A 280,502-nucleotide genomic window follows, 5' to 3' on the forward strand; every position below is an offset into this window, starting at 1 on the left:
GGAATTTGCCATTTTTGTTAATGTTACATCCAAATGACACCTGTATCTTTTGGGATCCTTACCAATAGTTACAACAAAGCATCAACGTTCGATCACTGCGTGAAATAGGATGTTGAATGAAGTTTTCAACGCACCACGGGCTTTACTTGAAAGGACCCTCTATCACTAGCACTTTGCATAATATATCTAGGCATTTTTATATTACTTTCTTTATTATAAAACCAAGATTATTCTTCTTTTTATTTAGGTGTAGGCGATTGACACGTGTTCGACTAATAAATAATATTTTTTCACTCTGGCATTATTAATCGATAAAGCGGGATCCAAAAACGTGTCTGAATGACGATGCAAATATGATACACGTTTCAACAAATATCCTTCAGTAAGCTTGCGATCGTGTAATTACGCCCACCTGTTATAAGCAACTAAGAAGCTCGTTTATAATGAGGTTTTTAGAAATACTATGGGTCTTTTTATCTTTTCAGTTTATTATTCATAAATGGAAACGTAAGGCAATATGTGAGTTGATCTGTAACATTCATTCATTCATTCATTCATTCATTCATTCATTCATTCTTTCATTCATTCATTCATTCATTCATTCATTCATTCATTCATTCATTCATGCATTCATTCACTCATTCATTCATTCATTCATTCATTCATTCATTCATTCATTCATTCATTCATTCATTCATTCATTCATAAAGGTTTATTACAAATTGCCATAGCAGTATAAAGAAGACTGAAATTTAAAAAAAATTACATTAATATTTAAGATTAAATGCATTTAAGTACATCAAAAGCATTTTGCTAAAGAACATCAATTTACATAGTTAAAATGACATACACACACTCATTTGCAACCATTCACACACACGCGTGCACCCACCCCCACCCCCACACACCCCACACCCTCGCATACATTATCACTCTCACGATCTCACCTACCGACCTTACACGCACCATTAATATTAACCACTTACTCAATTTTCCTCCCGACACACACACCCCACACTCCACACCCACACACCCCTCCACACCCACACCCCCACCCACCCCACACACCCCACCCCACTTTGATAAATAAATTAGATTAAGATCATATTTTTAAATATGATCTGAAAAGTAGATAAACCAAAAATATAATTATGTAAAAGAAAGGACAAATTAAGAACAAGAAAGAAGCGTTGAACAATGGTTATATAAAGTAAACAAATCATGAAATAGCAGCATAAGACAGCTATCCGATAAAAGCCAAAGCCTTTATGCGTTACGAAATTAAGACGCAAAGGGCAGGTATGGTCAAATTGGACGTTGATTGTAAAAGTATTATGTCAGCGCTCAAACTGGACACAAAAGATGAATAGGAGCTCAAGTCCGTTGGTGTCACCTATTGTCACCTATTGAGAGTGTAGGCGATGGACGCCCTTTCGATTAATAAAAATAATATTTTTTCACTCTTGGGATAATTAACAAAACGTGATCAAAATGTGTGTGAATTAATGGCGATGAAAATATGATACACGTTTTAATTACGAGCGTTCAATAAAAACCACACCTACTGAGCTACTATAATGATGTTTTAAGAAACGTCTTATGATTTCAACAGAGGCTAATATAAAAACAACAGCCAAAACAGTTGAAAACAAAATACAATATTAAACAATAAAAAAGTGAAAACACTAAATATATATGGCACCCAATCCTCTTATAACAATATGATATGATTTATTGTCGTTTAAAATAATCAAACATCATTTGACAACAAGACAATCAAATAACACAGAATCCTTTAGAGGGTTACATGCTATTAATGTATTTTATTAGTTAAAGATGGATGACCTAATCGACAGCCTCATCCCCCACTTTTTCCTATCCAAATGAAGATTATGATATCAGAAGAAAGCTCACATTTTACTCATAAATACAAGTGAAAATTTAGACCTCAAATATATTCCATTAATATATGTTATGAACGAAAACGGGATAGCCTTATCCCCAATTGTGGCATACCACACATACCGTGCTATGGGGTGTTGTGAAACACGTTTTTATTTGACTACCTAATTTGAACATGAAGATTTGTTTAATGCCGATACAGGGTTAGTGCTGCTCTTCGTAAGATTTTAATTGATTTTAACTAATGATGCACTAAAAAAACAAAAAAACAAAGCAACAACAAAAACAGCCAACTCGTGAATGGACAACTTCACTTTGGTCAAGTAAAACATTTTTGACAAGTTGATAAAAAACAACAGCAATAAGGCCGGGTCTCACTTCATTAAAGTACAACTGGGAAGACCAATGCTTTCATAACACGAATCTTAGTTGTTCTGGTGGAGCCTCCATAATTCCAGATACGTCACAATATTGTGGCTTATGGTTGTGCCATTAATAATCTCCTTTTGATTTCCTCAGATTTTTTTCTAATGTTTTAAAGTATTAAATGTTTACCGAGCTAGGCAACATTAAACACATCACCTTTGGCTCAACACTTAAAGTGTTGTTTGAAAATGACAAAAAACAACAACATAATAATGTAAATAAAATCTCAAGACGAACAATGTTTATTTCGCCTATCTAATCTTAAAATCACGAAATTATTTATTAATTTTTATTTTTTATTTATGTGAATATTTTGTTTCATTTTGATATCTTAATATAGTTTAAACAAATAAACAGGGTTTTATCACTCCTACATATTGTTCATGGTGATAGCGTTTATGTCATGCTCTGGACGCCGCCTGTTCCTAGAAAAACACTTTTTGAAAGTCAATTTGAACGCTTGTCTGTATCGTTTGTTGATGGCTAGATATAATATCGGATTGACTGATGCATTTAGAGCGAAAAACACGTACCCAATCGTCCACCAAATATTAACTTTCGTCGATTGTAAATATTTAGACGTGAATTGCTTAAATAGCAAATTTATGAGAATAAGTGCCACCTGCACAGAACAGCATGCAAAGAACACCACTCCGTTAGCGATTAGCATCACTACCACTTGACGCAATTGGGTTTCCGTATCTACCGTCGAGTTTAAATTTTGAGTAACTCGTTTATGCATAACGAGATATATTCGCATGTAGATGTAAAAGTTAAATATCACCAAGGAAAAGAAAAAGATGATGTAAACGGCAGTGAAAATGTTGTCGTAAACCCAAGTGGTTATAGTTACGTGATAATATTTCGGATAACCGGAGTAAATACCATTGGATGGCCAAATAATGCAGTATGATACCAGTTCCATCATCGGTGTTACGGATATTGTAACGCATAAGGCAAAAATCCAAGTGAAAGAGATCAGCGCATTTGTTCGTTTTCTCCCTTTTAGCAAACGATGTTTAATTGGATGGCATATCGATAAGAAACGTTCTAAAGACACAATAGTTATGGTTCCAAGCGAACAAAAGAAAAAGAACATTACAGGTAATTGCATAATTATTGGCTGACTCTCTTTCAATTTACTAATGGTGTAATATACAATTTTCGGAATGCCAATAGAGAGGAGAGTTAACAGATCCGAGACGGCTAAATTCACCAAGTATTTGTAGGTTGCTGTATGAAGAGTTGAAGTTTGAATAACAGTCAAAATGAACGTCGTGTTACTTAACAATCCAAAGAGAAGGATGCATGGCCAAATGATGTAATAAATAACCCATTCCATCGGAATGTATACCATATGTACCGGAATAGATGTGAAATTAGATAGATCAATACTCAGAAAATGATCACAAGAATTTGCCATCGTTTATTAAATATCTAAGTTGCCGCTGAACGAATGACGTAGAAAAACATAGATCGCTGAGCTCGAGCTGGTACGTTGCCGTTTCATTGACAATCACACACTGAATAAGCCATTTTGAAATGAAAGGACCCAACAAAATCAGCATCAAATACAACTAAAATGGGAACTGAATTTACTCTAGCATGTATGGATTAATGAAATTAAATAAATTACTTGTTTTAGCATATTCAACTTTACTGTGTACCATTTTTTATCAAAATATTGCTGAATAATAAAGGCAAGCACGCTCCTAAATCTTGTTCATTCGCCCGTTGCCATGCGGGCGCTACAGGAACGGCGACTGAAGGCGAAAATCAAATATTATGTACGGTACTAAATTTAGATCAGTCACACTTGTTGTTCATACATGTATTCGCGAAAGCACTACAGCTCATTTAGTCATGTCTTGCGATATCGTTCCACATAACTATTACGTATATATAAGCCACAACACTTCCTACGCACTTGGACCTGACTCTGCTTTCATATTCAATGTGTCTTGTTAAAACAAAACAAGCTGGCGATCGAGCCTTTTCAACCGGTTGCTATCAGTGTAGCGTCATGTCGTTTGGAGAAAATTAATCCCATTACCTAATGGGACGCGAACCATGGACTTTCTTTCAATATCAACAATAAAACGTCATCTTTTGTGACTAAATTTCTTAAGACCCGCATCTTTCCCACTGTGTGGCTCTTTTCCTTTTCTTGTCTTTCAGCGCGCCACTATGTCTACTCTGTAAAAGACGCTTGATAAGATTTATTGTGGGGCAAACTAGTTGGATATCCATATTTCGCGGTTTGTGGTTCCTTTAAGCCCTGCGGGGCAAACTAGTTCGATATCCTCATTTCGCGGTTAGTTGTTTTAACGATCCGTAACCACCCCAATCAGCTGCATGGGTGACATTAAATTTGCAGTTGATCTAATAAGCACGCAATCCGAATGCCAAATCCCGCTGGTGTGATAGCTAGAAAATGAGGCTAGTTATCGACCGTTATGAATAATTCATATTCGACTCCTTGATCATGTTAATTAGGGTTGACAAATAAAGCCGCCGTTTAGTATTGCGAATTTTGTCTGCTCGTGCGATTGACAGGCTTGAAAGCGCATCCGCTATAAGACCAGAGAGCAAACCGGAAATGGCGGACTAGTATTTCCCATCAAGCACCATCAGTGCTTTGTTTATTTCAAGAAAATTTTGAGAAGGGACTGACCTTTTAAAATAGTAAATAGGACTTGCTTTCAACAATACAAAGGTAAGGTATGAAATACAAGTAGTATTTGAAGGCAAGAAAACCTTGTAACACCTCCTTCCATCATGATGTTGAATTCGTCTGTGGGTTCGTATTCATGTCCACTTGAAGCCTTAATGTTTAATTCGATTTCCATCAAATTTTAATTTTGTTATTCTGTACCCAAATGCAGCAATAAGAGCAGATAAGAACTGTAATCAAATTTAATTATTTTCTTAAAGGGAGTCTCCGGCAATATGCCTTATATGTTTAAAAAATAATTGTCAAGCACGAATCACATGGTTTTATTTAAAACAAACTCATATTGACCATAAAAACGAATAAAACAGTCGTCTCAGAACACGCGATATTCAAAATTCCCGCGCCGAAATTGTCTAAGTGCAATGACGTAATGGTTATTTGTGCTCAATTGTTGTCAACCTTCATTGTATTACTGGGACGTCATTGCACTCGACAATTTTGGCGCCCGGGAATTTTGAAAATCGCGAGTTTTTCGTTTTTCTGGTCACTATGAGTTTGTTTTAAATAAAACCACGCGATTCGTGCTTGCCTTGTATAACAATAGCCAGCGGGTGACTATCGTTCTGAGTGTTTGACGACGGGAAAATATTTATCGACGGAAACGCATACTGCAGTTACTGTCCGTTTTCCTATACACAATACACAGTGCTCTTTCCCATTGACGCGTGACCTTTACAAATAGCCCTACGTTAAAAGTATGGGGATATGACTAGTTAACGTCGCTGTGTGAAAAATAACCGGCCAATATTAAAAGTACTCTTCTAAAGTTCTAGAAAATATAGTTTTTAACATGTCCTAAATTTTAGCTAATTTAGGTGTTTGGAGAGGGTCGTACTTTTGTGTTTTAGGAAGGACATGTAAACGACAGATAACACCAAAAATATGAAGAAATTATTTCCAAACCGTGTTAAGTCAACAATCATTATGTTGCTCATTTTCAAGAATGCTGGTTTACAAAAAGCACGCCATTGTCTGATTTCGTGAACAAAGCCACACATACCATTGTTTCCTTTCGTTTCCTTTATAATCGGTTACCCAACTGAAGCTATGAATACCAGCTTTATTGCGATATCGCACATGAAAACAGTCACTTGTGCACAACCAGAGAAGATCCGATTTAATCAGTTGAGCTGTTTCAATGAGTGTTATCTTGGTTTAATAGCTTTTAATGGGGTTAAGTCCTGCAAAGGTCGAGATGAATTCTACTGTAGACATGACTGCATCATGGTTTGCAATAATATCATAATGTAAAGGTAACAAGTTATCATGGCGGGTAAGTTTTGTGCTATTCACAAAGGTTACAGTCAACTTCTGGGTAATGCATTAGAGTCACGCGGTATTTTATTAAACAATAATTTTATTGTCATTAATCAAGGATAACACAATTCGGTTGATTCACAATGCGATGCGCTACCAGCGTTTGCTGGGGAGAGGTCAAAACACGCAGTGCATAATGGGAAAACGTCGACATCCAAAGCCCGCGTAATACGAATACAACACAGGATCACAATGTCATTGTGTGTTTAAATGTTTAAATAATGATTTTACACGCGAATGTGCAGTGAAAGTATAATTTACAATTACAGTAGATCCAGTTTCTTTTATTGATTACACGGAATCTTTCGTGGAGTTGTTTTCAACATTATTGTTATCACAATCGCGTGAAAATCCAATGGTGATTAGAACAGCGATGTAGACCCCGAAGGTCAAAAATTGCACTAGAAAGAGTAACCGCTGGCGGCGCACCGTATTGTCAATCGCCAGAATTTTAATCACCCAGTGCTATTTTTTATCAAAGCAAGATGTCTGATTCCCAGGTTTATTATTTATTATATTAAGGGCCTATTAAAAAAAAACCTATGTATAGTGCAGCCTCTAGCAATAATAAAAGAAATCTCTTTATTACTTTCTTTATTTATTTAAATCTGAACAACACAACAATCTGAATAACACAAGAAACTAGATCAGGTTACCAATATTTTCTCACTTAAATAAAGTTCTGTCCTACCACGGGGAATTCGCATGATAATAGGACAATAAACATATAATATGTATGAATGGTTGTTGAATCGATCTAGAGACCTGTCCCTCTGTCATCTTCAGCTATCGTAAAACTGTATTCCAACATGACTGTCATTTCAATTGTTATACCGTTCCGGTTGGTTTATTGCATACACTCTATAGGTGTGAAAAATTGTTCCACTAATATGGAAGGCCAGCAGGGACAAAAACGTATCCAAAAAGAGACAACCAAATATGGAAGGCCATTAAAGTCATACGTAAAGACAATTTAGCAAAGCGGCTTAAATACCCAAAGGCCTATGGAAAGGAGGGACTGTCCCCACCACAGACACACGGAACAACTTGGCACAGCCTTCATGATAGGAATGTTTAACAAGATTTTCCACAGGGCTGCAAAGAACCACAAGCCGCGAAATTTGGATAGCCAACAAGCTTAAGCTATTTAATTAACCCTCGATAGAGAGCAGGGCTTGAAGAATGAGGGAAATTAAAGCCACAACCCGTGAAAGACCGCCAACAACCGCCGCTCAATAGGAATGTCAAACTAGATTGCCCCACATGGTTAAAAAGAACCACAAACCGCGAATTTTGGATATTCACCTAAATTGCCCCGCGGGGACAAAGAAGTATGGTTATCCAACAAGATTAAGCTATAAATTACCCCCCCCCCCTCTCCTAAAGATCAGGGCTTGAAGAATGCGGGAAATTAAAACCACAAATCGCGAAAGACCGCCAACAACCGCCGCTCAATAGGGATGCCAAACTACATTGCCCCGCAGGGCCCGGTGTGCCCATGCCTGGATCCGCGCCTGCATGAGGCGGATCCAGGATTTTTGAAAAGGGTGGGCACAAACTTAGAATCATCGGCGCGGCAGCGGCGTACGTCGTGCTTGCGCGACGCAGGGGGTGTCTGAGGGGGGATGTGCTCCCAGAAGTGAGAAACTTTTGCAAAATGAAGCCATTTGGTGGACCATTTTGGCATTATTATAGTGTACAATTTTAATTTGAAAAAGCCGAACATTTGCGAAATGTCGGCCCAATTGAAGCCATTTTGTCGACAAGCTTTCACTATTATTGTGTAAATTATTGCTTAAAACATGAAGGGTCGGGTGTCCAAAACAGAAGCGAAAAGATGAACTTCTTTATGCATACGCAGGGGGTGTCTGAGGGGGATGTGCCCCCCTCAGAAGTAAGGAACCTTTGCAAAATGAAGACCTAATTGAAGCCATTTGGTGGACCATTTTGGCACTATTATTGTGTAAAGTTTTAATTTGAAAAAGGCGAAAATTTGTGAAATGATGGCCCAGTTGAAGTCATTCGTCGACAATTTTTCACCATGAATGTTTGCTTTAAACATAAACATGATAAAGGGTCTGGTGTCCAAAGCAGAAGTGAAACTGGCAACTTCTTTATGCATACGCAGAGGGGGATGTTCACTCCTCCTGAGAAGTTGGAAACTTGTGCAAAATGAAGGCCCAATTGAAACCATTTGGTTGAATATTTTAACACTGTTATTTGAAGTCATTCGTCGACAAATTGTCACTATTGTGTCAATTATTACTTTAAACATAAATGGCCTGGTGTCCAAAGCAGAAGTGAAAATGGCAACTTCTTTATGCACACGCACAGGGGGTGTCTGAGAAGGGATATCCCCCCCCCCGAGAAGTTAGAAAATGTGTGAAAATGAAGGCACAATTGAAGCCACTCGTAGACCATTATTCACTATTAGTGTAGGCCTAATTATATTGCTTAAACATGTTAAAACATACGGATGTCCAAAACAGAAGTGAAAACGGTCACCTGTTTATCTCCCCTCAGAAGTTGGAACATTTTGCAAAATGAAGGACCCATTTAAGTCATTTGGTGCATCATTTTTACACTTTTTTTACACTCAATTTGCAAAATTTTCGGGAAATTTTTAAGTAGTACACTTGTCCCGCGATTAGTCCCGATCGACTGACACTTTCATGCACGGATTGATGTTGAAGTACAGCATTGAGTCAGTCGTAATACTGATGTTGGTGATAAAATATGACGGGCCCTGCGTATCGGCTGGCCCGCAGTAATTTCACAGGCTTTTGGGCAGAGGGCCTTCAAGCAATGCCTATCACAGACAAGTATAGGCTTGGGCCCACTCAATCACGTGCAAATATGTTTCCCTTCTTCTCACCAGGTCTTCTCCATTTTCTCTTCTTTTCTTTCTCTCATTTTCGCCCTTTCCTCATGTTTTTAGCCGTGAAGGGGCGGGGCACGGCCAGTGTGCCCTTCTATCAGCGCCTGCATGGTCCAAAAAAGACGCCTATTGACTTCTTTATTCATACGCGGAGTCGCGGAGGGAGGGTGTCTGAGGAAGGATGCGCCCCCTCAGTATTTGAAAAAAAAATAAAAATAAAGGCCCAATTGAAGCCAATTCATGGACCATGAAAGGGGGCACGGTCCGGGTGTGCCCCTGCATGGATCCACCACTGGCATGGGAGGCCGTTGATGTAAAAATGAAAAGCAAAACAAAGGGGTTTCATTTATTTTTTTCCAACAAAATAAAAATAATAGGAATCTCGAAAAGGGGGGGCACGGGCCCGGTGTGCCCATGCCTGGATCCGCGCCTGGGATTTCCATCTGTAATCTCTCTCATAAAGTAAATTGTAAACAATGTTAAATGATCGAATTCGATTACTCAGGGCACATTACATACTCAATATTGTCTATAAATTCAGTGAGACCCAGACAGGTTGGGGTCAAAAACAGTGTTAAAATATATTTGGCGGCTAAAGCTTGCCTAAAATCAGTGCAATAATATTTTTAAAAGGGATTAATTGGGTAACATCCAAACAAACCCACCATTGGGGGAGAGGCACCCCAGTCTATACAAAACGGACTGCAAGCTACATACATATCTTCTGATTCTGTACACGTACACAGGGAGGGTGGCTTATAAAATTGCAATGAAACCGTTTTTAGGGTTTGTAACCCCTAAAATTATGAGAAAAAATGTAAGCTTTCCACTGGTACATTTAGGCGTGTTCCTTTTGGCAGTGTACTTCGGTTATATTTATAAATGCGCTTTCATAAATACGCACGTGACCACCTCCGCGCTGCCATAACAGCTTGTAGATAGTAAGTCTCGAAGTGACCTTCTACATAGAGGTGTTCTTCCTATACACTTGAATGCAAATGCGGAACAACACGAGACTTGTGCAGCAAAATTGTCTATTTTGTTCAACTTTGTGTTTATAATTTATTGACAACGTTTCCGTCGTTGAATTTTTTTTCCGTCGTCAAATACTTTCAAAATGTTGTCTTTGATAACATAAAATTATTACATATTCGGAATTGCAAAATGTGTAATAATTTAGCAATTCAATTAATAAATACATTTGATGATATTTATCTACAGAGTTGCTATGCTTTCTTGTAAAGTTATTAATGCATGAGGATTTGGTCACGCTTGCTGGTCTTGGTATCGTACCCATGATCGAGTCACGTGTGTATTTATAAAAGCGCATAACCGAAGTACACTGTTTGGTGGAGGAAAGTGGGTATGGTGTTGTAATTGGACCAAGCCGAATACGCAGGGTGTAAGATGTATTGGCAAATATTAAAAACGTCCATGAATATGACGAAGCAGTCTTAGATCATTAATATCCATGATTGATAAGGTATCAACGTAAATAGAACTTATGCAAATGTTGAATAGATACGGTATCCAAGTAACTAAGTAATTGTACATGTATATAACATATGCTTACTTTTCCAATTAGTTCACAACTAGTTTCATCAAGATGGCAGTCGTGATAGCTCTGAAAATTTTACTCATGGTGATGATAGCCGCAGTTGGCGCTGAAAACCAAAATAATGGCCATGAAGTAGAAATACCCCGACAGCGTATGCCAGGCTTTGCGATTGGGCAATATGGTAACCAAGCTGATATTTTGACCAGTTTTGATTATGATAAAATTGATATAAGCAAATTGCTCGAAGATCCAACAAATCTTGGAGGTATTCAAGCAGAAATAGACGGGAAACGGCAAAATGATATCCGCGATTGGTTGATCGTCAAATCCAGGGAATACAAAGAAGGCAAAGTCGTAAATGGACGGATAGATGGAATGGCCGAAACACCTTTGGGGAATATTTTACTGCAATGTTATAATGACGTCGCGAGATTTTTTGCTGATTTTGAAGCGGCTCAAGTGTACGCTCTGAAAAGTAAGTATTATTTTGTGAAAAATATTTTTGTATCAAAATTAATGAATTGGGTATACAAAAGCATTTGACTTTGGTGCATGAGGTCCCGGGTTCGATTCTGGATGGAGGTAAGAATCGGCTAGCATTTATCCGCTCTCTAAATTATGCTGCGGATGCATTCAGTGGATAACAAATATCTGACTAATCTTACACCAGGCGCGTAGCCAGCCCATCCTTCTTGGTCGGGAGGGTGGCAAAATAAAAATTTCGGGGCAAAGAGGAAAAAATTCCAAGTTCCAAATACATTTTGACTCGGTATATTGTCGGTGAAATATATCCATACGAGTATACGGATTTGTTTTGTTGTTGTTGTTGTTGTTGTTTTAGAGAGAGAGGGTCTTCCAGCTTCGTAATTTCACAGGCTTTTGGGCAGAGGGCCTTCAAGCAATGCCTATCACAGACAAGTATATAGGCTTGGGCCCACTCAATCACGTGCAAACATGTTTCCCTTCTTCTCACCAGGTCTTCTCCATTTTCTCTTCTTTTCTTTCTCTCATTTTCGCCCTTTCCTCATGTTTTTAGCCGTGAAGGGGCGGGGCACGGCCAGTGTGCCCTTCTATCCGCGCCTGCATGGTCCAAAAAAGACGCCTATTGACTTCTTTATTCATACGCGGAGTCGCGGAGGGAGGGTGTCTGAGGAAGGATGCGCCCCCTCAGTATTTGGAAAAAAATAAAAATAAAGGCCGAATTGAAGCCAATTCATGGACCATGAAAGGGGGCACGGTCCGGGTGTGCCCCTGCATGGATCCGCCACTGGCATGGGAGGCCGTTGATGTAAAAATGAAAAGCAAAACAAAGGGGTTTCATTTATTTTTTTTCCAACAAAATTGTAAAAAAAAATAAAACAATTAGGACCCTCGAAAGGGGGGGCACGGGCCCGGTGTGCCCATGCCTGGATCCGCGCCTGGGATTTCCATCTGTAATCTCTCTCATAAAGTAAATTGTAAGCAATGTTAAATGATCGAATTCGATTACTCAGGGCACATTACATACTCAATATTGTCTATAAATTCAGTGAGACCCAGACAGGTTGGGGTCAAAAACAGTGTTAAAATATATTTGGCGGCTAAAGCTTGCCTAAAATCAGTGCAATAATATTTTTAAAAGGGATTAATTGGGTAACATCCAAACAAACCCACCATTGGGGAGAGGCACCCCAGTCTATACAAAACGGACTGCAAGCTACATACATATCTTCTGATTCTGTACACGTACACAGGGAGGGTGGCTTATAAAATTGCAATGAAACCGTTTTTAGGGTTTGTAACCCCTAAAATTATGAGAAAAATGTAAGCTTTCCACTGGTACATTTAGGCGTGTTCCTTTTGGCAGTGTACTTCGGTTATATTTATAAATGCGCTTTCATAAATACGCACGTGACCACCTCCGCGCTGCCATAACAGCTTGTAGATAGTAAGTCTCGAAGTGACCTTCTACATAGAGGGTGTTCTTCCTATACACTTGAATGCAAATGCGGAACAACACGAGACTTGTGCAGCAAAATTGTCTATTTTGTTCAACTTTGTGTTTATAATTTATTGTCAACGTTTCCGTCGTTGAATTTTTTTTCCGTCGTCAAATACTTTCAAAATGTTGTTTTTGATAACATAAAATTATTACATATTCGGAATTGCAAAATGTGTAATAATTTAGCAGTTCAATTAATAAATACATTTGATGATATTTATCTACAGAGTTGCTATGCTTTCTTGTAAAGTTATTAATGCATGAGGATTTGGTCACGCTTGCTGGTCTTGGTATCGTACCCATGATCGAGTCACGTGTGTATTTATAAAAGCGCATAACCGAAGTACACTGTTTGGTGGAGGAAAGTGGGTATGGTGTTGTAATTGGACCAAGCCGAATACGCAGGGTGTAAGATGTATTGGCAAATATTAAAAACGTCCATGAATATGACGAAGCAGTCTTAGATCATTAATATCCATGATTGATAAGGTATCAACGTAAATAGAACTTACGCAAATGTTGAATAGATACGGTATCCAAGTAACTAAGTAATTGTACATGTATATAACATATGCTTACTTTTCCAATTAGTTCACAACTAGTTTCATCAAGAAGGCAGTCGTGATGGCACTGAAAATTTTACTCATGGTGATGATAGCCGCAGTTGGCGCTGAAAACCAAAATAATGGCCATGAAGTAGAAATACCCCGACAGCGTATGCCAGGCTTTGCGATTGGGCAATATGGTAACCAAGCTGATATTTTGACCAGTTTTGATTATGATAAAATTGATATAAGCAAATTGCTCGAAGATCCAACAAATCTTGGAGGTATTCAAGCAGAAATAGACGGGAAACGGCAAAATGATATCCGCGATTGGTTGATCGTCAAATCCAGGGAATACAAAGAAGGCAAAGTCGTAAATGGACGGATAGATGGAATGGCCGAAACACCTTTGGGGAATATTTCACTGCAATGTTATAATGACGTCGCGAGATTTTTTGCTGATTTTGAAGCGGCTCAAGTGTACGCTCTGAAAAGTAAGTATTATTCTGTGAAAAATATTTTTGTATCAAAATTAATTAATTGGGTATTCAAAAGCATTTGACTTTGGTGCATGAGGTCCCGGGTTCGATTCTGGATGGAGGCAAGAATCGGCTAGCATTTATCCGCTCTCTAAATTATGCTGCGGATGCATTCAGTGGATAACAAATATCTGACTAATCTTACACCAGGCGCGTAGCCAGCCCATCCTTCTTGGTCGGGAGGGGTGGCAAAATAAAAAATTCGGGAGCAAAGAGGAAAAAAATTCCAAGTTCCAAATACATTTTGACTCGGTATTGTCGGTGAAATATATCCATACGAGTATACGGATTTGTTTTGCTGTTGTTGTTGTTGTTTTAGAGAGAGAGGGTCTTCCAGCTTCGTAAACAGGGGTTGTTGCAACCCCCTCATTTTTGGGGGCGCTCGCCTTAAGCGGGCGCGCCTATATAGGCATGACTTTGTGAAAAGCTTCTAATTTCACTCTTGCTAGATTTACTTCGCAATTGTTTTGCTAAAATTATGCCCATATGCCCAACTCAGAAATAAAACCACAATTTGTTTGTATTTTATTTTATTATTGTTCTCTGATATGCACGGGATAAAATATTGAGCGTATATTCTTTGTTTAAAATACAAAATTAATGAACTTATAAAAACACCTAATAAATCCAGACCTTTGACCTTTGTATGCCTTCAACCAGTTTACCGTGTGTCTTAGAACCCGATAGAAGGTGACATTTGACCATACACTAGGATCCACAACATGCTCATATATCATGTAAACAGTTCTTAAACCCTTATACATTTATAAGGTAAAGTTAAATCGAATTCTGGAAATAAAATTTGCAACTTACATGCGACAGTTGCGTCCGGTAACTCCGAACTTCATCAGGCATCTGATTGGTCACGTGACAAACGACGGGGAAGATCCTGCAAAGCCTGGTCCCACGCGTGCGGCAGTTGAAAGCGGAGTCCCCCTTTTTTGTTGATGGCTGGCTGTTCCACTCTCTCCCAAATGGCTTCCCTGACACCCTTATACATTTGTACATTCATCCTTATACATTTGTACATTCATCCTTTGAAGATTTGGGTATACAAACTCTACTCTGTAGCTTGAGGTCAAATTTTGCACTATGATTATGTAATTGAGGTTACTGGACTATGCCATTGGGATGAGACTCTTGTGGTCCATAGTACCCAGTAATGTTTGCTTAATTAGATGTTATCTTAATTAGAGCTCTAGTAGGCCTAAGGTTATTATTTGCATGGTATAATTGACTTGGAACGTTTGTTTGCTGGGGAGATGTCAGATTGTCAGGATGTAGGTATCATTATGCCTCAAATCACGAATTATTGTAAGATTTATATAGTGCAGAGTAGGTTAGATATGAAAATGGAAAGTTACAACAAATGACTATACACCTGATTCGTGAACTGTGTCTTTTTGAAAGACTCTTCCTGTTTATCCTTCATCTCTATTTGATTTTCAGTGTATTAGCAAGTAGATGATGCATATGTATCACAGACGTTATACATTTATAAAAACTTCACGTTTTCTATTGGTCAACATAGGCGTAGATCCCGGGTGGGGGATAACCCCCCCCCCCCCATATTTTGCCAGGGGAGCTTACTTATTTGTGTCTTCTATACTATTCATCATATACCCCTGCATAACGAAATTCAACAATATTCAATATCCCAAGCAATATCCTCACTATAATAGGTCCCAAAAACAGAATTTACCCCACATAATCGCAAATTGACACGAAAGAGCTTCATTCCCATTTATTCCATCCAAAACGGTCCTGTCATACACCTTCCCCAATCAAACACATTTCTCTTGCATTTGATCATCTTCTACTCTTCCCTAGAAAAATCATTATAATACCAAATCTACACACCATGGAATTCACCATATCACGTCCAAGCACTATTCATCATATACCCCTGCATAACGAAATTCAACAATATTCAATATCCAAAGCAGTATCCTCACTACAATAGGTCCCAAAAACAGAAATCCCCCACCCCACATAATCGCAAATTGACACGAAAGAGCTTCATTCCCATTTATTCCATCCAAAACGGTCCTGTCATACACCTTCCCCAATCAAACACATTTCTCTTGCATTTGATCATCTTCTACTCTTCCCTAGAAAAATCATTATAATACCAAATCTACACACCATGGAATTCACCATCACGTCCAAGCTCACATTGGGCGCCCCATTCCTTTTTTAAAGGAATTTTTATTAAAACTTCATAATACCATTATATTTGGTACCAATGTATAGCTATGGGTCTTCTCTATCCAGTGATACCAAAATAAGTACAAACATGGCCCACATAATGTCGCTATGACGTCATAATACAAATTTGGGCTTTGTACAAAAATTTTCGGCTTAAAATTCTACGAACATGGGATTTTCGCCGAATTTTCTCCCAGGGATTTTCTAATAAGGAAATGAATATTTCAACCTATAACTAACTCTCTTACGAGAGCGAAATAAAAATCATGGATTTTACTGCAGAAACCAATGGTGGGCCTCAACACCCCCCCCACCCCACCCCACCCCATCTATGATTATCTTTGATAGCCAGTCCTGGCCCCGGGTAAGGAGCTGGGGTAAAAATTTTATCACTAAAATGAGCGCAAAGGATGGACATGGATCTACGATTAGCTTAGATCATTTGGGCGTCTTATATCATCGCTATCTTTCGAACTTTAATAAAATCGTTGTTTGAACACATGAGAGGATTACCAATAAAAGCATATGAGTGTTTCAGATTTATTGAAATTAAACAAATACTAGCCTTAGATAACGGCTACTTCGTAATAATGTTTAGCACATGACTATGACGATGACCAGATAAAATAGTAATAGGCCTACATAAAATCGGTGTAGTAAAATCGTGTACATAACAAGGATAAACAAAAACCCGTGTGAAGACAAAAACGACAAGTTTTGAGTTTTTAGGCTCCTTTGGAATGAGACCGGGAGTCGCCACTTTCATTTGTTTGGCATATCTTCTTTCAAATATAAATAAAGTAATTCCTTTAAAAAAGACCCCAATGGCAATTTGCATGTGACATGCTGAAAAAGCTGCCTTTTGTATGTAATTTCAATCTTTGAAAGAATTGTAAACAGTTGTAAACAATGTTGTAAACAATCTATTACATTATGAAAAAGCTGTAAAATGCTTTTATATGGAATGTAAAATGATACTTTGTAACTTTTCCTCCTCAAAATGTGTTTTAACCTAGGTCTAACCATTTTCGAAAATATCCCCTTACATACCGTAGAATCAACATGTTCCCATTTATACACTGTAAAACTGGTGTTTTGGCAGCATTGTGCAAAACGTGTCTTGGCAATGGACTCGTCTTTAACAATATAGACATCAAAGAAAATAGAAACAATGCAAATACAGTTTATGTCGTATTGAAGATGCACATCTTTTCCCAAAAACAAATTTTGGTCTTTTTGGAGAAGAAAATGTATCTTCAATACGAAAGGGCAGAATTTTCAAATGATGGTCGGCTTTTCCTCCCAGCTACATACACCTTAAGTACATATTATTAGATTTATAAAGTTTACTTTGAGGACTGTTAAATATAAATTTTTAAAAATTTGTCATAAACTTTGTATTATATCGCGAATTTCAAAAAATCTAAATAATTTGATATCAAAAGGACATACCTCGCATTCAAAATACAATCCGATATGTCTGATGTGTTCACATATCCCACAAAAAACGTTGGTATCCGCTCGCCCATTTTAAATGTATGAAGACAATAAAGCTTCATTTTGTGTTCTTGCTTTTACTGTTTTGTTTCATTCTGTTTTTCGCACGATAGTGTGGGCTTCATGGGGTGACGTAACAGCTTGGTTTAAGGCGGTGTTCACCGGGAATGCCAAGTCTCTAGGAGCCTACGAACTTTGTACTGGACTTACCAAAGAAGAGGATGCACTCCCATTTCATGTCCAATACTGTACGATGCTGGCACCTGCAGTCAGTTTTGTATGTATCATTAGGACTATTTTTAATGATGATAATGAGTATGATGATGATGACGATGATTATGATGATGATGATGATGATGATGATGATGATGATGATGATGATGATGATGATATGATGATGATGATGACGATGATGATGATGATGATAATGATGATGATGATGATGATGATGATGATGATGATGATGATGATGATGATGATGATGATGATGATGATGATGATGATGATGATGAAGAAGAAGATGATTTGTGAGTACTGGTACAATTAATACGGAGCATATCATTAAAGACATTATGTTATTGTGTATGGTTCATATGCATCTATACATATTTTTTCATCCTTTATAGCTTCCCTTGTACTCAGTTGTTGGTAGCTGTTGGCCGGCAAGTTGTTCAGCCGAAGATTTAACAACGGCTCACAAAACTTGTAAGTTAAAATGTCGAATTCACATTAGCAGTGTTCTTTGCACGAAATAATTAAGATTAGGTTAATCAATAGCATGAAATGTGTCCACTGTGGTGACATCATATGCGTATTCCAGTGATTGAAAATCCGTTTACATTATGCAGTTATCTCTACAGTAGAATTCACCACGACCTTTGCAGGACTTAAACCCCATTAAAAGCTATTAAACCAAGATAACACTCATTGAAAACAGCTCAACTATGTTAAATCAGATCTTCTCTGGTTAAATCCACACTACACATGTTTCTGTTTTATCTGTGCGATATTGCAATGAGCTTGTATTATAGTTTCAGTTGGGTGAACGATTATAAAGATAACGATTATAGCGATATTGCAATGAGCTGGTATTACAGTTTCAGTTGGGTGAACGATTATAAAGCAAACGCAAGGTAACAATGCTGGGTGGGCCTTTGTTTACCAAATGAGACAATAGTCTGCATATTGTTAACCAGCATTCTTGAAAATGAGAAACATAATGTTTGTAGACTTTGGAAATAATTTCTTAATTGTCATTCACATATCAGGGAGGTACGACCACATCAAAGTTTTAACAAGAAGAGTCCTTAAAAAGGACAACGTTCCGCTATGGCATACTGGTATTGAAAATAAATCAAAATCTACTCTTTCTTGACTCATGGAAACGATTAACATTGATATAATTTAGCTGAACTACTTGCATGGGGTGTAGAAACACACAATAAAGCAGTTGTTAAATGCCATGTTGTGGGACCGGTGCACTGGCGTAACAAACAAGTGGTAGAATCCATTAGTTGCTGTGACAACGTACCTAGCCCAGTTAGGACAACGACCTTATGAACTTGAGGAGGTCTTTTTAGCTGAATGCATATCCAGTAGAGATAACCAGAGAGAGAACTGTCTATGCTGAATGCTGGCTTAGAATTAGTAGAATTAAATTTGATATATTCTGTGGAAGACTTGAAATCAGTATAACTTATAGTGAACGGTGTTAATGAAACACTTTTTATATAATGGTTTAAATGATTTACAAACTAAGTTATTAGAATATTTACTTCAATCTTCATTCACAAAAAATACTGTAGTGCATGTATGCAGTTTACTAGTAGTATGCCTAGATGCTTGTGGACTCAATTTCCTTGGTGAGCTCCCACCAAAGGGCAGTGCACTCACTGTTCATTTTTAATAGGGCAAGTTCGTGAAAGTAAATACACATAAATCATTACCAGTTTATAAATTTAGCCGAATCTCTGCAAGGTGAAGTTACAAAATTTAAATGGTAAAAAATATTAGTTGGCTTTGGGTATGAGAGTATTTGTATTTCTGTCATTACTTTGCTGTCACATCCCAAGATCCAATAACGTTAATACAGATTAAAAGTCAATGAACTGAGAACTCGGCCATTGTGATGTAAAACAGCAGGACCAATGAGATGCCTTGTTACATACTAAACGGAGGTGATTGTCTCTGCTACATCTCCTGGCCTCCATGCACTTTCATGACTATTAAACCAAGCAACTATTTGACAACCTAGTGTACGAGAGGCAGCATTTTACCTCTTTACAGTCTCTTTCTCATACATATAATTCACGCTCCAAGCAAGTTTTACAAACAGGATATGATGAGAACTGGTACTGGGTGTTTTGATCAATCTGAGCATATCGTTCCTACGGAACAAAAATAGCCGTCAAGTGGTTTAGTTTTAATCCCTTTTGCAAGAGAGCGGTACACAAATGAGTGATAGTCAGTAAAAGATGCATTCGATTCACACAGAAAACTTTGCAGGCCGTGCCGTGCCCCTCCTTCCTAAAACATCAAAGTGCGAATATTTCCAAACCCCTATATTAGCTAAAAATTTAGGACATATTACAAAACTATATTTTCTAGAATTTCAGAGAGTACTTTAAATATTAGCCGGTTATTTTTCACACAGTGACGTTAACTAGGCAATGCCCTATACCTATGACATACACTATTTGTAGAGGTCAAGCGTCAATGGTGAGAGTACTGTGTATTGTGTATAGGAAACGCAGAGAGGTGCCTTATAATGGTCGCAAAATGGTTCAATTGGTTAACGTATCAGGGAATTGGTGGTGGGAGAATGATTCAGGGATGTGCCGGGTGGAAGAAATCACACGGCTCCTTCCTCCATAAGGCGCCAGATGACTTTGAATCACACCAAAACATTATTTACCCCCCGACAAAAAACATGATGTTGTTTTTCTTCATGAAGCCTATTCTTATAGCCATGGGCCTCTACAATAAATCTTGATCATGTTGATAAGCCTATGCGTGATAGCTCAATTGGTAAGAGCGCTATTATAATAAGGTCTGCAAAAAAAGTAACGCAGCTGTTATAAATACGCCTATAGCTTAAGAACTAATAATTGTTTTCACAATATTTCAACATAGAAAGAAGGATGATTTATTTACGCGCATTTTGATACCCCATTTGTCAAATGGCGTTCAATGTTAACAACACAGTAGAGCTTTTAAAGTAAAACACCCGAATTTAAAAGTTGCAGTTTACAGCGATCAATGGTTATTACACAAGCATTGTGGCACGTATAACCCTCCATTATCTTCGCGCTGACTTCAAATCAATACAAATAGCTGCAACTTTTAAATTCGGGTATTTTTCTTTCAAAACACTGCTGTGTTGTTAATATTGAACAAAATTGGACATATCAAAATGCGCGTAAGTAAATCATCCTTCTTTTATGTTGAAATATTGTGAAAGCAATTAATAGATCTGAAGCTATAGGCGTATTTATAACAGCTGCGTTACTTTTTGTGCAGACTTTAGTTCTATACCATTAATTCTCTATAACACAGTTTTGAATGGTGAAATAGGTAATTTCAAGCACGATTTTCTCATATTACGTGAATCTGTGTGAAAAGACATTATTATCAATTTAATAATTGAAGCCTGAGTTCCCAAATGACCAAAATTTCAACAAATGATGATCTGTTTTTGTTTTAAACCAATGAAGTGTAAATAACACAATTTTACACTGCGGCCAGGACCGTACGCCGGGGGGTGCGGTGTTTGACGCACCCCCCCCCCCCAAATTTGGGAAAGTATACAAAAAGTCCCAAAATTGCATAATTTGCGAGCATAGCGAGCAAAAAAATCAGTTTTTTACGCTTTTTTGGACAAAAATGGTCCAAATTTGGTCCACTTTTCACGATATTTCCCCCCCCCCCTTGGAAAAAAGTCCACTTTTTCAAAATCAGCACCCCAAATGAAATCCTGCGTACGGGCCTGACTGCGCCCTACTTTATTGGGACCAGATATGCCCACACCAGCTGGGAAAATCGATGTGCAGCGGATGATACTCATCAAAACTGTAAAATAATAGTAGAAACATGTCATTCCTGCACGTTATTCGGAAATCAGCCCACTTTTGACCATACAGCTTGGTATTTTTTCAGTGATTTTTAAGCACCTTTTTCACCCGGGGGGGTTCTTCCTGGTTGAAGGTATACGGGGATGTGCCACGGTTTTGGGGTACTTTTCAGCGATTTTGGTATATTGATGGGTGGGTTGTTAGTGGAGACCAATGCGCCCAATTGGGCGCATTTTGGCAAAAGTGCCCTTAAAGCGCCCAATTATGGCAAATTTGGGTGCTTTTTGGGTGCTTTTTCTTGAAAATTGGTATACTGATGGGTAGCAAAAACAGCAAAAAGTAGGTATAGAGAAAGTCAGCATCCGAAAGTCTGCGGGGCACACCCCCGTACTAAAATTTTCGAAGACCCCCCCCCCCCCCGGGCTTTTTCAGATATCATGCAAGAAAATGATCATGAGTCCTGGGATCAAATCCTGGTGGGATGGTGTCTAATTGCAATAACTTACGATATGTTCATCATGTATATTTATACAGACCTTGGACCAATAAGAGGCGCCGACAATATTTCCTACGACTGTTTCGAGGACATTCCATGGAGTGGCGGTGCCATTGCAACTTTGTAAGTCAATGTGATTTCATGTTTCGTATGTCGGCTATACATGATTATTGTTTTCGCATACCCGTTTGAGCTATTTTTATGTCCATATGCAAAACTTGCACGCATCTGCTCGACAAAGGCTTTTTGTTTGTTTTTGTTTGTTTTATTTCTTCTTTAACCTGGGACACTCAATCAGTTGAAAACACAATTAATCATCTGTTCTTCCTTGAGGCCTAATTGGTTCATTAAGCACGGGATTCCGTCGGCGTATTTTTCGTTTTTGACAAAACTTTTGCTGTTGGTGGCTTTTAAAATAAACTTTCTTTTAATCGTCGGACGGTTTCATAAAATATAACAAGTACTTCCACTTTCAAATAAGCCTAAATAAGCCTACGACTGTTTTGAGGACATTCCATGGAGTGCCGGTGCCATTGCAACATTGTAAGTCAATGTGATACCATGTTTCGTATGTCGGCTTATAATAATTTTTTGCTTAACTGTTACTAGAAAACTATTTTTATATGTCATGATTGATTATTTGTATTGCCTTACAGATCTATCTTGTCCTTCTTTGCACTCATTGTTCTAACCGGAACTGTCTACCACCTGACCTCTCATGACTACGTGACTTCCGTTTTAGAAGAACTTAAACATGGAAAGTCAAACCCTAAAACCCAAGAAAATGTTTATGAACAAATTGTGCACGATGAGAACCGCAAAGGTGAGAAAGGAGAATACGAGAGCTCATTTTCTACAGGTGCAACGTCTGAGAAATGCGTTGGAGCCGGGGAAAGTGATATTCGCAATCCGACTGATGACCAGCCCCCTGAGTATGACGATGAGAAGAAGAAGGCGATATCTACGGTGGATTCTAAGACTTATGGGACTACCCAAGTGGTGATTGAAGAAGAAAACTGCGCAAGTAGGAATGTAGATAGTCATAAACTAGGTGAGCCTCTTTCATATACATACGCACAAAAGTAATATCTCAAAGACACTAAACCTAAAACAAACATAAAGACGTGATCAATAGATGGAAAATTTCGGTCTGATTATTTTTATACCTAAGCTTATTCGGCACGATGCGACTTAAAGAGGAAGCCCTGCCAGAGCAGTTCTTCTGGGGTGAACCAAACCTGCCTGATTATCAAATTAATAGTGACAAGGTTAACTCTGAATTTGACAGATGCTAATTGATGCAATAACATTAAAACACCAACTAGCAACTGTCCAATGCATCGATAATATTATCACTGATTAATTTGATAACAAGACAGGTTTGGTTCACCCCAGAAGAACTGCTTTGGCGGAGCTTCCTCTTTAAATTTCCACAACTTATATCAACTTGAATGAAAAAAGATCATTTCAAAAGTGACTAAATTTACATTAGATTATTTCTCAAAGCACACCAATTATAAGCATAGCGAGTGCGTGTAATCTGTCACGCTGTAATGAGCCTGTTACAAAAGGCAGCACAAATCGCCCTGAATGAGGAAATGCCCAAATTTGTCACATTTGAAATGCTCTTTTTGTGCGCAGTATAATTTCGATTTGTATAGCGCAAATATCAAAAAATCACCAGGGCGGATGGGGTCAGTCAGGATTGACGCAGTCAGTCAAAACTGACTGCGATATGAGTTCATTTCACTAATTCTTGAACCCATCATTATTGACTGCGATATACATTTATGGTTTCGTTTCACTAAACTTTGAACCCTTCGTAACTTAAGTACCCGTTCGTAAAGTTACGAATACCCAATACTACGTAATTTAACGAAGGGTAGTAAATCCCTATTACTTACGAAGGCAGCGGCGGCGCTACAGGGGGGGGGGGCGGCCGCCCCTATTATTTGCAAAAAAGAGGTAAAAGGGAGGAAAAGAGAAGAGGAGGAGAGAGAAAAGGGAAGGGGAGAGAAAGAGGAGGGAAAAGAAGAAGAAAAGGAGCCATGCCATGGTTAGGCGAAGGGGGAAGCCCCACCCCTTCGGACATCTTGCCCCCTGTGGAATGCTGACCGACTCGGTTTTAAAGTTGTTGGTTTTTGTATTTTGGGCCGATTTTCCGCACATTTTCCCCCATGAAAGTCACCTGGCCTCTCCTGCCTTTTCTCCCAACTTCTTTGGAAAAATCCTGGCTACGTCACTGTCCTGGCGCGGCAACATAGGCAAGTCTGTGTCATGCCAGCAATTTAATCATTATAAAGTTTACTTTCAGTCTGATATCTGTAACACACAATTTTTACTTTTATCACATTGTTTGTATATATATGCTACCTCTCTCAGAAATAGTATCAAAATTATTTAGCAATAATAAGCAATATTGGCTTTATTTAATACGGTTAGGGGCATAGTCAAGATTTATGGGGGCTGATTTTGAAAAAGTGGACATGTTTTGGACCTTTTCCTAAAATTGTGGACTCTTTTGACCAAGAAAGCATAAAGAACCTAATTTTTTCGCTCCCTAATGGGCAAAATTTTTGACTTTTTTGACCGAAAAAGCATAAAAAACTGTTTTTTTTCCCGCTCGCCACGCTCGCAAATTGAACCGTTTTGGCTTTCGATGATTGGGGAGCGACCACCCCGCCTACGCCCCTGATAACGGCTTTCATTTAAAAATATTTTCCGACTTCCAAACACCCCTATTCATATCATTTTTATCGTGCCTAGGCCTAGCGCCTATTCATTGCGTAATTAATATAAGGCATCTCATATAGGCAACTTTAAAACATACACCGCGTTGCGACTTAAACTTTGCATATTAATTAACCGGGACTTTGCAAACAGGCTCAAAGAATTGTACTTAATGCCCGATCATTTGTATACCCAGCAAACACAAAACGTTTTCGCCATCATTCGCAAAAGGTTATAAAAGGTTATCAGAAAACGTTTAAATGTCGGGTTATATAAAGGGTATATTACGGGTATAAAACGTTTTCATAACATTAAAAATAATTTTTTGATAATCTACTGCTCAGCAAACAAAAATGTTTTACAGAAAACGTCTGAATGTCGGGTTATATAAAGGGTATAGAAACGTTTTAATAACATTCCAAAAACATTTTTGAAAACTTGATACAAAACATTCTAAACAGAATGTTATTTTGGGGTTGAAAAAATATTTTGCGAAAAATGTTTGCCGAAAATATTTTCAATAACGTTTTAAAAACGTTATCATCACCTTTATATAACCCGACATTTAAATGTTATTAAAAGGTTTTGAAAACAACATTTTAAGAACATTTCTGTGTTTGCTGGGTTCAAATATTTCAACATAATGTTATTTAAGTGCTGACAAAATATTTGGCAAAAATGTTTTACAATAACATTTTTGAAAACATTTTAAAAATATTGTTGTAGTGTGTTTTCATACAAAACGTTTTAAAACGTTTTCATGACCTTTATATAACCCGACATTTAAATGTTATTAACACGTTTTGAAAAACACATTTTAAGAACATTTCTGTGTTTGCTGCGTGCAAATATTTCAACATAATGTTATTTAAGTGCTGACAAAATATTTGGCAAAAAATATTTTACAATAACATTTTTGAAAACATTTTAGAAATATTGTTGTAGTGTGTTTTCATACAAAACGTTTTAAAACGTTTTCATGACCTTTATATAACCCGACATTTTAATGTTATTAAAACGTTTTTATATAAACCAAAAGCCAAAATATGAAAATATGTGCGTTTGAGCGCCCTCGGCGAATTAGCATATATTTATTTTCTTCACGTTACGTCATAATGAATGACTTGGGTGTGCGCCGGGGCGTGTTAGTGTTTGGTAGTCACTTCAGGTTGGTAGCACCACGCAGCACACACGCTTTTTCAATATCCCGGTTCCGTCTCAACTTCAGTGACGTGGCATTGGTGTTAGGCCTATATGAATATGACGGCCGCAACGAAAGAAGACATTCAAGAGTTACTGAATCAGTTCAAAAGTAGCCAAGCAGAGCTAAAAAGTTCGTTTACAGAGTCACTACAGTCAGCAAAGGAGGAATTTTGGCAAGAAAATAAGAAAACAGCGGAGTGTTTTGAAAAGAAGTTGGCGACGACGGCCTCTGAGACAAAGTGGAAAAGAGAAGGAAATAAACGGCAGTACGAGTTTAACCAGTTAAGTTTTCGTTCCGTTTCTGTAGTACTTAAAATGATTAAATTTATTAGAGGATAATTCAGTTACTATTATGTTTAATAATAAATGCTTGGCAGCAGCTTTTCTGGTCAGTTGTAATGGGTCCAATGGACCGTGTCACAGTGGACCGTGTAATATCAATAGGTCTGTTCTGTGTGCAAGGTTAACAATAGCAAAAGGGCAGTGATACGCGTGGCTCACCTTTTATAGAAATTTGTTCAATTGGTATGAGCAAATGTGTCTGAGTAAAAAGAAAATCATCCAGCGTGGAAATGTATTGAATTATCTCAATTGGTTGATTGGCGCGAAATGTGCGATTTGGCGCGTATATGATCTGATATGAATTGTCTCTAATAAGTGTTACGTGTTATTTACTTGTAACATAGATCTGTTGACGACCTAATAACCAAGGCCATTGATGACCCAGTTGATGGTAAGGTGCACCTACTTAAAGCGAGAGATACCATCGGTACAAGACAGAAGTTTATAAGACTGGCTGACATCAGCGAGCATGGGTGGGCGACCGTGTCAGAGTATGAAACCAATGAGTTGGCAGCTGATGAGGATGATCACAAAAGAATTCAACGGGCCGAATATCGAGCAGGAAAAAAGATCAAGCAGAAGCAAGCTAGCAAGCAAGCGGCAAAAAAGTTCAAAAAAGATGGCGGCGCTTCCGTGGGTGGTGGTTTTGGTATGCCTGGTTCTTCTAGTCAGCTTTTTCGTGCAGGAGGGTCCTTCACTGGGCCCATCAGCAGGCAAGGCAAAGGCAGTTGCTACTTCTGTGGGAAGTTCGGCCACTGGAGAGAAAGTTGTCCAGCCAGACGGCAGCAGTTTAGTACAAACCAGCCGCAAAATGCAGGAGGCATCTAAAGTAAATAGAGCTAAAGTTAAGTATGATAATTCATGTAGTGTAGATGAATGTGTCTGTATTTCAGATGATATAGTATTTGATTATGCAGATTATGAGAGAAGCGAAGGTAATATTGCGATCAAGGTTTCAGGTAGGCTAAAAAGCCACGCCCAGTTTTGGCGGGAAATAGGGGCACCACAGTTTATAATGGAAACTATTGAAAACGGATACGTAATTCCTTTTTATGACGAGCCTCCGATGCAATCATCCAAGAATAACAGGTCTGCGTATAATAATCACGAATTTGTGTCTGAGGCCATATCTGAGCTGGTAAAATTGGGGTCTGTAGAAATTTGTCATTCTCCCCACACGTTATTAACCCACTCACTGTTTCTATTCAGCCAAACGGAAAAAAGAGGCTAATTCTTGACCTGAGGATGGTAAACAAGTTCATTCGCAAGCAATCTGTTAAGTTTGAGGATATGAGAACAGCACTGCTGTTTCTTAGGAAAGGTGGTTCCATGTTCAAATTTGACTTAAAGTCCGGGTATCATCATATAGAGATTCACCCTATGCATAGAAAATTCTTGGGATTCTCATGGAATCTCAATGGTAAAGTGCGTTATTTTAGATTTTCTTGCCTGGCATTTGGTTTGAGTTCGGCTCCATTTATTTTTACTAAAATAGTTCGACCGTTGGTAAAGAAGTGGAGAAGCGAAGGCAAGGCAATTGTAGTATTTCTAGATGATGGTCTAGGTTTTGGTGGGTCTGTAGATAAAGCAAAAGAGGCTAGTGATAGTATTAAAGCCGATCTGATTAAATCTGGATTTGTGCCGAATATCCAGAAGTCGATTTGGAGCCCAACAATAACATTAGAGTGGTTGGGATATGATATTGATCTAGAATCGGTGCATTTGGGGTCACCGGAAGAAGAGTTCAAGACATCCATCAAAGTACTACCACTATTCTTAACTACAAAGACAATAGTGGGAATTTAAATGTGAAGGCTAGACTTCTGGCCAGTGTGGCGGGAAAATTGTTTCCACTAGCCTGGCAGTTGGAAATATAGCAAGATTAATGACGAAATCTTTACATGTCTGTGTAGAAGGTAAAGAAAACTGGGAATCCTTTGTTTGTGTGTCGGAAGAAGCCATTAGTGAATTAGAGTTTTGGCGGGAAAATATTCGTACTCTCAATTGTGCAAAAGTAGAACCGAAAACAGCAGCATCTAAAATAGTATATTCAGATGCAAGTAGCACTGGCTACGGTGGGTATGTAGTAGATATGTCAGATGATATTGCTCATGGGCAATGGAATCAAGTTGATGCAAGACGAAGCTCGGCATGGAGAGAGCTTAAGGCCGTAGAAATGGTCATGGCTTCATTTGTCAAGAAGCTTGGGAATCATGTTGTGAAATGGTTTACGGATAACCAAAGTGTTGCAGCGATAGCAACAAAAGGCAGTATGAAAACTGAATTACAAGAAATTGCTTTGAACATTTTCAGAATTTGTGTCCAAGATAATATATCTTTAGAAGTGGAATGGGTCCCTAGATCAGACAATGAAAGAGCTGATTATATCAGTCGCATTATTGATGCTGATGATTGGGCTATCTCAGATTATATATTTGAGAAATTGGACAAAAGATGGGGTCCTCATACAATAGATAGATTTGCCAGTTTTACAATGCAAAGTTGCCAAGATTCGATTCGAGGTTTTGGAACCCAGGTTGTGAGAATATAGACGCATTTACTGTGGATTGGTCTAATGAAAATAACTGGTTAGTGCCACCTATCCACCTCATTCCGAGAGTCCGATTTCACATGATGCGCTCGGGGGCAGCAGGAACTCTTATTTGCCCTCAGTGGTATTCGGCCCCTTTTTGGCCGATATTGTTCCCAGATGGACAGACTCCTATAGTTGGAGTGGTGGATATACAGGAATTGCAGTATTTTCCTGGTATGTTTGTAAATGGCAGATACAATAACGAGCAGTTCGTTAAACAAATAGCCAGAAGTGCTATTCTGGCGGTAAGAGTCCAGTTTTAATCGAATGCGTTGAGCAAAATCGGTTGGATTTGAAATCCTAATAATTTTGATATTTTAAGAGAAACATATTCTGTAAATTGAGTATGCCATGATATTGGTAATGAATTTTCGAGGAAATACAAAGAACTTTATATAAATGAAATGCAACAAATATCAAAGCTTGCAACGAAGATAGTTACATGCTAATATAGCAGGAATTTATGAAGATTGATTTGGTACTCGATGCGTGAAGGACAGCATTGACAAGAAGTGAAAATTAGTAAGTAGGTAGAGTAATCAGACAATGTTATAAATATTAGTAGGCCTAAATGCATTTGACTGCGGAATTCTTAAAAATTGTTTTCATTTCATTTGCAGGTAATCTTCCAGAGTGGTATATGGTCAGATGCGGGATACGAAGAGCATGATGAACTGAACAAATTAGCATCAGAATTGCCTGGTGTGACATTAAACTCTAGAGCCGATTCAACTATAAAACAATATGGGGGAGCATTTTGCAGTTGGTGCACATGGGCTGACAGATTTGGAAAGTCAAAAATTCCAGCGGATCCCTATTATGTTTCATTATATCTCATTCATGTCAGTCATTCAGCCAACACACCAGCACCTATTTTGAAAGCCACTGCTGCTATTTCATGGGCTCATAAATTGGCAGGGAGTTCAGATCCTTGTCTTTCTCCAATTGTTACGAATGCTGCTGAGGGTTTGAAGCGTAAATTAGCATCTCCTACCGTTAAAAAGGAGCCTATAACAGCAGAAATTCTGGTTAAAGTATATGATCACTATTGTGCAGATTTGTCCATCAAGAATTTGCTTACTATTAGAACTGTAACAATGTGCTTGATAGCTTATGCAGGGTTTCTCCGTTTTGATGAACTTTCTGAGATAAAAAGAGAGCATGTAACATTTGAGTTATCACATATGTCAATTCTGATTCCTTCTAGCAAGACGGACATTTATAGGCAAGGTAAATCAGTTATTATAGCACGTCTGACATCAAGAGTTTGTCCTGTTCGTATGTTACAGAAGTATTTAGAGTTAGCTCAGGTCCAAGATTCATGTTCATTCATTTTCAGGAGTTTGTCTGCCACAAAAATGGGTTACAAATTGCGCAAGGATAACCGACCAATGTCATATACTAGAGTTCGCGAAGTCATTTTGGATGCGCTCAAGCCAATAGTTGGCGACACATCAAAATTTGGTGTTCATAGCCTGCGTTCAGGGGGTGCCACAGAGGCAGCTAATGCGGGGGTGCCTGAAAGATTATTTAAGAGGCACGGCAGATGGAGGTCTGATTCAGCCAAAGATGGCTATGTCAAGGAAAGTTTACCAAAATTGCTTTCAGTTTCCCAATCGTTGGGATTGTAAATTTCCCTGACTTTTACTTCATTGAGCTCACGATTCGCTGTGGCCGGTGCAAATAAATACCAACACAACGCAAGCTTATGTATTAAAAAGTGTTTTATTGGCGGGCATTGGTGTCGTTCTTTGGGAGTATAGTGGAGAAATGAAAATATGTGCGTTTGAGCGCCCTCGGCGAATTAGCATATATTTATTTTCTTCACGTTACGTCATAATGAATGACTTGGGTGTGCGCCGGGGCGTGTTAGTGTTTGGTAGTCACTTCAGGTTGGTAGCACCACGCAGCACACACGCTTTTTCAAAAATTTTGTTAAATCCAAAAAAAAAAAAAAAAAAAAAAAAAAAAAAATTTAATGTGTATTTTCAAAAGGTTTTGCCTCTGTCGGTTATCCAGGGTGGGTATTTGACTGATTGTTCGGGGAGGAAAGAATTCAATCACCAGGTTGACATGAGGTAGAAAGCCAGGGGTCATCGTACGTTCTCAATTTTTCTCCAAAAATAGTAATCAGGAGTTTTTCAAGAGTTTTCGTAGCCCGCTCCTACCGCGATTGTTTTCTTTTAGGCTTTAGGCTTCCCCATTGTATTAGTCTAGGATCCCACTGCATTGTTTGTACAAGTAGAGTAAGAAAAAAGATTCACAATTATTATAATAATTGTGCCTGCTCTCATTGAGCTCACGATTCGCTGTGGCCGGTGCAAATAAATACCAACACAACGCAAGCTTATGTATTAAAAAGTGTTTTATTGGCGGGCATTGGTGTCGTTCTTTGGGAGTATAGTGGAGAATAGTATTAATATTAAACTATAATCTAGTCAACTGGACTTACTATTTTTTGAGTGAGAAATTTTCACGTCCAATCCTGAAATAGCAAGTCCAGTTGACTAGATTATAGTTTAATATTAATACTGTTTACTACCTGGATGAATGATAATCTTCACAAACGCAAAAGCCAAAATATAACTTATTAAACCCGTTTTAAAAACATTTTTGTGTTTGCTGGGTATATAGGCCTAAGGATGACATGAGAGAAGAAAAATTTGAAAGGAATGGGGGTAAACATGGTCAAAAGAAAGACATTTTATTTCAACAAAGGTGAAATTGGACTGGGAAAGCATGGGAAAAAAGTAAGACTCCAAAATTGAACGTATAGGCCTAATTGAGTAGGTCCATGCCTAAAACATGCGGTCCGCAAGTCGGGCCCGTTAATGAAACCCATAAAAATATGCGGTTGGAAAATAAATAAATAACCAATTAAATTAATAATAAATTAACCAACCAAAGGGTGAAAATGGTGCATCAAATGGCTTCATTTGTACTTCCATTTTGAAATTTTTCCAAATTATGAGGGGGGCACATCCCCCCTCAGACACCCCCCTGCTCGCGCAAGCGCGAGGGGCCGCGCTATCGCGCCGCATGAATATTCTTCAACATTTTGATATTGCATCGCCCCCCCCCCCCTATCAAAATACCCTGGCGTCGCCCCTGTACGAAGGGTACCGTTCCTAAGTAAGTTTAGTAAAATGGAACTTACTACTCGTCGTAAGTTACGAACGATTTCGAGACTTACGAAGCTTCGTAAAGTTGAGTGAAATGGACCCCATGTATGGCGCTCCGTAAAAGAAACTTATGACTTTACGTCCGTTCTAAAGGACGGCGTACTTTCATTTTTCATTTACCCCCGGGCGCGGCATTTACCATGTTTACCCAATTCCAAATGCACCATTGGGAGAGCGGAAGTTCGATTTTTAATCTAAAGATGTTGTCAATTAAACCTCTTGTTTAATGACCGTTACTTTTGTCTGTCGCAGCGGCTAACATTTTAGCATTTTCCGCTGAAGAAAGCCCTGAACACTGAACCATAACTTTAGCGGAAAATTAAGGCCGATAATTGAAAATCGCTGTTGAGAACTGAAAATGGCAACGGAAAATCACCTGCAATGACGTCAGAATATATCCCTGTCTTCAACTTTCGATAAAATGCGCTTTGAGTGAATTTTGTAAACCACATCGTTTTCGAGTTTTCTAAAAATTTCTTTTATCTGTGATGCTGCTCATGGTTGTAAGGATATAATTATAGTTGAAATAGATGCACCGTTTCTTTTCTTCAGTTCACCATGAATCTGTGATTGATTAAATGCCATGGGTTTTAAAGACAAAGTCATTGAATATCGACAATGACAAGGACAATAAGAAAATTATTAAGACAATAAGACAATAAGAAAAATAGTTTACGTTACGGCTCCACGTGATTACCAACAACCATAAATAAGCCAATTTGACCATACTATAGCTCATGTTTATCATCATGATCATAAAACATTTAAGAAACTCGTCGTTTTGTAACTGCTTATGTCTGTCCCGTCCTCGTGATTCTACAGCCTCCCTTGCGCAAAAATATAACCGCAATTCCCGCAAGTGAGTAATAGAATAAAATAAATGGAACTTTCATCAAACTGAAATACTTTTTCTTTTTTTTAAATCTTTTGTCGTCCTTGATTGTATCCACATTCATAATACATTTCACGTTTGCACTGCGTGGCCTGTTGTGAACACATTACTAATTCCAAAATATATGGAAATGATATTATAAACAGACCAGTTGATACAAGTAGTCCTACTAAATGCATGGCATATATTGGATGGCCTAAGACATGTAAGAGAAATAAGTACATATTTACAAGACTATTCATGCCTTAAACAGAAACAGGAAGCCCCGCTTGCCCAGTTCTCCGCAGAAGAACTGACAATACACCTGTTACTTTGATGACAGACAGAACAGATTTTTACATGGATAAATCTTAACTTGAACCAAAAGTGGGGCTTTCACTTTAAAGGTGAAATAACACTACTCATCAGTGAGGCAATATTTTTTTCAAAAACTCCCTAGCCCCCCATAATATCTAATGGTGCGTCCCTTAGTAACTAAGCAAAGCATGGCTTTAATTTTATGAGAATGGTCTCATACACAACAATCTTTACTATTTGATGCTTCTTTCTTTGTGACAGCTATCACGGACCGACTTTTAATGTCATTCTCCATCTTTCACAACACTGAAAAGATATTCTCCACAGGATCGTCATCTTCGACGTTAGGTTCTCTAAATGGTATCAGAGTGCTTAGTATGTGGTGGGTGATACTGGGCCATTCCATGGAATTCCCGTTTGGATATCGTTATGGTAAGGAATTCATTGCAATTCCAGGCAAAAACCACATGTGCCTGCTCACGGTCAAAAAAATTTTATTGCATGAGGCAAAAGGGCTTTCTTAGTAGGTTACAAAAAGTCACATCAAAAATTCTTCATGAGCTTATTGCCATAGCAACGGCAGATTTTATGATGGAGCATTTTTTGCTTATTTTGGGGTGAAAATAAGGGAAAATATACACTTTTCTGAATTGCTCTTGACTTAAAATTTGAGGTCACATTAAAAAAGCAACCTTACCACGATAAAGTACCATCCTTGCACTTTTCCCAGATGTAAAAAATAGTTCAATAATATTTCTCCATGTGCAATTTTAAGGATGGGCAACATTGACAATTTAGCACTTTTGAAAAAATGACATTTTTACTCTATCTTTGAAGTCAAAAAGCTAATTTTGCTTGAGCATCCAGAATTATTTTCTCTTTGGTGGTACTTGAGCAGACATTGCCCCTTCCAAATCTGGTTTTAAAAAAACTCTGGGGCTATTTGTCCTGTAAAGCCAGTGTTGCCAGGACGTTTGCCGGGTTTTTTTTAATGCATTTTTCGAAATAAAGCATTTTCTACATATTTACTCAAATAACTTTTTATACAATGAACTTAATTGAAATACTTACTCTTTGCGTACAAAATTTGACACACAACTGCATCCGAAAGCAACACTTGAAGGCTGCAGAGTCATGTTCTGCAAAAACCGGTATTGCCAGAAAATCTGACTTTTTCAATCTATTTTCAATTAGCGCATTTACTACAGGCTCTAGGGAGGAGGAGTTCGTGTACATGACTCTTTTAGAAATTTACATTGCCTTTTCATGTTATATATGCCAAAAAAAGTTTGGGTAAGAAAATCGGATCAATTGCAATTAAGATGGTGTCCAAAATGGCCGCCAAAAAGGGGTTTATAGCAACATACAAATGATCTAATGATGAAAAAATATCGATGCAATTGATGTTTCTAATCAACGGAAATAAATATGTGCCCATTTTGTTTCATTCAGATCTTTTGAATTCAAAATGGTGTCCAAAATGGCCGCCTGTTTCCATTGAAATACACTAGAGCAACATGAAGTTGATATAATGATAAAGTATTTTCAATGGAATTAATTTTTATAACCAAAAGAAATAAATATGCACACATTTGTTTCATTGGTATCTCTCCAATTCCAGTGTTGCCAGAAAGTTTGCTATATTTTTTAAAAATTGCATTTTTCGAAATAATGCATTTTCTACATATTTAGTCATAACTTTTTAATCGACCAACTTAATTGAAATATTTACCCTTTGCATACAAGATTTGACGCACAACTGCATCAGGAAGCAACACTTGAAGGCTGCAGAAGAGTTTATTCTGCAAAACCGATATTGCCAGAAAATCTGACTTTTTAAATCTATATTTCCAATAAGCGCATTTTACATAATTAAATATATTTAGGTTTTTTTTAACTGTTAATCTTATTTTATCTAGCTTTATCTGTACATTTGCTAGCACGATCTCATACAGGTTTTGAAACTTGGGCTTGGTGTTGCCAGATAGTATTAAATTTTTTTACCCATAACCGTAATTTTTAGGGCGTCAAAACATGCACGCATTTGTTTAAAAAATGTAGCCTGGTAAAACGAATTGAGAAAATATACACACAGTATAAACTGCCATGGGCCACTAATATTGAGGTTTGCATTATTTGCCTGCCACACTTGTTCCCGGAAGACACACAGAAAAGTTCATGGGTCAAGTAATGCCCTACTAATGCCCTTTGATAGGCCTGATCTTTTACATTTGCCCTGAAACCCCGATGCCACTCCCACTTTGGAGGTGACGTGTATGTAGGGCCATTAAGATCCCCCTTTTCAGCACTGCTGTCACCCAAAGACCCCATATTTGTTATGATCACATGCTCTGTTACCCAAAGACCTTATTTTTCCTTTCAATCTGTCACCCAGATACCCTTATAAACGGTTCCAAAAAAATAAGTCCCCCCCTAAGAATTTTGGGTATAATCCAAAAACGGCTTGATCAATTCTCTTGTTTTAAAGTTTGGAACATAGGCTGATTAGTTATGCATCAAGTGAACGGTGTTTTCTTGTAATCTGTTATCATCTTCACTGAGAAATACAGCCATTTATAAAATTTTCGGCCAAAAAAAAGCTGCACTTTTCTACATAGGCTTTTTATGCATGACTTTTGGTTTCAGACCTCTTTCACTTGAACAAAATTAATCAAAAAGGAATGTTTCAATATTTTTTTGGTTTTTATTAAAATAACTTTAAGTTAAGATGTTCATGAATTGATTTTTACACTTTTCAAACATGTTTTATGGTTCAGTGAGTAATCATATAGCCATTTATGACATTTTATTCATCAACAAAAGTTGCACTTTTCTAAATTGGCTTTTTGTATGCATTAAAATGCGTAAATTTAACAAGTTTTTCATTCTAATTTAATTTATTGGGAAAGAACAACTGTAACTTCAATGATAAATCTTGTGTTCATTGATTGATTTAACCAATGGACCAACAGATTCCTGGTTAGATCTTTTATGCTGGCCCTATACACTTGTTTCATTGGTCATTCCTTGAATGGTTCAAAAAACATTTATATGGGTGGCCTTTATTAAGACTCAACTTGTTACAAGCGGACATGTGAGGGACCACATCACCTTAAAGGACTTTGCAGCAAATCCTGCAGCATGCGGGGAACCAGCTTGACCAACAGCAGAGAAGAACGATGCTTGGAAGCCATCTCACATAAAGGAAGGCCTATTCATTATTGAAAGACATAAATATGCTGCAGCATTCAATTTAATTTATTCACTGAACCATAAAAACTGTTATTTTTGAATGTGTGATACCTAAATCAGGAAAGGCTTAAACTTAATTAAATTCAATTACGCTTCTTTTTGATTAATTTACTCACTTAAAGGGAAAAATTGTCAAACACAAATTCAAGCATAAAAAGCCTTTTTTGGCCGAAAATATCGTAAATGACTGCATTTGGCAATGAAGATGATGAAAAAGTAGCAACAAAAACCCGCTCATTTGATGCATAACTAATCAGCCTATGTTCCAAACTTTAAAACAAGAGAATTGATCAAGCCGTTTTTGGATTACTAAAATGTCTTAGGGGGGACATACTTTTTTGGAACCGTTTATATCCATGACCCCATATTTTGTACATTGAGCTCTTGCCGAATGCCAAAAATTATGCATTTTCATGTTATATATGCCAAGACCTTCAAAAACAGTTTGTGTAAGAAATTCAAATCAAGTGCAATTAAATATGGTGTCCAAAATGGCCGTCAAATAGGAGTTTTCAAATACAACACACTATAGCAACATACAAATGATCTTAATGATGAAAAACTATCAACGCGATTAATGTTTCTAATCAACAGATATAAATATATACCCATTTTGTTCAAGATTCAAGATGGCGTCCAAAATGGCCGCCAGAATAGCCAGAATTTCTATTGAAATACACTAGAGCAACATAAAAATGATATAATAATAGTATTATCAATGGAACAATGGAATGAATGGTTCTAAGCAAAAGAAACATATTTGCACAAAATTTGTTTCATTTGTATCTTTCCAATTCAAGATGGAATCCAAAATGGCCACCAAAATAGGCTAATTCCAGTTTACTATCTAATAAGCAAATACAATATTTCCGACCAGTGAGCCAAATGAAATAAGCAGTGTGATACCATGATTACATTTCGACTTTTTTTTGTCTTTTCGGGTCGGTGAAAAGTATGGAGAGTACATAGGTGTAGCCTAGTCAGCTTCCTTATAATAGCATAGCTGTAGTCTAGTCAAAGTTCCTATAATAACTTTTTCCTAGTTAACTTTCCTAATAATATAGCTAAAGCCTAGTTAACTTTCTCAACATTGCTGAAGCCTATTAAACTTTCGTAACGTAACTGTAGCTGAGCTGAGTCCATTTTCCTAACATCTTAGTACTAGTACTTACGATCGTTTTGCAAGGATGGATTCTGTGTTACTAATAAAGCCATCCCAAGACGTTTTGTTTGGTGATAATGGCCATGCATGTTCCCAAAAAGCTGGTTGATGGAGACACATTTATCATGTGACTAATTAATGTCATAAGTATACCATGAAATCCATTCTAAAAACAATATCAAAACGGAATCATAAGACTCAAGAAGACCAAAAAGCATCTCAGTAGAACAACATAGGTGTTACAAAACCCAGTTAACCAACATCCGCCTAGTACAGTTTAATTGTTTCTAGACATTGCTAGAACGGATTTTATGCTATTATTTCTGATAACATTGATTAGTCACTAGATAAAATAAATGTAACTCAATCAACTAGCCTTGGCCTCTTGGCAACATGGTCATATGTATTTCACCGACTCGCGCATTCTTTTATCATTGCTGGTGCTTGTACCATTGCTGGTGCTTGTAGTGTTATCATCAGTTACCCGAAAAGACGCATGTGTTTGGAGATAGACCCTATAAATTCCTTTCTAGGGTCTATGGTTTGGACCTTGCAGCTCTGAAAAACACATGCATTTTACAATAGTATAGCGCCGAAATTGGTCATTCCTTACATTTTCCCGGTTATTCCAGACGATTTTCAACCAGAAAGTTAAGAAAGACCCTTGATTCTAACCGTTTGCAGCTCCGAAAGACCCCCTTTTACCGGTACGCCTTCAGCTCTCAAAGACCAACCAGCCATCCTTGCAAACAAATTTTAGGTACTAGCACTCAGAAGTTAGGAAAATTGACTCTGCTACAGTTACGTTACGAAAGTTGAATAGGCTACAGCTATGTTGAGAAAGTTAACTGGGCTATAGCTACATTAGGATAGTTAACTAGGCAACAGCTATAATAGGAAAGTTGACTAGACAACAACTACTAAACTACTAAAGTTGACTAGGCTACAGCTTTGTACTCTCCAGATAAGTAACCATGGCATCACACTGCTTATTCCATTTGGCTCACGGGTCGGAAATATGAATTCTATTGCTATATTTGTATTTAATTATTACTAGGACAGTTAACTGGAAATATCCTAATTTGGATTCCATCTTGAATTGGAGAGATATCAATGAAACAAATTGTGTGTATATTTATTTCTTTTGGTTAAAGAAATTAATTCCATTGAAAATAATTTATTATTATATCAATTTCATGTTGCTCTACTGTATTTCAATGGAATTATTATTCTGGCTGCCATTTTGGACACCATTTTGAATTTTAAAAATCCAAATGAAACAAAATGGGCACAAATTTATTTCCGTCGATTAGAAACATCAATTGCATGGATATTTTTTCATCATTAGATCATTTGTATGTTGCTATAGTGTGTTTTAATGGAAAACCCCTTTTTGGCGGCCATTTTGGACGCCATCTTTAATTGCACTTGATCTGATTTTCTTACTCAAACTTTTTTTGAAGGTCTTTGTATATATAACATGAAAATGCAAGGTAAATTTTTAAAAGAGTCGTGTACACGAACTCCCTCTTAGAGCCTGTAGTAAATGCGCTTATTGGAAATATAGATTTAAAAAGTCAGATTTTCTGGCAATACCGGTTTTTGCAGAACACGACTCTTCTGCAGCCTTCAAGTGTTGCTTCCAGATGCAGTTGTGCGTCAAATCTTGAACGCAAAGGGGAAATATTTCAATTAAGTTGGTCATATAAAAAGATATATAAGTAAATATGTAGAAAATGCATTATTTCGAAAAATGCCTTTTTTTAATTGGCCACATTTTTGGCAACACTGTCTTTACGGGACAAATAGCCCTAGAGTTTTTTTACCATTTTTGGAAGGGTCAATGTCTGCTTAAGTACCACCAAAGAGAAAATAATTCTGGGTGCTCAAGCAAAATTAGTTTTTTGACTTAATGTTAATTACTATTGTGTGTGTGTGTGTGCAATTTGTTTTTTACAAAATATATTCAGATAACCCGGCATATATTTTGACACTGAACGATAAGACGGCATTTTTTGCGGTACTTAATGGCAATTTCTCTGTGGATACTTTCTTTATATTGAGGTACGTACATGACGTATGCGAATTTTTGCATAGGCTATCGCTTGCTCAATTCTTTCTCGCTCCCCCCCTCTCCCTCTGCTTCTCTCTCCAATGAGCATTATGGTGAGATGTGGGTGGGATGGAACCAACATGGCCAAGATTACAATATCGTTATATCAGATACGTCGTGCATCACTTGCAAATCAAACAACAAAACAAAAAGAAACACTGGAAAAAAGTATGTTTAACATGTTTTTATGATGTTACCCAGTGGTATTATATCTTGGAATTTTGTCGGTGGGTGAATCCATGTTGAGAATCGGTGCCAAAAACTAATAATTCTGCTTTAAATCAGTTACAACTACATGACATACTGCAGTTACAGTCCATTTTCCTATACACAATACACAGTGCTCTCACCATTGACGTGTGACCTCTACAAACAGTGTATGTTAGAGGTATGGGGCATTGCCTAGTTAACGTGACTGTGTGAAAACTAACCGGCCAATATTTTTTGTAATTCTAGAAAATATAGTTTTGTAAGTTTTGTCGGGAGTTTTGTCCTACATTTTTAGCTAATTTAGATGTTTGGAAATATTCGTACCATACTGCAGTTACTGTCCGTTTTCCTATACACAATACACAGTGCTCTTTCCCATTGACGAGTGACCTCTACAAATAGCCCTACGTTAAAAGTATGGGGATATGACTAGTTAACGTCGCTGTGTGAAAAATAACCGACCAATATTAAAATACTCTTCTAAAGTTCTAGAAAATATAGTTTTTAACATGTCCTAAATTTTTAGCTAATTTAGATGTTTGGAAATATTCGTACTTTGGTGTTTTAGTTAATGTTATAGGTAATAGTACATTGCCTAGTTAACGTCGCTGTGTGAAAAATAACCGGCCAATATTAAAAGTACTCTTCTAAAATTCTAGACAATATAGTTTTGTAACATGTCCTAAATTTTTAGCTAATTTAGGTGTTTGGAGAGGGTCGTACTTTTGTGTTTTAGGAAGGATATGTAAACGACAGATAACACCAAAAATATGAAGAAATTATTTCCAAACCGTGTTAAGTCAACAATCATTATGTTGCTCATTTTCAAGAATGCTGGTTTACAAAAAGCACGCCATTGTCTCATTTCGTGAACAATGGTACACATACCATTGTTTCCTTTCGTTTCCTTTATAATCGGTTACCCAACTGAAGCTATAATACAAACTTTATTGCGTTATCGCACATGAAAACAGTCACATGTGCACAGCCAGAGAAGATCCGATTTAATCAGTTGAGCTGTTTCAATGAGTGTTATCTTGGTTTAATAGCTTTTAATGGGGTTAAGTCCTGCAAAGGTCGAGATGAATTCTACTGTAGACATGACTGCATCATGCTTTTGTGTTTTAGTAAGGAAGGGCACGGCATGGCCTTCAAAATTCCCTGTGTAAATCGAATGCAACTTTTAGTGAAGAATATCACTCATTTTGTGAACCGCTCTCTTCAAAAGGGCATTAAAACTAAACCACCGACGAATATTTTTTGTACTTGCTGTCAATCAAGAATAATGTATACATTATATGTAGGCTAAAAACAGAGTAGGTGGGGCATCTGCAAATGGTCGTACCTTCCTGATATGTAAATGACAGATAACAGCAAAAACAACTCCCAAATCTGTCTATAACTTTGGTCAGTGGAGAGAGTCAGGGGATTTCAAGTGGGTGATTATTGATTGGCAATTGCCATATTTGGGCATAAGTACAGCCCACCATTCAATGTGGAGGATGGACTAGACTTTATCGATTGATTTGCTGGAGTAATTTCTTGTTAACCAGGTTTAAGTACTGCAAAGGTCGAATCATGTTTGCTGTGCAGCATAATTGCACTATGAAAGTGAAACGACCAAATTTCGTGGGGTAGCTACGCCGCCGCACAGTGTCGACGTCCTATACGATAAATATAAATTTAATACTCCGTTGGTGAGCGACGGGCGAGTGGTATTTCACCGAACGCAATAAAAGGAATTCTATCTGATTGGCTAGCAATCGATCGCTTAGGTCGCTTAGTAGTCAACTACAAACTCAGAACTGAGCAACGTATTCAATTCGATTGAAATCGATATTCTATTATTGCCGTAGATAAAGAGAGTGATAGTGTGTCAATAATGTACATTGTATTGCAGCTGGATTTTACATGCATTCCTTTATATTATTATTTTCTCAAAGAGTTGAATATGATCACAGTTTTTACCCAGGATTTCAAATTTTTTACCCGCAAATTGCAGTTAAACATAACCACAGCAAAATACCGGTCCTCACTAATTAGTGTATTTAATTTCCAGTTAGTGTATTTAAGATAAAACCAACAAATATAACAAGAAATAGAATTTTCTTGCAATATAAATATCATATGGGATACTAATATGGTAGGCCGCAACAGCCACAACGTGGAGCTGCTACGCGTAGCTGACTTTTTGCTCCGTGGAGCCAAATTGACCAATCATGATCATGTTAGAGTTTTTCATTACTCGGAGGTAAAACTGACCAATTAAGTACGACTTACTCATTACGTGAAGCGAATTTATTCATTAAGAATTTGCCAGACGAGCGTCACGTAGTTGCAAGATATCCTCGGTCACGAAAGTTATGACTCAAAAAGTAGTTTATGAAAAGTACGAACTGACTTATTATTAAGATGGACATGCACTCATAAGAAACTCATACAGTATTGTACATAACTATATAGCTAGGCAGAGTGGTGGTAAACTATGCACACAGTTCTGCGATCTGCAGTGTATCGCCGGGAGCTAATTTGTATAACTTGCGCGGTGTCCCTGCGGAATTCGACCTTCAGCAAACTGCAAACCAGTTCGGATTTACTTTATATACTAGTAGTAGGCCATACAAACTGTAGTTACTGTCCGTTTTCCTATACACAATACTCAGTGCGCTCACCATTGACGCGTGACCTCAACAAATAGTGTATGTTAGAAGTATAGGCCATTGCCTAGTTGACGTCACTGTGTAAAAAATAACCGGCCAATATTTAAAGTATTCTCTGAAATTCTAGAAAATATAGTTTTGTAACATGTCCTAAATTTTTAGCTAATTTAGGTGTTTGGAAATATTGGTACTTTAGTGTTTTAGGAAGGATATGTAAACGACAGATAACACCAAAAAATATGAAGAAATTATTTCTAAACCGTGTTAAGTCATTAAGCTTCTTTTTTCAAGAACGCTGGTTAACAATAAGCAGACTATTGTCTCATTTCGTAAACAAAAGCCCACAGTATTGTTACCTTGCGTTCGCTTTATAATCGTTCACCCCACTGAAACTATAATCCCAGCTCATTGCTCATTGCACAGGTAAAACAGACACAAGTGCAGTGTGTATTTAACCAGAGAAGATCTGATGTAACATAGTTGAGCTGTTTTCATTGAGTGTTATCTTGGTTTAATAGCTTTTAATAGGGTTTAAGTCCTTCAAAGGTCGTGGTGAGTTCTACTGTAGACATGACTGCATCATGATTATTTTAAAGTCAACAACATTCAACAATATGATCACCGTGATAGTATGAGAGTATCAGTACCGTGGGTGTCAGTGATCCTGGCCTGACACAGTAGACAAACAAACAAACAAACAAACACGCCACACACATGACACATGCATGCAAGGTAACATTGACTATACACTAAATCAAACAATGGTATTGATCCTGTACAACTGGTCGTGGTTTATTTACAATCGATTCATTTAAAATCCCCACAGTAAACATTAATTTTGGCAAGAGTTTTCTCTCTCTGGAACGAGGATGCATCCACTGGCTCCGCGTAATGAAAAGATCTAACATGATTGGTCAATTTAGCTCCGCGAAGCGAAAAGTAAGCTACGCGTAGCAGCTCCACGTTGTGGCGGTTACGGCCAGCCATATATTGATCATGCGAAAATCGTAAAACATAGAATAGAAACAGTGTGGCAGGCTCTCAAAATCTCAAATTGTATGCTTAGCCTGAGTCGCACGGCCTATCTCGAACAAAATCACCATGCGTAGTTGTTGAAAAATATAGGATATTGAAGATATAGGGACGATGACGGTGTGCGCCGGTGCTACCAATACATGAAGCAGTTGGGTGTATTAAATAAAATATTGACTGATTCAGTGTTATGTAATTTCAGTGGTTTTCTGGTGACATATCTGACACTTAAAGAGCTAAGGAAGACGTCTGGCCGTATCAACTGGTTTATGTTCTATTTCCATCGTTTCTGGCGCATAACGCCCTTGTATATGGTAACACTGGCAATATTGGCTACGTTGACACCGTATCTTGGTAAAGGAGGAGGAAAAGACGACACTTTTAAAGCAGCAAGTGAGGCATGTCAGAAATACTGGTGGACGAATCTTCTATATATCAGCAATCTCTATCCATTCCCAGGAAATCTGGGTGATCAGGTAAGTCTCATATAACAGGTCTAGGCTAGGTTGACAGAGTTAAATTATGAGAGGACAATGTAAAAGTTTGACCTTTATGTAAGAGCTGGACAGTGTAAGAGCTTGACCTTATCGTAATGTGTAACTACGTATCTCTTTCATAAAGACTGCACAAAAAGTAACGCAGCTGTTATAAATACGCCTATAGTATTAGAACTAATAATTGTGTTCACAATCATGACAATATTTCAACATTGAAAGAAGGATGATTTATTTACGCGCATTTTGATACCCCATTCGTTCAATATTAACAACACAGCAGTGTTTTTAAAGAAAAAGTGCCCGAATTTAAACGTTGCAGCTATTTGTATTGATTTGAAGTCAGCGCGAAGTGTTTTACGTGCCACAATGCTTGCGTAATAACCATTGATCGCTGTAAACTGCAACTTTTAAATTCGGATATTTTTCTTTAAAAGCACTACTGTGTTGTTAATATTGAACGACATTTGACAAATGGGGTATCAAAATGCGCGTACATAAATCATACTTCTTTCTATGTAAAAATATTGTGGAAACAATTATTAGTTCTGAAGCAATAGGGGTATTTATAACAGCTGCGTTACTTATTGTGCAGACGTTTTGTGACCCAAGAAGAGATCGCCCCACTAACTAAAGGCCCATTAAGGTGGTACTACACCCCTTGATAAATTTGTGACTATTTTTGCATTTTCTCAAAAAATAATATAAACACATTGGTAACAAAAGTTATGTATAATTATTATAGGGGCAAGGAATCCAGTTACTACACTGGAATTTCAGGGACTCAAGACAAGCGGTACGATATTTATTATAAGAAAAGAGGTACCGCTGGAATGTACAGACTTGACATTTAATAAGGAATATTTTTTGGCAAAATTCCAGGACTGGTCTGGACGGAGTCCGCATAAATCGCACGGGCTAAATATTAATTGGGGTGTGTCGGGAGATGGTGTAAAATAATTGTTTGATAGAAAATGTGCATTCCATAAGTTTAAATTATGGTGCTCATAATGTAGCGAATTTGCCTAAAATGGCCGATTTAGGGAAGCTGAATTTGCGCCTTGTGTGGGACACAATTTCGGACTTGAGGTCATATTTCTTAAACTTCGTCAGCAATTGGCATTCATCACAGTTGAAATAAACTTGCAATGTACCAATTTGTTGAATATGGGAGGAGCTTAAAATAGGGCTTTAAAAGTGGTACGTACTCAGAAAGTTTGAATGGCCCCTGGGGTTAAATGTTATAAACTTACCGTTCCTGCTTGTCCAATGAACTCACGCTGTTTCTTTGTGTACAGTACGTTTATAACATTTGGCCCCAGGGCACTATTCAAACTTTCTGAGTGCGTACCACTTTTAAGAGATATATTTTTAAAGCTCCTCCCCTTTCAAACTAGTACATTACAAGTGCATTAGTAGTTCCGACAAACACTTATTGGAATTTAGGTTCAGTAAGTATTGCCTCAAACCTCAATAAATTTGATAATATCATAATGTTGCTCAAATTAAGAAATTTTACCCCCACAATCATCAAATTCAGTATCCTTAAATCCACAATTTTAAGGTAATTCACTACATTATGAGCGCCAAAATGTAAACTAATGGAAGACACATTTTCTGTCAAACAATTATTTTACACCATCTCCCGACACACCCCAATTATTATTTAGCCCGTGCGGTTTATGCAGACCCCTACTAGACCAGTCTTGGAATTTTGCGAAAAAATATTCCATAATAAATGTCAAGTCTGTACCTCATTTCTTAATATATATAATGAACCACTTATCTTGAATCACTGATATTTCAGTGACATAATTAGATTCCTTGCCCCTATAATATACATAACTTTTGTTACCAGTGTGTATTTATTTTTTGAGGAAAATGCAAAATTAATATACATAACTTTTGTTACCAGTGTGTATTTATTTTTTGAGAAAAAATGCAAAATTAGTCACAAAAATTGTCAGGGGTGTTGTACCACCTTAAACTCCCGGATTAAACTAAAATCTGCACAAAAAGTAACGCAGCTGTTATAAATACGCCTATAGCTTCAGAACTAATAGTTGTTTCCACAATATTTCGACATAGAAAGAAGGATGATTTATTTACGCGCATTTTGATACCCCATTTGTCAAATGTCGTTCAATATTAACAACACAGTAGTGCTTTTAACGAAAAATATACGAATTTAAAAGTTACAGCGATCAATGGTTATTACGCAAACATTGTGGCACGTAAACCCTCAGTTTATCTTCGTGCTGACTTCAAGTCAATACAAATAGCTGCAACTTTTAAATTCAGGTTATGTTCTTTAAAAACACTGCGGTATTGTTAATATTCATTGACGAAATTGGACAAATGGGGTATCAAAATGCGCGTAAAGAAATCATCCTTCTTTCTATGTTGAAATATTGTAAACACAATATTAGTTTTGACACTATGGGCGTATTTATAACAACTGCGTTACTTATTGTACCAGACATAAGTATCACACAAGAAATGCCGACGACTACAATATATGTCATACAAAATACAGAATTTGCTCACAAAACAATAAGAGCCGCCGGTATAGGAAATGGAATATTACTGATAAATATATAAAGATGGCAAAATCAGTAAACCAGTTTAAGTTACAAATAAAGAAAAGTCTAATAAAAATTACATCATATATTTAGGCTTCATTTAATGACCTCACCAATCCCCACCCATCTCCACCGCAACTATCAATTTCTTGTGTGAACTGTGGAGTGTCTATTTATTGAAATGTTATATATCGTCGGTCGCAACACGTAGTGGCGTAGAGTGATTTTCAAAATTTTCCGTTTCACATAGTGGCGTATAGGTTAAGAGCTAGCTATTATCCTTTAATAGTTATTCCTTTTTAACTATTAAAGATACAGTTTAATAGTTTGAACCTTAAACTTCAATTTCAAATGCCACTGAGAGATAACAATGGAGAAGTATCGACACCGTTACTAGTAGCATATCCTTCAAAAATGTTTTACTCGGAGACGTATTTTGTCCTTCACGTACGCCACTATGTGTTGCGACCGACGATATATTTGGTCAATTCCAGCCAAATCGGGCCAAAATTCTCTCTGGGGGCCATTTTGAAAATGTTTTCCTTTTCAATTCTAGACTTATCAAATGAGACGATCATGTCTAGTGAATCATCAGGTGGAAGTGCCATCGGATTGAAAAATAACTTTTCTTGCTAGACCAAATAAAGTGTTAAATGCGCATATGCATGTTACCCACGAATTCAAGCATTTTTCACCTGTTGTACGCCATAAAATTTTACTTTCTTTAATATTTTTCAATATTTTATGTGTGACTCATATACACTAGAAATCGGTGAAGACTTTGAACGTAAAATAGAATTTTATTACATATATCTACAAAGAAATATTTTGGTTATTACAAATTTTAAGAAAGAACCAGGTGTACAGTTAAGATTGTGTCAATTCTTCGAACTCTTTCCAAAGTGGCTGTCATTTAACATTACTGTATTATTTCGAAAGATTAGAATAAATGCTTCATATAAATATAAAGTTAGATTTTGTATCTCGTCGCAGGATGAGGATCTCGAATGGATTCGTGGGTAACAGCGTCTGGAAAATAGCAATTCCTATTAATTTTTTAAAATAAAAATAAAACATACTTTTCCGTATGTCAATAATTCAGGCTGCAATGGCACTAAAATGAATTTTAATCAAAATACAGACAACATGGAATGTTTAGAATGGATCATTATGGCATTTTGGGTATACAAATTTTGAGAATAATGAAGCTGCCAAATTCAAATAGACAGAGCAAACAGTTTTATATTATTATTTTAGTAAAATCGTTCCATATTTTCATGCAGCAATATTCTATTAACTCGTGTTTGACAGTTCCTATGAACTAAAACACTATCAATACATTGTTAACTATAATTTAAGTAGGGATTCGTGGGTAACCAAAATGTTCGTGGGTAACACATATTTGAAGGTATGTATTGGAAAGCGGCAAAATAGAAAATATTACAGAAGGTTGGACACCACCATGTGGTTATTCCTCCATTGTGTTTCAATGATTCCCGTTTCTCTAACCAATTGCATTTACCCAAAAATGGTAATTTAGGATAATCAATCAAAACTTCATGTTGCAGCTTCAGTATACCTTCAAGAGGACGCTATTAAACAGGACTGTTTTGGAACCTATTTCGCATGTTTTCAAAATGTTAAGATGCATAAGAAATATATAATTTACGAGTAAATCCTTGGATTCGTGGGTAACGCCGAATTCGTGGGTAAAGCTATAAGTACTATAGTACCGTTTGGGGTTTGCGTTTCTTAGGTGTATAAACTGTAAGTACTGTCAAAATTATAGCATACCCATGGCTTGAATATGTGCTGATTTAAACTTAAAATAAACAATCTCCTTATTTTTCAAGGTTAGCATCTATTCGGGATTCGTGGGTAACAAAAGTTTAAACCGTCGTAGATTCTTTTTTAAAGCGGTGAACGTATTTTTACGATTTACAATTTTAAGCGCTTGTCAAACTAAATTCAGTGTCCAAAGTCATTAAATGTTAATTTAAGTTATGGCAATTATATTTGCTGGACTCGTGGGTAACAGTTGATACGTGGGTAACGTCAAATTTGATTTTATGGAATTTTATGGGTAAAACGTATTTGCATAAAATAATCACTTGGACCTCAGAATTATAGAACGAAACTTCGTTTCATGATATAGTCATTTATGGCATATTCACTTTACATTTTTCAGAACGATCATTTAATTTTTGATACGCGGGTAACAAAATTATTAGCCAAATTGACTTAATGGCCTCAAGAGTCCACAAACTTTGGTGGAATTCAATCGTTTTACATATGATGAGAGATCATGCAAACGTCTTTCTAACGGTAATAATTTCATTTTGATTGAAGGACATTCAATGACATATATGGTGCTTTATCTTTGAATTCGTGGGTAACGCCAATTCATTTAAGCTATCATAACTTGTCCCCTGGTATGACTTGCTAGTAAAGGCCTATATGCACAAAGAGAGCACATTGGACGTGACATGATATGCTCCATCAATAACGTGATTTCCTTTATTAATGACATTTTAAAGTGGAAAGTTAACATAGAGAGAATTTTGTCCCGCTTTCGCTGGAATTGACCATTTACATTGGTTCTTTCTTTGCATGTTCTTCTCCTCTTTCTTTTATCTTTTTTGTTAAGTTTGTGTAAGTATGTTGTAACTTACGGCAGTGTAAGGGGGTGATCGCTTCAGGCCTTTGTATGATGTATGTAATCACCACAAGCCAATCGGACTCATTACTCTGCACTGCATGTACCCTGATTTTTGGCACAGTGCCAGCACTTTACTACTGCGGTAATCAAGTAATCATGATTACTAGATATGAATTTCTTGATCACTTTAATAATTAGCCTTCTAGAATATTCCATGTACAAACAAATGGAGATAAATCTCAAAACAAGTGAAAATTAATGTTTGATGACAAAATACATGATTTTTAATGAATATTATGGAATATTTTGGGGCACATAACACATTAAAGCTGATCATATGTAGAACGTGTATACTTTTATCTGTATGCCATGCTTTTTTGCTAATTTGCCGCGAAGAAAAACGCGCCAAAATTTCATCTTTGAAAAAACAAATGGGGAAGTTTTCTCAGGTTACCTCTTGTAGACACTTGTCGGAAGCCATAACAATTTCTGAGCACTCTCTAAGCAAAGATATTATTTTTGAGAAAATGCAAAATTAGTCACAAAATTCATTGACTCTACAACCGTATGACAAAACAGGCGAAAATAGTAACTTTTTGCACAAGATTTGCAATTTAAAGAGAATTGGCCATTGCTCATTGCCATGAATCTAGTATATCGAGAATATCAGTGGGCTGTTTCATTTAATGACAATAAAATTTGCAAAATATTGTAAGAATCAACGGATGTTTTGACTTTTAAAACCAACATAGTGGTCAAAAATTGTGCGTGAATAGGCCTTCTTCAACAGATTTACCACATTCGCCTTGCTATAAACATTGAATTGCGTCATCTGTTGACGTAATGTAGAAGCGTGTTTTTAGCGTGAAGTGTTAGCTTTCGTTCGATATAAAAACTTTTCTGTTGGATGAAGGAAACATTCAGGGTTTTGACAAAAATCTATCACAGATGCCGTATTTTCCATTAGTCACCAGCTAGAAGCTCACACAGCTCTTATGATGCTATGCACTCAATCTTGTAGTACAGGCACAGACTGTGTAGAGACAAGGCATTGCTAAGCTAACTTTGCTTGGACAAATCTGTGTACTCGAATTGGTGTATCGAGGTGGAAACTCTGCATAAATGAGTTGATAAGAGAATCGTTTTGTAGCTAAACCTTTTGATATGAAATGAGATAAAAATGTATGAATTTTGAATACACGTTTAGAAAATAACGCCGTAACATGTTCAAATAAGCGGCGGATTATTTTAACCGCATTGTGCATAAAACGTGGAATGGTTCACAATTCGGTACATGTACATTTAACAATGTAAACATAGCAATGGGTTTACACTATTTTTGAATGTATTGCCCTGCTCTATAAGCAGGATGCACTAATCACCTGTGTATGTGTACAATGATAGATTGACTACTATACCGCTCTTTTCAAAGACACTAATGTTACAGGTGTAGGTGATCAGCATGATGTGAAATTTCTATAGAATTACGATCCAGGATTTTATCCCTGTTCTTGATAATATATGTGCAATGTAGAGGAACGGCATAACGTCTAGTGCAGGGCAATGCATTCAAAAATAGTGTAAACCCATTGTTATGGTAATTGATCCTGTTACGTCACTACTTCTACAGGGGAATAGTCAGTTCTGTTCTAGTCACGTAAATTTAATCCATTTCTTTTCTTTTCGTTTTTGCAGTGCATGGGATGGAGTTGGTACCTTTCAAACGACATGCAGTTTTTTATCATTAGTCCATTTATTGTTTATTGCTTGTACAAGTAAGTAGAAGCTCTACTCTATGAAATATATTTACAAACAGCCATTAATATGCCAATACAATAGACATGATAGATTGGGCTTAATAATAAAGCGACTTATATCAGGCCGGAATTCGCGAAGCGGAAAACTAGAAGCGAGGACGAATGTGTAGCCAGCCTACACAATCGTTCTTGCTTTCAGTTTTCCGCTTCGCGAATTCCAGCTGGATTGGAGTTAGCCGAGCCAAAACGCTATCAACGGCTGGAAGGCGCCAATTATAAGAAAACTCTACAGCGCGTCATCTGTTTGTAATTTTTAAAATATTTGCACGTTTAGCAAATAAAAGAGCTTTTGTGAAGGTATATCATTATAACGGTTTGCCCTGGTGATAAAGTTGGATGGAAGTGGACATTATGGTTTTGTTATGAATTTAGGAAATTACAATTTTGCCTCGTATAACAGAATTTCATATCTGCATCTTGTTTTTTGACTACCCCTACTGCATACATCGGCCTCCATTAAGAGCAATTGCAAAGTTGTGTACTATTATCATTTGAACGAGCCATGTGCCAAATACATAATGGCAACTGGTGAAAGTGGATTATTAAGTAAAATAGAAGAATCCAAGAGCTCCAAGCTGGATAGTGTGCATTTTGAAAATTAAATGACATCGTGAGGAGCAAGATGCCGACATGCCTGAAGCGTAGAGTGTTTGTCAAAATTGCGATGATCAATAACATATTCAACCAATTATCGAAGAATAATTTTGCACCGATAAAGAATATTGCGCTTGTAAAAGAAAATTTTGAGAAAAGGCATTTGAATTTTGCATTTCCGCGGGTTTTGAGGAATTTTCATAATTAAAAAAAAAGGATATTGAGTAATCCGGAATAAAACGTGAAAATAACACCAGACGTACGTTATACGTCATGTCGTATAGAGTATAATGTACACGGAAATCGCATTCAAAAATTCAAGTCAAGTGGTACGTACGCATTTTGATGTACGTTTTTGACCTACCTCTGGCCCTGGTTTGGGGACTCGTCTATAAGCAGGGTTGCATTTAGATGACGTTTTACAATAGTTTATTTGGCCGTTGCTCATAATATGCAACTTTGAAACCCAAACCCAAAGTTTGAAGGCATTAAGTCCCGCCTGTCGGAGTTTCCAACTTGGATATTTTCTTATAAGCATATGTTGGTTGTTTTGTTTTCACATTTAGATCCAGCAAATTGGGAGTTAGTTTACTTGGCTTGCTGTGTGGTGTATCATTTGGTTCTACGGCTTACGTATGCTGGTATTGGGGACTTCCAGCATTTGGATCCACCACCCGTGAGTGGTTAATAGAGGTTTTGAACCACATTTCGGAATTGTTTCTATTAAATCAAATCGTATTTTTAACTCATTATAAAATGTACCTTTTACCATGTTTACGATTTTTTAGAAGTTTATAATTTGTAATAATATTTAAGTTTGGCTTCCTATCCTTCTTAACTTCATTCTCCCTCACTCACTCACTTACTCACTCACTCACTCGACACTCACCCCTTACTCACTCTCATTCGCGTAATTTGCTTACCTGCTTGCTTGCTTACTTACTTACTTTACTTACTTACTTACTTACTTACTTACTTACTTACTTACTTACTTACTTACTTACTTACTTACTTACTTACTTACTTACTTACTTACTTACTTACTTACTTACTTACTTACTTACTTACTTACTTACTTACTTACTTACTTACTTACTTACTTACTTACTAATTTACAAGGTATTACAACAATCGTACAACTACAACTCCCGGAATTGAGGAATCCGATGACTTCATTTACGGCAAACCGTATGTCCGTATTCAGACGTATCTTGTTGGTATGATGCTGGGATATATTATATACAAGATGAATGGCAAACCGTATAAACTGAACATGGTAAATGATTAGATTAGGTTTTGAAATGGCAATCTAAAAGTTCCGTCTAGTACCTAAATAAGTTTTGATGCAATGATTTTATGGAAAGTGCGATAGCTTATATGATAAAATCCGCTTTCCAAGTCCGGGGCACCTTTGTTTCCAATGGACATTTTATAGTGAAATGTCATTGTACAAGGAATACATAAAAAAAAATTCCACATAGCCCCCGAATGAAAAGTATTTAATTATCTTTGTAATCACTCAAAAAGCATTTGGTGTGAATTTTACATCTGGACTAGAGGCTATTAAATTTTTATGTGCCTTTTTATTTTACATGTAAAGCCTATGGGGGTGACGATTAGAAATGGACGGCAATATTGAAAAACCTCATTTTGGGCCATTTTAGACACTAAAATGCCCATAAAAAAGAATAGCCTCTAGTTCGGATGTAAAATTCACACACAATGCTACCTGAGTGAGTACAAACATAATTAAATACATTTCATTCGGGGGCTATATCAAAAAAAAAAAATGTCCTATACCCTAATGGTTATGGAACAAAGGTGGGGGTCGGGTCATATTGCTCCTGTCTTTAAGTACAAATCTCATTACAACTGATTTGCTGTAAGCTTCTGGAGAAGGTTATTCATAGTCAAGTTCTTCAGCACCTCCTTAGCAATAACATCCTCACCAAGTTTTCTACCACAGATGTAATCGCACAGTGGCTCAGTGGTTACGGCCTTCGACTCATAATCTGAGAGCTTACTCGATGTGCGTGGGTTCGATTCCCCGTCCCACCACCGTGTTGCGCCCTTCGGTAAGGCACTTTGCCTCGCGTGCCTCACCCCACCCAGGTGCAATGGGAAGCTGTTAGGGGGGTAGTCGTTGTACTGATGAACCCTGTGCCACTTGTAGGCTGCTAACGTGGTTCCGACGTATTCTAATGACGGCGGAATAATTGTAAAGCGCTTTGAGGCTCTTTACGGCATAAAGTGCTATATGTAATGTACATTAATTTTATTTTTATTTTATTTTATGTACTTAAAACTACTCTATATTATCGCACAATCACACTTAAGGATAGTAAAAAGCATCGTATTTTATTGCGAATCACTGCGCCTTCAATTTATTTTTTGCTGAATGTAACTTGTCTTTTCCCAGTTTGTTAACATCTTGGGCTGGACTGTATCAGCAGCTTTAGCATGTAGCGCAATCTATGGACTTAAAGCTACCGGACCAGATACGGAGCAGTGGCTTTCCATCGCTTACAACTGTCTAAGTAGATTTACTTATGCTGTTGCCGTATCATGGGTTATGTTTGCATGCATAACAGGCAATGGTGGTATGTTGATAATAAAATTTATAATGTTATAATATACGGTATAGCAGGATCAAATAAACCTTATTTAAGAACATGGTTTTTTGCTGAAGGTGTATATTCAAAAAATTTTGTACTCTTTCAATTGTGATAATTTCCTCTAAAGGGGTATAATGCATTCTTTAGGGGATACTTTTGGAAGACCTATTTAACAATGCGTGTCTAAATTTTGGCGTTACCTTCTATGTAAGCAATTTCCCTAAACAAGGCAAATGATATTATTATCATAGTCTAGTAAAGTGTTTTTTTCTTCAAATTTTGGTTTAAATTACGGGTAAGTTTCATAGGCGTAATCCCCCCTCAATATTTTGATAGCAATTATGTCACACTTTTTTTGGGGCGGCTTTTAAATTAAATGCTCTAAACAGGCTTAGGAAAACAGTACAGAAGCGCTTAAGTATGCATATTTTCCTTCTCGATACGCTCGCAACATGTATCAAGACCATTGAGGTTTGCAAATTTGGAGCAAAGATTTTTGGCAGGCCGAGAAGAGGGCAAGTGGTTTTTGGTGGGCCGAGAGGGCAAGCGATTTTTTGGCGAGCCGTTTGGAATTTTACCCCTGGGTGGGCTCATAATTATTGCACAGCCCCTTATGGTCGGTCGGCCACTAAACCAGGATTTCTTTTTCTTTTTTGTCGCCAACAGAATAATATTTTATTTATCCAATTACATTATGTAATTTAATTGCTTTTCAGGTTATATCAACAGTTTCTTATCGTGGACTTTCTGGACTCCTTTAGCCAGACTGAATTTTGCTGCGTACTTGGTGCATCCAATAATCATCTTCGAGGTTATCTTGACCAAGAAAGCCCTATTGCATTTCACTTACGTGGAAATGGTCAGTATTGTTTCAAAGAGTAAACTATGTAAACCAACTTTTTCGTTATGAACGATTCCAACTAAAAACGAAGGTGATTTACTCACGTTTTAGTGACGTTTCACCACTACACTATAGTTTCATCAGACTGGCAATTTATCACATCAGACTGTTACCTTTTATGGACATCAGGAAACACCGTGGAGGGCGTGATGAGCCTATGTTTAGAGTGCCATGTCCTTTTCTGTGAATCCAAATGGCTTCTTTCAGCTACCTGGTAGTCTTCAGCATCACGATCAATTTAGAGTCCTCCCAAGTCCAATTGATTTGTAGAAGCCACGTGATCAGTGATGGCAGATTTGTGAATGTCTGTGATACAAGATTTGCGATTTGCACGTGTACATGGTCTGTATCCAAATTTCTCCACCTCTTTTTGGTGCTCTTTGAGTCGGATACCAAAGGGAAGGCTAGTTTCACAAATGTAGGAACTGAGGCAGTCACCGCAGCGGATCTCGTAAATAGCTTCCGATTTTGGTTGAGGGGGAAGTTTATCCTTTGGGTGAACAAGCATACTGCGGATGGTACGCTGCGGCTTCATCGCAGTAGAACACCCCTGTTTTTAAACACACGGGAGACTCGCTCAGAAACACGCTCTATATAGGGGACCACAACCATGCCTTTGGTTCTCACTGTCATCTTTTCGCTGCGAGATAAGTTTTGTCTTAGGAGTGGATCTATCTTCTTTGACTCTCTTAATTGACCAATCTGGGTCAAGTGGTCAACGTTCCGCGGATATTATTCTGTAATTCTCCTCTTTTTGTCTGTCCGCTTCCTCGGTTACTAACGCGTCTAAAGTAATTGATTGTGAAGCTGGTAAGACTACCAGGTGACTGAAAGATCCCAAGACTAGGACACGACACTCTAAACAAGGACGAAGGGACCTACGCACTCAATAACATCTTTGACCAACTCATCACGCCCTCTACGGTGCTTTCTGTTGTCCATAAAAGGAAAAAGTCTGATGAGATGAGTTTTTTTAATTTTTTTTTTTTTGACGAGTTGTCAGGCATAAGCCTTTATTATACATATTACGAAAACCACATATTATACATATTTAAATCATTAAATCACACATTTTCAGAACACACAGATTATTGCATTACACAATATAAAATATACAAGTATAAGAAATTAAGTTGAACAATTAGATATATTGCGAATTTTGATGAGATGAGTTGCCAGTCTGATGAAACCACTAGTGTAGTAGTAAAACGTCACTAAAACGAGAGTAAATCACCTTCGTTTTTAGTTGCAATTGATCATAACGAATAAAACGAACAGTATGTAAAGCACCCGATATAGCCAAAGATTCTACGTCAATAAACCTAATGATGTTGGTTATTCTGTCCGATGTAATAAAACATCCCAACCAATTATTGAAACTGTAGAGAATGGGGAAACTTACCTGTTTCAAATTACAATGGAATGTTTTTACATGATAATTCCTGATAAAATTTTGCCTTCTGAAGAAAGACAGGATTGTTTCTACCATATTGAAAAGTTATGCTTATGTATACATCGCATGGCAATTCTCGTAAAATGTTTCAAATGTGAACCAACATCGACTAAAATATATAAAATAAAAGATAATAATGTATGTTTTGCCTTATTTGTGAAATATCGGGCGAATATAGCTATTTACATGACCCGACGTGAATTTTGTGAGCATTTCGATGTAAAGGTACATTAGTTATTTCAATTTATCGCATTAATTCTGCAAAATTACCTTTCTTTTTCCAAACAAACTAACGGTGACTTTTATTTTATTTTACCACAGAGCTACTGGTTTATCGCAAATATGGTTGCATCCTACGCATGCGCATATGTTTTATCACTATTGGTAGAATCACCTACAGTTGGTATAGAGAAGGCTTTTCTTGGTAGACCGTCACGTGACGCACCTGATAAGAAAGAAAGAGATGTTAGTGCAAAAGACTAAAACTCTACAAAATTGAATGTGGAAGAGAAGGATATATAACAGAAACTAAACAATATAGATTTTGTCGTCATAACACTAATTATAACAATAATAATAATAATAATAATAATAATAATAATAATAATAATAATAATAATAATAATAATAATAATAATTACAAGAACAACAACAACAACAACAACAACAACAACAATGATGATGATGATTATAATAATAAAGCAAGACAATGAAGGAAACAGAAATGAACCATGTTATGGTTCCGTTTCGCAAAATACAAAAGTGCAAAGCTGAGAAATGATGACAATGCTTCAATGTGTGCATTATTTCACTTTTAGTAAGCATAGCACATGTCGCTGTGTTGTGATATTTGAATTAGCATTTTGTCTTGCTATATTAGGGTAACCAATTTTGTGGGTTGCACCTCAAATGATAAGACTAAAATTAGTTCCATATGCTTCCTGCGAGGGATCACAGGTCATAATGGGGACCAAATTAACATTTGCTGTATCATGTGGTATTATACAGTCTTCGAAAAAATCGGTGCACTTTTTTTGTCTCGTCAGCACCCTAAACGATGCTTACGTTCTAAACTACGCAAAAAAGTTTCTTTATGGTTAGGAAATTTACCCACTATTAACATCTAGCGACCAATTGTGTACGTTTGCTAAATAATTGCATGCGAGAGATTGTCCTGCGCATTTTGACACCTCAATCACTACCCTACGACACTCCTGAGAAAAGATATAAATGTTTAAGTAACACGAGGTCGAAAAATGAAAATTGAAAATAAGTCTATTCAATGGTTTTAGAGCTGATTCACTGATCCGAGACAGTTTCATTATTCCCGCCTTTTCAATTTTAATTTAAAACATTTTAATTGATGCTTATTGTGCAGATGAATGATCAAAGACAAAGGTGAGTGGGTACTAAGACATTTACTTTTTGGGGCGCCCGCTACGGCGGCGGCCCATTATTTGGCTTGACTTTGCAAAAAGCTTCTAATTTCGGTCTTGCTAATTTACTTCATAACTGTTTTGCTTAAAAGTATGCCCAGCTTAGAAATAAAACCACAATATGCTTGGATTTTATTTTATTATTGTTTTCTGATATGCACGGGATAAAATGTTGTGCGTATATTCTTTGTTTAAAATACAAAATTAATGGACTTATAAAAACACCAAATAAACCGTGACCTTAGTATGGTCAGGTATGGTTTAAACCAGTTTACCGCCTATAGAACCCGATAGACGATAGACGGTGACATTTGACCATTCTAATTATGTATGTTTTGAACATGTTTGCACATGAACTAGTTGTTTAAAGTGTGAAGAATCTACAACATGCTCATCTATCAGGGCACAGTTCTTTAACTCCAATACATTTGTGCATTCATTGAATGACCTTTGAAAATGTGAATACAAAAACTCATACTCTGCAACTTAAGGTCAAATTTTGCACTATGATTGTTTAATTGAGGTTATTGATAATATGCCACTGGAATGAGGCCATTGTGGTCCATAGTGATTGCAGTAGCAACAGGGCCGTGACCTTTGCACACCTAATCCTTAAACCAAACAAAACAACCACTGACCAATCATGAAATCACTAATAGAGGTTATCCACTTAACTCATGTGTGACTTCTAATAAAAGGCACTGGTTCCCGTAGTATTCGTCATTCAAACTAATTCAATGCACGACCTCGGAGTTACCTGCATGACTTTGGCGGGCTATTTTGAAACAGTCATGGTTGCACATGCAGGTACTTCTTTAGAATGTCCTAAACAAGGTATAGCAGTCGTTGATAGGACATGCAGCTTATAGAACATGGATAACCTCTATTGGTTTATGTGCTTGACCGGCTAACTGATTGTGACCAAAGATATTAGAACACAGCTCAGTATCTTTGTGGTGACTATCTCTGATAAAAAACATTAATTAACGAATTTCAATTCTGGTCAGCAGAGAAAGGAATAAATTCAAAAGACATGACTGTGTTGAAAGTCAGAAGTGTATTTGCAACCCGAGTTGCCAACCCCGCGATATGGTAGCCCAATTAGGCGACTTTTGACTCGTGGTTCACCGTTGTTGGGCAGTTTAAAGCAATAATGTACGATTTAGGCCTACGTCATTTTGTTAGTGTTTACCCAAAATGCTGAATGAAATAATATTTATTGTAATATGCCTAACTGCTGGAAAGGGTTCCTAGCAAGGTAAAGTGAAAGAAACCCCAATGGCTATTTTGTCCGTTTAAAATAGAGTTCTATGGCCGATTTAAAGTATAATTATGACGTAATTTTGTTATTTATTAATTAATTTTTAGCAGAATTAATAACATAAAAATGGGCTGTGCCCGTTTCATGAAGAATAACGATCGATCTTACCCTTGATATAACAGGCCTGTCAATTTCTTGGAATTGTTTGATATGAAAGGAGGGTATGATTTTTTTTATTCGTTTAAGTATTTCCTATAGCCTCTCTTAGCCACAGGGTTGGCTACAAAAGACACAGAGTATACCTTAGGATAAACTGGCATGAGTGCGCCGACCCCAGGTTTTCAACATTTCAGGATTGTTTCTGGACGGAGTTCGGGTGAAAAACGAAATTACGTTTACATGACTTTGTCGAAATTCGTCGTGTTACAAGAATGAGTGTATAGATGACTAGGGCCAGGGGGGAAGCTTACTTATTTGTGTCTTCTAGTTATCCATCATATACCTAGGCCCTGCATAACGAAATTCAACAATATTCAATATCCAAAGCAATATCCTCACTACAATAGGCCCCCAAAACAGAACTCCCACCCCACATAATCGCAAATTGACACGAAAGCTTCATTCCATGAAGCATTTCTCTCGTATTTGATCATCATATCCCGTCCAGCTCACATTGGGCGCCCCATTCCTGATTACAGCTGCATTCCTGGAAGCAGAAGGAATTGAGACACTTCAGTGGCCCTCCAGAAGCCCTGATCTTAACCCCTTGGAGAACCTTTGGGACCCGGCTTTGGGATCAGCACAAGAGACGAGCCAACAAGGAGATAAAGGCAGTTACAACTCTGGTGGGATTGCGTCGCATCGTTATCAACGAGTGGAACGGGGTTGAGCAAGGTAACATTCGACGCCTCATTTAAGTCTAATTTTATGAAACGCCCAGTTAAAATTAAACTTACGCTAAATTTAAGTTTAAACTTAAGTGTAGTTCTTTATGAAACACCGCCCTGGTCCTCATGGTATTAATTGCTTTACGTACCCTCCTTGTGCGCCGTATACTTGCGAATGCAGCAGTATTAAAATGCGGTTGCGAAAATGTTGGAGGCTAGCTGGTGATCCGCGCTCATAGTGAATGCGTTTCAAACCTAATGCTACTATCTATCCATGTCAATAACCGTGTGTTTCATTTTAATCTTTGATGTAGCCAAACCTCATCCCTGGACAGAGTGAAAAACGGGTACATTTCTTAAAGAGGGCATATCTTGTGAGCCGATTGTAATGATTGTTTTGTTTTGGTTTATTTTAAAGAATTTAATGTTTCTTTACATACAAAAATACATTTGATCAACATTTTAGAAATAGGAGAGAAAGAGGGCGCATCGATGGTTCTGTTTTTATTGGGACACCCTGTATAAAACTCTTCGTGGTGTTCTCTTGATTTGTTGATAGGACCAAGAATAAGTTGCTAACTACACGTAGAACGCTAGTGAGTCGTTGGCTATTGTTACACAAGACCCACTCAGTTACTTACGCTTAAAACGATCGAATTCGGTGTTGAAATTAGCAAAAGTTTTAGTTACACCTTCACGTCATAATTAATTTTCTCGGTCAAATGAAAAGCAATCATTTTCATTTCTTCGGTAAATGTCAGAAGAAAACTATAATGATTCAAACCCTGACGTTAAACTTAGGTGTGAAATTTAGGCTTCAACTTGCCCCGCGATTATTTTTTTGGTCAACGTTTTTGGTTACTTCGCGAGTCAATAAAAAGTCGACTTACGCCTGCGTAACTTCACACAAGTGCTTGTGAATCCAGCAATACGCAAAAGCGTGATTTACGTAGGTGGTGCGCCAAGTCGGTACGCCATTCTATATCAATCCATGATGTTATAAGTGCCACTTGTTACGAGCTGATCAGAGTATATATACCAATAGTTGCCGGGTAACTTAATTTATTCATAGTGGATCGCAAAGGTTAAAGAGGCACTCCGTGTTCCACAGCCTCATCCCCAAATTACTATTTTTGTAACATCAGAAACATAGGACTATCTAATGTTTGTGTGCATTAATGTTTTTGAAGCTTCGGTCGTTTGACAAAAATATCGTCTATTTGTCTACAGCTCGAATTATGATCATGATTTTAACACATTGGGAAATGGGGCCGCTGTAATACGTGTTTTATGCAAGTACAATGTTTAAATCAAATGAAATTTTGAACCACATTCCCTAAAAAGGGTGCTAAAACCACTAAATAACCCCTTAATGTACTTCCTATTGTTTTAATTGAACTCTGCCTTGAGAGTTTGTTGTTGGAAACACCTTCCTGGATTTCCTGTTGATAGAGGGTCGCGACAATGTTACAGTGTTGCCAATACATGCGGCAAATGATGTCATAATTTGAGAGCTTTTTTTAAAGGTTGTGTACCTTTTCTATCCTTAAAAGGAAAGACATATTATTCGTATTATTTAAATGCCCGTCATAATTTTATGTTTCTTCAGTGAAAAATAATACATATACAGGAAATTAAATGAGTAAAAATATCGATGCTCAACTTGGTTCACAAACAATTCATTATTCTAACATGCATAATTGAGTAAGATTTAATCTTTCCCTAGAGAAGTTCTTTTCAGAAGACTGAGCTTTCGGAACTCTAGCGACTGCCATTTTTGCTCTAGCGTCTCCATATTCACTCTGAAGATGGCACGCGCTAGAGTTCCGAATGCTCAGCCTTCTGAAAAGGACTTCTCTAGCAATCTCTAGTGAAAGATTACATCTCACTCATGTTTACCGACCTAGAGTACCAAGTAATTTCAAATAACGTGGATAATTTTGCAAAAATATTATGTTGGTGAATATTGCTATTGGAAACAGGTGCGTGACAGATGTAGGAATTTACGCTCTTTTGTAAGAGAGTATTGTCTCGTATAAAGGCCAATTCAATTGTATGAAAACAGTAATTCGAATAATGAAACAGATGTCACAATATTATCACTAGTTTAGGGACCAAATTCAAGCCCAAAATCCGGAACACGGAAACTGTAGGCTGATAATACAACACCATTATAGTCACAACCTTGAGTGTATACAAGTTAGATCACAGCCTACATACAAGTACCTCTGTATGGAATAGACGTCAGCTGCACCGTTACTTCTATTAACTTATATGTATTTCTGTTACTTTCTGAGCCTAAGCACAAGCTACACAACTTGGTCACCATTACAGCCAGCAGAGTATTCTATCGAAATACAAAAGCAATCAGTAACAGTAAAATGACGACTGAATTTGCGGTAACCACTTCGAATTTATCTTCCTCACATGGACACGGCGAAGGAGCACCCATTTTCTATGCAGAAAATGTATTTGTAGCCATAATGAACCTTCTAATATTTTTCATTGGATCTATTGGCAATTTTGGTGTCATTCTCGCCGTGCTGTTTTGTAGAAAACTTCAAACTACAACCAATGTTTTCGTATTTAGTTTAAGTTGTGCCGATCTTATAACTTCTTTATTCTTATTTTGGTTAGCCGTGGCTCGTCTTTCACCATCGTTCGGATGGCCATGGCCAAGGGCTTATTGGTTATGCAAAGTATCTGCTTATTTGGTATTTACTTGTTTTGGCGTCAGTGTTTATAATCTTGCAGCGATTTCAGTCAACCGTTTGATTTTAATAACTCGTCCGAATATCTACACAAAAATATATACACGATTCAACATCGCCGTAATGATTAGCATCACGTGGTTGTTACCACTTGTAGTTGGCGCCGCGTTACCTCTAGCTGGGATTGGTGGATTTGGATATGACCACCGAGATCATACTTGCTCAGATCTCGACAATTTACCTACTGCGCATCTTTTCAGTCTAGCACACACAATTGTTGGTTTACCCGTTCCTCTGCTAGTTCTCACATTCAGCTACGCTAGAATATACATACACGTTAGGAGACATTTTGGTAAGCAACTACGACAGCAGAAAGAAATGTCAGTCAGTGTAACCATGAATGGCAGCACAGTTTGTACAGTGCCATCAGCAGCTTGTGAACGCCGCCAAGCACAGATTATTCAACAACAACTGGAAATTACAAAGAATCTGTTCACTGTGTTTATTATCTTTGTCATAATTATCGCTCCATTTTTCATATTCAACCTATTCCCCCAGAATAGCCCTGTCAGCTATAGGATTAACCTTTATCTGTCTGTGCCATTTTTGGCTAATTCCGCAATAAACCCCCTTATTTATGCTGCAAGACATCCACAATTTAAAGGGGTTTTAAGATTAATGATGCTGTGTAAATATAGAGAGATTCCTGAACAAACTGCCTTCTTGCAACGATTCACGAAAACGCTGAATTAGAACTGAAAATCTTCACATAGATGACTAAGATGAGTATTTTTGTGACTGAACTAGAGTATCACATTTTCACCATATTCTCTGCACTGCTGTTTGCCTCCTTTTTTAAAAGACAAAAAGACGGAACAATTTGCAGGAATGAATTAAAGAGTTGTCAGGAAGTTATAGGAATTAATGTTTGGTTTGCTGTTTCTGTGTGCATGTTCTCATCATTGATGGTTTGGTGGACTGTCATGAAACATGATGGATCCTAAACAAGCGTGATGCTAAAAAATGCCTTCCACTCACACTAATTACAAGACCTCTTCTATATTGAATCTGACTTTCCCTTTTAAAGGGAATTTTTTTACTTTAAGGGCTCGGCCACCCACCTGTGCGCAGTATTTTTGTGGAACTGAGCACATCAGACATATTGAATTACATTCTGAATACGAAGAATGTCGAAGATTGTGAGGCAATATATCACTGGATAAGACTGAAATCGGAAAATACATGCTTATTTTCACATGTGTTTCAAGAGGACATTTGTAATTTAAAGTACAAAATTGTGGAATTTAAAGGACAAAATCTTACTAGTCATTTTTTTAAATAGTGAACTATTGGTTGCAGAAGATACCTTTGTAGGTTTGAAAAAATTTTATGACAAGAAAACGCTCATTTTTAATTCATGAGCATTAAAGCGTGACTATCGTGTTTACGTCAGGGTTTACATGCAAGTCAGGAAGTCTTTGGAGAGAAATTAAAGGTCATTGCGGCCGCTATAAAAGCTGATGTCCTTCAAACACTGAGCTTCAAAATATAAAATATTATTATATATTAGGGCTGTGTTATGCAACATAGTTCACTAATAAGACCTTGTCCTTAAAAGTAAATGTACTATCCTCAATCAGTATTAATAAGTATTTGACGACGGAAAAAAATATTCAACGACGGAAACGAACGATCACAAAGTTGAACAAAATAGACAATTTTGCTGCACGCTGTTCCGCCTTTGCATTCAAAAGTATAGAAAGACCACTCGCTATGTAGAAGGTCACTTCGAGACTTACTGTCTATAAGCCGTTATGGCAGCGCGGAGGTGGTCACGTGCGTATTTATAAAAGCGCATTTATTATAACCGAAGAACACTGTCAATGTTAAAGAAACACATGTGTTTATTTGTTTTTTGGCAAATAAAAAGCACAAAACTTAATCTCGTCTTTCATTTGTTATACGTATGGTTTGATAAAACTGCGAATTGTGTTTTACTTTTGTTTTGACATGTTTCAGTTGTAATTAGTTTCATGGTGAGTTATCATGGTTATGACAATAATATAATAAGAAAAGTCTCGTCTCATTTGTGTATAAAAAATAGTGCGCCCTTTGACCTATGTGCCCTTTGACCTGCCACAATTTTCCAACACCATAAATACCGTTATTATACCGAATATAGTGATATCAAAATCTCCATCTAGTTATTTCAAGACATATCAGGCTTCCCAGCAAACACAAAAATCTTTTTAAAACGTTTTAAATAAGTTGTATTTTGGGTTTTGGTTTAGGTAAAAACGTTTCAATAACATTAAAATGTCGGGTTATATAAATGTCATGAAATCATTTTAAAACGTTTTGTATGAAAACACACAACAACAATATTTTTAAAATGTTTTCGAAATGTCATGGTAAACTATTTTTGCAAACATTTTTGGCCAAATATTTTGTCAACACTTAAATAACATTATTTTAAATTATTTGCACCCAGCAAACACAGAAATGCTCTTAAAATGATTTTTACAAAACATTTTAATATCATTTAAATGTCGGGTTATATAAAGGTCGCGAAAACATTTTAAAAACGTTATTGTAAATATTTTGGGCAAACATTTTTTGCAAAATATTTTTTCAACCCCAAAATAACATTCTGCTTAGAATGATTGAATGTTATTAAAACGTTTTTATACCCTTTACATAACCGGACATTTAAATGTTTTCTGTAAAACATTTGTGTTTGCTGTGCAGTAAATTACCAATAAATGTTATTTAATGTTATGAAAACGTTTTATACCATTAACGTACCCTTTATATAACCCGACATTTAAACGTTTTCTGACAACCTTTTATAACCTTTTGCGAATGATGTCGAAAACGTTTTGTGTTTGCTGGGTTATTAACTCAATTTATCATTCCAATTACCTTTATTATATCGGTATTTACCTTCATTTATTTGTGATTTATTTGTGATAATTATATCAAAACAAAACTATTTTTCAAGCGGATAATTCAAAAATTCTCGTATAAAAAATTTGGGTTGATGTTGCTTACCTCAATGACAGTTTCGTGCACTTTCTCAAATTGACAGACGAATTCCTGTACCACGACGATGGAGCATGACGTAGATGGCGCTGTTAGCGGTTGGTCGCCCAGACAAACAAGTACCTAGACCTATGACTTTGGTTCGCGTAGTGAAGCCGACACTGCTTAGCAACGACTTTGACAAGGACGCATATCCGGACGCAAGCAAGCAAACATGTTCGCGTCTACGGAACATTATTGCATTTGACGCGAGCGATAATGGCACAACAATCACGCAAACGAGCGCGTTTTCTCTCCAGACATGAACGCTTATTTCTCCGCGTCCGACCACCCGACCAAAATCACCTTGGATACGTGGCTTCACCTCCCGCTGTGGTAAGGGATGGGCAGTAATAGGTCTAGGTGGTATGTCTATGGTTGGTCGTAGATATGCGGAAGAAAGTAGTTCCGTTCGTCTCTGTTGAGTGTTATGGCCACTCTCTTTCTTATCCAGATGGGTTCCTTTTGTCTTTTCTTTCTTGAGATTAGAGGGGGCCTACCTCTCAAAACAACAAAATTAAAAAGTCCTCTACCTTTTTCCAGGCATTATTGTATACCGATACCGTACGCTAAAACAGCTATTAGTAAGGGTTTCTACACCGATTTTGAGATAAAAATTAAAAAAGTAAAAAGCCCCCTCTTCCTCCTTTTTGTTCAAAAACCCGTACGTGAAAATGTTTTTTTAAATATTTTACTTGGCCTAATTAAATGAATATAAAAGCGACCCTGCCAAATTGATGGCATTTTAAGTAATTCTTTACGTTACCATTCGTATGTGTTAAAAGACTGAAGGTCTTAGCCTAGACGTCGATCAGCAAAGAGTCAACCGAAATTCAGGTAAGTATAATAACAGCACGTCGGATATTGTGACAAGCCTGCCGAAATCCTGGGATCTCGGCAATCCCGTGATTTCGGCAACTGCCAGCAAAACGTTGAGGTCTTTTTTTTTATTTATATAAGTTTCATGCTGAATAATAAACTTGTTTAAGTATTAAAAACTTAGAATTTAATATGAAAATTGAAAAATGAAAAAAAAAATTTAAAAAAATGGAATGATCCCAGAAATTGAGGGAGGCCGACGTGAATTTATTTTTTTACTTGGCCTTGGTGATTTACAAACATATTGAAACGAAAAAACAGGAAACTAGCAGAATAATAACAGTTCGAGTTCGTAATATATAATCAAGTTTCCATATATTGCATTTTTATCAGAGTATCTTTTTTATTGAAGATTTTTTTGTACTTGGCCTTATGAAACTATGGTGATTTACAAACATGTTATAATTAAAAAACAGAAGAAGAGCAGAATAATAACAGTTCGTAATAATCAAGTTTCCATATATTGCATTTTATAAGAGTATCTTTTATTGAAGAAATACTTTTAGGTAGCACTTGTTGTCGATGATGTTAAAGCTGTGCCTGAATCCTGTGCAACTCCAGCAAATGCGACAATAAACACATTAAAGGTCCGTAACCCGATCGACAGCATCATCCCCCGATTTTTTCATTGTTGATGAGGTTTTGGTATCACATAATAGATACTATTTTTCTCATTACTATCCTGAAATTTGACGCTCCAAGTCGATGTATTTCCGGAGAAATCATGAATCACAGCGGTCTTTACAGGTATACCAGTTTGTAAACAATGGTAAATACTTTGGATTTCTGGGAGGGAATTATGAACGAAATATCAGTCACCGCAACAGCTACTTTGGTTTCGCGTCATACACATTCTGTGAAAAAAGCGAACCACACTAACTGCTGAGGAGACGGTGCGCCGTATATAGTTATGAAAAAGGCATCAGTAAGCGTGGTGTGCTAAATAGCTCAATTGACTAGCGCGTTTGTTTTTTACCCGAGAGGTACCCGGTTCAAAACCCGGTCTCGGAAGGTTTTTTTTCCTCTCCATTTTACCCAAACTTTTTTATATTCATTTGAAATGTACATATTGCAAGGGGAAATATATTTTGTTTCCTTTTTTCTGAAACGGTACGAAAAAACAACATTTTCCGTTCAATACGGGCCCGGGCATTGTACAGCATTCGTCATTGCCTGCCCAGAATGCAATTCACGTGTACCAAGGTATTGGATTGCAAATTTGGCTATTTATTCACATTTACGCTGAAAATGCTCTCGTTTTTTCACAAAGCAGCATAAAGGAGGCGATATTTGATATTATTATGTAATTTTAAAGACAATCCATATCCAAAACCAATAGGGTTACCCCCTTTAAATACGGATATCACCATGAGCAGAATTGTGGATGTCGTCAATAGATCACGTGACTTGTCCTTGAGTTTTTCCATTTCTTCAGGCGTTTCGGGATATGTGTCATGAGCTGCTTCAATAAACGAATTCTATAAAAAGCAAGAGTAAGCGGTAAAATATCATCAAATATGATGGGTAATTGTATCGAATTCATTGTTAATTATTCTTGGAATATAAGGCCTTTGAAACTCGATTTCCTGTTTCCCGTCACCCGCGCGCGTTATGGAATTTTGCCCGCGTTGATCAAGACGCCGAAAATAAAATCATTATTTAGTAAAATTATACTTAAGATTATTCTTAAGTATAATTAAAGTAACAATTCAGTCTTCGGTGATCCCCTATTCATTTCGCTAGCTTATGTACATGTATGTGTGGCGCCAAAGGTGTTTAATTTTTGTGAGAAATGGAAATCGCCAAAATAATTAATAATGAAAAGGTTGCCTCATTATCAGCTAAAAAAAAGTGCCGGGAAACAGGAAATCGAGTTTCAAGGGCCTATTCTTGTATTTCACTACATTATCAAGTAAAACAATGCAACGACTACGGATAGAGATCAGTTTTTGATATGCTATTTTGTTAAGAGGAGTTTGTGCCGTTTAGCAAAAAATCAATTTGCTAGAGATTGATAAGATGACATAATTTGTACAAGTAATATCAAAAATAAAATAAATTGGACAGGCGGCTAGAGATTGATAAGATGACATAATTTGTACAAGTAATATCAAAATTAAAATAAAATGGACAGGCGGCTAGAGATTGATAAGATGACATAATTTGTACAAGTAATATCAAAATTAAAATAAAATGGACAGGCGGCTAGAGATTGATAAGATGACATAATTTGTACAAGTAATATCAAAAATAAAATAAAATGGACAGGCGGCTAGAGATTGATAAGATGACATAATTTGTACAAATAATATCAAAATTAAAAAATAAAATGAACAAGCGAGCATTGTCGATGAAATGAGCGCAAGTTCTCGTTTTGCTTACCCTAATAATGAGAATAAATGCAAGTACAACCTGAAGACTGATAGCCAATACTATAAAGACCACCAGAGGTGCAAAGAAAATGTTGTGCGTCTCTTGTCCCAGAAGTAGAACTAAAACTGCGACGTTGGAGATGATACCAGACAAGTCAATGAAACCATTAACTCTCAGTTTTAACTTTTTCACATTAGTCGCACCCTGATTGGCAGCAAAAGAAAACGACGTGAATAAATAATGAGAATTACGCATATTTTGGGTTATTCGAGTTCAGCGACTTGCCAATTTTGGACTAAAAAATTACTTTTTAGACTAAAATGCAAAATGTCATATTTTTGCCTGGTAAATGATAAAAAATATGGCAATTATAATTATAACAATAATAACAATAATAATAATAGTACTTTTATATATGTTGCACCGATATTTAAAGGAAGTTGACCCGATATATTTGGAAAATGGAATTATTTAAAATTTACTTATAACATAAAATGTCGTCCCTTTAGCATTCATGCAAAAAGAACATGCATTTCCGAAGACATTATTATTACCCCCCCACACACACACACACACCCCCACACCCCACACACACACACACACACACAAAAGTCGAATTAGTCTCAAACACAAATCGACAATTTTTGGATGATTTCTTCGGAAATATACCTGATTCACCTGGTACCAAAATCAAAATTTTGATGGGGGGTTAAAGTGTGTGATGAGGCTGTCAATCGGGTCACCCACCTTTTTGTAAGAAGTTACAGCGAGACCACACCAGTGTCGTAGCCTATGGGTGCCGGGCCAAATTCCCCAAACAGAAATTTATCAGGGATAAAAATGGGGATAGCAAAGAATAAAGTGTCATTACCAATGACAAAAAATGGAACTAAAGTTTGGCTTGCCCCTCCCCTCACACCCCCACCCACCCACCCCCACACACTAAAAAGAATACGGTACCACATTTTTGTCAATGTTTGCAAGCGCAACAATTTGAGGCCAGTTTACCAGCCATTTCGTTTGATCAAACTCGGAGCATTTTTAATCTGTGACCCCAGCATTTGACACATGACCCTTTTGCCTAATATATAAGTTGAGAACTGTACGTCGGAGATAGATCAAACTATTCTCTTTCTGAATCCTTGTGTTGAGAGGAATGCATTTTGTATGGATTGAATATAGGGGTACCGGTCACCACGGTCACCATGACACTATGTTATTGAAATGACAAATGTCCCTTTTAAGTTTTCAGGGGAAATACTTACAGTTCCGTCGTCAATGTCGATTCCTGCAGTGAAACAAAACAGAAATTTGTATTACATTTTGACATGTACACTGAAAGTCATCTAGGTGACTCTAAAAGTCGAGTCCAGCCCCTCTGCGACTCTATGTCTAAAATGACTCCATATTGGGAGTCATTTGACTCCCTTGAAGAGTCATAAATTTCTTGACTCCGCTGAAGAGTCACTGCTGATGACTCTACACAGGAGTCATTTGACTCCCAATATAGAGTTATTTTAGACATAGAGTCGCGTAGTGGCTGGACTCTGCTCCTAGAGTAACCCAGACTCCATTAATAGAGTCACCCTGACGCCATTACAGGGTCACTCCGAAAAAAGACACGATGGAGAAAATTTGGCTTGACCACCATCCCCTTGGAATGGGAAAATATACATTCCATGGTGTCAAGAGCCAAGCAATTACAGAGTCTGACTCCCTTGGAGAGTCATAAATTTGACTCCACAGGTAGAGTCAAATGACTCTCATGTGATAATCAGGTGACTCCTTTGGAGAGTCAGTGCTAGTTTACTCCACTTACAGAGTCACTTGACTCCATTCTGGCTGTCAGTGTATGCTGAATGACAAGCGAATTCGTTACCATGGTTACTTTAAGGGCTGGAGTATGGGCAAACTTAAAGCCATTATTATAACATTTGCTGAGGAGAACGCCCTCAAATTCTGGTTTTTACACGATTGTAATGTACTTTAGTCAATAAAGATAATCTGCAAAAATCAAGACATTAGGTGCTTTAATTTTGTCAAAATCCGAGATTTTGAATAAAACGATGGAACCGGCGTTTTATTATTACGATGGAAATAGTAGGCGTATGCACCGTACACGGCGTGCGGGATACACATACACACACACCCGAGGATCGTACCGTATTACAACCGCGGGAGTAACATGCATGGGCGCTAGTAGTAGGCCCACTAAATTCCAATTTTCTATGCTCTACCTCACTTGTTCGGCTCAAAATTAAAAGGGGACATATCTGACAGTAAAAAACTAATATTTAACATGTTTAATGGAAGATAAATACTAATCTATGTTTACAGAAATGTTATAATATGGCTTTAAAGTGCAGGTAATAAATAACAATTACTCAATTATGAGTAAAAAGGGGAAAGCTCAGCAGATTGAGTCACTTAATTGGTACTCAATGTTGAATGAATTACCGACTCAATCTGAATACTAAAGTGACTCAATCTAGTACTAATATTTTGACATTATCCCTTTTAACTCAACATTGAGTAATTTTTAACAGTTTTTTTTACAGTTGGACCACAATCTGGTATCGCGCCATTAACTTACCAACAGAACTTGCATCGCCATCACCCCCATTGGACGCATTGCTACGTTTTTCATCCTGTAAAGTAATCATAGGTTATAGTTAAATTCATAGGTATGGATCGGGGAGGGGGGATAAATCCCCCAATATTTTACCAGGGGGGATGGTCCATACAATCATCCCCTAATGTTTGCGCCTGTATGTGCGTTTTTGATCAAATTAACCGTATAATTATTTGGCCATTTTAGCCCCCAACATTTTAGCCTCCAAAGTGCAAATATTCTTTTTCGCGCTTCGCACGAATTTATTCCACTTTTGCACCATTTTCATCACTTTAGCGTCAATATGGTAAAATTTTTCCCGCGCTTCGCGCGCATTTGTACCATACACTTATTCTGTCGTCAAAAGGGGCTGGATTTACTATACTTCAAGAAAATTTGGCTTTGCCCCTACAAAATCCTGGCTACGCTGTTGACAATAGCACCAAGACTTCAGTATTGTCATATTGACTGGTGAAACAGGTGATGAGGATGACGAACATAATGACCAGTGATTTTGCTCTTTTCATGGGTTTTTCTGCTTCCATTTTTAAGGCACTGGCCATGCAATGCAAACGCATTTTTTGCAAACATTCAATGTTTATAATTATAATATATAATATATTTTATGCGACAATAAATTAAAACGTAGTTGGCCTACCTGCCTCCTTTGTGTGCTAGAAAGCTACCAATGACATTGAGGAGGCGTATGTACGGTGTTACCCACCATGACTTACGGTGCTGAAACCTGGTCTACAATTAAGGATCTGGAACAAAAACTCATCACAACACAGCGAGCCATGGAAAGATGCATGCTCGGCAAAACTTTACGAGATAAAGTCAGAAACAGTGAGCAAACCAGGAGTTAAAGACATCATGGAAAGCATTGGTGAAGCGAAATGGAGATGGACAGGACATGTGGCAAGAAAAAATGACAATAGATGGACAAAAAAAATCACCGAGTGGCAACCAAGGACTGTAAAGCGTAGAAGAGGAAGGCAAAGACGAAGATGGCGAGACGACTTAACAACATATAGAGGCACCACTTGGGCAAGGGATGCGCAAGACAGAGATAATTGGAAGAGGGCTTTATATTACAGAGGGTAAAACAGCCTAGGTGACGTGAGATGTAAGGCCTACCGGTGACAAAGACTTTGCATAAGACAGGCAGAGCGAAGAAATTCCTGACATTTATATCGTAGATAGCAAACCACGACCTGCTTTTAGTGTTTTAAGTGGCGAAACAAATTTGAAAAGTAAATGAAATAAGCCTAAATTGATCGATGATGTTCTTTTTGGCAATATTGATGTTATGCGTACGGAAGCTTTGAGCTAACAAGGCAAACTTTTTGTTTGGCCTTTAATTAGCGAAAGCGATACCAGGTCTTTCCGTTTATCTGAATGGATTGTATCAGTGCAACCACATTTTAACACTTTCATTTAGCCGGAATTTTTTCTCGCTCTTTAATATTCAGCATAATCCGTTTTACTTCTAAATCCAATATTGGATGCGACCCTTCCTCTTTGCCGGCTGACGGAGCACCGCACTGGACAAAAAGAATTTGGGTCAACAATTTCAATCAATTCCGTCGGTACATTTACAAGTTGTGCCCCCCCCCTGTTCAATACAATCCACAATGCTATGTAGGCATTATGGTTTTGCCGGAGTGTTTTCTTTGTTCTTAATAATTGCCTATTATTTTAATAATACTTAATTTTTAATTAGTTGAAAATTATGGTGGTACTACACCCCTTTATAAATGTGTAACTATTTTTGCATTTTTCTCAATAATAATAACACACTGGTAAGAAAAGTTATGTATATTATAGGGGCAAGGAATCCAGTTACTACACTGAAATTTTCAGTGACTCAAGACAAGCGGTATGTTATTTATGATAAGAAAAGAGGTATGTACTTCATTTCTTAACATATATAATGAACCACTTGTCTTGAATCACTCATTTTCAGTGAAGTAATTGGATTCCTTGCCCCTATAATATACAGGGTGTCCCAGAAAAAATTACAGGGCGAATGAATTTGGACGTAAGTCGAGAAATAGACATCAGAATCCAAAAATCTAAAAATAATCGTGTAGCCCATCTCATTCTGCATCTTATACGCTAATTTTATTGGAATCGATTGACTGATTGCGAAGAAATGAGCGATTACATAACGCATGTGTCAATTCACTTCATTCCAAGTTTGAAAGAAAGATCATTCAACACAATGCGCATTAGTGGTTAATTGCTTCATATTTTGTTCGGTGAAATCCTTTTCATTATTTGTAAACAATCTGTTTCTTGCAAAACATTTAATTAGGTTGTGTTCAAATTTGAAAATCTGCACGCTATTGAAAATAAAAGCTTGCAAGTTACACGTAAGATGATGCTCGGTACTTGTAAATATCTTTTTTCGTTAATGTTGATATTACTGCATAAAGAATTCAAGCTCACACACATTAATGTTTTTGGAATATTTCCAGGAAATTGTCAGGTGGTGGCCGCATTGCATTCCCTAAATTCAGTAAATTTTCATCGTCAACCGTGTAATTGAATGGGATTATTTTGAAATTTTAAAACGCTTGAAATATCACAAACAAATACCTATGTTGATAAATAATATAAAACCGTTGGGTTCGATAATGAACCCCACAAAACTAACCGACTATATTGGAAAATGCCATACGGCCGGGCGGTTTCACAAGTTGCCGGCTCGATCATGTCATCCGCCGCCTGGAAATTGTAATGCAAAGTTTAAATCTTTTAAAACTTCAACACTAATAATGCATGGTATCAAAAATCACACGTAAAGCTGTAAGCACTTGTTCATTGTCATTCTTGGCTCAAATGTTCTTTGGAAAGTTAAAATATAACACATTTGCACAACCTAAAGAATTAAAGTTGGAAAGCTTCCAATTGAAAAAAATCAAAGTTTTCTCGGACAAACTGTTATTCATCTTCTTCAGTGAAAGCATGAATACAATAACACCGTCGGATAATAAAATAGATAATGTGGACTAACTTTAATGTGATGCACAAACTTTAGGAAGCGGTGAGTGAGTATGAAAAAAGCGCCTGTTGATCAAACTTGCGAACTGCATTGATGTGCGCATTATGTAATCGTTAATTTCTTCGCAACCAGTCAACCGAATCTACAGAATTAAAGACCGAATCAAATAACATTTTCGTACGTGATGCACAATAAAATAGGCTATGCGCTACATTTTATTTTTTTGATTCTGATGTCTATTTCTCGACTTACGTTCAATCTTTTTCACTCGGTAATTTTTTCTGGGACACCCTGTACATAACTTTTGTTACCAGTGTGTAGTTATTTTTGAGAAAAATGCAAAATGTGTCACAAAATGTATCAGGGAGTGTAGTACCACCTTAATTTATTAATCATATTATTTTTTTAAATAGAACAATATTAAAATAATTGTTCTAGATATTGGTGGTACAAACTGAGAGTCTGGGGGAAGGTAAAGTTGTCATCCTGGGCAATTCGAGATTTTTCTAAGGTTTAAATTCTCATTAATTGCAATTACTAGGTTTTACGGGGATCTTTTGCGGGGATCACTGATAGCTGATCACTGATAATTGTGCCTATAAAAATTTTGCAAGGATATCAAAATTCAAAACTGGGACCGGTCAAAATAATTGTGTTCAAACTGTATCTCATCATCAAGATTCAGGAAATATAAATGTTGTTGTTGTTTTGGTTTTTTTGGAGTTTGGGGGGGTAGGCCGTGTCTTTAACAATAGCCGGCGATTTCCCAGGATCCTGGGGCTCTCATTCAACTTAAGGGATCTGGAATGAGCGTTTTGAGCGTTTCGACAGTATTTTTTGTGGACATGAGGGCACATCAGACATATCGAATTGCATTCTGAATGCGAAGAATGTTTTTCTGATATCAAATAATTTTCATTTTTTGAAATTCACGATATAATACAAATTTTATGACAAATTATTAAAATTTGATATTTTTCACATTTTTGATATATAACAGTCATTTTTTGTTGGTATTTTGGGAAAAAAATCTATATCTTCAATACAAAAGGTCAAAATTTTCAATTGATCGTCGGCTTTTCATCCCACCTACATACACTTTAAGTATAAATCATCAGATTTATAAAGTTTACTTCGAGTACTGTTAAATATCAAAATATCAATTTTTAATCATTTGCTATAAAATGTGTATTATATCGCGAATTTCAAAAAATCAAAATTATTTGATATCAGAAGGACATTCTTCGTATTCAGAATGCAATTCGATGTCTGATGTGCTCTAATGTCCCACAATAAACACTGTCCAAACGTTCATACCCCATCCCTTAATGTTAAAAATAACAGTACTTAGTAATCGTTTTATTCCACTTACCGAAGCAGGCGAATGGGAAGCAGTTTCAGCTGCTCCTGGGGCATGTGGTTCTTGTGGCGGTAATGATTCCATCGGTATTGAGGTTGCGCCGTTGGTACTCGACATTGTGCCACAGTAAGCTAGAGCATAGCCGTGTAGATAATTTGAAAAGCACTACTCTAATGTGTACTATTTCTTTAAACGTCCAGTTGATAATTTAGTGCGAAGAACAAAAGTCTTATCTGGCACGGAAGACAGAATTAAGTAACTTACAAGGTCAAGGCAACAAAATGGTATACATTGGATCATTTCAAGTTTATTGCAGACCTGTAACGATCTTTTATTTTATTTCATGATTGATTTTATGTTTATGGTGCTATTAGATCCCGTTTCGTAGTATCCGATTTAGTTTCTGTTTCTGTAAAAAGGGTCGTCCCAAAAGTTCCTTTACCATTTTGAAATGCTACATATCTTGCACACATTAATATATTACGGTTTGAACAGTTTATCATATGAATGAATTTTGCCAAGAGGGCGCCTGTATAATTTTTTTGATATATAGCTTGACCAATTCGGTCAACGTTATAGAGAACGTAAAATATATTAAAAGCATACATAAAACAAATTACACAATGAGGCGTTAAGCTTTTTAGGGTGCAATCATTTATAATTACTAGTGCGCCTGTAGCTGTAATGGCCCTGTAGCTATAGGGCATCAGCTGCATTGATAGCATGATGATAGCATGACCTCTGATGACCCTTTTTGACTTCATGACATGTTCCTGACATATCAATGATTCTTTTTACCATGTTTAAGCCCAATGGACATACATTTGATCCCATACGACCTTTGACCTCGAGTGACCTTGGTTTGATTTTGTTCATGCTCCCGTGATACGGAGAATACATTTAGCCAGATTGGGCGAAGTTTGAAATTTTGACCCCAGATGACCTTTGACCTGGGTTGATCTCAATTTTGTTTTGCACATATATTCCCCTCATATCAAGGATTCCACCCACCAAGTTTGAGCCCGATAGGACACAGTTTGAAATCCATGACCTTTGACCTTTGACCTCGGATGACCTCCATATAATGTTTTTCATGCTCCGCTCATTCGAAGGACTCCACCCACCAAGTTTGGGCCCGATCGGACAAAGTTTGACCCCCTCCGTAATGACCTTTGACCTCAGTTGACCTCGATTTTATTTTGCGCATATATTCCCCTCCTATCAAGGATTCTACCCACCAAGTTTGGGCCAGATCGGACAAAGTTTGAAATCCATGACCTTTGACCTTGACCTCCAATGACCTTCAAAACTACCCGATAAACAGCGCCCGCCCGGTACCCATCTACATACCTGCCAACATTGTAAAAATAAAAATCTGTACAGGGTGCGCGCGATCCGGGGCGCGCGAAGCACGCGCTCACCCGTAACGGCACATGCTTGCCAACCTTTGGAACTAAGGTTGGTGTCTAATTAGAGTGAAGCGAGAAGCGAAACAAAACTTTGGAAAAAATAAGTTATAGACCCTAAATTACTTGTTATTCAAGGTTGGAAAAAAATAATTAAAAAAAAATTCAAAGTTTTTGTCAACTTTAGAGAACCACTGGACCTGTTCTGATCATTCACAGGTAATTTGAAAAAAAATTGAAAAAAAAATTACAAAAAAATTACAGTTTGTTATCCTTAGTATGTAAACCATTAACTAGTGTTTACCTCTTCATGTATCACATATCATAGATGCATTGGTTTTCCATGCATTTATAATATGTGCTACATGAAGAGGTAAATATTGGTTAATGGTTTGCATATTAAAAATAACAAACTGTAATTTGTTTGTAATTTTTTCCAATTTAAAAAAAAATTAACTGTGAATAATCCTTATGATCCTAGCACTTCAGAATAGGTCCAGTGGTTCTCCAAGAGTCGGATTTTTCCGATTTTTGTGACCTTTGACCTCAAAAATCGGAACGAATCCGATTAAATCGGAACAGTTGGCAGGCATGCATCTATGTCCGAAATATTGGAACGATGCGGCGAAGCGCGTCGAAACGCATTGCCGGACAGACACACAGAGCTCATTGTTTTATTAGTATAGACTAGTGCACCTGCAGCTGTGAGAGCCCTGATGCTGTGAGAGCACTGGCATGATAGCGATGCTGTTTGACCACAGATGACCTTTGACCTCGGTGTAATGTTTTTCATGCTCCCCTCATACGAATGATTCAACCTATCAAGTTTATAAGCCCAATATGGCAAAGTTTAAATTTAGCCCCTACATGAACTTTGACCTCAGTTGACCTCAATTTTGTTTTGCGCATATATTCCCCTCGTATCAAGGATTCCACCCACCAAGTTTGAGCCCGATAGGACAAAGTTTGAAATCCATGACCTTTGACCTCGGATGACCTCCATATAGTGTTTTTCATGCTCCCCTCATACAAAGGTTTCGACCCACCAAGTTTAAGCCCGATCGGACAAAGTTTGAAATTTGACCTGTCCGTAATGACCTTTGATCTCGGTTGACCTTGATTTTATTTCGCGTATATATTCCCCTCCTATCAAGGATTCCACTCACCAAGTTTGGGCCCGATCGGACAAAGTTTAAAAATTTGACCTTTGACATCCGATGACCTTTAAACCCACATCGTTACAGCGTACGCCCGGGACCTATCTATATCCGAAATATCGGATCGATGCGTCGACGCGCAGCGAAACGCATAGCCGGACAGACTTACAGAGACCGCTCATTATTTTAGTATATTAGATGTGTAGGGGATGAATTATAGGGGGTGAAGAATTTTGGCAGGCCATAGGGGGGGCAAAGCATATCTTGTAGAAGTAGAAAGGGGCAGTGGCGGCGCCAGGAATTTTTTTGGGGGGCATAGTGAATTTCAGGGGGGGCAAAATTGGCCAATTTTGCGCAAAATTGCCGCAAAAAGTGGAAATTTACGTGATTTTGGGGTTTGCCTCAAAAGTGGGGGGGGCAAACGGGGGGGCAAGAAAAATATGGGGGCAGGGGTAGCGCCGCCACTGGAAAGGGGGACAGGCGATTTTGGCATGGACGAAAGGGGGGCAAGCGTTTTTTAAAAGAAAATTCATAGTAAACATGCACCAACGTAATTGTACTTAATCATGTCAATTTAAAGAGCATGATAACCTCTTTCATTTGATACCAAATGTGCTATTTTACATGTAGCACTTGTAGTTTACAGTTTGGATCATGTCCCTGTTTGCTTGAAATGGCCATTTCGCAAAATTCCAATAATAATAATAATATAATGGTCTGGAAGTGGTATATATGCATAAACCGCACGGGCTAAATATTAATTGGGGTTTGTCGGGAGACGGTGTAAAATAATTTTTGACAGAAAATGTGCTTTCCATTTGTTTACATTATGGCGCTCATAATTTAGTAAATTAGCCTAAGATGGTGGTTTTAATGAGATTTAATTTGATTTTTGTGGGGGTAACATTTCTGAATTTGAGCAACATTATTCTGATATTATCAAATTCATTGAGGTTTAAGGTGATATTTACAGAACCTAAACACCCATAAGTGTTCATCAGAACTGAAATGCACTTGTAATCCATCAGTTTTGAAAGTGGGAGGAGCTTTAAAAATATGGCTTTTAGAAGTGGTAAGCCGGGGGGCACTCAACTTTGGAAGTGACGGGGATGTGCGGACAGGAGTTTGAAACTAGGGGTCTTTCGGTGAGAGCCTACGCACCGACAAAGGGTGGTCTTTCAGTGAGAATGTTCCAAAAAGTGGGTCTTTCTGTGAGACTGGGGAAATGTGACCAAAAAAGGGGTCATTCAGTGAGACTGTGAAAAATTTTGGGTCAAGATATAAAAGTTGATAATTTTTTTTTTAAAAATTCAAAAAATAATTGAAAAAAAAAAGATGAAAAAATGGGGGTCATTCAGTGAGAGATTATCATAGTTTTCCCCAAATTGTTTTTTTTTTTTTTGTCTTTTGGTGACAGGAAAACAAACAAAGGGGTCATTGGGTGAGAGGGAGTTCAGTAAAACAAAAAGGGGGTCATTGCGTGAGAGCGAGTTGAAAAATGGAGGTCAATGTGGCCGCACATCCCCGTCACCCATTTTAGTGAGTGCCCCCTGGGGTGGTAAGCACTCAGAAAGTTTGAATGCCAAATGTTATAAACATACTGCACACAAAGAACCACCACTCTGCCTAGCTATATAGTTATGTACAATACAGTATGAGTTTCTTATGAGTACATGTCCATCTTAATAATAAGTCGGTTCGTACTTTTCATAAACTACTTTTTGAATCATAACTTTCGTGACCGAGGATATCTTGCAACTACGTGAAGCTCGTCTGGCAAATTCTTAATGAATAAATTCGCTTCACGTAATGAGTAAGTCGTACTTGATTGGTCAGTTTTACCTCCGAGTAATGAAAAACTCTAACATGATTGGTCAATTTGGCTCCACGGAGCAAAAAGTCAGCTACGCGTAGAAGCTCCACATTCTGGCGGTTGCGGCCTACCATATCAGTATCCCATATGATATTTCTATTGCAAGAAAAATTTATTTGTTGTCAGGTAAATCACAGGTTTTATTTTTAATACACTAACTGGAAATTAAATACACTAATTAGTGAGGACCGGTATTTCGCTGTGGATATGTTTTACTGCAATTTTGATGTAACGATTTTGAAATCCACAGTTAAAATTGTGTTATATTCAACTGTTTGAGAAATTAATTATATAAAGGAATGCATGTAAAATCCAGGTGCTCTATCTATAAATACAATGTACATTATTGACACACTATCACTCTCTTTATCTACGTCAATAATAGAATATCGATTTCAATCGAATTGAATACATTGCTCCATTTTGAGTTTGTAGTTCACTACTGAGCGATCTAAGCGATCGATTGCTAGCCAATCAGATAGAACTCATTTTCTTGCGTTCGGTGAAATACCACTCGCCCGTCGCTCACCAACGGAGTATTAAATTTATATTTATCGTATAGGTCGTCGACACTGTGCCAGGAATCCGCGCAGTTGTTTTGTACCGTATAACATTTGACCCCAGGGGAGCCATTCAAACTTTTAAGAGCCATATTTTAAACTCCTTAGTCCCATGTTAAAAAAATGGGTACATTGCAAGTGTATTTCAACTGTGATAAATGCCAATTGCTGACGAAGTTTAGGAAACATCACCTCAAACCCCTATAAATTTGATAATAACAGAACCATTTTGCATAAAGTCCGAAATTGTGTCCCCACAAAGCTCAAATTCAGCCTCCATAAATCCGCCATTTTAGGCACATTTGCTACATTATGAGCATCATAATGTAAACTTATGGAAAGCACATTTTCTATCAAACAATTATTTTGTAGCATCTCCCGACTCACCCCAATTAATATTTAGCATGTGCGGTTTGTGCAGATCCCTTCCAGACCAGTCTTGGAATTTTGCGAAAAAATATTCCATACTAAATGTCAAGTATGTACGTACTTGCCCATTATAGCATATTCTGCTTTAGTGTTCTATTATTTTTAATGGCCCTATGGAGATGAGAATTAGAGAAGGCTAGGCATAAAACCCAATTTTACACTAAAATGTCTGATTGGCTGATAGATTCGATCGTTTCATCAAGGATAACGAACTCCTTGACATTGAATTACAAAAAGCTTTCTTGAAGCATATCAGTGGGACAATAGATCACACATTTGTTGTCTCTGAAATTATGCGTCACGCCAGACTTGCTCAGAAAACAGTTCACCTTACCTGGTTTGATCTCAAGGATGCTTTTGGGTCTGTTTCACATGATGTTATTTCTCATACGCTTAAGTGCAACAGCTTTCCGGAAGAAATAGTCACTTATATCTCTAACCTTTATGGTAATCTTAAAGGTCAAGTTGTTACTCCAAACTGGTCCTCTGAATTATTCCAATTCAAACGGGGCGTGTTTCAAGGAGATCCATTATCTCCTCTTATATTTCTCCTTACCTTCAACCCAATCATTGACTACATTAAATCGGAAGAGAGGCATGGTTATTTACTTAATAAGGCCTCAAATGTTCGCCATATTGTTAATCCATTTGCTGACGATTTCAATCTTGCCACTCGAAGGAGAGATACCCATCAGAGGATCCTTCGGAACATTGATGATATTATAACAAAACTGGGTCTAACCCTTAAGCCATCAAAGTGTAAATCTCTTTCAATTGTTAATGGTAGTTTTCAACCAATCATGTTCAAAGTTGGTGATGCGGAAATTGAAACTCTTCATGATACCAACCATAAGTATCTTGGTGCTCTTGTAACTAAGCTGGGGAAACCAGCTGAAGTGTTCTCTGAAACGCACAACATTCTCAAACAAAGACTGGAGAATATTGATAGTACATTGATCAGAAATGAGTTTAAATTTGCCATTTATATAAGGTACCTTCTACCATCGCTTAGATACCACCTTACGGTCCATGAACTCAACGGGTCTGACCTTCCTAAACTAGATGCCCTCTGCAACTCATTTGTCAAAAAATGGCTGCAGATCCCTAGACCGGGTACCTTGGCTGGTCTTTACTCTTCTGGTTCGCTCGAAATTCGCAGCATTTCCCAGCTGTATAAAGAAGGTCATGCTTCTAAGTTTGTGCATCTTAAAAGAAGCTTCGACTCAAGAGTTCAGGATGCGTTGGTATCAAAGCTGGCTAGAGAAGAATCATTTTCTCGTAAATTTTCCATAATTCATTATAGTCAGAACTTGTACAATGAAGCTGTTAAAGCTCTGGAAAATAATCCGACCCGTAGCAATCCAGTGCCCACAAAAAAAAGGTATTGTTGGTAAGATCAAAGAGTTTGTCACTGATGAAATCCGTAACCTGTGGAATTCTAAAGTTAAAGAATTGCTGGTTCAAGGCCGGTTTCTCCAGCTTATTCACTTAGAACAGAATTGTTTTACTTGGAAACATATAATGTATGCGCTTCCACGTGGTGTCTTACAATTTGCGCTCAACGCAGCCACAGATTCCCTCCCTACATTGACCAACTTGGGGAGGTGGCGCCTAAGATCAGCTAATAATGTCAAATGCCCTTTGTGTCAAAACAGCCAAACTCTCCATCATGTGTTGAACTTTTGCAAAACAAAACTTGATCAAGGAAGGTACACATGGCGCCATGATTCGGTTTTGAACTATTTGGTGTCTCTTTTTAAGAACTCTGACAATACTAATGACTATCATGTTTATGCTGATCTCGGAGGTAAAAAAGGAGAAACAGTCACAACAGTTCCACCTGATGTTCTTCCTACCTCCCAGCGCCCTGATCTTGTCATTCATTGGCCTCATCTCAGCAAGATTTGTATTATTGAGTTAACCATACCCTTCGAAACAAACATTGTTAATGCCCATCAGAGGAAACTCGACAAATATGCAAGTCTTGTTAATGATCTTACCGAAAAGGGGCTCAAAGTCAATATTCATGCTTTTGAAATTGGTAGTAGAGGTTACCTATCTCCTGAAAACACATCTACTCTTAAGTCCCTTATACATCTCTCTGGTACAACTCAAACTTTTAAGAACGTTCGGAATAATCTTATGAAAATCGTCCTGTGCACATCTTTTAGTTTATATTGTTCCAAATCCGAACCATCATGGATTGATCCACCACTGTTTAAACTATAATGTCTTTTAACAATTGTTTTTTTTTTTTTTTATAAATATTTTATCTTGCCGGAGACTCGCTGGTCGGGTATCTCCGTGTCCTAGATTTTTCACTGCCAGTTTGTACTACTTTATATGTATTTTATTGTTGCTATATTTATTTTATTCATGTATCATTATTTATCTTTGTATATGTAATTAATGAGAATAAACTGGCTGATTTAATAAAAAAAAGAACAGAACACAATTTTGTAATAAAATTCGCACATAATGTTACCCAAACAAGCTTAAAAAGATATACGTATAATAATTATAATTAAATACTTTCGTTGCAAATGTCATATCTATTATTGGTTATGAAACAATGGTGATTCAATTTACAAACGTGTTAAAATGAAAGAATAGAAGAATAGAGAGAAGTTTCATTGCAGTGCTTAATATAAGCTGGCCTCAAAAAGAAACTTATAATTTTTCACAAGGTCATATCTTAAAATCCTCTCCATAAAAATGAACAAAAATTGCACACAGGATTACTTTAATACTCTACTCTAAACACATGTCAGTAACCAAACAGTGGTCCAACTGACACAACAGCAAAATGCACTGTCATGGAACACCTTCCTTGACCAAAATTCACAGCCCAACAGATTTCTTTTGTTGGGTTCCAATTATTTGCCTGTACATGTACAAAAATTACACACAGGATAGCTTCAATACTCTACTCTAAACACATGTCAGTAACCAAGCAGTTGTCCAACTGACACAACAGTAAAATGCACTGACACGGAACAGCTTCCGGGACCACATTCACACGCCTTGAATTGAAGTTTCTTTTTGAGGCCAGTTTATTTATCAAGTATCCATGTTTTGCATTTTTATCAGAGTATCTTTTTTATTGAAGAAATAATTTTAGGTAGCACTTGTTGTCGATGATGTTAAAGCTGTGCCTGAATCATGTGCAACTCCAGCAAATGCGACAATAAACACATTAAATACGGATATCACCATGAGCAGAATTGTGGATGTCGTCAACAGATCACGTGATTTGTTCTTGAGTTTTTCCATTTCTTCAGGCGTTTCGGGATATTCGTCATGAGATGCTTGAATAAACGAATTCTATAAAACACACACGTAAGAATAAAGGGTAACAAATATCAAACTAAAAATTAAATAAAATATAATTGAATAAAGTGCTCAATGATCCTTAAATGGGAGAGCGTATGCAAATTTAAAGAACAGATGAACAGACCTTCCAGAATAGGTAGTCGCTACTCTAGGTTTCATGCCTGGAAGGCAATCGTCAGACTACACGATGAAATGCTTTGGAGGGACTACAATCTCTTTGGAATGTGAATGAATATACATTCCATGGTGTCAACACTGCCAAAGTCTATCCCAGAGTCCGTCTGTCTATCAGAGATAGTCAGGAACTGCTCAATTACAAAACAGGAGCGAAATAACATCTTTTTACTCACATTTAGAATATCTTTTGATTTAAGTGCCCAAACCCTAAAACGGAGAGCGTATAAAAATTCAAAGAACAGACCTTCCAGAATAGGTAGTCGTTACTCTGAGTTTCAAAGTGCTCAACTGCAAAACAGGAGCCAAATAACAACTTTTTACTGATAGTTAGAATATTTTGAATAAAGTGTTTAATCCCTTAGGCAGAGCGTATAAATATTTGATATTTAAATATAAATTACATTTGATTTTGTAAACAACGCAAAAAAAGTTTCTTTATTGTTACGAATTTTACCGGCTATTAAAATCTAGCAACTAATTTTGTACGTTTGCTAAATAATCGCATGCGGGGTATTGTCCTGCGCATTTTGACACCTCAATCACTAGTCCCTACGACACTCCTGAGAAAAGATATAAATGTTTTAAAAGTACCAAGAGGTTGACAAATAAAAATGGCAAAGAAGCCTATTCAATCATGTCAATGGTTTTAGAGCTGATTCACTGATCTAAGACGGTTTCATTATTCCCGCCTTTTCACTTTGAATTTAAAGCATTTTCCTTGATGCATGTTGGATAAGCCTTTGCATATTGTGCAGATGAATGATCAAAGGCAAAGGTGAGTGGGTACTAAGACATTTACGTTTTGAGAGATGGGTTTAGAAAAGGGATTCAAAACAGGTCATTACTGCAGCCAGGACAGCTGCATTCCTGGAAGCAGAAGGAATTGAGACACTTAAGTGGCCCTCCAGAACCCCTGATCTTAACCCTTGGAGAACCTTTGGGATCAGCTCAAGAGATGAGCAAGGTAACATTCGACGCCTTATTAGGAGCATGAGACGCCGCGTGGCTGCTGTAAGGGAAGCCAACGGTGGACACACAAAGTACTGAAAGACTGGTAAAGAAAGAGTAGGAAAGAGATTAATCCCAAGTAAAGTTGGAAGCGGCAGTATGATGCCTGAAATGTGCTCAGCAAGTTACAAAAAATGTTATCTGCATGTTTGTTGTTTTTTGTGTTCTTTTATGCTGAAAACTTGAATAGGCCTTATTGCAATTCTTATTTTTCGACCTCGTGTTTATACTTAAACTTTCATATCTTTTCTCAGGAGTGTCGTAGGGTAGTGATTGAGGTGTCAAAATGCGCAGGACAATCCCCTGCATGCGATTATTTAGCAAACGTACAAAAATTAGTCGCTAGATTTTATTTTTTTTTAGGTTTAATTTCCTAACCATAAAGAAACTTTTTTTGCGTAGTGTATTTGCAATATTTATAAATTATGTGTTTGACGCGTGATCCGAGGATCATGCCGTTATTGGTGTCTGTTAGGGAATTCCATTTGCATCATATGTCTGGTTTGATGTTTTTATTGTGAAATGGTAAAAATTAAATAGCTATAAAACTATATAAAAGATACATAAATGACATAATACATGATAAAACCGGGGATAAAACTTAGATGACCCTACTACATTAGTTTTACAGAACTGTTTCGTAAGGGCCGTAGCCCTCACTCCTCAGAAACTGTGTGCACTATTAAAGTTTCTGAGGAGTGCTAGTGAGGGCTACGGCCCTTACGAAACAGTTCTGTAAAACTAATGTAGCAGGGTCATCTAACTTTTATCATGTAGGCCTATTAATGATCTGCGTGCTAGCCATGCGCTTCAAAGGAAAAAGTTGAAGTTTTGAAGCTATCTTAAGAACTACTGAAACAATACTAGGCTTGTTTGTACTCATTTTAATGCATTTTTCATGCTGATTCCAAATATGGTCATGAAAATTTACATTTCTGAAATTTTTGATTTTTTTTAAACATGTCGTCTGCAGTCGACACCCGCGTGAAGAGAGTTAAGCTCCCTTCTTGGTTGAGCACTTTACCATGTCCATGGTTTCAACCTTTCTTGGATTATTATTTTAAATGACATAATATGTATTCAAAAATAAAATAACAAGCGAGAATTGTTGATGAAATGTTTGCAAGTTATCATTTTGCTTACCCTAATAATGAGAATAAAAGCAAGTATAATCTGAAGACTGATAGCCAATACTATAAAGACCACCAGAGGTATAAAGAACTTGTTGTGCGTCTGTTGTCCCAGAAGTAGAACTAAAACTGCGACGTTGGAGATGATACCAGACAAGTCAATGAAGCCATTGACTCTCAGTTTTAACTTTTTCACATTAGTCGCACCCTGATTGGCAGCAAAAAGAAAACGAAGTGAATAAGTAATGACAAACCCTTGGAGGCAAATTGTGGCAAAAATGTGTTGTTTTTTTGTGATTTTCTCCAAAATTGTTGCTTTTACACCAATTACTATGTTATTTAGATTCCTTGAATTGAATAATTTCCTTTCCAAAAAATGTAAGAAGTTACCGCACTTTTAATTAAAGCCTTAATGTACGATCTTAAAATATGAAATTGGTTAACTTTTTTCAAACCCGATTTTTGTTGTTGCATATTTATAATATTTACACGTGTCCCAACTTGTACCAAATGGAATCGGCCAAATATGTTGTCTTTGTAGGTCAACATAGCGAAGTTCGACATAAAGTCATATTTGTATGACTTTAGCCAAAATTACCATTAGGGTTTCTTTCACTTGACCTTGTTATTTCTTCTCCAAATGGACAGAAACCCTTCACGACATGCGACAATTATAACTGGTAATATTTCAGCATTTGAAGTATAGCATAACAAATTAAAGATTTGACGGAAATCGTACATTATGGCTTTAATGCGTTAAAACTATTTTGTTTGATCAAAATCGAAGCATTTTGAATATGTGACAGCTTTATGGAACTCAGCTTAAGTTTGATATTTGACCATTTTGCCTATAACTGTACTTCGGAGATCGGTCAAACTATACTCTTTCTTTCGGAATCCCTGTGATGAGCGGAATACATTTTGTATGGTTTGACTGAGGGGTAGAGGATACTTTCTGGTAATTTTTATCTAGATAGCATTTGTCGAATTTTGAATCTGATGGAGGGAACGTGTCCCCGCGTGCACCATGACGCTACGTCATTGAAATGACAAATTCACCTTTTAAGTTTTCAGGAACAATACTTACAGTTCCGTCGTCAAAGTCTATGCCTGTGTATAGTGGAACAAAACAAACATTTGTATTAAAGTTTTGTCATTTTTTTGTCAATGATATACTAATAATATCTTTTAGATTAAAGGTCCAACGATTTCCTGAACCAAAACACCGTAAAAATTCATCAAAATTCAGTTAATTAACGTTGTGTAGGCCTACTAAGTGACTCAATATGAATACTAGACTCAATCTGAGTACTACTATGTTGACATTTAACCCTTTTAGTCAAATTTGAGTAATATTTATTTGACAGTGTAACACTGGGATATACATTAATTGCTTCTAGAATCCAAATCGCTGGAGCAATTTGGAATAAGAATGTTTGGGTGATCAATGGCCTCAATATGAGGAAGAAAACATCATGTGTTACAATGACCACAATCTGATCACGCGCCATTAACTTACCAACAGAGGTTGCATCATCATCCCCACTGGAAGCATTGCCATGTTTTGCAACCTTGAAAACAATGTCCACAAAAAAAAAAAAACGCAAAGAAAGTAGCAAGTTTAAAAAGCTCTGTCAGTTTTGTTCACGATGGTTCCCTACTTTATTCCACCGAAACATCTATACCATGAGGTTTGGCTACAAAATGATCCTCTTACAAATGCATCTACGCACGGTTTCCACCACGATACCCCCGAGTAGACAGATATTTCCGAGCCACTACGCAGTCTGTGCTTATACTACAAGGTTGAGTGCATAGCATCATAAGAGCTGTGTATACGTGAGATTTAGTGGAAAATAGGCATCTGTTATTGGCCCGGTTATTGGTTTTTGTCAAAACATCAAGTGTTCCTTTCATCTAATCAAAATCTTTTTATATCGAACGAAAGATAACACTTCCCCCTAAAAACACTTTTTCAATGTTTATACATGTAGCAAGGCGAATGTGGTAAATCTGTGAACGACCTGTCCAAGTATAATATTTTTGACCAAAATGTAGGTTTTAAAAGTCAAAACCTCGCAGCCAAGTGTTCCTTTACAATATTTGTCAAATTTTATGTCATTAAATGAAAGAGCACACTTATATTGTCCATAAAATATATACTAGCCTCATTTTAATGAGCAATGGCCAATTATCTTTTTAAATTGCAAATTTTGTGGAAAAGGTTACTTTTTGCTTCCAAATTGATATGTTTCCCGGGATATGTTTCCCTCATGAGTCATGATACCGGGGCTCTCGAGCATTATCATGCTGATCATGTTCAAAATATGTCGTTTTATTCCACTTACCGGTGCGGGAGAATGAGAAGGATGAGAAGCAGGTTGACTTGCTTGTGGGGCAAATGGTTCTTGTGGCGGCAATGTATCCATCGGTATTGAAGCTGAGTCGTTGATACTCACCATTGTGAAAGAACATAGATGTATACTATAGACCGGGACTATAGATAACTACCCTGTGTACTATTTCTCAAACGTTCAGTTGATATAAAGCATGTAAAGTGGGAAGTAGAAAAGTTTTATTTGGTACGGATGGAAAAATTATTCAACTTACAAGATCAAGGCCAATTAATGATATATCAAGTTACATGCAGACCTGTTATATGATCTTTTGTTTTATTTTCAGTTTGTATGCCGCTATTTATCCCGTTCTTAATATCATTGTTTTAGTATTGTATAAATCGTAATCTTTTAGTTTCTGTTTCTGTATTATAGGGTGTCCAAAAAGTTCCTTTGTTATTTTAAAATGCTGCTAGCTGAGGGAACTTGTACAATTGTTTTGCTATCCAACTTGACTAATTCTTCGGTCAATGTTATGCAAAATATAAAGAAACAAAATACATACAACAAATTGCAATATGACACGTCAAACTTTTTATTGTAACTGGTTCTCTCAAAAACATCATGGATATTTTAGCCTCCCCTCTGTTACAATACTTAGTAATATCCCGTGTTTTTAATGGTCACAAAATGATGGATGCAATGTTCGTGGTATTACAAATTGCCACTGGGTTAAACATTTTCTTAATTTTATGTTGGGATTTCTATTTGCATAAATTGGTATAAGGCACCTTTTCATTGCATTAAAATGAGGACTAAGGTGGAAAAGATATCCTATAGGCCTATACTGAGCAAATGAAATCATTAACTTTGATAGATTATTAGATGACTTTTCCTTGTCTAAAATTTTCTTATAACATGCGTTAAACCGAATCTTGTGTATCGAGGGTCCAACACGAAAGCCTAGAGAATACGCTTTTGAAGAAATGTTTGATAATATCTTGCTCATCTAGCCGCCCCCAGTATGTTGTTTTTGAGGTCTCTAGTGACAGGATTTAAACTTCGAAGTCCAAAATCAAATTATTTAAAGTTGATAGACACCACACAAGCAAATATTCCTGAATTGGATATAAGTTGACATCCTGATGCTTAACAAGAGCACTTGAGCTTCAAATGAACTTTATGAATATCCAATATTTGTGTGGTTTGGAAATGGTTATTTTTAAAAATGTTTTCAATGAAAAAGAAAATATGTCAAGCTTGGTATCACAACAGTTGTACAAGTTTGCTGTGTTCAGGTATGAAGTTGGATTTTCCTTACAATACTACTTGTGAAAAATATGATGATTGAAAATGGTAACCCTGTAGATACAAGGGTCGATCAGTATGTACATGTATTAAAAGTGGAATATTTCAAAGAAAGTTCTTTCCTGTGATTTTTTTATGATCACAAAAAGAATGTACGGTACCTTTGTTTTTATATAATAGTAATGATACCACATACTATTATATTACATGTGTCAGCATCATCAATACTAGACTATGGACACTGCAAAATCATGCAAAAAGGCGGGTCTTTTCAATAAAGTTATCATAGTTGCATGATCCTGGAACCAATCTTCTCACTAAGTTTCTCAAATAGTTGATACAATTTTCCATTTCCTGTCCCATCTACTCCGGTTGACCCAGATTCTTGCTCAGTTTCATCTGGTTTCACCTCATCATACTGTTTTACTACCTTATCAAGTTCTTTTTCTACCTTGAAGTGAACCATCTGTAACCTTATGATTGGCACTATTAAATTAAGGTGATCAATCTTCTTGTTAATGCTTGCGATGTCTGCAGCAAAAGCATCAATAAGACCTTTCCACTTGTTTTCATTGTATTTATTCAATGGTTCTGGACCAAGTTTTAGTCTTTCTTTAAGTAAAGCTTCTTTCATGTCCTGCAGATCAAACCTAATTTCCTTCTCCATACGAATCCATTCGGGTACATACCCATTGTTGACCATCACCTGGTTTAGATTATGTTGATTGATATCAATGAATGGACAGTAGTGAGTTCTATCAGGCAATGGTTTCCCACTACCTGGCAAGTTGTCAAAATCACCATCAGCCATTGATTTCTGTACAAGATCTTCCACCATCCTATCTAACGTATTAGTTGTCTTGATCTTTTGGGCAGCTTTTTTGTCTTTCACCACAAGTGCACTTTCATCTTGATAGGCAAGCTTCTCAACTTTATGATCCATTGCCAAGTTAGCAGCTCGTAGCGCTCTGTATGCTTGATATTGCTTTTCTCTCTGAATAGGTGTACCAGTTCCAATGCCTTCAAAAGCAAGAAACTGTCTATGTTGTGGAGCGGTGTGTTTTACATCAATTTCTTCGTCACCTGTGTCCTGGACACTTGACTCTTCCTTTTGCAGGTGCATGCACACAGTTTGGTATGCTTCTTTAAGTTCTGAAAAACTTTGAGGATTTGCCATTTTAGCTTGGCCATCAGGGTGGTATTTCTTTGCAAGTTGAAGATAAGCTTCTTTAGCTTCAGTTAGAGTACAATCCTCTTGGACCTCTAATAGTCTGAAACAAAGTTTCAAATGTTTTGCTTTGTGAAACGGCTGGGTTGATGTTGTCCTGAATAATGTCACACCTTGCAAGACCAAAGGAACCTGCACATTTACAGTTCTAAATGAAGTCAACCCCAGGGCAGTCCAATGTCTTCTGTACGGATGAATTATTGCAGGAGTGGATCTGCACAATGACAGATGTGAGGCAGCCATCTGAAAAGATTCAAGTATATGAAATTTCAATTATTACAAGTCTACTATGATGCAGTCATTAAGACTCTACAGTCCATGCACAAAACAGTTAGACCAGGTCTAACTTTAGGTCTTAATATGGAGGCTAGAAATTGATCCCTTTAGGGGTGGTGCAATAATTATGTGTACCCCCGGGGTGGTGAATTATAGGGGGGGGGCAAAGATTTTTTGGCAGGCCAAAAGGGGGGGCAAGCATTTTTTGGCAGGTCGAAAGGGGGGGGGAAGCGATTTTTGGCACAGATATTTTGGCATCGTTTCTATATTACGCCCTAAAAAGGTGTAGGAAAACATTAGGAACACGTTCAAATATGCAACATTTCCTGCTCGCTACACTCGCATTTTACTCGCATTATATGATAAGACAATTTAAGGTTATAAATTAGGGGTCCCCAAAATCTTAGTGTGTAAAGGGGGGGGGCAAAGATTTTTTGGCACGTCAAGAGGGAGGGCGGGCAAAGGCTTTTTGGCACGTCAAAGGGGGGGGGGCAAAGGATTTTTGGCACATCGAAAGGGGGGGTTACAAACGATTTTTGGCAGACCACTTTGAGATTCACCACCCCGGGTACACATAATTATTGCACAGCCCCTTCACATTTTCTTTTTCTCCTTAACTTCTAACTAAGACATAGCCATTTAATATTAAGGGATCAGAAAGCAACATCATTTGCACAGTACTATTTTTATACACCAAATTGCATTTTGAATTAAAGCCATATTATAACATTTGCTGAGGAGGACGCCCTCACTGATTTTTTACACGATTATATTGTACTTTATTAAACCAATATACCCTGAAAAAATCAAGACTCTAGGTGCTGTAGTTTGGTCAAAATCCGAGATTTTGAATAAAACGCCGAATCAGCGTTTTATTATTACGATGGAATTATTAGTCGAACGCATACACGATGTTCATAACACACAGTACGTACACGGCGTGCGCGACGGTGATCTACACAACAAAGGGCCGTACCATAACATGACCGAAGGAGTGGTACGTATTGGCGACATATGCGCTGGTAGTAAATTCCAATTTTCTTTGCTCTGCCGTAGTTGTTCGGCTCAAAAATAAAAGGGGATATATCTGACAGTAAAAACTAACATTTTATGGCAAAGAAATGCTAATCGATTTTGTATGAAAATGTTATAATATGGCTTTAATACGAGGAATGTCCTGCTGATATCAAAACAATTTTGTGATATTATTAATACAAATTTTGTGGAAAATTCGGAGATCACGAAATGCACTTTGAATCGACAAGCTTCCTGGCAAACTTACTGTTTTTAGTGCTGATACAACCAGAGTTTCTGACTATTCTACAGAAAGTAGCATTCTGACATTCATTTTCATTTTGGTACTCTCAGGTTCTGTTGTTGTTGTCCGTGTTGTTGTATGGACTCCAGACCTTTAAATGACCTTTCAACTGGTTTGACCTTTCAACTGAATCGACTACATAGCTGAGCGTAAGCGATTCGTTTTTAGCCAATTAGGTAAAGCGTTTGTTGTTGCGCTTGGATAAACGCGTTACCTTATTAGTCAAATACCAACCCCTCGTCGCGCAGTGGTGGAGTATGAACTCTGCTGACGACCTTTCGCCAAGGAAGATCGACGGTTACGCACTCGCACAACACATGCATCGGAACGACGCACAGTGGGCCAGGCCAAAGTCAAAGTGTGCCAAAACCCTACTTTAGTGACTTTCAATGTTCGAATTTTTTTTATGCCATTTGGAAAGATAATGAACCTAAGAATATTTTCTGAAAATATTTCCCCACTGGTTTGTTCTTAAAGGTGGTATTTTTTATAATAAACACGCGAAATTGACACAATCTACTTCTTATGAGAAAAATCATGATTTGGGGGTAAAATTCTATCATTTTGTTTTGACATTTCTGATTCATCTGTGTTTTCACAGCTATTTGAGAAACTATTTGTAGAATATAACAATATGATATGAAGAATGTGAAAACCTTCAGGGAATTAAATATTTTGGCTTAAACGTCCTCGAAACTAAGGAAAAATTACATTTTAACAAATTTGATCTCGAAAGATTAGATTCCCGTTGATTCCCGCCTTAAAACTTATACAGGCACAATCAGAAAAGGTTAATCTTTGTGATGGTACCAAATTCAGCTGCAGCTTTCTGCAGTCTTCTGCAGTGGAGTCAGTTTTATGAGGCCCTGTGCCAGTAAAAGTGGCAACAAAATCGTAAATTCAGGTGAAAAGAGATGTACCGCGCTGCAGCGTGTACAAACATCTGCACCGAGTTCTATTAATAGCTTGATGGGAGAACACCGTACAACCGCCATATAGATGGATAAAGTTTAGAATTTAATAGAAGAAGCCAAGAATTTAATATTCAATTCGCGAATTTAACATTGAATTCGCATATTTAATATTTAATTCACCGATTTGATATTTAATTCACCGATTTAATATTAAATCTGCGAATTAAATATCAAATCTGCGAATTTTAATTTATAATTAATTAATTCAGATTTAATATCAAATTGGCAGATTTAAAATTTATTTTGCGATTGTTATATTTAATTCGAAATTTTTAAATACACTAGTAGGCCTCGATTTTAACATTTAATTCGCGAATTTAACATTGAATTTGCCGTAGGCCTATATTTTAATGTTATATATTAGCATTTGAATTCGCAGATTTAATATTTAATTCGCAAATTGAATAATTAATTCGCAAATATTAAATGTGCAGATGTAATATATAATCTGCGAATTAAATATAAAATCCGAGAATTTAAAATAAATTTCGAGAATTAAATTTCAAATCTGTGAATTCAATATTATACCGGTATCTGTGAATTTAATATTGAATAAATTAAATATTAAATCTACGAATTTAATATTAAATCTGCGAATTATATATTATATTAGATTCGTTAATTGAATATTAAATTTGTGAATTAAATTAATAAGTTGTATCATCCGGGTGGGGGTCTCCCTCCCATTGATATGGTATGCGTATATGACTTGCCTTTTGGAGTGCTTTTCGCCAATTTTTGTATAGCGATGAGTGGGTTTTCACCACAGACGAAAGCACCAAGTACCGGTATGTCATTGTGTATTTTGAGACACATGTTGGTAAATTTGGGCAAAGTTTGTTGTTTTTTTCAAGGAAATTGGTATACAGTGATGGGTTGAAAATTAGGGCCAAAATTACGTTTAAGATAATGGCGACGTTTTGGAGTCGGACAGGAAGAATCACTTACAAATTTTGTGAGAGAAACCACCCACAACATCTAGTCTGGCTGGTTGTTTGTTTGCTTGCTTATAATATTAAACAATTAAAATGTCAGCATTTTATTGATGTCATACGTATTAGAGAATGCCGTCAGTTAATTTTGCAGTCCGTATAACCTTGAATATGCTATTTGCTAATAGTTTTCCAACCGTACATTTGAATTACTGTTGTAAGAGTTATTAGCCAATCACGGTTCGGTATTTTAATGACGTCATATGCTTTGGAAAATGGCTCTATTGGATTCCGCAGTGCTTAAAACCCCTGATTTGAAAGTTTTATAATAATTCTTACACAGGTATTTGAATAACTGTGAGAGGAATAATTGACCAATCACATATCAGCATATTAATGACGTCATACGCTTTCGAAAATGTCTTCACTGAATTTCGCACCCCTTGAACCCCTATTTTGCTTTTTTCAATTAAAATATTAACATATGTCATTTGAAATACTGTTGTAAAAATAATCGACCAATCACCGTTCAGCATTTTGATGACGTCATACATTTTTGAAAATGCCTCCATTGAATTCTGCAGCCTCAAAAACCCCTGATACAGTCATTTTACCGTGTTTTTATGCGTTTGATTGTCCGTTTATAATTTTGGCACACTTTGAGGCGATTCTGGCCCACTGTGCGACGTTGTGACAACGCGACGCCAAAATTCATTATAAATTTCAGGCAGGCTCTTTCAGGCCTGATAAATTTCAGATACTAATAGGATTTGAGTTGTATAATCAGCATCAGGGTGTAATGGAAACAATTCTAGAGCAACAACGACGTCTCCATGAAGAGAGAGAAAGACTAGTAGGCGGGTTGGTGAAGGAAACTTTACACAAAAAGAGCACGGTAAGCTTAAAAAAGCAAAATTTAACTTTAAGTTTTAAGCTTACTCAGCAGTGTAAGTTTCGGGAAATAAGAAGCGCTAGACCAGGGGCTACTTTGTAAAAAAATTGCCCCTGGTTCACAGGGTTTTACATAGCTTGTTCACGTAGCGGTTCCGTTGTCCCACTGCACTGGCCAACGTAAATTGCCTGGCGATCGGAGTGTTATCGTCAGAGCACCTCGGACTAGGTTTTACTAGTCCGAATAATCGGACCCAGAACAAAATATTAATTTCTGACATGATCGTGTGCCGGACCAGGGACTATGCCCTGGTTTAGGGGGTTTTACAGGGAAGCAGGGTTCACAGTTTGCTTGGTACTTGGTAGTGCTTCCTCTTAAATACTCCAAAAAGAGTTTTAACTGGAGGTTGGAGAGAATTGATGTGAATTGTAGTTCGCAAGGCAAACTTAAAAAAACCGGGCAAAACAGACGTGTCATTTATCGGTATGACATTTTCGTTATTGACGCTGCCCTATTTTAAGTTTGCACAGAAGAGGCATCTCATTTTTAGTGCGTCGATTGTCAGTAAATTGCACATATACTCACTCTAAATTGTTCATCAAACTAATCCTGCGTTCCTTATGAAAAGAACCATATGCTGCATTGTATGTACAATCACCAAAAAAGATGAAAAACGCATCTAAAAAATTTGGTACGTGCAAGCTTACGGGACTAAAATCAAAGTCACAAAACAGCTTATAAACAAAGTGACGTCATCGCTTTTCCACAGAGCCAATGACGTAGCGCTGACATGTACCACGTGACACCTGATCATGTGATATTTCATATTTACGGCACTAAAAGTTGAAGTTGCATTGAAATTGTGTGCTCAGGAAAACTTATTTTTTTCTGGATTCATAATGGAGTATTAATTACAATTTCAGCCATGCACGTTTAGGTAAGAAGTACAACAACCCGTGTAATTAATATTATGACAAACATGCAGATATTTAAGCTTCTGGAGCCTTGTACTGTTTATTAATTGCTCTAATTGAAATTACGTTGCACTCGCTTTCTGCATACACATCAACCCATACCGTACTAGCAGAGCTAAGTACGGTATGGGTTCCTCGTACTATGTGAATTGCAGGGTCGGATTTGAATAAAACTCAAATAACCAGGTCCACTTTTATGCTGGACCCATTCAGATCCCATTTAGTTGAAATTTGTGGGTCCCAAATTGATTTTTGTGGGTCCAAATTGTACTTATGTACGAAACTTCAGAAACACCCGGAAATGTATTTTCAGTACTGGCGCAAACGATAAATATTAAAGTATGCTGAATTCGGCACCCAAAACTTACCAAAGTCGAGTCAAATTACTGGGTAAAAGACGACTTGCCGCGATTAGCCGACTTTCTCATAAAGAACTACAATTAATACTACCTATAACATGCACTACTTTAATCATCTAATTATTTGTTTAATTTTGTTATATTTGCTCGGTTGAAATATTAATATACAACTACCGCATACCGCAAAAACGTGTTTTCGCGATGTCACCAGGAATTGACCCTGTTTTGTTGACATTATTATTGTAACATTATTGTAACATAATATTTGCACAATCCGAAAAAGTCAACCTCTTCCACAGTTCCCCCCATATCGCTGATCAAATATCTGTGCATGAAATAGCGATGAGGTGTGTATCATGTTGCAGCAATTTTTGTAACTGTATGTAATTTATGAATGAAAAGTTGTTAAAAAATGTGCTGTGAGCCGATTGAGCTGGGTTATCGCACAATGACAATCTATGATGATATTTTCTATTTCTTGGATGGGATTTTTTCGGGTCCAAGCACAGCCTGCTGGACCCATTCATGTTACATATAATCTTACTTTTTCCGGGTCCAGTGAGTTCAAAAAGCGTCGTGGACGCGAAAACGCGATAAACTGTGAACCCTGCAGGGAAGGGCTATTTTCAATGAACCAGGGGCTAATTGGCCCCTGGCCTCCACTTATTTCCCAGCCTGGAACCGAGGAATGAATCCAAATTTATATTAATGCTATTGGTTTAGACTGAGTTCTGCAGTCTAATTTACAAGCAAGAGCGTTACTCTCACTGTTTATATTCACTAATGATAAAGTATTTTGACCTTTTTCTTCACAGAATCGAGAACAAATCAATTCAGATCATCGTGCTAGGAAGCTAGTTGATGTAAGTATCTATCATGTGCACAACACACTGCTACTCTACATAGTACAAGTCAGGTAGTTCACTGCTGATTCCAAAGTAAACTGGTTTTAAGAAAGGGCATTTTGTTGCAGAACGTATCTTTTTAAAATTGTATGAGTTTTCATACAACCAAATATTGATTCATCTCTTTGTAAAAATTCATGTACATGAATTCTCTTGAATTAGTAAACAGGGGAGCAGTGCTTTAGAGCCAGGGGGCAGCATATCAATTAGTTAATGGTGCCTAATGTAATTAATGAGTGAAAGAGTGCACAGCATACAGTGTTAGTTAATAATGTAGTGCGGCATGGTTGATCCTCTGTTCGCTAATTCAAGAGAATTCATGTGTAACATGAATTTAACAAAGAGTCAAATCGATACTTGGCTGTCTGCCAAACTCATATCATGTCGTCTGCCACATCAGTGACAAATGTAACAAGCTAGTCAAGTCTTTTATGTTACAGAACTGTAACAGGAGATGCATGTTTTTAATGCCTGCATTTCAATTTGAAAAAGAAATTGCTACTGATGTTTTCCAAGATATGTAGCGCTACATATGTACATGTAGGACATCTCAGTGAATGTATAATCTTATACCGTACATTAATTGATTTTACAATTTGACAGCAACTGCACCATAAAGGACATTGTTTTTGTCTTGGATATTCCTTACTTAAACTGTTTAATTGTTTGCATATTTTCAGAGATATTCACAGTGCACAGGGACACTCAAAGATTTCTATGAGGACAAAGATGGGTATGTACATATTGTGGTTCTTAGGAGATCTTTTGTATTCTTGGGTTTAAGGCGCCCATTACAATATAAACAAATAACTTGCATATATATACGTAATTAATGTGACTATGTTTTTGAGATGCAGACGCTCACTTTAGTACAGAATGTGTGTAACCAAGTACCCCCCCCCCCTGTCTTTGCTGTATAATCCTATAGGAAAATGAAGAGACAGTTTTGAATTTAAGCCCCAGAACACCACATCTTCCAAGGATTTTTGTACATTGTTTGTCAGATCATGGATGTACATGTAGAACGTCATGATCAAATCAAATCTTTGATCAAAGACCATGTTTTAACTGTGTATTCCAATAGAAAAATGAAGAAAATTTGTAATTTGACTTGAGGATCCCACAACTTCAGGGATTTTAGTACATTGTCATTTGTCAAACAGTAGTTTGCCAAATGATAGTTTAGAAGTAGTAGTAGTACTCCATGGTCAAATCTTTGATATTACATATATAATGATAACTACATTTCATGAAATGACTACGTTTTTACTTTAATTTTGCTCACCACTTCATCAATTTTATTTTTTAATTCTTTTTTCAATGAAAACTAAAACTTGAACTAAAAATGCTCTACTCCAAAATGATTTGATTGTGCCTAACATAAATCCAGGCATTTGGGCAACAAACTGAAACACAATCTTTCATATCAGCAATAAGAACAACCTTGTCAATCTCACTCTCAAGTGTACTTTGGATGCAACACATCTAGTCTATGGGTCAAGGGAGATAGTGCTACCAGTCAGGGGGACAAAATCTCATTGTCTGCCACATCATTAACAAGATTATGGTTATGATTATAAGAGGTGCAAATCTAGATTTATGATTATTTCCAATGGAGGGTAGCTAAGCTATCCCTGCCAAGTCTATGTATCTTAATCAAAGTTATTACAGCACTTAAATGTACATTTCGAGACAGTAAAATTTTGTTGCATATATCTTATTGCATACTTTGTCAACAACAAAAAAGTGATCATGCTCTTGAAGTATGGTTTTTTTTGAAGTTTTATTTTTTTTAATCTAAAATAGACGAAAACCAATTTGTTATTTTAATTATGCCTTTTATCAATTCCAGTTTACGTAAAGAAGAGGTGCAAGCTCTGTCTGGTCCAAATGAATTTCAAGAATTCTACACCAGGCTGAAATCAATCAAAGAGTTTCACAGGAGACATCCAAATGAGGTAATAAAGTTTGTGTGTTTAATTATTAGTATATCATACATCATAACATGTATTGTCAGGGAATAAGTGAACCAAGTAAAAATATTGTCAAATATCTGTCAGTTTGCGACTTCAATGAAACACACATTTTTTTTTTCTGTTTGATATTATCTTCTAAGATCATACCACAAGATAACGCCAATAATCGTGTTGTGTGCACACAACTGCACATGCTGCCAAGTTATTTTGGGTAGACTTTCTGCATTTAATGTAGGCCTAAGCCTATACAGTTATTATAGTTTGCCAACAAACTCTTTAAAGCAGGCCCTATCAACTGGCAGCGCGCAATGTAGTACCCTTTACAGTTACACCCAATCAATGTGTCTGAGGCAGTAAAAACTTGAATAATGGGTGAGGCACAACTACCAAAGACATATTATTTAGATGTAAAGAATACAACAAAACAACAACAAAACTGCATAATATTTAAACTGGATAATGATAGAACCTTTATTTCTATTCCAAAATTACCACAAAATCGTGCGGTTTAAAGGAAAATGTAACTTTTTTCCTCAAATATTGAAAGTTGTATACTTCAGGGTGGAGCAAGTTACAGCATGTATTGCGGAAATATTGTATACATGTGTAAACAAGCATGATGCTATGCATAGAATGTGTTATTACGTTGCTTGACCCATTATTGCAGAATAAAGGGCACTCATATGATGTGTTTTAATAAATCACAGTGCACGATTTTGATTAATAATAAGAAAAGTTCTCAATAGATCCTTTTGTATGAACATACATGTTTGTTAACTACTTTTATTTTCAGATTTCTGTTCCTATGTCCATTGAGTTTGAGATGTTATCAGAAGAGCGTGAAAATCCTACAGTAGAAATGCAGAGCCTGGCTGAGTTCACTGATGAGGAGGGATATGGCAAATACTTGGATATGCATGAATGCTATCACAAGTATATCAATCTCAAAAATGTGGAGGTAAAATGAAACAAGGTGCACACACATATGCATCACAAACTCCCCATATGGAATCATTGACTACCCACACATGCACATACACATCCCCACTCACCCCTAAAGACCTGACACTTAGCGTCTATGGAGAGGTATATACTCACAAGGACTAGAAAATTTGATCATATTTCACCTGTCTTACAACGTCTGCATTGGCTACCAATGCGGTATCTTATTCATTGCAAACTTCTTCTTCTCACCTGGAAAGCGCTCCATGACATGGCACCTTCTAATATCAAGACTTATAAAAACTCATCTGTTTAAGATTGCTTAAATGACAATTGACTTCTATGTGACTGTTTGTATAATTGTGTGTTAATTTTTAATTGTTTTAGATAGATGGCGCATAATAAATGCATCATCATCATCATCATTATCATCATCATCATCATCATCATCATCATCATCATCATCATCATCATTATCATCATTATTATCATTATCTACAGCAATAATGATATGATCTCAAGACAATGGGTTAGTTTGATCAAAGATAATTTTGTTTTTATTTTAAATTGATATTTATGTTGTAAAAATAGAAGTATTTGTTAGAAAGTCTGAAATTATTAATCATGAGAACATCTAGTTATTTTGCATTGTCTGCAGATGTGATATTTACACTTGCAAGTCATTTGTAAATAAGGCAAAGAGATGGTTTGTCTGCTGATAGTCTAACAAACATACTGCTTGGCGTTACTGAATAGCCTGCAAGAGTCTGTCCGTAAAACAAATTTCAGTGGATTTGATAAATATTGTTTGGAGACACTCTCATGATTTCTCATCCTCTTCTTCTTTGACTTTGCCTGTTGTTTATCTTGATCTGTTTGTGTCTTGTTTGTCTGTTTCAGAAAGTAGATTATCTAACCTACCTGGCAATATGTGACCACCTTTTTGAAATACCCAAAGACAGGAAGAATGCGGAATACAGAAGGTAAGTGCAAATTTGGTGTTGGTCATTCACCCAGTATAACCTAAACATCATGTAAAAATGAACTGAAAACCTAGAGACAAATTGTCAAATTCTTAACAAGTTTCAAAAGTATTTAGCTAGTTGATGAAACATTCTATGCAGGCTATATTCAAAATAATGCAAATTACAAGGTTTGCCTAATGGGAGAGCATTCGGTCGTTTTCACATGGTGTGATGTGCTCGAAATAAGTCAAGGTATGTGCAAGCTTGTCTAGTAAATTGGCTGCATTATTTGGGACGTATGTTATTCCATTCATTCAAACACATACTGGTAATACAAAATACATGAATTTTAAGTTACAATTATATACATTCAGTGGAATTCCATCTACATTGGTGTAGATGCCTCGAAAGGTGTGTTTTTTTGATGTAAGAGACAAAAGGCAGACACCCTATTTGGGTTTTGAGCAACTATTTTACTGATACAGGCAGCTGTTCAAACATGTATTATTGTTTGTAAGACCAATCTAGCATAGTGTTTTTATGGAGGGTGTCTGCTTTTTGTCTCTTCTGTCCAAAACCAACAAAAAACCCACTAATTTAAAATTTTAAAGGTATGCTTTTAGATGGAATTCTATATATGATACATTAAAAGTATTGAAAGAACAAATGAAAATTAAGCAAAATAAATAATCTATTTTTCAGATATTTGGAGCTATTATTAGACTACCTTCAGGGTTATACCAGGAGATTAAAACCTATGCTAGATGTTCCAGAGGAGATGGGTAAAATACAGAAAGACTTTGAAGGACAGTGGGAAGGAGGAAACTTTCCTGGATGGGCGGTAAGTGATACCATTACTTACTGAAATCAATAATTGTTATGTTACCATGTTGTCATACCGTAAAAACTCGATAGTTAGCACATGTGCTTACTATCGAGCGCTTTTAAAAACATTGTACCAAATTGTACCAAAGTCTGGCGCTTTACCAACTGAGCTAATGGGGTTGAGACACAAATTTGCAGATTTATTTGTTCATATGATATGTAACTATGTGTATCGATGTTTTGCTCAAAAAACCTTTACACTTTTGTGGATGGGGCACTTCATGTTTGCATGTTTTAAAAGTGCTTGATAGTAAGCACATATGCTAACTATCGAGTTTTTATGGTATTGTTTTGCTCTTTACTTCAGCCACAGTGCCTTGGAATAATGGAATCAAGATCATACAGTTGTAATATACATTAATAATATATACTTATCACAATCACAAAGATGGGAACATTATGCTTTTAGCTTCTCGTAAATGTATGATAGGGTTTAAAATCTTGCATTATTTAGATCCATATGATATCATAAACTACTTTCGAGAAATCAACTTTGTAGTGTATTGCCATGCCATGTATGTACAATCAATTTTACTCTTCAAGCATTGTAATATTTATGAAATGGATCATTGAAGTTCAAGCTATATTCTTCTTATGTGGATCATTGTGACACCAATCTGTGATATGTTTTTATTGAAAAATAGCTGAAGTCCATATTCTGAGCCCGACTAACATTACTGTTAAGTTCATATGTGCTGTGTGTTTGTGCTACATGATGTTGATTTCTGGATACACCAAAATACACTTGACACTTGAACATCAAGCGTGTATAGTCCAGAATATCTGCCCTCCACACTTGATGTTTAACCAAAATCATAAAACCTATATTTTAATTATAAACTTTATATTTAAGAAAACTTGTAAACCTTAAACCACTACATTGTACTTTAATCTAAAATCAGAAAAGAGAGGGTATTCTGGAATTATTTTTGTGCAGTTCAGAAAGTCTGTTCAAATAATGGATTAATAGCTTTCTTTCTTTGTATATCGTCACCCACGTAACCATTAACTTGTGGAATACATCAAAAGAGATGAATTCCACAAGATGAAGAATGCGGCTGGAAATTTGATTAATTATGGGTTTATTACTCAGAAAATCAAAATTGCAAATGAGAAACATGTAATAATGACTTAGGCACTTTGGTTATGAGGGTGACGATATGTAGTACCTGAATCAACTACATCATATGAAGATAATGCCATCCACTGATTTCTAGAAAACAGCCATAATATTTAAAGTGCTATACATTTTATCTGACATTGCATCATTTACCTCAGGTGACTACACCTGGGTACTGGGTTGTGTGAGAATAAGAATGCTTTAACTAAAACAGCAGAGGAAAAATTGTCCGAAAAATGTGTATTTCACTGGCTGATAACTCACTTTTCAACTTTATCATACAGAAAGAAGCTACAAGTGCAATGACTCATGCTGGGGCTCATTTAGACCTGTCTGCTTTCTCTTCCTCAGAGGTAAGAGTTCTAAAAATTAATGTGTATTGTTCTGAGTATAATATACAGCGCATCAAAGTAAAAATAATAAAAGAAACAAGCGTGTAAGAGCCTATGAATTTCTGTATTAGGTATGTCTTGTGATCTGAAGTATGCCATGAAGAAAATCAATTTGGTTATTTGAACCCAAAAAGATTACCTAATTTAAATGAACAGATTAGACAACATAAATAATAATAATAACACTAACCTGATTCTATGGTGGTGTGATGACTCTTGATGGAATTCAAGTGTATAACTTTGATGTACAATATTTGAGCTTCTTGTAAGCATTGAGGTGCATCTTACGTTATATAGAAGAATTGCAAACGATCAAATAAAATAAAATTATCAAACCAGCAACACATTGTTATACATTTGACCTTTTTTGTTTGTCTTTCAGGAGTTAGCATCGTTGGGGTTAGATCGTCTGAAATCAGCCCTGATGGCGTTAGGTCTTAAATGTGGTGGTACATTAGAGCAGAGAGCACAGAGATTATTCAGCACCAAAGGCGTACCATTAGACAACTTGGATCCTACATTGTTTGCCAAAAGCAAATCTGGGAATGGTGGGAAAAAGTAAGTACTTTCTTTCGTTCTAATTTCAGTTTGATATATAAGATAAAAACATCACTATTTCAAGGACCTTGTGGAATACTAGTGAATAAAATGGGTTACCCACCTTAATATTTCACAAGATGAATAAGAAAAACTATTGCATCTTTTCCCGATACCAAAATTTGGACGGGGATGCTGCTCCTGATCAGATCATTTTCCTTTGCAGGGCCTTGTGCATCCAAAATAGGTACAATATTGTATATCCTGGTGTGTTACTGTTATATGATAACACTAGCATCTAAAACCATAATTATTAAGATACACAGGCTATCTTGGCTCACTGAATCCCACCGTTGATAAAACTGTCATTAAGATAGTAGATGTTACTCCAAAATTGTATGGAATCACTATAAAACATCATTCTATTTATTTGCAGAGATAATTCAGAAAGACAAAAGGACATTGGATTCTTGGAATCACAGGTGTATTTCTTCTCTGAATTACTTGGGGTAAGTGGCATTGCCAAGACAGATTTAAAAAGAAAAAGAAAAGCGCAGTGATTTATAATAATAATAAAAAATAATAAACGGACACTTTTAAGTAAATATAGCGCATTATTACAAAGAGCCTCAATGCGCTTTACAACAAATTATACAAGCAAAAACATTAAAAGAACCAACACGCTTAAGAACAAAGTCAGAAGGAGAGCAAAACATGGCGAAAAAGACTGAAACTCAAAAGTGATGGTTTTACAAAGCAGGCAAGCAATAACTAGTAAATTACAGTTACAAAACATAATATAGGCAAGCAAATATAGCATGATATAGGAAAGGTTAAATACAAATATATCAAAGCAAAAATATTAGATAAAAACAATTCATTTATATGCGGCAGGAAATAAAAAGAGAGTATGGATGACCGGCATCCACGCTCTCAGCAATAAAAAACATGAAAAACAACATTTTTAATGCAGGCAAAACCTTGACCTAAACAAACATCAAAATCAGAATACATATTATATAAGCATACATTTGAACAAAATATACGCACAGGCACAGTGCCTAGACGTTGATCCACAAGCCTCAGCACACTTTATTAGATTAATGTGAACATTTTGTTACAATGAAACACTAATAATGCAGTCAAGTGAGTTCTTAAGTGAGTTCTTATCTGTTGCTATAACAAGATCTTGTTGCTTGTTTGTTTTGTAATACATATTCTATACCATTTCTATGCAGCATCTTTAAAGCGTGTGTGTACCAGCGCTTTGAGCGAATGTTAGCGATTTGAGGCTACGCCCACTGAAATGCGCACTGACGTCACTGCCACATCAGGGTGAAAAATGTTACAGTCCCATTGCTATTGAGTCTCGGCATAAGGAAACTTACATACTAACAGCATCATTCTGACCTTTGAAATACTTACAGGAGCAACGTCTTGCTACCCGTGAGAATATACAACGTAAGCAAGCCCGTACAGACGCAGAGCGTGAGGATGATGAGGAAGAGCACTTTAGTGATAGCGACAGTGATGATGATGATGATGAAGTCATATACAATCCTAAAAACCTACCATTGGGTTGGGATGGGAAGGTAAGGGAAGGAAGTGTATATCTTAAGAGATATGTTTTCTATTAGCAATATATCATATTGTAGTTGTTCTAAAGAATTGATGTAATGAAGAAAGGAAAAGATGTAAAAACATCGTACATTGAAGCATAAATCGTTGGTTGCATTTGGTACTTGTGTACTTAACTAAGTTTTCTAAAAAAATTGCTGAGGTGGTTATTTGTTTCAGCAAATGAAATGTTATGTTAACAGTTCAACAGATGTGAACACTTGAAGCATTTTAAATTTGAAAATTTCGTTTCATTTCATGGCATAGTTCAGGAATAATATAAATTGAGTTGTAAAATTGAATTAAAAGCAAACAGACAAAGTGAAAAGTGCAAATCAACTTTGATATCTCTGTAATTGACACTGTATTGCATGCAATGAATACTTGATTTATTTTGCTTCTTTCTCCTTTTTCAGCCGATTCCATACTGGTTGTACAAACTGCATGGTCTCAACATAACCTATGCATGTGAAATATGTGGTAACCAGACATACAGGGGACCAAAGGCATTCCAAAGACATTTTGCTGTAAGTTTATAGTTAACCCGCTTTTAAGATATTCAGCAGGTATTCACAAAGGGTAGCAAAATAAGTATAGAAGAAAATGTAAGCATTTGTATGTCCTGGTGGAAGACATGTGTAGATGAGATTGTTCAAAAATCTTCATCAGCACTCTCTGAATTTAGAATAGTTAAACTTGATGGTTTCCAACCATTTGAGATGAACTGACAAATTGAGTCTTATCAAATCCAACAATGGGATTGTAATGCATTATTGGTGTCTCTAGATGTTCACAACAGAGTCATACAGTTATGAAAAGTACTCATGCCCCATCCAAATTGAAAGTGGGGTTGGTTTCTCTCTTGATGATGCCAGTCCAATCCATGTGTTAAACCACTATTGACATCAACATGTTATTCTGAAGTATGCTGTTTTTGCTCTGTGGGAAATGGGTGTTAATTAGAGGTCTTTTTTACAATGATAAAACATTAAAAACATTGTTAGTACCATCTGGCAGTGCTCCACTAACAATAAGGCATTTCTACAAATAAGTACTGTAAACACTGTCGATAACAATGGCCGCACACATGAATATTGTGAAATTGGCGACCGTATGTTCAAAAATTTGGGTACTGTATGGTATTTTGGCAGCATTTATGGAACAGTTTGGTTGAAAAAATGTTGGGGATATTTATTAGAGGAAGGCTTTCGGTATAATGATACTCTTTTTTAATATCGTACCTTTACATTAGTTTAGCTGTTTTTATGACCATTGAATGACATTTCAGGAAACACTCTCCATCATGCTGATGGTATTATGTGAACTAAGCATCCCAATGTACTCTTGATCTGTTGATTTATTACTTTCAATTGTGAGTGGGCATATGATGTTTGAACAGAATGCTTGCTTTACCACACAATTTGCATAATTTGAGAGTAATATATGTACACGTGAAACTATACTACAAGTTTCCAATTACAACAGTTGCATAAGCGACACCAGTGTGCTATGATTATACATATTTACAAGTTAGAGTAGTGACTTGGGAGATGAACACAACGTATGTGCAGCAATAATATTTCATGCATAGTCTGGCTGGGCAGGCATACATTTTGACTTGTCAATATAGGTGAGAATGCAGTTGTGTAATACCCAACCACAAATAACCCCTTGGACACACTGCCCAATTAACAGTCCTTTGACATACAAAACAACTGTTAACCATGTAGATCATTTAATGTGTCACAAAAATGTGCCAGAGATCACCAAGCTGTGAATCTGATCATTAGCAGCAATTATTAATTAGTGAGCAGTTTAGTGGTTTTGCTTATTTCTCTTTCGATGCAGTGGATGGACCAAAATAATATTTTTGATTGTTTTACAGGAATGGCGTCATGCTCATGGTATGCGTTGTCTGGGTATACCAAACACAGCTCATTTTGCCAACGTCACACTCATAGAAGATGCTTTAGCATGTAAGTATGCTTTGTAACATGGCAAATTATACTGGCAGAAAAGAAATTTTAACCTTGTTTAAAAACAATTATACATAATTCTTATTCAATGGGTGCGTCTTGTAAAGAATTCACATAATTTGATTGGTTTTCTGGTGTATAATATCTCACAATAGTTGATAGTGATATTAGTCAAGGCGCGCGCCGCCACGCAACGGCGGCACGCTTGTTGCTCCTCAATGATCGCGCGATAATGCGTTCGCGTAATACACGTGCGAGAACTAAGAACGCGATTCGGCGGCTTAGATGTTCGTAATGGTTTCGTTCATTTAAAACAACAGGGATGTCCTCACAAAAGTAACTTCTTTTTTTTCTCGCAAAAATTACATTAAAACTGAATAAGAATGAGAATAAAAGATAGCATTTTGTATTTTGCCTATCCAATATCGTGTTATAATGGATTGGCTGGCCAATATTTTTATTGTAGTTTGGCCAGCCCATCCATTATGACACGATATTGGATAGGCAAAAGACAAAATCCTATCATTTATTCTCTAAAAGAATAAAAGTTTTGCTTGATAGAAAGGCCAAGTTAACTATCAGAAAAGAAATATATGTGACGCGATCAAGCAAAATCAGTCGGAACTCGGAAATATTGATTTTGAGATATAGCCAAACAAAGGGCACATTTCCTTTTTTTTCCTATTGTTAAGAAACTCTTTATAATTGCTCATATCTTTGGCTAATTTTGCTTGATCGCATCACATATTACCTTGACCATTGTGATGTTTTTGGGTATGTGTCCTTGTTCAAACAGGGCATTTAGAATGTGAAACACAGGGTTAACTGTTGATCTTGCACATCAATTATATTTGACGTTTGCATCATGTGTGGAGTTTGGCCTGTTATATTTGAATAGACCCATAAGTTACTCAGGCTGATGTTACTCAGGCATTCAAAGTTAGTTGCGGGTTGTTCACAATGCCGTCAAGCATTTTGCCTACTGAAACCAATATTATACACAAATATCTGTGAGCACCATGAAATATAGAATATAACCAGCAAGGTGTCCATACACACCTCTTATAATCAATATCTCCTAGGAAATAATGTGGGCACACTCAGGTATACTAAATGGTAATTGCCACCATTGATTCCAATTAAATGTTGATGAAAGCACTTGATTGGGTGAATGGGGAGAAAGAGGAAGGTTTAATGTATTCACATCAAACATAGTTGCACTACTTTCACTGAACTATGGAATAACATTGAAGAGTTCCATCATATTGTCTATATTTTTCTTTGATTAATAAAGAATGTTCAAATAGTTTTGTAACTTAATTTTTTGGAGGAAAAAAACACAAATGGGTTCATAGGATACAATATCTCAGGAATCCTTTCAAGAATGCTCATAAAGTTATGAATTTGTGTCTATTAATTAATTTCTTTCCCTTTCCACAGTATGGGAGAAGTTAAAAACGACCAAAGCAAATGAGAGATGGCAGCCAGACACTGAGGTAAATTTTGACCAACTTCAAAAAATATTTGAAATTTAGGTGAAAACTCCGGCTTTTTATGATTTTTTGGAAAATTAAGCATTTTTTTACCATTTTTGTGCAAATTTTTGGACAAAAAATTCCCCCCCAAAAAACTATTCCTAGATATTTTTATCTAGTTTTTAAAAATTAATGAAATTTTTTAGCCCAAGATGTTTTTTGTTACATTGACCAAAAAAAAATTGGGCCAAAAAACCGTTTTTTGGGATTTTCTCCAAAAATTAGCATTTTGGCTCTAAAAATGTTTGTCTAAAATTGTCAGATGCTAAATATGAGTTTGTTTTAAATAAAACCATGTGATTTGTGCTTGATAATTGTTTTTCTAACATATAAGGCATAATGTTGTGACTTGCCGGATTGTTCCTTAATGAAAATACTAACCAATCACGAGTTAGTCGGTTCACTTCCTCGTTGCGCACACACAGGCGTTCATCACCCGATGCATGCAGACAAGGGCCCATACCGTGCTACTAACCTAGCAAACATAAAACGTTTTACAGAAACGCTTGAATTATATGAACTATGAGATCACCCGTTTTTCGCGGTTCGTAAATGCACAGAGTTTAGAATTGATTTTAAAAGTTTTACATGAAATCTTTTTGACCATTGGAAGATTAAGTTGCTGAAGGCATCAGTGGAGTATACCCGCTCCCGTAGAGAATAAAAGTAACCCGTATAACAGTGATTAAAAAAGACTACTATTAACAGTAACTGAATCTCCTCCCCGTATATAGGACACAGCAAAAGAATCCCACTGTAGGATTATACTGACTGTATGACTTCTTTTTACCCACTTCACTCTTAAATCTGTCGTGTTTGAAAATTTGCTATATCCTTTTAGTCCTATCATTTGCTAGCTGAAACATGTGGAAGTTGAGCAATATATAGACTTGCCAATTGAAGTAAAATAATGGGTACTCCTGGACAACATGGCAACAGCAATGTTTTTGCTTGCTAAACTAAAACTGCCGGTAATGAAAGGGTCAAATTTCATAATTGGGCGAATATGGATATGGGATCAAAACCGATTGGGTGAATATGGATCATAAACCATCTAGGCATCTATAAAACCTTATTGTATTGCTCTCATTATTAGGATTCAGAAAAAGTATGTTTTGACATGGGTACAAAAATACTCTCAAAATTAATCTCAAATTGTCCCGCATGGAAAAACATTTTAACCAAATAATAGTTTGCCATATCTCACGTGTTTCGAAACACGGCAAAAAAATCAAAGCCCATTGAATCATGTTAACCTTGATCTATTTTGTGATGTTAACCAGGTAACAAAACACGAGTATGCATGGCAAACTATTCCTTGTTTTTTTGTTTTTGTTTTTTTCTTCTATTAGGATTTTTAGAGGGATGTCCCCCTTGGAAAAAATAGGGGGGCGTGTACCCCGGTTCTCCAAGCTTCCTCCGCCTATAATTGTAATGCAACATGATTTAGTTGTATATATCAGTGATAATAAATTAATAATCTGTACTATATACATTGTAAAAATTGTCAACACTAAAGAAGAACAAAGATACATAGTATTGCAGCTTTTTAGTGATTTAAAGAGCAGACCAGAAGGAACTGACACAAACCTCAAATTAAGTTATAGGTAGATACTAGTAAGACAATTTTTAACACTTCATAATTATATATCTCTGACTATTGAATGACTTGTCAAAATACAAGCACCTGATCAAATGTACCCGAGTAGTAAATAGGCCTTCCAGGACGTCTTCCAGGTCACGAGGTCAACCAAGGTCAAAGGTCAACCGGAAGCCGCCATTTTGGAAGGTCAACCGTAAATACCGCCATTTTGTAAATTTTCAAAATAAAAAATTCAAAAAAAAAAATTCAAAAAAAATTTATGAATTTTTTTTCTTCAAATTTCAAAGAAAAAAATTTCAAAATAAAAAATTTCTTTTTTTTAAGAGTGACTTTTGACCCGGAAGTAACCTTTGACCCAAAATGATCCTCAGGAAGTGTTTTTGTTCTAGAAACACCGAAATTTTAAAATAAAACTTTTTTGCCCAATTTAAAATGTCATATCGACCGTTTTACGGAATGTATCAGCGTCAAATTCGGTATGCCTCTTTAAGGGTAGGGGGGTCATTAGGACCAACTTTTTTTTTACCCATCTTAAAATATGTAGATGACCTATCTAAACAAGAAAACAACAATGAAATTTTTTTTAAATTTCTAACCCCCCTGTACATACCCTCTGAAAGTTTGAAATTAAGGTTGCCGAATTCGGCAGATTTGCACTGCTTTTAACGCAGGGAATTCAATGACCTACACACTTGTATTGCTATAACATAAGTTATCGCTGATGAAATGTTAATCTTAGTGTCCTCAATTGTTCACATATATGAGCAGTTTGTGGTATTAAATAAGTGTACTTTATTTTATATAGTGGCATAGGGAGGGTGGTGTCAAATATTTTCCACATGTTGGCCTAAAGCAACCTAGCCTACCGTATATGGCGAGTAGTATACACTGCAGTTTTTGAAATCATCATGTTTTACATCATCAGCCTTTGATGTGACATTTCAAATAAAGTTTCAAGGTGAATAAGTGTTTTTTTATAATGCTTCATCAGTCTAGGGGAAAATATCACTTGTTTTTGGCATCTTCAATATTATTTAACTGTTCTCTATTATCTTGTTTCTTATCTACACCACCTGCACTTGTAAAAGGTGTATTCGTAGTTTTGGTGAGTTTTTTTAAGTCCTTAATTCTCCTACAATCAACTGCAATGTTTGAGATCTCTTTAGCTCCAATGCCTTGTCCTCCTAGCTGTTTCATGTTCCAACCCTTATAGGCCTATTATGTTGTACAATTGGCTGTTCTCTTTGAATGAGCCTGATGGTCTGTTTTCTATTAACTCAGGCCTACATGACTCAAGTCTGCTGATCAGCAGTTTTAAACTTACTTGAGTATTATTTAGTTATTGTTTAGGTGGTCATGTGTGGGGCCTACGAATCGGAGATCCTAATGTACTCTTGCTTGCCAAGGGTTTCCTCCAGTAAAAAGGAGGTATAGTTGGATTCATGGAGCAGAAGACAATTATGATCATTTTACAATCCCTCATAACATTCTGTAAAGTGCGAACTCAAGCTTCCAGCTTTTATACACCAGAAAACCCAAAATCTATTGATAGACCATTCTGTCATATTACAACACTTCATGTGGGTGATTCCCAAATCTTATCCATTTCACAATCCAAGGGATAAACCCCAGATTATTAATAAAGAGAATCTTCTAGAGATGAAGAGGGGTTTCCCCCAAACAATCTAAAATTAGATACGATTCAATTTGTTTTGATCACTTGATGAATGAAAGGGAATTCCCTTAAAACAGGCCATAGCACACAAACTCTTGCATGATTACTTCCAAGGTGATTCCCCTTGTCTCAACAGTCTCATAATTATATCTCATGACATACTTTCAGCTTGCAAACAAAGTTATTAAATAATTAAATAAAATTACTCAGGACACATCACAAAAAATACAATAAAAGTTGGAACTTCGGACATAAAAAAAAATTAGATTTTTTTATTCCCCCTTTTAGGCCCTTCACAATTGATTCTTAGTTTCCTGTTTCATGGTTGAAAACAAGGGATGAGGCGACTTTTAATTATTAATTATCTATTATTTTCTTTATTTTAAAACAAGTGTCGCATCCTACATCAACCTTTTTTGACTAGGATGCATTTAATTATTTTACAATTGTGTTTGATTTTATACATAAGTAATGGTACAGTTATGTTCTTTGTTTATTCATCATTATAGTTGATATAAGCAAAGTCAGAAAGTAGCAAATGGAAGTCATTAAAAGTTATTCTAAAAGAGAAAATCCAAAATAAAAATAAAATAATTTCTCTACTTTGGACGCGCGCGTGAAACAGGAAACTAAGAATTGTAAAGGGCCTTATGGTCTAAAATTGTTTTGATCCACCCCTCCCCCAAAAATATTGGAGTTTTTACTCATTGGAGTCATAGTGTTACACCCAAATTAAAAAGTGCGCAAATTGTGTTGATGCTTGACAGCTATGTCACGATTTAGGGGCAATTTAGTATGAGGTTTTCAGGCCTCACTCACATTCACGCCCTCTATTGAATGCCTTAAAATTTTGACTTTGTTTTAATAGGATTTGTAAATCTATTTCTTTTCTTTTTCATTGTATTATGAGGAAAATTATGAGAAATGAAAATAAGCATCTAGAAAAAACTTATTCTTATGTTTGACTTTGTTTTATTTGTAAATCTATTTCTTTTGTTTTCATTGTATTATGAGGAAAATTAAGAGAAATGAAAATAAGCATATAGAAAAAAGGTATTCTTATCTTTGACTTTGTTTTATTAGGTTTTGTAAATCTATTTCTTTTGTAATGAAAAACAAACGAAATAGGTTTACAAATCCTAATTAAACAAAGTCAAACATAAGAATACCTCTTTTTTGACATGCTTATTTTCTTTTCTCATAATTTTCCTCATAATACAATGAAAAACAAAAGTAATAGATTTATAAATGAAATGAAAATAAGCATCTAGAAAAAATTTATTCTTATGTTTGACTTTGTTTTATTAGGTTTTGTAAATCTATTTCTTTTGTTTTTCATTGTATTATGAGGAAAATTATAAGCAAAGGAAAATAAGCATCTAGAAAAAATTTATTCTTATGTTTGACTTTGTTTCATTAGGATTTGTAAGTCTATTTCTTTTGTTTTTCATTATATTATTATCCGACTTTAATGATAAAACATACTCCCTACAGAAAAAACGAAATAGCTAAGCATACAACAGTTTATAACATTCTCCATGAACTTGGCCATCTATGTTAGGAATGTCATGGCAGGGTGGTTTTGCATAGATAATCCCGCAGACGTTGAAGTTTGTGCTTTTGAATCGTATTTTGCAAACTCTCTAAAACTCTCTAAAATGTGTGCGAAACGCCATTTTTGTGACATTGAAAATATATTATATACCGTCCACGTTTTTCAGACAATACAATATCTACTAGATTAATTGGAAACCCACTTGACAAAGCAATATTGTTGAAGTCTCAAATGGACTGTCTTGGGGTATGATCTGTGTTAACTCTTGGAGAATTGAACATGCAGAACAAGCAGGTTTCAATGGCGCACTTGCAGCTCTTTCCATTCCTGAAGGTCCAACAGATTCTCAAAGTGAAGTGTATTTCAATCCTGTACTGCTTCATGTTTGTGGTGGTGAGTTTCATCGGTTTAGTTGCAGGGATTCTGTTAGTCGAAGTTGTGAATGTCAACGCTACCGTGCCGGCGTTAAATGTAAGTTTGTTATGTTTTCAAATTATATATTTCTAATTAGAGTCTCGACGGATTTCAAAACTTCTTCCTCATGAAGTCTTTTCAAAGTCAAACATTTACCACAACTTCCAGCATACGTAAATATGCATTTTCAATACGAAAATAGGGAAGAAAATCATTGGTCCTGAGGACCCTTTCCTTGCACAACTAAATCCTTTACCTAATAGTATATAGCATACCACTACTGACTTATTCTGATGTTTTAATTTACAGGTGCCACTACTCAATATGATCAAAGTCGCATATATCTTTTAGACATCATAGATGATTTGCGTTTGATACCCGTACATAATAATTCGATATACTATTACCGACTTCAAGTACGTAGTCATAACAGATGGTACCCTGTTTGTGGGATACTCTCATCACGTACCGCAATGAGTTAAGATTGTGACAGGAATACTTACGATTCCGAAGACAAAACACCAAAGCTAAATTCTAGCCATGTAGGAATAATCAAATATGACAGATTGGATTTTTTATTGATCGTAGAAGGAAATTGTTCTATGTATGAGTTATCGGAAACTCGTCACTTTTGTCGAACAAGTAAGCATGTCAGAAAATATTGGCTGCAAAATATGGCACACCTTTTGCTTGACACTTTTCGCTGGAACCTATATGTGCTTAATACTAATTTATTACTAGTCCCTAATATGTTTACTATAATTTTGCATTAATATTTTACGTTTGTCTTTTATTCAACAGTAGTATGATTTTTTACTGTTTGTCTCTTATATCTAGCTTTGTTGGACGACCTTTTAGATATTCCCTTTTCCATCGACGTTGTCAATAGTTGTGAAGGTCGATGTCATCATAACCGTGTAGACTCTTGCAGATGTGACCCTGATTGTGCTGCTTTTGGAGATTGTTGTTTTGATTATGACGTCATATGTAACACTTCAAAGTATATCCAATCAGAAACCTGGATAGATCCCAAGCTTTATGGCTGTTATAATTTCGTAGTACACAGTGTACTATTGGTTAACCAATGCCCGCCTTCATGGAAAGACCCCACTGTGAAAGCACTTTGTACAAGTCGAGTCGATGGTATGATCATGTTTGACATTAAGTATGGGTATAACTTCCGAAACATGTTTTGCGCGGTGTGTAACTATCGTAAAGCAAATGAATTATATCCTTGGACTATGCTTCCTTTTAGTTTTCGTGATTGCTATTTTTTACAAAGCGGAGGTACATTTTTGAGTATTGAAAATGAAGAAAACCAAGAATTCGTAATCGGTTTTCAGTTGCGTCTTTGTTACCGTAATCCCCGCTGCCCGAACTCTACCGAACCAGCAATTTTAAAAAAGTGCGAAACTCACGTTTTCCGTCATGTTGGAAGTTGTTTTGTAGGATTTAAAAATCCGTATTGTTATTTCTGCGAACGTGGAGTCATTGAAGTGTCTTGTTATCATGGGTATGATGGAATCCAGACCATGTGGACATTTCGTGCACACAAGTCAATACAACCCGCAAAAGTACAAACATGCCTTGAAAACGAAGCTCATGATCCGATTACGCAATCATGCAAGAAGATATCATGCAGACCTGGCTATTCCCTGTCACCCCCGTCAACTGGATGTGTTCTGAACAATAACAACAACTTTATGATCACCACGAACTGGAAATGCTCAAAGCAGAACGTTCAGCTTTTCTTTAACAGTGGACTTCGGATGTATATATAAATGCGCTTTTATAAATGCGCACGTGACATCTACAAGTCGCCATACCGTGTTCAACGATGTAAGGTACCCGGATGTACACAAATTCCACACGCAAAAGTATAGGCGAAAATGACAGGTTACAAGGAAAATCGTTTTTGCAAAATAGTGGCATTGATTGCAAAGTGCAAAATAATTTGACCCGAAACATAAACTCTTTATTTGGATTTTCCATCACGAAAAAAAGAAATTAATGACGGAAAAGCTAGATATAGCTGATTTAAAAACTTATATTTCATTATTTCCGTGCTAAATGGGCGTGGCAATTGGCCATATTGATGACGAAATGTGATTCTTACTGGCATTAAGGTCAGAACTGAGTAGCTGCCGATGATGTTATTTGATAATTTTTGCGCGTGATGATAGGAAACTTAGGGGGCTGTCATTTTCTTCGGAAGGAATAGGTCATGGATTTATTTATTTGGAAGTCAAGATAAGTATTCCCCCCGTAGTGCCACCACTGAACATACCCCTGACCCTAATTTTAACTCTAATTTTAACGTAAATTGACGAAACTGTAACTTTAGCCCTTTTCGGAATAATGATCCTCTCGAACTAATAGATGTTCCCGCCTGACCTCCTCAACCCTAACTTACTCAATCGCTCGTTCACAATAAGTATCAAAATGGACAAAAAACATATTCAAAATGTGTTTTTAAGCACCTTTTTGTGTCCCCCATGCTAAATCGGTAATCTGTACACCTTCTGACGTACAATTTAGAGTATAAACACGTAGATGACTGTACATGATCTAATCATCCCGGCTGGAAGATGTTGAGGAAGACTCGTATACTATACATCACACTCATACGTTATATGACAATTTGACGTACAATCACATATGTAAATCATGGTTTATTGGGCTAGTATCGTATGGTGAGTTAGATCGTCATACACATTATTGTCATGGTATATTGTAAATGTATACGTCAATTTTGTTCAGTTTGGTTCAAACGGCTTATAAAGTTTTACTTTACACGGAAGGGGAATCTTAGCAAAAAAGGGGGAGGGTGGGGTTTTGTCTAGCCGAAAGGGGGAACCAATATATTTATAAAATTATAAGTAAGGCGAAGAAAAAAGAAACCCTGTTCTACGGGCGGACGGACCTTTCAAGTAGGGTCGGTCGGTCGGTTTTTTTTTAAATAACCCAAAAATCACCAAAATCTGTAAATAATTTGCATTTTGAGAAAATACCAAAAAAATAAATAAATAAATAAATAAAAAATAGTTATGTTTGTACATGGGGGAGGGGGTGCTGTGCAATAATCATGATCCTTCGATATTCCATGATTTATCCTTGCAAATTTATAGCATCGAACCTCCAGCCAATGTTCCTTGCCGGTGCTAGCAACAAAACAAGGTCACAACTGTAGCCACTCCCTCAATGGTCGCCATTTCAGTGATTGACAGTGATGTAATGCAATGATGGCGCTAGCCATCTTGTCACGTGCGCATTTATAAAAGCACATTTATATATATAACCGAAGTCTACTGTTTAAGACACCAATCAAAGCATTAGGCGGTGTTCAATGTTTAAAAGATTACCTCCTGAGATACAAACAACTAATCATCCAAGAATATAGTTTGGAAACTTATGATAACATGGAATGGCGAGCATTTGAAATGAACCATCAGGAGAACGGTTTTGAGATGCTACAGTTTCTGCCCGGGAGTTTCTGAAGACCCGACTTGAACGTGATACAAGTTACAGTGTAACTTACGGGAACAGTACGCCTCAAGAGTTATTTTGTGGAGTTGAGAAAATGGAGGTGTTCTTTGCATGTGATAAACGTCCTGATGAAAAATTACAGAACAATTGTATGGGAGACACAGGGCCCTCATCTGAGTTTTTGTTTTTCAATAATGAGTTGGACTTGAGCTCACTTCTTTATATCCCCACAGACACCTACATTACACCAATATATATCATTTACCATAAACTTACCATGAACTATTCAGTTTGGAGGAACCTGAAGATTTTCAAGGCATGGGAATGTTTTTTGTATGTGGCAGCAAGATTAACACCACTGCCCTCGATTGTGCTTTTGTGACGTTGAATTCCTCAGAGTATTTGTTGAAAGACAATCAAACACTTTTAGTTTACTCCGGAATGGAATTTCAAAGCAGTGACTTCATCATTTTGCCTAACCAAGACGCCCAGGTTTGCTACAACTCGTTTTCAGATTTGCACCTCGATGTTGTCGAACAGTTGTCAAGTCACCTCTTGATTTTGTCAGCTTTATTGCGACTACAATGTCCATGTTCGGAGAGTTAGGAACTTTGACGACGTACATGAGATTCAAACAACTTCGAAATATGTACGGTCATGGAATTATGAGTTTATCATTTGCGTTATTTTTAGCTCAACTGTTTACACTCTTGCCTGAAACTTTTAGCCTGTCTGACCGTGCTTGTGTCACATTTGGCGTGATAAAACATTACTTCTGGCTCGCTACGTTTACATGGACATCCATAATAGCTTTCATTCTATTCTATCAATTTGCATGGAAAAAGTTACAACTCATTCCGAAAAGCAACAAAGTATCTGGAGTTCTACAGGTGTTAGGATGGGGTTTACCATTACTTGTTTCAGGCTCAGTTGTGTCATTGCATTTCCTCCTTGCATCTTCAAACGACGGCAAAGTATATGACGGGGAAGATTGTTGGATAATAGCACAGTTTAATGCGTTTGCGTTTGGATTGCCAGTTGCTTTTTCAATTGTCTTAAATACCATACTGGCTGTCATAACCATAATTAAGCTCCGTAAAGCCAATCAAAAGTCCGTTAGGCTTCGGAATCAAGTGGATAAGAGGGAGACCTGGAGAGAGGCTGTGTTATTTACAAAGGTAGGTGTTTGCAAACCAACACTAATTTCAAGCAAATAACTGTGAATAATTAACACTCGTACCATGGGATATTTAATTAATTATACTACGTACAGAATTCTCTGTACATGTATAAAAACAAAAGTAAATAAAGTGGTCGTTAGATGGAAAATTTTGTTCTGCGAGTATGCGTTACAAAAGGCGGCGAAAGTCGCCCTGAATGAGAAAACACAAATTTGCCACTTTCTAACTTCTACCTTTTGCCAATCAAAGTAGCGTCGTGCCGAATGAGGTATCAGGAATAATACACATAGAACAGTACGCGTGGCTTCTGAGGTGGTGTGCATACCTAGAACTTATGGGGACACTGATGTGGTCATTTTGAGGAATTTGGGGTTTGGAAACCTTTTTGTCATCTTTTCTTGATTAAATATTGTAAATTTTCAGATTTTTTTCATGACATTGTTGGCAAAGAATAACAAATTTAAATTTGACCGAAATCATACAATATGGCTTTTTAAAGGTTAATAATATATAATCGTCAGTCTACTATGCTAATTGCCTAAGTCATCATTTGTAATTTTAAGAAACAAGGACAAAATAATTATGGTTCAAGCATGTATCGGTTACGTAATCACCCTGATTATTTCTAATTATTTCCTTTAATTTGACTCATTATCATGTGTTCTTGTGCAAAGATTGATTCTCAAAATTAGAAAAAATGACTTAGGCAATTAGCGTAGTAGGCTGACGATATCAATGTTTCCTTACTTCCATGTAACTTATTTGCCTAGAGTGTTATTTTACCATTTTTACTGGGAATTTCAGCCTGTGTCTTTATTTACTTTGTAACACTCCTCTTATAGATGTCATCTGTTCTTGGTCTTTGTTGGATCCTGGTGTTCATTGCAAGTGCTGCTGACGTGGAGGTAGTCTGGTGGATTGCCATTATCCTTTCTTCTCTGCAAGGCGTACATATTTTCTTCTCGTTCGGCTTCAATGATAAGTCGCGCAAATTGTGGAAAGAGTCAGCCCGTAAATAAGTTTAGGTGGCGCCAGATTACATTTTATTTAATATTGACTCACATAATGATAAATTTAATACAAAAGCACTAAAATACAATTATATAATATATATAATGATAAGGCGCGCAAGTTTTGGAAAGAGTCAGCCCGCAAATTATTTTAGGTGGAGCTATATTACGTTTTATTAATCAATATCGACGCAGATTATGATAAATTAAATTAAATACGAAAGCACTATAACACGCAATTATATTATATAATATGCTGCAAAGAATTGGCGCGATAATTAAAATACAAATACAATAGTTATACTGGCATATCGTAAATTAATACGTTCCTGAGACTAACAGAATTAACCGACAATGCTAAAGTCATATTAAAGGCCCGTGACCCGACAGACAGCCTCATCCCCAGATCTACCTCATTGTTTATGAGATTTTTGGTATCATAATCGATCATTATTCTCATTAACATCCTGAATGTATTTTGGAAGAAAACAATCTATATCCTAAACCATTTGGGCTACCCCGTTTTAAGGGTTTTCGTGACCGCGACATCAACGGAAGGATAGAGGGTTGATACCGGCTCTTTATGATAATTAGAATAAAAGAAGCTCAGCACGCACGTCCCTCCCAAAAGTGTAAATCCATACTACGGGCGCAAATGAAAAATTCAAATTTTATTCTAAATATCTCAAAGAACCGATATTAACCCTTCAATCTTTCTTCTGTTCAATATACCCCTACTAAACTGTAAAAAAATTTTTTTTTAAAAACACTCGATCAAATACGATACATAACGAATCATCCGTTACTTTTTGTTGCGTCTGTGAGAACAAAGAAGGGCAATCAATCTGATTTCCTTTACAGATGTTTTTACTATAACCCATGGTTATTAATGTTGTTGATCTAAAGTAAATTGTCAACAAAATTCCAAATATTTTTAGTTTAAGGGAGGTGTAATGAGCGAACCGTGGTTTGGATTCATGAATAACTGAGATCGCGCGCCAAGTAAACTTACTGCAGAAATTTTCCAAGTCTTTAAAAAGATAGGCATGGGTGGGAATCGAACCCGGCACCTTCCGGTTCTGAATCAACGGATAGTATCACTAAGCCAACTTTCTATCTGCACTAAAACCTGTGATATTAATTCTTGATAATGCTTAACGGAAAAAATCAATACTAATATTAGTACGATGCCTCATTTCAAATGTTCAGTTTTAGTTTTGGTTTTGGTCACGTGGTTTCCTATTGTCCTGCCTAACCACTTGAATCATAAGATATCGAACTCATTGTTTCTACCTTTTGTTTAAAACCGAACATTTGTTTCAGTCAGTTTCGGTTTTGGTTTCAGTTTCTTGTGAATCGTAAAATTATTTGATTTGAAGTTACCTACTCTAAGTATACAAAAGAAATGTTTAGATTTCGCAGTGCAATATTCACGAGGAGAGAAATCGAGCATGGTAATCTACATTGAAAGACGTGGTTTACAAAACCGAATAAGCCTAGGCTAATTCACCTGTGAAAAAATATAGACCATCGAAATATTTGCATTCGACATGTCCCATGTACCAGAATCGATAGAAGGCCATTATATGACCTCTAATAACCTAATGACTTTTACTGAAGCAATTTTTACTGCAAAAAGTAGAAGATAAAGGGGAGAAGAGATTGTGTGGTGTGTGTGTGTGGGGGTGGGGGTGGGTGAGGGTTGGAGGGCAAGGGGGATATGGGCCGGGAGAGAGAGAACAGATGGGAGAGAGCATTGGAAGTGAAAGAGAAGGGGAGGAGAGCTCGAGATGAAGATATCGAATGTAGGGGAGGAGGAGGGGAAAGGGGTAATTTAGGGAAGAGGTGGTTATGTAGGGAGGGGCCCCTCTCAAAGAGGTATGGGTTGTGCTTCCCGGGGATAATAAACTAATTCATAATCAAATCATCTCCATGCATCGTTTATGTTTCATACAAACAAACAAATCCCCCACCCCGCCCCATCCTTCAATATACGCGCATGTATATGATTTCTAGGCCTAGAACTCGTGAGGGTAATATGCCACCTACCTTCGACAGAGAGCATCAACTGTCGTCCGCAGGATAGATTTCCGATATCAATCATGATAATAATTATGTTAGCACAATAGGCTATTGTATACTTCTGGTTATATACCCTATAATGTGTCCTCCCAGCATAATAGTGTTATGATTGCAGACCAGATCAGCTCTACTTTTTAATCCCTTGATTTTTGGTTTCTGAACAAAAGAGAAACCAAAACTAAAGAGTTGAAATGAGGGGATGTCATTCAAAATCAAATAGAAATCCCACAACTAAAGTAGCAATCGATAAATCTGCTCACTCAATCATCAAATAATCAATCGAAAAATAAATAAATAAATAAATGTGTCCGTTCTCTCGAGCCCCAAAACGTCATTAAATAAATAAATAAACTAACTAACTAACTAACTAACTAACTAACTAAATAAATAAATGTGTCCGTTCTCTCGAGCCCCAAAACGTCATTAAATAAAATAAATAGATAAATAAATAAATACATAAATAAATAAATAAATAAATAAATAAATAAATAAATAAATAAATAATACAAAAAGATTTTCTAGGCCATAACGTTGGAAAAATAAAGCAGCATAAGAAAAGTGACAGACGCACGGTTTCGAACAAGCGACGCGTCGCGACGCCCAGAAACCACAACGCCTTAGACCGCTAGGCCATAGAATCACACAGTTTCTTCGAAGTCAAAGAAATGTATTAACCTTTAACGTTTGTTTGTTAGGCGTAGACGCAATCATCAATGCGGGAAGTATAAAACCATAGTCGCCACTCGTGCGCTTGTTTGAGTCCACGGGTATTCCGAAAACAGCCTTCAACCCTGAAATCAGAGGTCGGTTTTGGGTTGTTACATGCAAATACAAACTAAATATATCATGACAAAACCCACCAAGAGGACTACGAGACTTATTCAGAGCCAATCTACATTCTGTTATTATTTACAAAAGCCGACGATCAAAGTGAAATTATAAAAGGAGCAAGACCAGATATCAACGTTAAATCACGGTAAGCCTAAAATCGCATCGAAAACGCCAAAATGCAGTCACAAAATTTATAATATTACTAAATCACCAAAACGAATTGTAACGTAGGTATGCAGAAAAGAGTTGTATTAGCAATAACAAAGTATGTGCAAAAAGATTTGTCTTTGGCATGTCGCTTTTTTGAAATATCACCAAAAATATCAAAGTTTGGAAAAGCGCCCCAAAATTTAAAACAAACACGAACCTTCCAAAATAAATATATATTAACACTCGGCGGCCAAGTCACTACCTGTCGCTGTGATTTGGGGTAACTCGTTGCTTCCCTTCTCCAGATACCTGTACTTCAAGGTCGCTCATACCCCACGCCTTAAGAGCAGCGGCAGTGGTGAAGTAATGTCGGCGATATTGTGACTTTGGATGGAATAAGGTTTTTTGGAGAAAACGACACCTACATGCAACTTATGTGAGATGTTTTGGACTGTAAATGTGACGATATTTTGTCATTTGCCAAAATTCAATAGTTTTACTTTTAGTTTAGACTACCCCGTAGTCCACTTGCCCATTGTGCATACTCTGGATATTGTATTTAAGCTTAAAACTCTGATTTAATTAATGTGTGCACAATTGATAGATTTTCACATCTGATCTCTACTCCCTCTCTTTGTTAGCTTCGCAAGTGGACTACTGACTTTGCCTTGCGGTTAAGATTTTTAACACGGGACTCTATGGAGAGTTAGGCCAATTTCTGGCCTAACTAAAATTGGCCATGATGTAATGCATCTTTAGATGAATCTGCCTTGTGATTGGTCGCCCATATCTCGCTATGGTTTAAATCTTCTGGGCCCGCGCCATTACCATTAACTACACCGTACACAACTGTCTGTGGTATTTGCGGCGCTTTTGTGTTGACGCGAAAGTTAATCTTTCATCAAACATCTAGCGCGTACTTGTGGTTAATGGACTGATAAACAAGTATGCTTGACAGTGTGTTTTTAGAGAGCAAAGTCCAGGGGGTAAAGTTCTGCTTACAATTCAAAGTCTATAGTCGAATTTTCGGGGTTCGCTATCAATAAACTGGTAGATTCCAAAATCAGAATTGTTCAGTATTAAAGTGAGCCATTATAATTATGCAAGATAATGTTGCATTCAATTACTTTTATTGTCACTAATCATCTGATATTTTAACTCTTTATGATCATTTCACTATTGAATACTTTAATTTTAATAAACATCAGTATAATTTTGAGTTCAACGAAATGGGTTCATCATGACTAATAATAACATATTTTTAATAAAATTCGACTATGGCATAGTCTACTTTTAGTTTTATACTTCCTTACGCCATCTTATGGGTACCAATTAACTTGTATGCGTTAGACTCAACGCGCAGAGAGCACCTGTACCTGTTGTACACCGAAAAAACATACACCTCATAAACGCTTCTCGTCAGCAGTTTAACATAGCGCCATCAATAACGTTTCTCCGCGTAGGTCTCTCTCTCGAAAGTTCCGTCGCTTTCTTTATGGTTAAAGTCTTCTTTGATTTTTTCAGCTCTTTTTGAATTGCCGATATCCACGTAGTTTTTGGTTTCCCACTTGGTCGTTTTACGTGTCGTTCGTATTCTTGAAGAGCTTGCAATGGTGGGGTATAACGTAGAAGCATTAGCATAATATCAATCCAATTGATTTTAAGCAGCATGTTTACCTTGGTTTTTAGTAAAAAAATCAAAAGCATGCTGTATAAAAGATTCAAGAAGAATCGGTGACCATTAAATTTACAATCGCATCGCCCTCTAGTGACCAAATCAGATGTTAGCCTTTGCTCCAGCCGCCTTGTTCTTCTTCGTGACGAATGAGCACAATCCAGCTTGGAACCGAGACTAGCAATATTTTGAACGTCGTATAATCGCACGGCCCACGCATCACGTATGTAACATCGCAATATCTCTATAATCTGATGTCAAATTACGTTAAAAGAATCTTGCATCTACTAATCTATAGAAGAAACTCGTACATAATTAGTCATACAATAAAATTTAACACAGAAAGCTCATGAACATTAAAGCACCACTTTTAATGAACCATTCAACATACCGTCGGCTGTGTCACATAGTGACGCATTCGACATTTTTGACATTTTCATGAATTTTGGCAGAGTAAGAATATAGAAAACACTCTTCAAATCGATCAAATCCTAACTACGGATGCTGCTTCATTACCTGGCCGTATTTGCTTTATTTTAAATTGCCCGTGTCACATAGCGGCGTATTTCCTAAAGGCCGTTCATTTACACTTGTTTTTCATAGTGACCTTGCCGTTCGCCCAGCTATTTATAAAAATCGCCATTTCACATAGCGACGTACCGTATTTGCATTTTTGCGTAAAATCGACGTTTTCGCCAGTTCACGTATACTGACGTGTTCTGTAGCATTGAAATAGTATTTATACTAACTTGACGAATGTCTCCTTTTGACTGGAATGGGTTTCGTTTAAGTAGATGGAATATTTTAAGAGTAGTGAAACAATAAATTTCTCAAAAACTTTGATGCCGTTTTTCTAGAAATATACATTTCATTTTGTCAATCATCATATGTACACGGAAACCTAATTTTTCACCAGGTTCGCTGTCGCAAATAATAATGGAGACAAGTAGAAAAAGTGATCCCGCCTGGGAATCAAACCCAGGACCTCAGGCTTACGAGACCTGTGCCTTAACCACTCGGCCACGGGAGCTTCATTAGGCTGGTTGATTAGGCTGGTCAACCAGCCTAATCATGATCCTTTATTATTTGCGACGGTGAACCTGGTGAAAAAATTAAGTTTAATCATATGTACAGTTCAACAACATAATAGGAATTATATGAAATAATAATATTAAATACATTCATTGGTATAATAAAATATCATTAGATTCAAGTAGTAGAATTAAATTAAATCAATATAATCCAAGAACAACATTCAGATACAATTTAAATGGTCATTGATACAATGAATACATAAAATAAAAATAGTAATGTAGTGTATGTTTAATACGTTTTAAATTATCATTGATCATGTTGATACAATGAATATATACAATATAGCAATAAATACATAATATATCAATACAGCATAATAATGCATGTTTATGAATTAATTATATATAAGTAGAATATTATGGTCAATTCCAAGCAAACTCGCCCAAATTGGCAAAATTTAAAAATCAAGTCAAGTATGTGATTTTGGTCTCATATTGTAGCTCAAAGGCTACATTTTCTGAAAAGGTACTTTTTCTGCGGAAATGGTGTTCATTGTTAGAAAAAAATCCTAACTTGCATAAATTTGCATATTTTTGAGTGGTAAAAGCAGCAAAACTTAAAACACAGCAACTGCTCTTGTCTATAAAATACGTCACAGTGTAATACGACCGATTACTTTTGGAATTATTTAATCAACGCCCCTGTCGCACTACTTGATAATATTGCACCATTGAATATCTCGTAAACATTTCAGCCGTAGCCACTCCCTCGTTAGTGCATTATCTGCTGTACTCGATGAATTGTATGTCCTAGAATTGCCATCAGGTTCAGTGGGTTGTTCCTAGAACAATGTGAAAAATAAAACGTGTTAGTGTGCCAATTTTGATATAAAATGATGGATTGAGCATGATACATGAATTTATCGGTCGAGCTAGAATTTTTTTTAATCGTACGAGACGATGTGGAGTACGAAAACTCTGGCGAGACTGATAAATTCATGTATAATCATGAGCAAAATCCATCCAATTGTTATTATGTTTTCAGAATAAAATGAATAAAAGGTTTTCATGATAAAATGCAAATTCGGCTAAGTAGGCCTCTGTATAAAGGTATAGGATGTAATATTCTGAAAACGTAATTGGACAAGAAAATTAAAAAGGACCACTGTTCATATCATATGTATCTATCTAGAATGTCCCATATACTTACTGTTGCAATAGGATACACACGTCTTGTTTCTCCTCGTCTTAGATGCTCCCAAAGCACTGACTTCAAGATGTCTCTACCGGTGTCGGATAAACATTTCGAGCAAAGCTGACATTCCTGTGTAAGCAAATCAAATCAAGGAATGTTGATGTGAGTGAATTTCCCAAATGCTGATGTCAAACCATCCTTTACTTGAGCAAATATTTTCGGGAAAATAATGACACATTGGCCTATTGATTGGTCATATTATAGTAAAGATCAAATGGGACTTCGCTATAAACATTTAAGGGGTTTAGAATGGAAGAGGTGCCCCTGTTTTTCACGCTAGTAGGCCTACTTCTGAACCGCTCAAGGAGACTACGAACAGCTGCTTAGAATCAGTAGTCCGGCTGCCAGTGGGTATGACGTTGTTTTGGTGTCCATAGTTTTGTTTTTGATGGATATTGCTTCTCAAGACCACCAACTTCAAAAATAAGTTTATATCTCAAAATGCTCAATGCTGACAGAGTTCCAGTAAACTTATTTTTGAAGTTGGTGGTCTTGAGAAACAATATCCATCAAAAACAAAACTATGGACACCAAAACAAGCTTCTGTGGCAAAATTGAGTTTGGCAGCCGGACTACAGGCTTTTGTTGGATATGGCATGCTAGGGCTGCTGATGCCCCGACAACCCTAACCATTAACTGTTGTCAATCAATGGAGGGCGCCGCATGCTACACGTCTATAGTCTACATGCCACAACTGCTACAGGCAAGGTTGGATACGTACGCGCACAGTTTAAGTAAGCCTACGTGCTCAGTACTGACCTCGCGCTTCGCGCTCACTATCGGGTGTCGCGATCAGAGGGAACTGAGCCAGTTTTAAAGTAAGCCCGATAATTGTGTGAATTAGGCTTACCTTTGATTTGCATAAGTTGCATACGGATGTATAACAGATGTCTTTTTCTACGTGTATATCACTATCCCTTATAACATACGGAATGCTGAAAATATTAAGCATAAAGATTGTCGATTGTTAAAATGACTATTACAAGTAATAGGACATATTATAGAAAAAAGTCTGGCAGACCAAAAAGATTTCAACGGTTTTCCCTTTATTCTTCTATGTATGACCCATAATGTATGTTTAATTGCAACATATTCGTACATTAGAGGATTATTTCGTGATCCTAACGTCCTCTTTTTAAAACATTTTTCAGTAGATATCTACGAAAAATTTTATTCCCAAAATGTCAGTTGATTCCGATATTGCGTTTGCAAGTTATGCATGATTATGTGTACAACACCGCTCCATAGACCATTGTTGCATCAAGTGCACGCTGTTTTACCCGTGTATCAATTGCACACCGTGGGGAGATGTATTTTACATGTTTAGAGAATTAAATCACTTCTTGACGACTCTCCAAATCCGGGTCCAAATCGTGCGGACGCAACCATCTCGTCTCCTGATATGTTTTGTTTAGGCTTGTTCATCACGACGGCGAATATACTGCTTGTCGTGCTGTGCACGTGTATCATTTAAAATTCAATTATGCTACTCTGGTAAGGTTTATTAATATTATATTTATTATTTGGATCTGTGTGTTCCGAAGATGTAAAATCACACTGAATTTCATATATGTAATTCTGTTTCATATTGGTCATTTCGTGTTAGCCATATCATTTCCCGCTCATTATTCCTCCTGTTTTTGTACTCCAAATCCGGTACTTCGCTCTGCCTTTCCCTTGAGTAATTCCCTAGGTTAGCATTATAACAGAGCCGTCGGTACATATACCAATACACCGATAACGCCATGGGACCGACTTGGTGCTCATTCCTACCTTGCCTTGTGGAAGTCGTAAAAGCTGGCGATGCCCAACGCACGGAACAAATTATATACAACATTATGGCAAAATTGTCCGTCAAGTTGGTCAGCGCGAATTGTCGTACAACTCATAGCTGGGTTAATATTGGCCTGCAAGGACAAAGGCAAACTATTACGATGTATTGTTGGTCGAAGCAGCCAAAAATGAATTTTTGTTAACAAAATCAATATATGAAGAGCTTATGTCCAAACCGTGTTAAGTCCACAAACCCATGTTTCTGATTTACCTGAGCAATATTGCAATGGGAGGTATTATAATTTCAGTTGGATGCACCATTACAAAGCAAACAGTGGATGGATGCACAGTAACAATACTCTGCGAGGCTTTGTTTCCCAAATGAGAACAATAGTCTGCATATTGTTATGCAGCATTGTTATGGTATATATTGGCTTGTTGACGGTAAAACTCATTGTTGCTAATGTCAAACTTGTCAAAGTATTGTGATTGCATTACACGAGTAAATGAGACACATGGGGTTGTGGACTTAACACGGTTTGGAAATAAGCACTTTGATGTTTTGCAAAAGTTCATTCTACAAATCATGTAATTTTAAAACTTGCTTGATTTATTGTTGTTAATGAGTTATGTACGTTTTACAAAAGTGTTGTTGTTACAACCCTCTTTACAACATAACTCAAGAACCACCGGGCTTACAAAAGTATATATTTGATATTTGAATTATTCAACACACTCGCTATGAAATGATCAATGCAATTTTAGCCAAAGCTCGCTACCATTCGCAAGATGCTGTGAACTACCAAATCGCAACAGTTTAAAATAGTTGCTAACCTTAAAGCTGAACAGCGTATTTGTTGTTATTAGAGAGATTGCGATTTCCAAAGGTAGCATCGATTGTACGTGTAATCTATCCCGTCACAGGAGAGTGATTTTGACTGTCGAAGCAGCCCTAATAAAACAGGAATTCGTCGTGTGACTGACTAAACCAAATCATGAAGGCACTACTATGCAAAGATGCAGTGAAGTTATATAAGAAAATCGGGATACGTATCACACGTTACCTCAATAAGATGCACTTTGAAATCGCTGTCTAAAATGAAGTCCCACCTTGTCCACTGAAAATACCTTGATCTATAATTCAAGACCGAATTTAAAAAGAACAGTTTGCGTCTAACGTCAGGGCAAAGGTGCGTCATGATTGGTTGCTGACCTGCGCAGTACGGTATTTTTGTTCTGGTTGACAGGATGTCATACGCAAACTAGTCTTTTAAATTCGGTCTTGGATTATAACATTAAAAATAAGAAGAAGAAACAAATCAAGATTAACCCATGTAATGAAATGTGTTATAGACATTTAAAATCCGAGCAACTCTTCATTTTGGCTGTCATTATAACCATTTATACTCATTCATTATTGTGATTTTATAATTTGACTGGGCTACAAAGAAGAAAAAAATTATATTACCGTGAATCAACATTTTTTCCAATAAGATCATTTCTCGTCGACAACACATCTCGTATAGCATCTCTAATCTGAATGTTGATAGTAGATGCGTTGCCGCCTAGAAGTGTAACAATGAAAATGGAAATTAATATTTACTTCCTCAGTTCAGAACTTGAAAGAACCGTATTCTCGAAAAATATTGCTTTAAGAACTTCTAAAGTATACACTGTGGCCTATAGCAGTAGCGTATCGTCACCGCTCCTACCCCGGGGGCTAAAGAAAATGTCAATTTTGCTGCCTCCTGAAGTATCAGGCTTGAAAAGGTTGACCCAGTTTTTTTTCAGCCAGGATGACCCTCGAAGATCTAAAAAAGGGGATGGTAGGGCCAAAAATATTTTTCAACAACTTTATCTTTTATTAAAGAAGAGGTGTTACACCTCCCAATTACCCACACCACCTCGAGCAAAAAGGTATAGTACATTAGTTTTCCATATTGTTCCGCCCTTTTTTCATTAATAATTCCTCTTGCCGCCCCTTCATTTTCCGCCGCCGCCCCCTGCTTTTACCCCGGGTGGCTCGCGCCCCCAAAGGCCCCACCCAAATACGCGCATGTAAAGTATAGTAATGCAGTATTAGTGATGATTTAACAGCTACTTCAGAAATTTTGCCAAGTTTGATATTTCACTTTCATGTGTTTAATGATATCGCATGGAACAACTTTCAACTAGGTGTCAAATACAAATTTCACGAATTCTACAGTATAGTAGACTGCGTAAATAGATGTTCAGGCGGCGGTATCATTTCTGCGTAATTATAGAAGACCAGGGGATTCACTCTATCAGTATAACAAATATTTGAAGAAATCAAAGAACCCTTGGAGTAGCAATTGTGGTGTAATGATTGACAGACACAATTTCAATCAATGACAAAAATAAATTTTCGTAATCGAATCAAAAATCAAACGTTTTGTATCAATTTTTGAATTTAGCCTGAATCCGTAAAATGGCACCTCTCGCCCTTTTTAGGCAAAGGCTGAGTTTACTATTATGCAGCAAACTATTGTTGAAGCTATATGTTCAAAAAACCTCCAGAAAAAGAATGAGGCCATATGTTGCTGATTTCGAATCTTAATGTCCCGAAGTCGTATGGACTTGGGTGGGTTTTGTACTTATTGTTTGTGAGCATATCCTCCTACTTTTCCTGGTATTTTTTCTTTTTTATTAAAGGAAAAAGATACCAGGAATTCTTTTTAGTGTCAACCCTATACAATCTTCATTTCATATAGTCGACAACATTATTTATCAAATTGCATGTTTTTATATCCCATGGTGTTAAATATAGCTTCAAAACGTTTTATATACGGCTTAAACTTTAACAACAGATGGCGCTATCACTGCACTAAAATGATTGATATGATCATTTTAAGACCAGTTGTAGAATGATTCATATGATCATTTTAGTGAGGTGGCTAGGTTGGAGTAGTATATGGGAGCGTTACTATCTGTCTGGCATCAGCGATGATGGCGGACTTGGTCGATCTTTAACTGGTCATGATATGGTTGCAGAAGAAAATTATTTCGAAGGAAATTCGTGGGGAAGTCTTGTATGTGAATATAAATGTTTCTAGGGCTCCTGTTAGGGAATAACCCAAAAGTTCGATGAAGGCCTTTATAAAACGAAAGTCCTTTCGTTAGGGAGGGAGGGGTCAAAAAGTCCGATTACGTTTGTAAAGAAGTTGTTAAAACATCGGTTAAAATCTTTTTTAAGGATTTATATATAATTGTAAAATTTTTGTATTTTCTGAAGTACGATATTGACATTTTACAGTGGCTGCTTCAAAATGATTTCAAATAAATATAGAGTGCATTACTCGCAACCTGCAACTTGTAAGATCGTTTTTAAAAACAGCTGTACCACACTTTGATTCTTTTTTATTTGAAAATCCAGCAAGACCTAATTTTTATGAAGAAAAATATTTCAAAATTAAATAGAATTATTGTTTCTTGAACGTGATCAATATCCTAGCAATGTCGCACCCCTCCACAACCTATCGACCATAGCGACAGCCCTGTGCTCAATGAATACGGGTTGAAATTTTCGATATTTGACACTTACGTTAGAGGGGAGGGGGTTAGCCTTCTAACGAAAGGACTTTCGTTTATAGGGCTTCATCGAACTTTTTGGTTGTTCCCTTATGTAATCAAGCTTTTAAAATAAATAAAATTAAAATAAATAAATATTTAATCCTACCTACCAAATGAATTAACATATGCGTCGAGTGATTGCTTTGTTGAATACTGTTGTATCAAACTATAGTACTTCAAAGAATCCATCTAAAACAGAATAAGATACATTGCTATTAACCTTCATACGTCATCATGCCATAGTCATAAAATTGACATTTTATTTCTTACCATCTTTCAGTATAATTTATCATTATTAGGGTTGGTTCATCATCATCATCGTCGTCATCATCGTCATCATCATCTATCATCAAAATCATCATCTTCATCATGAAAGTACAACAGGTGCATAACAAGGGGGATGTAATTTTCCTCGGAATGGCTAATATCGGATGGAAACCAATAATGTACATAATTATACTGATTTACATACAATACACAGTCAGCGATACTCTCGTTGCTTACCTGCCTGACGAATTGGGCACCAAATTCCATTCCGTCGCTTACATAAGTTCCAAAATCGGTAAAATTATCAGGAGTATACGCTTTAGGACAAAATCTTAACACCACAATAGAATCGAACACGTGTGCCCTTAAAGGTCTGGCCGAAGTGAATGCTACATGAACGCCGATACTAAATTTGCGACCGTCGATAAGAAAAGGATTCTCTATGAATTCCTGAATTAAACTATTTTGGTCAAGATCTAGTTCTGAAATAGTGAAATAAAAAGATGCATTAAACGAAAGAAGGTGTATTAGCTAAGCTTCTACCTGATGTTTGACGTACCTCGTTTTTGGTTGTTGTTGTTGTTGATGCTGATGGTGATGGTTTTGTTTAGTTGTTGTCGTTGTTATTCTAATTGTTGTTGTAGTTGTTGTTCTAATTGTTGTTCGTTTTTGTTCTAATGTTATCGTTTTCATGAAAAACTTCCGACTGCAAAACTATGTTTTACCCAACTTTAAGATGTTGGCGACGTTATTGTATATCTGTTTATAAACCATCACACATTATTCCCAACTTTATGATGTTGGCGACGTTACCAGTCAACATTAATAGGTAAATTTTCACGGGAAAATTTTCTAGACACGTGACCAATGCGTATCAATGTGAGTGTAACCTCAAGCCTGATCTCTGACCCCCGGCGGTGACCTCGCTATTCAAGTCTTAGTAATTTTGTATTGGAATAGTATTTTTGACCGCAATTTTGATAGAAATTTGTTCATTGCAAATTTATTGAATATTATGTTATCTTAATTTTATCACAATATCATCCAAACGTAATTTCAAAAATATCTATCTACGGAAAAAAATATTTATCTACGGAAACTCTTACCATAACATTATTAACTTGCGACAAGTAACTTATTTTGCCACAAAGGAAGAATTTTTCCTATTCAAATACATTGGAAGAACACCCGCTGTGCTCGGGGTCACATTCCATAATGCTAATATGTCTGCGCCCATGGGTGTCACGTGTCCAGAAAATTTTCCCGTGAAAATTTACCTATTAATTCTGACTGGTTACTGGATATCTGTTTATAGACCCTCACATATTGTATTATTCTCAACTTTATGATGTTGGCGACGTTATTACATTCTGTTTATAAACCTTCACATTGTATTATTCCCAACGAAGAAAACAGCAGTACTGACGAAGTTGAAGCCCCATTCAAATACATGTAGCTAATCGTGTAAAATGTCTTATTTTGTCTTAAATACACGGCTTTCGGATGAACCACTTACAGGCTATTTTAGCACATCTATGACAATGACAAAGGTACAAAAATCTGAATTTTGATAATTTTTACGATCATCCGGATGAGCAAATCACTGAATGGGCCTTTAAGTAGCCCAATAATAATATATGGTTATATGATTAGTGTGACGTCACTCCAATTGTGTAAATGACAAAGGACTGTTACACAACAATTATGATATAATCATAACATACCGTCAAATTCTTTCACTCTGTTTCCACGGTGCCATGGGTGTTTCTGAACCCACTTTTTATCCCTGTTCTCGGGCAATGATGACTGTAACAGAAAATCATGGACAACTAGTTTTAATACACACAATACTATGCTGTTCCAAAAGGATTGAGCTGGCGAATACACAAGTTTGGTAAGGCAAGTGCTGCCGACATGGCCTAGAATCAAATCGTGCACCCATTGCGATACAAATTTTCCCAGAAAATAAGACCAATCCGTATACGTAAAGCCAACATTTAGAGGTTAATAACTGCGCATCGGTTATTTGGAGGGTATTGTGAAAAATCTAAACATTTTGCCTTTGGAACCGAGGAATATCATGAGGGGCGCATTTCACAATGCCCGACATATTACCGATGCAAAGTTATTAACCTCATTCATAACTGTAACTTTCATCTCTTCACTTTACAAAATATCATACAATTATCCTCAAAAAATAAAAAAATTTACGTTTTACCTTTCCAAAAATCGATCAGGCTAAAATAGGACGACCAATAACAGAAGTGCGTATCACAATCTGTGCAAATATGGTAGCGCGCAATCCAAATACGGCGACCAGCGCTCTCGCTATTTGTTCGACGAACAACACGACGACCGCGTTCAGCGTTTGCGTTTTGCCAAATAAATAAAAATGATTGGATCGCACGCATCGCGTTTATTAATCAATGAGGTTATGAATTTTTGTCAAACTCAATTTAAGCGAATTTGCGCAGTTTTTACCATATTTCCCGAAATTGTTGTTAAATTTCGACATTGTTCGAAACTTGTTCCTACAATGAGGCATCTAGAGTGAAGAACATTTGGCTATTTGTCCGAAAATTTTGAGAAAATTTGAAAAATGACCTATATGCCAAAATTGACATAAAAAAGGGTCATTGGTAAACCAAATGGCCGAAAATACGACCTATGAGTTAATGCAATAAAAAAAAAGTAAACATTTATTGCTTACGTATTGTAAGAACTCGTTGTTCTGTTCTGGTAAATGAAATCCTTTTGGTATATATTTTCCGCCCCTCGATACCAAGTTTGCTTTATATGTCACATGCTCGTATAATCCAGGTATGTAATCTGTAAACTGTATCACATTTTCAAGCATAAATCTTTGATGGTGGTAATTCAGAGTAACAGACATAGATATAATGATTATTATAAAAAATACTTGAGAATTATAATTGACATTCATGACAATCATTATGTTGCATACAGAAACCGGTATACAAACATGCGCGTATGTTTTTGTCGGATGCTGCATGGTGAAGTATAGTCATTTACGCCTTAAAGCGCGTGAGAATTTTGTGTCCCTAGTTAAAGCCCTAATTTTAATTAATTAGTAAGATGCACATGGTTATTCGCTTTAATATCATAAAGCATTAAGCAATAGAGATATCTGGATAAGTGAAGAATGAAATGTGCATAATGTAGGCTTTTGTTCACAAGATGAAATACGAAATTAAGCAAATAAATGTAATGATGTTAAAATGATCAATTTTTTCACTTCGCTGATGACGGAAACACTTTTAAGTCCAGTATTTAAGCGATTAACGTCGATGCCAGGTGAGTAGGGATCAAAATGATTGTAGTCTTTTTGACAAAAAGACGTGTATATTTATGATGTGCAAAATTTTAGGAAACTCGGCCCATGTGAAATGCCCGAAATCACGTCTCAAAACAGTTTCTGTGAGTTTACAAAAGTGATCATGATAAAAGAATAATCTGTAGACTTTCCTACTTCACATGCACCATAAATATTTATAGGTAAAAACTCATAGTAATCATGGCGAACCTTTCAAATTTCTGGCCAAATTGGAAAAAATTATGATGTTCGTCGTTTTTGCGTCCAATTTGCAGTAGCGACAAACACAACAATGGAAAGTTTGAGAGTTTCAACCAGCTGGCGATTCAACTTCGAAAAAAAAGAACAAAGCCGAAAAGGAATAGAAAACGTAGGCTCAACGGAACGCGGAAAACATATTTACGCAAAAACGTTAGACAACATACCGGCCCTTGCAGGACCCCGAATCTCGATTTACTCCCTTAAATCTTTGTCACGTAATGAATACGGAATAAATCGCAAATATGTAGGGGATTAGACCGGGATGGAGGTTATTGCTCGGCCCGTATGCTTACCTTGATATCCGCATCTTCGAAGTTACTGATTCGGTAGGGCACAATGTGTCGGTATCTCCTGCACCAAAGGTCAGGCCAGCGGCGCCCAGTATCGTTACATTGAAAAAAAGTATCGTTTGCCTGTCGGATCTTATATCCAAGACGATGACTGATAGTATAGTATTCAAGTATATATCTAGGCTAAAAGCAAACAAACGGACAAACTATCAGTAGAGGTGACACTGAGTGGAAGAGGTGTCAGACAAGGCTGCATCTTGTCCCCTCAGCTTTTCAACATCTATGCTGAAAGAATAATGAGAGAAGCACTTGGAGAATTCCAAGGAGATGTGACGGTCAGCGAATGGCATATCTGAGGTACGCAGATGACACCACCTTGGTGTGTGAAAGCAGGAAAGAGCTACTATCCCTTCTAATAGTTAGTGAAAAGAGGGGACTAATGCTGAACACCAAGAAGACCAAAATTATGGTTATATCAGATCAGATGAAAGGAAATAAGTTAACTTCACACTTGATGGTGGAGTCATTGAAGAGGTGCAGACCCAGCAAACACAAAATCAAAAACGTTATAAACGTGTTAGAAACACGTTTTAGTTTTATTCAAAACTTTTCAATAACATTTAAATGTCGAGGTTATATAAAGATCATTTAAAAAATTAAAATGTTTATAATTATGAAAAACACTACAATAAGGCCAAACAAAAAAATACTTATGTCTCAAAGCCGCCGCGCGCGTTCGTTTTTCTTATCGCGACCTTGTCAGCTGAAACGGCAAATTCATTTTTTATTTCCATTTTTTTTTAGTTTTAGTTTTTTGCCGTAAAATCTTGAAATTCGGAGACAAATTTGGAAGAACACTTGTGAAACTACCAAGGGCTTTGAGACATAAGTTTTTTTTTTGCCTAACATTGATAAAATGTTAAAACATTTGATAAAATGTTGTCAAAATGTTATTATAAAATATTTGTGGCAAAAATATTTGTGGCAAACATTTTTGCAAAATACTTTGTCAACTCTTAAATAATATTATGTTAGAATATTTTGCATCAAGTTTTCAAAAATGTTTTTGGAACGTTATTAAAACGTTCTATACCCTTTATATATAACCCGACAATGAAACATTTTGTGTTTGCTGGAGAGTTTTGAGTTTTTGGGATCCATAATCAATACCAAAGGCGACTGTATCCAAGAGTTGATAGGCTGGCAATTGCACGACATGTGGTTCAGAACATGAGCATATTATGGAAAAGTAGACTTCCAACTCACCTTATATTACGAGATAAGTAAAAATAACGTGTTCCTAACTTCACTTTCTGTTCCTTGAATTTCGGAACACACTAATTAAAATCAATTATATTTTGATGCAGTGGTATTTTATCGTTCACAGGCAGGGTTATCTAAATCAGAATAGGCTTACATAATTATCAATTTAACAACAGCTACCTAAGTATGTTCATGACAAAATTGACAAAACATGGAACCCTCCTTGTGAAATTATTTTATCTTGTAGTTATGTTGCTATCTACTGAAGATTTCAACTTGTCAGTAAAGGAGGTCAGAGAAAAGAAAATCTGTGTAAAAATCATGTTAGGTACCAAATGCAGAAGAAAAACATCAATATTCGTCGGCTGCATTCCATAGTGGCGTCAAGTGATTTTTGGTCATTTTTTTTTTTTTTTGTTTTTTTTAATGATGTTCTCTTTCATTTTCTAAGTCTCATCAGTCAAAATTAGCTAATTAATTAGTAATTAATTAAATGTGGTGTATCTCACGCGACAAAGTGAAAAATTGTGTTTTCCATAGTGGCGTATCGACCATACGCCACTATTTATACACATTTTACAATTAAGAAATACATCGCATCACATGTCATAGTGGCGTACACCTCGCTACATGTCATAGTGACGTATCGGACCTATACGCCACCATGGAATGAAGCCGACGATAAGTAACGCCATAGGGATTACACGGCGATCGAGGTGGCGTAAGGTTAACGTTAGGTTAGGGTATTGCGTTTTGCGTGTTTTTCATAGTTTTGTACTTATTGTTGTCAGTTTGCCAGCAATATTATATATTTATTTCTTTTGGAAAATATATAAAAATAAAATCTATTTACCTTACTACAGAAATTTCACATCATTTACAAAATACGATAAATGTCTGATTTACACAACTCGATTTTAAATTGGAGTTTCTTCAAACCCGATTTTCTCGAAAAGTAGTTTATTCGCGGTTCCACACTGTACGCCACTATGGAATACAGACTAAAGATATATCGTCACTTTCATATTTTGGTGACAATTATTATGATTGATTTCTGTACATTTACAACTTTTTTGTGCTGCACTTGTTTTACCAAGGCACTAAATTGTATGATCTCGAACATAAAAAGTTCTGGTTCTTTGATTTCTTTAATTTGTATGCACTATTAGTAGGCATGTCCACTAAAAATTGAAGTACTATTAAATTGATTCAGACCTAACTTATTGGCTGGGAATTGATGAAAGAAACATTTTGGCGTTTAAATAATCTTAATCGGACGTTTCATTCCAGAGATATGGCCTTTCGAGTGTCACGGTTTTATATAGGGCTGCTAGAACATGTTAAAAAGTTAAAGTCCAAAAAGGAATACTAACAGAAAGTGCAACTTTAAGGTACTTTTTCTTAATGTATTTATTAACTAGCGTTATCTGGAACATTATATTTGCTTATAACAACATGAAAATAAGATCATCCTGAAAATTTAATCGATTTTGTTGACATACAACAAAAAATATAAGACCTCAAAACCCATGGTTTGTTTGATGAAACCTCAAGCATGATCATAAATGGCCGCCATGGAAAATATCTCCATAGAGGAGATGAACAAAAAGTGCATTATTTCAAATGAATAGCGGTAGTCTTAAACATTGTTCAATCTTTTAAGGTCAGCACATTTTATCTTCAAAAATTATTATATTTCATCATGGCATAAGTTTGATAACATTAATCACTACCAATTTTGAGAAATTTGCTCCAACTCAAAGGTTATCTTTACTACATTGAGCAATACACTGTGTGTGCATGGAAGCCATGATCAGTGATGATAGATAGCATATGAAATGGACATGGTAGTGAGAAGTGCATGTTTTGAGATGGGCCGCGGTAGGCTTAAAGATTCTTAAATTTCTTAACATCCTGCACATTTTGTCTTCAAAAATAGTTAAATTTTATGAGTATGTAAGTTTGCTTGTCTGATTCACTCCAAATTCGGAGATAATTGCGTTTGAACACCTGATGCACGGAATGGTGTCACTTCAACCTGTTGTAGTTCTCATCTCATTAAATTTTTCATTAAAAAAGTTGATCTCTTCATGAAGGAAGGTCCTCTCTATTTACTGACCAATCAGGAAAAAGTTTGGTTAATGTTTTCTGGTGGAATCAGGAATTTCTTGAAACACCCTGATATAGGCCTACATTTGGATCAAAACAAGTATGTACGACATTTAACAGGCCTGGGATTTCTTGTATCGATCAGTTTCTCCATAGACAATACGTGTGTGAGTGCACGCACACAGTAAATGAAAAATCGTTCTAGTGGAAACTGTATTGACAGTGGTCATCCCTACTATTAGGTCAAGGGTAGGAAATTATTACAACTAGTTTATAGTATTATTGAACAGCAAATCAACTATGAGTAAACGTCTTCACTCATACGTGGAAACAATACAATTCGTCCTTGAATGACTAAAGTGACTCCACATACACCATGCACACACCGCGTACACAACCCGATACTAAGGAACCTATTAAAAGTTAGATTGTAAAATACAGGTAACTTTAGTACTAAACTATCAGGTTAATTACTATCGTGACTGAAATGGATCTGGTTTGTGTAAGAGAGCCCCCCCCCCCGGGGGTATTCCTAGTTGAAGGTATACGAATACGTGTCACGGTTTTGGGGTACCTTTTCAGCGATTTCGGTACATCGATGCATGGGTTTTCAGGGGAGACCAATTGGGCGCATTTGCTCAAAAGTGCCCATAAAATCATGTCATAGATTTCTGAAAAATTACTTCTAAAATGCTCATAGGTCACATGGCGTGACAACGACGATATGATAGCTGTCTTAGCACAGTTGTTTTCTAAACTTAAAAATAAAGCTTACATTGTTGTGGTGTACTCACGATTGACATGCTGTAACCATCCGGCATAGCCTTGTTTATCTTCCAACTCAAACGCGGTCGGCCAAATTTGTAGCCACCACCGTTGCTTGCCAATTCTGGAAGACTTATCTCATCTTGTGAACTTCGATACAAGTGTAATTTCATAGAGATAATGGAAGCTATCTCAATGCAGATGATCAGGCGAAACAACTTTGTGAAGTTTTTCATGATATTTTCCGGCGTGATATTTAGCCCGAGAATTCTACATGGCCCTAGTATCACTTTAAGAATCGTTATAGACCGTATACCTTCCTCGAGTCGGTTTTTTCAGATGACCTTAAATCTGTTAATTTATACAGGCCATTTGACACGCCATGGTTAATAATATGTTCCACATATCTGTATGAACTATTGGTGTAGAAAATTCCCCAATTACAACTTTAATTGGGAAAATATTTGGAGTTCAATCCCACATTGTACCAAAGAGGGCAGGCTTATTTCATTTAATTGGAGAATTATTCATAACATTTATCCTACAAAAGTTTTATTATGTAAAATGGGGAAAGAAGATACAAATTTGTGCAATTCTTGTAATGCTGTTGATCATCCAGAGCACTTCTTTTTTTGAAGCAGCGCCCGCAGGCGATGCGTCCCTATGTAATTTCACCGAAATGACTTGCATACGATAGGTGATATGCCTCAACTTTTGTTGATACACCATTCAAAATACATACGATAATCGAGCTCAAATGAGATCGAAAATTGTAGGTTAAGCGCATGCACATTCTGTATTTCTTATGAGTTTGTTTTGTATGGCAGTACATGACTGAGAAAGAGATTAAACAGTTGGTCTTTTTAACAGTCATTTGTCATGGGTTTGTTTTACATATGTCAGTAACTGACTGAGAAAGAGATTACATGAGAGTAAAAACATAATGCATTGCGAGTCAAGCATACTAGCGACTGATAACAGCTATTACGTCATCATTTTCATCTGGGTCGTCAGTGCAGCATGGTCAGTTGATATAAACAGTCTTATCTCTCACAACGCCTGTATTGCGTGTGAGTATAGGCCTAGATGTAGTTCACACAGTATTCAGTGGAATAAACGAATTGGAGTCGATTGAGTGCCAAATAAACTTGTTCTGCATAAAATGTTGTCAATTAGACATGCCTTGGATATCGATTGGCAAAGCATTCTTCAATCTTCGGATGATGATGTATAGGGGTGCTCATGACGGGGCCAGTTCATGTCATGTCATGATTATACTTTGATAGAGGACGGGAGTAAAAAAATTTGATTAAAAAGTGTTATAAACACAAGGAAAAGCAAGGTTATCGGAAATATTCAATTATTCTCATGATCATACACGATACAAAATATACGTGGGGGTCTCCCTGGTTGGAGGTATACGGGGATGTGCCACGGTTTTAGGGTACCGTACCTTTTCAGCGATTTTGGTATATGATTATGGGTGGGTTTTAAGTGCATTGGACCAATATTTAAATGATAAATCCTTGGCGCTGCTTAACCCTTTAAAAGGGTTTTTTTTTTATTTAGCTTGTTATTTAGCTTGGCTTCCAAGCCAAGCTATATTATCATTCGTTTGCGACCTCGACCTTTGAACCGAAGTAGTAAATTAGTCTTGTTAACATGCATTTGTTTCCACCTCATTAAAACAATTTTGTAGGATGATGTTTAAAATTTAAGTGGTGGGTTTGCAGGAGGCTAAAAAGTAGCATCGGTCCCCCATGACATAATTCATTTAGCTATATATTCAGCAGTGAACTCTTTGACTTGACCATGTTGACCCGGAGATGAAATAGCAAACTCCCTGGTAACCTCGATTCCCTCATAAAGCATTGCTCAGTAATGATTGTTTTTTGGGGGATGATGAGTTTTAATGACTTTTGACAGGTGTACAATATAACATCTGGAACTTGCTTCGGTTTCCACATACTGCAGTTACTGTCCGTTTTCCTATACACAATACACAGTGCTCTCACCATTGAGCTGTGACCTGTACAAATCGTGCCATGTTAGAAGAATAGGCATTTGTCTAGTTAACGTCAATGTGTGAAAAATAACCGGCCAATATTAAAAGTACTCTTAAAAACTTCTAGCAAATATATTCCTCTAACATGACCTAAAATTACAGCTAGGTTAGATGCTCAGAAATATTCGTACTTTGGTAAAATAGTGAGTGAGGGCAACGGCAGGTTCGTTTTGCATACCTGCATATTGCATATTTCTAGAGTTTCTTAGTGGCGAGTTGCAAGCATCAAATATTGCAAGATTGGGCATATGTCGTAAACAAAATATAAACACATATGATATAAATACTTTTGTTTGACCCTGGCCAGACATCTCAAAATTTGCGAGAGATGCTATAAATTAGATTGGATGACTGTGCAATGCTCGAGCTTTGTGTTATGAGTGTGAATCAATTTTCTCAATTTGGAAAAACATTCAGTCTTAAATGATTCAGTCAGCATCACCTTAACATGAACTATTTCTTGGCAAATACTCTCCAAAACAAAATATGGCCTACACATTGTTTATGTCAATTATGAGTGTAGATTTGTGACATCATATCCCATAATGCATATATTTGGATGGTCTACAAATGTATGCTTATACCCCGGTACTACAGTAAGGTGGAATGTCCCACTGAATGATGGGACATACTATGAAATCCAGATTTGTGAGCTATGACTTGACACCATACAATAGGATCCACAACATTCTCATCTATCAGGGCACAGTTCTTAAACCCCCAATACATTTGTACATTCATTGAATGACCTTTGAAAATGTGGGTACAAAAACTCATACTCTGCAACTTGAGGTCAAATTTTGCACTATGATTATGTAATTGAGGTTATTGGACTATGCCATTGCGATGAGGCTTTTGTGGTCCATAGTGATATAGACATCTAAATATAGTTTGTGTTCAAAATATTGGCCTATAACCTGAACCCTAACATTTGGTGAAGCGGTATTGGGGGAGGGGTGTAATTTAAACTTAGTATCATAGGCCTATTAACAGGGGGACATGGGGACGAGGTATGGTAATTTTATACATGGATGAGTGTACATGAACTAGGGTTTTTTTAATGTAAAATTTGCAATATTAGTAGTTTCAATCTTTTCCTAGTCTTTAGGAAAGTCCTTTATTAGGAAGGTCCCTTTTATTTTCTCTTCTCAAATAAATCATTTTTTAAATGAGGGATAAACCCCTTAGAAAAGACTTGGAAGTGATTCTTGTTACTTTAATATTTTAACTTATTTAGGTCTATGTATGAAGTTTTCCCAAAGCATTCCAAAATATTTGAAAAATCTAGAAACTAAAAACAATCTGACAAATCTCAGAAATTGAGGAGGGAGGGTACGAGAACCAAAACATTGATTTTTTTCGGCCCAAAATGGTGCCATGCAATTCATACTGAAAAGTAAACATTTTTGTTATTCAATTCTAAAGGGGCTCATCAGTAAAGTTACTTCCTGTTTTATAGTTGAGAACAAATGATACAATACATTGCTTGTTTGCAATGATACATTTTAATACAAAAACGAAATGGTAGATAAACCATACACCGGGCCATACACATGTGGTTTAGAGGAAAGTGTTTGTAAGTTTGATTAATGATCATATAGCCTTGGGGAGGTCCAGTAAAACTATTAAGGTGACAGTGCATCTACTACATATCTTGGGTTCTTTTTTCTCCAATTTATATTATCGAAGTTAAAACATAACACTCATTAACCTATCAAAATGAAAAATATCAAGAAATTAAATGGAAGTGCATATACACACCCATCCACCCCTCTCCATACACGTATACACGCCACCACCACAAAGTTCGCACCAACATCAACAAAAACATGCTCTCCTATGTAGCTTTAATATACTCGCCACTGAGAAACTCTAAAAATATGCAGTATGCAGGTATGCAAAACGAACCTGCCGGTGAGGGCAAGACATAGCTAGCCAACGTCCCGTGTTAATTGAATGGAGATTTGACCGAAAATTTTGGTAAACGGACCGCTCACTTCTGTAGAATGCCACACGAAAACGGTACAAGCTACATTTAAAGTACTCTCTGTTCGATCATCATGATGAGTTTCTTACATAGTATGCCGAAATTGGGTACTGTAGGTGGTTGAAAAAGGGTGGTACTTCGCTGATGAGTAAGTGACAGTGAACATGAAATTCAGCCCCCATAACCCAAGTTAGTAGCTAGTTAGTGGAGGCCGTCACGGGACTGATTATTGATTATTGAAGTGCCTTATTAATAGATACGCACGATTTAAAAAAAAAAAAAAAAACCGGGACACTTTTGGAGACATCATCATCATCATCATCATCATCATCATCATCATCATCATCATCATCATCATCACTACGGTTTTCATCACGAAACAAAGTAATACATAAGAAATCAATTTTTCGTGAGTGATGAAATAAAACATCATGATTTTCATCACGAAACAAAGTAATACATAAGAAATCGTTTGTTTTAGAGCGTGATGAAATAAAACATCACGATTTTCATCACAAAACAAAGTAATAGGCCTACAAAAGAAATACTTTTTTCGAGAGTGATTAAATAAAACATCACGATTTTCATCACGGAACAAAGTAATACATAAGACATCGTTTGTTTGATTGCAATCAACCGCGACAGTTCGTCTCACACACATAACAATGCACTGCGATCAAATAGGTTGATGACAACATTTGATTGAATGGACTGCACTGCGACATGATTACGGTGCACCGGTTCAAATCCTTTGTTTGGAGCCAATCAATAGTTTCACGTACAGCCGCTATGCAAATTAGAGTTTACACACGCTGCAGCTGGGGTAATCGACCGAAGCTGGTTGCCGTTAGTGATGGAATGCATGAGCTTATTTGCTTTACTGAATCGATTTACTGGATTAATATCCTGTTAACTGGGTTTAATGCCACAAAGGTCGAATCGGGCTTGCCATGGACCATAAGTGCATTATGAAGATAAATTTAACCAAATTCCCAAACATTATTATATTGTCCTTGGACATGCAACAATTGACCAAGAATAATTTTGGTGGTTAATGAACTTTCGTATGTGTAATACCACAGTCTATGCATGTGTTTTACTTCCATGGTCTATGGTACTGCAAAATTCTTGATTTAATATGTGGTTCTACTGCTTTATAGCATGGAAGAAGAAGATAAGAAGGCACAACGAACGCATTCACTTTGTTCACTCCCTTTTAATTCACATTGTTATTCATGAGGATTTACTTTGATCAATACCCATTACTTTGGTATTGTACTCACACTACATGATTTTCTCTGGTGACGTGATCGTCGGTCATTTTTGGTAATTTCCGTGCGTGATCGAATCGATTCGGCGACACCGTAATTTTCCGGAAAAACACTCTTGTTGCATGCTGGGAAGGTTTGACTTGACAACAAGATGGCGCCCTTCGTCTCTATCTTCCATTTTGCCCAATTTTCCTAAACTTTGATGACTTTGTTCTCAGAGTTGGCAGTCTTTGGCACTGAAACGAGTTAGCTAGTTACGATTATACATATGTAAGCTACTAAATTCATCAGGTTTCATGTACCGGACTCAACCGGAACATTTTGAATTATTATTTTAAGAACATTACATCTATTTTTCATCAAAAATATACGCAATGAAGTCACCAAAATCTTACCATATTTGATCAAGATGAAACTCAGCAATAAACGGTCGATTTTGATTAACTTTTTCATGTTTTAAAGTACATATTCTACACAACACGGTCGAGAAAACAGTTTGACTGTAAACCCCGAAACAAAGCTATTATGCATGCTCAAAGCATCAGGGAAATTCCAGAATCTTACTTCCGGTAGCATTTGTTGTTCGTGGATGGGTTTGTTATATATTTTTTTCCATGATTTCGCCAAGCAGCGACCGCGGTAAATGGACTATACATGAAAGGAAGTACCATTGATAGCTTTTCTTTTCATCAGGGCCGGATTTACCTTTTTGGGGGCCCTGGGCCAGACCAAAATTTGGAGGCCCCCAAACGCACCGTGAGGAAGGGATGTGCACTCAAGTAGCCAAATTTTTATATTCTACTAGGACATTTGCGCGAAAAAATTTCAATTTTAGACTATTTTTTCCCAAATTGAAGCTGAATTTTGCTATATAACAGGCCAGTGCGCGCGAAGCGCGCAAAATTTTGCAATTTTTGTACCCTATTTTGGCCCAAAACATGGTGTTTTTCGGCTAAAATGGAAGATGCACACTGCACAGAGCAATTTTGGGGGCCCCAAAAATTTGGGGGCCCTGGGCCCGGGCCCATCTGGCCCTATGGTAAATCCGGCCCTGCTTTTCATGCGCCAATATATAAGCGGATTAAAACTTGGCCGATCGAAGTCGTTGTGGTTCCTTCTTATCTCTTTCTTCCATGTTTATAGGTAGGTGGTTATTTAGGTTGCCGGTTGGTAGCATTACTGGTCGAACACGATAAGATTTCGGTTAATATTACATATAAGCTTTTCTGATAGTGCTCTTTGGTCTTTGAACCTGTCTGCAGCCCTCACCAGCTAGCTTTTGATTCAACAAGCAACTTGGGGCGGTGTACAACCTTGAAGTAATTATTTTGTGTAAGCTAACCCTAAGCCTATTCATAACCCTAATCCTAACCCTAACTCTAACCCTAATCCTAACCCTAAACTAACCCTAACCAATCAATGACAGTGGCTGTTTCAAGTCTACAAGCCCCCTTGCATGATCGCCTGTCGAATTCAACTGCCTGCTTCAACCGGAGACTAAGTTCAGACCCCGGCCCTATTGGGTAGCCGTGTTAACGTGCCTAAGACTGAAATCCTATCGTATTCGACCAGTAATGGTAGATTGTATTGGTATAGGTCTAGGTACTTTATAGCACAGACCATCGACCATCTACTAGGCTACTAGTATATGGTCGGTATATGGCCTATAGCCTAGGTAGGAAGGTAACTTGGCAATGCATAGGTTAGGTACGCCTAGATGGTAGTTGCTGTTGGAGCAAGTGTGTAAAGGGCCAGTGCTGACTTGGACTGATTGGATCAAATCGTTTCATATAACGAGTATAGGCCTACTGAAATGTGAGTTCCTGTAGTGTAGTATGTTCTTTGTTTATTTTTGATATATTTCATTAAGTTTGGGTATTCCAAGGCCAAGCTCTCCCTTTTAAAGGGATTTTTATCATTGTATTAAGACGATTCCTATCTGGGAATTTGCCAACAGGCTTATTACGCAAAGGCTAGGTATAAAGTTTAGGCTTTCTGTTGAAAATGTTTTATTTAATAATGACATTACCAGCGCTCGTTCAAAATATATCAACTATGTTATATGTGTTGGCAAAATGTGCATTGGCAAATTCAGATCCTTGTCTGCTGTTCCTCTTTAGGCAGGAGGTTTGATCTGCGATTAGTTAGCTAGTTAGTCGCAGATCCACAGTAACTTGGATGACGTCTGTTTTTGGCATTGTCATTTTGCTTATATTATTTGTTTTATTTTCTTAACAAAAAGTAATGTAAAAAAAGTTAAATTTTTGCAGGAATCTGTTATGCTAGTTGGATTCCTTGCATCATTTCCTTTCTGAAAATGTATACTTTTATATGCTTCCCATCATAACAAAAGTGAGGCTAGCTAACATAATTGATCGGTTATGAATAATTCAGTAATTCGGTCCTTGTGTTGAGGTCATCACATAATACGTTTATAGCGAATCTTACCCAGGCGGTATCGCGACACGTGACGTACGATGCTTATGAAACTACAAGGCTGACAGCCCGTTCAGAATAGACGATTAACAGTTATGATTGAAAAACAACATACGTTGGGGGTACATTATCGTGTCCCAACGGTTTTAGAATAACATAATTTTGTTTTTACACCACATAACACACATGCAGAATTGTTTGTGAAGATTTCATGATTTGTTTGTGAGATGCCATACTTTCGAGCCAACCTCTGCCTGCAGATGATGGTGGATGCGATATCGTCTTTTTTGACATCGCCATTGGATTAACATATAATCATGAAATCTACACAAACAATTCTAAATTTGTTATGTGGTGTCAAATCAAAATTATCTTACTCTAAGACCGTTGGGATACGACAATGTACCACATTGTAAGTATGTTGTTTTCCAATTTATAACGGCTAACCGTGTATTTTGAATGGGGCTATCAACCTTGTATTTTCGCCAGCCTCGAACGTCACGTGACGCGTGTCCTATCCCGCCTGTCTGCCTGTAGACAAAACTATAGCGACATCAAACAAGGTCAGGTGATCATGTTAATAACAATACGCCATTTGAATAACAATTGGACACGTGCTAATGATCAATTGTCGCTTCCATGGTTATCTTTCTTGATGATGGGTTTTTCTATTAGTATGTTCTTGGTCAAGGTAAAAGTCTACATGAAACTATAAATCATGGAGACACCAGCATAATGACTGAAGCAAATCAAAGTATGAAGGCCACGGTCAGTCTATTTTGCATATTAAACAGAAAGTGCATAAACACTGCACGAACCTGCATAACAAAAATGCCAACGATTCTCAGACTAAACTGAGTAAAGGTGTTTAAGGTTCCTATGGACCCCCGCATGGACCATGGATACTAGTGCTACGAGTTGTTTGTGCCGAGTTCAAGAATCATGCATGATATTAGCTTTAAAGTTTCTTTAACATGTTTAAGGGACGCACCATTTGATACTCAGGGGGGGGGGGGGAGGAAGTTAGGGTCGGAGGAAGAATTTTTTTCGCCGCCGAAGGCGCTTTGAAGTTTTTCACCGCCGAAGGCGCTGAAGTTTTTTTTTTTTAATTTCATGCATTACACACAGTTAGGTGGGGAAGGTTTTTTTGTTTTTTTAGTGTTGGTGGGGAAGTTTTTTTTTTGCTCATGTAGTGGGTGAAGTTTTTTTGTTGAAAAACTTCCTACCCCCACCCTGAGAATCTAATGGTGCGTCCCTAATAGACTCGTACTACTTGATAATATTACACCATTGAATATCAAGTAAACATTTCAGTCGTAGCCACTCCTTCGTTAGTGCATTATCAGCTGTACTCGATGAATTGTATGTCCTAGATATAGAATCGCCATCAGGTTCAGTGGGTTGTTCCTAAAACAATGTCAAACAGTAAAACGTGTTAGTTTGTCAATACTAGAGTTTTCAAAAATTGTGCGAGACGAAGTGGACTAGTGGAGCGCGATATGTAAAAACGCTAGCGAGACTGATAAATTCGTGTATCATGAGAAAAAAACCATCCAATTTTATCATTATCATGTTTTCAGAATAACAAGAATAAACAAGTGACTGATGTCGCCCGGTGCGCGGCCCGGTGGTGTCTAAGGGAGTGCGCGATGTGCTGTAACTGAACAGGGACTAGGCCGACACATCCCACCTCTTAGTTACCATGGTTACCTGGTTACGACTACATCATCAAGTCATATCTTCCTATTATGATAGAACCAGTAGCGGTCACGTGACTAAGACGGAATAAACCCGTAGCTCTGAAGGCTTGTGGATGCAAGTCACAGACTACCACAGCCTTAAAAAATAATACACGTGTTTTCTTGTACTATGAAAAAGAAGCCTTCGTAAAAATGCAAATGCGGCTACTGTACGACTGGTGAATTAATCGTACAGCTACTTATAAAGATATAGGATGCAAGATACGAATCCCAAAACAATATTGGATAAGACAATTAAAGATGACCCCTGTTTATCAAGTTTATCTAGAATATCCCATTATATACTTACTATTACAATAGGATACACACGTCTTGTTTCTCCTCGTCTTAAATGCTCCCAAAACACTGACTTCAAGATGTCTCTATCGGTGTCTGATAAACATTTAGAGCAAAGCTGACATTCCTATGTGAACAAGTCAAATTAAATAATGTTGCGGATGTTGCGGATAGCTCATTTTCAAGCCATTCGTTCCTTGAGGAAACATTATTTTTGTTGGACATGGCATGTTTAGGGCTGAGTTATGGGTTCCAATGTGTAAAACATCATGTGTTATATGTTACAATCAACCAGTGACAGTGCTGGTGTCTACACATGTGGGTGTGGGAATACGCGCAAGAACGTATTTTAGCGTACGCGCACAGTTTATGTAAGGTCAATAATTATGCTAATTAGGCCTACCTTTGATTTGCATAAGTTGCATACGGATGTATAGCAGATGGCTTTCTCTACGTGTATATCACTATCCCTTATAACATACGGAATGCTGAAAATATTAAGTATAAAGATTGTTGATTGTTAAAATGAACCCGAGGCTTTCCTCTTGTTTATTCCAAGCAAAATGCCATATTATGGAGGAAAGGTCTGCAAGATAACAAAAAAACATGTTTGTTTGCTGTAGCAGGTCCAAAAAGTCAAATGCGAAATGCGTTTTATTTAATCCATGTCTTGAAATGAAACAAAAATACCCTTTTCGTTGCAAATTGGAATGGGAATTTACAGTGGGTTTCTCTGACACAAAAAATCACATTTCTTCATATTCAAGAATATTTATATTCTTTATTTGTTGTGTAATGTGTAAAATTACTCCAGTAGTGTTTTATATTATTTTTTTGCGATTTTTCCAGGTTTTTTTTTTCTTTTTTTTCTTTGTAAGTGAAAAAAATTCAAATGCGCACATAAGCCGTCAAAAACAAAATGCGCGCTACAGGAAACAAACTTGTTTTTTTAATTTGGCCTCATAATAATACTTTTAATTGAAACAAATTCGCACATTAATGGCCTATTTGCTCTTTAATTGAGTTATAACAAGTTGATATTAATATAGTACATATTTTAGATGGGACATGGTGTTTTAGCTTTAGTTGCAAAATACTGTTTTGGAGATAAGTTTTGGGATTTTCTCGATATGGGCTTTATGTTTGCTTTGGATAAAAAAAAACTAGTAATAGAATGTAGTATAATGGTTAGATATCGTCTCTGAGTATGGCTTTAAAACGTGGCTCCGGTAATTTGTTTGAATTCTCTATCACTGATGCTGGTTTCATACTGTCCTGCCGCTTGCCGATTTCCCGCTCTGAAGATGATTTTGCTTCACTGCGCAGTCGCACCAGAAACGCTAGCATTTACCGTGCCCATACGACTCGTATGGACACAATGTGTTGCATGTGTATATCGGATGGCTGGAGAATAGAAGAACTACTCGCAGATTAACCATCCTGAAACAATTTCATCTAGGCCACTTATCCCTACCAACTACATAGAACACTCCTACAGCCCGTTCAACGTCAATCACGACATTTCCACTGCAACGCTTACTCAAATTACCACCAGCAAAGACTGTATGAGATTCTCTTTTTCCCGAACTGGAACTGGAAAAATTTACCTGAACAAATAATTCAAATTGAAGCGATACCTCAGTTCAAAGAAGCTGTAGCCAACCACATCAAAGCATAAAATCAAGACCAATTCAGCACTCCGCATGCACATATACACTAACTGTCTGACTCCAGGATGAGTGTTGGCCAGTACCAAATCAAGATCAAGACAATTAAAATAGTCTAAATGCACAAAATACATTTTAGAACATCCATTGCTGACAGTAATCATTGCTTTGAATTAATTCATCACCGACAGTTAATAATAAAGAAAGGTAGATCAATTAGCAAATAATAAAGTTTGTATAACATCGCGAATTTAAAGAAAATCTAAAATATTTGATATCAAAGTATTGAGAATGCTATTTGATATGTCTGATGTGCTCTCATGTCCCAGAAAATACCGATCTCTTAAGGGGGTACTACACCCCTCGATAATTTTGTGTCTATTTTCAGTGCATTTTTCTCAAAAACTAATAACACAGTGGTAACAAAAGTTATGTATATTATAGGGGCAAGGAATCCAATTACTACACTGGAATTTCAGTGACCCAAGACAAGGGGTTTGTTATTTATGATAAGAAATAAGGTATCGCTAGGATGTACCTCGTTTCCTATCGTATATATTGAACCTCTTGTCTTGAGTCACTGAAATTTCAGTGTAGTAATTGGATTCCTTGCCCCAATAATATACATAACTTTTGTTACCAGTGTGTTATTTTTTTTTGAGAAAAATTCAAAAACAGTCACAAATATACCACAGGGGTGTAGTACCCCCTCAATGCTTACTTTGCCTTGTGGAAGTCGTAAAAGCTGGCGATGCCTAATACACGGAACAAGTTATATACTGTATTATGGCAAATTTGTTCATCCTGTCGGTCAGCGCGAACTGTCACACTACTCATTGCTGGGTTATTATTGGCCTGCAGGGACAAAGGCAAACAGGGTGGGGTATGAGCGTTTGGACAGTATTTTGTATATTTTCTGTATTATGCTCTGTTCACCATGCTTCCTTTGTGTTCATTTTCCTGTTGTTGCGCAGTGAGCGGCTCTGTCGGATACTTGCGCTTTATAAGTTTCCATTATTATTATTATTATATCGAATTACATTCTGAATACGAAGAATGTCCATCAAATAATTTGGGTTTTTGAGGATACACCAAAAACACCAAAAAAAAAAAAGAAAAAAAAAATGTATGTATATCTTCAATATGATTCATTAGATTTATAAATTTACTTCCAGGACTGTTAAATATCAAAAATCTAAAAACAAATTTTAATAATTTGTCATAAAATTTGTATTATATCGCGAATTTCAAAACATCAAAATTATTTGATATCAAAAGATATTCTTCGTATTCAGAATGTAATTCGATGTGTCTGATGTGCTCTCACGTCCCACAAAAAATACTGTCCAAACGCTCATACCAGAGCCCTTAAATGCAATTTTTGAACAGTGTATTTGTTGTTATTGTTATCAAAATTCGACGATGATTGATCCATGGCAAAATTAGCATGCAAGCTTTTTCTATTAGCTTTTCTTGTTCATGGTGAACCATAAGCACGTGGTGTTTTCACTTATGATATACCATTTTAAAATATTCCTCTGGTTATGTAGTACCATTTGTTACGAATCTGAAAGAAGGTATTTGTAACAGCCATCTGATTCCCAGCACAGAATAAGAGAAGTAATTCCACATAGCACACTCGGGCTATTTTTTTTTTACGAAATAGCAATTGGACTAAAATATTAGACCGTATGATTATTAGACCAACTGGTTATTTGACTAAATGGTTATTAAAAAATATCAGACCAACTTAGTGGTTAGACTCTATGGGTGCTAGATGTAATGATCACTGGTCCGAAATGATATTAATACAAGTGATGATTAGACAAAATGGCATTAGACGATATGGCAAGGGACGGCTTTAAAACTCAACCACCGGTTGCCCGCCGGTTCCGCGCAGTTCCGTTCGGTTCGAGCCAGTTTCTATTGTTCTAAACAATGAAACGCAATTCAACCGCCATCAACTGCCGAAGTCGCCCCCAATAAACCGTAAATTCGCCGTGTGACTAAACCAAAATAGAGGCATTTCATGATTTACGAGGGCTGGTCAATAAGTTTACGTAACTATGGTGTATCTCCGCTCATGCATGACTTGGATAACTGTTACTTACGCTAAATACAAGTTTGTACTTTTGTCTTTTGTATTAGCGATGCTGAATACTTGATTACGTAATGACATTAGCATAAACACAATAGTGCATATACACTGCCTGAGTTATGGTGAAAAATAGTCAAGAAAATCTCGCGCCAAATTGAGGTATTGTTACATAATTCCAAATATCTCGAGAATATAAGTATGAAATCTGGCGCGGTTTTTGCAACTTTGTAGACCGATAACATAGAAATGATGCTGTACTCTTTTTAGATCTATACCGGTTTTATTAAAGAAAAGAAATCATGTTGAATATCTCCAATTTTGAGTAGGCTTTATCACCTTTTGTTCTTTACATAATAAGAGATAGAAAGGTTAATCGATGACAAAATTTAACAAATAGTACCTGGTTTAATTTGGTATCTACTGATTATTAAAAAAGGAGATCCCAGTGGTGAAATCACAAACATTTCTTTCTTAATGAACCCATGTTTTTAAAAGGTCTTGTTTTTGTAATCAAAGTAGCACACCATAGAGAGGCTCTGGATTGAATCAGAAATTTGAATTTAGAAAGGTATGTCTAATTCTAATAAGACTTGGTATAGCAATTCACTCACACCACTACTGTTCCGCAAACCTTGTATTAGTCATATTTTTAGCGCTTTTTTGATAATATTTTACTTTTTTCATACATTTTTGGGACTTTCAATCATGCGTACCATCAACGCATGCGCATATTTCTATTTTTATTGCAACAAATTCTATTGTCCTGACTATGGTCTCTCCCATCATACCAATAATCATATTTGTTTTTGTTTTATTTTGGAGACGGGTGCATCACATACTGGTCTATCTTGAATTTTTGACTTTTTTGAGAAAATTGGTATATAGTTCTTTTTTATGAAGCTCTTCCAATACAACAAATTACAGACCTCAATTTTTCCTAGATAATTAGTAATAAAATGTTAAATTTAAACTATCTCTGATTTTTTCAAAATACGTATTTCACATACTGATCTATCTCGAAAAAACACGCATTTCTAGAAAATCGCAATTGAAAATCTTCGTATTAAATTTACCTTTCTATAATTTAATTAGACTATGAATTTTTATGAAGGTGGTTTTAAATTAAAGCATATACTTAACAGATTTATTTAAGTGGAATGTTTTATTATATTTACGTATGTAAATAAAACTAGAGTCAACAGACGCTGAGTACAAGCCGCAATTTGACCCCTATAACTTGACCCCGGGTCACGGATGGGGTCAACTGCTCTTACATTGTGCTTAGGATGTCATAAGAAATATTCCTGGTGAATTTCAGCTTAATCGGAACTTATACATGGATTTTGATTTTTTTTAAATTTTGATTGACCTTTTGACCCCTTTAATGACCTTTGACCTCAATGAAAAAAAAAAACCTTACGTACACCGACAAAATGCATTGTTAGAATTTTAATTAAAAAATTCTAACATGTTTAGTTCTGGAGATAAAAATTCTTGAAGTTATTCAGCTAAAAACAGGAAGTGACCCCTTAATGAGCTTTGACCCCCAAAATAAAAATACCATGCATACATCAGGGAACACTGATTCATATATGATGGTGATATTATTCTGGTCTGTTTATCTTTTGAGATAAAATTTTTTTGAACATTTTTGATAATTTTGGTTTTTGACCGGAAGTGACCCCTTAATGACCTTTGACCCCAAAACTGTAGGCATCCTAGAGACCCTGGCTAGTAGCGATGCATGTGTGCTAATGGCGACTCTCTGCTATGTAATTTGTAAAGACAGTGATTTTTTGAATATTTTTAGACTTTGACCGGAAATGACCCCTTAATGACCTTTGACCCCTTATCTGAGCACACCCTATAGACACCGACTAAAGTCGAGTCACATGATATAACCATGTTCTCATCGCATGAAATGTGTGGAAGGAGTAGCATTTTTTGTGAAATCACATTTTTGACCGTTATAGCTAGGTCAAAGGTCACAGCAAGATCAAAGTCAAATGGAAGGTTTGGCCTAGTCCAGTGGTCATTTGGCTCAAGTATGGTTGAAATCTGTCTAAGCATAAGAGAGCTAGGGCGAAACGTGGCAAGTCACGCAAAATGTCACGAGGTTGCCAGAAGAAGAAGAATTGGGAAGAGACAGAACAAGCCGACGTTCGTCGTCGGCTTGTAAATATTATTATAATATATTATTGCCCAACCCTCGTATACACAGATGCAGTGACGTTAAAAGAAATTCGGGATACATTACCTCCATAAGATGCACTTTTAAATTGCTGTCTAAAATGAAGTCCCACCTTGTCCACTGAAAATACCTAGAGCTATAAATCAAGACCGGATTAAAATGACTAGTTTGCGTCTGACGTCCCGGCAAAGGTGATTAGTTGTTGACCTGCGCAGTTCGGAATTTTGGTCTGGTTGACAGGACCTCATACGCAAACTAGTCTTTTTAATTCGATCTTGCATTATAACAGTAATAATAAATAACAAATGGTTAACTAAGTGACATAATACAACATCAATGTAATGTGATGTGATATAGTCCGAGCAACTCTTCATTTTGGCTGAAAGAACTCACATTTATATAACCATTGACACTCTTTCGTTATTATGAACTCTGGTGGACTTTCGTCACTATGGGGCTCTGCAATGATTATGAACCCTGGTGGGAGGGTAAAATTGGGGGAGAGGGGAGAAATTTTTGGCAAGCCGAGAGCGATTTTGGCACACATTCACGGGGTGCCTTTTAAATAAAACGCTCTAAAAAGGCTTAGGAAAACAGTATGAAAACGCTTAAATACGCAAATGTTCCTGCTCGCTGCGCTCGCAACATGTATCTGGACCATTTAAGGTTTGCAAATTGGGATCCTAAAAACTTGGCATGTGCAAGGGGGCAAAGATTTTTTTGGCAGGTCGAGAGGGGGGCAAGCGATTTTTGGCTTGCCGAGGGAGGGCAAGCGACTTTTGGCGAGCCATTTGGAAATTTTACCCCCCCCCCCCGGCTCTTAATTATTGCACAGCCCCTAAAGCTATAATTTTTTTTTAAAGGAGACACCGTTTACCTTAATGTTTGTTAACACTTTTGTTGCTTTGTGTGAATTTTCAATTTTGCGAGTTTCGACCAATTGATCGATCCATTTATTGCTCGATCAATCGATTGAAGCATAGGCTAATTAGTCGATTCTTTGATTGTATGATCCATCAATCGATTGGTTGTACAGCTGATTTCAAGCAATAGCCAAGTCAAATTAAGTAAAATAAAGGTTAACCCACCACTAATTGCAACAGAATCTATTTAATCATAGTGGAACGCCTAATTTGCACAAATCCAAAATGATCGCTTATGCAAAGGGGTGAAGTTTCAAAGGTGGTCAAATCTGGATAAAAACCATACCAATGTATTTTTCTCATCATAAAGATTTAGAAAAGTATAGTATGACCGATCTCCAACATATAGGCTAAAAAGTCAAAGGTAAAATGTTGGGGTCCACATGAGTCTACAATTTAATTCTCCAATTTTAATCAAACTGGTCTCAAATTGTGCTTTTGGCAATAACAAATCAAAATGAGAAAACTTGCATTGTATTGGGTTTTACATAAGTAACGTCACAAAATAGGTCAAGGTCAACAGGGCGCAATGGATTATGACCTTTTTTGCCATGTTACCAAGGTAATAATAAACCACCTGAGATATGGCAAACTATTCTTTGTTTAAAATGTGTTTGCAGGAGGAACAATCTAAGATCGTGACCAGTTTTTTCAAAATCTAAGAATTTTGTGGAACCCAAATACAAATTTTGACATTTGACATTTCCCCTATAACTCAAGTACTCTAGATAGTTCAAACTATACTTTTCTTAATCCTTATGACGAAAGGAATAAATTGGTATGGTTTTAACCAGATTTGACCTACTTTGGTATTTTACCCCCTGTATAAACGGCCGGTCATTTTATTTATTTTCCGGGACTTTTGATAATGTTTTTGCGTGTGCTTCTGATTCTGTTACAATTAGTGGTGCGGGATTTTATAATTTGCGAAAAAGAAGAAAAACATAATATTACCGTGAATCAACATTTTTTCCAATAAGATCATTTCTCGTCGACAACACATCTTGTATAGCATCGCTAATTTGAATGTTGATAGTAGATGAGTTGCCGCCTAGAAGTGTAACAATGAAAATGGAAATTAATATTTACTTCCTCAGTTCAGAATTTGAAAGAACCGTATTCTCCAAAAATACTGCTTTGAGAACTTTTTAAGTATACCCGGCCTACAGTATAGTAATGCAATATTGGTTCTGATTTAACAGCTACTTCAGAATTTTGCCAAGTTTGATTTTTCACTTTCATGTATTTAATGATATCGTATGGAACAACTTTCAACTTGGTGTCAAATTCTCAAATTACGAATTTCACGAATTCCCGAGTTAATACAGTATAGTAGACTGCATAAATAGATGTTAAGGCGGTGTTATCATTTCTGCGTAATTATAGAGGACCAGGGGATTCACTCTATCATTATAAAAAAAATATTTGAAGAAATCAAAGAGCCCTTGGAGTAGCAATTGTAGTGTAATGATTGACAGACAAAATTTCAATCGATGGCAAATATTATTTTTTATAATCGATCAAAAACGTTTTGTATATATCAATTTTTGGATTTAGCCTGGATCCGTAAATATGTCACCTTTCGCCCATTTTAAGGCAAAAGCTGTGTTGACTATTATGTAGCGAACTATTGTTGAAGCTATTTCACATATATGTTTAAAAAAAAACCATGCGGCCATATTTTGTTGATTTCGAATCTTAATGTCACGAAGTCGGACATTTTAATGTTTTAACGCAATAAGTATGGACTTGGGTGGGTTTTGTATTCAGGTATCTAATTGTATATAATTTGTGGCATATTCTCCTACTTTTTAGTGCGTACCCTACACAATCTTCATTCCCATCTAGTCGACAACCTTACTTATGCATGTTTTTATATTCCATGGTGTTAAATATAGCTTCAAAACGTTTTATATACGTTATTAAGCTTTACATCAGATGCATCACTGCACTAAAATGATTGGTATGATCGTTTTAAGACCAGTTGTAGAATGATTCATATGCTCATTTTAGTGAGGTGGCTAGGTTGAACTAGTATATGGTAGTGTTACTATGCCTGGCATCAGCGATGATGGCACACTGGGTTGATGTCATGATATGGTTGCCAAAGAAAACTGTTTCGAAGGAAATTCGTGGGGAAGTCTTGTATGTGAATGTAAATGTTTCCAAGGCTCCTGTTATGTAATCAAGTGTTCATAAATTAAATTAAATTAAATTAAATTAAATTAAATTAAATTAAATTTAATTAAATTAAATTAAATCAAATTAAATTAAATTAAATTAAATTTAATTAAATTAAATTATATATTTAATCCCACGTACCTAATAAATCAACATATGCGTATAGTGATTGCGTTGTTGAATAATGTTGTTTGAGGCTAAAGTTCTTCAAAGAATCCATCTGAAACCAGAATAAAATACATTGCTATTAACGTCAACTCGTCATCCTGACATGGTCATAAAATGGACCTTTTATTTGTTACCATCTTTCAGTATAATTTATCATTATCTGGATCATCATCATCATCATCATCATCATCATCATCATCATCATCATCATTACCATCGTCGTCGTCGTCGTCGCCGTCGTTATCATCTATCATCATAATCCTAATCCTCTTCTTCATCATTACAGTCCAACCGGTGTATAATTACGGACTGTAATTTTCCTCGGAATATGGGAGGGGTCATGCATATACTGGGTCATCATTTTTATAGCAAATTTTTTCACACCAAAATAGGGGGATAAGAAATTATTAAAGGTTTGACTTTTAACACTTTCGGGCCCGCTATGCGCGCACTTGTTACACTTCTAAAGAAAATTGTTTGCGCGCTTCGTGCTCCTTCTTACCTTCAAGTGCGCAGCCGCACACATTTCTTGGCATTTTTGGAAATTTGTTGAGGGTATGTTTGCGGAGGGGGTCACTTCCGAAGAAAATAAAAGTCCCTTGCGTAACACATATTTTCAGGGTTTCAGCAATTTCGGATGGAAAAAAATAATATATACATGTTTATACTGATTTACATTGCAGCTTCGAGAGCACACACCCTAGACATTCCGCAATTGAGTAAGTTCCTTGTCCAGGGTCATTTCAAGCTATAAACTCCATTGTCCACGAGAGCGTGCAATATGGCAGTCAGCGATACTCTCGTTGCTTACCTGTCTGATGAATTGGGCTCCAAATTCCATGCCATCGCTTATATAACTTCTAAAATCAGTAAGATTATTAGGAGTGTACGCTTTAGCACAAAATCTTAATACCATAATAGAATCGAGTACGTATGCCCTTAAAGGTCTGGCCGAAGTGAATGCTACATGAACGCCGATACTAAATTTGCGACCGTCGATAAGAAAAGGATTCCCTATGAATTCCTGAATTATACTCTTTTTGCGAAGATCTAGTTCTGAAATAGAAAGATACATAAAAGGAAAGGTGTATTGGCTTCAAGCTAATTGTTTGACGTACATTCGTCGGTTGTTGTTGTTGTTGTTGCTGCTGCTGCTGCTGCAGACATATGGAAAGGTTTGACTACAAAAACGATTCTCTATTATAAATGCATCTACGCACAGTTTTCACCTCGATACACCCGAGTACATAAATATTTCCAGCACAGCGAGTCTAGCCTCCATGCAGTCTGTGTTATATTACACGGTTTAGTGCATTGCAACATAAGAGCTGTGTGAGATCTAGTGGAAAATAGACATCTTTGATTGGTTTTTGGCAAAACCTCAAGTGTTTCCTTCATCCAATCAGAACTTGAATGTTTTGTATCGAACGAAAGCTAAGCACTTTTTTTTACATTAGGTTAACAGATAACGCAATTCAATGTTACAGCAAGGCGAATGTGGTAAATCTGTCGAAAAATACCTATCCAAGCACAGTTTTAAAAGTCAAAACTGTAAGTGTTCCTTACAATATTTTTCAAATTTTACGTCATTAAATGAAAGAGCACACTTATATTGGCCATATAATAGCTTCATTAGAATGAGCAATGGCCAATTCTCTTTCAATTGCTAATATTGCCCAAAAAGTTACTGATTTCGCCTGTTTTGTCATGTGGTTGTAAATTCAATGAACTGTGACTTTGCTAAAGAGCGCTTAGAAATTGATATGTGATGCATGATGATGCTGATGATGATGATGATGGTTTTGTTAAGTAGTTGTCGTTGTTATTCTAATTGTTGTTGTCATTGTTACTCTAATTGTTGTCGTCGTTTCTGTTCTAATGTTATTTTTTTTCATGAAAAAAAACCGACTGCAAAACTGCAAAAACCCGACATTATGTCGTTGGTGACGTTATTGTATATCTGTTTATAATTCCACCCTCGCATTGAATTATTCCCAACTTTATGATATAGTCACCGTTTATATTGCCTATCTGTTTATGAACCCTCACATTGAATTATTCCCAACTTTATGATGTTGGCGATGTTATTGTATATCTGTCCATAAACCTTCACATTGTATTAATCCCAACTTTACGATGCTGGCGACGTTATTGCATATCTGTTTACACGTTTACACCCTCGTGCCATTATTCCCAACTTTATGATGTTGGTGACGTTATTGTATTATTATTCCCAACTTTTTGGTATAGAAAATAAAGACTTAATATTAATATTAATATTAATATTAATATTAATATTAATATTAATATTAATATAATATTATATTATTATTATATTATTATTATTATTATTATCATTATTATTATTATTATTATTATTATTATTATTATTATTATTATTATTATTATTATTATATCCCAGCAAACACAAAACGTTTTCGACATCATTCGCAAAAGGTTATAAAAGGTTGTCAGAAAACGTTTAAATGTCGGGTTATATAAAGGGTATATTAAGAGTATAAAACGTTTTCATAACCTTAAAAACATTTTTGATAATCTCACCTCGCCTCACCTAGGCTGTTTCATCCTCTGTAGTATGAAGCCCTCTTCAAGAATCTTCCATTTCTGTCTGTCTTGCGCATCCCTTGCCCATGCTGTTAAGTCGTCTCGCCATCTTCGTCTTTGCCTTCCTCTTCTACGCTTTCCTGTTCTTGGTTGCCACTCGGTGACTCTTTTTGTCCATCTGTTGTCGTTTTTTCTTGCCACATGTCCTGCCCATCTCCATTTTGCTTCACCGATCCTTTCCATGATGTCTTTGACTCCAGTTTTATTTCTTATGTCACTGTTTCTGATTTTGTCGCGTACAGTTATGTTCAGCATACGTCTTTCCATGGCTCGTTGTGTCGTGGTGAGTTTATGTTCCAGATCTTTAGTTGTCGACCAGGTTTCAGCGCCGTAGGTCATGGTGGGTATAACACGCATTGATCGTACATGCGCCTCCTCAGTGTCATTGGTAGCTTTTTATCACAAAGGATGTCTTTGTACCTGCCAAAACAACACCAGCCAGCCTTGATTCTTAGTAAGACTTCCTCTCTTGTGTTGTCCTCCATTTTGACTGTCTTGCCCAGATACTTGTAACTATCTACTTTCTCAATCGGTTCATTGTCAATTTCAATGGACTCTATAGTGTCAAAGTTGGTCATGTATTTTGTTTTCCCTTTGTGTATTTTTAATCCAATTTTCCTGCTCTCAGTGTTCAAACTATTTAGTTGAACTTCCAAGTCTTTGACTGATGGTGATGTAAGGGCTACATCATCTGCAAACCTCAGGTCAGTTAACCATTCTCCATCGATGTTGATACCTCTTTCGTCTAAATCTAGTTGTTTGAAAATTTGTTCCATGGCAGCTGTGAATATTTTTGGAGAGATTGTGTCCCCTTGCCGTACTCCCCTCTTTATGTGGATAGGCTTGGAGACATCCTTATCTATGTGGATTGTAGCTGTGGCGTTTGTGTAAATGTCCTCCAGAATCTTAACATACCCTTCGTTAACTCCAATCCTTCTTAAGGCTGCAAATAAGTCACTGTGTTCCACCGAATCAAAAGCTTTCTCGTAATCTATATAGCCAATACAAAGCTTCAGCTGATACTCATTTGCTTTCTCAATCAGTTGGTTCAAAGCATGTAGATGATCAGTTGTTGAAAAGCCCTCTCTGAAGCCTGCCTGCTCTCTAGGTTGATTTTCATCCAAGATTCTCTTGATTCTATTCTGAATGATTCGTGTGAAAATTTTATATGCATGTGATAGCAGACTAATTGGTCGGTAGTTTTTGATATCCTCTTTATCTCCTTTCTTATGTAGAAGAATAATCTTAGCTTCCTTCCAGGCTGCTGGTATCTTCTTTTCTGTCAATATTTGGTTGTATAGTCTTGTTAATTGAGTGATGATTTCCGCACCTCCTATATTATACACGTCACTGGATATGTCATCAGTGCCAGGTGCTTTGTTGTCTTTCATTTGTTTTACTGCTGTCTCTACTTCTTTAACAGTTCCATTTGGTATGTCTGTTTGATCTGGAGACAAGAAATTTGGTTTACTTTGGTTAGAATGAGAGCTATATAGGTCTTGGTAAAACTCTGCACAGATGTTGAGTATTTCTTCTCTACTAGATGTAGGAATACCATTTTTGTTTTTCATCTGGCTGATTCTAGTTTTCTTACTGTTCATTTTGGAGATCTGTTTTGGTCCTTTACCACTTTCTAGGATGGACTCAATTTGTTCTCTTCGTTTTCTTCTACTTCTCTGACGCCTCTTCTTTCTAACTTCCTTCACAGTTTCCTTGTACTCTACTTTCTGAGTAGTAGTTTTGTCTATGATTTCTCTGAGTATCTTTCTTTTAATATCTAGCTCCTCAATCTCAATATCTTCTTTGGTTTTTGGTTTCTTTGTTCTTTCTTGTGGTGCTATCTCTTCAGCAGCCTCTATCACTGTGCTGGATATAAGTGTAGATCTTGCGTCTATATCCATATCATCCATATCCAGTGCTGTGAATCGATTCTTGAGTGCAAGTTGAAATTCTTCCTCCTTTCTTTCAGCCGCATTATATTAAGTTTGCTCTTTTTAGCATTCTTGATGAATTTGAGTCTCGCCAGTTTCTTGTTCAATAGTATCTTAGCTCTAATCATCCTGTGATCGCTGCCAATGTCCACATTCGTGATCACTTCACAATTCTGTAGTATGCCTCTCTGGCTACTTAGTACAAAATCAATTTGATTCCTGATCTTTCCTCCTGGGCTTTCCCATGTCCAATATCTGTTTTCTTTCTTTTTTTTTTTTTTGTTGGCAATAACCAGGTTTTGTTGTGTAGCATATTCAAGTAGCATCTCTCCTCTTCTGTTTCTTTCGCCAATTCCATACCTTCCCATGATTGATTCCTCTCCGGATTGACGTCTACCTATCTTGGCGTTGAAATCTCCCATTACTATGGTGTAGGTCGCTCTACTTTCTTCCATCGCCTTACTCACATCCTCATACATTTCTTCTACTGCTTCATCCTCATATTCGCTGGTAGGTGCATACACTTGCACTACACATAGGTGATTGTTTGCTGTCAGTTGTATATTAAGTGAAACAACTCTATTTGAGTAGTATTTTATTTCTCTTATATTTTGGATGGATCATGAATCCAATTCCTTTCGCATTCCTGTTGTCCTCAGTTTTTCCATGATTATAAAGCCATGCTCCTCCTTTTAATTCTTCAATGCCCTCTCCAGCACGCTTTGTCTCTGACAGTCCTATAATGTCCCACTTGAGATCTCTTAGTTCATCTATAAGTGATTCCAGAGATTCTTCAGTCCTTAAAGTTCTGGTATTATACACTACGCAAAAAAAGTTTCTTTATGGTTAGGAAATTTACCCACTATTAAAATCTAGCGACTAATTTTGTACGTTTGCTAAATAATCGCATGCGGATAATTGTCCTGCGTTTTTTGACACCTCAATCACTACGGTACGACACTCCTGAAAAAAGATATGAATGTTTAAGTAACACGAGGTCGAAAAATGAAAATTGCAGAAAAGCCTATTCAAGTTTTCAGCATAAAAGAACACAAAAAAACAACATGCAGATAACATTTTTTGTTTAATTGCTGAGCACATTTCAGGCATCATACTGCCGCTTCCAACTTCACTTGAGATTAATTTCTTTCTTTACCAGTCTTTCAATACTTTGTGTTTCCACCGTTGGCTTCCCTTACTGCAACCACGCGGCGTCTCATGCTCCTAGTGAGGCGTCGAATGTTACCTTGCTCAATCCCGTTCCACTCGTTGATAACGATGCGACGCAATCCCACCAGAGTTGTATCTGCCTTTATCTTCTTGTTGACTCGTCTCTTGTGCTGATCCCAAAGGTTCCCCAAGGGGTTAAGATCATATCAGGGCTTCTGGAGGGCCACTCAAGTGTCTCAATTCCTTCTGCTTCCAGGAATGCAGCTGTAATCATGGCCTGTTTTGAATCCCTTTTCCAAATCCATATCTCAAAACGTAAATGTCTTAGTACCCACTCACCTTTGTCTTTGATCATTATCTGCACAATAAGTAAAGGATTATCCAACATGCATCAATTAAAATGCTTTAAATTAAAATTGAAAAGGTGGGAATAATGAAACCGTCTTGGATCAGTTAATCGGCTCTAAAACCATTGAATAGGCTTCTTTGCAATTTTTATTTTTCGACCTCGTGTTACTTAAACATTCATATCTTTTCTCAGGAGTGTCGTAGAGTAGTGATTGAGGTGTCAAAGTGCGCAGGACAATCTCCCGCATGCGATTATGTAGCAAACGTACAAAATTGGTCGCTAGATTTTAATAGTGGGTACATTTCCTAACCATAAAGAAACTTTTTTTGCGTAGTTTATGTACATATATTAATACTTCTTTGTCCACTCATATGGCTCTCATCAATCTTGCAGCGTCCTTTCGGCTTTGGCTGCAAAACGTCATACGAAGTGTTGGCTTCCGAGTCATGACTGGGCAATCTGCAACCATCTTTTCTCTGGTGGTTGCGCCCGTTTTGGCCTTGGGCATTACGGCCTCTTTTTACTTTCACTTCCATATCGATTCTTAAAGGGTTTTAGCCATATACTGACGCGCTGGCTGGGCGAGTTGTCAGTAGAGGTTGAAGTCCGGGTTACGTCACCCTTAGTCTCACGATGGATGCAGACAAAGCAGTGTGCTGCAGTCATCTAGGCTACTCCAATAACCTATCCGGCTACAGTCCACTACAGAGAGGCGATTAGGGACAGGTGGGCTGATGGTAATGCCATCTGTACCTACAACCTTTATCCTATATAGTAAGAAATAGCAAAGCAAGCAAAGAGGGAAGGAAGCATGCAGAAGAAGGTTAAGAGCGTGCAGTAGGAAAAAGGGAGAAAGAATAGGAGCAAAGCAGGAGGTTGAAGTTGCGCATCATATAGTCTATTCTACTGCTCAGCAAACAAAAATGTTTTACAGAAAACGTTTAAATGTCGGGTTATATAAAGGGTATAAAAACGTTTTAATAACATTCCAAAATCATTCTTGAAAACTTAATACAAAACATTCTAAACAGAATGTTATTTTGGGGTTGAACAAATATTTTGCGAAAAATGTTTGCCCAAAATATTTTCAATAACGTTTTAAAAACGTTTTCATGACCTTTATATAACCCGACATTTAAATGTTATTAAAAGGTTTTGAAAAAACATTTTAAGAACATTTCTGTGTTTGCTGGGTTCAAACATTTTGACATAATGTTATTTAAGTATTGACACAATATTTGGCAAAAATGTTTACAAAAATAGTTTACAATAACATGTTTTGAAAACATTTAAAAATATTGTTGTAGTGTGTTTTCATACAAAACGTTTTAAAACGTTATCATGACCTTTATATAACCCGACATTTTAATGTTATTAAAACGTTTTTACCTAAACCAAAAGCCAAAATATAACTTATTTAAAACGTTTTTAAAACGTTTTTGTGTTTGCTGGGATACATTCACATGCCAGTATTCACAACTTAATGATGTTGGCGCCAGTTGGCGACATTATTGTATATCTGTTCATAAACATTGTGTTATTCACAACGTTATGATGTTGGCGACGTTATTGCATATGTATTCATCAACCATCACGTTATATTATCACCACCTTTATGATGTGGTCGACATGTTAGCCATTGCTTTGCTTTAAAAACAAACAAAAAGGCAAACATTCATTTTTTATACTTTGAATCCGAGTGGAATCGTAAGTCAACATTTGGACTCTATACGACTCATACTGAAGTTTGATAAAAATGATCTTAACGTTGCAGCTCAACGTTTTGTAATTTCTTTTTAACCTAATCCTATAAACAAAATGTAAGATAGTTTGTTACCTAGGAACTCGCCAATCTAGCTCAGTAATAATCTATGGTTAAATGATAAGTGTGATGTCACAGCCCCGGGGTCACAGCAATGGTGTAAAGGACAATTTATATTACACAACAATGATGATATAATCATAACATACCGTCAAATTCTTTCAGTGTGTTTCCACGATGCCATGGGTGTTTCTGAACCCACTTTTTATCCCTGCAATTCTCAGGCAATGATGACTGTAACAGAAAATCATAAAAAAGTAGTTTTGATACACACCAATGCTATATATCCCCATCAGAAGCGTAGCCGGTGGGGGGGGAGACAATAAATGGAAGAGAAAAGTGCCCCTCTGACAAAACATTAAAGAGAAAATCGGCAAGGAGCTTGTTTTCCATCACCCCAATTGTCCCAATAGAGTTCCAATAAAGCCCTTTTTTAAACTCAAAGACGTTACATGTACAGTCGAGTCTCTCCGAAAAAATCAGGTATATGTATAATACCCACCGATAGTACCTGGTCAAAATGATGCAACTAGGAATTTTTTTCTCATCTTTGCCCTATTTTTTTTTTATTTTGCTCCCCCCCCCCCCCGACCAATTAAGCTGGCTATGCCCCTGATCTCCAAGCTGTCCCAAAATGATTGAGCTAGCGAATACCGTTGGTTAGCTTTCAGTACACCATGTATATTAGTTGGTAAGGGAGATGCCGCCGACATGGCCTAGAATCAATATAGTACACCAATTGAAAAACCGATTTTCTTAAAAAGACCAACCGGTTTACCTAGAGCCAAAATTATCTGTGAAACTCAAACTTGCAGAAATAATGTTGTTAAATTTCAAAACTTTTTCAGACAATGAGGAACATTTGGCTATCTGTCTGAACATTTTGAGAAAATTTGACAAATGACCTATTTGACCTAGAGGGGACCCAATACCATTTGTACTGAGTCCCCTCGTATAGCTTTAGTCATGTATAGTCCCGTGAATATGAGTATATGAGAGAAATAAATAGTAATATGTATTGCTTACGTATTGTAAGAACTCGTTGATCTGTTCTGGTAAATGAAATCCTTTTGGTATATATTTTCCGCCCCTCGATACCAAGTTTGCTTTATATGTCACATGCTCGTATAATCCAGGTATGTAATCTGTAAACTGTATCACATTTTTAAGCATAAATCTTTGATGGTAATTCAGAGTAACAGACATAGAATAATTGTAATAAAATTATATCAGAATAATAATTTACAATCATTATTTTTCATAGTACATAAAACGGGGATACAAACATTTTTCTCCCAATACAAGTTAAAGCCATCAAAAGCATAAATAAAGCAATAGATGTTTATCTGAATTAGTGAAGAAAGAAACGTGCAAAATGTAGGCTTACGTATTTATGATCTTGAGATAAAATACGAATTTAAACGAAAAAATGTAAGTTGATGAACGAATGACAAATTTGTTTTACTTTGTTGAAAACGGAAACCAGTGGACACACGGTTGTTTGATGGCATGTAAAACTGAGTCATTTTAAAGAAAAGTTGAACAATGATGGCGCTATTTATCTAAAATCTTGTTTGCATCTTTAAGACACTAAAATGGTATTAAGACATCACCAAACAGACTAACAAATGACAAGGGAATTTTCAAAAACTTTTATCATGAAATATAAGATATACCTCATTTAGCAAAATAAAAATAAAAATTATATGTAAATAGCGCCCTCAATCTGCACACAAATGTACAGTCTATAGAATTAAGATTACCACAAAAAGCAGAAAAAGATGAATAGTTTGATATAGAAACGAAAATCTATGTTAAAAATTGTTACAAAATATATATGTGTATACAATAATATTGAATACATAAATTCAAAACCCACCCAAGTCCATGGGAAGTGATTTTGAGAAAAAAACATGTGTATCATTTTAATTCCTTCAGTTAGATTTACCTGGTTAATATGGTAAGTTTTACGTGCAAATGAGCGGGTTAAACTGTATTAGGTATGACGATTAGCATTTCAGGGACTTCGTGGGGTTCATTTTAAATGCTGTTTTTTGAATCATATACAAAGACAACAATTTTGGAATGAGATTTCCACTAGTAAGATATTACAAAATAAAGCACACAGGTATGTATAATGTTGATAAGCATTCTGCCATGTAATATAAACCACACACTTTCCTTGATTAAACCCATTCATTTTTCAAAAGTCACTCTCCAGCAATGAATGTGTTACAAGTGGACTTTTATACATACTGGATTTCAATCAATGTGTTACAAGACTCAAATCATGGACTTGGGCGATTCTTTCATACATGCTATTTTTCACATGCTCAATAGACACAGAAGAGTTGAGTTTTTCTTTCATGCATATGACAGGCCTATGTATAGCAACAATTTCCCATGCTTAACTCAATTTGGCCAAAGTATGGACTTGGGTGGGTTTTGTATTCATATATTCAATTTATTAGTGTGATAGCTGTTGGTATTATTCAGGTCTAGAATTGAACTTTATGATAATGTTTTGCTAGAAAATTAATAAATGATCACATCAAACAGCCTTGGGCACAGGTTAGGATTTCGACGTTGTATCAACGTTGATGTCCATTTGCAAATACAACGTGATTTCAACCTCATTGAACCTGATTTCAACGTCGAAATCGGACGTTGATGCAACGTCGATACAACGGCAGAAACTGACCTGTGTGTCCACTGGGCTGTAGGAGCAGTATTTAAGGGATTGGCTTCTCGATGCCAGGTAAAAAGGCATCTGTATCTATGATGTGCAAAATTATAGGAAAATCGGCCCCGTGAACAATAACGCATTATTAAATATACAAGCCTACTTTAAGAATTTTCTATAAGCTTACAAAAATGATCATGACGAAGATTAATTTGTAGACTTGCTTCTTTCACATGCACCATAAATCTTGTACTTGTGATCAATATTTAAAGGGAAAAAGTAAACATTGGAGACAACTCAAATTTCTGGCCAAATTTTTGGACAATTGTCTAATCCCTTAATATTATGATGTTCGCCGTTTTTACGTGTGCTTTGGAGTAGCGGCAAACACAATAACGGCAAGTTGAGAGCAGAGGTTTGAGAGTTTCAACCCGTTGGCGATTAAAATTCAACAAAAAAAAAAGACTAAAGCCGAAAAGTATAATGATGTATATTCATCACAACATCTTCAAGTTTGATGTCATCAACATCTGTGACGTCATCGGAGGTGTCCTAGTACTACATCACTAACAACAACACTCTTCAGAGCAATAACATCCGCTGAAGACGCCGGTTGACCCGGTGAAAGCGGCCGGTGAGTGTACCAAATTTGAGTGGCGTAGAAGTATAATTTTGCTTTTTATTAGAGCCGAAAAGGAATAGAAATGAAAACGTATCGCAGCGTTTGGCTCAACGGAACTGGAAACGCAAAAACGTTAGACAATCCCCCGGCCCGTGAAGAAACCCGAATCTCGATATACTCCCCTAAATATTTTTAAAATACGTAATGAATATGGAATAAATCGCACAAAATTTTTTGGGGACTATCGGGATGGAGGTTATTGCTCGGCCCGTGTGCTTTACCTTGACATCCGCATCTTCGAAGTTACTGATTCGGTAGTCCACAAAGCGCCGGTATAAGCTGCACCAAACGTCGGGCCGGTGCCCATTATTCACTCTTTCGTTACATTGAAAAAACGGTTCGTTTGCCTGTCTGATCTTATATCCAAGACGATGACTGATAGTATTGTACTCACGTAAATAGCTAGGCTAAAACCAAACAAAACAAATAGAATGATCACATAAGATCGTTTTATATGAGCTTTTGTGATATTATACACTAATGGAGTAATCATAAATACTTTCAATTATGTAAATATTAATAACCCGAAAGCAAAAGAAATGGTTCTTAATATAAAAGAAGACATGGAAATATGCGATCCATGGAGAGTTCTGAATCCAAATATTAGACGTTTTACTTGGAGAAAAAATAATCCAATAAAACAAGCCAGATTAGATTTCTTTTTGATTTCATCTGAATTGCTAAATTTGATCGATTTTGCTGATATAACACCTGGTTACAGAACTGACCATTCTATGGTGATCATTGGCCTAAGTAAAGGTAATAATATTAAAAATGGTCGGGGATCTTGGAAATTCAATAATGAATTGCTTAAAGAAGAGGAATATGTAAATATTGTTAAAGATTCGATTACTAAGGTGAAGAAAATATATGCGGCCTCTCCTTATGATAGAGAATATATAAATGATATTAATCCGACGACGTTAGTTCTTACTATCGATGACCAGCTGTTCTTCGAAACATTATTATTGGAAATTAGAGGTGCTACTTTGGCTTTTTCATCCAAAAGAAAGAAAGACTTAGATAAAACAGAAGAAACACTTGACAATTTGATACAGCATCTGGAGAAGATATGTGAAGAAACGGCTTTAAATAACCAAAACGTCGATTCAGAAATGAGGGAACTTAATCCCGCTAAACAAAAGCTTGAAGAGCTGCGTACTAGAAAAATTAAAGGTTGTTTTGTTCGATCAAAAGCTAAATGGATAGAAGAAGGGGAGAAACCGTCCAAATATTTTCTTAACCTTGAAAAAAGAAACTTCGTAAATAAACAAATATGTAAAATTACTAAGAAAGATAACACAGAGGCAACATCTCAGGAGGAGATTGAAAAAGAAATTTTGTTATTTTACAAAACTTTGTACAAAGAAAAGGAAGAAAAAAACAATGTCAATATTGATGATCTACATTTATGTTTCAATAAATTAACGCAAATGCAGTCAAATAATTTAGAAGGTGAGCTGGATTTGTCTGAGCTCTCAATTGCTTTGAAAAATATGAAAAATAACAAAACTCCTGGCCCAGATGGTTTTACAGTAGAATTTTATAAAATGTTTTGGGACGACATTTCCATTTTTCTTCTTCGGTCGTTAAATGAAGGTTTTAGGAAAGGTTCTCTTACAAAAGAACAAAAATTGGTCATGTTACTCTTCTACCAAAGGGGATAAACCTCGTCATTTCCTAAAGAACTGGAGGCCTATATCACTCTTAAATGTTTCCTATAAGTTAGCATCTGCTTGTATTGCTAACCGCGTAAAATCAGTTTTAAACCATCTAATTTCGGAAGACCAGAATGGTTTTGTTCCAAACAGATTTATAGGCGAAAATATTCGCCTTCTCTATGACTTGTTAAATTATACAGATATTCATAAAATACCTGGTCTGCTATTACTCATAGATTTTGAAAAAGCATTTGACACGGTATCACATGATTTTATATTTAAAACTCTAAAAGCTTTTAATTTTGGGACAGATATTTGTAGATGGTTTGAAACCCTATATAAGAATGCTTCTTCGTCAGTAATAATAAATGGGAATATTTCAAAACCGTTTCAAATTCAGCGTAGTTGTAGACAGGGCGATCCGCTTTCGCCATATATTTTTGTTTTATGTGCGGAAATTTTAGCTTTAATGATAAAAGAAAATAAGAATGTAAAAGGAATAAAAGTAAAGGACATGAATTTTAAAATTACACAATACGCAGACGACACATCCTTGATATTAGATGGCACAGAAAAGTCGCTAAAAAGCGCATTTGATACTTTGAATATTTTTCGTGAAATTTCTGGTTTGAAAATTAATACTGATAAAACAGTGGCAGTATGGATAGGATCATATAAAAATAGAATCACAAAAATTTGTGAAAATAAAAAACTAACTTGGAATTTTGAGGGCAATTTTGATTTTTAGGAATTTCTTTCAATACTGATTTGGTGCAAATGGTTAAACAGAACTATGAAAAATCACTTGTACTGATGAAAAGATGATTTCCAATTGGAAAAAAGGAATCTTACTGTATTGGGTCGAGTTGTAGTGGTAAAATCGTTGGTTCTTCCTAAGATCAGTTATATTGCGCAGATGCTTCCAAATCCGAGCAAAGATTTTATCAAAACAGTTAATGACATCATTTTTAAATATGTTTGGAATGGGAAGCCGGACAAAATAAAAGATCTCAGTTTGTACAAGATTATGAGAATGGAGGAGTTAAAATGCCAGATGTCGAATCTCATATAAATGCACTAAAAATAATTGGATTCGCAGGGTTATTCAAGGTGACAAACAATGGATAAAATTGTCAAAGTTATGTTTGAATGTGAAGACTAACGATATTTGCTGTACAGGTCTACTCCGATTTAATGCAACGAAAAATAAGGTAGACAATAAGTTCTGGTATGACGTATTTTTTTCTTGGTCCTCTTTGATAAATATTGTTAATTATGGTGAATTAGATTTCAATCGTATTGCAAAGCAGTACCTGTGGTGGAATGATAAAATCAAAATTGGTGGTAATTCAATTCATTATGTTCATTGGAAGGAAAAGGGGGTTCTTTTTATAAATGATTTACTGTCAGAAAATGGGACTTTTATGTCAAAAGATGACTTTGAAGAAATGTATAATGTGAAAACAAACTTCCTTGAATACAATGGTATTATAAGAGCAATTCAGTCAAATTTCAATATTAACAAGTTAAAAGGGACAAAATTAGTTTCACCTTTTAGATCGAGTAATATGGACTTATTGTTTAAATATCGTAAAGGTTGTAAGTTATTCTACGATGTTTTTGTAAATGTTAAAAGAATGAAACAATTGGATAATAAGTGGAAAATAGATGTTGATATAGAAAATGAGGAGTGGAAACAATTATGTCTTTTAAATTTCAAGTTTTCTGTTGATTCGAAGTATAGATGGTTCCAATATAGAATTAACCAAAGGATTTTAGGAACAAATAGTCTGTTGCTAAAATTTAATGTAAGGGAGGATGATTTATGTACATTTTGTAAGGGGAACCCGGAAACAATTAAACATCTTTTTGTAAAATTGTCAGGTCTCCCAAATATTTTGGAATACCATTAAATTATGGATAAAAGAACAAACTAATGTGGAATTGGAAATGTCTACTTTGACAATTCTATTTGGTTCTAAATTTGATTTGACTTTAACCCTTATAATGACAATGGCAAAATTCCACATCTATAGAGCAAAGATGATGGAACAATACCCAGATTTAAAAGCTTTTAAACAAGAAATTGAACATTATTATGATATCCTGAAATATCAAGCAACATGTAATTTAGAGCGTAACAAGTTTTCGAAAAAATGGCAACTATGGCGAAGTCTCTGCACTGGTTAATTGGTTTTAAAAAAATCCTTTGTTAATCTTTTTTGTTAATCATTTAAGTAAAATATGTGTAATAATTATAGTATAGGCCCTATTTAAAGGTTTTATATGTATAACTATATAATAATATATAACAATTATAGTCTTTGCTGTCAGGAAAGTTTTGTGAAGGGTCCGGTGGTTATTTTGTATGTTTTCTTCCCCCCACCGGACTCAAGTACAGGGAATAAACCATAGACAGTAACACCATGGCTGTCAAAAAAAAATAAAAAATAAAAAAAATAAAAAAATAAATAAATAAATACTTTGGTTGAGTGGTTGGAAAAGCGAGTTACAAATCTAAGGTACGCTGATGAAACCACCTTTGTGTTTGGAAGCAGGAAAGAGCTACTGGACATTCTGAGAGCAGTGAAAACAGCAAGAGAAAGGAGAAGACTAATGCTGAACACCACAATCATGGTCATATCAGATGAAAGCAAAGATCAAGATATTAAATGTTATTTATCTCTATACCTTTGTCACCAAGCCTTTTTTTTGTAAATTTGTCGGTATACATATCCTGTGGCCTCTTGTCTACACCGTCTAGAAGGGCTACTATACCTCTGCATATCTTATTTCTGGGCCTTTGCTGTAAAAGCATGATTAAACTTCTGATGTGTTTTCTTAGATTTATCATGTTTACTAAATATTCTTCAACTATTTTTAGTTTACCAATGTCGTCTTTGCTAGTTAACCATATTATGTTAACTGTATACCAATAGCATCCGTATACAATTGACACCGTCCCTCCTCCTTCATCCTGCAAGGGCTTTCTACATCTTTTCATCTAGTTAATCGCAATCATTTCTAGTAAAATTGTATATAATCCATTGCTGTCTTTAGTAGCGACTGTGCCAGCATTATTTTGATGATGATGTGTCTTGAAGCCTGTGAAAGAATATTCCCTTTATCGTATTCCTTATATTCCACCACATAGGAAGAGGAAACCGGAACGGCCGCGTACACTGTACTTACAGTATGTCCAGCCAAACAAAATGGTTTCGCTTGCTCAAGATCGCTATAGTTGGAGAAAGTTGTAGTGGCCTGATCCGTCGCCGACTGATGATGATGATGATGATGATGATGATGATGATGATGATGATGATGATGATGATGATGTGTCATTTATTCAAGAAATCGAAATTGCTATTACAAATCCTCCTTCCTCGTGTAGTTTAACATTTTCAGGATAGGCTAAATGATATTTCTGTAATTGTCATGTTCAGTGGTGTCAAGTCAGCAGTTGCTGTCAGGCTGTCAGGGCCCCCTTTGCAATTGCAAAAATGAAAAGAGTTAATGCAATCTCCTCCTTCCTCGTGTATTTAAATTCCAGAATTGCAAATCGTACAACTTGAAAATAAATGAATTATTAAAGTCGTGGAAACTTTATTGTAATTCAATAATAATATGAATATAATATTATGAATCTATCATAAAAGAATGGGTAGTTGTAAATCTAGTAACGTATCGAAACGTATGGAAACGGGTGGAAATGGATGAAAAAGGATGGAAATGGGTAAGAACGGATGGAAATGGGTAAGAATGGATGGAAACGGGTCAAAATATTGGTTAACAAAGTTCTTTGTATCTGATCCAGAATGTTCACTTACTTGTGTACGTTTCAACAACAGCTGTTGTCTTTATCAACACTTGATGGGTAGTGACTGCTATTGGCAACCGACGCTAGAAGTAGTTCCAGCGTTGATCTTGGAGTTGCCAGTCTGTTTTCCTTCAAGGGATTTTCTTGATCCCTGAGTCAGGAACTCATCGAAAATGTGAGAGAGTTGGTACTGTCCTTCATCTCTGTTCATGGTGGTGCCCCTCCGCTTTCTTATTTCTATAGCCTCCTTTATCCAGCGAGTGTATCTATTTTGCTCTGTGCCGATGACCTCAGCTTCCCCATCCTATGACGTGATTCTTGTCGACGACATGATCAGTAATGGCCGACTTGTGTGTTGTTGTTAACGATTCCTTTCTCCCTGCTCTGGTGGTTACCGTTTTACTCACTTTCTCCGCCTCGCTTTTATGTTCTTCAAGTCTTGTGCCAAACTTTCTGCCAGTTTCACCTATGTAAGACAATTCGCAGTTCATACAGGGAATCTTATATACTGCATCAGTGGTGTTATTTGGATCGCGTTTGTCTTTTGGGTGTACCAGTTGTTTTCTGAGAGTGTTGTGCGGCTTCATCGCAGTAGAAATGTTGTAATTTTTCATAACTCGAGATACTCTTTCTGTGACACCCTTTACATAAGGAAGTACAACCATGCCTATGCTCCTGGTTTTATCATCAGTCTTTTTGCTCACTTTCTTGGGCTTGACGCTTTGTATCTGATCTTTGACCTTTTTAAAGGTCCAGTCAGGATAGCCGCATGTTCTGAGGGCTTCTTGCACTTTCTTCTCTTCTTCCACTTTATCCTCCTCCTCTGTCACAACGCTGTCTTTCCTGTTATACAAAGTGCGTATCACACCAAGCTTTTGATGTAGAGGGTGATGGGACTGATAGTTGAGGTACTGGTCTGTATGAGTTGGCTTACGGTAGACCAGTAGCTTTACGGTGTCGTCTTCTTTTTTCACAATCAAAGTATCCAGAAATGGAAGGCTGCCTTGAGATTCTTGCTCAAAGGTGAATTTTATTGAACCCGACTTGTCCACTTGGTTGATATGATCGGTAAGACGCTGGACACTGTCTTTGTTTATAACTTCCAACACGTCATCCACATAACGCAACCATAGCTTCGGTCTACAGTCTAGAGGTGCCGTAGCAATTGCCTGCTGTTCCAGAGCCTCCATGAATATATTGGCTGCAATCGGGGATACAGGGCTGCCCATCGCAGTACCAAAAAGCTGGCGGTAAATCTTACCTCTAAAGGTAAAATATGTGGTAGTTAGTATGAACTCAAGAAGTTCTACCACATCCTTACTGGTTAGCTTAAACCCTGTCTCTCTGTTGTAAACACGCAATATGTTTTCATTCTCAAGTCTACGTTGAACAATGTCTAATACTTGGTCTATAGGGGTGTTGGTGAACAAACTAACTACGTCATGCGAGTTGAGAATGTCTTCTTCATCTATGACCACTTTAGCGAGATCTTCAGACAATTGTTTGGAATTCTTGACATGATGTTGAGTGTTACCAACCAATGCACCTAAAATATCAGCGAGCCATCTCGATGTGCTATACCCGATGGTTGCTGTATAGTCTACGATTGGACGCAATGGGGTGTTAAGCTTATGGATTTTTGGCGTACAATATAATCTGGGTACATTTTCCGCCGTAGGATAGAGCTGTTTATACTTCAATTCGGTGATCTTACCTTCCTTCTTGAGACCTGTCAACTTGGCAACTAATTTCCGTTTGTACCTCTGTGTCGGGTCAGCCGGTAGTTCCTCGTACGTCTTCTTGTCTCCAAGCATGGTAGTAACTTTCTCTTCATATTCAGCTTTGTCCAGTACAACGGTCGATTTGCCTTTATCTGCAGGTAATATTATGATGTCCTCCACTTTCTTCAAGTCTTTAATAGCTTTCCTTTCGTCTTTGGTGATGTTTTGTTCCGGTACTTTCGATGATTTCAGCGTGCTTGCTATTTTACCTCGAAGTTGGATTCTATCGTCCTGGGGTAGGTGGGTGCACGCCAATTCGGTTGCTAACACAAATTCCTCCGCGCATATTTCTGGTGGCGAGATAGCAAAATTTAGACCTTTTGACAACACGCTGGTTTGTGCAGGGTTTAATTTGTATTTCGAGAGATTGATGACCCATTTTTTGAGTTGGGCGCCCGACAGATCGATGTTTGAAGCCTGGGACTTTTGAACAGAGATGAAGGACAGTACCAACTCTCTCACATTTTCGATGAGTTCCTGACTCAGGGATCAAGAAAATCCCTTGAAGGAAAACAGACTGGCAACTCCAAGATCAACGCTGGAACTACTTCTAGCGTCGGTTGCCAATAGCAGTCACTACCCATCAAGTGTTGATAAAGACAACAGCTGTTGTTGAAACGTACACAAGTAAGTGAACATTCTGGATCAGATACAAAGAACTTTGTTAACCAGTTTACTATACCGATCCTGATGAATCTGTTCAATCAGGGTCAAAATATTCCAAGCAGTACAGAGCATTGAGCCCTAGGTTTATGCATCCAGTAATTGCAGCTAATAAATTGCATGGAGGAGAGTGTGTGGATTGTGACCGGAGGCCTAGGATTTTCATTATATTATGCAAAAGTTTGTTTTGGTTAGTGGGTTAAGGTCACCGAGGTCATCATTTTATGATTTTAGACTTGGGCGGTAAAAGAATGCGTGGGGTCTATTAAGTAATGTCATTGAGAAAAATGAAGAAGAACTGTTTATTTAATTAATTGATATCTTTCAATATTAATCTAAACATCAATACAAATCAATTTATTTATTCTTAATTAAAGAAGAATTGCTCTTTCTTTCTTTCCTTCTTGCGTTAATTGATTAATTAAAAGAAAATTGATTCTTTCTTTCTTTCTTTCTATTTTAATAACATAAAAGTTTCTTATTGTTCTTTTTTCCTTCCATTATTTGAATTTTATTTGCATGAAAAGAAAAAGCAAGAAAGAAAGAAATTCAAAAATAGGGAAGACAAGAAAACAAATGAAGACACAGGATAAGAAAAGAAAAGAACACGAAAAATGAAAGACAAAATACCAAATATAAGAAAAAAGACACGAAAAGAAAGAGAAAGAAAGAAAAAGGAAAGGAAAACAAAAAGCAATAAGAATAAAAATTTAATGAGAGAGAGAGATAGAGAGAGAGAATGAGAAAGAAATTAACATAGGTATTACCCACCCCATGAAAGAAAGAAAGAGAAAAAAAGAAAGAAAGAAATAAAAAATAAAAATAAAGTAATAAATAAAGAAAGAAAAAAAAAAAAGAAAAAAAAAAAAAAAAAAAAAAGATCGAAAGAAAGAAAGAAAGAAACAAAGAAAGAAAGAAAGAAAGAAAGAAAGAAAAAAAAGGAAGAAAAAAGAAATAAATAAAGAAATAAATAAATAGAGAAATAAGACATAAAGAAATCAAGAAAGAAAGAAATAAAGAAAGAAATAAAGAAAGAAATAAAGAAATAAATAAAGAAAGAAATAAAGAAAGAAATAAAGAAAGAAAAAATTAAAGAAAGAAAGAAAAGAAAAGAAAAGAAAAGAGAAAAAGAAAGAAATCAAGAAAGAAAGAAATAAAGAAAGAAATAAAGAAATAAAAAATTAAAGAAAAGAAAACAAAACAAATCAAGAAAGAAAGAAAGAAAGAAAGAAAAAAAAAGAAAAAAAGAAAGGAAAGAAAGAAAGAAAGAAAGAAAGAAAGAAAGAATGAAATAAAGAAAGAAATAAAGAAAGAAAAAATAAAGAAACAAAGAAAGAAAGAAAAAATAGAGAAAGAAAGAAAGTTTATTGAATTAAATAATTAAATGAAGTTGAAGAAACTTGGTAGTGTTTCCATGCCGCTGAATGGAAAGCATGCGAGAAGCTAAATTGGTATTGCACGAATCACGTATCGCCTAGCACTAGTGGTGAAGTCTTCGGAGACGAGCTCTGTATTTTGCCCGATGGGTGAAACACATTTTGACGAATTTTAGCTCTTATTGTACTCATTTTGAGATGTTCGAGTCATATTTTGTTTTATTCCGACCCATTTTCATCCTTTTCGATCCATTCCTGTCCTATTTCCATCCATTTCCATCCATTTCCATCCATTTCCATACGTTTCCATACGTTTCGATACGTTACTAGATTTACAGATACCCATAAAGGAATTTATCGCAACCACGGGGTCACTACGATCCGCCAGTCCTTAGTACATCCCAAGGACAAACAGCCCAACGGAAGGATCAGTGGAGTGGTCTGCGGGGTACGCTATTATGGAGATCAAGACTGTCAAGATTGTCAGGACTCCTACATCCAACCTAATCATATTCGCATGCAACAACATCGCAGAGCCAGCTTAAGTGGAAACGACTCAGCAGTGTCTACATCTGAAAGTCAGGGGACACCATTTTGACACCAAGGATGTCCGAATTTTAGATCGTGAAGGTTCCGATTCACAGATTTTTATTTTGTAAACCGCTATACTGTTTTAGGTCAAGGGTACGAAATTATTACAAATAGTTTATAGTATTATTGAACCGACAATCATGGGAAAACGTGTTCACTCATACGTGGAAAGAATACACACACACGACAGCACAAACAGTGCCTATATCTTACACAGTCCAATATTGAAATGCTTGACGATATGATAGCTGTTTTAGCACTGTTGTTTTCTATACTTGAAAATAAAGTTTACATCGTGATGATGGAGTACTCACAACGTGGTAACCTTGAGGCATAGCCTTGCTTTTGGAAATTTTCCAACTCAAAAGCGGTTGACCAAATTTGTAGCCAGGACCATTGATTGCCAATTCTGGAAGACTTGTCTCATCATGTAAACTTCGATACAAGTGTATAATGGAAGTTATCTCAATACAGATGATCAGGCGAAAAAACTCTGTTAAGTTTTTCATGGTATTTTCCGGCGCAGTATTTAACTCTGCTTGGCCCTAGTATTCAAATAGGTAGTACTTTTTAGACTTCATACATCATCGTGCAATATAATAGATGTAAGGTTGGTGACACTAAATTCACGGTTTATCTATTAGCAACGAAAACGTATGATGAATTCTGTTGGTTTGCGATATGCAAACTGAGGCAAGCTAACATGATCGATCGATTATGAATAATTGTCAAATTCTCCCATTGTGTTGAGGTCATCACATAAGGAGCTGTGCAATAATTATGAGGCCCGGGGGGTAAAATTTTCAAACGGCCTGCCATAAATCACTTCCCCCCCCCTTGCCACGCCAAAAATCGACCCCCCTTTTGGCCTGCCCAAAATTCTTTGCGCCCCCCCCCCCTTTGCCAAATTTTTTGAATCCCAATTTGCAAACTTAAAATGGTCTAGATATATACTGCGAGCGCAGCGAGCAGGAAATGTTGCATATTTAAAAGCGTTTTCGTAACGTTATTCTTTTTAGAGCGTGTTATTTAAGAGGCGCCCCATGAATGCGTGCCAAAAATCGCTTGCCCCCTTGACTTACTAAGATTGCTTGGGGGCCAAGAATTTCTTGTCCCCAATTTGACTCTCCCACCAGGGATCATAATTATTGCACAGCCCCTAAGGTGTAATTTTAGCGAATCTTACCCTGGAGGTAAAGGACACGCGACACGTGACGTACGAGGCTGAAGAAACTACAAGGCTGACAGCCCGTTTAAAATAGACGGTTATCAGTTATGATTGAAAAACAACATACAGTGGGGAACTTTGTCGTGCCCCAACGGTTTTATAACAACATAATTTTGTTTTTACACCACATAACACACATGTAGGATTATTTGCATTCAAAACTGAATTCCCTCCTGAGGTTCGTATCTGTCAATGAGTTGACCAGATCACAAGTTTATCATTATAGCTAGAGGCAGTATATAATTGGTCAATGAGTTACATAAAAAATTACCTTGTGTGGTATTTGGTCCCCAGGAAGTGAGGTTTGCCTAAGGCAATTTGTGGTTAAATGTTGATCCCTCACTACAAGAGTTATTACTGTCGATTTGGTTGAAAAGGAGGTGAGACATGATCAAATCTCTCCAGGTAATGATTGCGTGTTAATCAAATGTTGACGTCAAAAATGGCGATATCGCATCCGACCACGACCTCCACCCCCCCCCACCTTACCTGTTCAAGAGAGTAAAAACGCCCTCTTGGAAGCGTGTCATATGATACCAGGAACGGGTCAACTACTATGGTCCCACTAGGCTACAGTGATTGTTTTCCGAAGATATCTGATATGGGACTGACGTTTTGCAAATTTAATTTTGAAATTTGGGCTTGCTGTCAATAATACAACTGCGTGACAGGTATTAGAAATGGCATACAAGTAGTATTTGAAGTCACGAAAACCTTTGACACCTCAGTTTCCAAAATGGCGTCATATTCGTCTGGCCGTAGATGCTTCATTCAATATTCTCCAATATTCAAATGAGGTTAGGGTTAAGAGTTAGGGTTAGGGTTAAGGGTTAGGGTTATTGCATGTGCATATAGGGGAATATTGTAAACCTGAGGTTCTGGGTTCGATTCCCGGTGGGATCATTTTTTCTGCTTGTCTCCTTTATTATTTGCGACGGCGAACCTATTGACAAATTATGTTTATTTAATATTGATTGAAGTAGCTAACCAAGGTTATTTGTATTTGTGTCCTCGTGTGATAAACATTATCAATATACACTAATCAGTGTGTATACCACTATCTTTGTTAACGTCTCTTTTAATTAAGTGAAACAAACGGTCTTTAGTGCACATCTATCTGTTTGATTTCAATATTATGAATATGTGGCCGTACACTACCAATGAGCCCTAAAGTCGGCAAGTTGCATTCTGAGTTACAGTGTAAAATGTGCGTGAAGGTCGTATTCATAGGTACCTCAATTTGGTGCGACAAGTTTCTCATTTGATAGCGCGAGTCAAACACCGTTTAAACCAATCAATAATCCAATTGCTGAAGAGGATAATAGTCTTCTACTTATTTCTATAGAATCGTTAAATATCTCTAGTCTTTGTTTGCTTTTGCTAAATCCTGTTCAAGTTGTGGGTTACAAAGCAATTTATTTTGTCTAGGTATGTATAAACAACAATTAACAATGAGGGGACATTCCTGAACCGCGTTGACTTGGGGATGATTTGAAACGACCGCCAATTATGACTGTTTGATATTTATTACCAACAAAGTGGAAAAAGAGACACATGTAGAACCGATAAGGGTACCATTTTGTTGAAGGAACAGAGTTTTAAAAAAAACATAGTCCCGCTTCTGGATATCGTTTGAAGTCAAATGATATACCATTTTAAAGCTTATGATAAATATTTTCAAAACACGAAATAAAACAAAATTGACTGGGGCCGACTTAACGACTGATTCGTGGTGTATCGGCACATATAATTCTACCACGTAGCCAGTGTGTGTCAACACAAGATTTCGCTTGAGCTATGCACTACCTACTAAAGTCACTGTAAAATTTCAAATTTATACGCAATAAATTTAAGATGCCATACTTTCGACTCAACCTCTGTCTGTAGACATGACTGACTATAACGCCCTCAAACAAGGCAGGGAATCATTATAAAAGCAATACGTTATTTGAATAACAATTTGACATATGCTTAATATCTATTGCCAATTCCATAGTTATATTCCTTGATGATGGGTATCTCTATCAGTATGTCCATGGTCACGGTAAAGGTCTACCTGCATGATGCAATGCATGAAAACACAAGCATAAATGACTGGATCAAATCAAAGTATAAAGGCCACGGCCAGTCTATTTTGCATTACAGAACTATGCACTAACATGCATAACAAAAATGCCAACGATTCTCAGACTAAACTGAGTAAAGGTGTTTAAGGTTCCTATGGACCCCCGCATGGACCATGGATACTAGTGCTACGAGTTTTTTGTGCCGAGTTCAAGAATCATGCATGGTATTATGTACAAGGTGTCCCATAAAAAGGTTACATGTAGAAAATGGACCGCATTTTGCGATGGTATAACAAAACACTGTCATTTTTTCACGCTTTATTTATTCATCCTTCTTGTAATTGTCTGCTAAGTTTACACTCCGTATCTTTAAAGCAACTTAACTTATGAGCGCAAGATAAAGGGGGTGTCAAGAGTGACTAATCATCAAAATATCTCACAACGAAAGTTAAACACAAGCTCATCTTTGTGCTCTATTTTTTCTAATTATTTTTATTTCTCTCTTTTTTTTTTGGTTTTTTTTCACTAAAGAACCACATTGACAATTAAATATTGCAAATATCTTATAGAGCTTCTTGACTCTTGTTAGTAAAAATAAAGATGGTTATTAGAGAGGAACACTTTTTGGTGAAGGCATTTCTGCACGCTGCATCTCCTGCCATCAACATAATAAAATTAATAACGATGAGGTAAAATCGAGGAGGGGGTCGATCGGGTCACGGGCCATTCATATGACCCTATAAAGTTATTTTAGTATTGTCGGTTTATTCTGTTTTTCATATTAACTTACGATACTTGTACCTGTAATTACTTTATTTGTATTTTAATTATCGTCCCAATTCTTTATAGTTTATTATGTTATATATGTTTCAGTGCTTTTGTATTTAACTTAACATTATGTAAATGAATATTAACAATATTCATAAAACGCATTTTTGCTCCAGCAACTTATTGGCGGGCTGACTCTTTCCACCACTTGGGCGCCTTATCATTGACGCCGAACGAGAAGAAAATATGTGCGCCTTGCAGAGAAGAAATGACTATAGTAATCAACCAGAGTACCTTCGCGTCTACAGTGTACCTACCGTATTTGTATTTTAATTATCGTGCCAATTCTTTTAGCTTATTATATCATATATGTTTTAGTGCGATTTTATTTAATTTAACATTATGTGAGTTGATATTAACAATTAATAAACGCAGTCTAGCTCCACCTGAACTTATTTGCGGGCTGACTCTTTCCACAACTTGCGCGCCTTATCATTGAATCCGAACGAGAAGAAAATATGTACGCCTTGCAGAGAAGAAATGATGATAGCAATCCACTAGAGTACCTCCACATCTGCAGTGTAACTACTGTATTTGTATTTAAATAATAATCGTGCCAATTCTTTGTAGCTTATTATAGTATGTATGTTTTAGTGCGTCTATATTAATGTTAACATTATGTGAGTAGATATCAACAATTAATTAAACGTAATTTGGCGCCATCTAAATCTATTTGCAGGCTGACTCTTTCCACAACTTGCGCGCCTTATCATTGAAGCCGAACGAGAAGAAAATATGTACGCCTTGCAGAGAAGAAAAGATAATAGCAATCCACCAGACTACCTCCACGTCTGCAGCACTTGCAATGAACATCAGGATCCAACAAAGACCAAGAACAGATGACACCTAGAGAGGAGTATTACAAAGCAAATAAAGACGTAGACTGAAATCCCTAAAATAATACTCTAGGCAACTAACCCAGCAAACACAAAACGTTTTCGACATCATTCGCAAAAGGTTATAAAAGGTTGTCAGAATACGTTTAAATGTTGGGTTATTATAAAGGGCATATTAAGGGTATCAAACGTTTTTATAACATTAAAAAACATTTGTTGATAATCTACTGCCCAGCAGACACAAAATGTTTTACAGAAAACTTTTAAATGTCGGGTTATATAAAGTGTATAAAAACGTTCTAATAACACTCCAAAAACATTTCGAAAATCTTGATATAAAACATTCTAAATAGAATGTTATTTGGGGTTGAAAAATATTTTGCGAAAAGAAGTTACATAGAAGTAAGGAAGCATCGGTATGCCTTTACCTTAAAGCCATAATATACGATTTTAGTCCCATTTTAACTTTTAACTTTTTTCTTTGCCAACAATTATGAAATAATATTATCATAGTTTGATCAGCTCGTAAGCTGCGGGCCTTTAAACATCGCAGATTAAATTTTTGTTCGATTTTCTTTGTCTTTCTTTGCTCAGTTGTGTGGCTAAAAGCTAACAGTTTATGAAAAGGAATGCTACAGTCTGTCCAGATAGAAGTACAAAGTGAATAGACCTCGGAAACTGGAGGTATAAGAATAATTATTTCATTGCAATGCGTATATAAATGCTTCGCGTCGCGTTTTTGTTTTAACACACAGTGCCTGTGACGCAAAGCATCGACCCCGATGCTACAGATTTGGTTTGTACTTCTATGTGGACAGACTGTTATGGAAATGTTACAATATGGCTTCAAACAGACGTTTCATTCGAAACCCCCTACTTATGAGTGTTAATCGACCGCCTTATAATGAGCCCGTTACAATAAGGCGACAGAAGTTACAAAAGGCGACGCGTGTCGCCCTAAAGGAGGAATCACAAAATTTGTCACTTTCGAAACTCAATCAAATGGTATGACTAAAGTAGTGTTTTGCCAAAATAGGTATCACGAATAATACGCAGAACAAAACTCTCCATCTATCGACTACTTTATTTTGAAATTTAGATCAGGCCAAAAAAGGTTAGTCTCAAAGCTTGCGTGCGCATTTGTTAAATCTCGCGATTTGAAACAAAAAAGAATTGCGGAATTTTTTTTATTTTAAAACAAACAAAAAATTCAATTTTTTCCGAAACAATTCGGCGAAAATCAGATTTTTTATCTCAAAAAAAATTATTTTTGTGACTATGAAGCTTAATTGTCATTGCTAGATTATTTATTTACCTAATATTTTTAAGATGATATAAATTCTACAAAATATCAAGCTTTCACAATACTCTCGCTGGAAAATGGAAAATTAATCAGTTGTTGGCATTAGTTTCTATGCACCGTGTGTATAAACAAAAAAGTAGCCTCTTCCGCTGATTATATTTACTTTCTGTCTTATATTTGTCGTCAAAATCAACCCTAAATATTTAAAATGATCTGCAGAAATCATGAATACCTGAAAACATTATTTTGGAATTTTTGAAGGATTATGATGTGAGAAAATAAAGTCCAAATCAGTGAAAACATATTCGCAGTGAACAAGACAGGTATCATTCCAAGATGGCCGCCTCCAGTCAGTAACAGTATTTTGGATGTCAGAGTAGGCGTAAAATAAATAAAAATATTGATAGTTTGCATGTCATTTCTTACAAAGAAATGGAAATATTTTATCAATAATATTCCTAACATTCTATTTAGTGAAGGTAAGGCTAAGATTCCACCCAATAATATGAGAAATATGAGTTTTCTACAACTCAAGTGAGACTACTTTTTTCAGCTTCTGGTGCCGAATATCGGACCTTGACGTGTATTTACTGTTATGAAAGATTAACATTGCACCTTGTTAACTAGCAAATCCTTATGTAAAGTACCATGCTATACTCGCGTCAGTACGGAAATACCAAGTCAAAAATATTGCATTTCGAATTTGTTTTCAAACCACTCGTGAGCTTTGAGACAAAGCTTTTTTTTTTTGGCCTTATAGTAGGGTGATTGTTAAGTTATCATCTAGCTTTCCTACATTAGTTGAACCAATGTTTTTGGCAATTTTACACCTAAAAGGATAAAACTAGAATTGGTTCCATTTTTACTATGCCCCTTATGTTTCCCACGAGGGGTCTTGACTGTTCTTTAATTTCAAAATTTAAAATTTGTTCTATCATGTTGCAATATACATCAAATGGTTCCACTCATTGATCGGAATAAAAAAAAGGCAATTGTCATATTGCACTAGGATGCTTCGTTCAGGAGTTATAGTGTAAGGTCAAATGTCAAATTTCTCATGCACAGAAGCCAAATTTTCAAATTGCACCGATTCAATTGAAAACAATTTATTTGAGAACATATAACCTCAGAATCGGATGAAATCAAAGGTCAAGTTATGCTTGTACTTATTTCTATTGGACTTTGGCTGCTAAAGGGGGACATGACAATACAAAAATGCGCTAGAATTGTGAATTAAGTTTATGTTTGAGATTTCTTATGTTAAGGACGTACTACACCCATATATTGGTTTGATTGGTCTAAAAAAATATTTTTTCATTTATAGCTAGGCGATATATGCACGGATCATGTGAAATTAAAAAAATATGAAAAACATCGTGAAAGTGTCCTTTTCACCTATTTGTCTTAAAGTTGACTGGTTGATAAGGACGCTTATTTTTTTAGCGATAGTACGTAGTCTTCTTCACAACCGGTTTGGGGGTTTCTGCCGTTACTAACACTCGTCGATAGCCACATGCAGTATTAGACTCGCTCCCAGTCCTATAATACGTCTATGTCAATCTCCATAGGGATGGGCGATACCAGCTTTTGGTACCGATTGTCGATCAAGAGCAGTCAGGGGTGGGGGCCGAATTTTTAGAAAAAATAAAATGAAATGAAAAAAAAAAGAAATGGCCGCGGAGCGCGCTTGCGCGACGCAGGGGATTGTCTGAGGGGGATGTTCCTCAGAAGTAAGAAACTTGTGCAAAATGAAGGTCCAATTCAAGCCATTTGGTGCATCATTTTTACACCATTCAAATCAATTGCTTAAAAAGGTCCTGAACTCAATTTGCAAAATTCGAGATTCGTAAACATGGTAAAAGCATGCATAAATCGATGAAGTCGGTAGTCCGTCTTAATAATGACTTTGGTGGCAAAATGTGACGGACCCTGCATACGGTATCGGCGGGCCCGCAGTAATTTTCACATGCTTTTAGGATGCGGACCCGCCTTCAAGCAATGCCTAAAATAATCGCAGGCCATTATTATAGGACCTACTTCCGATCGACCCGACTGTGCGGTTTTTTATTAAGCATGGGCCTACTCAATTACGTGAAATTTAACCTTTTCTCTCCTCCTTTTCTCCCTTTTCTCTTTTCCTTTTCCCCTTTCTCTTCTCTTCTCTCCTTTGCTCTTTTTTTTTTTTGGGGGGGTGGGGTAGCAGGCCAGCCGGCGCTCCCCTGAAACCGCGCCTGAAATGAGTCTAGGATGTGGACGTATGGCTGTAGGCCTACCACATTAACGAACTAAACTTGCTTTTCGTGGGATTACGAATCGTAAACACAGGTGATAATAAAACCAGTACGTAGCAAACATTACTTTAATCAACTAGATACAACAAGTTTGCAACTTTCTTTTTAATTAAAGCCTATAATGTACGATCTTTTTAAATTTTTAGATTTTTCTTTTTTTTCTTCCAAAATGATAAAATAGTTAAAGGCCCATTCAGTGATTTGCTCATCCGGACGATCGTACAAATCATCAAAATTCAGATTTTGGTATAGGGCCTACCTTTATCATTGCATTGTCATAGATGTGCTAAACAGTCTGCGAGTGGTTCAGCCGAAAGCCGTGTATTTAAGGCAAAATAAGACATTTTACACGAACTCTGTAATTTATATTGACAGTATCTAAATTAGCAGATTAGCTACGTGTATTTGAATGGGGCTCAACTTCGTCAGTACTGCTGGGTTTTTTTTTTTCGTTTTTTGCCAAATTTGTCATTTCAAAAATACCAAATGACAATTTGAATCACTTTTCCTTCAAACAATTGTATTTTTTTACACTTGCGCTGGGATCACTGAATGGGTCTTTAATATGCAATCATTATGAAAGTTCCCAATACATTTGGATGCGAAAAACATTGGAAATTTGCACACAAAAAAAAACATCATAAACTTCACTTCTATCACTCGAAATATCACGCCATGGTATGCCGATGAGTGTATATCCCATAGACAATCCCGTTGGAATTAAATCACTATACCACAAAAAATTTATTCGCTACCTGAAGTTGCTAATAGAGAATGAAAGATTAAAATATTTGCATATATTTGTTTTCAATTTTCAAATATTTTTGTTTTCAATGCGTTTCATAATAGTACATTTTATTTTTTCTATCTGTCAAAAGTAGCCGATACCAATTACGATACCACTGGTATCGTAATTGTATCGAGTATCGCCCAACACCGAAATGCAAAATTCAATTAAAATGGCGACGCTTATAATACGGAAATATCATACACTGGCAGGGGTTGTTTCAAGTGAAATGGACTGGATTGGCGTGTCCGATGTAAGTAAAAGGGTGGCATATTAATTATGCTCCAACATACACTGTCAACGTTCCCACTTTAGTTGATTTTGTGCAATAAGTTGCGACAAATTAACATTTTTGTCCCAAACACATGTACTTGCATATCATGTACTTGCGTATCGTTTCACGTTATATTCAATGTTCGTGTTTTACTTAGATGACGGCCCTAAAAATCACCTACTACTGAAAACCAAGGCATTGACTGTTCTTTAATTTCAACCTTATCAAACCTGAAACAAATATGCTGCCTTGCGAACACAAACTTTGCATATCATTGTCAACTGGAAGGGGAAAATAAGTTTAATTTCATTGATAACATGAAATTGATGCATATTAATGTTTTCAAAGCTGTGCATAATTAATTAATTTCCCCCAAAAAAATCATTTTGATACTTTTAGCGTCTGTCATAAGTGCTTAACATGTGTGTGTGATTGGATTTACGGTAGCAATTCTGAAATTTTAGATATACTCCAATTTGCCCCCAAAGTGCCCCCATGTACCGCTTTTGGGCATGTCCTTTTAAAAGCATGTAAGCTACATCGATACCGATGCCACCAATAGAACGAGAAAATTTGCCCCTTCATTTTGCATACCACTTTGCCCCTTCATTTTGCATACCACTTTGACCAATTTGTTTTTCTCATTTTTTCACAAAATGCAAAAAACCCGCAAAAAAATGCGATGGGTGTAGTACCCCCTTAAGGGGAGTAATTTGAGATAAGTTTCGATGAAATCGGACCATTATTTAATTTTGACCTCTGTGTATGAAATGTTTGACATTTGACCTATTTGACCTTATAACTTTGAACTAAGCACCGTAGAGAAATATGAAAATTAACTTTTTATTCCCTGTGAAGAGAGGTACAATTTGAGATACATTACAACATGATGGGACTATCAATTAGTTTTGACCTTCGACCCCTCGTGGGAACCACATGTGGCATATAAAAAAATAGAATCTATCAAATTTTTATCATTTCAGGTTTAAAGATGCCAAAAAAACATTGGTTCTACTAATGTAGGAAAATAAAATCCCAAACCCATTGCGCCCTGTACTATTAAGTGTCTTTCAATTTTGTTGCACGTGTAAATTGTTATTAGTTTGCAAACACCTACTTTTGTAAATAACACGGCCTCTCTCCAGGTCTCCCTCTTATCCACTTGATTCCGAAGCCTATTGGACGTTTGATTGGCTTTACGAAGCTTAATCATGGTTAAAACAGCCAGTGTGGTATTCAAGACAATTGACAAAGCAACTGGCAATCCAAACGCAAGCACATTAGTAAACTCTGCTATTATCCAACAATCTTCCCCGCCATATACTTTGCCGTCGTCTGACGATACGAGGAGGAAATGCAATGACACAACTGAGCCTGAAACAAGTAATGGTAAACCCCATCCTAACACCTGTAGAATTCCAGATACCATGTTGCTTTTCGGAATGAGTTGTAACTGTTTCCATCCAAATTGGTAGAATAGAATGAAAGCTATTATGGATGTCCATGTAAACGTAGCGAGCCAGAAGTAATGTTTTATCACGCCAAATGTAACACAAACACGGTCAGACATGCTAAAAGTTTCAGGCAAGAGTGTAAACAGTTGAGCTATAAATAACGCAAATGATAAACTCATAATTCCATGACCGTAAATATTTCGAAGTTGTTTGAATCTAATGTACGTCGTCAAAGTTCCTAACTCTCCGAACATGGACATTGTAGTCGTTATAAAGCTGACAATATCAAGAGGTGTTATTGACAACGTTAACTGTTCGACAACATCGAGGTGCAAATCTGAAAACGAGTTGTAGCAAACCTGGGCGTCTTGGTTAGGCAAAATGATGAAGTCACTGCTTTGAAATTCCATTCCGGAGTAAACTAAAAGTGTTTCATTGTCTTTCAACAAATACTCTGAGGAATTCAACGTCACGAAAGCACAATCGAGATCAGTGGTATTAATCTTGTTGCCACATACAAAAAACATGCCTTGAAAATCTTCAGGTTCCTCCAAATTGAATAGTTCATAGTAAATGATATATATTGGTGTAATGTAGGTGTCTGTGGGTATAAAAAGAAGTGAGCTCAAGTCCGACTCATTATTGAAAAACAGGAACTCAGATGAAGATCCTGAGTACCAGTCTCCCATACAATTGTTCTGTAGTTTTTCATCAGGACGTTTATCACATGCAAAGAACACCTCCATTTTTACAACTCCACAAAATAACTCTTGACGCGTACTGTTCCCGTAAGTTACACTATAATTTGTATCACGTTCAAGCCGGGACTTCAAAAACTGAAGCATCTCAAAACCGTTCTCCTGATGGTCCATTTCAAATGCTCGCCATTCCATGTTATCATAAGTTTCCAAACTATATTCTTGGATGATTAGTTGATTGTATCTCAGGAGGTAATCTTTTAAACATTGAACACCGTCCAATGATTTGATTGGTGTCTTAAAGAAAAGCTGAACGTGCTGATTCGAGCATTTCCAGTTCTTGGTGATCATAACGTTTTCGTTATTGTTCAGAACACATTCAGTTGATGGGAGCGACAGTGAATATCCAGGTCTGCATGATATCTTCTTGCATGATTGCGTAATCGGATTATGAGTTTCGTTTCCAAGGCATGTTTGTACTTTTGCGGGTTGTACTGACTTATGTGCACGAAATTTCCACATGGTCTGGATTCCACTATACATTTCACGACATGAACTTTCAATGACTCCGCGTTCGCAGAAGTAACAATAAGGATTTTTAAATCCTTTGAAACAACTTGAACCATGACGGAAAACATGAGATTCGCACTTTCTTAAAATTGCTGGTTCGGTAGAGTTCAGGCAGCGGGGATTACGGTAACAAAGACGCAACTGAATACCGATTACAAATTCCTGGCTTTCTTCATTTTGAAAATTCAAAAATTTACCTCCGCTTTGTAAAAACCTTTGAAAGCAATCACGATAACCAAAAGGAAGCATAGTCCAAGGATATATTTCATTTGCTTTACGATAGATACACACCGCGCAAAACATGTTTCGAAAGTTATACCCATACTTGTCAAACATGATCATACCATCGACTCGACTTATACAAAGTGCTTTCACATTGGGGTCTTTCCAAGAAGGCGGGCATTGGTTAACCAATAGTACACTGTGTACTACGAAATTATAACAGCCATAAAGCTTGGGATCTATCCAGGTTTCTGATTGGATATACTTTGAAGTGTTACATATGACGTCATAATCAAAACAACAATCTCCAAAAGCAGCACAATCAGGGTCACATCTGCAAGAGTCTACACGGTTATGATGACATCGACCTTCACAACTATTGACAACGTCGATGGAAATGTGAATATCTAAAAGGTCGTCCAACAAATCTAAATATAACAGACAAACAGTGAAAAAACATACTACTGTTGAATAAAAGACAAACATAAAACATGAATGCACAGATATAGTAAACATTAAGGACTGGGTAATTATAGTAATAATTATATAAACATCTCAAAGAAAAGTTACTAACCCCCCCTTGAATATTGACCATTATTAAAAAACGGGTGATTGTATTACAAATCTGTAAAATGCGTTCGAAGCAGGATTTATTTCTGTACATTTTGACACCTCATTTGCATCAATTGACTAAATAATTGACGTCACAGCGTACATTTAAATCAATGTAACCCAAGATTTGAAAGTTGCAGTAAATTATATTGATTTTGTATTCAGTGTAATGGAAGGAAATCTGTGTAATGATATCTGCGTGTTTTTGTATTGTAAAAATTTGAATGTAAGTGCAATTTTTCAAATCTGGACCTCACTACATTAAATGTACCAGTGTTTTATTGTTTTCTGGGCTATCATATCAAATGAGGTGTCAAATGCGCAGAAATAAATTCTGCTTCCAACGCATTTTACAGATGTGTAATACAATAGCCCCTTTTTGAATAATGGCCATTATTAAAGGGGGTTAGTTACTTTTTTGAGATGTTTATGTTCCAGCGAAAAGTGTCAAGCAAAATGTGTGCACTATTTTGCAGCAAATATTTTCTGACATGCTTACTTGTTCGACAAAAGTGACGAGTCTCAGATAACTCATACATAGAACAATGTCCTTCTACGATCAATAAATAATCCAATCTGTCGTCATATTTAATTATTCCTACATGGCTAGAATTTAGCTTTGATATTTTGTCTTCGGAATCGTAAGTATTCCTGTCACAATCTAAACTCATTGCGGTACGTGATGAGAGTATCCCACAAACAGGGTACCATCTGTTATGATCACGTACTTGAAGTCGGTAATAGTATATCGAATTATTATGTACGGGTATCAAACGCAAATCATCTATGATGTCTAAAAGATATATGCGACTTTGATCATATTGAGTAGTGGCACCTGTGAATTAAAACATCAGAGTAAGTCAGTAGTGCTATGCTATATACTATTAGGAAAAGGATTTAGTTGTGCAAAGGAAGGGTTCCCAGGACCAATGATTTATTCTTCCATATTTTCGTATTCAAAAAGCATAATTATTTACCTAAGATGCAAATACTTGAAAAAAGTTGTGGTAAATATTTGACTATTGAAAGGACTTCATGACGTAAGAAGTTTTGAAATCAATCGAGCCTCTACATTTTGAATATGTAACAAACTTACATTTTACGCCGGCATGGTAGCGTTGACATTCACAGCTTTGAGTTACAGAATCCCTACAATTGATCAGATCAATACCGCAATATTCAAACGGTGCAAGGTACACTTCAGGTTTTGAATCTCTTTCTTCTTCACTTGGAATGGAAAGAGCTGCTAGTGCGCCACTGTAACCTGCTTGTTGACAAACTCCTTCTGCGAGTCCAATGCTCCAAAAGTGAACACAGATCCTACCCCAAGACAATCCATTTGAGACTTCTACAATTGCTTTGTCAATTGGGTTTCCAATTAATCTAGTAGATATCGTATTGTCTGAAAAACGTAAACGGTATATAATAGGCCACTATTGTCAATATTATATATGTATAAACAAATCACAAAATGATATATTAGAGAGTTGCCAAATTACGGTTCAATATCTGGAAGATTATCTATCAAAACCACTCTGCCATGAAAGATTTTTACTGATGGATGTATTACAAAATCACAAGTTATGCATTATCTAGTTAAAAGACCAGGTATTGGAAATTATGTTAAAATAATCTAAACGTCAAGTCTTAAATATACTTTTGTGTGTGATCATGGCGTTAACATAATCAGCTTGCTAAATGACATTGTGTGGCGACTTTTAGATTTAGAAAGTTTACTTCGAAGGCCGTTAAATAACAAAAATTTTAAAATATCAAATTTTAATAATTTGTCATAAAATGTTCTATTATATCGCGAATTTCAAAAAATCAAAATTATTTGATATCAGAAGGACATTCCTCGTATTCAGAATTCAATTCGATATGTCTGATGTGCTCTCATGTCCCACAAAAAGTACTGCCGAAACGTTTACACCGGAGCCCTTAATACTTCAGAAAAGATTGCGTGCAATTTCGACCGCTGCAACGCCAGCGGTGTTAGTTACTTTCCTGAAACCAATGTATTCGCAGCACTCCGATTTCGCTCAAAGTGGTCTCAAAATGTTCCGCTTGGAAAAAAATAACGAAAGAATTCTTTGCCCTGGGTAACAAATTTAAAGCCCGTTGAATCATTTTAATCTTGATCTATTTTGTGATGTTACCCAGATAACAAACTACTTGAGATATAGTAAACTATTCTTTGTTGAAAAATGGAACAATTTGAGACCATTTTGAGCGAAATCGGAGCATTTTTGATTTTTTTACCCTGTACATAATGACATTTAATGACACATAAATTTGACATTTGACCTTTATGCCTATAATCAAGAACTACACAATAATTGATATTGTATTTCTTCTCCTTACTTAACCCGTGAAGAGAGTTCAGCTCACTTCTATTGCATCTGGAACTAGTCAAGATGTCCAAATTTTACTCATGTACCTGATCTGAAACTTGTAAATCCCATAATACTGAACAGAAGCTTAAACAATACATTTCATTTTAAATCTTACTAAGTGTGCATAGCAGCCCAGTGTCTTCAGTATGATCATCACTAGGTGACGTTACAAACGTTGCACCTCCTAATTGGTAAAGAGGTCCATTCCCAGCGCCAAATTTGTTCCACAGGTAGTATGTTAGATGTGATGCAAATCCAAGATGTTGACAGATTTCGTCCAGCACAATTAAAAATTCTTGATTGAAGTATCTAGTTTCAGTAACAGTTACAGATCTCCACTGTTCGTCTTCTTTAAATTTGAATTCCAATCGTCCTTCATAGTCATGTAAACCATTTACTAAACGATATGCGCCAACATCTTTCGTAAGCACTATTTGCAAATTAAAAAAGAAAGATATCATTTAGTAGATGGCACAACAATGATTTTACAAACATCTATCTATGCCCGTAATATCCTGACCCATTTTTGATCATGCCGGAGTAAACCAGGCAGTGGCAGGAACATCAAGGTTGGCCGAATTTGCCCATATTTGGTGTAGTAGGGGTGTTTGATGACACATTCTCACTGAAACCTTTTTCAGGATTCTGACCCCCCTTGTTAAGGGTTTATATCCCTTATTTGTTTTGGTACAATCTACCCCCTTAAAATGGATGAACATTTCGATGTATGATTTGTCCATTTGAAACATCTGTTCTACGAAATCGTTAAGTAGAGCACATTTGGCTGCATGGATTCTATACTGGTATGCATTCAGATACCGAATATGATTTTTTATTGTGTGTCTAGAAACACTTTTGCAGGCTTGGCATTAATCTGTTTAGACAATTCTAAAACAATGTCATCACATGAAAAAGAAATTAGCATTTCAAGACAAAAAATTGAGTTTTCACGTCCACTTTCCTCATATTTTTAGACTTATAATGTAAAATTCAAGAAATTTATTAGGCAAAAATACTGTCTAGAAACACCAGTTTTATGCAAATTTGTTACACCGCCCGAATCAACTATTTATTGTTTGGATTAGACCAATATAGCCTCAAAATATTAACATTAAAAATATCCAAAATTTAAGATGTATATTTTCTGAAAAGGGCTTTATAAATTGCCATTTTTTTAGCATTTTTCAAAATGCTAAATAACCTCATGAACTTTGTCATTTTTCAACTATTTTCACAGCAATTTTCTGGTGTCAAAAGCCCCAAATTAGGGGGTACCCATATCTCCCTACTCAGGGGGTCAGGTGAGTCTAGTCTGGCATGTGAAAATATGTCATCCAGTACATCAATCTTACAAAGTATGAACTGATTTGGCCAACCTTCATGTTCCCAGATTTTGTCATATTGCCTGTTTCTATGATTGCTGGTTACCCAGCAAAAACAAAACGTTTTCGACATCATTCGCAAAAGGTTATAAAAGGTTGTCAGAAAACGTTTAAATGTCGGGTTATATAATGGGTACATTAATAGTATAAAACGTTTCCATAACAATAAATAACATTTGTTGGTAATTTACTGCACAGCAAACAAAAATGATTTACAGAAAACATTTAAATGTCGGGTTATATAAATGGTATAAAAACGTTTTAATAACATTCCAAAAACATTTTTGACAACTTGGTACAAATCATTCTAAACAGGATGTTATTTTGGGGTTGAAAAAATATTTTACAAAAAATGTTTGCCCAAAATATTTACAATAACGTTTTTAAAATGGTTTCACGACATTTCTGTGTTTGCTGGGTGCAAATATTTTAACATAATGTTATTTAAGTGTTGACAAAATATTTGGCCAAAATGTTTGCAAAATAGTTTACAATGATATTTCGAAAACATTTTAAAAATATTGTTGTAGTGTGTTTTCATACAAAACGTTTCAAAACGATTTCATGACCTTTATATAACCCGACATTTTAATGTTATTAAAACGTTTTTACCTAAACCCAAACCCAAAATATACATTATTTAAAACGTTTTAAAAACGTTTTTGTGTTTGCTGGGTAAAACCAGCCCACCTGATACCCGTGTAACTTACCAAAAATTCTTGCAGGTGCTTTTTATAGACCCGCGTAATTTGGGAATTTGTCAAAAAGTCCAAACAATACCCAATAGTGCGCACATAGTCATCAATACAAAGCAAAAAATAAATGAACAAGCTAAAAAGACAAACATAAAGGGAAAGGAAACAACCAAAGGGCTTTAACTGCAACCTTGAAAGCGGACTGGTTGGAACAACAAAAAATGTTGTCAGGTAGGTCATTCCACAACTTGGGACCTAGTTGGAAGAAACTTCTTTGACAAAATGTGAGGCGGCTGAAGGGTGAGTTTGAACGAGATGAGATTGAGGTGTAAATACATTGGGCTATTCCATTTAAAATACACACTACCCCTGTGGAAGATTTAGCTAACGTCTTCGACAGAGGGAGTATGAATTTTGAATACAACAGACAATTGAGTAACTTCCATTTGAAATACTCACTCCAGTTGTGGAGATATAGGTAAAGCCATAACACAGGGGGAGTATGGGTTTCAAAATGATTAACCCTGACCAATTATTTTGGGGTTGAAAAAATATTTTACAAAAAATGTTTGCCCAAAATATTTACAATAACGTTTTTAAAATGGTTTCACGACATTTCTGTGTTTGCTGGGTGCAAATATTTTAACATAATGTTATTTAAGTGTTGACAAAATATTTGGCCAAAAATGTTTGCAAAAATAGTTTACAATGATATTTCGAAAACATTTTAAAAATATTGTTGTAGTGTGTTTTCATACAAAACGTTTCAAAACGATTTCATGACCTTTATATAACCCGACATTTTAATGTTATTAAAACGTTTTACCTAAACCCAAACCCAAAATATACATTATTTAAAACGTTTTAAAAACGTTTTTGTGTTTGCTGGGTAAAACCAGCCCACCTGATACCCGTGTAACTTACCAAAATTCTTGCAGGTGCTTTTTATAGACCCGCGTAATTTGGGAATTTGTCAAAAAGTCCAAACAATACCCAATAGTGCGCACATAGTCATCAATACAAGGCAAAAAATAAATGAACAAGCTAAAAAGACAAACATAAAGGGAAAGGAAACAACCAAAGGACTTTAACTGCAACCTTGAAAGCGGACTGGTTGGAACAACAAAAATGTTGTCAGGTAGGTCATTCCACAACTTGGGACCTAGTTGGAAGAAACTTCTTTGACAAAATGTGAGGCGGCTGAAGGGTGAGTTTGAACGAGATGAGATTGAGGTGTAAATACATTGGGCTATTCCATTTAAAATACACACTACCCCTGTGGAAGATTTAGCTAACGTCTTCGACAGAGGGAGTATGAATTTTGAATACAACAGACAATTGAGTAACTTCCATTTGAAATACTCACTCCAGTTGTGGAGATATAGGTAAAGCCATAACACAGGGGGAGTATGGGTTTCAAAATGATTAACCCTGACCAATTACATTTGAAAAACATACTCCCTCTATGGAATGTATTTCCAAAATCTTCCACAGGGGTAGTGTTGATTTTAAATGAAATGGCCCATTAGGAGCAGATCAAAGGCCGGTTAGAATTTTGAAAACATGGTACATCTTGAAGGAGTCCCGGAGAATCTTAAGAAAGGAGAGTTGGGGGAAGTGTACAGGGTGCGACGAAGGTGTTGGGGAGCTGGAAATGCCGATGGATCAGGCCAATCATTCGACGAGTCACACCAATGCAAATCTTAAAGGATAATTCGCTATCAGTATAAATTCCTAGAAAGATGTAACAGAAGGTCCCAGAAGGATTGTTTGGTAATTGCTAGAAGACCAATCAGAGATTTTGTTAATGTCATCTTAAAAATCAAATATCCTGATGGTTGTTAATTGCTTTGTACACTACAGAGTAGTATCATCAGCATATAAGATAATTTGCTACCTGCAGACAACATCTTTGTGGGCTTCAAAAGTATATACATCAAAAGTCCCCAAAATATCCAAGTAGTAGAACAGTGCTTAACTTGCATATATAAAAATCAAATCTTTAAAAAAATGTGTTCCTCTTATTTAAAGAATAAAGAATTACAGGCAAAAAGGTTAAAGGTCAAATTATTATTATTATCACCTGATGACCCCATTTTGTGTCATACCTCTCTCCGAAAGAACCCCTTGTTTTAAACTGGTGTCCTCACACCCCTTCACTTTCAAATTCGAATGCCCACCCGGGTGTTAAGGGTGGCACCCCGGGAGTGTCAAAGCTAACTAGTTTTTCCCATTCTCAAGTAATCAACAGTTAGAAGTAAATTACGTACCAAGATCACACGATATATGGAGTACACGCTTCTTCGGGCATTTCACGTTTCCCCAATTGTTCATTATGTGTTCATACAGCGAAGATTTGTAGTCGCGAGCACCTGGTTGTAGCGGGCGATCCCATACAACATGCTCCGAACTAGGACTTTCCCAGGCAATTATTGGTGCGGGTATGCCATAAAATGTTTCAGGCACATCAAACCCCAGATAATCTCCACATATCGCTACTTCAATTGTGACGAGATGGAGAGGTCCATGTAAACAGACTGAACCCCATTTTTCATGATTTCGTCGTACTTCAAGTCTCCCGCGTTGTGTAATGTTGGGGTTACGATCGTTAACAAGTCGCCAGTGAAAAGTGTCTTGTTCTGTAGTCAGGTAATTAGCATAAGTTACAAATGCATTATTTATTTCATATAGGCTGGTAAACAAAGTCAACATTACAACAAGGATAATTCTAGATTCAATATTAACTATTTTGTCTCTCTTTTACGAGCTCCTAATTTTTTAGCACTTGTAATGAGGACTTTAAGACCTCCAGTTACTCATAAATACCATCCAAAACCTAAGAGCCCTGTGATATTATTGCTGTCAAAGCTCTCCTTTGTGTGTGCATGTTCCTGGAACTTGCACGCATCGAGAACCAGTTTTAAGGTGTTTTATTATAAACAAACAAAATAATAAAAAATTCATTTGCATAAATAAGCTAAAATAAAATAAATTTTAAAATTATATTCCGTACCCGAAAGACAAGTCAGAAATACGTTGTTAGTGGATGTGCATGTTGGCACAGACCAATTGCTAACCCCCAAATCAAACACTGATGACACATTTTCGCCTTCCCGTCGTTTATAATAATCTAAAGATAAATGGACGGGTGAGGTGTTTCCGGTAGATTCGAAGTCGTTACTTGAACCAAGCAAGCCTTTGTACCCGAGTAATTTACAGACGTCGTCCAAATCATTTTGAAACCCTTCTTCATTATAAATCCTGCAGTATGTAGAGCAACATAACGTTCCCCATTCACCGCCATACTGGCGTATCTCTAATCTACTGAAGTTGTAGGGGTGATTTGAAACTGTCAGTCGCAACTCGTTGTATGCTGCAAATATTACGAATAAATCAGTTAAAACCACGTGTAAACGATAACTGATCATACGAAAACACATAAGCACCGGGCATAAGCACTTCTGCATACAATTTAAATGCAGTATTAAAGAAAAAGAAGAGGAGGAGGAGGAGGAAGAAGAAGAAGAAGAAAAAGGAGGAGGAGGAGGAGAAGAAGAAGAAGAAGAAGAAGAAGAAGGGAGAAGGGAGGAGAAGAAGAAGCAGAAAGAGAAGAAGAAGACGAAGACGAAGGAGGATGAGGAGGAGGAGAAGAAGAAACTGAAGAAGAAGAAGAAGAAGAAGAAGAAGAAGAAGAAGAAGAAGAAGAAGAAGAAGAAGAAGAAGAAGAAGAAGAAGAAGAAGAAGAAAGAGAAGAAGAAGATGAGTAGGAGGAGGAGGAGGAGGAAGAAGAAGAAGATGAGGAGGAGGAGGAAGACGACGAAGAAGAAGAAGAAGAAGAAGAAGAAGAAGAAGAAGAAGAAGAAGAAGAAGAAGAAGAAGAAGAAGAAGAAGAAGAAGAAGAAGAAGAAGAAGAAGAAGGAGGAGGAGGAGAAGAAGGAGGAGGAGAAGAAGAAGAGGAGGAGGAAGAAGAAGAATATTACATAAAAACCAACATTGGGGAGAGGTAATGACATCAATAAATACAGCCGTAGTGTTAAGAATACAAGTAAGAGTAACTGTGGAATAAATTTAACAAAATGTGTAATATTTCTTTATAATATATATCACTTACCATTTGTAACATTTTTTGTACAAACTATTCCTAGATTTGAACAGAAAAGTAACAAATTGACAGCAAGTTTCCAGGCATGAATTGCCATTTTAGGCAGTGCTTACCATCATCCTATGTACGTGGAACTACTGTGAATGGTAATAAAGTCTTACATAAAATAAAGGTATAGCAATAATATCAATTATATTATGTTCAAAGGGTGTGCGATTTCAAAGTATCAGACGTCAATCAATGTCATATCGGAGCGCTACTGCTACTACAAAGGTTTTCTAAGGTCAAGTTGTTTGATGCCATAGTAACAATCCCACTACCACAAAAGACTTCTAAGGTCAAGTTTGATATTTAATTGAAAAAAGTTACACGCATGCATTCGTTTTAGAGAACGGTGAAATAACAGGTTCAAACAATTGATAGAAAATGGGTTCTAAAATATTTTCACATACTTTTAGGCGTTTCTTCACAATTAATAATTAGCAATAATATACTTAATATACATTTGTGTATATTCTCAGTCATCCAGGTATATAAAATATCAAGGTTAATCATTTTAAAATCTAGTCAACTGGACTTACTATTTTTGACTGGCGACGTTTCACATCCTATCCTGGATGCTTCCTCAAGCCGTCTGATTTCTCGGCGGCGTGACGGGGTCAGAGAACTGAAACGTCGAGGGATGTTTTGGATAGCAGAAATGTAGGCCCCCACCATGTTGTGGCGCATACCTCCTCCTCTGTTCAAAGATGGCTCCTCCCGCTTCACATAAGCAGCCTCTTTTACACCTCTTTCAAACCACAGCCGCGATTCTCTGTCCAATATGACAACTTCTTTGTTGTCAAATGTGTGGTTGGTACTGTTGAGTTGCAACTTAGTCATCTTATTAAAATGATTATATCGTCGGACGCATCACATACTGGTCTATCTCGAAAAGCACACATTTCGAGAAAATCGCAATTGAAAAACTTCGTATCAAGTTAACCTTTCTATAATTTAATTAGACTATGGATTTTAATGAAAGTGGTTTTAAATTAAAGTATATACTTAACAGATATATTTAAGTGGAATCTTGAATTATATTTACCTTTGCAATATTGCTTAAAACCACACTAAAGTTATAGTTCTGTATGTGAAATAGTTAATTTCCCGATATCGTATTTAAAGTGCATTTCATACTGGTCTATCTTGGGGGCTATCTTGATGTCGCGAACAATGACGTGACTTTAGACGCATCACATACTGGTCTATCTCGAGATAGACCAGTATGTAATGCACTTTCAATACGATATCGGGAAATTCACGTTTTCACATACAGAACTACAACTTAAGTGTAGTTTTAAGCAATATTACATACGTAAATATAATAAAACATTCCACTTAAATAAGTATATGCTTTAATTTAAAACCACCTTCATAAAAATTCATAGTCTAATTAAATTATAGAAAGGTAAACTTAATACGAAGATTTTCAATTGCGATTTTCTAGAAATGCGTGTTTTTTTCGAGATAGATCAGTATGTGAAATACGTATTTTGAAAAAATCAGAGATAGTTTAAATTTAACATTTTATTACTAATTATCTAGGAAAAATTGAGGTCTGTAATTTGTTGTATTGGAAGAGCTTCATAAAAAAGAACTATATACCAATTTTCTCAAAAAAGTCAAAAATTCAAGATAGACCAGTATGTGATGCACCCGACGATATGAATCATTCTTTAACTGGCCTTAAAGCAATAATGTGTGATTTGCATAAAGAATAGATTCTTATTTAAATGTTCGTTTTCACTGATCACATTATCCCCTTTTAATTTCGAGCCAAACAAATGAGGTATAACGAAGACAATTGCCATACATTCCAACGCCTACAACGCGTGTACTACGCTCGCCGATCGTATTACATGTAACCATGGTAACTGCACAGCGCATCGCGATCGACGTGTGTACATACAAGCTGACATCCACGCTACATGTTAGCAATTTTACTCTTATTAAAGCACTTCAGGCTTAATCTTTTACATGGTGTTTTAGTATACCACTGGGCATTATAATTATGCAAAAAGTAGAAATCCGAGTAAAATTGAGGGCGTCGCTGTGAAGCAAATCACACATTATGGCTTTAACTGTCATTATATAAATCATTTTAGTGCAGTGATATCGCCATCAGTTTATTTAAGTAGGGGGGTGATCTCTGAACCACTTTGTGAGGTATTTTTTCAAAACTTGTGGAAATAGTTGTAGTGGCATTGTGTTAGTGGGAAAATGCCTTTTATTTTACCCCCTGGACATGGGGTCTGAAGATATCGAGCTTTTTTGCATGTTTTAGCACAGGCCATATATATAGGGTCAATACAATAATTATTTCCATGTTATTTTTGTAACATCACTTGTTATTAAATCCTTTACAAAATGGTATCAATGTATATCGGAAAGTATATTCATTCTTTTGATATCAAAAACGGAAAGATCCAACACCCCCACTTGACATCACAATGACGTCATAATATAAAATTTAGATGTCATATTTGTGGGTTGCACCAATTAAACGCATGGAAGGTGGTACGCAATGCTTTTTTTCCACCACACGGAATAAAGGGTGGTGCAATATTTATGTGTACCCCAGGGTCAATTGTGTGTGGGTGTGTGTGTGGGGGTGGCAATGATTTTTGGCAGGCCAAAAAAAAAAAAGCATTTTGTGGCAGGTTGAATGGGGGACAAGCGATTTTTGGCAGGTCGAAGAAAGAGGGGGAGGGGCAAGCGATTTTGGCACAGATCTTTTGGGTACCGTTTCTATATTATGCTCTAAAAGGTGTAGGCTGTTCTGGCATTATATGATAAGACAATCTAAAGTTTTAAACTTGGGTTCCCCAAAATCATGTATGTGTAAGGGGGGGAGGGCAAAGAATCTTTTGTTTTGGGCATGTCAAAGGGTGGTTGGGCAAAGGTTTTTTGGCACGTCGAAAGGGGGTAGAGTTTTTTTGGCACAGCCAAAGGGGTGGGGTGGGCAAACGAATTTTGGCAGACCAATTTGGGAATTGATCACCCCGGGGTACACATGATTATTGCATCACCCCTTATAAGGAATATACTCTTAATTTCGGCGTTTCTACCATAAAAATATGCCCAAATTTGTGTAGATGTAAAATGTATAGATTAGAATTGGGTATTTTATGTTCCATATTTGAAACAAACAATCTTAATTGCAATATTTCGTGCCCAAGAACCAAAACTGGATGCTACTCTGAAAACATTGGTGTACAAATATACAAGTTCCAAAGTTGGCAATAGGGGTCTGCTTTAATTGCATATTCATGACTTTCTTGTGATGGCCTTCAAGAGATGTGGCTATTTTCAGAAAAAGAGATGGTTTTTTTTTTACTATGCTTGAAGATGACTCCATTTCAGTCTAGATTGACACCTGGCAAAATCAAATTCACTATACATTTTGACGAAAATAGGTGGCCAAAATTTCTTCCAATCAACAAAAAAGAAATAAATTGACCCCAAGAGGTCAGAGTTCCATTGATTTTTGTAGTCAGTATAGTATTATATTATGGGTGATAATTGGTTGCGAGCACATTTATAAGGGATCCAATGCTGAAGGTCGGTAGAACCTTCATATGGAACATGGGGAAAGTAAAAGATACATGTAATATTCAATAAAATGGCTGAAAATAACTGAACAATTTCCATGTAAATCTTCACGGTAAAATTGTCCGTCCCAGTTCACTGTTCAACAATTTTACAGATTTTCATGTCCTCTTGCCATGGATATTTCATTGGTTTCCGACCTCATAGGGTCACCTCTCGACCGGAGTAGAGTGGGTGGTTACCCAGGCTGATGTACAAGTTGCATCCACCCCCCCCTTGGACATTTTTTGTTTACATTTTTTTTAATCATGACATATTTCGCCACTACCAATGATTACCTACACAGATTGAATACAATTAGGAAATGTTTAATAATACTCTTGTGGAAGGGGTTGGATTAGGGAGTCAAAATGTTTTCGCGTCGCATTTCAACTAATCTTTATAATTAAGAGATTCAAATTCAAAATCCAACCAACCCCTACCATGAAAATATTTCTGAATATTCCATCAGAAACATCAGTGATTCTTATTATTCATTAGTCTGAGAGCACTGAAAACAATTATCATAAGTTAAATCACATACTTTATAGGGAGAGCTTCAAAACACATCTGCCGGTTGCTCGCCAGTTCCGCCCGGTTCTACCCGGTTAGATCCGGTTTGCATTGTTCTAAACAATATGGAATGCGGTTCAACCGCCACTATACTGCCGGTCAACCAGCGGCTGACTTTTGAAGCCACCCATACACTTTAATTAGCTATAAACATGCAGCCTATATATACTGTACATTACAATGCACTAAAATGGGCAAAAACGGGAAAACTTCAGAAGCCATGTCCAGGGGGTAAAATGTCCGAATTGAATGAAATAAAGGCCATTTTCCCATTCACACCAAGTCACTACAATGATTTTCACAAGTATTTTAAAACTTTGGTTCGAGATCACCCCCCTAATTTAAGGCTAGTCTTGAGGTAGAGCTGAGGCCGCTAACTTTTATAGTAAAGCCCTAAAAGAAGAGCCCCGGCGGTCCATTACAGACAGCCCGTCACCCATTGCATACCTATACAGAGAGCCCGTCATATAATTTTATATTTACCCCTCAATTTAAATCATTTTTCAGTCGGGATTGTAAGGCCATTGGTACAGTTCCAAATTATGCCCACCACCACTGATGTTGAAAAGCTGCCCACGTCTTGTCACTTGCAGTGCCTGCTACCAAGTATTATAATTATATACTGAAAAGGTACAAAAATGCTGATATATTAATATTTGAAAATAAACGAGTATTTCCCAAATAATATCAGACACCTTTAGGAAGCAAACGTGACTGCACGACTATTTCACTGTTGGGCTCACTTTCTTTCATAATTAAATTTTACTTTTAACTTAATTGATATGATGCTTCGATATGACATTGATTGACTTTTGATACTTACGAATGATATTTATAGCCTTACAGAGGACTTTGAAAATATTTAATATTGGTTTTATCTATAGTGTTTATTTCAATGCGAAGTATCCAAAAGTTGTTCCTAGTCAATATGGAAATATCAATACCTCAAATGTAAGGGAACAACCCAAAAGTTCGATGAATCCCTATAAACGAAAGTCCTTTCGTTAGAAGGCTAACCCCCTCCCCCTCCCCTCTAACGTAAGTGACAAATATCGAAAATTCCAATCCGTAATCATATAGGATACGGGGGCCGTCGTTATGGTGCATATGGTTGCGGAGGGGGTGACAATTCTAGGATATTGATCACGTTTATGGAAGAAACGAACATTGCATTCTATTTTAAAACATTTTTCTTCATTTAATATCTTTTTTGGCACGGAAAAAATAGGACTTGCTGGATTTTCAAATAAAAATGAATGTGGTATCAAACACAAAACGCCATTCGCCAAAGGTTATAAAGGGTATATGGGTAAACAAGAAATGTCTTTAAAAAAGACAATGCCTCCAAGATACCAGTGGGCACTTTTGTTATAAGTTAAGGAGACACTTATAATGCTAGCTTTAAGGTAACGCTATTGGATATAGATTTTTGTCTGATTGAAATATGTGAGTCTCATGATTACAAGACTGAAAATTTTATTTTAATCGGATATTCGGTTACCAAAATATGGCCTGTCAAAATGGCACGAAACCAAGAAGTTGGCAACAACTTTCTTTTATTTTTGTGATGCAATGTTGTCAGGTAGGCCTTATTTTCTAATTATATATGCAAGAATGTAAAATGTAAAATGTTCAGATCGGCTACAAAATAAGATATAAAACCCATGGATGCCTTTGGCAAATTTCCATTTGCATAATTAATTAGGGCCCTAATCAACTTTTCTAATAAGTGGCCCTAATTAGTTATGCAAATTGAAATTTGCCAAAACGCAACCGTAATTTTGTAGTATAGTGTGTGTTCTATCCATACACCATGCCTCAGTACCATAGCTCTTTTAATTGTATCTGAAATCTTTACTTTGCATAATTCATGCATGTAATTAGAAAATCATCTGGCAACTGGACTTGTCAAAAATATAGAAAATAAAAAGAAAGTTGTTGCCAATTTTTTGTTTTGGTTTCGCGCCATTTTGACAGACCATATCTCAAGAACCGAATGTAATCTATGATAAGCTTTAACATATTATTTAAATAGAAAGAAAATCTAAATTTGTGCATTAGCCAATAGGGCCACGGTCACCTAAAGCCATCTTGCAATCTTGCAGATAATTCTGATGTATGAAATAAGACCTTCAAACTTTCAGATATGAAGAGTTCCAGATGCAGGCAGTCGTTTCTGTTTTTTAAATATAGGCCTAAGTTGTATCAAGAGTCATTTCTTGTGGATTTTGTGATTGAAAATTACGATTGTAACGTTTCAGAGTAACAATTTTTCGTATCAGATTATTTTATGCTTGTTTATTATATTTTGTATTCAGGACTAAAATAATATTAATATTATTATATTAAAATTTACTTTTTTGTATGTGTAATTGAATAAAAAATCAAAAACATTATTGTTTTGTTTTCTTTCCTTCATTTGTGCTTTGTTTTGCATCGAAAGGGCCAATATCAACACCTTGTTTGTGTTGTGTTGGGAAAGATGATTCTTGCATTTTATTTTTATTTTTATCTTAACAAACAAAAAGCAAATTTCTCAGTCATAGTCTTGAAACGGTCATGGGTATGCATGCACAAATATTGCAACAGTACTCAGTAGAATGTAAAAACTGACATACATACCACCAACATGACCAACCACGCATGGGAATTGGGGAAGCAAATACTTTAAAACGAATTATTCCGAATTATATCAACGCAATAAAATTGCAATACTTTAGTACATGTATTTGAACAGCAATGAAGCCGGCCATAGGCGCGGCTAGGCGTATCATAACATACATTGCAGTTCAAATGCAACATCATCATGATCATGACATGCCGTGTGTACATTGTATACTCACGTACACGTTGAACACGGCACAGCACATACATCTCGTATGCAGATAAATCAAATAGCTAGCCGGTCTTTTCAATCCCATCATTTCAACCTATTATTATGATGTAGACACGATGATTGCGGCCTAGTCGAGCTAGGCCTGCATGCCAGTCGGCCTGCTGACTCGCCGCGTATTAAATGGCACAAAAATACCTCAAAATTTGCACAAAACAATCCATGATGTCAAATTATCACATCCAAAGTGTCGCCATGAACGTCAGCTTCAACTTCTCCAGCCAAAGTTTTTGCATTGATAAATCAGATTTCATGTAATCATGAAATTAAACCTTGTTTGATGTGTATTCCCATTGCCACAGCATAACGGTTTTCCAACTTGTCTTCTACGATAAAGCTGCTTATGAGCGCTGAGGTTACAACCTATAATTAAAGACCGAATTAAAAAAGACTAGTTTGCGTCTGACGTCATGACAAAGGCGCGCCGTGATTGGTTGCTGACCTGCGCAGTATGGCATTTTTGGTCTGGTTGACAGGACGGCATACGCAAGCTAGTCTTTTTAATTCGGTCTTCAATTATACAACATTATGAACTTGAAAATATTCTAATGCATAATTCATGAACTTGATAGACCCACACCATTGGCGCCACGTGCTAGGAGTTTCTAGAATCCCTATAGAATAAGATTAATTTTAATGCTAATTTATTGCACATGCTGAGGAAGCGTGATTACCTTTTTGAACATTCGGAAATGACGATAGGCGAATTTATGTATGGCGCAGAGAGGTGGGGGATATATATATATTGGGCTCTCGATATTGGGCGGAAATTAGAGTACTTGTCAGAATATAAATTTGTACAATCGGCCTACATGCCGCGCAATGTGCGACATTTTAGGTGTCAATTTCAAATCAAACTACGGAGGCAGAAAAACGTTTTTATATTAAACTAGGGGGGTCACATGCACTACCAGCTGCATTCTTGCAGTACACTGTGCATGAATACCATATGCACTTTGTTATGTTATTTTTAAAAAGACAAGTTTTCAACTCCATTTTCGGGCTATAGGACGTCACATCTGGCATTCGTTGTCAACATGAAAATTGTTTCTAGAAGAAAGATCTACATTTTGCTTTTGTCCTGGGGTGCCATTCCTAATCAGTCCAAAGTTATGATAAAACTAATACATTACTGGGAGTAAGGTATCATTTTGAAGCTTGAAATATTATCTTTTCAATAGAAAAGAAAAAATACGCTTATTTGCTTATCCTATAGCCAGGAATTATGCAAATATATGTATAATTAGGCTAAATTAGCCCCTTAAGACTGAGGTTTATTTTGATTTCAAAAATGAATTCTACACCTCAAAAACCTAATAGAAGTCATCAACAAAGTTCAAATCCCATAAGTTTCACCAGCTTTGCAAGTTTCAGGTTTCGCATATATAATGAGGTCAAATTTGCATAATTAATCAATTTTCATTAAAATCTGGTATTTGGTAAATGATTATAACCTCAGAAATGAATTCTACACCCAAAAAAACATATAAGGTGGGAGTTTGAGCCTTTTTTCTGCATATTTTGGGAGGTATGGCCTGCGCATATTTAATTAGTAGGACTTAGTCATATTTTGGGGAAATAAAATGGATGACGCCGGCATTTTGGGGCATTTTTCAGCCATGTTTGACCAATTTTTACGCAAAAACTATAAATTTTTAACCTTTCATGTTGTCATATTTCAAATTAGGTCCACTAGTACTCCTAAAATATGCAATTTCAAGAGTTGCAAGGATACTTATTATTGATTTATGGCATTTTGGAAATTAAAAATATCAAAACTGCCCAAATTAGCGGCCTTATCGCAAGAAATCGGTTGGTTTAGAAAAGACGTTTTGGGCTGTAACTTGAGATTCCTTTGACGAATTTCAACGATTCAAAAAGTGTTTTTCGTTTCTGCACACAACCTTTCCAACCAAAGCAAAATTAATCATATTTTGAAATTTTCCTGTGACCCCTAATTAAACATTTAAAAAACATTTTTTGATAACCTCCTGCAAATATTCTAACATATTGTTCTTTAAACAATATTTTACAATAACATTTTGAAAACATTTTAGAAATAGTTTTGTAGTGTGTTTTCATACATAACGTTTTAAACGTTTTCATGACCTTTATATAATCAGAGGGATGAGACTGCTCGAGTCAGGTTAAATGTCGGGACCTAGGTCACAATTGGAGATGATTTACCACTACGGCCATTTGCGGAAGTAAAAAGCCACGCCTTGTGATAGCAAAAAGATTAATATCCTGCATAGAATAGTTCTTATACCATAAAATATATTTAAAATATTTTATCATATTGATTAAATGTGACCAAATGCCGGGAAATAAACTGACCTGTGTCAATTCAGTTCGTAGAGATGATATACCACTTGTGTGAATCGTGACCTTTTTCAGTCGCAATTCCCAGATATCGTTTTTACCAAAACCAAAACCCCAAAATATAAATATGTTTAAAACGTTTTTAAAACGTTTTGTGTTTGCTGGGACAGCTGCTTTAAAAAAGAAATTACATGACGTTGCAGATTGCGAGTACTGCACTCCATATTGATTTGAAATCATTCTGAAGAAACCACTGTAAAATGTCAATATCGTACTTCGGAAAATACTAAAATTTGAAAATGATAAAAAATATCAACTTTGACCGATGTTTTAACTACTTTTTTACAAACGTATCGGACTTTCTGACCCCCTCCCCCACTAACGAAAGGACTTTCGTTTATAGGGCTTCATCGAACTTTTGGGTTGTTCCCTAAGTAACTAGGAGAATTGGCTAGTTCATCACTGAGTTACACCACAAATTTAATAGATATTGGATAGTGCCTGGAAACATTTGCATGACTTTTTTATGTAAAATGTGAATAAGTGTATTATTACGAGTCGTTACAAGACTCGAGGCCAAAAACACCTTTTACCCAAATCCACTTCAACAAAACAAGTTTGATTAAGTTACAATATCTGAATCTTTAATGAAAAGTCATGTATGGCTTAACAAGTTCAAGTTCAAGTTTATTTCACCATCATATTATATACAATAACAAAATATTCAAGAAAAGGATGGTAGGACAATCACAAGAGCAAAGCTCGTAAGACATGATTGCCCTCGGTGCAAAAACAAAAGACGCCTACAGACAACAGACAAGGACGGGGTGAAAAACGGCAGACTGACAGGACTAGTGCAGACAGACAATGACGTTGGCAATGGCAATAGCATATAAACAAAAGTCGATTGAAAAAAAAATGCATTAACTTTATACAGTACAAAATAGAATGTTATGATACAGGGCATTTATGAAGCAATAAATTTATGAGTATAAAGAAATCAGATAATCTTTATAGCTGCGTTTGAATGAATTAGGAGACAAGGCGATTTTGATATCATCGGGGATAGAATTCCAGAGCAATGGGCCCTGCCTTCTAATGGTATTTCTGGCCAAATCATAATTGAATATTGTAAGGGTAAACAAATTGGATGAGCGTGTTGAATAAGTGTGGATGGCCATATTTTTAACAAAATAATTGGCAAAATTACAAGGCATGTTGTTAATACTGAAATTATACATAAATAAAGCTTTGATAAGTTTATGAATATCAAAAATATTCAAAGTATTTAACTGTCCAAATAAAGGTGATGTATGGGCCAGCCAGCTAGAATTGGTACATAACCTGATAATTCTCTTTTGTTACACATAGATAGAATTCAAATTACAATTGTTAGGATCTGCCCAAATTATATTACAGTAGTGTAGATGAGGTAGAACTAATGTATTGTACAAGGTAAATAACGTATCACACGAAAGAATGTGCTTTAGACGAAATAATATTCCACTATATCTTGAAACAATATTGGTAACATAAGAGGTATGATCATACCATGTCAGAGATTCATCAAGAATAACACCCAAAAATTTAGTACGAGTTACTTTAATAAGTTCATTGCCATCTATAAATATATGAGTATTGTGGTATGTGCGATTGCTATGACGGTTTTTAAACATAATATAATTCGTTTTTTGAACATTAAGGGACAACTTATTGGCTTTGAACCATACAGAAATATTAGTTAATTGATTATTAACAGAACAAATAAGTTCATCAAGGTTCGGATTGGACATAATAGCATTTGTATCATCTGCATAAATAAAAAGGACAAATCTTTCGAAGAATAAACAATATCATTAAGGAAAATAATAAAAAGAAGGGGACCCAATACAGAACCTTGGGGAACACCACATTGAACTGTACTTAAAGAAGATTTACAATTATTAAACACAACAAATTGTTTTCTGTTGGTAAGATAGCTCCTGAACCACTCCAAAGCCTTTCCACGTACTCCATAATGGTGAAGTTTCTCAATGAGAATATCATGATTGATCGTATCGAAAGCCTTGGAGAGGTCCAGGAATATACCCAAAGTATGGTGACCTTTATCAAGGTTAGAAACTATCATATTGTAGGCCTCTAAAACAGCCATGTAGGATGAATAATTTGTCCTAAAACCAAATTGACTTTGATGAAGTAATGAATAAAATGTAAGAAAATTATAAAGTCTCTTGTGAATAATACGCTCAAATATTTTTGAAAACACAGGAAGGATTGAAATTGGGCGATAATTGTTACATAAATGGGAGTCGCCAGCTTTAAAAATAGGAACAACTTTAGCGTGCTTAAGCTCATCTGGAAAAATTCCATTAGAAATAGACAAATTAAATATGTGAACCAACGGAGAGGCAATCAGATGTTTAACATGTTTTACAATATCAGGTCTAATTTCATCATATCCAGGACTTGCACCAGATCTAAGAGAAGCACATGTTTTGATAACTTCATTCGTGTCCGTTGGTGTAAGAAAAAGTGAATTCTGGGGAGAAGGAATATTATTCAAAAAGTGATCAAAAGAAACATGTGTAGGAGGAATATTTTTAGCTAATTTAGGACCAATGTTGGTGAAGAAATCATTAAAACCATTTGCAATCATTTCAGGATTAGTTGTTGGTGTGCCATTTATATCAAAACAATCTGGAAGAGGTTGCTTACGCTTCCTTCCTAAAAGATCATTAAGGATTTTCCAGGTTTGTTTGAGATTGTGCTTTTGTTCACTGAGCAAATTACAATAATACATTTTTTAGAATTACGAATCAGACTGGTAAGAGTATTTCTATAATTTACTAGTAAACGCTTATTGGCATCTGTTGGAGAAGATTTAAATTTACGGTACAGCTTATCCTTACGATTGATGGATGTTAAAATAGCAGTTGTAATCCATGGTTTATGAGGAATACGCTTATAACTTAAATTCACACGTTTAGCCTTAACGGGAAAACAACGATTATATAATACAGACAGTTTATCAATAAATAACTTATACGCTTGGCTAACAGATTCCTCATTAAGAACATGATTCCAATTAGTTAATTGAAGGTGATTTGTAAATGAATGAATGTTCCGTTGAGTAAATGAACGACCATGTGTGGATCCAACAAAATTATATTTCAATGAAATAGAATCAGTAAATTGAAAAATAGGGTAATGATCCGTGATGTCAGACACACATAATTATACCAGACTTAATTTTCTTATCAAAAACATTAGTGAAAATATTATCAAGAAGTGTGGCAGAATGTGACGTTATCCTGGTGGGGCGATCTATAAGTGGAAACATATTATGATCAAAGAAATTTGTAAGGAAATTCTGAATTTTTAATCATTCTCGTGCTGTAAAAGGTCTAAGTTAAAATCACCAGAAATATAGCAATGCTTGTTTTCATTTGCAATAACATCAAGACAACGGTTTAAATCAGAATTAAATGAATCAACGTCAGTTTTGTGAGCACGATAAACATTACCAATAATTATATTCTTACACTTTGAATTCATAATTTCAACGAAGATAGACTCAGAATGATCAATAACATTAACAGAAGAGTCATGCTGAATTAGATCAAGATCCTTTCTTAATTTAAAAGAAAGCGAATTATGAATGTATAAAGCAGCACCACCACTTTTCCTGTTCTTCCGTGGTACACTAATTAAATTATAATTGGTAATATCGATTAAATTAGATTGATCCTCCTTAAACCAAGTTTCTGACATTGCAATTACAGAAAAAGTGTGTTTCAAATTTGATAAGAAAATTTCAATGCTGTCACGGTTTTTGTTAAAACTACGAGAATTTAAATGTAAAATTGAAAAACTGTCACTAAACGAAGCATCAATATCCAGTGAATTATCAAAGTAATAGTTACAAGAGTTAACACAATTGGGTTTAAACAGATTCTTTGGCATAGCATTATCAACAATATCATCATACAAGAAAGGATTCAATTTTAGACTCAGCAGCTTATTATATTCAATGGAGTTATTGAAATAAAAAAAAATAAAATTAAATTCATTATCATCAAGGATGTGATTGAATGGAAATAAAGTACCAGTACAACTAAAACACATCCAGTTATCATCATCAATATTGCCATAAACACATTTTTTATGTTATAATTTATTACAGTATTTACAAGTTAACATTATACGATCATGTGCAATGTTCTTCAAACATTTTTTACAATTTGCCATGAAGATCCAACGTCAAACACACACAACAACAACAAACAAAAAAAACACACACACAAAAAAAAAAAGGTTACACTAAACACTGAAGTTTAAAGGGGCAGTGAGAGATATCGCGCACATAACGCCCTCAATTTCGGTCAAACTAGATCAAAGTCTGGTTTTTTACATATACGTAATGGTTATACATATACAAATCTTAGTCTGAAATAGTTAAGCGAAATTCGGCGTCTTTCGGGTAAAATTTCATGATTTTCTAATAAAAGTCTACAGGTAGACATAAATTCCCGTTGATTTTAGGTTAATGCGAGCATTGCATCATGGGAATGAGCCATAACATTTACGTTACGTTGTTGATGTTGATGTTGGCAGAGTGAAACAGTGTTGTTGTACATGGTGCGATACACCCAGGACGATATGTAACTATTCGTTTCTTTAGCTTCAAGGGTCAGTTTGCTTGCGCTTCAGTTTAGTCATCCTCAGGAACCAACTGAAGTTGGAAAACTTTACATTTCAACCGTTGCGTGTGATGACGATGTATGTACTGTGTTCAGTCTGAGACGAATATACCTACGCACGAGTGCAGAATTCGACAGCATGCATTTCTTCTTCTCTCTGTTCAGCAACTGGATGCATGTTCATGCATTGCAATTTCATTATTTGCAACATCAACTACTAGTACCATGTATGTGTATGTAGCCGATCCTGTGTAAGTGAGGACGCGATAAACATTCTGATGAGCCTAATGGTGAAGTAGACTAGTCAGTGCTATAACTATTTTACAGTATAGTTATCAAAGCATTACTTCACATGCTGGGCAAATAGGAGCAAATGCATGAATGGGGTGCAAATGTACATGATAAAAACATGAAAAGGGGGGAACATCATGGAAAATCAACGGAGCATTCAAGAATGATTTACTCGAGTCTAACTCTAGCTTCCATGGCATGGGATGGCGATAAACTGGAAATGACTTGATGGCAGCTGCCAGCCATGCCAGCAGGGACTCAATTCAAGAAGAAATGCCATCGCATGATCGATAGCTCTTTTTTGAGATGTGACCCCGGGGATGTGACACCTGATATATACTAACATTCAAAGTTGATGAAATGTCATCGCATTGTTATGTAGTTGATCATGTACTACATACAACTTACAAGTAGTAAATGGTGTTCATTAAGGTGGTACTACACCCCTGATAAATTTTGTGACTAATTTTGCATTTTTCTCAACAAATAGCTATGCATTGGTAACAAAAGTTATGTATATATCATAGGGGCAAGGAATCCAATTACTTCATTGAAATTTCAGTGATTCAAGACAAGTGGTTCATTTACATTAAGAAATTAGGTACATTCTAGCGGTACCTCTTTTCTTATCATAAATAATGTACCGTTTGTCTAGAGTCACTGAAATAATTATTCCAGTGTAGTAACTGGATTCCTTGCCCCTATAATATACATAAATTTTTTTACCAGTGTCAGTGTGTTATTATTTTTTGAGAAAAATAGTCACAAATTTATCTAGTGGTGTAGTACCACCTTAAGCCATGGATTTTCAGGTAATAAATTTGTGCCCGGGTACCCGACGCATTTTTTGGGCTGGTAATATGGTACCCAAAATTTTTTAACAAATATTTTATTCCTTTTTCGGTTTCAGGTGTCTCTGGATCTACACGTAGAGCTATCTTTTATAAATGCTAGGATCATTCATGGTCGACTTACAAAAAAAAGGTTTATGTTTTTAATATACAAATCTGAGACCATAATAATTATGGTCTCAGATACAAATTGATAATTTGTATTCATGTTCCATTGTTCATACTCTATTAATGATTTCAAAATGCATTGAATTTGTATTTATATTGAAATCGAGTAACACAACAACCATGAATGATCCCAGCATTTAGCTCTAGGTCCAGGGACACACTCCAATACTGGAAAAATAATTTTTTGTTGAAATTTCGGGTACCTGGGCAGGGAATTTCCTGCCCGGTAATGTAATCCTGGGGGAACCCGTGAGCAGTGTTCATAAGCATAAAGTTTTAAATTATGGAAAGTTTAACATAAGTTATTATTTGTAGGCCTATTCATGTCATTAGTCTATTGACATATATTTCAAAATGGATACAAATCCAATGCATTTTGAAGTGCCAATTATAACTTTGCATATTGAAAACACAAAATGTAACTTTTTTAATTTTTTGAAAAGTTAACCACGACTGATCCTAGCATTTTGCTCTTTGGTCCAGGGACACTCCAAATCCAAAAAATAAAATCCAATTTTTTGGACAATTTGTGGAATTTGTCAAAAACTAGGGGTGGAACTTTACTCAAACATGGAACTTTACTATTATATACTATACTATCAGGGGTAGCGTTTTAAGGGGTCTTGGGGTCCAGGACTCCTTGATTTGGAAGGTCCCCGTGATTTGGACCCCTTAATTTTGTACGTCTGTGTAGAATTAGATGCCTGGACCCCTTTATTTGCCAATTTGGACCCCTGGACTCAGCAGGTCACCGCTAACCCTGTATACTATACTATACTATACTGTACTGTACTGTACTATACTATACTATACTATACTATACTATACTATACTATAACACTATACAGTATACCCATGTTCTGGGAAAAGTGAGGTGTTTTTGTATAATTATTGTAATTTACAATGTTATATTAAAAGAAAAGGAGCAGAATAAAATAAAAGAATAATTAAATTTATTTCCATAAAAGACTTCAATTTCTTCAATACTGTGTCCACTTTCCATGTTCTTATATGTTTGTAGCTGTACCAGTGGTTTGATCCTGGATCATCAACACATAGTGTTCATACAGTACATGGCCCATTCACTCTGTGAGTGGTCCAAGAGAGAAATTATTTTTGGCATACCCTGTGTCTTACATGTAGTTGTACGCATTGACTGACTGGCTATATAATATGGGGATATTATAGTGTGCATGCAGTGAAGGGCCTGTGGGGCTATTTTCTTTGGAAAGGAAATCGGGGGGCTATCAGTGACCAGATTGCATTGTTTTTTGTCACCTACATGTATCTGAAGTGAAGTTGATAATAGTTATGACCACACCCCCTTTATGCATATCAGCAAATATAAAGTTATATGGGCACTGTCAGTTAGAAGGGACAGAACCCTGTCCCTGAAATTTGAAAGTAAACAAGGTTTTTAAGCATTGGATAGGTTGGAGGGCCATGATGATATCTCATTTACAATCTTTTTCATTTTTCAATTTCAATTGTAAAAAAAACCCTCCATGTTCCACACATTTAGTAGAAAACAATTTGACCCCTTTAGTAGCCTATGCCAAACCTATCATGATCCTCCACTTATTTGGGACCCCTCCTAAGAACTGGCAGCACCCTGATGACATTGTTGAGTTCAAAAAGCTTACCCAAGCACTGAATACCAGTATGAATGTTGAGTCCACCCCAGACCCCAGTTATAACAAGTCACCAAAAATTCAGGGCAAGTCAAGTCATTTCAAGTCACTTGATATCACAAGTGGTTGAAGCGTAAATGTAAAAAGCAAAAGTCAGAAGTGTAAAAAGCATGTCAGAATTATAGAAAATTATATTTGCAAGTGATTATGGATACTTTTGTGTGTGGGTATGCACTTGTGTTTCTAGGTGTTTGTGCTTTGTGAAATTGTTATAACCATAAATACCAGTAGTACCCATAAATGCAATTTGTGAAAGTTGAAACAAAATTCTGACTTAGTTTACACTTCTGGCTTTTGATTGTGTTTATTGGTTAGGGTTAGGATGTGGGTTTGAATACAGTATATGTGGTTTGCATAAAGGGTCAATGTGTTACTATGATCCTGATTGGATTTTCTCTAGGGTTTTCTGATATCGTATGGCCCCGCATTAGGGAGCTGTCACTTTCTTCGGAAGGGGGTCCCAAATATACGGGGGTGGTCATAAATTTCTGGACAAAGAAAAATAAGAGGTCATAAAATTTTTGATGACCAAAATGTAGGAAGTCACAAGATGTCCACAGATAGTGTATTTATGTTATTCAAAAAGACAGATTTCAATACAATTTTAGCCTGCCGGGGGGTAAGGTGTATTGGTGGTGGACTGTGGTGGTGGGGAGGGGGTGTTGGGGTCATAAAATTGTTGTCGAAATAAGGGGGGTCGAAATTTTATTGATGCTGACTTTTTGTAAATTTGGGACTGGGGGGCAAGGGGGTATTTCTCTTGTCCCCCCCATTTTGAGGCAACTTGACCCCCTCCCAAAAACAAATCACACACATTTCCAATTTTTGCTGCAACTTTTTGCTACAAAATTGGTTGATTCCCCCTGAAATTCACTTCCCCCAAGTCCCCCCTCCCGAAAAAAATCCTGGGTCTGCCACTGATTACACGTAATCGTCATGCACTGAGGGAAATTGTATACATAAGCTTACTGGAATACTTCCTTTACATGTACGTGCATGGTTCTTCATGTATAAAGCTGTTCTTATTTGAATTTTATAGTGGGAAATTAAACACGATAGTGGACAATATATTGCCGGGATATGTTGACATGAAATCATTTATTTTTTCAAAAGAAAATGAATATAATAAGTACGGCGTAATTTGCTGTTTACATAATTTGTACACATGTCCATGTGCCCGATCGACGGTCAATTGTTTACGTATCGCGAGTTGTCACCACAGCTGTCAAATCGTTACCAGGTCTCAGACGATGGTGGACTACATTATTCACTGTGGCAACAGCCAATATCGTAAACAAAACAGACAATATGACGGCAACACTGCCTGGACATTGGACGCCCCGTGCTGAGTTGTGTTTTTAGCTCTATTGGCCCCGTTACAGAAAAAAAATGCACAAAATATATTTCTCAGTGAATGTATAAATTTTCACATAAAAATAAATATTTTTGGATTCAAAATAAATGTGAAGGAAAAAAAAAACTATAGCCGGGAGTGAGCGGGACTCGATCTCGGGACCTTATGCACCGCAGGTGAGACCCGTTACCATTAGACCAAGCGAACCGTGTTACACAATGGGGGAAATTTTAGGTATATATCATAAACATACCGTGCGTTATTCATACAAAACATTCAAAAAACAGTACTTACAATGAGGTTCACTGGCGAACCTCAACGGATTTAGACTGATAAAATAGTGCTTAATAACATACGTACAGTTTTGGAATAATTTGAGACATTTTTGTGTTTACGTGTAAAACCAATGACAACGTCAAAATTCAGCCAATCTTGGCCGCCCCCCCCCTGCCAGGTCTGATCGTTACCGAATTGCCTTGGCTCAATCCCATAATGCAACGCGAGTGCAAAACTCAAGATCTAGGCACGCTAAACGAAACGCTCATAAAATGTCGTTTATTTTACTATTTACTGTTTTTTTCTTGAAATTACCACTGCGGTAGGTTTCTCTGGATCCCTTTTATCAATATAAAGTGAAATGTTCTCATTCAATTTTCCTGCGAAATCTCTCACTGCCCCTATGAAAAGAAATTAGGGGCCAAAAAGCATATACATGTAGGACAGAATCATACGAGCACGGAAAACCACCAGGTAACTGATAAATATACCATAAAGAAAGGCTAATGCATAAACAAATACAAATCAATAATAGATACAGAAATAATAATATAAGGGATTTTTATTTATAAAAAAAAAGAAAAGAAAAAAAGATCACAACGATTGGAAACCTAGTACTAAATATGACTTGAAAATACACAAACAAAAAGGGGAAAATTGATCACGACATTCCAGCAATCAAGGTGAAAATAGCAGGCAAGTAAGCAAATGGCGAAGATAATGGAAAGATAAACACGTTCAATCACCCGCCAATGAACACAATGATTCAGAAAATGTCATGGACATTTCAATTTAAAACAAGTTAAAGTAAATGACAAGAAATAAATCAAGTAAATAAGTAATTAAACAATTAAAGAAAATGCATATGAATAAATATATTTAAAAAAAAAAAAAAAGGAAAAGGAAAAAAAAAAAAAAATCAAAGGAAAGACAACATTATGGAAAACATAGTAAAAGATGAACCCTCAATCAAGTAGCTCTGATAAGACAGGTGCAAGCAGCGCACTGAATGGTCTATTGTTCTATTGTGTCCGATTTGAGCGCTGACATATTGGAAAATGTTGCCAATCAATATTCATGAGAGTGTACATTCAACGTCCAATTTTCGAAATTGGGTGACTTGTGCTTGGCAGGTGTAAAATACATCTGACTGGGCGTTTTAAATACGTAACGCATAAAGGCATTGACATCATCGAATGGCTGCCTATAGTGCTGTTAGTGTTAGGCCTATGTGTGTGTGTGTGGGGGGCTGTGTTTAGTTTCTATAATAATTATTATAAGGCCTACATTTATTTGTTATTCCTTTCTTTTCCTTTCTCTGTACTTATTCTTTCCTCTTCTTATCTCCCTTCCCTTCTCCATCCCCTCATACTTTTTGTCCCCCTTTCTCTCTTCCTCCAGCCCCCCCTCTCATCTCTTCCTCCCTCATCCCCTCCCAAGACCTCTCACAAAGAGCTGCCCCCCCCTTCAGTACGCCACTGTTTATGACATTCTCCTTCTTAAAATAAAATAAAATGTCAATTTGTGAAACAACTTTTATATAGGCCTATACCGGCATACTTATTATATGTTACATGTATACGTAGCTATTATCATTATACAGTAATAGACATGGCAGCCTTGATCTGAATCATTCAGCAAGCGCATTCAATTTATTTAAATGTCAGTGGGGTCACAACGAACGGCATCAGCGGCTAATGTGTGCCTTTTGAGCTTACGGCTACTCAATTACACCCTTGAGTGGTATGACAACAAAAGGTACTTTTCGTTATAGTAAACGCTTACACGCGACTTTCGTTTGATCACTTATTGACAGTAGTCTGCTAGGTAAAGCGTTAATACACTGTCGGGTCAGCTTACCGATTTAATGGTGGAAGCCCTTTGTCCCAAACAAAAGGTACCTTTCGATGAATAGCTTGTCAGATTTCAAATCGGCACAAGTTTTCAATGCGTTACATAATCTATTGCCTCTCCATTCTTAATAGCTCCATGGGTGCAAGGATGACATCAGTGGCTATAATCAGAAATACAAAGAGAACCAGGCTGAGCACAGAGACCAGGAACAAGAAAAAAAATGCAGCCATCATTCAAACCAAAGCATCCGTGAAAATTGGGTCATCTGATACAGACAGTTCATACTACAAACAATAATAAACAAATACAGAGTGCATGCACGGAAGGTCACCAGCCCTAATCATCCCCCACACACGCCCCAGAAGACACATTGTAGCACAAAAAGAATTAAATTGACCACAACGGGAACTAGACTTAGCTGTGGTCTAAGACCACGAACACAGCCGTGTTGTGACCCTTTAATGACCTTTGACTCCAAAATATATGAAAACCCCATAGACATTGGCTAATGTCAATGTATGTGTGCACGTGGCATCACTTTGCCATGTTATTTGTGGCAGAACGGGCATTTTGAAGGTTTTTCGTCTCAGACCGGAAGTGACCCCTAAATGACATTTGACCCCAAATAAAAAATTCCACATATGAATTGGGTAACCACAATTCATGTGTGAACATACCGTTACTGCCCTATGTTTTTCTTAGCAAATAAAATTTTTTGAAAGTTTTCGTTTTTTACCGGAAGTGACCCCCTAATGACCTTTGACCCCAAATCTGTGTACACCCCATAGACACTGGGTAATAACAATACATGTGTGCAAGTGGCGTCTCTGTCCCACATAATTTGTGGAAGAAGATGCATTTTAAAGGTATTTCTTTTTATACCGGAAGTGACCCCTTAATGAGCTTTGACCCCAAGTAAAAAAAAAATACCACATATACATTGGGTGACTGCAGATCATATGTGAACATACCGTTACTGTGCTATGTTTTACTTAGCTAATACAATTTTTGAAGGTTTTTCGTTTTATACCGGAAGTGACCCTTAATGACCTTTGACCCCAAATCTGTGTACACCACATGGACACTGGGTAATAACAATGCATGTGTGCAAGTGGGGTCGCTGTCCTACGTAAGTTGTAGGAGAAGATGCATTTTTAGTTGAAATCACGTTTTTGACCCCTGTGACCCCTGCGTGACCTTTGTCCCCACGAGTTTCATGTGACATGTAGGGACATGGTCAATGATCATTGTGACTAAGTTAGGTCAAAATCGATGTAAGCATGTGAGTGCTAGAGCAAATGTAATGGTTGACAGAAAGAAGAAAGAACTAGACTTAGCTGTGGTCTAAGACCACGAACACAACCGTGTTGTGACCCCTTAATCACCTTTGACCCCAAAATATATGAAAACCCGATAGACATTGGCTAATGTCAATGCACGTGTCCACGTGGCATCACTTTGCTATGCTTTTTGTGGCAGAAGGGGTATTTTGAAGGTATATCGTTTTATACCGGAAGTGACCCCTTACTGACCTTTGACCAGAAATGTGTGTACACTATATAAACACTGTGTTATAACAATGCATGCGTGGGCGTCACTGTCCTACGTAATTTGTGGAAGAAGAAGCATTTTAAAGGTATTTCGTTTTATTCCGGAAGTGACCCCTTAATGACCTTTGACCCCAAATAAAATAATACCACATATAAACTGGGTAACCACAATTCATGTGTGAATATACCGTTACTGTCCTATGTTTTTCTTAGCAAATAAAATTTTTTGAAGGTTTTTCGTTTTATACCGGAAGTGACCCCTTAATGACCTTTGACCCCAAATCTGTGTACACCCCATAGACACTGGGTAATAACAATGCATGTGTGCAAGTGGCGTCTCTGTCCCACATAATCTGTGGAAGAAGATGCATTTTAAAGGTATTTCGTTTTATACCGAAAGTGACCCCTTAATGAGATTTGACATCAAATACAAAAATACCACATATACATTGGGTGACTGCAGATCATGTGTGAGCATACCGTTACTGTCCCATGTTTTACTTAGCTAATAAAAATTTTTGAAGGTATTTCGTTTTATACCGGAAGTGACCCCTTAATGACCTTTGACCCCGAATATGTGTACACCCCATAGACACTGGGTAATAACAATGCATGTGTGCAAGTGGCGTCTCTGTCCCACATAATTTGTGGAAGAAGATGCATTTTAAAGGTATTTCTTTTTATACCGGAAGTGACCCTTAATGAGCTTTGACCCCAAATAAAAAAATACCACATATACATTGGGTGACTGCTGATCATATGTGAACAAACCGTTACTGTGCTATGTTTTACTTAGCTAATACACATTTTTGAAGGTTTTTCGTTTTATACCGAAAGTGACCCCTTAATGACCTTTGACCCCAAATCTGTGTACACCACATAGACATTGGGTAATGACAATGCATGTGTGCAAGTGGGGTCGCTGTCCTACGTAAGTTGTGGGAGAAGATGCATTTTTAGTTGAAATCACGTTTTTGACCCCTGTGACCCCTGCGTGACCTTTGACCCCGCAGTTTCATGTGACATGTAGGGGCATGGTCATTGATTATTGTGACCAAGTTAGGTCAAAATCGATGTAAGCATGTGAGTGCTAGAGCAAATGTAATGGTTGACAGAAAGAAGAAGAAGAAAGAACCTGTAAGAAAAAAAGACACAGCCGTGACTAACGTCACGGCTGTGTAAACTAGGTGATTGGGAATACACTCCCTGCATCAGCATGTCCACCGGAGCGCGTCCGGAGGACGACCCGAACCAATGACCCTTCGTGCAGCGCCCAATAGTACAAACCATATAACCATGGAGGTATATAAATAAATGGAGAATGATCGCCAGAATTCTAATCTCCTAAGTGGAGATTATCCCGTTACCTCTATTCAATGAGTCACCAAACTTGAATTGACCAGCCACTTCAGCCAAGCTATTGATCTCCACGATGGTAATGAGCCTCTACCATGGTTCATTGATTGTCACTCCCAAAATTTCCTCATAGGAATTGACCCTACATTGACCCGTACCGGAAGCCTTGTAAAAGAGACTGTATAATGACGTCAGCTAGTCAATCAGATGTTCAAAGTCACCAGTTTTGATAGCTTATAGTTTCAATGTATGATTGTGCGAAAACCCGAAGAAATTTGGATGTTCTGTTCTCAAGTTATGAAACTGTTTTCTACACTAGTTGTGCCGTAACTTGACAAATATACTTAGTTTTCATGTTCATATATTAAGCTTTTAAGGGGGTCTGAGGGAGTTCAAATATAGTGCAAATGAAAGCAAAACGTTTTTACCTTCCGATTGTGAAAATATTATGTTGGGCCAATTTGGGCCATTTGAGTTACGAGCGAGCAAAATTTACCGGAAGTACTTCGGAATTCAAGCAAAAGTGATGATCAGACAATCTTTTCTAGAGAGAAATTGTTAGGCCCTATACGGAATGTATAGGCCCTACATACTTTGTTTAAACAGTTTCTCATAGTTTAGTGTATGATAACCGTGATTTGGGTTGAAGCTTCGGGTCAAATTGATTGAGTGCCATGACGGATATGTCATATTATTGCTTTTAAACTTTTAAATCTGTATTGTCATGAAATCGTATAGGCCGCCTAAATCATCATCATTAAACTTCTCATTTTATAATAAATAATTATCAGTATTTAGGCCTAAATGATTATATTAATATTATTAGGGGCTATCATTTTCTTTGGAGGAGGGGTTTCAAATATACGGGGGGGGTCATAACTTTTGGGAAAAAAAGTCATAAGGGTCAGTCCATGTCAAAACAGACTGAGTGTACACCCACCCTCTTGGATTATGCTCTCCTTTGGCTCAGGGGTACCTTTCATGGACCCCTAGGTGAGGTCACAAGAAAAAAATTCAAATTCAATTTCGTTTCCGAATGGCGGGCCATCTAAGTTTGGCGACTTTGACCAAAATTGGGAATTTAAGGTGTCCAAATGACAAAGCGCTCTCTTTGAGAGGCATTTTCTTCTTAATTAAATCAGTTGTGACCCTCTTTTTGAATGTGGTCACTCACTGGCTGTGTCTGAAATGCCTAATGCCAAAAAAGATTGATTTCGGAATTTCGTTGGGATTTCAGAGGGGTCAAAATCAGCACTTCATACTGTTCAATCAAATTATCTTTGATTTTGAAGGACCCATGATAATGCCACAGTGCACTTATAGGTCCTAATTATGTTCAGAATGGATTAACCATGTGCCAATGTCTATCAGCAATTCAAAAAAAGAGAAATTTCTAGACCCCCTACAGAATTTTAGGCCCCCTAAAGTGGTTCAGCCACAAATGGCGATTAAAATCGGCAAATTTTGACACCTAATAACTTTAGGTGTACACCAGATATGAATTTCTAGTCTTTTGCATCTGAAAGAATGTAGTCTAATGTTACTAGGAACATAAGATTTGTTTTGTATTTTTTGTGTTTTGATACTTTCAAAATGGTCGTTGACCTATGAACATTTTTCGTCATAGCGCCCTCCTGAAAGGTCTGACACATAACAAACTATACATTTTTTGTATCCTCATGACCATACGAGTAATTTGATATATTACTTGACATAATTGGGAGCATTCTGAAAATTTGACCCCCATAACCTGTACTTTGCATGTGCATCGTTGCCAGGAAGTGCATTTTTGACCCCTTAAAAATCCATACAGAGGATTAGAAAGTAGTTTTTCTTATTACTTGACTCAAGAGCAACTTGAAATATCAGGATAAATAATACAAATGGCTATAAAGTGATCAAAAATATAAAAAATATCATACTAAAATTGGCATTTTGTACCGTATCCTGTATGCATGGTATGTTAGGCAAAAATGACTATTTTTGAAAGCGTCAACTTAATACTAAAACACAAAAAATACAAAACAAATCTTATGTTCCTAGTAACATTAAACTACATTCTTTCAGATGCAAAAGACTAGAAATTCATATCTGGTGTACACCTAAAGTTATTAGGGGTCAAAATTTGCCGACTTTAAGTGCCATTTGTGGCTGAACCACTTTAGGGGTGGCCTAAAATTCTGTAGGGGTCTAGACATTTCTCTTTTTTTTTAATTGCTCATAGACATTGGCATATGGTTAATCCATTCTGAACATAATTAGGACCTATAAGTGCACTGTGACATTATCATGGGTCCTTCAAAATCAAGATAATTTGATTGAACAGTACGAAGTGCTGATTTTGACCCCTCTGAAATCCCAACGAAATTCCGAAATCTATCTTTTTGGCATTAGGTATTTCAGACACAGCCAGTGAGTGACCACATTCAAAAGAGGATCACAACTGATTCAATTAAGAAGAAAGTGCCCCTCAAAGAGAGCACTTTGTCATTTGGACCCCTTAAATTCACAATTTTGGTCGAGGTCGCCAAACTTTGATTGCCCGCCATTCGCAAACGAAATGGAATTTGAATTTTTTTCTTGTGACCTCACCTAGGGATCCATGAAAGGTACCACTGAGCCAAAGGAGAGCAAAATCCAAGAGGGTGGGTGTACACTCAATCTGTTTCGACATGGACTGACCCATAATTCAATTTTTCATGACCAAAATGTAGGAAGTCACAAGATGACAACAGATAAGGTGTTTCTTTTATCAAAAAGACTGATTTCTTGATGCAATTTAACTGAGACTAGTATACCTAAACCTAGGTATAGGCCTACTAGTCTCAGAATTTAAGCACTCAATTTTTGGCGAAAATGAGATTTTGATATCAAAATTTTATGAAACATGAGCACTTTCCAATAAGTATAAACTTCATTTTACCCCATTGAAATCAATGGCCAGTGAAACAGACTTCACAATGTAATCAACTTAGCATAATCAATATAAACCTGAAAATGCCCATTCAACAATAATTGGTCATAACCAACGTAGTACAAAAGAGGCTTGGCTGGATCATTCTCCATTTATTTATATACCTCCATGATATAACTAACAACATTTATAAACAAATTATTTAGAACATTATTTATTACTTTAAAATATTATTAATAAATTATAAATAAAACTAAACGAATGTAACATATCAGAAAGAGATATTGTAAAAGTCCAAATCATGATACATACAGATTTTCAATTTCATATCATAGCGCAAAAGTTCAAACACTTCAAAACGCGATATTATCCAACTAAGTATATAGTTCAACCGATCCAGGCATGGAGTAAGGCAAAATATCATTGTTAATTCACAGCGTAATCGCGAAAATGTTCAGTTTGAAAAAGCGAGTGGTACAAATCCGTAGCAGCGGGAAGACTGTTTTTGTAAACACAAAGTATATTCAAAGATTTTATCAATGAACATAAATACATGCACTTTATAATCAATCAAATACAAAGATTAGGAATGTCACTTAACCAACGCCCTTCTTCTTGTTGTTGATTACAAAGTTCTGTTACACTCAATAGCCTTGATGCATATCCTGATTCATTTGTCCTGCGAAGAGCACTGTTCAGCAGTAATTATTCTCGCACAATGTACTACTATCCAGTAATAACGGAGAATGCATCCACCGGTTTCCACTTATATTGAAAGATGTGTAGTTTCATAAACCAGGAAGTTAACAGAAGAATATATATAATCATTTCTAGGAAGAGGTACGCACTTATTCCAAATTTTCTCTGTTATTACTGGGTAGTTGTATATTGACTACATAAGATTATGTCTGGTTCATAAATTTTGTCAAAATGTTTGCCCAAAATAGTTTACAACAGCCTTCAGCATCAGAGGTCTCAAATCACATCGAGTCTCCGGGACATTTTGTGGACTTGGATAAAGTCCGCATACTCGACATAGACAGCAGGTGGTTCCAACGTGGAGTCAAAGAAGCAGTTCCAATCAAAGCCAACCAACCATCTCTTAACAAAGACGGGCCGGTTCAAACTTCTACGAGTCTGTTATCAGGTCAAAGGTCAAGAAAATCACTACCTGATACAGTCACTCACTCGCTGATGAAAGATGAAGTACCATCTGAAAATTCCGAGGTAGGAATTATTTCTTTGTGTTTGGATCAAAAGTTTAAATCTTGGGAATTAACAATCCATAAATAGTCCTGGTTTTGTTTAATGTGATTACATAACTGTAATTGTAAATTGTAAACACACACCTAGAAAGCCATTAGTTGTGATGTCAAAAATCCACATTTGTTATCTTTCAGGCTAACACACAACGGTTATATAAATTCTGCACAAAAAGTAACTCAGCTGTTATAAATACGCCAATAGATTCTGAACTAATATATTTCAACATAAAAGAAGGATGATTTATTTACGCGCATTTTGATACCCCATTTGTCCAATTTTATTCATTATTATGTTTTCAGGGTTATTAGGAGTTAAGAAAACCTAATAATGATAATATTGATGGCTTATTCGCATGATACCATAACATATCGGATTCGTCATACAAATATCGAACTCGTAGTTGGCTCGTCCGATATTTTTATGACTCATCCGATATGTTATGGTATCATGCTCAGCCATCCAATATTATATCAATATTGACAATACAGCAGTGTTTTGAAAGCAAGATACCTCAATTTAACAGTTGCAGTTATTTGTATTGATTTGAAGTAAGCGCGAAGATAATAGAGAGCTTGCGGAATGCAGTTACTTTAGAGGATTATAGTGGATTATGTATTCAAAACCACTCTGCCATTAAAGCCGCTTGAAGCTAAAGTTAACGCCAGAATCTATAGTGTGCCGTAAATTATGATGAAAATACGTCATAATTAAAACAATGGTTTGCATATTTCCTCATAGACTACATAATTACCACTTATGTATTGTCTAGTTAATAGACCAATTATTGGAAATCTAATTTGGTTTGGGTAAAAACATGCCACATGATGCTAAAATTACTGATTGAATTAGATCAAAATAAATTTTGTTCCAAACGTCACACTTGATATATACATTTGTGTGTGCTCATGACGTACACCAAATCAGCTTGCGGAACCAAGTTTTTTGCTGGACTTCAACGCCAAGGGGATTAAGTTCCAGTAAAATGGACTGATTTTACGGGACCCAGCAGTGTAGTGAACTTCTGCGAATTGCAGCTACTGTGAACATTTTTTACAACGTTGCGTGTCTTATAATTACACCTCTATATTGTTATGACGCTATTTGCTTTCCATAGCTAATTTAAATATCGCTCCGCGGTTTCGTGTCGTCAATTACCCCGGCCTATTATTCGTGGTAGTTTTCAGCCAGCCACGGCCGGGAATGGAGCTAAGAATATTTACTCGTCTATATTATGTTGTGACCATTTGCTTGATGAGTAATTAAAGTTTATTTGTGAAGTTATATTTTTGCTCTCCGTTTGTTTCTGTTTGAGTCTTTCCCCGTCTCAGATGGAAGATCCATTGGCCATGTATTTGGTTTAATTTCTAGTAATCAGATAACTGGCGAGTGGATCTTCCCATAAATTCTGAGTTATATTCAATGGTGCAGAATCAGATATTTTCCGGTACCAAGCAAGCTGTGACTGGCTGTAAGCTACCCCTGGTGGGAAAAACCAACCCCCAGGTAAGTTAATTTGGTATTATTATTTATAGCAATATTGAATTGATTCATTGTATATATATTATGTGATATTTTTGATAGATTAAGTGAAATACGCTTCTAGTGATTTCCCGCCAAAGTTGAATTGTGGCGCGAAGAATTTTGTTGCGTGTTTTCTGTTTTCGGCCATTTTGTGAATAATATTGCAGCGTGGTATTCTTGTATTGATACAGTGTATATAAATGGCGAAAAGTAAATTTGATTATGGCTCCTATAGGCATACAAGTTGCCCTAGGCATGCACCGAGGCATACAAATTGCTGACTCAGAGCAGCCAGAGAAGGTAATCCATAGTACGGAATATAATGATTTTCTCCGACTCAGTCATGAAATAGTGAAATTAGTGGATACAAGTACTAGGGCAATAGTGAATACAGTGAAAGTAGTACACGAACACGTAGGACGTGCAAACAATTGTTTGGCGAGGTCAATGAAAGGATATTGTCCAATGAGAGGTACATTGAATCTATTGAACAAAATGTAAATGATCGATGTCATGCACCTGTAAACAGTAATAGCTGTATTGATCAGAGTCCGTATACGTGTAGAGAGGTTAATGACCGTAATATGAAATGTTACAGATGTAATACACTAGGTCATAGCTACAGACAGTGTCCTGAAAAGGAAGATGTGTATAATCGGGGTCGTAGTAACTGTTGTTATCCAACTGATGAACAGGTAATACATGCACAAACTGTACAGAAATTTGTTTCAAATAGTTGTAATGTAAACAGTGCCTCATTTCAAATATATAGTTTTAGTTTTGGTTTTGGTTTTGGTCACGTGGTTTCCTATTGTCCTGCCTATAACCACTTGAATCACAAGATATCGAACTCATTGTTTCTACCTTTTGTTTAAAACTAAACATTTGTGGCAGGTAGTTTCGGTTTTGGTTTCAGTTTCTTATAAGTGGTGTGACAAATAAAATTACAGGATTTTCGAGTTACCTGATCTAAGTATACAAAAGAAATGTTTAAATTTCGCAGTGCAATATTCACGAGCAGAGAAGTCGAACAAAGCAGTCTACATTTGAAAGCATTGATTTAGTTTGAAAGCATTGACAAGAGACTACGAAATCAGCCTAAGCTGATTTCACTGTGAAAATATATAGACCATCGAAATATTTGCATTCGACATTACAAAAGGGGCAACTATTGTAATTGTATAGGTGCTATAAACAAAATCGATTCATGTCCTTAATCCCATGTACCAGAATCGATGGAAGGCCATTATATGACCTCTAATAACCTAATAACCTAATGACTTTTACTGAAGCAATTTTTACTGCAAAAAGTAGAAGATAGAGGGGAGAAGAGATGTGTGATGTGTGTGTGTGTGTGTGGGGGGGGTTGGAGGGCAAGGGGATATGGGCCGGGAGAGAGAGAAACATATGATAGAGAGCATTGGAAGTGAAAGAGAAGGGGAGGAGAGCTCGAGATGAAGATATCGAATGTAGGGAGGAGGAGGGGAAAGGGGTAATTTAGGAAGATGTGGTTATATAGGGAGGGAGCCCCCTCTTAAAGAGGTATGGGTTGTGCTTCCCGGGGATAATAAACTAATTCATAATCAAATCATCTCCATGCATCGTTTATGTTTCATACAAACAAACAAATCCCCCACCCCACCCCATCCTTCAATATACGCGCATGTATATGATTTCTAGGCCTACATGTAGAACTCGTGAGTGTAATATGCCACCTACCGTCGACAGAGAGCATCAACTGTCGTCCGCGGGATAGATTTCCGATATCAATCTGCGTGTTTCTACTGAGGGCCAAATTCCGTGCCATGCCGTGCCGTGCCGGGTCATGGCGGGTAACAAGCCCAGTAGAAACGATCTGGGTAATCGGTTGCCGTGTCATGCCGAGTCATGTGCTCGCCTTTCGTGATCCACCTCTTGAGGTGGATCATGCCGGGTCAAAGCGTGTAACCCGCTCAGTAGAAACGAGCCGTGTGATCGGTTGCCGGGTCGAGGTCATCAAATCGCGTGTTTATACTGAGCGTACGGTTTTTTGACCCGCTATTTTCCGGGCACAAAATACCGATCATAATCCGGCCACCGTTACCCAGCTTGTTTCTACTGAGACCAGAAAGCCGTGTCTCGCACGATGCACGGCATTTTTTTTCATGTAAAGCGGAAGTACGGAAAACAGATTTCAACGAGCGCAAGGCATGACGGTTGTATCATAAATTTAAATGTCTACGTATGGCAGCTCATGGCATAGGACCTACAATCACAATTTAGTGTTTTCGTTAATCCATTTTACCAGTGGATCTAGTAATTGGCTATTATGATGAATTTACAGCCAAAATATAACCAACTTTACAAGAAGTAGGCGCTAGGCCTATCCACTTTACTTCATCAAGTTCATGCGAGTCACACATGTGGCCAGTGTATATAATATCAGAAAGAAGGAACCTACTACATCAAGTTAAATAGGCATATGCCCCTATTATATATAATACAAATATAATATAAATCGCGTTATTTTTGAAACACAAATGACCTCGACCCGGCAACCGATCACACGGCTCGTTTCTACTGAGCGTGTTACACGCTTTGACCCGGCATGATCCACCTCAAGAGGTGGATCACGAAAGGCGAGCACATGACCCGGCATGACACGGCAACCGATTACCCAGATCGTTTCTACTGGGCTTGTTTCCCGCCATGACCCGGCACGGCACGGCATGGCACGGAATTTGGCCCTCAGTAGAAACACGCAGAACGCGATTTATATTCTATTTGTATTTTAGTAGGGTCATATAGGCCTATAATGTAGTAAGTTCATTCTTTCTGATATTATATACACTGGCCACATGTGTGACTCGCATGAACTTGATGAAGTAAAGTGGATATGACTTTACATAGTCTAGGCCTACTTCTTTATAGTTAATGAGTTGGTTATATTTTGGTTGTAAATTAATTATCATAATGGCCAATTACTAGATCCACTGGTAAATTAATGCAATTTGGATTAACGAAAACACTAAATTGTGATTAGGTCCTATGCCATGAGCTGCCATACGTAGACATTTAAATTTAGGATACAACCGTCATGCCTTGCGCTCGTTGAAATCTGTTTTCCGTACTTCCGGTTTACAGGAAAAAAAATGCCGTGCATTGTGCGAGACACGGCTTTCTGGTCTCAGTAGAAACAAGCTGGGTAACGGTGGCCGGATTATGATCGGGATTTTGTGCCCGGAAAATAGCGGGTCAAAAAGCCGTACGCTCAGTATAAACACGCCGAATCATGATAATAATTATGTTAGCACAATAGGCTATTGTATACTTCTGGTTATATACCCTATACTGTGTCCTCCCAGCATAATAGTGTTATGATTACAGACCAGATCAGCTCTACTTTTTAATCCCTTGATTTTTGGTTTCTGAACAAAAGAGAAACCAAAACTATATATTTGAAATGAGGGAGTGTGACTGACCAAACGCGTCAAAAGAGCAGTAATTCTCCGTGTAATTCAGCCCAAGTTCCGCGCAATGGAAAATTTGATTCAAATTTTGCCGCGTCTGAATGCGATAGTGATAACGTTGAAACAGATTTTGATGAAGAAGTTTATATTTCTGTCACTATTGGTAGCCAAAACATTGACACTGGTTGTACAATGAATCTAATCGATCATGAGTACTGGCATTCTTTGGAATCGTCACACCAAATTGTAGTGTCAAAACCGCGATTAACAAAAGCCCGTACCGCTAACAAATCTGTGTTGCAAATCAGTGGTTTTGTTGTTGTTCCGTTGTTTATTGAAGGTTCAAAATTTCTCGTGCCAATGTATATTGCTCGAAATCTTAGTCAGGAAATCATGTTGGGAAAGAGATTCCTAAAACAGCATAAGGCCAGATTAGATTTTAACACACAGAAATTGCGATTGTTTAAGAGGAGTAATTTACGTGTAATTGAAAGGCAAGAAATTCTGCCTCATTCACAATCAGTGGTGCGTGCGAGGTTATCGAATAATCTTCCAAAAGGCACAATAGGATTATGTCAGGGAGGACGGAGAGTCACTGCTTTAGGAGTATTGATTGCCAATACAGTATCAAGTGTTCAACCTATTACTAACAAATCTAGTTGTAGTACTCAATTACTTGTGTTAAACACTAGCAATGAACCAATTGTGTTGTATCCTAGAACAAAACTTGGTACATTTACACTTGTAAATAACAGTGAAATCATTCATTTTACCGATATAGATGACTCTGTAGTAGATGAAGTACCTGTATCATCAGTCCATGTAAAGGCACAGAATTCGCCAGATCCTAAGGTACGTGAAGTTCTTTCTCAGGTCAATTTCAATGATTCTCATTTAACTGAAAGCGATTCTGATATGTTATCTGATCTTATATCCGAGTATGTAGACGTTTTTCAAACCAAAGATAGTCCTAGAGGAAGATATACGAAAATTGAGCATGTCATAAGAACTGGTAATCATCCGCCAATCAAATGTCGTCCTTATAGACAACCTCCTCATGTGCAAGCTGAAATACGTAAACAAGTCAATCAGATGTTAGAAGATGGTTTTATCAGAGAATCCACCAGTAGTTGGAGTTTTCCTGTTGTAATGATTCCTAAACCTGATGGTACACTAAGATTCTGTTGTGATATGAGATTATGTAACCAAATTGTGGAAAAGAATAATTTTCCTCTACCTCACATAGATGATGCATTAGATAGCTTAGGCGCAGGAACACCAAATTATTTTTCCACACTAGATTTAGCGTCAGGTTATTACCAAATTGGACTTGAAGAAAGCTCAAAACAAAAGAGTGCTTTCATTACACAAGATGGTTTGTATGAGTTTAATGTAATGCCAATGGGGTGTACAAATTCTCCAGCCACGTTTCAAAGAGTTATGCAAGAAGTGTTCAGAGGTTTAAATTGGAAATTTGTATTAATATATCTTGATGATGTAATAGTGTTTTCCAATTCTTTTAATGAACATGGAGATCATTTGAGACAAGTATTTCAGAGGTTGAGAGAAGCCAATTTGAAGCTCAAGCCTAAAAAGTGTACTTTTGCTCAAGAACAGGTACGTTATTTAGGACACATTGTAAGTAAAGATGGGATAGCTACTGATCCAGAGAAAATCAAAGTAGTCCAAGAGTATCCAGTTCCAACGAAGGTATCGGAAGTAAGATCATTTCTAGGTTTTGTAGGCTATTATAGGAAGTACATTAGAGATTACAGTAAAATAGCCGCACCTTTAACATATCTCACTCGGAAAGATGTGCAATTTATTTGGTCAAAAGAGTGTGCAGAAGCGTTTGAAATCCTGAAACAAAAGCTAGTAGAACCTCCAATTCTTGCCTACCCTCGTTTTGATGGTACTCAATTTATGTTGCAAACTGACGCCAGTATAAGAGGTCTTGGTTTCATTTTAGCACAGGTACAAGATGGTGAAGAGAAGGTAATTTGTTATGGAGGTAGAGCTTTGCATGATTCCGAAAAGACGTATACAACTACTGAACTTGAAGCTTTGGCTGTAGTTGAAGGGATTAAGAAATATTCCCCATACCTTCAACATACTGTAAAGTTCATAATTCAGACTGATCACTGTGCATTGAAATGGTTGTTTGGTCAAAAGCGTACAACAGGTCGCCTCGCAAGGTGGGTACTGAAGTTACAATCATATGGTCGAATCCAACCAAAAGTGTCCACGGGCCAAAAATAAAAGTCCGAAATAAAAATGTCTCCACAATTTTTTCCTTTTGCCCATTGATTGATGACATATTGGCCTTATAGGAACCAAAAGTGCCATTACTAATCTTGAAAAATAAATCCAGGACGTGTGATAGTAAATGTGATATCAAAACCCAATGTTACCTACGAATACCACTAGGATGCTTTCACTATCGCAATACTAATCAACCTAAAACAAATGGAATATTCCCATTAACGCTTTTTCGTGTAATGTAGACCACAGGGTGTCAGGAAAATGCTAGCTCAACCAGAAAATATTTGTTTTATTTTTTATAACGCGATCAATATGATCTTAGTCAATTTATGCTAGTTTATTTTTGAAAATGAAGTTTAGGTCAGTTTCTGTATTTTATTTATCAAATGAGTATGAATCAATTTACACATTGTATTAGAACGAGTAGGATATATGTTTTCAAGAATATTAGGAATTATACGCATACACCTAACGCTTTATACAATGAAAAGGTGAAGAAACCCGGGTATTCGTAGGTAACATGAGCGATTTAACAATATATATATTGAGTTTAGAGGTTTAAATTTTGCTATTATGGTAATGAATTAATAGAATGGGAGTTTTTAGATCTCTGTCAGATGGTACGTCCAAATGAATAAATGCTATTACCTTAGATCAAAAAATTTTGATGCTTTTAGCAAGATTTTGACCACTTCATTTTGATATACAAGTAGTTAATCAGCAATTGTACATAATAAATAATTGTTGAATGAATCCGTATATGGGTAATAATAGTGTCCTGGGGTACCGCTTAAAGTTTTTGACAATTAATTTCCATTGGTAGAGACACTTCATTACACATGTCATGTATTATGCTGTATTCGTAAGTAACATTTCAGTATTTGTAGGTAAGAATTAGACTTTTGGTGGATATCGCAATCAAAACTTCATTTTATAAAGCACTTTGAATGTATTATTTTCTTTATGTGCGTTTATTGATACTTTAGACCCTATCATGTATTAATAATGTCGGTTCACAGCGGTTGAAAGAGGATTGAAGTAAGAAACAAAGGCACTAAAGTGACTTTAATTTGCTTAATTGCACACAAATCGCTTAAAACCGTTATTGCAGACTTGTGAAGTCCATCTTGGAGTCAGTTACGTCTTGTGACCTTTCGTTTGAGGGCAACTACAATTAGCTTTATACCAGGGTCCATCAATGTGTTGTCTAGATCATGAGACAATGAGAACAGTCGTTTTTCCATGGTATTCGTAGGTAACCTTAGCGAAAATGTCAAAAGTTACCTTCGAATAAATCAATTTGAACACAAATTACTCAGAAACCAGAAGGTCGGTAAACATTCAAAATGAAGCACACATGACAGTTGACAAATCCAAGTATTTATCCCTTCTAATCTTCTTTGAATCTGATTTTTCTTTCAAATGAGCAGACCGTCGTCTATTTCAGTACATATTTTTCACCAATTAAGCCGTATTCAGTTTTGTATGGTGGGCATGTATGTGAATTCGCAACTTTCATTGACATATGATTTGATAGCGAACATACAGGCCTTTGTTATGTACCAATATGGGCATTGGCATAAATGGCGGTGTTTCACAATACTGTCATGATGTCAAATTGTATTCGTAGGTAACATTCGGTTACCGAAATTTACCTACGAATACTTGCTTTTATTGTTGACATCTCAGAAATATTTAAACGCAGGCTATTGAAACTTGGTAGAAATAAGAGTGTATTACCCTGCACCTATTGCTTAACTATTGTTTACTATTCTCTCACTTTGTGGAAATGGCACAGCTTTTAACATGTATTCGGAGGTAATGCATATTTTTACCAAACCTACCTTTGTGCCATTTAGAATTTCTGGCAGCTAAACACAATAATAAAGATGTCCGAATGCAATGCATTTCAGTATTGGACATATCAAAGCTTGTATCAATTGCGCATTTATTAGTGATTTCCATTTTTAAAGATATCTAGTGCTATGAAAAATTGTATTCGTAGGTAATGTAAAAAAATACCACTCACAAAATTATCACAAAAAATTCATAATTATGTACAAATATGTGAAAAATTGAACAGGCAATCTTTGAATACACACCTTTCAGGAAATCAATTTAGATTCAATCCAATGACTTCTTTTCATAACTGATTTATATGCTTTTAAAAATACTTTAAGAAATATTTTGAAAAAATGGGTAAAAATAGCATGTTTTGGGGTCTCTGTGTGTAAGTTTTTCACAGAAGGGGGTATTATTATATATGGCGCGAAGCGTATGATCAAGGCGAATAAACACAATACAAAAACGAATGCCAATTGATTAATACTTTTAAGTTATGGCCCTGAACATGCCGTGTACACTTTTCGTTGGATTCGACCATATACTTATGAAGTAGTCCATAAAAGAGGATGTAAGAATGGTAATGCAGATGCACTAAGTAGAATACCAACTCAAGTGTCAGAATCTTGTAATTCATGTAACTCATATCATGTTGACTCCCCTACTTCCTCAGCAACAGATTCAAACTGGACAGAATGTGGCTTGGAGACAATGACTGATGACGTCATCAATGACTCTCCTACGTCAGAGACAAAGCCAGATCCAGAAGTGAATACTGTTCGAAATCTGAGATTTCAGAGGAATAGACGACTGGATGGAGACAAAAAGTATGTAGATATTCAAAATGTTCCTTCTTTACCAACTGATGTTAATGTGGACCATTTCAAAGATGCTCAATTAGCTGATCCTTTTGCTGGTCCCATGATAAGATTTTTGGATGAAGACATATTGCCTGATAATCAAAGACAAGCACGTGATATTTTATTGCAGTCAGATCAATACTATGTCCATGAAGGTATTTTGTATCATATATGGCACACACCCGCCAAACGTCATATGCCAGAAAGAAATACTGTGCAATTTTATGTACCTGTAACCATGATTGATATCATACTTAACAACTGTCATGATAATGTTTTAGCAGCTCATTTTGGTTTTCAGAGAACATATCACAAAATCCGCCAAAGATATTTCTGGAAACGTATGTATAGAGATGTTGACAATTGGGTAAGATCGTGTATATCTTGTGCTCAGAGAAAACACATAGACACAAAGTTAGAGCTCCCATGATGACCATGAAGGTCCCCAGTGCATTTGAACGTGTAAGTGTGGATATCTTGGGTCCTCTACCTATTACAACCAATGGTAATCGGTATGTATTGTGTTTTACAGATCACTGTACCAGATGGCCTATCTTAGTTCCAATTAAGACTATTGATGCAGCCACAGTAGCTAGAGCATTCTTTGATCATATTATATGTCAACATGGTTGTCCGCAATATTTGCTTAGTGATCGAGGTACAAATTTCCTCAGTAAACTGGTGCTTGAAGTGTGTAGAATTATGCGTACATCAAAGTTGAATACAAGTAGTTATCATCCACAGTGTAATGCTATCCAGGAACGTTTTTACTCTGTTATCTTAGATACCTTGTCACACTATGCTAATGAGTATCAGACAAACTGGGATGAGTATATTTCAGCCATTCAATTTGCATATAGGTCTACACCAGCAGACAATTCTGTAGGATTTAGCCCTTTCTTTTTATTATATGGCAGGGAAGCAAGACTACCCCTGGATGTGACATTGATGGCTAAGAGTGAATACCCAGAGAAGACAGTGAGAGAACATATCCATCATTTGGTATCTCAATTAGAAGTGTTCCGTGCAATATCTAAGCAACATCTTGAACTTAATCAAGCTAGCATGAAAGACCGTTATGATGAACATGCAAGTGATGTACAGTTTCAGGTAGGTGATACAATTTGGTTATATATTCCAGCCACTCAACCAGGCTTGTCCAAGAAGCTCATGAAATTTTGGTCAGGACCATACTTACTCGTAGAGCAAACGGGGCCCGTGAATTTCCGTGTTCGAAATCTGACAAACAATAAGTTGATGTCAGCCCCAGTGCATGTTAATCGAATGAAGTTTGCCTATGATCGGTATGCCAGACCAGAAAATCATGTCATGCCCAAAGATTTTGTGCAAAGGGATCCTCTAGAAGATGTTGTAGATGCTGATTGTCCAGATGACTCGTTTGCCCCACTTATGGCATCCCAGGAATTGGATAAGCGCACATCTTTTATACTGGGTCTACCTTTGACTCCTGTTACCACAAGTAGTGAGTATGAAGTAGAGAAGATTTTACGTGGTAGGTACAGGGACAACAAGCTTCAGTATCTTATCAAGTGGCGTGATTTCCCAAGTTCCAGAAATACTTGGGAGCCTGCTGATCATTTAAACCCAGCTGCTTTGGAATTTTTGAAAAGTAATCCTGTGAAGATATCTGGCAAAAGCAGATGAATGTGTTGCAATTGAATTTTGTAATACTAATGTTGTGCATAGAGCAGATTGTAATTTATGAATTTTTGAAAACTGTGTTTATGGAAATTTGGATGTATTCATTTTTCAAATTATGTGAAGAATAAAGCAGATTGTAATTTCAATTATGAATTTTTGAATTGAAAATTGCGTGTTTATGGAATTTTGGCTGTATTAATTTTTCAAAATTGTGAAGAATTTAAGAAAGGCAGCGTGTGTTATGTTATGATGTTATACTGTATAAATCATGTTATATTGTATATGGTATACGGCCCGGAGGGGGTTCTCCCTGGTTGAAGGTATACGGGGATGTGGCACGGTTTTGGGGTACCTTTTCAGCGATTTTGGTATATCGATGGGTGGGTCTTCAGTGGAGATCGATGCGCCCAATTGGACGGATTTTGACCAAAGTGCCTTTAAAAGCGCCCAAATAGGGCAAATTTTGGTGATTTTTGGGTGCTTTTTGTTGAAAATTGGTATATTGATGGGTAGCAAAAACAGCAAAAAGTAGGTATAGAGAAAGTCAGCATCCGAAAGTCTGCGTGGCACATCCCCGTACAAATTTTTTCGAAGAACCCCCCCCCGGGGTATACGGTATTCTTATGATTATGGAATTAAGAAATATGCTAAATTAGATAGTATGTATGTGTTATACTTATACTGTGTATTTTGCTTGAGTTTATATTTCAGAGAATTCGAGTCGTGCTGAATGGATTATGGAGTTCTTCGGTCATTTTCGTGGTCAATCATCTGAACAATAGGTGCATTTGGATTTGAACTTGACACAGAAGAATTTTGTTCCCGCTGGTATGCAATATGTGTGATTCTGAAATGATTGTGAATTTTCGTCAGTACAATATTTGTGATTCCAGAATAAGATTTGATTCAGAAATAAAGAAATATTATACGGGATAATTAACTGTGACCTGATACATGATATCAATTCGTGCTTCAAGTATGGGTTCAAGTCGGCAACGGTGGATCTACTGGCCATGGATTCAGCGATTCAAGATTATGAACTCTAGGGTTAATTTTTAGGTGTAGTTTAAGGTGTAGAGTAAGATCTTCGCACTTTCTGAAACACATGGAACTTGACATTGTAAATGCCCAGTTTGGGGATTGTGCAAGGTCTTGGTCGATGTCTTTCAGAACTGTGTTAGTTTGTCATCCCCTTTTCCCCTTTTCCTTGTCTGCTGTACGAGCTTCAGAGTTTTAAAAGATGTTGTTTTTAAAAATAATTTTCTTCCCATCCAATCGTGTTTTGGAGTTAAATGTTTCAGATTAAAAGATGCAGTTAATTATTAGTCATGCAGTTACTTGAGGAATATTATGTCTGATGTTAAAGTTTATGTTAAAAAGATATATATATTTTTAATTCATATGTTGGTCAATTCAAATTGCTATTTTAAAAAGTTATATTATTAAATTAGAATTGTCAGGCGCCAATTCAAGAAAGGCAGGGCGTGTGTTATGACGCTATTTGCTTTCCATAGCTAATTTAAATATCGCTCCGCGGTTTCGTGTCGTCAATTACCCCGGCCTATTATTCGTGGTAGTTTTCAGCCAGCCACAGCCGGGAATGGAGCTAAGAATATTTACTCGTCTATATTATGTTGTGACCATTTGGTTGATGAGTAATTAAAGTTTATTTGTGAAGTTATATTTTTGCTCTCCGTTTGTTTCTGTTTGAGTCTTTCCCGTCTCAGATGGAAGATCCATTGGCCATGTATTTGGTTTAATTTCTAGTAATCAGATAACTGGCGAGTGGATCTTCCCATAAATTCTGAGTTATAATAATATTAACCAAATATGTTTGTACTGTTCAGGTATTTTATTTAATTATTATTTTATTCATTTAGGCCTACATTATGTACCCCAATTCAGCAGAAAGCTGGTCTAACATGTGCCACGCTATTATACGCATATTATAGGCCTATGGGTATTGTATGTCAACCAAATTATTCATTATTAAAAGAGGAGGCCTATTTGTTACAAAAAATAAGAATGTCAGAAAAGGAGCATCCAGAAATATGTTGGTTGAAATTCAAAATTCTGGGAGTTTTTAAAGAACAAAATGAGGATCATTCGGGGAGATATATTTAATTCGATCAGAATGCAAAGAGGAGTCATTGCCCTCCTAAAAGAAAACTCCTGGCAACACCATTGGGGAGTGGGAAAGTGAGGATAGATGAATAGATGGAGGGAGGGGATGATATGGAGAGGTGGTGATGGTGGTGGGGGTGGGGGGGGGGGGGGCTAGGGAGAGCAAACAGATAAAATGGGCTTGTGTCCTGATGGAAATATAAAATTGACAAAGCTGACGTTTACTGGAATAATAATTGAGCTTTTATTATAATAATCCGGGACAATAATATAGGCATATCACAAGAATATTTAATTGAAACATGTTTAGAAGTATAATATTAGCGTATAGCTCATAACATAGGCCTAATTCCCATTGCATTGGTCATCGCCAAGAGATGTAATCCATGTTTATTCAAACTAAGCGCCTATTGTAATAAGTGTTACCAACAAACCACTTCAGCAAACAAAAGGGAGAAATTTGATGCAGTCGCTTTTACATACCCTTCTTTTGATCACCCATTGATGCACTTCCCCTAGTTTAAACAACAAGACGCTGTTGGTACAGAAACAAATCTGACGTTCGCGTTGAAGTGAAGTTGAGCAAGAAATCGAATCGATATTTTTGAAGTTGCCGTTAAAGTTCCAGTAACTTCATTCCGCAAGCTCTCTAATGGCGGGCTTTACGTGTTTACAGTGCTGGCATTATAACCATTTATCGCTATAAACTGCAACTTTTAAATTTTTTTTTTATGCGGGTATTTTTCTGTAAAAGCACTACTGTGTTGTTAATATTGAACGACATTTGACGAATGGGGTATCAAAATGCGTGTAAATAAATCATCCTTCTCTCTATGTTGAAATATTGTGAAAACAATTATTAGTTCTGAATCTGTAGGCGTATTTATAACAGCTGAGTTACTTTTTGTGCAGACTTTATATAAATAAAGGGTATATTAACGTTTTAATAACATTTATATTTTTTTGAAAACGTGATGCAAAACATTCTAAGAGAATGTTAAAACTGTTGACAAAATATTTTGCCAAAATGTTTGCCCAGAATAGTTTACAACGGCGTTTTAAAAACGTAATCATGATCTTTATATAACCCGATATTTAAATGTTATTACATCAAAACGTTTTAGAGCAGTGATCTCCGTAAAGTTGTTTAGAAAGAAACATCACAGTAACTTACAGAGCTTACATTAGCTGAAGCACTACAACTTTGAAAAATTGATCTTATACCAGTTAAAAATCTGCAGCTATCTTGGATTTGATGGTCAAACGTAGGTCAAATCATTATTACTTGTAGCTTTACTGTACATAACTCAACTCAGCTTGAGCAAAGCTTTCATTAGAGCCAGTATTATAAAGACTCTACGATGGAGTTGAATGAATATTTGACCTTTTGAGCCTAGAATCGGCGGCCATCTTGGATTTTAAGGTCAGCAGTAGGTCAAATCATTATTATTTGTAGTTTTACTGTTCATCATTCAACTCGGCATGATCAGATGTTTAATTAGAACATATTATGAAGGCTATACAATGATTTTGAAAATTGTACTTTTGCGAGCTGAATTTGAAGGTCTAGAGTAGGTCAAAGCATCAAATAGATATCAAATATAAATTTCTCGACCCACAAAAATCCCCGAACCCATATACTGAATAGCACGGTAGGCCAAACCATTGGTAAGTTTCCAAAATGGCCGACGGCGGCCATTTTGGATTTAAGTGACCGCATATGGGTTCGAATTTCAAACAGACTAATCATGAAGCTCCTGTGGCCGAGTGGTTAAGGCACAGGTCTCATAAACCTGAGGTCATGGGTTCGATTCCCAGACGGGATTAATTTTTCTACTTCGCATTCTACATAATAATAACCAATTTACAGCAAGTTTCCAGGCATGAATTACCATTTTAGGCAGTGCTTACCATCATCCTATGTACGTGGAACTATTGTGAATGGTAATAAAGTCTCACATAAAATTTACTTGACTTATGCATAAAATCAATTATATTTTGTTCAAAGGGTGTGTCTTTTTAAAGCATCAGAAGTCAATAAATGTCATATCGGAGCGCCATATTAAGAAAACTACTACATCAAAATGACAAATCTTCTGACAGGCACCTAAGGTTAAGTTGTTTGAAGTTTAATTGAAAAAAATAATTGCTAATTCTAGCTGCGAGTCCCGGAAGAGTAGGGCATTAAAGTATGACTTTTGGATGAATATTGTTCAGGAAATATGCATTTATATCGAATAATTAACAGAAAATATGTTCACCTAAAGACATTTCTTCCTAATTTCTTTGAATCTTCTCAATATATACTCTCTTAGGGAACAAACCAAAAGATCGATGACGTCCTATAAACGAAACTAGTTTCGTTTAGGGGGGAGGGGGTAAAAATGCTCGATTACGTTTGTACAAAAACATCGATCTGAAGAATGTGTCATTATTATTATTATGTCAAAATTTCATTATTACGTTTCTGGCAGGGAGGGAGGGGGGTCGACTGAGAAACGAAACTAGTTACGTTTATACGTCATCGACATTTTGGTTTGTTCCTTACTGATACTGACTGTGGCATAATGTCCTGAAGAGTTGAAATTCTTCCAAGGATCAATGCAAGTTTTCCGCTGAGAAATTTTGTTGTCAATTATTATTGCTCTCTTTACTAAGGTACTGTAACCCGCAACATGTGATTTTTGGCGAGCCGTTTGGAAATTTAACCCCCCCCCCCCCGGGGGAGCTCATAATTATTGCACAGCCCCTAAGAGGTATTTCGCTGAGCGATGAGGAAGAAATGGTGTCATACGACGTCACCGTCACTTTTCACCAGTGTACCAGTGGAGAAAGCCTTAGACACAATACACCACAGACTGAAGCAGGATACTACTCTACACGAGAGAGCTAACCTTGACCCCACTCAAGTTGTTGAAGTCACAGGGTTAATTGCCAAGACTGTGACTCTGCGTATGTCGGTGAAACAGCCCGTCACACAGTGTCATCGCCCCGATATCTTCATGGCAGAAATCGCCATGGTAGGTTGAATCCACCGCCACGCATGGCCATTTTGTATCGACCTGTTTAATAGTTTTGAGTCGCATAATGGGCCGAAGGAAATCTGACTAAGGCTACTGACAATAGCCCCGATTAGCTCGGTGACTGACCTCGCTGTGTACTGAGTTAGCACGGTATGCCATAGGTCATTATACTTTTAGATTGACGATTGGCCTATACACTGCGCTATATAATTCGGCACATATAAATCAGAATTATTGTCAGTGTTTGACTCAAGACGCAAGCTACTCTCTCAAGACGCAAGCTAACGATTATCATATCTGTTCAAAATATATATTCAAGTGCAAGGAACCACATCTGGTTTCTTTATACGAAATCATTTACGGGAGATATTCATAATTTTCTACCCCGGTATCCAAAGATTTTCTTCTCATATCAAAGTCGTGCATATCAAATCCACTTGTATAGATCCCCGGTATTTATTTTAGTATCTCTGCTGACAAAGTAATTATTAGCCAGGCGATGTCGGTGTGCGTCAGTTGAACACCCGAATCGCTGAACACCGCAGACCAAGTACTGCCACCTCATCTGTGGGAGACCATCAGAAAGCAGGTCATACAGTTGATTGGAACAGGGCTAAAAGCCTCAATAGAGAAACGGACTGCTGGTTCCGGGAGGGCGTAAAGGAGTCCATACACATCAGGACTAATAAAAGTGACCTGAAAAGGGACCAGGGCCGCCAAAGACTTTCTGGAGCTTACAACTCCCTACTGCGTCAGTGCCAGACACGTGACTTACGTCACGGTCCGACGGTTTCTGACCAGTAGCAAGCATCATTCACCAGTCCATCAACCGAGTGAACAAGGAATAATGATACAATCCGAAAGCTCTCAAGTGAACCAAAATAAGCTTTTGAGTAATTGTTTAACTTTCTTCATCTTAATTATGTCGTATTTGCAAAACCTTGAAATGTTTGTATAACATAACGACGTATTTGCTGATCACCTATACTGCGCAAGCCCAGTATGGGGTATCTGTAATTTGAAGAATTTGCCGTTTCACATAGTGACGTATTTGCGCGACGTATTTGCGCTACTAGATCTGCTGTTTTGTGCTTTTCACATAATGACGTATTTGCGCAACTGTTTCACATAGTGACGTATTTACATGAAGTATTTTATTTAATATTAATCATTTGCAGAGTAAGTTATGCTCTGATAGTGAATAGTGAATTACATTGAAAATATGGTATATTTGCAGAATCGATCATACTGTTTTAATTAAGATTATGCAGTAAATACGTCAGTATGTGATGCGGCCGACGATTTATAGTTCAGAACATCCCATATAAATTGTATGCAAGTGCTGTTTCCTCCACAAACTTTATTCCGTCCCAATCCACAAATATCGCTGACACCACTTCACCACTGCCACTGCACTTAAACTAAAACTGGAATTTCGTTGACAATTTACTTCACATCAATACCGTCAATAATCATGGGTTATAGTTCTTATTGTTCTCACATAGTTGATCACAAATGACCTTATGCCCTCGTTCACTACTAATACATGACGGATCCCATAGTGAGCTATGCCCAAGTTTGGTTGCAATAGGATTTGAACTGTGTATATGAGAACAAATTTTATCCCGATTCATACAAATATACAAAGGTATTCTCGGACCACCCAATGGAATTTGGGGAGCTGCACAGATAATTGGTGGATGTTACAATCTAAATGCGGATAGGTGTGCGCCGTTCGGCAGCAACCTAGTTGATGCGATCTGATTGTGACGATTCACCATTGCAGCGAAATTACAGCGCTTTGAGTCCTCTAAGATCTGGAGAAAGGCGCTTTATAAATCCAGAATTTATTATTATTTATTATTTATTATTAAACTATATTTGAAAAGAAACCGTGATTTAATGTCCATATATTATTTCACTTACATGCTATAGAAAGCGTGTACATATCAGCCGCATTTAAATTCAATTAAAAGTATTGGTCCCTGTATCACTGTAGCTGAGTAGAACTTTAGCTTACGGAACGTCCGTGCATGTCCTGATTTCATCGAAGTGAAATTCCAGGATACCCACATTCTCAGGGGCGTGTGAAATTTTGCTAGCGTGGTAACCACAAATCGACTTTTTTTCACAATTTCTCCGGAAAACATCGATTTGGAACGTAGTATTTCAGGATGGTAATGAGAAAAATATGATCGATTATATGATACCAAAATATCTTCAGGATGAGGTTGTCGATCTGGCCATGGACCGTTAATATGACCATACTAAGTTATTGCTGGTTTGTTCTGTTATTCTCAGCAGCTTATTAATTTACGATACTAATACCAGTGTCACTACTGTATATCAGGGGTAGCGTAAACCCGGGAAAACAACCCCCGACTTTCGGGCCTTAATGCTACCCCTGCTGTATATATATTTTAATTATAGTGCCAATTCTTTGTAGCTAATTATATTATATGTGCATTTAGTGCTTTTGATTTTAGTGCTTTTGTATGTGAGTCGATATTAACGATTAATATTAAAACGCAGTTTGGCTCCATCTAAACTTATTTGTGGGCTGACTCTTTCCAAAACTTATCATTGAAGCCGAACGAGAAGAAAATGATGTACGCCTTGCAGAGAAGAAATGATGATAGCAATCTACCAGAGTACCTCCACGTCTGCAGTGTAACCATTGTAGATGTTTTTTTTTTATCGTGCCGATTCTTTTCAGCTTATTATATCATATATGTTTTAGTGCGTTTGTATTTAATTTAACATTATGTGAGTCGATATTAACAATTAATATTAAAACGCAGCTTGGGGCCACCTAAACTTATTTGCGGGCCGACTCTTTCCACAACTTGCGCGCCTTATCATTGAAGCCGAACGAGAAGAAAATATGTACGCCTTGCAGAGAAGAAATGATAATAGCAATCCACCAGACTACTTCCACGTCTGCAGCACTTGCAATGAACATCAGGATCCAACAAAGACCAAGAACAGATGACACCTATAAGAGGATTTTAAAAAACAAATATAGACGCAGGCTGAAACTCCCTATGAATAGGTAAATAATACTCTAGGTAACTAAGTTATACCATTTTAAAGCTTATGATTATATTTTCTAAACACGAAATAAAACAAAATTGACCGGGGGAGAAATTTACGGCTCATTCATCGTGTACAGTCACATTCATCGTGTACGGTCACATTTAGTATAAGTGTCTTTCACTTTTGTTATACGTGTATAGCTTTTGTACGCAAGGTATGTAATTAAGCATTCTACGGTACGAGTGTTAATTATTCACAGGTTTTATTTTTGCTTGAAATTACTGTTGGTTTGCAAACACCTACCTTTGTAAATAAAACAGCTTCTCTCCAAGTCTACCTCTTATCAACTTGATTCCGAAGCCTATTGGACTTTTGATTGGCTTTATGAAGCTTGATCATGGTTAAAACAGCCAGTATGGTATTCAAACCAATTGACAAAGCAACTGGCAATCCAAACGCAAGCACGTTAGTAAACTCTGCTATTATCCAACAATCTTCCCCGCCATATACTTTGCCGTCGTTTGAAGATGCAAGGAGGAAATGCAATGACACAACTGAGCCTGAAACAAGTAATGGTAAACCCCATCCTAACACCTGTAGAAATCCAGATACTTTGTTGCTTTTCGGAATGAGTTGTAACTTTTTCCATGCAAATTGGTAGAATAGAATGAAAGCTATTATGGATGTCCATGTAAACGTAGCGAGCCAGAAGTAATGTTTTATCACGCCGAATGTAACGCAAACACGGTCAGACAGGCTGAAAGTTTCAGGAAAGAGTGTAAACAGTTGAGCTAAAAATAACGCAAATGATAAGCTCATAACTCCATGACCGTACATATTTCGAAGTTGTTTGAATCTAACGTACGTCGTTAAAGTTCCTAACTCTCCGAACATGGACATTGTAGTCGTAATAAAGCTGACAATATCAAGAGGGGACATTGACAACTGTTCGACCACATCAAGGTGCAAATCTGAAAACGAGTTGTAGCAAACCTGGGCGTCTTGGTTAGGCAAAATGATGAAATCACTGCTTTGAAATTCCTTGCCCGAGTAAAATAAAAGTGTTTCATTGTTTTTTAACAAATACTCTGAGGAATTCAACGTCATAAAAGCGCAATCGAGGGCAGTGGTGTTAATCTTGTTGCCACATACAAAAAACATTCCCATGCCATCTTCAGGCTCCTCCAAATGGAATAGTTCATTGTAAATGATATATATTGGTGTAATGTAGGTGTCTGTGGGGATAAAAAGAAGTAAGCTCAAATCCGACTCATTATTGAAAAACAAAAACTCAGATGAAGACCCTGTGTACCAGTCTCCCATGCAATTGTTCTGTAACTTTTCATCAGGACGTTTATCACATGCAAAGAACACCTCCATTTTTACAACTCCACAAAATAACTCTTGACGCGTACTGTTCCCATAAGTTACACTATAATTTGTATCACGTTCAAGTCGGGTCTTCAGAAACTGAAGCATCTCAAAACCGTTCTCTTGATGGTCCATTTCAAATGCTCGCCATTCCATGTTATCGTAAGTTTCCAAACTATATTCCCGGATGATTAGTTGTTTGTATCTAAGGAGGTAATCTTTTAAACATTGAACACCGCCTAATGCTTTGATTGGTGTCTTAAAGAAAAGCTGAACGTGATACTTCGAGCATTTCCAGTTCTTCATGATCATAATGTTTTCGTTATTGTTCAGAACACATTCAGTTGATTGGAGCGACAGTGAATATCCAGGTCTGCATGATATCTTCTTGCATGATTGCGTAATCGGATTATGAGTTTCGTTTCCAAGGCATGTTTGTACTTTTGCGGGTTGTACTGACTTGTGTGCACGAAATTTCCACATGGTCTGGATTCCACTATACATTTCACGACATGAACTTTCAATGACTCCGCGTTCGCAGAAGTAACAATAAGGATTTTTTAATCCTTCGAAACAACTTGAACTGTGACGGAAAACGTGAGATTCGCACTTTTTTAATATTGTTGGTTCGGTAGTGTTCGAGCAGCGGGCATTACGGTAACAAAGACGCAACTGAATACCGATTACGAATTCCTGACTTTCTCCATTTTCAAATTTCAAAAAGTTACCTCCGTTTTTAAAAATGTGTGAAAGCAATCACGAGAACTAAAAGGAAGCATAGTCCAAGGATATAATTCATTTGCTTTACGATAGTTACACACCGCGCAAAACATGTTTCGAAAGTTAAACCCATACTTGTCAAACATGATCATATCATCGACTCGACTTGTACAAAGTGCTTTCACATTGGGGTCTTTCCAAGAGGGCGGGCATTGGTTAACCAATAGTACACCGTGTACTAAGAAATCATAACAGCCGTAAAGCTTGGGATCTATCCAGGTTTCTTGTTGGACATGCGTTGATGTGTTACATATGATGTCATAATCAAAACAACAATCTCCAAACGCAGCACAATCTGAGTCACATCTGCAAGAGTCTACACGGTTATGATGACATCGACCTTCACAACTATTGACAACGTCGATGGACATTCGAATGCCTATAATGTCGTCAAACAAATCTAGATATAAGAGACAAACAGTGCAAAAGTATACTACTGTTGAACATATTGTTATTTATCAACTATTTAAATATATTGCTCCGCGGTCTTTCTCTCATCGATCACGCTCGCCTACGATTCTTAGTAGTCGATAGCCAGCTATCGAAGGAGAAACACCGCAAGCGTACGCAATCCATAACATATGTTGTGAGACTTTGTTTATATTATTTTGATGATGCGGAATTAAAGATTATAGTGAAGTTATATTTTGTTATCCGTCTCTTTCTCTTCATATATTCAGCGAGTTATTCCCCGTGAAACTTTGAGATCTATCGGCCATGTATATGGTATGATTTCTAAACGCCAAATACCTGATTAATGAATCTCGTGTAAGTTTCCTTTATAAATATGAATGTACAATTATAGTAAACATTAGAGACTGGTAATATTATAAAGCACTTGTGTTCCAGCGAAAAGTGTTAAATAAAATGTATGTTCTATTTTCGGCTAATATATCTGACATACTTACTTGTTCGACAGAAGTGACGAGTCTCAGATAATCCATACATAGAGCAATTTCCTTCTACGATCCACAAATAATCCAATTCATCATATTTGATTATTCCTACATGGCTAGAATTTAGCTTTGATGTCATGTCTTCGGAGTCGTAAGTATCTCTGTGACATTCTAACCGCGTTTGTGTACGTGGTGAGAGTATCCCACAAACAGGGTACCATCTGTTATGACTACGTACTTGAAGTCGGAAATAGTATATCGAATTATTATGTACAGGTATCAAACGCAAATCATCTAAGATGTCTAAAAGATATACGCGACTTTGATCATATTGAGTAGTGGCACCTGTAAGTGGGAACATCAGAATAAGTCAGTAGAGTTATGTTATATACTATTAATTAAAGAATTTACTTGCTCAAGGAAAGGGTCCTCGGACCAATGTTTTTTCTTCCCTATTTTCGTATTGAAAATGCATATTTACGTTTGCTGCAAGTTGTGGTAAATGTTTGGCTTTGAAAGGATTTCATGAGGTAAGAAGTTTTGAAATCCGTCGAGTCTCTATTATTAGAAATATAAATTTTGCAAACATAACAAACTTACATTTTACGCCGGCACGATAGCGTTGACATTCACAACTTTGACTAACAGAATCGCTACAACCAATCAAATGAAAATCACCACCACAAAAATAAAGCGATATAGGATTGAAATACACTTCAGTTTGAGAATCTGTTGCACCTTCAGTAGGAATGGAAAGAGCTGCTAATGCGCCATTGAAACCTGCTTGTTGACAAACTTCTTCTGCATGTTCAATTCTCCAAGAGTTAACACAGATCCTACCCCAAGACAGTCCATTTGAGACTTCTACAATTGCTTTGTCAAGTGGGTTTCCAATTAATCTAGTAGATATCGTATTGTCTGAAAAACGTGGACAGTATATAATATATTGGCAATATCACATATAAAAACAAATCACAAAAATGACGTTTCGTACAATTGAAATTTTAGAGAGTTTGCAAAATATGGTTTCTAAAGCACAATCTTCAACGTCTGGGGGATTATCTATGCAAAACCACCCTGCCATGATAGCCTCTATGGTTTGAAGTGAAAGTATGAATCGATAGGAGCAGTAAATTATGAGCCAAAAATATGTCAATTTAAGAACAATAGTTTGTACATTTGCTCATGTATTAGAAAATCACAAGTTCTACATAATCTAATTAGAAGACCAGATATTGGACATGGTTAAAAAGCCACATGTTATTGCAAATTAGTGATTAGTCTACTGTAGTAGACCATTTTAATTTATCATCCCTCTAATCCCGTGATCATGGAAAATCCAAAAGGACCTGTTCTGATCCAACTGCCGGGCCAACAGCTAGCTATCCATTGGAAAGTCACTGGGGATGTGTTGCGTTTTATGCATGGAATGGTATGAATTGTTTATCAAAAGGGAATGCAGAGCAGTCTAATTAGTGATTGAATTAGGTTAAAATAATTTGCTAACCCAAACGTCAAGGCTTGAATATACTTTTGCGTGTAACCATGGCGTAAAAATAATCAGCTTGCTTAATTTGCTTAATTTTGTGGCGGCTTCTACACCTAGGGGATTAATTTCACGTAGAAATCGAAATAAATTTGAAAAATGCATTTCGCAAACTGTCTATTAAACGGTCATAAGAGCATAACCATACAGCACTGATTAGAAATGAGTTCATATTACCAAACATCGCATAAAGCTAGTAACAAAAGTAACAGGTCCAATTATAATAAAAATGGAAATCGTAACATATTTATAAACATATATTTTGATACTTTTAAAAGATTGTATGCAATTTCGTCCACTGCAACGCCCGCGGTCTTCCACACCAATGCATTCGCAGCACAAGTGGCGTAGCCGGGGATGAAGGTCATGCAGCAGCTTTCCCTTCCCTAGTATCTTCCTCGTGGCCTCCATCTAAACATCTACCAAAAAGTAATTACCCCTTTAATTATGAGATAATAGCTCAATCTTTGCATCAAATTTGAAAACTGAAACAGAAAAAGGAAACACAGTTTTGTTTTGCAAATTTTGATGCCTCATTTGTCTTAATAGTTCAAAATTTGCTATTCAAAAGTTGCACCTAAACCCATTAAAAATGTTACTTTTGTTGCTAGAGTGCCTGGTCGCCTCTGGACACCGCGGGTATTCCTTGACCAGTCATGTAGAGATTGTCATGGTACACTGACTTGAGTAGCTTTTTAGTGAAACTTTTGAAAATGCATCTTCTTAATTCAAGTCACCATGGCTACAGATTTTGAGCTATACATACAAATGATGTATCAAAATTTGCAGAATTAAACTGGTTTTTTTTTTGCTATTTCAGTTTTTAAATTTAATGCATAGATTTAGAGTTTTGTTTCGTAATAGAGGGGGTAATAACTTTTTTAGGTTTTAAATTAACCTAGTAGATATCGTATTATGAAAAAAGAAACGTTTGTTAAACCAATCGCACATTGACAACAGCAAAACAGATCAATCCAAAGTTCATGTACAGGGTGTCCCTCCCAAAAAAAACCCATAATTGCGTCCTCTTTTTCTTCTATTTCTGAAACAAAATTGATGAAATATAATTTGATATGTAAAGAAACCTTCGTTAGCTCAAAGACAATATTGTTCACGGTTGGCGCAAAGGCATACAAAGAAACAGTGTTGCTCCAAAAACAATAGCAAAGAAGCTTAAACTATAAATTTGCACCCGATAGAGGGCAGGGCCTGACGAATAAGTGAAATTATGGGGTAGAAAGTTAAAAGTGAAAAGTATGAAATGGTTGACGGCCTGTAACTAAGAATAAGCATGGGTGACGGAATGTCGATAACATAATCCCATTTTCATTATCGACAGCCCGTCACCCAGTAGAGACAGCCCGTCATCCTTAAGGGTACGCTTGCTTTCTTGCCCCGCGGGGCCCTTATATTGGGTTTCCAATTGGAGTGTTTAGTTGTCGTATGGGAGTCGCCGGCCTCTAGCCGGCCCTGCGGCCTTGATGTTTTCCAGTGTCAACAAAAACATCAAGGCCGGTGACTCCGATATGACGACTAAACACTCCAAGTGGGACCCCAATATAAGGTCCCTGCAGGGTAGGAAAGCAAGAGTAACCTTAAGGGTTACGGGCTGTCTCTAAAAAATCTAAACAGAAAACCTTAATGTTAAACCCATTACTAACCTTAATGTAATGACCTTTAAAAATACAAAGGGCACTATCACTGTACTAAAGTACCATATCCATCCAGATATGTACGGTACTCTGGACACGTAGTACACCGTGTACATACGCATCCTGTAATACAGGATATTTATCCAGCAACGGTGTTCACCGTGTAGATATGGTACGTATCCATACAGTGTGTTCCTTGTAGATATGGGTGAATGGGGTTTCTTTACTTACCAAAATATATTTGATCAACTAAATACGTAACTGATCCATGCTTGAACCATTTTGTACTTTGTTCTTAAAATTACAAAAATAACTGAGGCAATTATCGTAGTAGGCTGACGAGATATCATATTTAAACAAGTATAATAAATAATATAATAAATTTTGGATTTAAATTAACATATCTCAGTTTTCATAGTTTTCTCAAAAACTAATAACACACTGGTAACAGTTTTGGAAGTAAATATATCTCACGTCTCCCGCATATAGGGTCAATACAAACATTTCCAACTGGTTCCGGGTTCAACCATCTCTAAATTTCACACATTTATTGATCTTATATTTCTATCACGTCTTTACTTAAACCAAGAAGACAGTTCAGTTCACTTCTATTGCATCTGGATCAGGTCCAAATTTGATTCTGATGTACCTGATCTGAAACCAGTAAATCCCATAATACTGAGGGGTGGTGCAATAATTATGTGTACCCCCGGGGTGGTGAATTCTCAAAATGGTCTGCCAAAATCGCTTGCCCCCCCCATTTGGCCGTGCCAAAAATCTTTGCCCCCCCTTTCGACGTGCCAAAAACCTTTGCCCCCCTTTTGACGTGCCAAACAATCTTTGCCCCCCCTTACATATGCAAGATTTTGGGGTACCCGAATTTAAAACCTTAAATTGTCTTATCATATAATGCGAACGCAGCGAGCAGGAAATTTTGCATATTTGAACGTGTTCCTAACGTTTTCCTACTCCTTTTTAGGGCGTAATATAAAATGGTACCCAAAATATCTGTGCCAAAATTGCTTGCCCCCCCCCACCCTTTCGACCTGCCAAAATCGCTTGACCCCTCCCCTTTGACCTGCCAAAAATGCTTGCCCCCCCTATAATTCACCACCCCGGGGGTACACATAATTATTGCACCACCCCTGAACAGAAGCTTAAACGATACATTTTGTTTTAAATCTTACTAAGTGTGCATAGCAACCCAATGTCTTCAGTATGATCATCACTAGGTGACATTACAAACGTTGTATCTCCTAATTGGTAAAGAGGTCCATAACCAGCGCCAAATTTGTTCCACAGGTAGAATGTTAAATATGATGCAAATCCAAGATGTTGACAAATTTCTTCCAACACACTGTAATAATATTTACTCTTTATCGTATTAACGGTTACAGATCTCCACTGTTCGTCTTCTTTAAATTTGAATTCCAATCGTCCTTCATAGTCATATAAACCATTTGCTAAACGATATGCGCCAACATCTTTTGTAAGCACTGTTTACAAATTCAAAGTAAGATATCATTTATTAGCCGAGACACGAGACGAGTATCTATGCCCGGGACCACACCCTAACCCCTTAAGCCGACAATCACACCTCTTAATCAACCTGACACCCTCGTAACTTACCAATAATTCTTGTAGGGGCCTCTTATAAAAACCTTAAATGGCTAATTCTTTACGTTTCTTGGTATTTTTTTTCAGGCGATTTTCAACCAGAAAACCAAGAAAGAAATTTGATTTTGACTGTTTGCAGTTCCAAAAGACCCGATTGTACCTGCTTGCTACAAAAGGCCCCCTTTTACCGGACCCATTACCTCAAAATTCAGAGGGAGTATACTCACCAAAAATTTATGATGTGTTAACCCCCCCGAATTTTCATCGAAGAATTTAATCTCTCCCTCGTGCGCTATTACAGCCATGCACACTTGTGATTCACTAGGAAAGAATGGAAACAGGACCGCAAAACTTTCATCGCGCTCGCGATATCGTTGCAGTATAAAATTTATTGCGCGATGCTGCGGATCAATAAAGGCATCGCAGCATCGGAGCATTTCTGAAGTCTGACGGTAAGGTTCTCTTTTGTGTCAAATCTCTCTCCGAAAGACCCCTTGCTTCGAACTGGTGTCCGTACACTACTTCACTTTTAAATTCGAGTTCCCACGCCGGGTGTAAAGGGTGTCAAAGTAAGTTAACAACTTTTCCCCATTCTTAGAAGGGAAGATAATGTAACCAACACAGAGTAGTAAATTACGTACCAAGATCACACGATATATGGAGTACACGCTTCTTCGGGCATTTTACGTTTCCCCAACTGCTCATTATTTGTGGATAAGGCGAAGATATGTACCTGCGAGCACCTGGTTGTAGCGGGCGATCCCATACAACAGGCTCCGAACTAGGACTCTCCCAGGCAGTTATTAGTGCGGGTATGTCCCAATCTATTTCAGGCACATCAAACCCCAGATAATCTCCACATGTTTCAAATTGAATAGTGCCCAGACTAAGAGGTCCATGTAAACAGACTGATCCCCATTTTTCCTGATTTCGTCGTACTTCAAGTCTCCCGCGTCGTGTTATGTTCGGGTTACGATCGTTAACAAGTCGCCAGTGAAAAGTGTCTTGTTCTGTAATCAGGTAATTAACATAAGGTAAAAATCTCAAAAAAGTAACTTACCCCCTTAAAAATGGCCATTATTAAAAAAGGGGCTATTGTATTACAACTCTGTAAAATGCGTTGGAAGCAGAATTTATTTCTGCACATTTTGACACCTCATTTGATACAATAGCCCAGAAAACAAAAAACACCTGTCAATTCAATGTAGTAAGGTTCAGATTTGAAAGTTGCACTTACAAATTTTACAATACAAAAACACTCAGATATCATTACACAGATTTCCTGAATACAAAATCAATACAATTTACTGCAACTTTCAAATCTTGGCTTACGTTGATTTAAATGTATGCGCTGACGTCAATATTTAGTCAATTTATTTAGATGTTTATAATTCCATGATAACGTATATTTATGTCCTATAGTCTGGTAAACAAAATCAACATAACAACAAGGATAATTCTAAATTCAAATCAAAAGTAACATATCACATAATTGTACATGAGCACAGATGTGCTGGTAAACTTTGAGTGTTGGGTTTAGTGTTGGTGGACTATGTATATAGACGAATCCAATTCCACGCATCCCTACACCTCAATGGCAGCCATATTTGGGTCCCCGTCGGCTCCATCTCACCTAAAATATGAAATGATGCTGCCTTGGAGGCTATTTTAAACTGTTACATGTAGACAAAAGAATGATGACATTTTACAACACAAAAGAATCTAACATCAAATTTTAAACGGCTTTAATATACCCAATTGGGCAGTCACAACACCAGTTTGGTGCTGCGGGGACCCAGTCATGGCCGACCAAATCCTGACCATGACTTGGCTCGTCTATATTTGTTTTACTTGGAAACACGTCTCCTGTAGAAGCAAACAACTCCACACCCATCTCCGCACCTACAACCTACCCGACACATGCACACACATATAAGCAAATAAATCAACAATTCATTTGTACTAAAATAAAACAAATAAAAAAGGTATCCGTACCCGAAAGACAAGTCAGAAACACGTTGTTAGTGGATGTGCATGTTGGTAGAGACCAATTGCTAACACCCAAATCAAACAATGATGACACATTTTTGCTTTCTCTTCGTTTATAATAATCTAAAGATAAATGGACGGTTGAACTGTTTCCGGTAGATTCGAAGTCGTTACTAGAACCAAGTAGGCCTTTGTACCCGAGTAATTTGCAGACGTCGTCCAAGTCATTTTGAAACCCTTCTTCATTGTAAACACTGCAGTATGTAGAGCAACATAACGTTCCCCATTCACCGCCATACTGACGTATCTCTAATCTACTGTAGTTGTAGGGATGATTTGAAACTGTCAGTCGCAACTCATTGTGTGCTGCAAATATTACAAATTAATTAATTAAAACCATGTGTAAACGATCACTGATCATACGAAAACATGTTTTCTGCAAAATACGGTATTTTTTTCTGGCAGTTTCCGTACTCCGTGCATCCACGGGTATTTATGCTTGTCAGTGAACTTTAAAAACAACCCTTTTTTTGCATCTCATTTCGCAAAGTTTTCAGGGAAAAAAACTTTCTTAGCGATTTCACGAATTATTTGCCCTTCTAATATACCCTTTTCTGGCAGAACGCGCAGGGTTGTCTCACAGGCCCCATAGCTAAATCATGTATAAACTTCAATCACTTGGCCGGGTGCACACCGGATGCCCGCAACGGAAAATTGTTGAACTGCGATATTTTCGTAAATCCATAGAAGATATAATAAAATATTACCTCTTCTCTGGTAAAAGCAAGAGAAGTGATATTTCGACGAAAATAACCTTTTTATCAATTTCGCGAACACGTGGTTTGAAAACACCACGTTTGAAAACACCCCTTTTTTTAGTTTCGCGAATCGCGTTTCTTTATCTGAAAACACCCCTTATTTCGCGAAATTTTCGACGAGCATGAATACCCGCGGATGCACGGAGTGCGGGAACCGGTTTTTTATGATTGGTTTTCAAGTTCAGGTTCACTTTTATTACATATATTCAGGCCTTTGACCCATAATACAGGGTGTCCCAGAAAAAATTACCGAGTGAATAAAATTGAACGTAAGTCGAGAAGTAGACATCAGAATCAAAAATTTTAAAATGAAGCGCATAGCCTATTTTATTGTGCATCGCGTACGTAAATTTCATTTGATTCGTTTGACTGGTTGCGAAGAAATTAACGATTACATAATGCGCGCATCAATGCAGTTCATTCCAAGTTTGATCAGGCGGTTTTTATCGCTCACCGCTTCCTAAAGTTTGTGTATCTCATTAAATTTAGTTCACATTATCTATTTTATAATTGACGGTGTTATGTTCTTCATGCTTTCACTGAAGATGAATAACAATTTGTCCGAAAAAACTTTGATTTCTGCAATTGGAAGCTCTCCAATTCTTTAATTCTTTGGGTTGTGCAAATATGTTATATTTCAACTTTTTAAAGAACATTTGAGCCAAGAATGGCAATGATTAAGTGCTTGCAGTTTACGTGGAATTTTTGATACCATGTAACATTAATGTTGAAGTTTTAAAAGATTTAAAGTTTGCATTACATTTTCTACGACATAGACATATGGCTAGATATAAATTCAAAAGCCTTTGTTTTGTACGGTTCTTAATAATAATAATAATAATAATAATAATAATAATAATAATAATAATAATAATAATAATAATAATAATAATAATAATAAATAATAATAATAATAATAATAATATAATAATAATAATAATTAATAATAATAATAATAATAATAACGATAATAATAATTTTGCATAAAACCAACATTAGTGAGAGATAATACCATTAATATAGCCGTAGTGTTAAAGCCATATTATAACATATGCCCTCACTATTTTTCTAAATTCTGGTTTTTTTTACATAATTATAAAGTACTTGATTAAGCTAACATACCCTGCAAAAATCAAGACTCTGGGTGCTGTAGTTTAATCACAATTCAAGATTTTGAATAAAACGCAGGAACCGTCGTTTTATTATTACAATGGAAATATTAGTTGAACGCGTACTCGATGTTCATAACACAGTATGTACATCATGGCGATACACAAAGGATCGTGTCGTAGCACAACTGGTAGTAAATTCCAATTTTCTATGCTTTACCTCATTTGTTCAGCTTAAAATTAAAAGGGGATATATCTGACAGTAAAAGCTAACATTTTATGGAAAAGAAAATTAATACTAATCTATTTTTATGGAAATGTTATAACATGGCTTTAAATAGGAGTAACTGTGGAATAATTTTAACAAAACATGGAAACACTTACTGTTTGAAACATTTTTTGTACAAACTGCTCCTAGAATCGAACATAAAAGTAGTAAATTTGCAGCAAGTTTCCAGGCAGGAATTGCCATTTTAAACAGTGCATACCATCCTCCACGTCTCAAATGAAATGTCCTTGCCTTATCCATTTTATAGCAATAAAATCAATAATATTTTGTTCAAACGGTGTGTTATATAAGTGTATCAGACGTCAATCAAAAAAGGAAAACACTTCTGAAAGACATCAAAGATCAAGTTATTTGACGTTTAATTGAAAAATATTGAAATACGCGTGTAGCTTTAGAATATTACACAATTATTTGTGTCTATATATATGAATATGTGACCGTTCACGGCGAATGAGCCGTAAATTCCTCCCTCGGTCAATTTAGTTTTATTTCATGTTTAAAAATATACTTCATAAGCTTTAAAATGGTATATCATTTGACTTCAAACGATATCCAGAAGCGGGTTTATGGTTTGTTAAACTTTGCTCCTTCAACAAAGTTATAGCTTTTTTCGTTTTAGCGGTCATTTCAAATCATCCCCAAGTCAACGAGGTTTAAGAAAGTTCTCTCATTGTTAATAGTTGGTTATACATACCTATACAAAATACAATGCCTGGTAACCCACCACTTGAACAGGATTTAGCCAAAGCAAACAAAGACCAGAGCTATTAAAATTTCTATAGCCATCTAAGGTAGAAGCTTATTATCCACTTCAACAATAGGATTATTGATTGGTGTTTGACTATCAAAATGAGTCGCGCCAGCTTAAATTACCGATGAATACGACCTTCGTACACATTTTACACTGTAACTCGGAATACAATTTAGGGAATTTATGGCTCATTCGTGCTGTACGGTCACATATTGTTCTGGTTAGAAACGCACCATTTGATTCTCAGGGGGAAATGGGAGAAAACAAAACATTAATATATTTTTAACTTTTTGATATATTGGTTTGCTTGATATGACGCTTCGATATGACGTTAAGAATGATATTTATAGCCTTACAGAGGACTTAGAAAATATTTAATCTATATCTATTTTACCTATAGTGTTAGATCAAGAGCTGTATGCATTCTTGTATTGTTTGTGATATTTGTACAATGTGTGAAATAAAATACGTTTCTAACAAATATTATGTGTGAATCTGTGTGATTTTTTTACTCTTTCTGATGTTTTAATAAATTTATAATTAAAAGACACAACAAAATATTGTTAATTCCATGGTATTCATTTACTTGCCCCTCTCCCCCTGAGAAAAATATCCTTCCGAAACGCCACCACTTTTCTGATTTTCGCGACACTATATACACGTAGTAAACGCCCAAAACACGATACGATTCAATCGGATGATTTTAACGTCATGATAACATGCATATTCATGATCGATAAATGATATATTATTCATAAGTAGTGTTTATTTCCGCATTTTAAATAGATCAAGCATTAATTATGCATTCAGAACCGGCAAGACTGATTTACACCGAAGTATTCTGATTGGTCCGCAATGTGAATATGAATATTGTGCCTATATTTAATTGCCTATATTTAATTGCTTTCTTTATTATCATGTATTAGTAATATTATTATATTTTGTGTGTATTATATTATGTTGAATCATGTGTACGTTTAAGTTATATATGGCAGTTTTAGGGTTTGCATTATTTTCTGTGTAAAGCGCCTTGAGGCTTTTCTGCATAGGGCGCTATATTAAATCTTTGTTTATTATTATTATTATTATTATTATTATTTATCTCGAAATGTCAATATGAATATTTAGTAGATATCATGCATACTTAATGAAGTTCGGCCGTCTTTCATCTTGATCAAGTCAAGTATAATAGTGATTTATGAAAGGTTCGATCGGGAAAAGTGGTGGCGCTATATTAATAATTAATTAAACCAGCAGGGACACGATACGATGAATCGATATTTATTGAATTTTTTTTTATGATATTTTCTGATTACTTTTAACAAACAGAAAGAGACAAAAATAAGATAAATGCACACATAATGTTTTAAAGATGTATTTTATTTGACAAAACATTTTACAAACAATACAAGAATGCCTGCAGCTCTTGGTTAGATCGTATTCTTAAACGCTTGAAAGCGTTCCTGCAATCTTATTGGTTCTTACCCGTGTGATATGACACGATATGACACGGGTCATCGCGTGTGCAACGGTACAGGTACTCGCTATTTAAACCAATCGGAGGCGCATAGCAACAACTGGACTGATCGATTTTAAGCCCTAGGTAATTCCTTGTAAAATGTAGGATTTAATTTGATTAAAATTTGTAATACTTTTTATTTGAGTTGAACGAAGAATGAGAATAAAGGTATTGTTTTTAGCCCCTGTCGTTCATCTATCGTCTCATATATACACGAGCGGCATCATTATTTTTGGTGTAAAACAACTCGGCTTCGCCTCGTTGTTTTACTTAAAATAATGATGTCGCCCGTGTTATATGAGACGATAGATGCACAAAAAACAATACCTTTATTCTCTAATTACATAATGGTTTGCTTGATATGAAGCTTCAATATGACATTAAGAATTATATTTATAGTCTTACAGAGGACTTAGAAAATAGTTAATATTAGTTTGATCTCTAGTGTTGATTTCAAAAGCTGTTCCCGGTCTATATCTATAAAAAGACGAGGAGACTAGTCATTCGTCTTCATTTCATTTAAACCGCAACTTTAAGGGTATACGAGGTATTGTTGGTCGAAACAGCCAAAAAATTGATTTTCATTATCTGAATCAATATATTATTGAAAAATAACACTTTGGAGTTTTGCAAAATTTCAGTCTACAAATCATATACTTTGAAAACTTGCTTAATTTATTGTTGTTATTGAATTATGTACGTTTTACAAAAGTGTTGTTGTTTCAGCCCTCTTTACAACATAACTCAAGAACCACAGGACCTACAAAAGTATATCTGTGTTATTTCTTCTACACGTTCGTTATGAATTGAGCAATGCAATTTTGGCTAAAGCTCACTACCATTCGCAAAATGCTGTGAACTACATTTTTTTTGCTCCTTCGACCAACAATACACCGTATACCCTTAATAGATATTTTCATGACCTTTTTACTTTTTATGCAAACTATGAATAAATGTATACCCTAGAAACCCATCCGGTGTAATGCCAAAAATATTCATTAGCTAACTGTTGATCTCTGTAGCTAATTAGAGATAAACATCGTATATGTGTAATATGATCATGCAAAATCAGTCGGAAGTCGGAAATATTGATATTGCGATATAAAATCTATGGATATAGCCAAAGGATATAATTTATTTGCTTTCGTTTCCTATTGTTTTGGAAACTCTTTAACTGCTCATATCTTTTGAAGCTACATGGGGTTAGAAAAAACGAACCCTAATTGCTCCCTCTTTTTCTCCTATTTCAGTCTGAAGTTAATCAAATATATTTTGGTATGTAAAGTAACCTTTAAGGGGGTAATACAGCCCCTGATAAATTTTGTGGCTAATTTTGCATTTTTCTCACAAAATAACTACACACTGGTAACAAAAGTTATGTAAATTGATGGCGGGTAATAGAATAGGGTTAAGTGTCATTAACTTGTGGGTACGAGGTAAATGGATGTGGAATGGGACTTATATTTTGCTTGGTTATTTATGCCTTTTTGTTTTATTGTTTCTTTCTTTCTTACTTCTTGCTTTCTATTTATTATATTTACAACATATTTTTAATTCATTTCTTTTTTGGGGATAAAAAAGTAGCCATAAATAGAGGGCACGGTGGCTCAGTGGTTACGGCCTTGGACTCATAATCTGAGAGCTTGCTTTACGTGCGTGGGTTCGAGTCCCCGTCACGCCACCGTGTTGCGCCCTTGGGCAAGGCGCTTTGTCTCGCTTGCTTCACCCCACCCAGGTGCAATGGGAAGCTGTTAGGGGTAGTCACAGTCGTTGTACTGATGAACCCTGCGCCATTTGTAGGCAGCAAACGTGGTTCCGACATATTCTAATAACGGCGGAATAAATGTAAAGCGCTTTGAGGCTGTTTACGGCATAAAGCGCTATATAAATATTAGACTATGCCATAGTCGATTTTTGATAAATAAAAATACGTTATTAATCATGATGAACGCATTCAGTTGAACTCGAATTTATACTGATATTTATTACATCAAAATACTAGTATAAAATGGTTATGAAAAAGTTTATATAATTATATTTGTGACAGTAAAAGTAAAGTATACGTAGGCTTATATTATTGAATGCAACATATCATAATGGCATAACTGTAATGGCACTCCAATACTGAACAATTCTAATTTTAGAATCTGCCAGTTTATTACGATTTAAAATCGACTATGGACTTTCACTTTTAAGCAGAACTTTACCCCGGGACTCACACACTGTCAATCATACTTGTTTATCAATAAAATCTAACCACAAGACTAAGCATGGTGGTACAATACGCGCTAGATGCATACGTTCATCCACCAGCACAAAAGCGCCGCATTCCCTAGATAGTTGTGTACCATGTATAGTTATAATGGTACCAGTACGCGTCGGGAGGATTTAAACAATAACGAGATCTGGGCGACCAATCACAAGCCAGATTCATTTTTAAAGATGCATTACATCATCACCAATTTTAGTTAGGCCAGAAATTGGCCTAACTCTCAAGGCAAAGTCAGTAGTCCACTTGGGAAGCTAACATACAGAGGGAGTACGGTGACTGAAAAGATGATCAGTTGTGAAAATCTATCAATTGTGCACAAATTATTTAAATCGGAGTTTTAACCTTAAATGCAATATCCAAAGTATGCACATTCATGACAATGGGCAAGTGGACTACGGAGTAGTCTATATAAATATCTACATTTATTTAAATATCTACATTTATAAAAAAAAAAAAAGGCTGTTTGATTTGTCTTTGCTTCGTCTGAAGTGAGTTTACTGTGCTGATCTGCCGTTTACCTGGTTACCTCCTTGGCGAATACAGGTTTCAGCCCTGGTCCTCATTGCATCAATTACTTTGCGTACCATCCTTGTGCGCCGGATACTTGCGAATGCAGCAGTACATGATGCACTTATGGTCCACGGCAAACCCGATTCGACCTTTGTGGGATTAAACCCAGTTAACAGGAAATTAATCCAGTAAATCGATTCAGTAAAGCAAATAAGCTCATGCATTCGATCACTAACGGCAACCAGCTTCGACCTATAAAATGAGCACAGCAATTTGTCTCAAATATGAATGAATTTTAAGAAACATACGGGATATGATGAACATTGACCTGACGCCATGATAGTAAGTAGATATAAAGGGGGTCTACGAACACAGTTTGAAACTTACCTCAATTTGGGGTAAATTATCCGTCAAAAGCTCACTACCCCCACAGATTACGGAACATCCCTGTCAAGTCCAACGAAAATGCGCACGCGATATTTCCTGCGATAGTTATGAGACTTTTCCCACAAACTGTCGAGCCCCCTTTTTTTTCAATGGCTTATGAAAATAAAAATATGATAAACAAAAAAAGTATGGATACTAAACTCACCACCGTCAAAATTTACGGTTGAAGGCAAAAAATGCTGGACTTCGAGGATTTTACCGGAGAATTATATCACAGAGGGAAGCCTACAAGACACACCCGTAAGAAGTATTGATGCGCCAATACTTCAACCAACCTCATATGTACCACCACAATCCCAAGTAGCCAAAAGAAAAAAATTGAAACAAGATTGGTCTTTTTTAGACACGCCTCAACCACCGCCAAGACGCAGCGCTAGACTTCGAGGTCTAAAAAAAATATTGGAGAGCTTTACAAGAAGAATTTATTCGAACTTAAAGAATTTAACTCTGCCCTTAGACATTTTGCTACTGTGTACAAAATTGATGGTCGACCTGGATATGGACCAAATACTTTTCTTGATGCAACGAAGCAAACTATCGTAAATTTTTTATCAAACAATCGACAAACAAAGGTAAGACTTGTTCTCAGATGCGAGTTTGAAAAACTTAGAACCTACAAACAGGCGAAACCGTGACCATGGAAAAAAATTTTGGTCCGACACGGAGATCATCCTAGAAGGCGCAGACTTTGATGATCTTTACGAAAAATGGAAATCCGAAATATTAGAGAAGCTAGCCGTGTATGTGGACAATGGCAGTGGCTGGAAATACAAATCAATCATAACCTTGGACATTCACACGGTTAAGTATGAGCCAATGAGGGGCCGCTCATATATTCCACTTCCAAAGTACCTAGCCAAGAAGGAAGCTATTATTAATCTTAAAAATGAGGACCAACAGTGCTTCAAGTGGGCTGTCACTAGGGCTATATATCCAACAAACACGAACCCAGATCGAATTGACAATAAAAATTCCTTTAAAAAAGGAATGGGGCGCCCAATGGAGCTTTCATGTAATGTGTTGCAATGTAACCGTTTGGATACTTTTTTTCTTTAAAACAATAATGTAATATTAGCATAGATAGCAAAGAAAGGTGTAAAATCGTTTGCATGGGATGTAAGAGGATAGGTCTCAAATAAAAAGGAATAAAGCTCAGGTTACCATTTCGGTTACTATTGTTAGGAAATGGTAGATCATGTGGAGCAAAATTATTTTATTCAGAATATAGGTTTACATATTTTATCCTTATGGATTGTTGTAAAACAGCTTTTATTTCTTATGATTGACTGCATCAGGTTACCATTTGTTAGGAAATAGTTTATGATGGGAGGGGGGGGGTAATTGTTGGAGCAGAATTATTTATTCAGAATATAGGTTTGCATATTTAATTCTTAAGAAGTGTTATTTAGTGATTTAAAAATACCAAATCAATACTGAAAGATATATGAATATTAACATTTAGATAGCAATGCTTGTGCTTCCTGTACGAGACATACTAGTCCTAGATTAGACCACTTAACATGTTATAGAAATAGATAATAAGAACTATAAGTTGTTACTAAGGTGATTTATAAACATTTAATTTGTCACAAAATATTTTTATAGCCCATGTTCAGGGCCTACGTGTAGTATACATGCATACATAAATAATAATCATTGCAATTAAGCCAGAATTTATTTTTGAATAAAGCCAATACATATCTCAATATGTGCTTAACAAGACTGATAACTAAATGCCAAAACTACATGTAGGCATACAATATCGAAGCTTCTCCCTCTCTAGCTCTGCAGGGCTTCCATCACCTTTAGTCAGGTAGTTTGACCAATTATCTTTAGTCTAAACACCGAAAATATTGCATTTCCCCATGTGGAAATACACCTAAAAATATTTTTATTGGACAAAATACGTGTCATACGAGTGAGCGGTTTTACCGTGTCGCACATCATCCGGAACATACTCTGTGTTAGTATAGCGCCATCTCTTGAAATCTAAGATCTTATTAGCAATCAAGAGATGGCGCTAAGAGACTGTAAACTGGTCAAAGGTCGCGGTTTATTTAGTGTTTTTATAAGTCCATTAATTTTGTATTTTAAACAAAGAATATACGCGCAACATTTTATCCCGTGCATATCAGAAAACAATAATAAAATCAAATCCAAGCAAATTGTGGTTTTATTTCTAAGCTGGGCATACTTTTAAGCAAAATCTTTTAAGCAAAATCTTTTAAGTAAATCTAGCAAGACCGAAATTGGAAATTTTTGCAAAGTCAAGCCAAATAATGGGCCGCCGCCGTAGCGGGCGCCCCAAAAAGCTGCGTGCAAAGGCAAACTTGCTCAAATGGAACGTAATCACCTTCCCAACCCCCCTCACAGAAATTAACAAGTTTGAAAAGAATAATATGTTTCTGTGAATGTTGTTGGCTTTGCCCCAAAGCGTTCATGCGGGGAAGTTAAGCATGAAGTCTACCCGCTAAGAAAGAGATCGTGCACCAAGCGAGAGCACCATGTTGATCTTCTTTTGTTTTCGGACAACCTTGAAAATCAACATTACTGCGTGATTAAGAGTCTGAGTAGGCTCCTGCTATCGGCTAATCGTAGAATCGTGATTTACCCCCGTCCTGCCTTAATCGAAATAAATGCTGCGAATCAACGATATATATCCTCGGAATGATTCCATCACAAAATTAGAATTATCCAAATCCAACGAAGATTTAAAAAAAAATAGTGTCCATAACTTAACTGCGTGGTTGTTCCAAAATCGAACACTCGATTCACAGAGAAGAGTATCATTGCTCAGGTATAGCAGCAGGTATAGCTTTCTTGAGGTACGTCACTGTAATCATGAACCTATGACCACTTTGCCAATTTTCCTTATTATGCAAAATACTAGACCTAAACGCAACTACTTCAATAGTTAATACATTAGAAGTGGGCATAATGAACTATTGTTGGTCTAATCACTTGAATGATTTTACGAATCTACGTTTATTCAATTAAGGGCTGGGGTATGAACGTTTGGACAGTATTTATTTTGGGACTTTAGAGCACATCAGACATATCGAATTGCATTCTGAATACGAAGAATGTCATTCTGATATCAAATAATTTTTGAATTTTGAAATTCGCAATTTAATACACATTTTATGGCAAATCATTAAAATTGATATTTTTGATATTTAACAGTACTTGAAGTAAACTTTATAAATCTGATGATTTATACTTAAAGTGTATGTAGGTGGGTTGAAAAGCCGACGATCAATTGAAAATTTTGACCTTTCGTATTGAAGATATGGATTTTTTTTCCCAAAACACCAAAAAAAATTAGGTCTTTTGGGGAAAAAAATCCATAGCTTCAATATGAAAGGTCAAAATTTTCAATTGACCGTCGGCTTTTCCTCCCTGCTACATACACTTTAAGAATATATCATTAGATTTATATAATTTACTTCGAGGACTGTTATATATCAAAATTCGAAAAATATCAAATTTTTATAATTTGTCATAAAATTTGTACTATATTGTGATTTTCAAAAAATGAAAATTATTTGATATCAGAAAGACATGCTTCGTATTCAGAATACAATTCGATAGGTCTGAGGTGCTCTCATGTGCCACAAAAAATACTGTCGAAACGCAATAAACGCTCATTTTAGATCCCTTAATGTAACAAACATTTAAAAATCTTTATAATTCAAGAAGGTGGTTACGGATGATTTGAACTAAACACCTGGATCGTGATGGGTAATTCTATTGAAATTTTACATAAAGCTGTGTCAATGTATTGTTCAATCGCACCTGCACAATCATTGTTATTATTACGGTATCAATCAGCAATTGATCAATTTGTAAATGAGCAACCTATTTCTATAACACTCCATTCGTGGAAAATAATGGAGCGATAAAACAATAGCGCGATGTCATAAGTGTGTATTAAGTCGGTTAATGGCCGCGGATTAGAACGTGAGTGGATAAGAATGGCCTTGGGCCTTCGGCGAAATGATGAGGTAAATGAAATAAATAAATAAATAAATAAATAAATAAATAAATAAAATAATTAATAATTAATTAATTAGTTAATTAATTAATTAATATTAATAAATAATAAATAATAAATAAATAAATAAATAAATAAATAAATAAATAAATAAATAAATAAATAAATAAAAATTCATCCGTTATCCTCTATAAAAACAGCAAATTTATTTGAGTCCAATAAGGTGCCATGAGGCATGTGTAAAATTAACAAATATGTAAAAAAAATAGGTTTGGGAAATATCAACGTTAAAATGTCACGTTAAAACGTCGTCACTTTATGCCTTCCAAATAATGTACATTTTCCTGATTTTTGCCCTTAACTGGTGGCATTATTTTCATAAAGTCATTGAGGTTAAATGTTTCAGTGAATTAAACATTCATTCAATATGAAGGTCTTTCTTTTTGTTCACAATTAGGATAAAACTTAAATATTCAAGACAGTGTCAGTAAGTTATGGGTTACACGCCGATATTCTTGAGGTCATCAGTCCAAAACCCAGTAATTTTGTTCTATACCCTAAACTTCACTAACTTATAACCTAAGCTTTAATCCTAGACCTAAACCTAGCCCTATAACCCCAAACCTTAACCCATGACTCTCTGAATCCTAACTCTCACTTCTAACTCCTCACCCCGCAACCCTTAATACACACACACCCCACACCTCACACACCGCGTAGCACCCACATCCACAAATCCACACGCCATCGACCATGTCGACTTCAAACATATCCCCATATCCCAAATACCTCACTGCTCTAACTCCTATTCTACCATATAATAACTCGTCATTAAAAAACTCCAAAAAATTTACATGCTGCTGGAATATGATTTTTAGCTGTTGTTTCTTGCTCCTCCTACTCGTTGGCTGATTTATACTTCAGCAGTTCCTCAAAGCGATATCAGAAAAACCGCTATCTCATTGTTCATTGGCCCGCAGTATGCGCTCGCCCCGGGGCACTCAACTTTAGAATTGATGGGTATGTGCCTACAAGCGTCGCATATCAGTACAAAACGCCGATATGCAACATCAAATATAAAAGCCGATTTACATAATTGTGACGTGTCATGTCAAAAGGAGACACTTTTGGGCAGGTTATGAATTTTGATGTTTTTACATATCTTAAATATAGAGATATTGTGCTCCACAACGTCGTTTCCCCCTATGAAATCGGACATTCCTAAGCGAAGATATTGAGTTCGGAAGTTATGGTATTATAAAATTGGAAATTGAGATATCGGCCGTTAAAAATACTATTGACAATGTTGAGAGTAGGAATTAACTTGAAAAATGTCTCAAAAAATACAAGATGCCAGCTATATTCCGGTCTGAAACTATCGGACAATATTGTTAACATTAATAACATCACAAATTCGCAACAAACCCAAATTGTGAAAAATTCACCCCGGACAGATTTTTGGCTATTTCTCCATTTACGATCCTGCCCAAAAGTGTCTCCTTTTGACATGACACGTCACAATTTCCCATGACCTTACAGAAGTGATCATGCTCAAATATAAAACTATAGAGTTTGGTCCTTGATATGCACTATCAATTGTGTACTTGTGATCAATATTGCTAGGCAAACAATCACAGCAAACATGCCAAAATCCTCCCATTTCTCCTCAATTTAAAAATAAATTACTAAATTGATATACTTTCCATGACACATAAATCATTTTTTTTAAATTCCCCATGTAAATTTGTTTTGTCAAAACTGGACAAAAATCACTAAAACAGTTATTTTCAACTACGAAGTTTCCACTCCTTTATATCTGTACAACGACGCAAAAAAATCATGGACAGGGGCGGATTTATACATTTTTGACAATTTTGGCCGTAAAATGTAGTGTTGTGAGTAACTCATAATTCAGAAAAAAAAGTATACTATAAATGTTCATCTTCATTCTTCATCATTCAGAAATCGGCAGTTTCAAATAATTGTCATTGTGTACAAATTCATTACACGCTATACTTGCAAATTGAAATAATATTTTTTATATAGGGCTATTTGTTGAGGTCCATAAAATTGCCCATAATGCGTTATAAACACATTCAACTTGAGCTTCAATCATTTTAGGAGCGAGGCATTTTTGATTGTTTTTTTTTTTACTCCTTGATATGCCCGCCCAGCAAACACAAAAACGTTTTTAAAACGTTTTTAATAAGTTATATTTTGGCTTTTGGTTTACATAAAAACGTTTTAATAACATTAAAATGTCGGGTTATATAAAGGTCATGAAAACGTTTTAAAACGTTTTGTATGAAAACACACTACAACAATATTTTTTAATGTTTTCAAAAATGTTATTGTAAACTATTTTTGCAAACATTTTTTACCATATATTTTGTCAACACTTAAATAACATTATGTTAAAATATTTGCACCCAGCAAACACAGAAATGTTCTTAAAATGTTTTTTCAAAACGTTTTAATAACATTTAAATGTCGGTTATATAAAGGTCATGAAAACGTTTTTAAAACGTTATTGCAAATATTTTGGGCAAACATTTTTCGCAAAATATTTTTTCAACTCCCAAAATAACATTCTGTTTAGAATGTTTTGTATCAAGTTTTCAAAAATGTTTTTGGAATGTCATTAAAACGTTTTTATACCCTTTATATAACCCGACATTTAAACGTTTTCTGTAAAACATTTTTGTTTGCTGAGCAGTAGATTATCAACAAATGATTTTTAATGTTATGAAAACGTTTTATACCCTTAATATACCCTTTATATAACCCGACATTTAAACGTTTTCTGATAACCTTTTATAACCTTTTGCGAATGATGTCGAAAACGTTTTGTGTTTGCTGGGCGGACACTGAAAGCTTATTACAGTTTGTTGCAGGTAATGGATGGTTGAATGAAGCCTGATGGCGATGGTGATACTAATGATAATCGGAAGATGGTGATGATGATTACCGATGATTATGATGATAATGACGACGACGATGATGAGTATGAATTTAGATAAACCTACCTTAGCTTTATATGTAGTCCTGCTTGAAATTGAAGACTTGCCCCTTTCCGAAGCACGGTACATGTAGATCAGACGCCGAGTATTCTAAAAACGACTGAAATGAAATAAATTTGAAGGCAAATTTGGTAAGTCGCAGAACTGATAATAATTGACGCATACGATTATAATACATGTATTATAGCGGATTTAGGCTACGAGAACGTTATGCAATTAGGAGGCGACGAAAAAAATCCCTGAACTTTTAAGGGCCCGACCTATTAGGTCTATACCCAGATTTTCAGTTTTGGGATTTAAAAAAAAAATCTGTAGGCCTATATTGAAATCAGCCGTTGTTTGACCAAAAGTGGATTGAGTTTGTATACAAGGGTCAATTAAAGGTCAACACAGGGGGTGCAGTTTCAAACTTGCTCAAATTTTGGATAAGTTGACTTTACCCGTCCGTTTTGTCAGTAAAAAGCTTTGTTAGGCGACGAAAACTCCCAGATTTTGAACAAATGTTCCTGTACAAATGATTGCCGACCCAAATTTCGGAAATTTCAGGAACACTTTTTTTTGTATTTTCTCAAATTGCAGATTATTTACAGATTTTGGTGGTTTTTTTGGGCCATTTCCAAAAAAAAAAAAAAAAAAAAAAGGCCGACAGACCGACCCTACTTGAAAGGTCCGTCCGTCCGTCCGTAGAACAGGGTTTCTTTTTTTCGTCGCCTTAAATACTGATAAAGTTCAACCGGTAACACGCATTATTGCAGCTCACTGTCTATTCTGCAATGTTTATCCGATGGACATTGGTGATAAGGGAGTGTTCATTAATACTTTGGTAGGGGGATGGTTTTCCTCAAATTTTCGCTCGAAAACTTTTTGACCCCCCCCTCGACGAACCGCTAAACTTTTTGACCGCCCTCTTTTGACAGACAAAACTTTTTTGACCCCCCCCCCATTTTCGTATAACAAACATACTTAGGCCTAATAGTGTTGTTTCCAGTGGTGTTGTATCTGGGTCACATGTCATTGAGGGAGGTGGGACAATTGGGCATGAAATACAAGCACAAGGAAATTTTCGTTATATACTTAATTTAGATTTGCCCCAAATCAGGGTGTTTATCTTATTTTACAAGGATAAATGAAAATGAGGATTTATTTGGAGGTTCATAGCCTAGGCACATCAGCATAATTTGGATCCGTGGTTATTATGATAGTACAAATGCGCGCGAACCGCGCAAAAAAGATGGCCATATTGAAGCTTGAATGGTCAAATATTGTTAAAATTGGAACTAATTTATGCAAAAAGCTAAAATGGTCAAATATGAGATTAATTTGGTCACGCAAATGTACACAGGTATCAGTTTTGGCCCCCAAACACTGCGGCACCTGGGCCTGTGCCCCACTCTGCCCTATGGTAAATCTGCCCATGGGCGTATGTGTACAAAATAATTTTGCAATGAGAAATAGTAAACTGGAGTATGCAGTTTACGTGCAAAGAAACCCAATTTATTTGCAATATTTTCTTGATTTAGTTGTATTTTGATCAGATTGGTACATAATCATGTTAGTAGCCTACTTTGAAGAGATATAAAATTCTATGATAAAAAGTGTCAGTATTTCTTAGACCAACCCAGATGTTGCTGATCATCTTTAATGTTACACTAATTACCGTAATAGATATGTGTACACTAAGTGCCATCATTTTTTCAAACAAAAGCACTAAAAAGCAAAAACTTGTCCATGTTAAATAAAAGTGATATACATGTAAGCGCGCGAAAAATTTGGGTTTTAAAGCGGAAAACTTTTTTGCCCCCCCCCCCTTTCCTACCTCCTAAAACGTTTTGGTCCCCACCTCTTTTAAGGTCCTTTTTGGCCCCCTCCTTTTACCAGCCCCCCCCACCAAAGTATTTCTGAACACTCCCTAACTAAGTATGCTTGTTTTTATTATGCCCTTTCTGAATCCTTGAGGTGAGAGCAAAATACTTAAGTATAATTTTTAACAAAATTTGAAAGCAAATTTGAAATTTGACTCTTGTGTTGACCTTTAATTGGTTGACCTTTACGCCCTTGGAGCCATTTTTGATTTTGTCAAATATGGTCGAGATGCCCTTAGCACTTCAAAACATGGGTGTCGTTAAATCACATATGGGTGCAAACTAGGCCCTCTAGTCTTCCCAACCATTGATGAAGTAGCTATCTGCTGCTACAGTATTGGTGAAGTAAGTATCTACTGCTGATAACAGTATTGATGAAGTACAATGTATACCTATATCTGCTGCTGATATCAGAACTGGCGATGTAGCTATCTGGTGCTGATAAGGGGTATTGATGAAGTAGGATCTATTGCTAATTATGATATCAGTATTGATGAAGCAGCTATCTACTGCAGTTGATCAATTTTAAAGGGTATTTATGAAGTAGCTATCTACTGCTGATGCATAGTATTGGTGAAGTAACTAGCTACTGCTGATAACAGTATTGATGTAGTATAACATATTGATGAAGTATGGCTATATCTGCTGCTGATATCAGAACTGGTGAAGTAGCTATCTGGTGCTGATAAGGGTATTTGATGAAGTAGGATCTATTGCTGATTATGATATCAGTATTGATTGAGCAGCTATCTACAGCAGTTGATAAAGGGTATTTATGAAGTAGCTATATCTACTGCTGATGTATTGGTGAAGTAACTAGCTACTGCTGATAACTGTATTGATGAAGTATAACAGTATTGATGATGTATAGCTATATCTGCTGCTGATATGTAGCTATCTGGTGCTGATAAGGGTATTGATGATTTAGGATTGCTGATTATGATATCAGTATTGGTGAAGCAGCTATCTACTGCAGTTGATAAAGGGTATTTATGAAGTAGCTATCTACTGCTGATGTATAGTATTGGTGAAGTAACTAGCTACTGCTGATAACAGTATTGATGAAGTATAACATATTGATGAAGTATAGCTATATCTGCTGCTGATATCAGAACTGGTGAAGTAGCTATCTGGTGCTGATAAGGGTATTTGATGAAGTAGGATCTATTGCTGATTATGATATCAGTATTGATGAAGCAGCTATCTACTGCAGTTGATAAAGGGTATTTATGAAGTAGCTATCTACTGCTGATGTATAGTATTGGGGAAGTAACTAGCTACTGCTGATAACAGTATTGATGAAGTATAACATATTGATGAAGTATAGCTATATCTGCTGCTGATATCAGAACTGGTGAAGTAGCTATCTGGTGCTGATAAGGGTATTTGATGAATAGGATCTATTGCTGATTATGATATCAGTATTGATGGAGCAGCTATCTACTGCAGTTGATAAAGGGCATTTATGAAGTAGCTATCTACTGCTGATGTATTGGTGAAGTAACTAGCTACTGCTGATGAAGTATAACAGTATTGATGATGTATAGCTATATCTGATGCTGATATCAGAACTGGTGAAGCAGCTATCTGGTGCTGATAAGGGTATTGGTGATTTAGGATTGCTGATTATGATATCAGTATTGGTGAAGCAGCTATCTACTGCACTTTATAAAGGGTATTTATGAAGTAGCTACAGTATCTACTGCTGATAACAGTATTGATAAAGTATTATAGATATAGGCCTATATGCTGCTGATATCAGAACTGATTAAGTACCCCCGGTAGCTATCTGGTGCTGATAAGGGTATTGATGAAGTAAGATCTATTGCTGATTATGATATCAGTATTGATGAAGCAGCTATCTACTGCAGTTGATAAAGGGTATATATCTGCTGCTGATATCATGCAGAACTGGCGAAGTACGGTAGCTATCTGGTGGTGATAAGGGTATTGATATGAAGTAGGATCTATTGCTGATTATGATATCAGCTATATACTGCAGTTGTTTCT

The 280,502-nt window shown here is 36.5% G+C and overlaps 10 protein-coding genes across 12 annotated transcripts; 5 read left to right on the forward strand and 5 right to left on the reverse strand.

Moving 5' to 3' along the window:
• The first annotated feature begins 10,863 nt into the window (after positions 1–10,863).
• LOC140157957 (O-acyltransferase like protein-like) lies at positions 10,864–57,497 on the forward strand. The gene is made up of 15 exons (XM_072181205.1): positions 10,864–11,169; positions 13,388–13,835; positions 17,699–17,862; positions 18,212–18,290; positions 22,190–22,274; positions 22,808–23,202; positions 33,652–33,822; positions 39,775–39,868; positions 44,022–44,295; positions 51,250–51,329; positions 52,532–52,648; positions 53,085–53,241; positions 54,385–54,565; positions 55,297–55,439; positions 57,256–57,497. Exons 1-15 carry the CDS (start codon positions 10,864–10,866, stop codon positions 57,415–57,417), a joined length of 2,856 nt encoding a protein of 951 aa, XP_072037306.1. The 3' UTR covers positions 57,418–57,497.
• LOC140157354 (integrase/recombinase xerD homolog) lies at positions 25,927–30,928 on the forward strand. Of its 2 annotated transcripts, XM_072180522.1 has the most exons (3): positions 25,927–26,365; positions 26,771–27,255; positions 29,640–30,928. In XM_072180522.1, exons 2-3 carry the CDS (start codon positions 26,896–26,898, stop codon positions 30,648–30,650), a joined length of 1,371 nt encoding a protein of 456 aa, XP_072036623.1. In that variant the 5' UTR covers positions 25,927–26,365; positions 26,771–26,895; the 3' UTR covers positions 30,651–30,928. The 2 variants fall into 2 exon arrangements, with proteins under 2 accessions (XP_072036623.1, XP_072036624.1); XM_072180523.1 differs by lacking the exon at positions 25,927–26,365 and having other exon boundaries at positions 26,468–27,255.
• Positions 57,498–62,545: 5,048 nt separating the features above from the next.
• LOC140157355 (melatonin receptor type 1B-A-like) lies at positions 62,546–65,171 on the forward strand. The gene has a single exon (XM_072180525.1). The coding sequence runs from the start codon at positions 62,900–62,902 to the stop codon at positions 63,980–63,982; it is 1,083 nt and encodes a 360-aa protein (XP_072036626.1). The 5' UTR covers positions 62,546–62,899; the 3' UTR covers positions 63,983–65,171.
• Positions 65,172–68,352: 3,181 nt separating this feature from the next.
• On the reverse strand, positions 68,353–78,260 carry LOC140157356 (uncharacterized). Its single transcript, XM_072180526.1, has 5 exons — positions 76,553–78,260; positions 72,156–72,210; positions 70,828–70,850; positions 69,572–69,766; positions 68,353–68,667 (listed from the first exon to the last, which is right to left on the reverse strand). The coding sequence occupies exons 1-5, from the start codon at positions 76,655–76,657 to the stop codon at positions 68,452–68,454; spliced, it is 594 nt and encodes a 197-aa protein (XP_072036627.1). The 5' UTR covers positions 76,658–78,260; the 3' UTR covers positions 68,353–68,451.
• A 6,148-nt stretch (positions 78,261–84,408) lies between these two features.
• LOC140157359 (uncharacterized) lies at positions 84,409–90,386 on the reverse strand. Of its 2 annotated transcripts, XM_072180528.1 has the most exons (5): positions 89,962–90,386; positions 89,133–89,184; positions 88,701–88,723; positions 87,627–87,821; positions 84,409–85,289 (listed from the first exon to the last, which is right to left on the reverse strand). In XM_072180528.1, the coding sequence occupies exons 1-5, from the start codon at positions 90,073–90,075 to the stop codon at positions 85,083–85,085; spliced, it is 591 nt and encodes a 196-aa protein (XP_072036629.1). In that variant the 5' UTR covers positions 90,076–90,386; the 3' UTR covers positions 84,409–85,082. The 2 variants fall into 2 exon arrangements, with proteins under 2 accessions (XP_072036629.1, XP_072036630.1); XM_072180529.1 differs by lacking the exons at positions 88,701–88,723; positions 89,133–89,184.
• Positions 90,387–90,520: 134 nt separating this feature from the next.
• On the reverse strand, positions 90,521–94,164 carry LOC140157357 (dnaJ homolog subfamily C member 28-like). The gene is made up of 2 exons (XM_072180527.1): positions 94,044–94,164; positions 90,521–92,728 (listed from the first exon to the last, which is right to left on the reverse strand). The coding sequence occupies exon 2, from the start codon at positions 92,726–92,728 to the stop codon at positions 91,541–91,543; it is 1,188 nt and encodes a 395-aa protein (XP_072036628.1). The 5' UTR covers positions 94,044–94,164; the 3' UTR covers positions 90,521–91,540.
• Positions 94,165–96,667: 2,503 nt separating this feature from the next.
• LOC140157958 (splicing factor 3A subunit 3-like) lies at positions 96,668–111,060 on the forward strand. The gene is made up of 14 exons (XM_072181206.1): positions 96,668–96,880; positions 99,026–99,073; positions 99,796–99,848; positions 100,968–101,073; positions 101,885–102,049; positions 102,934–103,016; positions 103,701–103,839; positions 105,288–105,356; positions 105,778–105,953; positions 106,369–106,441; positions 107,360–107,524; positions 107,966–108,076; positions 109,435–109,525; positions 110,966–111,060. The coding sequence occupies exons 1-14, from the start codon at positions 96,785–96,787 to the stop codon at positions 111,058–111,060; spliced, it is 1,470 nt and encodes a 489-aa protein (XP_072037307.1). The 5' UTR covers positions 96,668–96,784.
• A 17,240-nt stretch (positions 111,061–128,300) lies between these two features.
• LOC140156402 (probable tubulin polyglutamylase ttll-15) lies at positions 128,301–142,919 on the reverse strand. The gene is made up of 12 exons (XM_072179358.1): positions 142,694–142,919; positions 138,531–138,710; positions 137,353–137,478; positions 136,367–136,448; positions 134,880–135,124; positions 134,486–134,564; positions 132,253–132,349; positions 131,849–131,918; positions 130,785–130,918; positions 129,862–129,946; positions 128,967–129,080; positions 128,301–128,598 (listed from the first exon to the last, which is right to left on the reverse strand). The coding sequence occupies exons 1-12, from the start codon at positions 142,898–142,900 to the stop codon at positions 128,467–128,469; spliced, it is 1,551 nt and encodes a 516-aa protein (XP_072035459.1). The 5' UTR covers positions 142,901–142,919; the 3' UTR covers positions 128,301–128,466.
• Positions 142,920–151,692: 8,773 nt separating this feature from the next.
• LOC140157959 (uncharacterized) lies at positions 151,693–194,651 on the reverse strand. Its single transcript, XM_072181207.1, has 13 exons — positions 193,569–194,651; positions 183,153–183,383; positions 173,171–173,356; positions 170,611–170,736; positions 169,734–169,818; positions 162,499–162,743; positions 161,661–161,739; positions 160,293–160,389; positions 158,482–158,551; positions 154,848–154,981; positions 152,863–152,947; positions 152,473–152,586; positions 151,693–151,830 (listed from the first exon to the last, which is right to left on the reverse strand). The coding sequence occupies exons 1-13, from the start codon at positions 194,649–194,651 to the stop codon at positions 151,693–151,695; spliced, it is 2,673 nt and encodes an 890-aa protein (XP_072037308.1).
• Positions 194,652–241,889: 47,238 nt separating this feature from the next.
• LOC140157360 (uncharacterized) lies at positions 241,890–245,539 on the forward strand. Its single transcript, XM_072180530.1, has 2 exons — positions 241,890–242,172; positions 243,123–245,539. The coding sequence occupies exons 1-2, from the start codon at positions 242,057–242,059 to the stop codon at positions 243,868–243,870; spliced, it is 864 nt and encodes a 287-aa protein (XP_072036631.1). The 5' UTR covers positions 241,890–242,056; the 3' UTR covers positions 243,871–245,539.
• The last annotated feature ends 34,963 nt before the right edge of the window (positions 245,540–280,502 follow it).

Source organism: Amphiura filiformis, chromosome 7 (assembly GCF_039555335.1).
Source record: "Amphiura filiformis chromosome 7, Afil_fr2py, whole genome shotgun sequence".
NCBI lineage: Eukaryota > Metazoa > Echinodermata > Ophiuroidea > Amphilepidida > Amphiuridae > Amphiura > Amphiura filiformis.

Coding starts and splice junctions, on each gene's coding strand:
- LOC140157959 (XM_072181207.1), bottom strand. CDS start 194,651: ATGGAGGTGTTCTTTGCATGTGATAAACGTCCTGATGAAAAACTACAG. Junction 162,744..169,733: donor CACACTGAAAGAATTTGACG/GTATGTTATGAT, acceptor TTTCTATTTCAG/AACTAGATCTTCGCAAAAAG. Junction 158,552..160,292: donor GGAAAAAATGTTGATTCACG/GTAATATTATGT, acceptor CTTGATTTATAG/CTCTAGGTATTTTCAGTGGA.
- LOC140157357 (XM_072180527.1), bottom strand. CDS start 92,728: ATGGCTGCCTCACATCTGTCATTGTGCAGATCCACTCCTGCAATAATT.
- LOC140157356 (XM_072180526.1), bottom strand. CDS start 76,657: ATGTCGAGTACCAACGGCGCAACCTCAATACCGATGGAATCATTACCG. Junction 72,211..76,552: donor CTTCCCATTCGCCTGCTTCG/GTAAGTGGAATA, acceptor ATTACTTTACAG/GATGAAAAACGTAGCAATGC. Junction 68,668..69,571: donor CATTTATTCTCATTATTAGG/GTAAGCAAAACG, acceptor TGCTTTTTATAG/AATTCGTTTATTGAAGCAGC.
- LOC140157957 (XM_072181205.1), top strand. CDS start 10,864: ATGGCAGTCGTGATAGCTCTGAAAATTTTACTCATGGTGATGATAGCC. Junction 17,863..18,211: donor TGGCACCTGCAGTCAGTTTT/GTATGTATCATT, acceptor CATCCTTTATAG/CTTCCCTTGTACTCAGTTGT. Junction 44,296..51,249: donor CAGGAAATCTGGGTGATCAG/GTAAGTCTCATA, acceptor TCGTTTTTGCAG/TGCATGGGATGGAGTTGGTA.
- LOC140156402 (XM_072179358.1), bottom strand. CDS start 142,900: ATGAAAAACTTCACAAAGTTGTTTCGCCTGATCATCTGCATTGAGATA. Junction 137,479..138,530: donor TCGAAGATGCGGATATCAAG/GTAAGCATACGG, acceptor AATGTGATACAG/TTTACAGATTACATACCTGG. Junction 128,599..128,966: donor GTGTGTATCCTATTGCAACA/GTAAGTATATGG, acceptor ACATTGTTCTAG/GAACAACCCACTGAACCTGA.
- LOC140157354 (XM_072180522.1), top strand. CDS start 26,896: ATGGGTGGGCGACCGTGTCAGAGTATGAAACCAATGAGTTGGCAGCTG. Junction 27,256..29,639: donor AAATGCAGGAGGCATCTAAA/GTAAATAGAGCT, acceptor TTTCATTTGCAG/GTAATCTTCCAGAGTGGTAT.
- LOC140157355 (XM_072180525.1), top strand. CDS start 62,900: ATGACGACTGAATTTGCGGTAACCACTTCGAATTTATCTTCCTCACAT.
- LOC140157359 (XM_072180528.1), bottom strand. CDS start 90,075: ATGGTGAGTATCAACGACTCAGCTTCAATACCGATGGATACATTGCCG. Junction 89,185..89,961: donor CTTCTCATTCTCCCGCACCG/GTAAGTGGAATA, acceptor ATTGTTTTCAAG/GTTGCAAAACATGGCAATGC. Junction 87,822..88,700: donor TAGACTTTGACGACGGAACT/GTAAGTATTGTT, acceptor GCTGCCAATCAG/GGTGCGACTAATGTGAAAAA.
- LOC140157360 (XM_072180530.1), top strand. CDS start 242,057: ATGACTGATGACGTCATCAATGACTCTCCTACGTCAGAGACAAAGCCA. Junction 242,173..243,122: donor CGACTGGATGGAGACAAAAA/GTATGTAGATAT, acceptor ATTATATGGCAG/GGAAGCAAGACTACCCCTGG.
- LOC140157958 (XM_072181206.1), top strand. CDS start 96,785: ATGGAAACAATTCTAGAGCAACAACGACGTCTCCATGAAGAGAGAGAA. Junction 105,954..106,368: donor TCTGGGAATGGTGGGAAAAA/GTAAGTACTTTC, acceptor ATTTATTTGCAG/AGATAATTCAGAAAGACAAA. Junction 109,526..110,965: donor CATAGAAGATGCTTTAGCAT/GTAAGTATGCTT, acceptor CCCTTTCCACAG/TATGGGAGAAGTTAAAAACG.